The following is a 273,223-nucleotide window of genomic DNA, read 5'->3' on the forward strand; positions in this document are numbered from 1 at the left end:
TTATTTTTTAAATTTGTCTGCAAAGTAAGATGAGCCCTTTGTAACACAATGACATATTTTCACTGCCAGTTTCCTCCTCAGCTTCTAGCTGGCACTTTGCCTTGCCTTGCGGGAGAAAACCCCACAAGATTATGTAGGATGTTCTTGAGAGCACTTCAAAATCAAAGCAGACAAGATACTGGAATCCTGTTCTGCAATGTGGTGGAACTGTTGGGCCACATTTTTTCTAATTTGCCTGAAGCACAGCAATTCTGCAAATAATGCAGCTCTAGGTCAATGCTAGCTGAATCATGGGGAGAAGAGTAAACCCTTAGGTTTGCTGATCAGAGTGGGGTGAACAAGGGCCTGGAATTTAGATCCCAGATTTTCTGTCTGAAATATCCTGAACTTAGGGACTTTCCTCACAGAGAAGGGCACTGACGACCTGGTTCAAGCCTTGACACACCTAGGCCATCTATTTCAAGTCAGGATCCTGCTGCAGAGCTGAAATAGGTGGGCTGTACTAGCTCCAACTCTTGAAATAAACTGAACAGCACCAGAGTGCAGGGACTATCCACACCAATAGACCATCAATACAATCCCTGGCACAATGTTCCCGCAATTCATGCCAGTTTTCTGCCCAGTAGGAACCCACATGTGGGGTTTTTTTAAGGCTTTGGTTTTCTGTTTGTTGTTTGGGGGTTTTTGTTGTTTTTTGGTTTTTGTGGGGTTTTTTGGGGTGGTTTTTTATGTGTTGGTGGTGGTGGTGGTTTGGTTTGGTTTGGTTTGGTTTGGTTTTTTGGGGGTTTTTATTTTGTTTTTCTTGGTGTTTTTTTTTTCTTTTTGGTAGAGTTTTAGAAATTATTTGTGTTAGAAAGAAAAAGGGTCTGATTTCTGCCCAGACCACATGTACACAGAGAGACCCAGGACAGGAGAGGTTTGCCGTGGTGGCTACAGCTGTTGTTCCTCATCCATTGCTCTGCCACAACAGTAGCAACAGAACTGGCTACAGCCTTGTTGAAAGCAACAGTAATAGAAGCAGCAGGAAGAGGATTCACAGAGGAATCATGGTGCATGGAAAGGAAAATTAAAAGGCAGGATGGAGTCTTGTTCCTGAAGAGAGATGTGAATGCTCTCCTGCATCTCACACTCACCATTAAAATGAGGGGCATTTGGATTTGACAGAAACCCTCTGGATTTCAGGCTGTCTGTCATGTGTCTGGGACTACTAACAGTCTGTTTGCAGCATGCCATTCAGGGAAAAATAAGGCCAGGCTCCCTGAAAGGAATGGCATGTTCCTGGGATGGAAGAGAAGGTAATGTACAAAGCAATTGATACTGTTCTTCATATCTCTGCATCCATCTCATTCATGGAATGCAAGTTAGGTATGTAGGTTTGATGTTTTGGCTAATTAATTTGCTGCTTTTTCTTTTCTTATTTGAAGTTTCAACTGTCATAGTATTCATGCAGCTGTAACTTTGCTTTCAGGTTCCAATAGAGTCAGTACTTCAGTTATCCATTCCTGATCTCATAGATCCAAGAGACATAGTGTACAAAAGCTGAAACTCCAAAGAAAGGATCTAATAATCTCAGCTCTGCATTGTACTGTAAGGAAAAATATTTAAACATACATACATGAGACTGCTAGGAAGCAGTCTAATTCTGATGTGTTCTGTTGAGTTAAATATTTGTGAGTACCTTAGAAAAGCAGAAAAAGTTGTACAACATCAAGAGACAAAGCAGCCCTTCTTGGCTCTTCCACTGTGTCATCAGCTGCTGGTACCAGCTGCTAAATTACAGATATTTATGAGAAATTTCCAATATTGGTCTATATAAAGCAGAAAAAAAACCCAACAAAACACCAAAAAATCAAACCATACCAACCAACCTACCAACCAGCCAGCCAACCAACCAATCAACCAACCAAAAAAAACACCAAAAAAATGTTATTGATGCTGTCACTGGAGAGATGTTGCTAACACTAAGAAAAAGAAAATTAGGGCTGTCCCTTCTTATCATAAAATGTAAGTAACTTTTTGGACACTGCTGCTGCTTTCAATACCGATTTGTGGGTCTAATTTATGATCAGATCAAATAGGAGCCATTGAAATAACTGATAAAACAAACATACTGAAATAATAGATCCCTGTGTAAAAGATATCTAGGTGGAGATCGACACTTCAGTAAAAAAGGAAAAGGAAATGAGCCTCCATCTCCAATTAAGAGAGAAAACCCAAAAGACTGAAGCAGATGAAGTCCTGGCTGCTTGAACTGGGCAAGCACTTAGCACAGGGGTGCAGTTCGCCTCTCTGGCTATAGCTGCTGGCTGCACAGAGGGCAGGGTATTTCACCTGATGTTCATAGCCAGTAGAAGATTGCTTGCACGGTTCCCACCAGCTCCTCTTTTGATGTGAGATGAAATGAGCCCCTTTAAAATGAGGATCAGCTAATGGTACTGTACAGATACAGAGCACCTGCTGTACCAAGAGATGGAGTCCCTTAAATCCAGCTGCAGCCAAAATGTTTCTGCTCGACTGCCATTACTGCTGTGCTTCCTTGTGCATCACATCATTCACCAACTTTGCAAACTGCTAACACTATCACATGGTATTAAACTGACTGTGCAGAAGCTGTGGAGGCTTTATGATGCTAGATCAATACAATTTTTTGCCTATTTAAAAAAGCATGTTGAAGTTATTATTTCTTCCCCCTTGCCTTAGCCCCAAATCCACATTTTCATCAAACCCCACTCAGTAGTCTATTTGAACACATGCCAACACTGGAAAACAATACACTAAAGCAAGAGACATTAATTTTAAGAGTCTTGGTGTGCCTGAATTAATAAAATCTTCCTGCCATGGAGTTTGGTCATGAACATCCACATGACTCATATGCACTGTCCCCCACCCACCACAGACCACCACTCCTTAGCATCCTGCAACAGCTATAAGTCTGCAGTGCAAGAGGCCAGAAAACCTGCAGTGTGTCCCAGCAGCATCTTGGGAGAGACCAAGCATGCTGGCAGTGTTTCTAGTCTCCAGAAAAAACAGGGATTTGCTATTTGAAATGTCCAGATAGCATCAGAAATAGGTGTAACAAATCTCACATTATAGAGGGAAACAGAAGAAACAAACCAAGCCAAAGTCAACAGATGCGGATGGTTGGACCTGAGGGAAAATCCTCCTTCTTCATCTGCTTTTGGTGATGGATGTTGCTTTGAGGATGTATGACAAACAAGGCAATTAAACACACAGAGCTGGTATAAATATGCATAACTGCTTTCAAACATTTCCAAGCAATGTATGTGTCTGTGTGATCTCAGCATGGGCAGCCTTGGCAGAGAGTAGAAGAACTGAAGATGACCAAAAAGGGGTTTAAACGAGAGGCAAGGCAGTCAGTTCCTAGAGACATTAAAAAATTGGAAGAATGAAGTGGATAGGAAACAGCAATTTTGGGGGAAATGCCTCATGAGACTCTGGGTCCTAAAGGAAGGGGATTCTTGAAGAAGTGTGAGAGCGAGGAGGAAGAGAAAGTTTCTTAATGTGAAGAGATGGGGGTGGAGATGAAAGGATTGAGGGAACACAGGGGATTCAGCAGTAGCAATTACAAAGGAGGATGGGAGGCAGATAATAAGGGAGATGTCAGAACTGATGATAGACACTCTGGATTATGAATGCAAAAATAAATCAAAATAATCAAAAAGCTAGTTAGGTCACTGGGGCAGCGGCAGGCAAAATTTTACAGAGTATTTTGAAGTGGCAGAGTTAGCAGGCTCATTTCCAGAGGCTTCCTCTGTAGAAAGTGCAAAGAGACGGGCTCCTCCAGGGAGCATATCAAAGCAACAATTTCTTTCTGCAGAGCCTGTCTCTCCTTCAGCTGGGAGCCAAGCTGCATAACCGAAGTACCCTACATGGTACACCTAAAGCAAACACATATCAAAATAACATCAACTAGAACATGTGATCTGAGATGGTTTGGATAGCAGGTAGTGAAAAAAAGAAGGAAACAACGGAAACAAAATACAGTTCAGAAAAATTTACTCAGAAAATAAAATCAATTTTTTTGTTCATCATTCTGGTGAACATTTGACAGCCTTTTCTCATACATTAACTGCAAGTAAGCAAACTAGTTGAATTGTAATTCTGTTGATGCAGAATTGAACACCTTAAATAAACAAAAGATCCCAAAGCCGTGGGTATAAAGTTCAAACATGTAACTTATTTATCCATTTGAGTTAAAGAAGTAAAATCTGTACCACAATTTTATTCCCATACTAATTGTTCTTGTGAGCAAGTATTTATGTATGCTAGATCTCACTGCATGGACAGCCCATAAATATATTTTGAAATTTGTTCTTTTAGATGAAAGAGGAGAGTTCTCCAGCAAATGCATTATAGACTCCCAATCGTTCAGATTTAAATGCTCAGTAGTCAAGGCTAACTTAAGTACTTCCTTCAATCCTGGAGCGCTCACTATTGATTTTAAAAGGTGTGTTGGTATTAGTAGGTTACACAATATAAAGTTCCCTTCTCAAGACCATTAAGTACTCACATTTAAATTATTTTCCTTGCAAACTGCATTCATTTGAATTTCAGTGGAATGTGAACATAGAAAAAACAAACTAAGGTGTCATTCAAAATGTCAACATAAACCACGACTTTTGTGACTCTTTGGCTCTTTTCTCCTTGTTGATCTCTTTCTTTGCAAGTCACTCTTTCTGTCCTTGTGTCCCAGATATGCTAAGCATGAGAGGACAAACACTTCAAGAAAAAGTTGTTACCCTGAAGGACTTCCTAATGATTAGTGTCTGAAGCAATGACCTTTACCAATTCTACACCTCTTCAAATGTAGGTTTTGGATAGGATGAGGATTGGAAATATGACACACATGGAATTAGGGAACCATGCTTCTTGAAATATTTAACTTGTTATGCTTATGGTTGTTTTTTAAGACATAAGACACTTGCAAATATCATTGCATCCTTGTTATTGCCCACAAACAGAACACAGTCTGTGCAAGAGGCATTTCTATAAAATTACTATTAGAAAAAAGTTTCTAAAAGGATGCTTGGGAATGTACCCTAGTGATATTACTGGATATAAAGTGGTAACAATTATGGGACATCTCTGTAAAAAAAAAAATCCCTGTGCTCAAAATACATGTGCCAGGTGAAGAAACTCATCCAAGTTTCACAAAGAATATTGATTGATGATGATGATAATGATGATGATGATGATGGTGTTCTTCTGAATCCCCTTTCAGGGTAATTGTGTCATGTCCAAACATTATTAACAGAAAAAGGGCTAACAAAAAATAACTAAAAAGAAAGCTAAGAAAATCACTAAACAAGACTATGGGAGATTAAGATATCTGCCATGTTTTTGGCTTGGGTAGTTAATTTTCTTTATAGTAGCTGGTACAGTGCTGCATTTTGAATGTAGTATGAGATGAGTGTTGATAACACGCTGATGTTTTTATTGTTGCTAAGTTGTGCTTACCCTAAGCCAAGACAGTTTCCCATGCTCTGCTAGTGAGCAGGTGCACAAGAAAGTGGGAGGGAGCATGGCCAGGACAGCTGATCTGAACTAGCCAAAGGTATATTCCATACCACAGAACACCATTCCCAGCATATAAACTGAGAGGAGTTGGCCAGGAGACGCTAATTGCTGCTTGGGTGAGGCTGGCCATCAGTCAGTGGGTGGTGAGCAATTGTATTGTGCATTGCTTGTTTCTTTTGGGTTCCTGCCACCCCTTTTAATTAAAATTATTAATATTGTCCTTATTATAAATATTATTATTAGATTTTATTTTGTTTCGCTTATTAAACTGCTCTTATCTCAACCCACAGGTTTTACTTTTCTTTTTTTTCCATTTCTCCTCCTCACTGCAAGGTGAGGGGCAGGTGGTGATTGAGTGGCTGTGTGGTACTTAGCTGCTGGCTGGGATTAAACCACAACAGGAGCATTAAACCAGGAGAAGCAAAGCCAGTGATGGTAGTAGTAAGGTAACTAGCTATACTATGCTCAGCAATTCAAAACAGCAGTGTGTGGAAAAGCACAGCAAGTAGAGGAGATTAGGGTATATTCAACTGACCCTAACTGATGTTCAGAAATATGAAATGCCATCAGCAATGAGCTTCCTTTTCACCAGGCTTCGCAAGGTGACAAGTGATGCTGTATAGGAAGCCATTGCTGCAATTAAAATATTCCAAAAGTAAAATAAGTGCATTTTTTTAAAGTACTTTTTTTTACTTGAAGTACTGCATTGTGAGAAAAATCTGACAGTCTAATTAGGAGTAAATTATTAATTTTGATATGTTATTCCTAACACTAACTGTGACGTAAAGGAAATTTAACTGCTAGCTCCATGAACAGAGGAGCAAATTGAATCTGGGTCCTCATATCACTGTTGGTTGGCTTATGAACTTAAAAGATGAGAAGCTTTGCCTGCAGTTTTGTGTTTTTAAGGTCTTCCTCTCAAATGGTCTCACCATTCCCTTAATAGAGGTTCAGCTTCTGCAACAGTGTTCCTTTCAACAGGAACATTTATGAGATCCTGCATTTTTTCCCCATCTACTTCAATGCAACTGATAGCTCCTTAATCTTTCTGAGGCCCCAATTTCTCTAGATTTGGTGATGGTATACTGTGGTCACTGCATGAAGTGCAAACACTTTCCACATGCATACATGTATATATACAAGGCATCATCCCACGTCCCTGATTTCCTAATAAATCATCCATTTTTTGCAGATTTTGTTTTGAAATTATTTTGTTTGTCCAACAGCCAGCCATTTTCTGGCAAGGTTTCCAAACTGATTCTTGTGTAAGCAGCAGAGAACAATGGCCAGTCCTGGCACTACCCAGGTCAATAAAATTGACTATGAACTGTTCTTGATCTGCAAACTCAGCTCAGCTGGTGTAGGGACACCAGCTTCGTTTTGCTTCGTTTCAGACTATGTGCGGTTCAGCACAAAAATTACTGGAAGTTGGAGAGCTCCCAGGCTGCCAAAGCAAAATGCAAAGGGTCTTGCATCACCACTGAACAATGGTCACTGGGCCTCCAGTGCTCTCCTCCCTCACTTACAGTTGTTTTTGCCCATGCCCACATTTGTCTACAAGCAGGATAATCCCTCAAAGTCTATTTTCACAACTTAGTTCAGAGAGATGGGCAGCATCTCTCCAAGTTCAGGGCTCAATATATTTATCTCATCCATAGGAGAAAATACACCTGACTGATCTCCCAATGCAGTGGCCCATCCATGTGAAAAATAACAGGAAGGGAATGTCCTTTCCTACAGACTTCCAGTAATATCTCACAGAGCTGTCCCAGAGTGGAAATGAGCCCAATACAATCACAAGGAAGGAACCATTTGGAGCCATAGTCAGTCTGGGGTTTGTTTGGCCAGATCCATGGCCTTTTTAATTAGAGGGTGCTGGAGAGATGTGAGTCTTACCCCTCTTGCTATTAAACACTGAATCCCACGGATGTCAGTAGATCTTACAAAAAGAGAGTCACAACCACAGTGAGATGAGACACTACATAAGGCCCAGTGGAGATGGGGCAAAAGTGTTACAAGAAGATAATGAAAGACACTCTCTGAGTTTGGAAGCCATTTACGTATCTGTTGTAGCAATGAGAAAAAGAAAATACTTGCAGTTCTGTCTCTGTTACACAGCACAAACCAATAGAGCTAATTTGGTTCCCTGTGTGAAAAATCCAGAAAAACATTTAGTTCTGTTCTCCAGGTTCACTTGCTGTGATTTAGAACATGGCCATCATACAGATTTGCTGCTGGTTCCAAAAATGGAAACAACCACATTGGAGGATCCAGCCTTTCATGCCACGTCAATCATGATGACATTTGAAAGACAATTTGCTTAACACTACTGGTAAAAGAACCAAGGATGCCACCTGAAACCAGAGTGATGTGCATTTCCTCATAGCTGCTTGTGTTTCAGTTAAGAAACATGATTTGTTTTCCAGTACATGTTATCACTTGCCGTGTTTACATTATGTCAAAAATTATAAAGAAGCCAAATCAAAATTGTATTAATCCTGTGTAATTAATACTTTAAATGCATGTTATTGTTTGAATGGTTTGAGCAACATAATTCCTGAAGAAGTGCAAACAAAGGACACTGAGCATGAAGCTCTGAGCAGCACAAGCTGTGGGTCTGGGCCAGAGCCTGCTTATGTCCTTCTTGTGAAAAATGGCTCATGCTTTTTGACAACAAATACTTTATTTTTGGACAGCACCAGTTCATTGCACTGAGTGAGGATGTGCTGGTTTTGATTGAAGCTTTGCTTGGAAGGTTTATCTTCTTTCACCTTGTCAGAAGTTGATTTAGGGCAACCACTTCAGATGATCAATAAATCAATGGCCTAACTGGTAGATGTAAAGCATAAGTTTCTTTTTTGCTCTTCCTCAACAGGACATCTGGAAGCTCTTACTCATTGTATAAGTAATTAGAGAGTAATTGGGCCACAGAGACTGATGCCCTAACCTGCTGTGGTGAGATTAGGACATGCCACTTGCACACCATGGCCAGGTTCTGTCTCTTCAAGGCCATTCAGACTCCCAGATGGGCATCTAGACACCAGTCCAAAACAGACATGGTTTCACAGCTCAACTTAATAATCCTGACAGACCAGACTTCCACCTACTCCCCCTCCTTCCAATATGCACTCAGAAATAACTCCAAAAGGCCTGCAATTCCAGAGCTCCCAAGGAGAGAGAAATGTTCCATCATCTGTGCTTGGCTGTCAGGTGTCTGTCTGGTCATTTCTGTCCAAGATACAGAAGGCTGCTGAAAACCATGTCTCAAAGTGGTCAGATACAGGCAGCTCAGAGCACCTTGAGCTGAACCCAGAACTCTTGCAGCAAAGACAACTTCCAGTTTATCCAGCTGTGGATGACAGCCAGAAGAGGCTGGGCAGGAAGGAAAATTATTCTACCTTCCATGAAGGAAAACAGGGTAATTTTTAATCCTCAAGCTGGTTCTGACTTTTACTAGGTAATCACCTCCAGCATAGCACTTTGCCAATGTACAGCTCAAGATGGAAATCTACTGTGCAAAGCTTTTAAACTCTGCCACAAGGTGTGCTGTGTGTGGCTGCATGCTGTCAAGCACATCTGAGTCAGCTTTGGCATCCTTTCATCTTCATTCCCCATCTGGGGTTGCTAATATATGGCAAAGTGGCCAAATATGGCATTTGCTGTTATCTACTGTATCTGTAGATAACAGATCTACCTGTATCTACTGCTGGCTATAGAAATAGGCACATCTCCACCACTGGACATGCATGACCTTATAATCCTATAGGTGTTTTTGATGTATTCCTCTCTGGGTAAGATGTGTGAAGCTCCATTTGTGATGTTCGTGTGCACTTTGACTCCTGAACTTGAAGACAATTAGTAAAACTTCTGTGAGCACAGTGCAGGTAGTAGGGTTTCCCGGTTGCACAACTGCAGTGTTCAGCAGTCTCGTCTTGGTAAGTCTGATTCAGTGAGTTCCCTTCCAGATTGCACAACTCATGGAAATGTATACATTAAATTATATTTTCACCTCAGCGGGGAGATGGTGGAATATGCTAACGAGCGAGGGTAGGTTCTCCATCCTGGGGAACTCCCGTGTGAAATGTTTTCCCTCCAGAAGCTCTGGACCGGGAGCTTGCGGTGTAAGCGCGTCCAGGCGGTGCTGTGCCGCGGCGCCATCCCGCAGCCCGGAGGCGCGGGGCGGGCTGCCCTGGCCCGGGATCGCCGCCCCTTCTCGCTCCGCGGGGGCGCCCAGCGCCGCGGGGAGGAGCGGGCCCCGGGACCGTATAAGGCCCGCCCGCCGTCCCGGCTGCGGCACTCGCGCGGCGGCTCCCGGCGCAGCCCGCTCCCGCCCCGGGACACGCGTGGGGACCTCGCGGGCGCTCCGCAGCGCGCCCGTCCCGGCGGCGGACACCGCACCTGTCCCACCCGGTGGCACCGCATCGCACCCTGCTTCTGTCCCGCTGGTGTCACCGCACCGCGCCTGCCCCAGCCCCGGCGGGGGGCACCTGCCCGGGGGCCCGTTCCCATCTGCCTCCTCCTGCTTGTGCCATCCCGTGCCAGCCCTGCGGAGGCAGCAGCAGCCCCTCTGATTTTGGGGAAGATTCTTGGTTCCAAGGGTGAGTGAGTTCCTCGGGCAGAATGGGGCGCTTCACCGTGTGGGACTATGTGGTCTTTGCGGCTATGCTGCTCATCTCGGCCATCATTGGCATCTACTACGCCTTCGTGGGAGGAGGGCAGAAGACATCAAAGGACTTCCTCATGGCAGGCCGCAGCATGAGTGCCCTCCCGGTGGCACTGTCCCTCACCGCCAGCTTCATGTCAGCCGTCACGGTGCTGGGCACCCCTGCTGAGATCTATCGCTATGGTGCCATCTTCTGCATCTTTGCCATCACCTACGGCCTGGTGGTGCTGTGCAGTGCTGAGATCTTCCTGCCTGTCTTCTACAAGCTGGGCATTACCAGCACCTATGAGGTAAGGTGGAGTGGGGAGAAGCTCTCCCCAGCTTTTAGGGAACTGGGAGGCTTCTCGTGCCTACTTTCTACATGTCTGCCCTCCACCTTCTCTTCCTCCAAATTCCCTGCACTCTGTGCTGTCCTATGTCACCACACTCCAGAAAACAGGCTGCAACCCTCTCTGTCCCCAAGTCTGCCCACACTGTCTCTGCAGGCAGGTGATGCTCACCCCTGCTGCCTTAGCTAGGAGCTGTGTCATACTAGATTTATTTCCTCATGCCAGATACTCAGTTCAGTAGGTGGAGTAATCCTAATGCTGATTGGATGGTGACATGTCATTAATCATCTGTAATTAATATACCCAAACCAGAGCACAAAAGCATCTACCATAGGACCCAGAGTTATCGCATCACATCACACTCCCTCCAGATTAGTTTCTAAGCTAAGGTGCAACCACAAAAGTCACTCTTTGGCAGAGTATGTATTTGTACTGTTCCTAGAGATTTTGAAGAGACTCCTTGTCACCTGAGGCTGTTTACACTACTGAATGTCTTCTCCCTCATGATTATACAAGGAGGTCAACAAATGCTCTCTGTCTGTGAAAGTTTGTACTTCCACCAAAATAAGGCTGAGCTGGTTTTAAGCACAGCATTCAAGTTAAAGTTACAGCCATCAGCACAGATAGCTGGGGTAGTGGGATAATCACCGGTGAAGTCTGACAGTTTTGGGATGGGAAAGCATCTGGTCAGTGCTTTCTTCTGATTCAAAATGTCCATACAACCTGTTTATCTTCCTGCATGGAGATAGTTCCCAGCTGCAGATTTGGAAGCAAGCTGCTCATTTTGCAGAGGACTTTGGGAAAGGAGCATCGGTGCAGGTGAAAGTCCTTGACTGGCTACTTTGGTCTTTAGCATTTTATTACACTAAACAGAGACATTGCAGCACTGGAGGCTGAAAACAAGATTTCTGTTAGTGAATTTAGATAAGAATTCACCAACAGAACTCTCTGGTGTCATCCAGCGTATTTTAATCTACTAATCTTTGGACTGTCATGATGATACTTCAATATGGCTCTCTTAAATAAAAGCTTATGATTATGACTGGAAACTCACTGTTTATCTTGGTGTTGAATCAGTAATGTGCCTATAAAAGATATATCTTCTTTTTCTGGACAGAGTCCAGATTTTTAACAACCTTTTGTGTCTGTCTGTTGAAAACTGGGGGTTGAAAACTGCTTCCTTGTGTGGACATGCTTATAGATCACATTTTAAATGCTCAGTTTGTGAGTGAGCCCTTTTAGGTGCTTCAGTGTTTATGTTGATTGGACAGATTTGTCAGGCAATTGAGATTTCTTTTGTACAACCACACACTGAGAGGGTTTTTAGGACAGATGGTGGTAAGAAATCTGCTCTACAGCATGACAGACTAATTTAGAGGTTGTGCTGTCCAACCTCGATAGAAAAGTGAGGGTTCTTGTTTCACAAAAGGATAAATTTTGACTTATCAGTAGACTATATCAGGCTGCCTTGGGCAGTGCAGAAGGTGAGGTTAATGTGGGGAGAAGCTGCTAATTGCTGAAAATCTTTTGCCCTCTCTTGTAGCAGTTCAAATGCACACATGTAATGCCAGAGTTTCCACACTGACTAAGATGTAGGAATAGTCACAAGGTTTTCTTTTTTCTCTCTGATTTCACAAAACTAGTGGGTTCTGTTTTTTGGCTGCTATGTCAAACCTAAACTCTTAGGTTTCCCTGTGCAGAGTTAAGAGTTGCACTTGATTACTCTTGTGTATCTTTGCTCCTGTCAACTCAGCATATTTAGTGATTCTGTGATAATACGTTCTAGTCTTTTCTGTAGACACCCTTGTATAGTGACTAGCTTATGTCTGCTTCACTCGTTTGTGTGTTATTACCCACTGGTGAAGTCTGTAAAGAAAACTGAGTTGAAAGAGATACCAAACAAGGGGACTCTAGGAGTTTTGGCCATTCATGAAAATGTAAAAACTACACTCTGCTCTTTCTGTATTGCATATCACTTCATTCCAGTCCCATCAATAATGCCAAATTTCAATGTAAGCATTTGTTTTTTCTTCTTTTTTGCAGTATTTAGAACTTCGGTTTAATAAATATCTACGCCTCTGTGGAACGGTCCTTTTCATAATACAAACGGCAAGTAAACCTCAAAGCTGTTCTGTGGTCCTTGGGGCCACCAGAATTATTGGGCGTAACTGGCTGTTTTCTCTGAGCAGCTGAGGAGGTTACCACAGTGCCTGGGTGGCTGGGAGCAGGAGAAACAAAGCTCTTTCTGCTGCTCAGCAATGAGGTGGGGAGCGGGTGCTGGGCTCCCTGCAACCTGGGTCTGTGTGGGCACTGTTGAATGCCCAGAGCAGTCACTTGACATCAGCACCATGCCCAAGAGACAAGTCACCCTTCACTACAGGATAGCAGTGTGAAGAGCAGTGATTCACTTGCCTGCTGGAGAAACCTGCAATGAGTTCAAAATGCAAACGTGAGCCAGTTATCTGCAGCAGCAGTGTTCATCCTTGGCTGGGTGGATTCTCAGAGTCTGACTAATTCTCAAGGGTCAGTGAGAGGTGACAAAAAAGGCTGTCAGGAACTGTCATTTACGTACTGCACAAGGGTTTGCGCCACCATCGCCACTGGAAAAACCTTAGGTGTCTGTCTGCAAACTGAGAATTAGAAGATTACTACCCTGGGGCATGTTAAACTAATGCAATCTCTGAAATTATTGTTGGTACAGTTTGCTGTATCTGGCCCTTTCAAAGAGTCCGTACAGGACCACAGCTTCCAAATGTCAGTGCGCATATGTCAAATGCACCAGAACAAAAATGTGCTCTTTTCACAGTTTTGAAGTGGACTTGTGGGTAATTCAAAGTAAGAATGTCTATGCCATCAGAAAGCTTTTTAAGGTACATGCTTGTTTTTGTCTATTTTTGTATTTTTTTAAAGCACACCAGAAGTCACAGGGCAATCACACTTGCACCAGTAAGATAGTTCCCAATGCAGTGCTCATTACTGATTTGGGCAGTGCTGCTTAGCTGGTTTTTACAGATACACAAGCTCATGGAAAAAGTAGAGTGCTGGCATGTGTGAAACCTGACGCTGTTTCACCAGCACGTATGAGGACATCACAGTTGCGTAAGTTGGAAGAGCTAAGCATAATCTTTGCCTGCAGAGATGAGAAAAATAATTCTATGCAACTTAAATACATGCTCAAGGAAATTAACCAAAGATCTATATGTGGCTTTCTCTGCCAAGCACTTACAATTTAACCTGAATAAATTAAATACTAGTGAGGAAAGAAAACCTCCCAAGATTTTAATGGTGCAATTTTAATTCTTCTGTGAATATTAATTCCTTAAATAAGGTAAAGAAAAGGATTTATAATAATACAACCAAAAAAACCCTACTGAAGATTGTATCAGTCCTGTTTAAATTGACACAAAAATGTGATCATAGTTTTGACAAATTTTAATTTCTGATGATTCAAGGATTCTGGCACTTATTCACTGTGTATAAGAAAGCCACAAGTTCTCATGCTGAATCCCTTGAATGAAAAGGCTTGAAGAGGTATGAGTTTGACTGATGGACTATTAAAAAGAAAAAAATTAGCTTCATGATTGCATCCAAAGCATTGCAGTCAACAGCTAAATATTCTGATGGAAACCAATAATGAGTTCTGTATGTACTGGAACCAATATTATTTAATACCTTCATTAATGACATAGATAGTGAGAATGAGTGCACCCTCAGCAAGTTTGTGGATGACACCATGCTCAGTGGTGTAGCAGATTTGCTAAAGGGAAAGGACACCATTCAGAGGGACTTTGACAGACTTGAGGAGTGGCCCCATAAAGTTCAACAAACCCGTGTGCAAGGTCCTGCACATGGATTGGGGCAATCACAAATGTCAGTATAGATTGAAGGATGAACTGATTAGGAGCCGCCTTGCAGAGGAGAACTTGGAGATAGTGGTGGATGAAAAATTTGACCGAGACAGAAAGTCTGGTCACAGCCCAGAAAGCCAATTCTGTCCTTCACCAAAAGAAGTGTGGCCAGCAGTTTGAGGGAGGTGATTTTCCCTGTCTACTCTACTCCACTCTGGTGTGACCCCACCTGAAGTACTGCATCTGGCTGTGGGGTTCCCAGCACAAGGGGTACATGGACCTCTTGGAGAGGGTCCAGAGAATGACCACAAAAATGGTCTTGGGGGTGGAACACCTCTCCTGTGAAGAAAGGCGAGAATGTTGGGATTAATTGTTAAACTTGGAGAAGAGAAGGCTGTGGGGAGACCTTATTGCAGCCTTTCAAAGGGGGCTTATGAGAAAGGTGGAGAGAGACTTTTTACCAAGGCCTATAGTGACAGGACAAGGGATGATAGTTTTAAATGGAAAGAAGGTAGATCTTGAGTGGATAGAAAGAAGAATTTATTTGCAACAAGGATAGTGGGCTACTGGACAAGATAGTCTGGGGAAGAAGTGTGATAGCCCAGCCCTGGAAGTGTTCAAATTCAGGCTGGATGGGGCTCTGAGTTTTGATCTACTGCAAGGTGTGCCTGTCCATGGCAGGGGCATTGGACTAGATGTTTTTTAAAGAACCATTCCACCACAAACCATTCTATGATTCTACATATCAGCCTCACATGCTGACAGTCACTGTATGGACAGCAAGTCAAACACTGACTGGGCTAGACAGGGGTCAGGAGCTGGCTGAGAGGTGGAATAGGTAGTTTCAGAAGATATTCACCAGGGACTAATCAGGACTGGCAGCTTTCTTGTCATGCAAGCTATATATGAAAATCTAGAGAGGACTCATGGCACTGAGAGAAACAAACATGCACACACAGTGGCAGGGTGTAGCACACAGGTAAGAATAACTATTTGCCCAATGGCCCCCCTGTCCTTTCTGGCATGTGCTTCTAGCAGGTGCGCAGCAGGGGATCAGGGCAATTAGGTTAGGCTGGGTGGAGAAGTTTCTGCACACTGCTTTCCTCATACAGGTAGAGAGCTGCTCACTCCCATTACCTCTTGGATCTGTCCCAGCATAGCCACTGGCCATGTGGTAGAGCTCCACCTCGGGGACTGGCTTTGATCTGCTCAAAAGCCATGGCAAGTAATTTAGTGGTTAGCAATCCTCCTCTGGTTTGCCACCTGTGCCTAGGGTGGACACTTGCAGGAAGGGCAGAAGCTGGCTGAATTCTGGATGGCATCTGATTCTGCTGTTTTTCCATGCCCAAGTCCCATCCCTGTAAATCAGAAAGTCAGGAGAGTCCAGCCATAGAAAGCTGATGCGCGTCAGCTCACGACCTATTGGTGATCCAGATGTTTTGAATCAAGACCCTGACCTTCACAGAAGTTATCAGCACATTGGAAGCTGCATTCTCCTGACCCATGTCACAGCTGAACTTGTGGCAGTAATAACAGTGATAAAGAAGTAAACAGGATTTAAAACCGTATACAAAAAAGTTGAGGATATCAGTGTATGAATCCCATTGTGCCCACAAAGGTAGATAGACTAGCTCCTTCATTTGCCTGTGTCTTTACTGTGGTTGAAAATATAATTGTGTATGGCTTTGTTTTACAGGCTGAGGGTTATAATTCCTTGTAACACTATCCGTAATGAGTAACTAATATAATATTTTGTGTTCTTACTCGCATGAATTGTAGCTGGATACTGAAAGGCATATTGATCTCGAGACTGAGAAAATGATAGTAATAGATTCCTTGACAAACCATGTGTAAACCTCATTAACTTTCTTATGCTCTTGTTTCCTTTGCAGTTTTAAAGGAATATAATAAATTAATTATAAAAGGCAGGAGAAGATGAAGATGGATTTTTTATTTAAGAGTCCTTGGTATTTGTTTTAAGAACTCTAGGGTATGAGATTGTAGAGCTTAATAGCCTCAGACATTTGTCTTCTAATTGAAATTATTTGTCAACAATGATGAATTTAGAAAATATAGACTACCTAGATACTTGAAAAGAAATCATGTCAGAAAGTTATCACCTTTCTAGGAATTTACATTTATTTTGATATTTCCTTTTTTTTTTTCCGCTCTAGACTTTATACACTGGTATTGTCATTTATGCTCCAGCTTTAGCACTAAATCAAGGTAAAATGAGTATACTGTAACTGTTCCTCTACTGATATAATTTCTTCTTCATGTAGTATTGGTATGGTGGGGTTTTTTTTGGTAATGCAACACATGAAAATATAGCTCAGGGCTTGACTGTGAAGTCTCTTAATGGGAACTCTGAAGTCCTAGTCCCTTAATCCCCACCTATAAGGAATTACAGAAGAGATTTATGGGAATACTAGCTCTCATTTACTCTACCTCTGATGCAATACCTGTAGATAATGGTTTATTCAGAAAAGTTGAGAAGGCTTAAGTAAATTTTTAAGGCAATCCAGGCAGTAAAGACAAATTTAATTCTTCTGGTTAAGTGCTATTCTTCAAGATGAGAGCAAGGCAAAAGTAAATATGATTTTGGGCTTCCTGGAACTGTTTAATGGGGTCTGTCCTTTTTTCAGGAAAACCAAATCAACAGCAAAGAGATTGTTAACTTAAGATGTTTATTGTGATATTTACAAAGTTAAATATTTCCATTTTCTACTTCACAATGACTCTTTGATTTGAAAATGGGCCACATTCATTTCTAAAAGGGCAAGAGCTTTTCTAAAGAGCCATATTAAACTTCTAATCTGACACCATCAATTTTGTTAATTTGTCAAGAAAAGGGAATAACAAAATGCAAATAAAAAATGAATCATTTTGGCTAGAATCAAGTCACAGTTGTTCTGCTCATTGAATTTTTTTTTTGCCCTGTTCATTGAACAAAAAGGAAGAAAAAACCCAACTCTCTCTCTACTGGTTTCCTCCAGTGTATAAGTTCCACAGGTTTTGTGTCTTTGATATTTATATTTGCCTTGCAAATACATGCTAAACCAAGCTATGAATTAGCTGGCTCCTAATCAGAGTAACTTATGTTTTTCACTAGTTTTGTTTCACTGTTTCTCAATAGCCTGAGCTCTCTGTCAGGGAGCCCCCCATGCCCTGCCTGGCAGCAGGTGAGCATGCCAAGCTGGGGCAGTGACAACCTGTATGTCAGCCACAGCATGGTGTTGTATAGCAGGAACATGTAATCCTTAAGAGAAGGAAGAATAGAAGAAAGCCTTTTGCTCTGACACATTTCTTCCAGGAAATGTTTGAAAACCTTATCTCTGTGGGGAACCCCCAAACTGTTTACTTGCTTAAATCCCTGCCTAAGGGCTCGGTACCAAATACACAGGTGTTTCAAGGAATGACATATATTTTAAAACCTTCCTGAGTTGGGACATATTGGACTTGTTGTTTGGGAGTATTCAGATTAAAGGCAATAGCTTCCTTATTTTTTGTCCTGAAATAAATCTCAACTTTCTAGCAGTTTCCAAATCTGTAACAACTGTTTCAGTTTTACAGCTGGTTAGGGTGAATCCCATGGTTTAAACACACTAATCTTTTCATTGCCATTTATACCTCCTACTTTTGCATTTAATTTATTTCTAGCCTTTTCCAATAATTTGCCTTCAGTCTTTTGTCCCCAGTGCCTCATTCACACGGGTGTTTTTTCCCTCTCTTTCAGTCACTGGCTTTGACTTGTGGGGCGCAGTGGTGGCGACTGGCGTGGTCTGCACGTTCTACTGCACATTGGTATGTGGGCCCTTCAGTTGAGAAAAATGGATTCATTTCACCACTCACACCAAATATGGAATTTATTAAAAAGAAGCCTAATAATCAGGTTACTCCATGGAATTACATTTTACAGGTGTAGCCACAGGACCATATTCATCCGGGGACTTCTCTGAATGCATAGACAGCCTCTATGCAACTGAAATATATTTTGTTATGATACACTCAAACTTCTGTTGTTGCTGAAAGAATAGCAAAAAAGGTAGATTTCCCTTTCTAAGAATTCTCCTGTGATTTTTCTAGTAGGGTTTTGCTGTGCAATTTGTCAAACTGCAACTGTAACAGTCTTGTGTGTTATTGAATAGAGCCACTGAAAATAGCATGCCACATGAACAGATTGGTCTTTAATTCAGCGTTAATTGACCAAGTGTCTAGATGAAATGATGAAATGGAACCTCAGTGACAAATTTATTTGCATATGGTGGATTAACTAATGTTTATTTTTATTCAGATGAATGGTATACCTTCTGGAGTTAGTGGTACTTACTTACAGAAAATAAGATGAGCACTGTCTGAAAATCTATCTTTTGGTACAAACTTCTGAATCAGGTTTTGTGGTGAAGGAAATACTGGATTAAACTGTGTGTATGGCCAAAGTAAATCCCCTACACTTCAAAGAAAGGCCAGGATGTCCTGAATAGCTTCCAGAATACAATTCCTAAAGACATCAGTACAGAATTAGTTCCATTAAAGATGAAGATTATATTAATCTATTACCCATAATACAGATGGCAGTGCTTCTGTTAGTTGAATGTGAGTGCAAAGCAGGAGTGCTGCTGCCTTGTTGTACCTGATACATGCTCTTCCTCTTGCAGGGTGGTCTGAAGGCAGTGGTGTGGACAGATGTTTTCCAGGTTGGAATCATGGTTGCTGGATTTTCATCTGTGATTATACGAGCTGTGGTGGTTCAGGAGGGAATTGGACGCATTGTAAATGATTCCTACCATGGAGGAAGATTAAACTTCTGGGAGTGAGTTTGTACTTGCAGAGGATGTGCCTCTCTGTTCCTACAAATAGAGCTCATGTGACTAACTGTGAAATTAAACTGCTGCTGTAGGAGGAGGATGGCAGAAGTTGTGACTCAGTTTCTGTATATTTTTAAACAAGCTTACCTTGTTTGAGGGATATTTTTTAGGTTTTACTCCATGCAAAATCCTGGAAAGAGAAAAACCTTTTTACTTTGTCAAGTAGGTATTTTAAGGATTCATTTGGGATTCCACTGAAAGAGAATGGTAAATAGGACAGCACATTTGTATTTATAATTGCAATTTGCAAACAGCTGATTTGGCATTTCAGTGACTGGACCAAAACAAATGGGAAAATAATAATTTTTGCCTAATCTGAAAAGGGGAGGATTTTTTTTCCTGCAAGAAAAAGTAGAAGTAGTTTTAATAGTATTTTACCCTCCATTATTGTAAGTAATCTTAGCCTAAAAATGTCACTTTAAAAGTTCAAGAATATTCAGTCTGACAATGTTGAATCAAAGACCATTTCAATTAAAAATGTTACTGTACCTTTGATGAATACAAGATTCTTCTGAGAACTGCCACCCATCGCTGTTAGTGAAAGTTCAGTATGACAAGTATTGTGATTTGTCCTTTATCTATCAGTTCACAATATTAATCAGGTTATTCTGTAGATTCTTCACCAAATTCTTCAGTAAATAATTCATCTGTGGGTGATTTTTTCTCCTTATTAACAGTAATTTATTTCAATCTGTTTGGCTTATTTGCAGTGGTTGTACTGCATTGATTCTTCTCCCGGTCACTGAGTTCACAGATGGAAAACAAAAAGGAGTAAAGGATGTAATAGGTGAAATAATACTACAGTGTTCACCAAGATAAATATAATTCATTGCTATATTAAAAGTTTGATTTAAAAATAATAATGGCCACCTAAAATCTGCTGTTTACCTAGAGGTAAACCAGCAAAATGTTTTATAGAGCCTCTGTCCACAAAGGCTGGGATTGTAAACACACCTTTATACTGGTGTTAGACTGATGTCCCTCTAGATAAGCAGGCACATTACACTTTTTACTGCTACATCATTTCATCACAACCATCACAAGCATCATACAACTTTACATAAGACTGTAGTTTATAGGCAAATAAAGCTTTCCAGCTTCACCTTTGGACAGTTCAGAGTGTTTCACTGGCTCAGGATGTTAGCTCTGAGTTTTAAAATTTGCCTTCTATGGCTTAACGTAAAGTTAGAGTAACTTAATGTTCAAAATCTGGCCAAAGTTGCTAGTAGAACAAGCATGGAGAAATTATTTCTTCTAAGCATTAAGGTCTTTACATATTAAGAAGACTTTCATATTCTGGATTTGCTTTCTCTTTTTCCTTTCATTGTAGCTTTGATCCCAATCCTTTGCAAAGGCACACCTTCTGGACGATTGTTATAGGGGGGACTTTCACATGGACTGGTATATACGGGGTTAACCAGTCTCAAGTCCAGAGATACATCGCATGCAAAAACAGATTCCACGCAAAATTGTAAGTCTGTCTGCAGGTACTCTCTGACTTTAGCAGCGGCTGTTCTTTATAAGAGAGGTTTTTTTTTTAAAGGAATGAGTGGGTATTTTGTCTGTATAAATTGCATTATAAAGGCTAACAACTTTTGCCTTCTGTTTTGTGGACCAGGTAGAAGAAATTTTACACAGTAATTACTGGTATGTGAATGACATGTGTTTGCTGTAACATTGAACTTTGTGCCTGAATTTTTCTCTGCACCAGTATTCCCATATTGAAATAGCTGCATTAAGTTTATGTGCAACCTAAAGACCAAATATTGTAGTACTTATGCTGAAGTATCAAGACAGTATCTTCACTATGAAACCTAAATCCTTGTGTGGGGATTTTTGCATAGGTAAAGACTAAAATATTTTCCTATAAAAATCAATATAGGTGTGAAGAAATCCAGAAATGACTTATTCATTGATAAGCTGAGCAATCATGTATTTTGTGTTCATAATAATCATGACATATTTTTTAAGGAATTAACTGTGGAAACCAGCAGAGGGTTATGTTTTCCTTGAGTGTAAACATTTCTGATGAGCCTTTACTCTAGAATGGAGCATATTTACTAGGTCTATTATCTTATCTTTATCTTTAGAACCATTCCATTAGTTCACAGCACAGGATTTAAGAATTACTAGTGATCTCATGAAAATAATTTCTAGAAGAAATATAGAAGCACACATCATAACTATAGTCTCTGTACATTTAGTCATTCTATGGTACAGTGACATAGAGAGAAGAAGCTTTATGAAGGCTTTCACTTCATAGGCTAGCAGAATACCACAAAATCATGTACCATTTACAACTGAAATATTTTGTTTATATCAGTAAAGAAAATCTGCTTTTCAGCCATTTGTGCTGCAGACAGGAATGAGCTGATGCTTGTTATCTGGTACGTCTTCAGCATTCCCTGACACATCTCCTGCATACCAGGTCACTTCTCTGCAGTCTGTGGCACATGGCTGGGTTCTAGGTTCTCAGCGCTGCAGAGGCAGGAGGCACATCCCACATCTCCCTGGAATGACTGTGTATAGGAGAACAGATGCATACATTGTGCCAGATTTGTGTGCCAGTCAGGCTGTTCTTGCCAGCACCTGCTCCACTCAGGGCTGTGCCCCGCTCTTGGGCCCTCCCTACCCTCTTTGAGAGCAGAGACACTTCCAGAGTGTTTCAGAAGCAGAGTGTGACTAGAGGGAATCTGACACCATGGCAGCCTCAGGGTAGTTTTTCTGAGCTGTTGCAGCAGCTTTTGTCAGGGCTGGAAGCTATCTGGTTCTGTAGGGGGTTGGATGGAATTTAGGCTGTCTCATTAATGGTTGTGGAACCTTAATCAGTAGAGCCCTGTCCTGCTAGCATGGGTGGTTGGATTCTGTTGCACCTTGCTTGTGCAAGATATTTCTCTGCATGGAGAAATAATTTTGCATAATAGTTGCAGCTTGTCACAACTATAAACACTGCTATTCTGTGGTGACTATCTAGTTTGTATTCAAGTGTAATTAAACACATTTGGCAGGTCACATTGATGGCCTGTACCTCTTATTGTCATTTAATCTGTACACAGAAGTCATCAGGTCAAAGTAATAGGGTTTTTTACCCCTGTGTCATTTACTGTAAGACTTTTTGAGAGACAGCACAGTAACATCAGAGCTCAGAAAATAATTCCTTCACAGATCCTAACTTGCAGGTTTTGGGGAAGCCTTTAACAGTGGCCCAAGAACAGGAATTTTCTCAGGCTTTGGGAAAGGATTTCACCCATTCAAGAAACACCAGTAGGTAGGAGCACATTCTGTCATCTTTGAACAATCACTAGGCAAATTGAACATAATGCTTACATCTGAATGATAAGAGGCACTCAGAGCAGGAGAGCTACCGTGTCAGAAAAATATGGGCTCCTAACACATTTTTCTCTCCTTTCAAGGTCATCAGCTGGCATATTTCAGTGCTAAATTCTTAGAAACAGACTGAAACAAATAATTGAAAATAAGCTTTCTGCAGTCAAAATGCCTACTTCACGCAAACTCCACCCCATTACTAATGTAGAATTAATGGAAACACCTCCCTCCAACAGTACTACAATTATTATTCCCTAGTGCTTAGTCATAGGGTGTACCATGAGCTGGGATGTAAATCACAAGGGAACAAAAAAAGCTGTCTGTCAAACACTGACGCAGTTTAAAAACAATAATTGTTTAAAAACAAGACAATTTATTTTGCTTCTGTCTGTTTCTGTTGACTTTCTAATCTTCACTACAGGCTCTAGTCTAATTCTTCTATTACATCTGCTCAAAAGAGTTGGATTGATTTTACTCATTGGTTAAATTTTGTGCTAAATCAGTTTCTGGGTGTTATATATCAAGATAGATTATGCCAGTGGAGGAACAGCTTCAGCTAAGTGGATGCAAGACATCCAATCAATATATAAGCATCTATGAGGACTACTTCATTTTTACTGAATTAGTTTAGAGAGAAATTTAAATTGCTGTTGGTTATGTGTTTAGACCACCTCCTAATTGCAAATACAAGGCAAAATGCAGAGTTTCCTCTACTATACATAAATCAGCTTTTATTTATATAGGTCTTTCCTAAGAGTTTGCATTGTGCTTGCTGATAACTTTTCTATTGTATAAAACTGATAGTTCAGTTAGTTAATGTACATTATACCTTTCTGGAAATGTCCATTTCAATATCTAACAAGGCTTATAAAGTTAGGTTTACTTCTTTGTTCATCCTGCTGGTCCTCTACAGAAATACAAAGGCTGTTTCCCATTACTTTCTTGGGAATCAAAAGCATTAAAGGGCCTCCTGAATCATTGCAAGCATAGATATATTTTCACAGAAACCAAATGTCCTCCCAGAGGAGGCCTTACCAATTGGTACAGGTCCAGGATATGTGATCTGTCAGGAAGTGAAATCACTATCAGTGATACACAGATAACCAGGAGACAGCTGCTGGAAAGGAACGTTGTTTTTCAAGACCTTGCTCCCAATGTTTGCTTGAAATGACCACTCTAGGTGAGAAGAACTTTGTGACCCTGGAGATACCAAGAGATTTGTGACCCAGGAGACATAAAGAGCTTAGAAACATTTGAGAAAACGAGACTCTTAGATGGAAAGCAAAAGCCCTCTCCTGAGCAAGGAGAACAATTTGTTTCTCACTGCCAGTAGAAGCTGCCTGTTGTGTGGCAAAGGCAGAATTATTGCCTGATGAAAACACGTCTGGTCTCCCCATTTTCTGAAGCTGAAACTTGCATCAGGATGTGGGGAGTTTCTGGATGATACCAGACTCCAAGTTGTTTAGTTACTGAAGGGGAAGCCCTGGGCTTGTTGAGAATCCCTGTTCTCTGGAAGTGGCAGCCAGAGGCAGCTCCAGACCAGGTCCCAGGCCCCAGTTTCTCATTGCTGCTTCCCACAGAGACTGTCTCAGGAGGAAATGGGAGGTTTGTAGATTTACAAGGACAACTCCAGCATTGTGTAAGCGCGATACTGCAGCTCCAGAGGCAAAAGAATGTTGGTGCTGACTGTAAGGTACCCCACACTTGGATCTGGAACACCCCGCCTCACAAATCCGCTTGGGGTTTGTCACGGGGTGTGGCATGGGGGAAAGAGCATCCTCGGGCCTGCTGCTTGCAATGTGCAACTCGTACACTTGATGAAATGTGGGATTGCTCTGGTGCTCCCATCATCTCCATTGTCAGGGGACAAGTGCTCAGACAGTGACACCAAAACCAGAAATGTCATTTGTACATGCAGAAACGTGATCTCTCTCCAGGTGAAATGCTGGGAGGTGTATGGTGACTCCCTTGCTGGCAGACAGCTGCTGACTTGGGAATCTCCTCGGTGCAGGCGTGAGCGCTTCCTTTCTTGGCCCTGGCAGGGTCTTTTGTGGGATGTTGAGCTCTAACATGGTGTTTCCATGTGTGTTGGTGCAGGTCCCTCTACATCAACCTGGTGGGACTCTGGGCAATCCTGGTCTGTGCCACACTGTGTGGGCTGGCCCTCTACTCCATCTACAAAGACTGTGACCCATGGACGGCCAAACAGGTGTCAGCACTCGACCAGGTACAGCCCCACATCTCAGGGGCAGGTGGTGGGAGGGTATCCTTCCTCTGCAGCCATAATAACTAGACAAAGGCAGTTCAAGAGTCAGGGAGTTGGAAACAGTGACATGATGGAACCTTGTGTCAGGCTGAAATTACAGTTCCTGGAGCTGCAAATCACTCAGCACTTGGTAAGGTGGGCAGGAGGGAGAGCTGCAATGTGGAGAGCTCTCAGTACGCCCACCTCTGCAAATGTGTGGGCTTTTTACTCAAAATGGGTTCAGGAGTGCCAGCATTGCAAGAAACTGCTTTGAAGAGAAGTGAGGAGAAGAGAGCAGCAGTGCCCTTGTGAGTGACTGTGGGTCCTGGTGCGCTGCTTTGTGTCATCCAGCCCAAATTCCCCTGGACTGATGAAGGCAAAATCCTTCTCAGATTCAAACCATACTTATGCCCAAAGCACACACCTGGAGGAAGGCTATTAGCAGGCAGCTCTTTGCTAGTGATGGTGAATCCTTCCCTCCTTCAGAGGAGAGATGGGCAATCAGACTGTGCTGCAGAGGAACCACCTCACCACTGATGATGATCTCTCCCTAAATAGACCTTGAGCAGCAAGTTTACCTGAGGAACAAGAGTTCTTGGCAGCCCATAGACTGGCCAGAGCCAGGGCCCAAGGAAATCAAATAGCTTTTATTTGTGTGCTTAAGCCTAAGATAATCACAGGCTCTGGATAATGCTCCAATGGACAGTAGCTGAAAAGGCAGGAGAAGAGCACAGACCATGGAGCACCTGAGGCAGGACCACTTGATATTTAAGAGTAATATAAAATAAGACCCAAGGTAGAAGCTGGAAAAAAATTAAGTTTTTCCTGTCAGTCAAATTCATTTGGTAGAAACTGGGAGTAAGATACTAAAAATATCAACTTGTCTGTGAAAAAAAAAATTGTTCATGGGAAACAAATCTTTAAATTCCTCTCTCTTCCCAGCATTCAGATCTTGCAAATGTCAAAAAATGGCACACAGTTTCCTGTATGGAAATTGATCTCGGGTACCAATATCTGAGTTTATTGGACTGTATATGAACCCCTTTTTGTGGAGTCAACAGCAGAAAAAGCATCTGTGGCACCCAGCCCTCCCAAGGGAATGATGTACAGAACAAAGCACTTGCTGCCCAGCCCTAGCTTCCTCTACAATTGTCACAGGAAAACAAGGTCCTGGTGGTATGACACCCCAGCTAGGTGGTCTCAACAGACTCTCTGTAGCTCTAGTGGACATTTTAGGGTTGGTTTTCTCTGTAAAAAATCAAGAAAATTTTAATCAATTAAAAATTAGAATAGCTGGACAGAATGCCAGTGAGAAGGCTGTAAAAAAACAATACAATGATAAGATGAAAAATTAGGGCAAGATGGTAATACTTCTTAATCTGAATTTTTCAGCTAATGCCATACCTAGTGCTGGATATCATGCGTGATTTCCCAGGAGTGCCGGGACTTTTTGTGGCTAGTGCCTACAGTGGGACATTAAGGTAATTTAATAATCTGGAAACTGCTACCTTTTCCCGCCTTTTTTTGTTGGAGCTAAAGTTGTATTTATACTAAAATTTTTGAACTTATTTCTTTGTCTAGCTGATTTCTAGTCTTAAAAAAAATCACTATGACCTCTTTGATGATGCAGCCTAAAAATCCATAGTTTTCAATATTTGGGTCCTAGGACTTAAAGTAGTTTGGAGTTCCCTACTAACAACATGAGGAAAAAGTAAGCCACATGTCATGTAAAACACTAACAAATCCTTCTTTGTGCTTTTGAGTTATATGAGTTTTTGCTATATGAGTTTTTGAGTATTATGGTGCATTATTACACCAAAGAGCTACAGTTGGGGAAATTTCCTGTTGCTCATCTTTAATTTTCCAGTTTCAAACCTGCATGACTTCAAAGCTATCTGCCTCTCCTTACCCCTGATCTCTAGAGCCTTCTTTTCTAGAGTTTCCGGGCTTCCGGTTGTCTTGAATGAATCCCATGAAACAACAACCACTATATATATTTGTACTGTAGGAGACAGGTTGATACCCTTCTGTCCCATACTGGGGAGTGTTTTGTTCAGCTTTTCCAAGGAGTATCTTTAAGGAACATTGTCTCAATGAAGGCTCTGAACAATAGCAAAGAGTTAGGAATGAAGAAACTTACGAATGTGACACCAGAATAATTTTTTTAAAATTCTGAATACTTGTAGCTACATAAATAGAGGGAACAGCCAAAATATTAGTTTCACTAATATTAGTTATGCTGAAGATAAGCTGATGGCTTGCAGGAGTAAGGTACACTTAGACAAAGGAGCACCTGGTTGTGCCTTAGGAGTGCTGATTTCTCTGATCCCACAGGGAACCTTCAATAGTTTGATTTGTAGATGCCTAATTTAGTAAGCATGTAGTTTACCTAATTTTTAGGTGACCCTAATTAGATGATCTGAATTCTCCTCTGAGAGTGCATTAAAAGTAAACAGTGATGTAGGAATTTTACATACCCAGGTATACGCTGTAGATAATTTGTGAAGGTATCATGTATACCAGTAGTGTTTACAGCCTAGCTATATATAACAGATATTTCTATTCAGTTCTCCAGGTCCAGCCCAACTTTTCATCAGTATGTGCCTTGACTTCACCAAGGATAATTACTTTAAACAGTTTTTCTAAGCTGTTAGCTGCATTCTCTACAATAATAGGTTATTTAAAACTATGCAGCAGTTACATTAATTTTCTGGCGCTGTTCTAGACAGTGGCAGTTTCTCTGTGCCAGTAACCTACCTGTTATGTACGATTTCAGCTTTTAAGGTACAAAAAAATTGTATAAATCTTGCCTTCTGTAGTACGGTGTCCTCCAGCATCAATGCTCTGGCTGCTGTGACTGTTGAAGACCTCATTAAGCCCTACTTCAAATCTCTCTCTGAAAAGAAGCTGTCATGGATTTCCATGGGGATGAGTATGTCTGGAAAACATCTTTTCTGCTTTTGCTTTACAAAGTGAAGGTTTGATTCAGACCTTGCTTATGATGGTGTATGTCAGGAGTAAGTAATTCACACCAGTGGGACTATGTTGGTGCAGCATTTGGGGGAGACAAGATCAGCTGTGTAGGTTTTACACAAATGGGGGACAAGTGAGTTTAAGGAAAAAAGGAAACCATCTTGTTTGGTCTTTAATAAGGAAAGATGCAGTCTATCTGTGTTCAGTATTGATTCACAATTCTACAAAGCCAAATATCTCTGACTTAAAGACCTGCTATTTTTCTTTCATCTGTCAAAAATGAGAAGCAAAGGAAGCTTTTTTGTAATATTTTTTTAAAATTGATATGCAAGCAGTAGCCTTGTGTCCCTAAAATATTCCAGAGAACAAGAAATTTCACATCTTCGCTGATATACTCTCAGACTGTCACTCTGTTTAGCTCCTCTGTTTAATGTAACTCAAAGAGAATCAGAACTAGACTGAGCAGATGGTTTAAATCTGTGAAATGAAATTGCCATGTCTGCTACTGGTACTGTCTGTGACCAACTGCAGGTGTAGCCCAAGAAAGTGTTTGTAGTAAGAATGAAAACACCTCCATCCCAACGTGCTATCATGTTGAATCCCATACCAGGGAGCATGGCAGACTGGTGGGTGGGTAACAAGAATTAAATATTGTCACCTGAGAGAAGTTTCTTAAACATTGCAAACAATGCTTATGCCAAAATTGTTGTTTGTGGTGTCACGAGTTGCCTGACGCACCACAATGAATAGTGAGATTAAGCTCTTGCTAGAGCAGTGAAACTCATCAGGGGCAGAGGTGGGAAAAACAAGTAAGCCAGTGTTACAGCTCCTGGAAAGAGGCACTGAGTCCTGGTGACCTGGGATGTCCTCTGTCACTGTGCCAGCTCCCAGTGATCTGCCAGCGTTTACTCTTTTGCTTCCTAGACTTTGGCTGAGAAGTGAAAATCATTCCCTCAAAATAAGGACAATGACACAGGAGATTAGCTGAGAAGGGTGAACAATAAGTGGGTTATTGCCACTATGCTTAATCCGTGTGGCTGGCATTTATTAACTAATTCACAGAATGAAGATTTCATCAAGTTTGCATGATCTCTTCTTAATGTAAACAGAAACCTGACCTTTTGGCCAATTCAGGCTCTCTTAGAAAAACTCCAGGTGTTAGCACTTTTATCTGGGAGGTGTTAGGGCCATGCTGGGTTAGGCAGAAACTTTTCCATTAGTGATTTTCAACTTTGGCAGATTTAGACATTGTTCTGCCTTTCACTCACAGGCCTCTTTTATGGTGGAGTCTGCATTGCTATGGCTGCGGTGGCATCTCTTCTGGGAGCCTTGTTGCAGGTAGGTGCCAGACAGCTTTTTCATGCCCATGTTGAATGACCCAGAATAGATTATGTAAGAAAATAGTGGTAATGAATACCATTATGAGATAAGTTTTTATTTTTCTTGAGTACTGATGTGAAAGCACCCATGGCCCGTGTTTTAAGGATCCATGGCTCAGCCTGTGTTTTAAGCATCCATATATCAAATCCTAGCAACTGAGTACACAGCACTTAAAAAAGTCTCATAATTTCTCTCTGAACATCTTCTCTTCTTGTCATTTTGGAAGCTTTACCTTCCTTGCACAGCACCTGATAGCAGACTTTCTTCCTTCCCCAGGCAGCGCTCAGCATTTTTGGCATGGTTGGTGGCCCCCTTTTAGGACTGTTTGCCTTGGGAATCCTCTGCCCCTTTGCAAATGGAATCGTAAGTAGAAATCTAAAGACCTGTTCATCCAAAATTTATTGATAATTTTGGGCTTCACCTTACACTAATAATTTGATGTTGGGCAGCAAGGGAGATGTCTTTAGTACTTTCCATGAGGACATTTCCCCTTGCTCCCTTTCTTCCTTATCCCAAGGAAATGACAGTCAGAGCTGTATAGGAACTTGAATTTCCATCCCACAAAGAGATTTTGATGGGGGAAATGATCTGAATAAAAATGAAGCTTTGACAAGGATTTCTTAAAACCAGTTTTAGAAGCAGGGACAATGCATCTTGAGATACAGCCGAACAACCACTAGGCTCAGAGAATGCTGGTCTGTCTGAGCAAAAGGGGGTCAGGCCAGAAAAATGGAGTCTAGGCACTTGCAGACCAAATTGGGGTATTCTCAGAGTGCTTCCATATTGTAAAATTATAATTTCCAGAAGAAAAACCTTTTCCATCAAAAAAAGGATTTGACAAACTTTGTTGATATGGTTCATGGTTTAGTCTGGCAGGATTACTATTTAGTATTAGTAATTGTACCATTACTATTTACAGGTTTACTAATTTATTATAGTAATATTACTGTAATAATATAGAAATATATTAATATTAGTATAATATTTTACTATTACCATTTATAGGTTTACTTGTCACTGATCTTTACCCTTTGCAGTTGAAAATTATATATATATATATACTAAAGTAAATTTTAAAAAATTGAAAAATTTGTTCAAGGAGGGCCTCAAATAAAGCAGGATTTTCCCATATACCATGAAGATCAAAGTTATCTTTTGGTTGTAAAGACCTAGTGGCCAAACAAAAAGAGGTGTGCTCAGGAGATGTGAAAAAACATTGTATTTCCCCAAAAGGGAATGAAGTAAACTCCCCAGCACTTCCCAACTGTATATTTCATTTCTGCTATGGAGGCTACTGTTCAGATTATCTTGACTATTTCTTACTCATCTAATTGTTGTTTCTTTCAAATATCTTTTGCTTTTCATGTAAATCTAAGTTTCACTTTTTGTTTTGCAGGGAGCATTTGTAGGTCTTGTCAGTGGTTTCATTATTTCACTTTGGGTTGGAATTGGATCTCAGATTTATCCTCCACTTCCAGAGAGAACCAAGCCACTCCATCTCTCAACTGTGGGATGTAATATATCCTTAGGAAATTTAACATCAACAGAAATTCCATTAACAACGGTTTTCAGTACACCAGGTGCAGAAAGGTACATGCGTTCATCAAGTACAGTAACAAAGTATGCATTTTTTTTTAAGAAACATGAACATCTGTACAGTATTTGGGTTACTATAATAATCCTTCTCTGGTCTATCTACCACACTCTTTGAGATGCAGCAGTTTTCTTCATTTTTTTTCCTCTCAGACTGAAGTAGTTTGTCTGAGTTATGCCACAACAGAAGTCAAAGTGAGTATTTCTATTCATCTGAAAAGCTTCCGTTCAATATTTGCGTTCAAAGGCTTGGACATGCCTTACTGTGGACCACAGTTTTAAACAAAGATATCATTTATAGTTATTGGATTAGCTTCCACAATCTGTCATATGAATTAGCGTAATTGGCAGTTAAAGGGCAAAATGCCGGTTAGCAGCTCTACCTACAGCAACTTATCTGTGCAGAATAGCTCTAATCAGTACATTCAGAATGGGCAAAATACACGGGATTTCCTCCACTTTGCAACTGCCAAATGTCTTACTCTAGATGATCACAGTTAAGTTTAACATGAATGGCAATAAAGAGAACAGCAGGAACAAAAAAAAGCTGAAAAAACGCATTTCTAGGGTTTCAAAATCCTTACACCTTGGAGCATTGTACAATCAAGAGATACCCTGGCACACTGGGTGTCCAACATCCGGTTTCATACACCACACCTCTTGCATGAGCCCTCCAGCACTGCTCCTGGCTGCTGGGAAACACCTGTTGCAACAGAGCACATAGTCTCTGGAGGGAGAGCAGAATGAGGTGTGAAGACAGTTGCTCTGTTGTTTCTGGCTGTTTAGAGCTGCATAGGTGAGATTTCCTTGTTGGTTTTTTTTTGTGCCCCTTCCTTTAAATAATCCCACCCTTGCTAAAGAAGTTAATCCCTTCATCTGGATAACTAGAGTGTTCAGCTCTGCACTAGATTCCCGGCGGAGACAGGACTGTCCTGTTTTACCTGCTCTGTTTCATGCTTTACCTCACTGTACTGGCTAGCCTTGTCTCTTACAAAGGAACTTGTTCTGCAAATTTTGCCACAAATTTTGAGTGCACATATGATTGTATGGAGGTAGCTCAAGATTACCAGGTTGCTTGGTTCAAAAGTATCTCTGTATTTATACACTGTCTGGAAACAAGCACTTTCAAGGTTTTTGGAACAGAAATGGAGAGATTAACACTTCTTCTGCTTTATTTCAGGCCTGCCCTGGCAGACAACTGGTATTCCTTGTCTTATCTCTACTTCAGCACACTTGGGACACTCGTCACAGTAGTTGTGGGAATAATTATTAGCCTCTTAACAGGTACTAGTTTCAGAGTTGTGATTGAATGTGTCTCAGATCTCTTTTAAACTAAGATGTCCTGAGAGCTGCAGGAAGTGCCAGTAACCTATTGCAAACACTGTGTAAAGGTTACCATCCTAAATCGAATTTCCTCCCCTCAGCGCTTCTGCATCCCGCTCCTGGTCTTTGCTCACAGCAAAAGTTACTACAAATCTCTAAGGAGCAAGAAGTTTCAGCATATTTTTAAACCTAAGGAGCATAAAAAGAAGGAAAAAAAAAAGACATCTGTCTTTCCTGTTTTATTAGATGCCTGCAGGGACTGGAGGTTTAAGACTTGTCCCTGAACATGGCAACAACTCCGAGCAAGGAAATACACTCATGCTTCTAGAGGACAAAAGCAGTTTGACTTAGAGTGAGTTCAGAGCACTCAAGGGCTGTTGTCTGCATCCATAGAGTGCATGCTTTTCACCACATTCCTCAAGAACATGCCTAAGAGCTGCAGATCCTCTGCATGGCTATTTTAGCTTCTTTCTCAGTTTCCCAGTAGTTTTATGCAAAGGGAAAAAGCAGCTTGCCATGGGTAAGAATGGGGAGTTCAGTTCCAGCCCATGGCCTCACTATTTTTGCATCCAGGTCAGATGCAAGATACATTTGTCATTTACCTTATGCATGGCAGAAACAGCAAAAAAGCAGCTGTTCTCACAGCTTTTCCCAGTATCCCCAGCCAGATTCATATAACAGCCCTCATCTTGGAGGCTGTTTGATTTCAAATTTTTGGACTGATCCACAATGGCTCCAGGACTATGAAACTCCAAACTCAGTAGACAAACTCACTTACATTAACTTCCCTATGCCCTGCAACTAATAAGCACAAGCCACATTTATCTAATTTTATTTTTCTTCTCAGGTTTTAGATTTGCTCCACACGTTTCTTCAAGCACATGCTCTTCCCATTGCTATAGTGATGCTTGAATCCAAATTTCATTTTTTACCTGGTAGGGATCAGGTTACCTATAGGCCATGAAACAAAGCATGAAAACTGCACAACTCACTGAATCCAGATAAGAAATACTCAGCCCAAGAACAGAAGCACAAAAGAATTAACCCAGTCACAATGTCACCCTGCTTCTCATGGAGCAAGATTCCATTTAAGCCTCAGATAGCAAGCAGAGCTAATTCCCAGCACCTACATCACTTTTGTTTCCCACCTAAGAATAGCTAATCTCCCATGCCTTAAAAATGCCCAGACACTCCATTAACCCTGATCCCCCCATCTTGGGGATGCTCTTAAACAATTCACTATAAAAATTGCTAGTGAGTTTGGAGACAGGAGTCTTGCTGATAGGGAGCTGAGAACTGGAGCTCAGGGTTCAGGGTAGCACTTGGTGCTAGAGCTCCTGGACTGGCAGAGTAGTTCCAGATGCAATTTATTTTTTTCTGGTGATTGCCAGATTCCATTTTTTTCCAAAATAGGAAATCCAAAGAGGATCTAGGAAGCTGGGAAATAGCTAAGGCATTTCAAATAGACTTTGAGGGATCATTTTATATATTGAGAGGAGCAGGGTATACATTTTTGTAAAGAAATGATCCCTAAGGTCTGTGATTGCTTGATTGGCTTTTGCTGCATGACTCTGTCCTGCTTGCCTGGCCTGGTGCCCATAGCTGGGGTCTGACACATGGTTTGCATGTGTAAAGCTGGCTGAATAAAGCTTGTCTGTTTTGTAGGAGGACTAAAGCAGAACACAGATCCTAAATTCCTGCTGACCAAGGAAGATTTCCTGTCCAACTTCTCAGGGTCTGAAACTGAACAAGTAAGTGTAACTGTGCATCTCTGATTTAAATCAACCTTTCCTCCAGGGGACGAAGGGAAACAAATTTCCTGGCTCATGCTTTCCAATCAGGATGAATAGCACCTGATGCTGCCTGATAGGACTATCTGCTTTAAGGCAGTAGGAGAGCACAAGGCAGGTGGGAGTAATGCAAGGAAGCAGTTTTGCCATAGTTTAGCTTCAGTCAACAACAGAGAAGCAACTGAGAAAAGGGACAGTTTTCTCCATGTTTCTGCTAAATACTCCCTAACTGGCCTCTGGGAAGCTACCCCAAGGCACACTTTGGACTCAGCAAAGCTTCCTTTTTTTGTGAACATGTGTTCTCTAAGGCCAGAATTTTATTGTAACTTTGGCTACTGTTTGAGAAAAACATTTCTAGTCAGTGTATCTGTTTCATAGCTCTCATCCTAAGAAAAAGAAAAATATTATTGGATAATAACATCCATTAGAAGGGAGAATACAGGGAAATTTTTTTTTTAATAAACTACAGATCATTTTTCAATCAATATCGTCAGCTGAGCATTCAAGTTCAGCTTTGTTCAGTAGTTCAGGCAATAATAATATCTTTAAGATGGTCCAGCTTGCAAAATGTTTTTCCTTGATACTTACAACTCCTTCTAGAATGATCCTATGTATTTCAGCTTCTGGATAAGAACACCAGTGAAAAAAAGGGATATTCTACCATACAATTGTAATGTTATTTGCCCATGTCAGTACTGGAGATCAGCTATGCAGTTACTGTCATTCACCGTCTTTAATGGGTCAACATCTGTTTCTACCATCCAGGAACTGAATCCCTGAAGTCTTTTGAAAAAGATCAAAACAATCCACCACCCATATGGAAGCTAAAATGTCCACAGCCATACTTTTTATGCCTGGAGTCAGAAACAAGTCTCTTTATGTGTCTGTCTCTTATATGGCTAAGAGCTGAATAACAAGTGGTTGGAATCAAAAATACTGCAGAAAGTTGATGAGATAAAAAATCAGAGCTAACTAAGCAACTTTCTGCACATGAGAAGCTCAATATCTCATTCCATTTCCATAATAGAAATGTGACATCAAAGCAATGGTGCACATTAATCTGCTCTTCCTGTCGCAGATGGGGCAAGGATAAAGGGTTGGGAGTCAGTAGCTCAAAGACCTGGTGGTGACATATGAGTAGACATGAAAACAGCAATTAGAACTTTGCACAACCAGACCAATTTGCAGGACAAGAACATTTTGTGTTACAAGAACATTTTACACAATAAGTACCTTATGCAATACAAAACTTTCAATGCCCCTAGAAAAATACCATCTACTGCAATGAATAAGTATATGTGCTCTATCAGCAGCCAACACATTTTCCTGCAAGGCAACCCTGTATGTCAGGCCTGACTCTGCTGGCCAAAGAGTGGTCAAAGAGAGGAAGACTCTTTCTTCTGTTTCACAGCATGGCTTTTGTCTTTTGTTTTTTTAGCCAGAGAAAGTGGAAGTGTTGAACTGGAAACCATTTACCATGGCAAATGAAGGAACTGACAACCCTGCCTTTAGCCACATTGAAATGGATGTTGCAAGTGACAAGAATAAAGTCAATGGTCTTCACATATGACACAAGGCCGTGTCAGCCCATGAGGACAGTTTTGTTCATGTCAAGCACTGTTGATGTTCCTGTTCTGGGTCGGTTACCAGCTCTGCTGGGGTCAGGGGCAGGCATCTGCTGGGCTTTGTGGCACTATCGCCTTTGCATGACCTTGACATTAGTCAAGAAAGGAATCAGGTTTTTCTTGAACTTCCTCACTCTCTCTGATTCTTAGTGACAGAGCCTAAAGCAATATGTGAAATATTTGCCTGATGTTTTGAGCTTCCTGGAAAATATCTGCTTTTAATCTCATTTCACCCTCAGAGTGAATTTTTTATTTGGAAAGAATACTGTTCTCCCAGACATGGTTGTTTTTCTGGCCTTTTTTTTTTTCCTTTTAAGGCATTGAAAGTATGATGAGATTAGGGTGTGGGACCTTATCAGATTGCAAGAAATAGTGGGTCTTTTTTTTTTGTATAGGAGGTATATTTAGTACTATCTGGTTCTTCTGTAGAACTGATTCTGAGAGTGTATTTATTTTGTTGGTTTTGCTGTCTCTGTTTTTTTTAACCCACTTGTTTCTTGGCTACCGGCACCTTCTTCTCTGTGCTCACTGCTGCGAGCTACAAGAGTGACTTGGTGGTGGTAAAGGCAAGAGTCAGTACTGTCTTTCCTTTCATGACCTATCTCCCTGTTCTCCTCTGTCTTGCCCTTACAGAGCTGGTCCTCATGAAGGAAATAATCTATTTATACTTTTTATTCAGTGCCATAGACCAGAACCACAGCAGCCTTCTGCTGCATGCCCAGCTTGCTGGGCTGGGATTGTTCTTGCACTGGGCTGGGCACAGTGCACAGAGATGTTAATAAAGAAGATTCCCTTCTGGCTGTACTGGACAAGAGTGGAGGCTGTCTCTGCATTTGCCACAGCAGTTCTCTCCAGCTATGAGCTGAAACTTTCTTTGTGTTCTTGCAGCCCTTGTTTTCTCCCTGGGGATTCATGTTCAAGGTTGGTTCAGATCAGGCAAGTGCCTACTGTGTTTTGGCAGGTGTGCAGAGCCCCCTGCACAATTCTCTGGGATGGAGAAGGGATCACAGATGATGTCATATAGTGGAGGCTTCTCCAGGGCTGCAGGGCTTATGGAATAGCCTGTCCTCTGGTGGGGCTGCCAACAGAAGGTTAACAGCCCATCCACGTGAGACCATGCCCTGTGCTGGTGTTTTGGGAGCGTGAAAACTCCCATTGCTTTCTTCTCCTGCTTGCTTTTGGGTACAGTGGGGAACAGACTGACCTACTGTGTTGTTTTTGTGCTTCAGACTTTAACTATGGCTGTACAGGAATGTTTAAAACTCTTCTACAGCAGCAAAATTAAGCTGGAAAATTAAAGCCATCGCAGGAAAGCTGAGCTGTGATGCTTAGAAGGCAGTCATGCTTGAGAATCAAGTGAAAAACTGACTGCATGCCTTAAACAGCTTTCTAAAAATTATACTGCATTTGTGCCAAGTACTGAGCTGCTGTAACTTGGAAAATGACACAGTGCTAGCTACCTTGACTGGAGCCCTGTAGCATCTAAATCAATTTTTTTCTGTGCCCTTGTGACAGAGGACATTTGATGATCTGTTGCATAAGATGAACTGTTAGGATCAGAAAACAAAAGTGAAAAAATGGGCTCCAAGGACCAGACCAGGAGAAGAGGGCAGCCAGACACTTTGTGGGTGCCACCAAGGCCGTGACTCCATGAGCTAACCCAGTGCAAAACTATGTGGTGATGGAGGCAGGTTTCCCCCATGCCTCCTGAAGCATTTTTTTGCATTATCCAGTGCAGACTTTAGGGCCAGCCCCTTTTCCCACTCCTCTGCTGTAGCTCTGGTACAGGTCAGTGCCTAAAGCCACTGTGTAGAAGGGCTGTGATCAAGTGGGATAGATCCCATGAGTTATGTCTTGTGTCCCTTTATCTGAGATCTGAGACAAACAATAGCATCCTGAATAAAGTCTTCTAGGATTCAGAACAGGAATGTCTCTGTTTTGGGACTGTCTGAGTTACTCTGAGACAATTAGCCCATTGACTGAATCAGCTGGCTATGCTTCTCAAGTCTCAGAAGATAAGTGCAGCTCATTCAACCTTGTGCCTTGTCTTCATGACCCAGAAACAGATACTGCATTCTGTGCTGTGGAATCTTCTTCAGCCTTGGAATATAACAATTTCTACAACCTGGTACTTTCAGCCCATAGATGTGAAAGAGGGTGGTAGGTACTGCTATCTCCACGCTGCTGCAGAGTGCTGAAGTGGACTGGTGTGCCTCTGTGTACCTGTGCTTTGTGAGAGAGCTGTAACAGAGAACAGAAGCCTGCAGCAAGCACTTGATGTGTGCCTGCCAGTATGGCTACAGCCCTCCCAATCCAAATGCTGAATTCCTGTCTGAATGTGCTTCTCCAGAGGGTGACTGGTCACTGCTGTGTGAAACAGCATCAGCATGTCCTTTCTGCATCACTCTGTGCTGAAATTACTGTGCTGTAGTTGATGCTGCCTTAGATCATCTGTAACTTCTACCTGTTTTGTTCATGAAAACTAATCTTCCCGGCTATCACACTTAAAAAAATTTAGTTTTCTGCTCTGTGCTTTGAATTCACTTAGTTTTTTAAAACAGAGGAAATTAGTTAATTACCATCCTACCTCCCCTTTATTTCTGAAATCACTATTTAAGCACTGAACAGTCATTTAACTTGAATTTTGGTATGAAGTGAAGTTTGGGTTTGGGCCAGGTGATATTTATTGGTCCACAATCATATCATCAAGATGAGTTGTCACTGGGAAGTATATCTTTCCGTAAGCAGTTTAGAGACAAACACCCTTATGCTTTGCAGGTGACCTAAGCAGCTCAGCTACTCCATTTCTTGTTATCCAACCTCCCATGACTGCTGCAGAGCTATAAAGTGACTCTTTTGGATTTATTTTTTCTTATATTCTTCTTGACATCATTAATTAAAACAATTAACTTATTTTCAATAATATTTTCTCTGGGAAAATATACTGTCCTTTGCTAGCTGAACTCTAAGCCAGGGCCTTCCTTGTCTGTGTAAAAGCAAGATAATTCTTGGAGTCTCCACCATATTCCTGCACTCTGATCCTTCATCTCTCCCAGCTAAAAGCTCTCCTGATAAAGAAATGTGGGATGCTCAGAACTGATTCATTTCACAGGAGTGGGAGCACTCTGCAGTGTCCAAATTACGTGCAGCATCTGGCAGGATCATGAGACAAAACAATTAGGAACCTGTTTAGGTAAAAACATTAAAAAACCCCAATCATAAAACCACAACAGTAACAATATTTGACTATGTGAACACGCAAAAGAACCACAGAGAGAAAATAGTGACAGATTTTGTCTCTTTTTGGTCTGCATTTAAATTTTGCTTTTATCTGACTGGTCAGTTTGCTTGCTGAACAAATAAAGTAAACAGAAAGAAACTCATGAATGACAAGCAGTAAATATTTCATGTGCATAATTTATTTTTAAAGTTTATTACATCACATTGTACAAGCATCAAACATGGCTTTATGTTGATGATTTTTTTTAAAGTGTGAAAACTTGACATTCTTCTCCATAGAATTTTAATTTTTCTATTTACAAATAAACAATCTCTCTATATACTTTATATATATATATATATAATATATATGGTCTATAATGTAACTCCCCTCAGAAAGATTTAAAATAAAAAAGAACTGATTTGTAAACACGTTTTCTGTTGTAGTATTTGGTGACTTGAACGTAGATGATGCTCTATTCCTAGATTTTTCTTTTGTCAGAGTATCCAGGTTGTTCATTTACATCTTTTATTCTAAGATCTGTAAAACCAGCATGGGACAGAATGCAAAAAACTTAGCAAACGGGCTGAAAAACAGTCCCAATGTACATTTTTTCCTTGGTTTTAAAAACTGGTGTGTAACTGCTCATGAAGTACATGCTGCTGTCAAGAATGGCCTATGGAGAACAATCCTATGCTGATTGCAAGATGATTTCACAGTAAATCCTCTGATGTGTGCTGTCCTGCTTGCTATGTAAAATGGCTGTGCCATGCATTGAGGTTGCAGTTTTTTCTCATTCTCTTGAAGGTAGTGCTCTTGTGGAGCTGGAATAAGTAAACAACATACAGGACTGTCACATGAAGATTTAAACAAAACCCATCATCAGATCAGGAAGAGAATGGCATAAATTAGTTCTCTAGAGACTATTAAAATTCCAATTATCATTATACTGTTATTTGTATTTTATTTTTCTAGTAAATAAAAAGGGGAATCTTTCCTGAGTGTTCTGCTATGTAGCTCTGAAGGACTCCAGGGAAATCTGTTCATCAGACCAGCAGCAGAGAAACCTCGATGGGTTGGCTGGTCAAACTGAAGTGACAGAGATGTACTCAGGGTTTGCCAGGGAGGTTAGTGCCCCTTGCAGCATCACACTCAACAAAGGCTTGGCAAGCAGCCAACCTATGATCTTGTTTAGAGCAGAGCAGGACACATCTTCTAGCAATGTGTTGTCAGGAAAATTCATCCTAATGCAGCTATCTTGAAAACTACTCTCAAAAGCAATTATATCTATTGCATTTCTGCTGCACATGATTTGTTTTGGCACATTTTATTGCAGTGGTTTCTCTGGAGTGGAAGTCAGTTTATATTCTACTGTATTTCAGTTCAGTTTTCAAAGTTACTGAGATCTAAATTGACAAAGCTGCATCTTACTGCAGGGATTTGCAAAGGTCCATCTTGCTCATATGGGTGACACTGATTTTATGCATGGCTCATGTCTCACTTTACTACTTAGTAAACAGTTTCTAAGCTCTGGTCATCTGTTGGTTTAGACATTAAACGGAGGGTATCCAAAATAATCCAATTATTCATGAGAATTTGGTCTGAATATGATTTTGCCCAGCCCTCCTGCCCCAAAATTCCCAGGCTGCAACTGTAGGTGGTGGGTGGTAAATACTAACCCATCTGGCATGTGTGTATTGGAGGTCAACATTGCCTGAACCCCACCCCCTATTTACAGAGACAGAAATATTCCCATTTCCCCGCTGTCCTGTGGGCTATGTCCACTGCTGCTGTGAGCAGAAGCAAAGATGATCAAACTCACTTCCTCATTAGTCAGGAATTTACCCCACAACCATTACTTGTGCTCCCCACTCAGTTTGCACCAAGCCAACACAGAACAGACTAATCCTGAAATTCCCTCAGTGTTTACGTTGTCTCATGGGACTTTCAGGCTTGGGCCAGGATCTGATAAAAGGGAGCTGCTACATCATTTATCCTCTTCAGGTAGGATGGAGGGTTGCTACTGGAGGAGGTTCCTTGCTTTTTTGTGTAGGCAGGCGGTGGCTACCGAGAGGAGGGTGCTCATATTTTCTTTCATCCCTCTCCTTCCTCAAGTCATATTGCCTTCATCAAAGCTCCCCACTCTCTTGCAAATAGCACAGTTCTCCTTTGCAGTGGAAAAAAGTTAATAGATCTAATTTGCTGATATTTGTCTTGGTGCAAATGGTCCTGCTGTCATGTGGAGCTTGAGGTATCCATCTGTAGGATCTTGCATTGTGTGATCTGTCCAGAAGGGCAAATTCTACTCCTTCTATCAAATTACTTCCAGAATAACTTTTAGGAACAACTGATTGAAGAGATTTCACAACAGTCAGAATTTTGATTCATGTTGCTCTATCCAAATGATGTAGTCAAAGATACGAGTCCACTCTTTTGGGTTAATAGTCTGGAAATTATGAATTTCTTAATTAAATCAGAAATTTTAAATTTCTCAATATTAAGGAATTTGCTAAAGGATACTGACAGTGGCTTATTTTGCCCAAGTCTCATTTGCAGCCTGTGCAGAATTGCTCTGCATTAGGGATTTCAAGCTGTTTCATACTACAGTCTCTTGTTTTGTTTTTTCTCTCCACCCCTTCATAGATAATGGAATGATAAATACAGAAAGTGCTACAAGTGTAGATATTCTGGATGATTGTGTTTTATTCTGCTCACCTTGTTCATCTGCCTTTTTTTCTTTGTTTTACTTAGGCAGATAGATCTTTAAGACACTGTCTGACATGTGTTACATGTGTAAGTACACCCTAATTCCTGACTAGGCCTCAATGTGATCTGGCAACACAAATCCGTGGGCAGTTCTGGGCAAGATGCCCTAACCTGATTTCATTCCTCCAGACACCAGACAGTCCTATAGCTGAAAAGGCACTATTCAAAACTTTAACATCTATTCCCAACTTCTCACAGTGTCATTTCCAAATAAATGACCCTACAGCTAGATACCTCTGGCCACATTCAGATGCTTGGCTGTCTGCACTTCTGATGCCTACATTTTTCAGCATTGTCAGGCCAGTTGATCAGACTCATGATCATGCATCTCCTTCTAGATAATACTTCAGTATTGTTGAGCAATGGAAATGGTTGGTCCAGCTACGTGACCTTAACTGGTGGCAAATGCAAACTAACGCGGTTGGGTCCGCTGTGGAGGAGAGCAACGCTGCCATGCACGTGCTGCAGGTGGTGGCCACACACACAGACAAACACTGCCACGTTGCCAAGGCGCAGTCACTGCTTGTGAAGTAGCAACTTCATGAGAATGAGCCGGAAGATCACCAAGTTCTGTAAAGCACTGGAAGTTGTGTAACTGCTTTGAAGTTCAGGGCCCCGAGTTTTAGTCAGGGCCTGGGAACTTCCTGGCAAGAGTGCAGAGACTTAGTGTTGGTCTGATGTGCTCATGTTGACATCAGCTCTGGAGTAGACTAAGCCTTGGAAACACCTCTAATTTCAAAAGGCTTATGACAAAATCCACCCCATTGAAGAGGGGCACACATGTGCTAGGTGCACACGTTACTAACTATTCCTTTCAGTGCACTCTCTGCTGTAGAAAACCAGGATTTTTTTTATAAACAAGAGTTCTTATCTTCTTTTAAGCAGTTTCTTCCTCATCCTGTCATGGCCACTCATTGTGATAAGATTTTCCATTCTTTTTCCTTTCCTTCCGCTCTTTCTGCAGACGTTCTAGCTCAGCTTCATACATCATTTCCTGAATCAGGTACTTTTCTCTCCTCATTCGATCTCTCAGATCTTTTGGAAGATCTGGAATTAAGTAGGAGATCAGATGCTTTATGCAAAAGACAAGGTGCTGTGAACACAAAAAAGGGAAAGAAAAATTTAAAACCTCAGGAAGAAAACAATCTCTGAATCTTCTGAAAACCATCTCTTCCTGATATGCAGATAGATGCTGTGTTTAAACGAAATCCATTACTAAATTTTAAGAGAAAAAAAAGAAGTTTTTTCTCCCACAAAAACTCCAGCCAGCCAGTGAATTGTGGGTCACAGCAGAAATTATGAGCAGATGGGTTAAAATAAAGCCTCAAAACTGTTCTATGACCTGTGTGTTCAAAGCCCAGAGGTCATGATTTGCTGTAAGGTTGTTTGGACAGAGCCTGGTTTTAGTACTGGTTAGTTCCTGCTCTGCAGGAAGAGGAAGCTCAAATGATGTAACACTTTCCTTTTGCCATAAACACATCAAAATTTGAAGTAGTTGAATCTATACAAAGGCAGTAACATATCTATACAAAACAAAACCTAAACATTTTTTCTTACACTGTGTCTCTTATCCAAAGACACATTCCTATTTAGCAAACACCACAGTTAAATAGAAGTTGACTGACACTTTGACCCTCCTATTTTAGGCATGACACATCAAAACTTGAGTTTGATGCCCAAGGATTGCATGAGTGTCCTTTTCTGTTTGATCAGAAATGCTGCTTGGAGATTTACTCACGTCACTTAAGAGGAGGAACAGATAAACAAAAAAATCCTCCATCTCAGAAAAGGCATACATTCTAGATTGGAGAAATAAAGGTATTTTTTCTTCTCCAAGAGGAACCCTTCTTTTGAAAGCCACTGAAAAGAGAATGTAAAATGTTTTCCCATGTATTCTTCCCACACGATAAATAAACTCACAATACTCTAATTGTTGGAGTTTTTTGCCAAACCTAAAAAGAGGGGAAAAAAGCCTCTTCTGCCAGTTTAGCCTGGACAAAGAATTCCTTTTGCAGTGATACGAAATACTTTTGTTTGTTTTCAAAGGAGGTTAAGTTATCCAAAACAAACCACACTCAGTGTGCCAAAAAGAGGCCTGAGCCTAGGCAGTTACTTAATTTATGAAAAAACCTATCTTGAATCCTCTATATCTTTGTGCAATCTTTATTGTAAGCACTGCGACAATCACAATACAACCCTTAGTGTTTTCAAAAAAAATAGGTCATGGTTTCTGCTGCAATTACCTTTTTGATTCCAGAGATATAGTTAAGGAGACAGCTTGCAGTGTCACTAAACAGAGTGGCTCATGTTGAGGGAGGCAGATATGAGCCAGCCTATGGCTTTGGTTGAGAAAAAGTAAAGTCAACTCAGATGTGCCCGGTAACACTAAAAGTTATTCCACAATTGGTCACACATTTGGTTGGACACTGAGATTTGAACAGGGCTCATTTTTCTTGCCTCACTTCTCTTTGTGCCTACGCTGTGCTGCATTTATGTCAAGTGTGTATCAAGAGGCCAGACTCTCTTCAGTCTTTAGAATTCTTAGGCTGACTTTCCAAGACTATTCTTGCAGTCCTTTTTGGAGAGGCATATCCTGACTTTCAGTACTGACTGCCCATGAAACTAGAAGGGATTAAGCCCAACAGGACTCTATTAAATCTCTCTCTCTTTCTTTCCCTTAATATTTACTCAAGTGTGGAACAGATGATGGAAGAAATTATCTCCTTGGAAACTAATAAGTTATCCAGTGTAAAGGGAAAAGAGAGCCCAGCTTGCAGCACCATATTCCTTCATCTGGGGAGGTCTGAAAATTGCAATCACGGGGAATCTGCTGAAGTCCTTGGGCTTCTGCTGAGCCACAAGGAATAGAAATAATAATCTAGAAAATGCTTCTTCTCCACCTTTGCTCTGATGCTTCTGTTGTGTTACTCAAAGAGGTGTGTTGAAAGCTCAGTTCAGAATGAATTTACACTCTTCTGTGAGTCAGAATGAAATATGTGCTCATGAACACTACATATATGGCAGTATGGTGACTACAGTTTCCATATGTGTGTTGAATGCCCTGTAGCTATGATTTCAGAGCAGAGGATAGAGTAAAATGTTTTCTAAAATGATGTGTTCCTTCTTTGGCTTCTTCACGGTGTAAAAGGTATTTCAAACTTCTTGTGCTCGAGAGATGTTGAGCTCCTGGATTCCGGTGGGGATATTCAGGCTCTTGAAATTAGGCCTTAAGAACTGCATTTTTATTTTTTTTTTTTGGTAAATCATCTTATCCTATTTGTCTACTCTTCTGGCTCTCTTTTTCAAAATCAGCATGGGAATACCAGTCATGGGAAGTTGGTATTATCTACTTTTGTTTACCTTAAAGACACCTGAAATACTGACAGTAAAAACTAATTTTATGAACATAGACAAAGATATTGAATCCTTTTCATTGTCATCATCTCTGTGATGCCAACCATTCAGGAGGAATGAAAGGCATTAAAAAAAAACAAACAAGAAAAAAAGCTAGATGTGTAAATACTGTAACTTTAACTATTATTGCTTCTCAGTTGCTCAGAATTAATATTTTCTTCTCATATTCCTTCACCCTTATCCTCACTCAACAATCAGCATATGCCTTCCCAACCTAGACAAATTACTAAAAAAGTAAATAAAGGCTTCATTTATTTCCCCCTTTTGCGAATCACTGCTATAGTTTTCAGTGTTATATTCCCTTTTCTATAAGAACCTACATTTCTATCACTGTTCAGAAAGCAAAGCCGAGAATAAAAAGCACAATATAAGTAGAAGAAACTAAGACAAAAAACACCTCAACAGCTGCCATCATAGATCAGCCCAAAGCAAAGCTTCAGAGGGAAATATGTTTCCTTTTTGGTTTTGTTCTGCCACGTGGATGGGCACTGACCTCAAACACAATAATGAAGGCCAAGCGCGCTGCCAGGACGTGCCAGAACTGCAGCGTGTAACCGTAGGGCACGGGCGAGTGCGGAGGGTCCCGGTAGTCCCTGTACCTGAAAGACAAGCACAGTGTGGGAGTTAGCAACCTCTACACTGCTGCCTGGGTGAAGGCAAACCCAAAACTTATCTCCTTTTGATCATTACATTCTCTGCACCAAAAATGAGCTCAGTCCGAACTACACAGGATACGCTAATGCTGCTTTCTTCTAAGGCTGGGCCTGTGCCAATGCTTGATTTCAGGTCAGGTGCCTGCTTTTGAAGCAAGTGGGCTGATCACCTCTACTTCCCACACTTCTCTTCATGCAGATGGACTTACTTTCAGCTGAAACGTACAAGTAAGATGCACTCCAGGAGTTCTAGTAAAAATTGGGTACAAAGGACCGAAACCATTGTCTGAAGAAAACCCCTGAAATAAATGCAGAGGATGGGAGGAGCTTTGACCCTACAGCATCTCCCTTGCCAGCACAACATGTACCTTTCAGGCATCTCCTCAGAACTTGGGGAAGGATGGGATGCTCTGTTCATTCAAGGGACACTTTATTCCCTTTATTCAAGGACATTTTGAACTCATAAATGTCCCTGTTTTGTCAGCCTGACAGTTCTCCCAAAATCCATATAAAAATGCCCTATGTAATCCACCTAGCCCTTGATCAATTAGTTGGCCACCCCTGGTGTAAAACATGACTCATCCTGACTTGAGCAGAGCCAGCACTGCACCTCTTGGTATATCAAGAGGTGAGGACCACATGAGAAATTGATCTAGTGTCTTTTCTCACAGTGTTATTTGGAAGAATTTAGGTCTCAAAAATTTAACTGTAGATATCTATTGGGAAAGTTGGATCTGGGAATACTCCAAGATTGTATTTACAAAGCATGAATTTCTTCAAGTCACACATTCTGGAGTCCATTTTTACTAGCAGTTTGTTAATTCTAAAATAGAACTGTGGAAAACTTATTTAAAAGTAGTGTAAAAAATTTTCACTTCTTCATCTGTTTCCTAGATGGAACATAAAACCCACTGTAAAAATTATTGAAAATACCATAGTAAATAATACAGGTTGATCACTAAGTTAGTTTTAAGAAACTAATGAAAATGCAGATGAATAAAAGAAATAAACATTATTTAGTCCCTATGACAATCTGTATTTCTCCATGAAGCTTCACTTTCTTAGATTGCAGAGAGTGCTATACAGACTGAAATAAACTGTCTTGACATCTTAGTCAGCATCAAATCTCTCAGAAATTGCAGTATTTCTGGAATAAGTTCTAAAAACTGAGAAGATCATTCCTTGAGCAAGTAGCACTCTGACTTCATAGTTTAGGATGTTTTACAATATCCTAAACATTCCAAAAAGAGAAATCCCTGGACCAAGTCCCAGTAGAGTATATATTTTCTTTTTTTTTTTTTTTTACTCACTAGGAATGCAATGTTACACATGAAAAATGGGGAAATCTTTTACACAACCAGAATAGCACAGCACTATCTCTGTTCCAGGCAACCAGAAGTTAACTGGGACTTTTTTCAGACATACTGCCTTCCTGGAAAAATGCCTACATTATTACACAGTAGAACATAATATTTCCTAACCTCTCTATCAATATCTGCTCTGAAATGCAATTAAAATGACTGATGCTTTAGTAGAATGGAGTTTGGTAAGAAGCTGATAAACTCAGATAAAGAAAGATGTTAATTTTCTTTCAAGGGTAGATATACATAAAAATTCAGTGTCTCCCAAAAGGACAGATATGTCTTTTGGAGATTTATCACACCAAATTTAATAGTGTTCTGTTTAGGGGATATTGAGCAGACAATTTTTTTTTTTATTGTGGGATTTCCATCATCAAATTTAAGGAGCAGCATCTTCATGGCCCTCCCCCCATTTATTATGCTATACCACTCAAAAGTCCTCCTATTCATAAAAACATCACAATATTGCAAGTATCACTGATTTTTTGCTGTATCACAGAGTATCTTTTGTTCTTTAGGCATTCATAAAAGGATTTTTAATTCTTTACAATGAAAAATACTGGGACTAAGTGTATCTCCTAAAGACTACCAGGTCTCATGCTTGAAATGTAACATTGCAATTAAAAATGGTAGCTTTATTTGTTTGATATTTTTGGCTGGGACACTATTTAAGACCTTTATGTAGACCCTTGGGGTTTTTGGCCATCAAATTCACTCAGGTACAAATCTGCCATTACAAACTTTTCCCAGACTGCAATTTCTCCAATCTGTTGTTGAGGACAAAGACGTGCAGATAATTAACTGCTCATCTTCTTTTGATTCAAACCACAAGTATATGATTATTACTAATAATTACACCAGTAATCAATGACATAAACATATTACCAATTCCACAATTTGGAAATGTTGGATTTGAGGTTTCGTAAAGACAGCTTATGACAGAGCCTGTTTATGTCTGTCAGAGCTGTGAAATACCTCAGTGTGGCCTCGCCTGTGCAACCTTGACTTCCTGTGCCTGCCCTGTGATATCATCTCATCACAATTGGTTCTCACTGGTGCCTAAGTAATCAGGCACCTATTATGGCCCTTTGATACCATATTTATCCATGATGATTGTGTCTGAGTCAAGCCACGACACCATAAAAATCCTGCATTAGGAACACCCTCCAGATACCAACTTTTTTGCTTCTCTTTTATCTGAGGAAGGAATCATGCAGGTAACAGCCAAGCAGTACCAAGAAGAGCATGAACCTGAACAGCACAGTTAAAACTTTCAATTTTTAACTTCTAAAATTTAGTTTCAACTCCAGATTTATTATGATGCTTCTCCATTTCAATGTCCTAAAACAGAGAAGTATGTTGACCAGAAACTTACCTGCAATATTTTAATGGTGAACCAGAGAATTCACTTCCATTTGATGTTGGCTCTGAACGGTTTTCAAAGTCAGACACCAGAAATACTGATAAACTGGCATTAACATAGCCAACCATACACCTAGAGGGGACAAAATGCTGTCAGCAGGACACAGCAAGGTTTTTCCATTAAGTGTTGTACCCAGGATGATGTCCCTTGGGTTTCATAAAATCCAAAAGTACAATTTTGGTGCTTATTAATATTTGAAAGGGATGTTGAGGCAATATAAAAGAAATGCTAAAGTAGGTCAGATGAACAATCAAAGTGAAGCAATGGTAGATTTCTATGGGAGAAGGAATGGTGAAGATTGGGACTGGTTACTTTTGAAAAGTCACCTAAATGGTGAACAATAGGGGCAGACAAAATAATGAGGAGTGTTAGGAAGATAATCAAAATATTCCCACTGTTACACTCATGGTACTAGCACAAAGGGACACTAAATGAGATGGAAAGATAATACACTTAAAACATCTTTTTAGAAAATGCCCAGTTAATCAGAGGAACTCTGTTCTAGAAGATCCCAGCATGACTGAACACCGTGAGGCAAAATTTAGTGAACACTGAGTAGGAGAAGTTATGTTCCCTTTTGAGGGCCTGTGGGTTTCAATAAAAGGTTCAAGTTTGTTTTAGTAAAGCTGGAGAGATCTGGCCAAAATGTGTTGTGCTGTTCATGCTGCACTGCCCAAACACAGGTAAGTATAGGAACACTACTTATCTTGGTGCATAGTATAATGCACAGTAAGGGTTGGGTTTTCCTAAATATGGACTTTACAGTCTTTGAGAAATTATTTTCAAAAACCAACTGGCTTTGTCTTCATACTGATTACATTTGGAACTTAATTTAATTCCAGTATTTTTCTAGTATCATTGTGTATCATATGGATCTAATACCTACAGATGGTTTTTGAAAGAAAAGAATCCCTCTCTCTTTTAAGCTATTCAATAACAGAGGGTCTTCAATCCTTAATCTGAGAAAACTCACTATTCCTGTGGATTTCTGAATATCTTCCTGCTTTTGCAACAGTACTTACTAATAACATTATTCAGAATGCTGACATAAACAGTTTAAATACAGGTTAGCTCCTTCAAAATATTACTACCTGACAGCCTCATCTAGAAATTCACTCAAAGCAGAAGTGTGAAAAAATTGTGCTAGAGGTTTGTGAAAAGAAGATAAGAGCCAAACTGTGAGCCAAACTACTTCCCCTGTGCAGAACTTGTTTCAAAGCCACTGAGTCATATTTGAATCCCAAGAGAAATATGTCTAAAGGTGTTGTTTTTCATCCACAATGGTCCTGAGAAAACCCTTCCTTATGCTTTCCTTAGCAATAAGAGTTGCTGACATTGCCCCAGTATCCTATAGATCTTTATAATGGCACAAGCAGAGGCACGTGCTCAGGAACAACTGTCACCAGACCACTTTGCCCCTGAAGGGATTTGAACTCTCCATGAAAGTAAAGAGAACATCCTCCCTAGCTCCAGCTAAAACGCCCAAATCCTTGCAGGACAGGAGTTAGCAGGTCTGCTAATCAGGAGCTGCCACACCAGATGCCCCTCTTCTGTCAGTATGATTAAATGTATTGACAGTCAAAAGATGTCAAAGAAGCAGCAACAGATGAACTCACTTTCTGCAGCAGGGAGTAAAAAAATCAATCTGCCATATGTCCAATAGCAGAATGCAAGCTCTCTGTCCCTGTCTACTGTTTAGCTTCTTTGCACAGCAGGGCTCCTTGCTAATGGCACTGCTAGAGCATTTGCAAACTGTGTCTGTGTTTGGCTGGATTCAGTGACCTTCCTGGAGCCCTGCAGCTGGGATTTCACAAATGGCCATGCAGTAACTATCTCATGCTTCCTGGTAGTATGCACATGCTAAAATAATCTCCGTGTTTAGCAACACTGAAAGAAAATCCACTTAGGCAGCAGGGATTCAGATACAAATGTCTCCTGGAAGATTTAACCTAAGAACTCTAGTTTTAGAAGAAAAACAAATTGCTTTCCTCTGTGAGTACATATTGATGTATTAGTTGGACATTTCTTCCTCTTGCTAGACACTACTTTTTAAAGTAATACATGCTGAATATTACATCAGGAAAACCCCCAGTGTACAAGTTTAGGATGCTCAACAATTCTTTACTGATTTGTATCAGCATTGCTTCAGAAAAAACCCAGGATTATATCCATGTACTACCAGCTGGGAAGTACAGCTTGGGCAGCATCCTGTCACACACACAAAATCTCTGAAATAGCTCTGCCATTTTTGCCTAGAAGTAACCTCATGGATCACAGTCACCCAGCCACCCATTCTGTGAGTATGCAGACCATCAGGTATGCAGGTACCTATGGTATCTGGCAACTGTTACCTAAACACAAACAATACATTTGGTTTAGTGGAATCAGAACATGCACAGACAGTAATACTGCAACTATTCAAGTAGTAAGAGATTTTCATGCACATCTGTTCCCCCCTCCAAAATAAAAGCCTTACTTTTGTCCTGCTTCTCCTTGGCCAGCACAGGGTCCATATTTGTAAGCATAAACAAGGCGAGGGATGAAATCTGATGTCACCGCTATAACAAATGCATTTGTGATAACCGAAAGAATTCCAATGCCTTCCAGGATCCCATACCAGATGCCTGTTCAACAAGGACAGCATGTTTGCTCCAGGAAAAACAAGAACCAAAGTGCCTGAAATACTGCGTGATCTGAAGTAGTTTCCCCTGCTGCACAAGGTGTTTTTATGTAGTTTTTATCCAAGAGTCACTGAGTAAAAATAAATTTTCTTATTGAACAGTGAGACCTCATCACTGTGAATCACACCAAAGGAAGGTTAGACATACCCATTGATTTAACGAGGCATTCAATTGCCCCTGAAACTTGGCCAGAATGCAATTTATTTTGAGAAATCACATCTGAATCAACATGAAAAAAAGGTATTCTTCTATGCTTCTAATATTTACATTATAGAACCTTTTTTTTTTACAAATTATGTCTGCAGTGTATACCATGCACAGCTGATGTCCAGGCTTGTGCCAGAACCCACACTGTTCTCATTCAAAGCTTTAATCAGACACAGACTTTAGGTACATGGTAGAACATTCTAAGAGCACAAAGCCTGAGCTTCTGCTATTTCTTGGTGTGGGCTATGGATTTTTGCAATATTGTTGGTCGAGTTACTGAGGTTTCCTATTTGCCCTTCTGAAAACACCAGGCATTCATTGCTGGGCAGACGAATTTGTTTTTGAGTTCTTCCTAAAGGTGTTGTGCTTTTGCACACTGCAAGGACAGAAGAGCTTTGTAGCCAAAATAAGTTCAGAGATCCTTTGCAATGTGTGTGTGGCTGGATGACCTCAGGTTGTGTAGACCTTGTGTTTAGCAATGCAGGTGTGACTCTCTGAGAGCAAGCTGTGTGCTGGGATCCAGACCCACCCTGTCTGACCCACCAGGGACCCGGTGGGCACGGCCCCTGAGTCACAGGGCAGCTTGGCTTCAGCCACGTAAATACAAATCACACAGGTTCCTTACAGGATGGTGGCCACTTCAACTTGACTTTTGTGTTTCAACTGGTCTCCCTGGTTATTATATTCAAGTTGAGCAGCATTATGTGTTTGCACAGTATCTGTATCTGCTACAACAAGGCACCTGCAGAGAACACTGATCACTTTACACCTTGGCTGTTAAGTCCTCCAGAAAATCACTAAAAGACATTTTCCAATATTATTTGTACTATTAATTGCATAAGTAGATTGGCATCAGATACTTGAAGTTTTTTTGAACAATCAAGGGGTTTATTATTAATTGGGAATATGACTGAAAATACCTTAATCTGCTCTTGAAGTGGTCAAAGCTTTGATGAATAACACATATATATAACAAACACCTCTTAACAAAGAGCTCACCTATATCTTTGGCTCTTGAAGCTAAAGGTCTTCTCCACTGAGTGACAAATTTGTAAGCATCAAGCCGAATTTCAATAATATTGTTTAGTAAGGCCAGAAGTGGTGCCAGTGGAAAAGCTGCCACAAAAATGGTTGTGAACCCAAACTGAAGAACTGGGGGGAATAAAAGGAAATATCACAGAATAACTGTTAGGATCCAATCCTAAGGTCTAAAACACCAAACAGTGCATGCAAATAAGCAATATGTACACAGCTTACAGACACTTCTTATATGTCATACTATATAATGGTCTAGTGGCAGTTTTACAGCAAGTCCTTGTCAAAAGTTAGAAGAAAGAATAAAAAGCCCCTGGAATGGACAGCACCGTGTAAATTTTGTAATTTGGAATGAAGTTCTGAAGGGGACAAACTGTGCTTTTAGAAAGGGACATTTTTACTCCAGCATCAACTGGGATCTCTCAATATTTGCAAAGATTAGGGATGAATATATTCCTTTTAATAGTTCAGAGGGGAAACAGTTTGAAATTATGTTTAAGTTTCTAGAGGTAGGTTTTCAGAGTATCAGATTTCCCATTAATTTGAAAAGAATTGTGTGAGGCAGAAAAGGAAAAAAACAATCATGACATATGCAGTTCAGTCACATAGGCAAAAGTTCATGCTTTTTTAATATCTTTTTTTGAGCAGTTATTCTCCTCTCTCATCTGGATAGAGCAATGCCTTCTTGGCAGTAAGTTACTTTGTTAATGTGAGGTAGTAAATGAGGGAGGATTTTAAACATAAATAAGCATGCTGGTTTGTACCATGCACTTCAAAGGAAAAACACAAGACAACTTTCTTTAGAAAATAACAGCAAAGTTCTTCAGAAATTTATGCAGATAAAGAACTGGGCTCTGGTTTGGAAAAACAAATCCAGAATGGGAAATATTTCATAGATGGAAGGTTAGCAAACCATCAGCAGCGTTTTTAACTACATTGGTTTGGTTCTTAAAAACTGACTCCCATTCCTCACATGACCTGTGAGAATGAAAACCTTTTTGCAGTCTCCTTAGCTTCATGTAGTGATAATTAAAAGAATTCACCAGCCCACATCATCAAAACACCAACACCATTAAAATATAGTGAAAGAGAGACAATGAAGGTTAGAGCCATACTCATTTCTAGGTATTCATCAAAGAGTCCATAAGCATTCATAGGCTGCAGATTATAGTCCTTTTCCCACTGTGGGAAGCTTGTTTTTCCCTGAGTGCCATACTCTTGCCGAAGTTTCCTCCTGGTCCACCAGTTTTGAATTAGCCTACATTTTAAATTAAAGAAACAAAGTAAAGAATATGAATGGCTATTTATCACAAAGTTGGAAGAGCTTAAGTAGGCACAACATATCCTGCAAAATTCATTTCCCAGAGTACAGGAAAACTGAGCATTAGTAATACATGTGGATGATGACACAGCATAATAAGTATGAAAACAGATGCAGCTGATGAGCTGTAAACCCAGCCTCTATGTTGTTAAAACGATGAAAGAATTTTGACATATTTTCATTATTTGTTTACTTATTTGTCTCTGCACAGAATGGCAAATCACTTCATGGTTTGTTTCTGTGGCAGAATGCAATGCTGTGTGGAGGTAGCTGAGCTCAGTAAATACGAGTGCTAATGCTGCTTGGTTCTTTCCTCTGTGTGCGACCCGGCATCTCTGCATGGCTCTGGAGAGTGCAGGGTAACAGTCTCCGGGCAACCCTGGGAGGGAAAAGGCAACCCTGAACGGTGTCTGCAGCCAAATACTCAGAGGAGAACGAGGCAGAAAGAAATGTCTGAACTACCATGGTGGCTGAGAGATGGATGGCTGAAATAGGAGCTCCCTCCATCTCAAGAAATGGGGGACCTGTACTGGACATCAGGGGGAAGATACTGTTCCCAAAGAAATGCATGTGTAAGAGCACTGAGAAAGGCAGTGAGCCAAAAGTAAAATGAATTCTCACATCTGAAACAACACCTTTTCAGGGAGTTGCACTGGTATGGCAAACAAAGGACACTAGTTAAGAATTACAGTAGAGAGAAAAAAAAACCCCCAAATGACAGATTTTCATCACAATGTCAGATTTTCTCTGATGTTGTGGTTGGCCACTTTGTCTCAGTAAGAAAAAGCATGATAGATCACCCAAATAATTCAGTCCTTTTCCTGACAATGCTTCACTTCTTGCCCTCACAGTAGCCTGGTCTGGTCTATGAATGGTCTGGTGAATGGTGCAAAGTGACTGCAAATAGTCTTTAGATTTGGGTAAGGGTTTGGACAGCTGCTTGTTTTCTTGAATCTCAAAGATTATTTTTCCATTTACGTAATTTATCAGGAAGATTACAGCTTTTCCTGTCTTAAAGAAGTGTAGGTGAAACTGAGTGCAGTTCAACTGAATTCAGGTACAGATTGCAGGGCTGCCTGCAAGTCCTCTGGTCATCCACATTGTGTTGGCTGCCATCAAGCTCTTAGCAGAAAGGTGTTTTTCACACAGAAAGGAAATGCATCTGCTTGCAGCATTTCAGGGCTAGAAGATGGACTGAAGGGTCTGGAGAGCAAACACATCTCTCATCAGAATAAGTTGAAGCATTTCACAGTGTTGTGACTGTGTCTTTTATATTGTGGTTTTCCTTGTGATTCTGAAGTGAATATTCATTTCACCTGAAGCAGTTAATTCCTATTAAACCACTTGTTCCTAAACAATCTCCTCCTTTCTCTATCAAGCACCTTCTTTTATTTCTCTTCTGTGCTCTTTGTTAACTTTCAAAATCTGTATGAATAGAAAGTAGACAGTTCTAATGAAAATTGACAAAAGTGGTAGGGAATGGAAAGAGAAGGATCAATGCTGCTACTGTTCCCTCCTGCCCATCCCAACTAATCCCTGCAGCCCTAACAGCTGCAAAATACTGACAAGGAGGGCTAGGCCCAGGAAAGATGGAGCAAATCCCTCTGAACTTTGCAAGGGCAAACTTCCTGACAGTGTCAGCTCTCTCTTAGATGTTCACTCTTGCTAGTTTCCCTTGATGACCATCCACACTCTCTCTAACATCAACTACGCTGATCTTATTAAACCTATATTAATCATATTAAACATGCTCATTAAACACTAATCAATAAGGAATGAACCAATAGGAAATCAGTAATTGCCAATCTTTTAGCTAGGGCACAGCTTCATGTTACCTTGAAAATCACAAGGGAACTTGTCTACATACCAGTCAGTACATTTTTCTATCTTTCAGAGTGCATGTGGCAGCAGTGGATTTTTTCTAGCTCACAACTGCTCTTTCAAGCATCTTTTATCACCCAACAAGAAACAGAATTCAGAACTTACTAATATAGCTAAGAAATTATACATATAATATTTTTAATGTAAGCAACATAGTAGTCACCCTGTAATTTTTAAGGAGTTTAAGAACACAGAATACAATTTAACAAAATAAAGTAATTCCCATGTATTACTTATTTGTTAATATTTATATTACACTTTCACTTCTGCAAACTGTGTCCAGTCTGGAAAAAAGCCCCAAACATCATCTATATATCTGGAGTTCTGTATCCTTGGGGGTACTTTCTGTTGCAATGATTACTGCATCTTGCCTTTATTAACTGGTGATAAGGAAAAGAAAAACTTAATATTCTGTGACCTATGGAAGCATAGGTATTATATTTACTTACGGATATCCCAATTCCATGAAATTATTCCATGTCTGCTTTAACACCATTATAATGCCCATTTGCATACAGAGATCAATAAGGCATCCACTAGGGTGGCACTACAGGAAAAAAAAAAGAAACAAAATGTTAAACAGGAATTATGCTGAGTTTTAAAGCATTTATTAAATGCTAGAAATGGTACTGGATCATTTACTAAAAAGGAATTAAATGTATTCTCCTTATTTTTTAAAGAAGTGTAAACTCATGGGAACAGATGACACTGTATTATACTGCCAGCATTTCAAGCTTATCACCTAATTCTCTGCAGAGGTCAGAGTCAGCTGAAACCATTGCAGTTTTCACAGCAGTGCTTCTAATGTGCTGTGCAGCTGTGGGCAGGGCAGGGGCAAAGGCCACCAAGTTTCTCCATTGATTTCAATTGCTTTTGGGGAGGGTGACTGTGCATCAAGTCAAAGAATGAAGAGAAAATTCCTCCTGGCTGCACATAAACCAAACAGTTTATGCCTAGAGGATAGACCTAGAACTATTAATTGAGTACTATTTAACATCTATGACTGAATAGACCATGCAAAGCTGTTCTCAAAGAACTAAAAATCTCTCACTGCTGAGCAACAATTCTTAGTGTTTCTTGCTGAGTGCTTGCTTGCTTTAGCAGTGGCTCCAGACCCTGAAGCAGTGGTGCTGCTTTTGGGAGAGATCTTCAGATAGTACAAATTTAGGTAATTTTTTATCTGGTATTGGAAAAAACAAAAAGGCATGAAAAGTTTTCTACTTTGCAGATCCAAACAGTGTCATTCAAAATGTATTTTACAATTTTGGGTATTACAGATAAGTCAAATCACTGTCACAGAACTGGAATTATTTCTCTCTAACTTTTAGGGAGAAAAATTAGTTATGACCTGGAATAAAATGAGACATTAATTACTTATACATACTTCATTATCCAGCTCTCAGAACATGGATCACTGCTGAGGTTTCTGCTGACCTAATTTACCATCTCTTCAGATTAACAGGGTGACAGGTTTGGTTTTGTTGTTGTTTCTGGGGGGTTGTGGGGTTTTTTTTGCTTTTGTTGTTGTTGTTGTTGTTTTGTTTTGTTTTTGTTTTTGTTTTGGGTTGGGGGTTCTGTTCGTTTGTTTTTAACTTCTCTGTTGTTATTACTAAATCATCATCCTTCTGGTTTAAGGAATCAGTTGCTTAAATGAATATACCCTGAGAGAGGTGGGTGCAGTGTTAATGCAGTAGCAGCAATGTTACAACCATAACATCAATAATATATAAACTGTGGTCTGAGCATGTCCATGGACACTGGACTAGTGTAACTAAATGTCTTAGACTTGGCAAAATTTGACAGGTGAAGAGAGGGGTATTGGAGGGATACCTGGACATGGTATTCTAAAGCAGGTTATTTCTAATAAGACCTAGCAGAGATACAGTCAATAACTTTTTTATTATTAGACTATTTTTTATTATTAGACTCTTTTTTTCTCTGAGGAAAGCCAAACAGGGACTACTCAGAGTAGCTTCCACCAGCAACTGACCCAACCTGTAACACCTCATTGTTGCACTTTCCTCACAAAGCTGGTTCTCTTTTCCTTCCATCTCTTCTCCTGCAGAAAGATGAGTTTCTTTCCATGTTCTCTGATCCCTCTGTGAAATGAATCAGCCCACTTAATCAGCAGAAGACTGATTCAGTCAGACAAAGGAAGTTTACTGCTGATACAGGGAACTCCTCTGCTGATACAGCTCCTCACAGAGCTGGACAAGTGAGAACCAAGGCAGAGGAAGAGGAAGGAGCAAGCCTCAGGGTGAGGAAGGAAGATAGAACTGTTTTCCTTTGACAGTAGCAAGTCAGCTCAGCCCCAGATAGGTTTTGGAGGGATGTTAAACAAAATTCTGTCAGCCCATTTATCTAGGATTCTTCCCTTGAATTAACAGGATTCTCTGCAAAATTGACACGTTTTTCTTAAAATTCAAATCCTTTTGTTTGTTTTGCTAATATTTGAATGGCCTTTATTAACCAAAATATTTATGTATCCAGATGTGTTTGAAAATTCAAGCTGGCAGACATTTTCCACTTACCATTTGTCATTTATCTGCAAAGCTGTTTCAATTATTCATCTGTGAAGCAGGAAAGAAACCATGGGATTTCAGCGTGCACATAGCAGCACTAGAAAGTAAATGACTGGTCCAGAAACTGCTTCTCTTCACCTCCTATAACTGTCAAATGGGCTTTGAATTCTGAATGTATTTATTTAAAAAAATAAATAAAATGGATTTGGTCCTTGAGTAACTTGCAAAGCCAAACTCTCACTGCTTTTCATATTAATTCAATTTTATAGACATGAGACATTATGCCAGTAGCTTGTTTGGGAAGTTTGTTTAGTTGTTTTGGTCAAATTTTACATACATTTTATGTGTCTGGATTTTTAATTCATTACTTTATTATTTTAGCTCTCTGGTCTGCAAGGCTAGAAAAGCTGAGAAGAAAGGACTTTTTTTAAAGTAAAAAGTTGTCAGATTCATATTTGATTTTGATTCATTCCAAGGATAAAATATTTCCAGTGTGAGGAACCTTTAATCCATCCAATACCACTGTTTGAATGTGATGGCAACACTAGAACTGCTAGCATTGAAAAGGAAATACATATATATATATATATATATCAATATGTAGATGTGTTTGTAGCAGATGGTAGTGTCAATAGTGGGGAGTTAGACAGCACCTAATGACCCAATAAGACACTCAAAACTGCCTGGGGAGATTTCTGTGTCTGCCTCTGCTTGCATCCATGGCATCTGTGGGCAGCAGATCAATCAGCATGCAGGTTATCAAACACTCACCTCTTCCAGCCTCCACCGGTTTATCAGCCTTAGGTAGGCACCAGGGTGTCCTGTAAATCTTTAACACAGGAATATAGATTAACTATGTTGTGTCAGCAGTCTGTTCACAGTAATACAAGAAGGCTCACACTCTAATTTTAATCTGGTGTTAATGTGACTGGTGTAACTATAAAAGATGTTATGCTGTAAAAAGTTTTATGGGTATTCCTGGAATAGTCCTCATGGAGGACTACAGATGTTTTTGCTTCAGTTTTACTTTGATACCAATCCTCTGCTGTTGGATATTCAACATATGCAGAGCAGAGGGAAAATCTGACCCAAACTGCTCACGTCAGTTTGGAAAATGGCTTTCAACTGCCAGTCCACTTCCTTGCAAGATAAAGTGCTCTGTGATGTCTGCCTTCCTGTGAAATCAGTGAAAATTTTAGTTTGAAGTAAAAAGCATAATTTTCTAACTATTCTCCTGTGTTTTGCCCCAAAGTTTTCCCATATGTAAATAATCCATACTAATGGATTCTTCTACTCAAAACTTCTCTACTAAAAAGGAGGTCTTTTTTTTAGTAGACTACCAGAAAGAGAGAAACAAATAATATATATTTAGATAGACACATAAATACACAAAATACATGTATATAAAATATAAAATAAAAAAAAATATAATAGATATATATGTGGAAACCCCCCCCAAATGATAGCTCGTAAATCACTCTTAACAGTTCAGATCATGTAATCAGAGCAGATCCCTTCCAACTGAACTATCCTATCCTATCCTATCCTATCCTATCCTATCCTATCCTATCCTATCCTATCCTATCCTATCTTATCCTATCCTTTATTTATGTGTACAAATAACACACATAAAACCAGAGTGAAATGACCTGCATGTATAGTATTGTGAGATGCATCTGTTTCCAATAGTGAAATTGTTAAGTTAATATTAAGACCATGTGGTGATAGGAAATGAAAACTGCATCTGTTTCTGGGCCTCTGAAAGGAGTATAAAACTGCAATCTGTTCTGCTGGAATTTGCATTTTGATATGTGTGATAATATGGTCCATTTTGTTTCATCACAAACAATTTTATTTCTTCTCTCTACTTCATTTTGCACATGAGTGTGCAGACATCAATCCTACCTTCCAAGGAAGAATGCTATGTAAAAGGTAGAGCTGTTCAGATTGACAAACTGAAAAAGAAACATTTTCAGAGTGAAGCTGTTCTCCCACTCCGATTCTGTACGAGGCTGCTCTGTGAAGAAAATGATCAGAGTTTCAGAAGCTTATTCAGATTATCAATTTCCCTTGGCACAAAGGCTGCACACACCTGTAAGAGCTGGCAATATATTTGTAAATTAGCCTGCTGTTTTCAAAATATAACCTGGCAGAGGAAATTGTACCCAGAAGCAGGATTCAGCAAGTGAGCTTGTAGAGACTTAGAAATCTATTCTGGTGTCTGCATATATATGTATGTTCCCCTGAGACTGTAAGAAAGTGGTCAAGGTAATGTGTATATTAAACATCCCACCTGTATTTAAGTGGTCTTTACAGGCTCAGGCTCTTCTCTTGTATAATTTTCTGCATCCTACCACAATGACATTGCCACTCCACCAAAGCTATTTAAATGCCTTTTTGTTAGAGATGCCACTCTGAACTGAAGAAAATCCTCCTGGTAATTCTGTTTCATGGCTTTGCCCACATATATCAGAGGAGTGCCACTGCAAGGCTTCCCTTCCTTGTCCCAGGGAGCTTGTCACAAATCCAAGAAAAAATATTTTTCAGTGGTTGGGCTGAGGCAAACAGGAAAGGGGAAGACATATTCTTGCCTTTGGGTGCTGTTCCTTTATTCTCCATCTCAAGAAATATCAAGACTGAAGTTAAGAAAACAATGTCCATGCCAACACACCAGTTCCATAGTCTGGAACTGCTTTCCAGCTGGCAGGAGCTGGTTGTTAGCTGACCATTGATGTGAACAGGAGTAATCAAAGAAGTGGAGTTACTCATGGTGATTCTGAGTATCATAATGATAGTAATCATATATTGCTTCCCAAGCAGCCTCCAGTAAAGTACTAGAAGTACAGAAAAAGCAATAAACTTGATTATCTTTACTTGGAGCTGCCCTTTCATTAGATGCCAGTCTGCAGGAAGGACAAGTTTGACTATAACAAGGCTGCTGCAGCTGAAGCTTTGCTCACATGCCCATCAGAGACAATGGTGATGCTCTGGAGGAGCACAGGTGTGAGTTCTGAAAAAGGTCATGCAAAAGCTGAAGAAGGACATCCTCAATGTCTTCAATGTACTTTTGCTGTCAGTTCTACTTTGAGCTTATTACACTGATAAAGATAATTGAAATCAAATCAGTTCCTTAGGCCACCAGAATAAAAATCACAAAATCATCTGAACAGGATCGAAAAAACTTGACCTGCTGAATTTTCATACAAGTGCTTTCTGCAAAAAGCAGACCTACCTTGATGACAACCTAACAGAAAGTAATCAAGCTTCAAGGTCTCTAGAATATATCTTACTACCTGTCCCCAGGCTGTCAGGACATAACTTGTACAATTCACAAACTTGAAAGTCGTATTTCCCAGCTGTAGCTAGCAGATATCTTCTCCATGGATACAGGACAGCAAAAATATTTTAAAACTACAGCATACAAATGAGCACTCTCAGTTTACTAAGAAATGAATATAATTCTTTTTTATACAGATGTAGAAGAGCCCTGTGAGAAGCTAAAATCAGTTGTTTCCTTTGAGCATCAAAGCATCAAAATCTCAAAATCTGTCCGTCTGGTCCAAAATAATTTACTGAGCATCATCAATGTACACAGGTTTTCAAGAGCTCAAAATAAGCTCCTCAAACCACTTGTATACGTGCAATAATATGGTTTGCTTAACAGGCCTTCAGCCAGTGTCTCATTTCAGGCTTCTTGACACTAAGGAGCCTTTGCCCATTGCCCCCAACTACTGCAATCTTCCAAATATGTCAGGATAATATATCAGGATCTCCACAGACCCTGTCTGAGCCATGGGTATATGGATGACAGCCTGTTGCTACCCCATTGGCAGTGGATGCTCTCCTTAGAAAACATGTTTCCTTGCTCTAGCATAAAGACTGCCTTTGCAAGTGAGCTGAAAGGATCACTGAAATTTAGAACATCATGTAGTTTAGTGTAGGTAGACTTGATGATTCACCTAGTCATTTTCCCTCCTTACTGCCCTTCTTAAAGGCAGATGTTTGATAGCCAATCAGTACCTTAGTTTCAAGCGATGAATTTGTTTTCCAGAAGTGGCTCTCCCTTTCCACATTTACAAACCCTGGAGGTTGTGAGTGCTAAGTTTGTCTGAAAACTCATGTCTTTTCTTCCAAGGTAAAAATTTTACATGTATTTACAGGAAACAATTTGTTTGCATTCTTAGATGGTAGGGGGTAGAAACAAGAACAAAGGTGGATGATTGTTGTCACCACTGGTTGAATGGCACAGTAGTTTAGTTTATATACTTTCTTTTTACAAACATAAGAAAAACATTAATTCCTATAGATTGCAAATTAATTAGGATTTTTCATATTTATGCAGACATTTTGAATTTTATCAGGGTCTATGGACCAATAAATAAGTACAATATTATTCAATTTTATATTTAACATTACTTACCTAAATTTGTCAGGAAAAGAGCAACTTTTTCATACAGCTGTAACAGAGAAGAATCAGCCTCTTAGTTACATGGCTGGCTCAAAAATGGAGAGAACATGTTAAATGTGACATGCAGATGATTTCTGTGATGTTCTGATAATGATAATAAAACTACATAATATTACAATAATGATATAATCAAACAAGGAAAAGTAAAGTTTTTATATCTAATGCTCATCCATGATATATGGAGAAGAAATGCTGTCATCGCCCCTACTTTATATACAGAGTGAAAAAGGGTGAGAGAACTTTTCCAAAAAGAAAAGAAGAAACAACAGCAGGACTGAGATGTTTGTTTTAGTTACTTATGGAACATTCACCTCACAAGGGAAAAATCGCTCTAGAAGAGCATGCTATGGTATGTTGGATATGTTGTTTATTTGGAGCTTTTTGGTTTTGCTTGGCACTTTGGTGCTGAGAGGAAAAACACTGGGAGGACAGGCTTACTTCAGAGAAAATCTTTAGTAATCCCCACACATTTCTTACTCTGAGCCAGTGTCATTTTTCTAAATCCTAAGTGGTACTTTCTGCACTTTCAAGTACCATGCTCTCAAACTCTCCAGGAGACTCCAAACTTTGTTAAGATTACAAAACTAACTTGGAGGCTTTTCACAATCAGTATTTGCAAAGGAGTTTTGAACCTATTAACTACATCACCAACACCATCAGTATTAGAGTAAATTAATACAATTATTTCCATTTGCTTTAAATGAGTCTGGAGCCTATTCCTACGAATTGCTAAATGTCCTTAACTCTCACTGATGCCTGCAGGAATACAAAGCCTCTCATATTTCAAGCTCAAGTATTTACTTACTCCTACAGTGCATATCAGCAAAGTTGCTTTTTATTTGCAGTTATCCCTAGAATCACTTGCTTAAATTGAATTATGTATTGTTTACAGATCAAACTGCCTGCTTCAGAGCTGAAGTCATCCTGAAATCTCTCATCCATGTTAACAACCACTTCATGCTTAGAATAGTTTTCCACTGCCTTTGGAGTAAATGGTTTTGTTTCAAGTAATGACAAAGGTAGTTTCTTCTGGTTTAAAAGCATCTCTTAAGGGCAACTGTAAACGTGCTAAATGTCTGGGGCATTAATGTCCTGATCCCAGCAGGGAGTGTGGTTTTTTTATAAATGTTCACTGCTCTACAGAAGGGTTTATTAAAATTTCAATTTGTTGCTATTCCATTTGGAACAGTAAGACTGTGTTTAGAGATTCTGTTAACAATGTTTGGATCTAATTGTCTGCTTCTGTCGTTTATCACTACTACCCTCAAGGGACCCTGTTTGGGATCATATTCTGTTCTCTGTTCATATTTTCCATGGGCAATATTACTGGAATTAACAGTTTTACATAGCCTAGGTAAAGCTACTGATTGTTTCCAGGTCAGGCTGCAAGATTATCTGAGAGACATTATGCTTGAGGGTCACTTTGTTTTGTCGTGTGCTCAGAATGTCTGGTCTAGACCTTTCCCCTGATGCTTTGAGAGGCTGTCAGCTTGTATCAAAATCACTGCTGGTTTTCAAGTCTTCTAGCAGTGAATTCTCTACTGCTATGCACATCTTGGCCTGCTCTGGTTTTATTACTGTATCTTTTCTTGCTCTTCTGGCGCTTTTCTTGAATCACAGTTCACGCAGGATTCTACTACCTGAATTGCTTCTGGGGATTTTTCTTCTCCCAAAAGAAATCCCACAATTGCCCTTCAGTAAACTACATTAATCCATCACGGGAAGCAAAGGATTATGCTCCTAAAACCTTCCTTTGAAAAACTCCTGCAGTTTCATATTTGTGGATCTTTTTCTTCCATGAGCTATACCCAGACCTAAGGTTGTGGTGTTTATTGAATGGTGATGAGTATGAGGCTAGAGAAATCCATCTTTGCAGTGCTCCACTTATTTGATAATTTTAAGAAATAAAACAAAGTTTCTCAAAAGGCACCTTCAAGCAGTCTTCCACTATTTAAAAGAAAAATCTCAGAGCTGTTAAACTCTTTGGGAATGAAGAAATTTCATTTGTGCAGCATTTCTTTCTTGCTGCTTCACTGCATATACAATGACTTACACTGAGAGCTTGAAAATGGATGTTGCACTGGCATAGATATATATGTATAGTTTTCAATATTTTTCTTTTATGCTTATTGTGTGCTCTATGTAGAGTAAAGAAAATCCCCCAAATCTAGAGACAAAACCCAATAAAATAAAAATAACATAAAAGAAGAGAGCCCTCAGTACAATCTCAGACAGAAAATCAGTTTCCTCCTTTCTGTCCTTTCTCAGCCTATAGTTCCACCTAAGGGAAAACATAGGAAAAACAACAGTTCTGGATAGACTGTTTTAGTCACTAATCCAGTCTTGCATTCTTCAAAGAAAGAAGCAAAGTCCTGCAGCAAACACTCTTGGAATTTCCTGCCAAATAAGAAAGGACCTGTCAAAAAGAATTTTTAGATTATGGGAATGCTGGGATAGAGAAGAAAGAAGTGTCTAAGCCAGCCTTGGAAATGAGCAGACCTGAAATAACATCTCATCTTTTCCCTAGGAAGTAAATCAGTATATCTCCTGGAGGGAAGCCTAACAAGCTGTTTGCAGAGGATGCTTGCTGTTGAGTAGGCAGAGATACACTCTGGCTCCAGTGCCTGTCTGGTTTGTAGGCTGAACCCTCCTTCCCCTAAAAGGCATTTTTATAATGTCAGTTGACAAAACCTGATAGTGGAAGGCCATACACATCTTGCCAAGAGCAACAAAGAGCAGACACATTGCTATCAGAGCAATACACAGGAGTATCAGCATCTCAGTTGAAGGAGGGAACTCATTTCCCATCTAATCTATGCTCTACTCTCTTACTGGGACTGCTGCCACATAGAAATTCCATTTTTGTCTTTGTCCCAAGTCTGGTTCCAAACCAGCCCACAACAACAGCTGCCAGCTCCACTGCAGTGCACCCAGGCCATGTCTCTGGTGCACGCTGGCAAAGGCCATGGCAGCTCTGGAACAAATCACATCTGCTCAAGCCTTCTGAAGCTTTCAGCTCAAGAGAGTTCTGCTTATGGACATTGGGCCTGCATATGCATATCCTCACTGGAAAACTACCATGACAGCTGAAATTAGAATTACTGAAAATAGTGTAAATACGAAATAGCTTTGTCACTATATTAAAAAAAAACATCAAAACACAATTGAAAAGAAGAGTATTAATGAAGTGGACTGAAAACTGCATACATGTAAAAGGGAAAGAAGTGGCAGAGGATAAAGCAAGGGTATGATCGTCTCCCTAAAATATTTTCAGAATATTCAACCATACTCTGCATAATATTTTGGGTTTGGAATTGCACTTTATATAAATAGTGAATGATGTCCATAAACAATAATTCCATGTCTGGCTCAGCAAGACACTCCACTCCTGCTGAAAAAATAAGTGAAAGCATTTGGTTGTCTGCTGACTGAGATATCTACTGCTCTGGCAGCTTAGGTATAACTTTGGATATGTTAATTTTACTCACCACATTCAGTAGCATGATGATGCAAAAGTTGATGCACACTGCAGTCCCTGTAGTTGCAACCTGAGAGTTATTCCTGATTAAAGCCCACTTAAAGGCAGCAAAAGTGCTGACAGTCACAACACGGTAAATAACAATGCCAAAAACAGCAGCAATCACCACACAGATCTAAGGGAAGAAAAAATCAGAGAGAAGAACCTGAAAACTTCCAGTGCAGCAGGAGTTACTTTGTCCCTGAAACTCTCAAAATTAAAAGAAATGAAAGACTTTAAAAGTGCATTCCTTTCTATTCCAGAGGAAGGTTTCAATGTGATGATTTTTCTTCTTGTTAAGTTCTTTTTATTTCTCATAATGAAAAATACAGTTGAAATAATATTAAAATAATTTTCAGTTTTAAATATTTTCTTGAAAGTGTTCCTCATCCTTAACATTAATGTGGGAAACAGTATTGCCAGCTCTGAGAATTAGAAATTTTCTTTATCTGCACATGATGTACAGAGGCTAGTCTCAAGCTGCTGTTGCAGGTTGATGGTATCATACTTGGGATGGATTTTGCGATCTGATGGACTTCAATCTTCACAAAAATGTCTCCATTTGTAAGCAGTGCCTCAAAAACAGCCCTGCCAAGCCAGCCTAGCTAGCTGTTGCTTCCTACAGTTCTGGAAAGTTTCTATCTAGAGAAGGTAACCAGTTAAATTTCCCTTGTGATTTCTTCTGTGATGAAACTTTAGCAAATGTGACAGAATGAGAAAGCCACAGCTGAGCCAGGCTGCTTAATGGCTTAATGTTCCTCATGCAATGGTTGAGCTGCCTTATTTACTACACTGTGAGAGTCATGCTGAGAAATTTTAAGAACTGCCCTAACTTGAAGTTTGGTAAGTGTATATCCCCTGTTAAAGGTGTAATTAAAAAAATTATTCTTATCTAAATGGTCAAAAAAGTGTAGATTTTCTTACTTGCTGGAAGCCCATGCTATGCTAACAGTAAAAGCAACTTCAGTGAAAATAATTTTTGTCCTGTTTTAAGGGCTGTTATGGGGACAATAATTTGGGGTGCATGCAATTTAAAGCAAGGCTACTCTCTCTGGAACTTTGAGTGAGATCTATCACTAGTCCAAGAAGATTAATGACTGAGTTTGCACAAGGTAAAATACTGCCACCCTTCAAGAAAAAAAAAACATGGGGAAAATACACAAAATATGGGAGCTGTAGTATCAATTCTGAGCAGAGACTGCAGTCCTGAGTACATGTCCTCAAGGGCTGAGTCAGGGTGTCCATCCACCTGACGTACCAGAGCACAGTTCATCTCAATAATGCTCTTGCCTTTCTTGACCTAGATTGTTTTGGGCAATTTTGGAGCCATCAGTCTCTTACTGTCCTCTGCCCTGTTGCTGGGTTAGCTCACCTACCTGGCTCTCCACAGCTCCTGAGGCTGTACACATCTATCATTGTCTTGTCTCCTGGAAAAGCCCCAGTAAATCCCGTGGCAGTCTGTTGATTCCAGACCAGCACTGTGCTTTCAAGAGCAGCGCTACCACTCCTGTTGTCATGTGAATAACAGCCCACATCTGCTTCACTGAAATTAGAGGATGGGGTGTTTCTGCAGAAGTGCATGCAGCTCTCTGTTAGGAGAGATTTTGCTGCTCCTTTTAGTTTTGCATAACTAAAGGGATAAATGCATCATTTTAATCAAGGAACATTGTTTTTTCCATTTCGACTGCACTAGGCATATGAACTCTCCTCATCTCCTCAACACACTGAGAAACTAGATTGTATTAACATCATTAAGCACTCTAGGCATCCTATTTATGTTCTCTGGGAAGTTTACAAAGAAAAACTGCTTCTCCTATGGTTTCCCCATCGTTCTGCACTGTTTACACAGGCAAGGCTACCAGCGAGCTAATTCAGCCAGCTCAAGTTGGTGCCTGAATGTGATAGTGTCACTGTTCTGGCTTGTGTCACTACATACATGTCACAGGTGCAGCCTTGAAGGAAGGGATTAGCTATCTGTGGACACAGTGAAGAGTGTACCAGTGTAGGACTTGACAGAAACTCAAGTGATTTGCTATATAAATTTTCAACATGCATAGAGCTCATTCCACTTTCAAGCAGTCATATCCAATATTTACCTACTCTACTAGCAGAGATAATAATATTTTGTTCTTTTTCAACTGGTAAATAAATAAAAGTTCTCAAACCATAAAAAATATTCCAGATGCAGAAACGATGAGTCTGCTGCATTTATCTGCAAATGCTTGATAAGGCTCTGGCTTCCCAGATATGGGGTTCATTCGTTCTTTCTTGGAGTATTTGGCTTCAAACTGAGGACGTATTTCCTCCTAAAAGAGCAGACAGATAATGTTCACATACAGCCCAGCTAGGAAAAACTCTGTAGGAAAGTTCAAATCTGTTATCAGATCACTGTTCTGGGGAATTACATCTTTGAATTCAGCAGCTGGCACAGCTACTATAAAAGCTGAGCTGGGAAATCAGGTCTCCTTCATGAGAACTAGAATAAATCACTGTACTCATAAAAGTAAGTACTGAAAGTATTTAGTAAAATCCCCAATTAGCTATTCCTCTAAATAATGCTCTTTCAAAACTACATGGCTGCGAGACAAATCATTTTAAGACTGATACCACAGAATTTTTCAGTCTGACATTATCCTATTGATACTGGAAATTTACAACTAAGAAAAAACAAAAACATCATCAACAACAACAAAACCCTAACAACCAAACCTCCTTTTCCAAGCCTAATTGCTGATTGCTAGGCATTTGGTTACGCTTCCACTACCAACAAAACTTCTCAGCATTTGAAGAAGGATCCATGCCATCTAATGCTGCTTAATTACTTCTTAACTTGGACAATATTATTAGCAGGAACATCTTTCAGCAGCAGATGTGTCAAAGGAAAAACCCTCTTGTGAATTGAAATCTGGGGATTACTTGGGGAGAGATTTGGTTACATCTGTTTACAGCACTGCCAGAAGACAGGATCACCCCTGGTGCAGGTGACACCGGCAGTAGTGCCACCCCTCTGCTCTAACATCACCAAGAGCTGCGTGTTCTGTGTCACCTTGTTCCAGTCTGGCATCCAGGACACTGTGAGAGGTGAGATAAAGCACCAGGTTGGGTGGATGGGCTCTCACAAGTGCTGGCAGATATTAGAGCAGTGTTTGTAGTACTCTACTGCATACTGGAGAGCTGTTCTGTGGTACAGCTGGCTACAAGGGAGCAGACAAGAACCAGCTTACACATTTCTGTCATTTCCAGCCCTTCAACTGCATGTAACTGAACTCTGACTGAAGCTGGAAATGCCCAGACCTTAAATGACTGCACTGAAATAGGTGAATGGTAACTCTTCACTCAAGTCTTCAGAATGTAAATAAAGGTGAGATATCTTAAAATTCTACATCCTTTTTTAAAAATTCCCTGAAGAGGAAGGGGGGAAGGAGTCATGTCTTATTCTCCTCCTTCCAAGTTTTGAAGATGCTTTCTTAACACAGTTAATTTCCAAATTCCTGCAGCAACCTGGTAACAAGTTATAAAAAAAAATGGAGAGGCATGTATGCCTAGCTGCAATGCTTCTGTGACTAATTATGTGCTTGAGGGAACCAGCCTTACCTCAGCTATACAAAAAGGCTAAGCATGTTTCTGTGGAGGCAGAGTAATACCTTGCTCTTGTTCTATTTTGCTCAAGCAGTTCCTGCCATGTCAGGGCTGAAGGAAGCTGACCAGACCCTAGTCTGGCAGAAGGAACAATGTAAGGAGCATTCCTGTGTGCCCAGGGGCATGAAAAAGGACAGAGTGTGATAGCTGTGAAGCAGGGCTCCTGAGAATTTTACCCTGTAGGTTGCGCAAGGGCTCTGCCAGCTGGCTTGTCATAGACAAGAAACCTTTACTTCTCTGTACCCCTCTCTGAGCCAAGGTTTGATTATCTTTTACAATCTGTAATGTAGGGAAGTTCTTATCATACCCACATGTCCTAAAATCTCCAGCTGATGCAATAATGCAAATGCTATTTTTAGACATTCTCAAAAAAAAACCTTGGAAATCTGGCATGACACTTTGTACCTGTTTAATGATACTCAGCAATGCTTGGGCAAGTAAACAGTACTGTGTCTGGCTGAGGTTAATGCTACAAAGAAAGTGACACTGAAGAAACAGAAAAAATATGCTACAAATAGCAACAGAAGCCAGATTTCACCTGGGAGTGCCAGGAACTGCATGCAGTTGTTTTCTTGTGGCATGCCCACCCAAGATGCCATTGCTCTCCGTGTCTCCCACCTCGCACCTGGCTTGCAAGAGCAGGAAATCCAGATATGTATGGTTAAAAGAGGCAGGAGACTCTCAGCTCAAATCCCCAGACATTGCAGGGATTGCTGTATACCTTTCTTGGATGAGAATCTAAAGTGGTGAGGAATTCACAAGGCTGCATATCTGAATAAGTGCAATTCTCCTTTCCATTGTCTTCATTGTTTCCTTTATTTGTCCCTTCATTTAGAACATGAAGGTGATAACAAAAAGATAGGAAGCCTTATAAATGCTGCTTTTTCAGTATATTAGTGCTAGGAATTAATAAATTTCCCTTTGTAATAAAACCCTTATTTTTCAATTTGACAATGAAAGTTAAAGCAAGCAAAGGCTAGACACATATTGTTAATAAAATAACAATCTTCATTATCAAAAGCTTGAGATTTAAAATGGTAAATAGAACTCTTTAATCGATGTCTTTGAAATAACTAATAAAAGCCATCAGCTGATTTTTTCTAGTGATAACTGAATGGAAAGCAGAGAGGAAATTTAATTAGCAGTGATTTTATTAGAACGTAGCATGTTAGGAGAAAAATTTTCACATTCTAGAGTCAAAATTCTCATTGGTATCTCACTAACATGTAACTTCCCAATGAAACTCCGCAGGATGAATCTCTTCCAATCTACATAAAACAGATTGTTCTCCCTCCTTCCCATTTCTCACACATGGAGAATTCCAACTTTTAATAAGAGAAACCCTATATGTGTGTATTCACATTACACATTATATGGAGTAATGTGAATTGCCTTAGACCATGTATTAGTGCTCTAGAAGAACTATTCTAAATTTCTTTGTAAAATACCTCCTTTTTTCCCCAAGAATTTTCTAATCCTTCAACAAGTAAATTATTGAAATAGTCCCATCCTTCCTAGTCCAACCATATTGTCCTCTATAGCCCAGAAAAAGAATTTGTAGATTGAAAATTTGAATCTTGATCACTGGTACAAGTATAGCATCCCCAGAAGTAAGTCTCCAAGCAAAGCCTGTGGTTTGCAGGTGAGGACAATGGCAAAGTGAAGAGGTGGGCTTTGAGCCACAGAGCAGGGAAATGATCTCCACATTTTTTCTCCACACTTTCATCTGGACCACTCGCTTCCAAACTGTGTTTTTCTCAGAGGGAGGGTGCAGTTCCAATGGAGAAGTGCAGCTTTAGATACTCAAGCCGAGGAGGCAGTGCCCATTGGGCTGACCCTGAAGCTGGGACATGCTTAGCTGTCACCACTGCTCCTGACAGAGGTCTTGTTGACACAGTCTGCTGGAAGAACTCTGGTGTGAGAATAAAAGACCATCTGACATCAACAGGGAGCAAGTATCCTCTGAAAATTACCAACATGCAAATATCATCCTGCAGGCCAAACTGAAATAATCTGCCAGGGGAATATAAATATATCTTATTAAAAAAAAACCCAAAACAAGTGTCAGGAAATTCAATATTTGTAAATGAACTGATCAGAGAAGATTCAGGTGGATGGCTTTATAAATCAGCATAATCCCAAATCCAGGTAGTTTAAATGGTGAAAGATGAAGATATATAAGATCCCAAACTGCAAACATCTGCAAGACCAGACTTCCTAGGAAAAATATAAAGAAGGCCTCATACTTACTGTACTTACTATTCTATTTTGTTTTTTAAAGGCTCCTTCTCATTCCAGGGACACAGAGGAAGCTATAGTTGGCACTTGCAAATTGAAATTTGGTAAAGCTTTTTCTTAGCTGTCTGCATCAGCAGCAGTGGCTTTTTTTGCAACTAGCCATGAGAAGACATGATCCCTGCAAGCCAATCCTGACCACTATGTGAACCTCAGGCAGGACTGTCTCAATCCCTTTGTGACTTGCCAGCCTTGGCAAGAGCAGCTTGCTAATCTCAGAAGAGTTGAATCAATATTAGAGTATTTCCTATAAATAAGAAGATAGTCCTGGGGTATCACCCAGAAGTGACTGCATATGTGCACAGATAACAACATTCCTGTTGATATAGAGAAATCAATTTCCAGTTGTGTAAGTCATTTCATGTTACGTTCTTGGGTCATTTTCTTAGTAATTAAGCATTTAAAAGAAAATCCTACCAGCAATTCCACCATTTCATAGCCTCATTGAGCTACTTTGCCTCATACAGACAAAAATCCCATAACTCAGAAGGCTGATTCTCTGCTGGCAAGATTGATAAAAAAGAAAATCTTCCACCAAAGCAGCAATGTAGAGGTTCAACTTCACTGAGACCACTACAGCAGCCTCTTACCATCACTCCAAGAGCTTCTGTAGAGTAAGGAGAGCAGATTTATAGACACTTATATGTCCAAATCCCACTGGAGTAGCACTTTTTCTTTAACACTCACTGAATCTTGCTTTTCTCCTGCATAATAAAACCTTCTAGTTCTATTTAGACCTAAGTTCTCGGTCCCAAGAGCATGGAGTTTCTTTCTGGTGATCACCAGAGAGGAAAAGATTAAGGCTATTTTCTGAAGTTTAGCGCCTTCCCTAAGGGGATTTCCTGTACCAACAAGAATGAATTAAGTCCTCTCTCTTTCCCTCTCTCTCTCTCTCTAAGATAACCAGCACCTGAAGGTTCAGAAGCTGGTGCAAGCTTCAAAGCCTTTCCTTCCATCAATACTCTCAGTGACAAACTAAAAGAATAGATAAAAGCTCATTTGCCAAATTTCAGGGTACACTGGACTGTCAATAATTTCCACCTTTCAAAATAAAAATGCATTTATCCCATAGTGCATTTCTTTCCTGAAATCTCTCAAATTAATTTAGATTGACAAAAGTGAGAAAATTTCTTTACATTCCAGAGGAAACATCTGAGGAGAAAAACCTTATTTCTTAGTTTATTAAGATTTAAAGAATGAACTGAAAATAAATGCAAAATAAAACCATACATTTTCAACCATATAATTTTGTATTAAAGGTTAAGGAGTACATGTTTTTATACAAACCTCTTCTTCTTCCCAGTCTATCAAGTCCCAGTCATAAGCAATTACTGCTCGCCTTCTTTTCCAAAATTCCAGAAAAACAGTGGCTAAAGCAAGTAGAGAAAAAGATGCAAAATTGTTTTTAAGTCAAGAAAATGTTAATGACTATCACAGAACTGTTGAATGAAGCTGTTACATTATTTTAATTTCTTTGCATAAATGGGTTCCTTTGAACAGCAAATCATGCTGATGATCAAAACTGCTTTCAAAAAGCATTGCTTTCTAAGGATTAGTTTGCTTGCTTCAAGTATGATTGAGGCTTTAGAGATTTCATTTGGTGCTAAATGAGAATGTTTAATTTCTAACCAACCAAGGGAGTGCTCTCAAAGAATAAAATCATTCCTGTGAGTCATCACTGCTCGATAAAGCAGATTTCTGATGAAGCTAGAGGTTTCTTGGGGCCATTGTACATAATGGAGTAACTTTCTTTCTTTGAAGACCATTTACATGACACAGAAACCAGAACCCAGAGAAAGCACAGTCCAGTGCATTTGAAAATGTGCAGAGTACTGCTGGGGAAATGAGAACTTCTGGTTTACACCTTTTTAATTCAACCCCTTTATTTTTACAGTATGTGAGTTCGTATGTGCGGTGTGGTGTTTATGTCTGGTATTTAAACATTGTGTACTACAGCCCTTATTGATGGAGTTCAAGAAGGAGTAACAGGTCTGCGCCTTTCTGCTATAGGAAGATGACTGGGAGTAAAATTTAGAGAAAGCTGGGAGGTTGTATTCACATTCTGAACAGAACTTAGAACAGTACAGAAATTATAGGGTAAAATACATTTGCTGCTGCCTGAATGGAATGTGGGTGGCATGCCCGAAACCCATTCCACCATGACTCCCCATATACACAATCTTCAAATTTAAGCAAATGCTAAGAGGAATGGAATGGAATGCAATGGAATGCAATGGAATGCAATGGAATGCAATGGAATGCAATGGAATGGAGGGTGGAGCAGAATGGAGACACAGAGGTCAGGCTCTGAAGTAATCCTTGCAGGGAGGGGAACTTGATAGCACTTTGCAGCTTATAAATGGCACAGCACCCCTCAGCCAGGGGAGATAGGAGAAGGTGTCTTGTTGCTGAGCCAGCAACTGTGGTGAAATCGTTGTCCTTGGATAAACTGGGTTCATTAAAACCTAACTGTAATATTAACACACACCTCCATCCCAAAGTTACCCACGTTCAAGGTACAACCTCCCCTCACTGGGCATGCACTTTATATTTCATTGACTCTGTCTTTAAGAGAGAAGTGAGAGAATTTTAATCTATCAGTAGCAAAGGTGTGTATCACCAGAGCCACTCAAGCTCCATCTAAATGTAAACAAATAGTATAAAATTAAGTTAAGAATGGGGAAAAGTTAGAGAAGACTCCATCATAACTTCTGGGATCAGGGGATGGGCTGAACTGTCTCCTCCTCCAAAGGAATATCTATTGGGTAATCATTGTATTCTATAGTCTCTGAATGATCCTCTTGTGCTAGGTTTGATTGATGATTAGAGCTTGTCTGGGTATTGCTTTGAATTAATTTTTGCAGTCAGCTACTGTCACTGTCACTGTCTTTGAATTTTAACCTGTCATAATTTTCCACTCACAGTGTGTATATTAATAAAGAGTGTTGTCCCCTAAACTGTTGGTGTGAGTCCTTCAAGGGCTCTGGCAGTTGTCAGCAGTGGGCAAGACTTGAATTGAAGTGTGAAGACCCGGGAGAGGGTCTCTCTTCTGCTGTTGGTGTGTGTCCCTGAACAAGTCAGTGGAACCATCCTCTAACCCAGTGGGCAGATCAGTGGAGAGTCACCATAACAGGGCACTGACAGAGTGATCAGACATAAAGGTATCAGCTTTCCTGGAGCACTCACAGACCAATTGAATGTAAAGGATTTTTGAGGAAATTCCCACTTTGATATGACAATTGTGCTTTCATTGTGTGATGGAAAAAAAATCAAGGAAACAGTAATAGCATAATATGCTCATAATCCAAAGATTAAAACTCAGCCTGCTTAAAGTTACAGCAGTGTTAAACATTTATTTTGTGTAAAGGATGTAGAAACTACCTAAAGTTAACACAAATCAATGGGTAGGCTTCTCCCACTGTGGAGAGGAAGCCTGCCCTTTATTGCTCACTGAGAAGCAGCAGATTGATACCCAGAGAACATAAACCTCTTTGTTCATGAGCTAGCTACAGTATCAGCTGTAACAGTGTCACAATCATCTGGCAATATAATTCACATCCAGTCATAAAAGTGTCTCCTTAACGGGCTGTTTGCCCTACTGCAGCATATTGATAAAAATGGGACCTGATACTAAGTACTGGCATCAGTTTGGTAAAAGTTAATTTTTAGACAGGGAGAATTATGTTTTATTGTACCAGCTAGTGCAGTGAAAGTGTGCTTAGGAAATAAACAGTACAAGCAGACAAGGTAAGGTATCAAAAGCATGTTTAAGGAAGCAGATATTTGGTTTGAGGGCATTTTCATATATCAGGTAATTATTGTTCTGCAAGCTGGAATTATGTTACACCTAGTCACAAGCACTTTGATTTTAGTCTAATAGAGAGTCATAAGCCTATAAATGTTTGTACTAGTTGCAGTATGATTGGTGGTGATCAGCAAAACCAGTAAGAGCTAATGAGGCTCCACTGCTACTGAACCACAAACATGGTTCATTCCTTAATTTTTTTCCTGGCAGAACTGCTTCTCTCCTATCAGCTCATATTGAATTATTTTGTTCAGGCTAAACAAGTAGTCCTGCACTGTTTGGAAACCTAGGAGGAAGAAGCCTGATTGATTTCTGCCACTTTGTTCCCATTCCAGGAAGCTGCTGGTAGCAGAACTCCAGTAGGTGTTTGAGTTCCAGCCCTGAATGTCTCAGATACACCTTTGTTGAACAATACTTCTTTTCTTTCTTGTTTTTCCCACACCTGGAGTGAGGAATTTATGCATATTGTGTTTAGCACATTTAGCACCTGTCAGAGTAAGTATGTGAATGTGAAGTTCCTGAAGCTTCTTTAGAAAGTTATTTTCTAATTGTTAAGTAGCAAATATGATGTTCTGTACAGTACTGTTTTAGCTTTCACTGTGTTACAATTTTCTCCCTCTATTCAGGTCAGTATGCAGCTTTCCCTTGCTAGATACTTTCAAATGTGCTATAAATAACTATCTTTGATTGATTTAATGTGCTACTGAGGTCTTATAAAAGAACTGCATTTTCAAATTTCTCTGCTTATTCTCTAATTGTAATTTTAACTACAAATACCCTATATAAACTTCAGCATCCTTTTCCGACTTTGATATTCAATAGGACACAGTTGTATTTTCCCATTTGGGTAAACCAGATCCTGAGTTTTCTCAATAATTCCTGCTCGGAATTTTGCATTTCTTATTGGCCTTAGCTCCCAGATCTTCTACTAGCTTTTCCTCTATTACATTTGTCCTGCTTCAGAACTCAACCTTGCAGCTGGCTCCTCAATATCCACTTGTACAAGCAGCTGTCTTAACATCATTTCCTCAGATGCTTTTGTAACAAGTCGTGATCTTATCTCGTAATGCAAATGGCCCTCTTGTAGGAAATAGCTTTACCCTGATCTTCTCTCAGAAATCCTCTCTCTATTGTATTTCAGAGCACCATTTAATATACCCATCCTGACTCCTAGAATATATTCTATATGCCAGGAGTCCTGCTGAAGAACACCCTTAATTCTGTCTCCTTGGAGAGCAGATTAATGTCAACGTTTTATGCTAGAGGCAAGATTTGTAGGAAAGTAATATCTTTTATTAGACTAACAGATACATACAGAAAAATTGTTTTATGTTGGCTTTTCTTATTGCTTGAAAAAAGTGTTAAATTCTTCATGCCAGTCCTCTTTTTCCCCTCCCAATTTTGCCTTTCAGTGAGTGTTCTAAAGCTGCTTCCTTTATCAAAGGAAACATGCTGCACAGGAAAAAAATTTAAAAAGCATTTTTCTTCCATCCCTTAGCTCCCCAAAGATGTGTACAGAGAGAGAAAATACCACCAGCCTACTCTGCCTTCAGCATGGATTTAGAAATGATAAATTGCTGAACTTTCCTTTTGAACAGTTACAGAATTTTGCTCTAGAGTTTCTGGAAACATCCAGGCAGTAATAGCTTTGCAATAGGTTTCCCCAGTACCTCAATTGGAAAATCAAAATCTACAATTCCATCTGGCTTTACTGAAACATGCTGGAGTCAACTGAGTGTCAAATTTACCTAAATTTTGTTAAGGAGAATTACTTTTCCCTTCACTTTAAATGTTAATATTTTTTTTAATTGATACCTTTCTCTCAATTTCTGTCTTTGGTAAGAATCTAACTTCAGCAGTAAAAAGAGAGGAACTTTTCCTAGATATAGGAGCTGCTTTATCATCAAGCCAAACACTTCTCAAGACATACATAAAGAACAAAGTGGAAGTGCTTCTCCCTTGTACAGAAACACAAAACATGATATTGCTTCCCTATTTTTGAAAGCGTTGGACATCTGGAAAATGTCATCAAGAAAAAATTGTTCTCCAGCTTCTGAGATGATCACATCTCAGTGAGCATCAATGGCAATCTGTTCACCAATGAAAAGATTTTAAAAAAATTAGTGATTACAGGGACTCACTTTTTCCCTATAAGCCACAATGATTTATAGCTCCAATCTGTTTGAAAGAGTATTTCCTTTCAACAGAAGCTTCAATACAGAAAAAACTTATATAAACTAATAATGAATTCCTTAACTGCACTGAAGAGAGGCTTTTTGTCCTTTGATAAATCAGTTAAAAATGAGAGTTTCCTCAAGTCATATGGCTGTCAGGTATACTTTAGCAAGTATCATGCTTTTTAAAAATTTATTTTATCAATTACTTTTACTTTTTTGCCAACACCAGGCAGAAATTAAATAAGTGAGGTGAAGGGTCAATGTATTTTTTAAAGAGAAGTGTACTTCTATTCCAGTATCCCCTGGTACACTTAAATTCCAAACTTTCTTTGATGGGTCTCACTAGTGCCACAATGAAGCATTATAAAAGATGGGTCCCTGAGCTTCAGAGCCTTACAGTCAGGCTCATTGCTGCTCCACAAATCAAGAACCCCCTGCTAGCATTTGTCATGGTAATTCCTCTCTGCAGCCTGGCCACAGATGTTTGCTCATCACTTGGAGATGTATTTTATTTATATTTAAAATGGGAGCAGACAACTTAATTCATCAACTAAAGATGTCTTTAGAGCAAAAGGATGAAAGCATCATACAGATCACCTCTTCATGGAGAGACCAGTGGCCACAGCTGGTTTTGAAACCCCCAAGCAAATGGGTGAGGCTTCTCTGTCAACATGGGAGCTTACTAATGGATCTAAAGATGGTGAAGAAAATACTTTACATAATAAAACAGCATATAAACTCTGGCTAAAGTGGTAACACAGTTCTAGCTGCCTTTTCTTTTTACTTTCATTCTCTTTTTATGAAAACACTGCCATAATTATTTAATATGTCAGTGTCTGTCAAACTGGATCATCTGGAAGGCTGAACTTTTCACAGCCAATATTTTCTGAGCTTGCCAGTTGTTTCATGCTGACAGAAAAAACATTTCCAGAATCAAACTGCTATCATTGATTCTTCTCTTCCTCTATGATTTACTGCCATGATGGCAATGCCTGCAGCTGCCAGTAGTCCTACTGCAGACTGAAAACCCATTTAACACAGGCAGTAAGCCAGCTCTTAAATACAGGAGCAGAAAATCCCTGGGAAGTGTGATTTCCCTTATTCTAACGTTTCTTTAGCCCTGTCTGCATGGAAAATACCTCCACAATCTCACTGTTTCTCTGCAAACTCTTCTTTAAGGAAGCATGTTTTGTGTGGAGCCAGAGGATTGCCCCATTCCCCAAGCCATTCCCTACAGTCACAGCTCCTGCTGGTGCTGCCCTCCCTCCCTCTTGGCAGCCAACTCCCAAGCACGGTGTGAGCCACCACAAGTGCGGGGGAAAGCTCTCAGCCCAGCTGCTCTGCTCTGCTGGAGTCTCCTCTCCAGCAGCCACATCACCCGGGGGCAGCTTCTATTGCATTTTTTTCTTATCTCGCTGCAGACTTTGGTGCTGTAGATGCACGGGTGGGCAGTGCATTGCTCAGTCCTGGCAGGCTGGTGTGGAGAGTCCTGGGTCTGGGATTGGGGCTGGGAGTCTGACAGTGATGCTGAAGAAGGGGGAGGAAGGAGAGGCTAACTAGAGAGAGATGTGGTTCCTGTTGACTGGAGAGAGGAAAGAGAGAAGAGAGGGCCTGTGGGATCTCAGCACCTCAGGACTGAGGTGCAGAGAGACCGAGACCACCCTTGGGGGGCTCGGGAGTCCTGGAATGTTGCCAGAAGTGTCTGGTGGCTGGACTTTGATCGTACACAGGAGATGACACCTGTATGAGGACTGGGAGGATTTCACTGGGGTGAATGGTGAAGGGATAAGTTAATTAAGGTGTAGAACACAGGGTTTAGGATTTCTGTACAGGGGGGTCTAGAGAAGTAAGATGGAGGAATTGGGGCGTGTCCTGTCCTTCTTCTTCTTCTTCTTGGCCTCCATCTTCTGTGGTGATGGTGGCACTTTGGGATTGGTCTTTACTAGAAGTGCACCGGTTAATAAGAGTAGAAGGTATTGGAGAAAAATCATAAATATTGTACACGTAACTTCGGGTATAAAGATAAGTGACCGCCCCAGGGGCTGCGGGAGTGTGCCCATGGCTGACTTGCTGTGCAGACCTCTGTCGGGCTGAAAGAAAATCTTTTAGATAAACAATTAATAAACACCGAGACCGAAACAAGATCAGAAGTCTCTCCTCATCCTTTGAAGTGCGGGCTGCCCAAGGCCACTCTGGGCCTTTCCAGGTCTTTGAAACAGCCGAGAAACCGAGCAAGTGGCATCCCTGAGCTATCTCCGGACATAAATCAGCCAGCAGGAGAAACAGAAAACCGACAACCATAAATTAACCTAAATCAGCGTAAATCAGCAAAAAGAGAAAACCCTGGAATTCGACAAGGGCCTACAACATTTTGTAGGTAGGCATGTTCAGCCTCCTCAGACTTCTAAAAGGCAGAGACAACAAGGCAGGACTGGGCATGGTGACCTCTGTGAGGGACTCCCCTTACCTAGAGCTGCTTCTCCTACAGCCCTGGATTGGGGCACTGCTAAGACACAGAAACCATGCTGTGAGCACAGCTGTTTTCTGAAAGCACTGTTATTGTTAAAGAGAGACAAAAGCACTGGTGCAAAATCTGCACTCTGAAGAAGTGCTCACCAGCAGTTAGGAACACTGCCAGAAATGTTCAGCAATGTTAACCCATCAATTTTCCTACCTAGAGATTTCCCTGCCTGTATATTGTGTTGGAAATTCTCAACTTGGAGAAAGAGTTTGGAAAAGCTGAGTAAGTATCTAAGGGAAATCTTTAAGGCTTAGAAATTTTTGGTGATTCTTAACTCTGTGTAGCTCTAAAACAAAGACAAAATAACAAGCAGAAACCTAAAGACTGTATGATCTGTGGATTTTTCTTAAATGTGATTTGTAATATTTGAATATTTTTAGTATTACATGAAATGGCATAAATAGGCTTGATTGGAGGAAGGAACTGAGATAGACAGGTAAGCTAATCTGTGTTGCTCTGGTGGCTCTCATGTTGCCTCCTGGATATTTCTTATGGTTCAGTAAAGAGATTTGCAGTTTAAAATTGGTCATAATTACTTGGACACCTTTCCAAAGCAGTTGGAGATGTGTGAGTAAGAACAGGAGAACAATGACTAAATCTGGGTAGCTCAAGGACTTGGATGCTGTTTTTGAGTCCCCTTGTAGAGCCATTTTCTACAGTTGTTAACCTTCTCTCACAATGGCTTGGGAGGAGCAAAGAGGCTGGGCATGTTCAGGGATTGTTTGAAATTATTTTTTGTGCTGTCAGAAATTACTGGTTCCTCTTGCCTTCAATTCTGCCTACATGACATAGTAGGAAAAATAGTTGAGCCAAAAATAGAACATTTCTATGGGCAAAATTCAGCCTCCATGGCAACAGTTAGACCACACTCGGATCAATTTGCCATTCAATGAAATCTTTTATTTATTTCATCAGAGCTTTGCTTTCACTGCAACCAGCTTACATGGATCTAAGTTTTACTGCCTTTCTGCAAGGTGGGGAAAAATGCTACTCCATTTTAATACTGACACTAAACTGAACTGCCCTAAGCTATCCTGAGCACTAATAAAGAGAAGGCCTTAGTACCAATGGATTTAAAAATGGTTAGAAATTCCCACAGAGTTTTATATATATTACTGTGTAGACACTACATAATTGCATTCATGTTTGTGTTTAAATAAAAAAATTATTATCAAATAAAAACTTGATTCAACCAATTGCATCTTCCTATTGCAGAAACAGAAAAGTCTCTACCCTACATTCTTTTTCTTAGTGTCAGATAAAAAGTGTGCTGGAAAATAAAAAGGCCTGTGTTGCATCATATTCTTTAAGAAAGAGACAGTGCAATTACTTAATATCAAAATGAAAACTTACCCCACACTGCCATGAAAACAGCAAAAAAGACAGTAGCTCCATTGTCAAAGAGATGGGTTACCTGAGAGATATATTAATAATGTGATCAATTTGTGATAATAGGCCTTTATTTTTTATTTTCTCCAACTAAAATTATGTGATCATGAGTTTAGCTGGCCTGACAATCCTAAGGACCCTTCCCTTGACATGTGAAGTCCACCTGTGAATTGACAGGACTATTTGCCAGCCTGGCCTGGGTCTGACCCTTGCCAACACCACATGTGAGCATCATTTCAGACCCAAAGCACTAATTTTATGGAGCCACACAGAGAGGATGGATGAGAAGATAAAGGCTGATGTCAAGGACACTGTAACACATAGCCCTAGAACACAACCTCTGACACTGCTGAATTTCAAAGTGCAGATTGCATACAAATATTTTACGACCCAAATTAAACATTGGTGAAAGACAGTGTTAATGTTGGGTGAACCTGATCCGTCCCTTCAAGATTTCATCTACCCAGGCTCACTAAAGACAAATGCAAAAGGCAAAATTCATGCTTTTACCAGGAAGTATCTTTATTTGCATAGCCTAGAACATACCTTGGCATAAATGCAGCTGTCTGACAACCTCATGAAGGGGCAGTATTTATCACATATAGGGCACATTATGATATCTGTGGCTTGGCAGACTTCTTTACTGGAAAAATAGAAAAGACAAAAATTAATAGCTTGATTACTACAACAATCTGTCTGGATTGATAGGCTTTGCTAATATTCAGTTACTTATTGAGCAAAACTGGTCTGTAACTGAAGCCAAGATGTTCATAACTGCATGTGCATAATTAATATTTGCTGACTGTCTAAGACTACAGAGTTTAGTCACAGCTCCAGAGTGCAGTTCTCCAGGGACAACCTAGCACCATCTCTTTACCATTTCCAGCTTCTCCTTGAGCCACAGTGACCTTTGGTAGGAGGAGGGTAAGGATAACTTCAGACAAAGTTATTCTTGTGACTCAAGTGCACAAAAACTTAGAGATGCAGCACTCAGCAGAAGGTCCAGGGATTTCTTCATCTGAGGAATGCCTCTCTGTGGTGGATCTTTGGGAAAAGCCTTATAGAGTGTGAAAATTCCCCACTCTTGTGCTGGCCTCTTTAAGAGTAATGGAGGAGTCTGCTTTTTCCCAACTTCATTCTGGCTTGCCAGCACCATTAACAACTGGAGCTGGGCAAGAAGACTTTCCTCTCATCCCAATTCAGGATCATAAAACATGGGAAGATTGATACTGGGTGCCTAATAACAACTGAGCAGTCTTTTCTTGACTGCTCATTCAACAGTTTAAAATGAAATTGTTAACAGCTTGTGGGAAGATCTCTCAAATTATTCACAATAACCCACAGTTGCAATTTCTTTTTAAAAGTTCCCACGTTACCTGACTTGGCAGTGGTTCAAAGTGGTGACTCCATACAAAAAGACAAATAATCCAATGAAGGCAGCTGGGAAGAGCATCCCTGTGTACCAGCCTAACCAGGCAAAGTACAGCCCGATTTTCTCACCAAAGTACCGTCTGTTTTAAAACAAAACACAGCAAAGTTACCTGCTAATTAGAATAATCTACTTAATCTTGCTCACTAGTAGAAAAAATATTTCTATCATATCTGAAGAGTAGATTAAAGAGGATAAAAAGCCTTCAACTAAGCTTTTAAATACACACTGAGGGACCTGCCTCAGTAATGAACTTAAAACATTAATTTAAAAATTCAATAACCACAGTTTACTGTTAGATAAGTGGTGACCTCATGAAGGAAACACTGAGTTACTTTTAGAAATTCTAATTCTTTGTATGTGGGAAATTGGTGGTGTGCTTTGATTTTGGCCGTTTGATTTTACTGCCTGAATAATTGCATTGAAATAAATTTTATCCCTAAAGCTTGTATAACAGCAAAAATTATTTGAGCTCAAATTAGTTCTAAGAAATTAATTAACCAGAGTTCATTCTCCAATACAGTTTCTTTTCATCTGATTATTTATTTTCTGAGCTCAGTTTCTGCAAAACTAATTTCACGATTCTACTGCAGTGGAAAGTGAAGTGCAAGTGAGGTCCATCATCTTGCAATGGTTTGAGGAAAGCAGTCTGAATTGATCCTGATTTTTTAGATATATTGCTCAAAACTAGCAGCAAAGTAGCCAGAAAGTTTTATCTTGCTACATACATATTCATTAGGAATTTTCCTCCTCCCAAATGCAACCAAACCTTTATTTATGTGCTAGAGAATTCATCAAGCACACAAAAACCTGCTGAACTCATCAGCAGAGGAGCAGAATCATTTACTGTCCTATTGGTTTGTGCACAGTAGATTTTAGGGGATTATTTGCAAGACTGGTTTTAAAGAATCATGCAAGATTATATGCTTGTGTTTCAGACATTTTGTAGACAACTTAAACTTGCATATCCACTCAATTTGAAAATAGCTGCTACTGGAAACACTCTTTCACCCTAATGATGCAATTTCTGATGAATCCAGAGAAGAAGTGCAGAGAGCCAGCACTGCTGGCTCCTCTACTCTACCACGAAACATCATTGGCCAAACTTTCTCAGGAAAAATGGAAAGAACTACGACTGTCTCTAGTGCTGAGTGCACTGGAGGACACTTGGTCTGGACTGCACAAAATTAGCAGTTTTCAAGTTCTTAAAAATTTCCAGTGTGGGAAATATCTCTCTGGCCTGAGCTCGTGTTCTGATGGAAGATACTGATCTGCGGTGACGATTTTCATTTGAGTTTACCAGCTCTGTATAAGAACCCAAGTATTGTCATTTTGTTTTTATTCTTCTGTCATTCAACAGAGACTCAAATTCCCAGACTAAAGAGACAGTAAGCCAATGCTAACATGCTCAGTTCTGAGAAGGGCAGCAGGTCTGATTGTAAAAAATACACTGCAAACTGCTTTTTAAGACCTGACTTAAGAGTGTAAATGAAACCTTTGGCCTGATTATTTTCCTGACATCTAGGATGTCAGTCTATGCCTGCACCTCCAAAAATGCAAACTCACATTTGAGCTTATTTCCACTAAATATGGATGACCTATTTTTCTCCATAGTTCAAAGGAGTGAAGTCCACCTAACTTTCATCAAGATTTATGTTTTACTTCATTCCCTGTACTCAAGGATGAATGCTTCCTTGTTCCAACCCTCTAGCTGACAAGCATTAATGGCAAAAATAATCTCCCACCACCTTGAGACCTAATTCAATCTAATAGTGCAAACCATAGTATTCCTTTTGATCTAGAAATCGAACACCTTCGTCCTAGATGAAGACCCAAGCAAAGTTCAGTGTGTGCATAAAGAAGACTGTCCATGATGGGGAGCAACCCATCTCTGAAAGAAAGGAAAAGGCATCTGAGCTGGGTTTTAAAATTAAATGTAAGATGTTGACATCACTTTGATATGTATTGGTTTAAATATGGATAAACAGCTTTGATATTCCATTATTGCCCATTGCAACACAGCTGGTACTCTACAGGCACAGGTTGTACTACTGTAAATTGCATCAGGATCAACTTAATATATCAAGTCTTCTGGCCCCATGGTTTGCATATTTCTCCTTTTAGTCTCTGCTCAGATACCACTCAGTTAAATGCTATGGAAAAAAACTATGCCAGTGAGAAGGTCTTTGGAGGCCTAGGTGCCATATTCAGAGCAGTTCCACATTTATTCTATTATGTAATTCAGTTACTCTGGACCATCATGACCCTCAGGAGATGAAAAATGTGTAGATGCCTTTGTCATTCCCTTCAATTTCTCCTAAATATTTGTCTGAAAAATAAATTTGTTCCTTCTCTTCTTCTATCACTATGTAAAGAACAGAAATTTCATATAGCTTGCTTCAATTCTCTCTCATCCAGGGCTCTGCAATGTACACAAAGAATTCCAGAGGTTTCTTCCCAGAATGCATCACTGTGCATGACTTATACCTAAATTTCACCTGTTATCATTCTACTCATTTCAAGGCCTCTTTGAAATTTTCCAGTGTTGATAACATATTTGTGTTCTCGTTAACTTTGTTAATTAATTACTATCCATTTTTTCAGATTATTAATATGGACAGAAAAAAATTGTTTTAATCTTTAATGGTTCTCCCACAGAAAATTTTCTCCACAACTAACCTAAAAAGGAGAGACATAAAAAATCCCCAAGCACCTAACACAATAATCCATCTCTCCTATCCTTATATATATTGCACCATCAAAATAATAATAAAAATGTAATTTCAGCTTCTCATTGTAAGCTAGCCTGTATACTAGCCCTTCAATACCGGTTACCTTAATGGTGAACTGTATATCCCCTCAACCCATTCCAGTGGTAGAGCTATGACTTAAGTGGGTCAAGATTTCAATATCAATATTTATCAATAAGGCACATTTTTTGAAAGCATTAAGCTACAAAGTCTAATTTCCAACCTATGAAATGTGATATTGGATTATCCTATCTTTAATGACCCTCATTACAGAATATTTTGCTTTCAACATGCCTAGGAGGAAGTCATGGATCTAGAATATAGACTTATCAGGGCTCAAGCCAAGGATCTGTCTATTTTCATTAACTCTTTTGCAAGTGAGAATGAAATCCTCTACAGAAATTTCTACATCACAGAAACTAGAGCTTTCCAGCAGGTGTTTTAGACATATGAAGCTCTCATGTCAGAAAAATGGGGTGGGTAGGAAGGCTTGACAGGAGACTGAAAGGGAGTAGTCAGCTTGCAGTCAAGATGTTTAATGGAAACATAGAGCAAAATGCAGATTACTCAGGCATCAGTTTTTGCTTCTAAGTTCATTTACAATCATTTACAATCACTTAAAATCCAGTTTTCTCCCTGCATTTTTGTCCTGTCAATTACATGCACAAGCAGCAGCAGGACCAATTTGTGCATAATCAAGAGGGAAGCAACAATGCACAGAAGTGTGCAGGAGGTGATCCAAAGTCCCCAGGAATCACCACTGCAACAGTTTCTGTTGATTTGCAGGGTGCCAGAGCATATAAATATACTGAGACCTGTTTCTTTCCAATTATAATCAATTCTAAAGGTCACAAAATATTCTTTTAAAGTATCTATGGACACTAAATTCCAAGAGATGTATAATTAAAATCATGGTACCACATCTGTTGACTAATAGGAGTGGCTTTGTAAATTATGCCAACTCTGCGCCATCGTACTGCCACGTGTCTCAAAGCAGACTGGAAGCAGAATCATGCAATTTCCCTCAAATGACTTCTTCTCATTTATTTTTAGTGACTAGTATCTCCATAACAGCCAGCTGATGAGATTAAATGAAATCTGGAGTTGCCAAATTGGCAGCATAGGAGATGGAAACCTCATTTTAACATCTGAGGAAAAAATAAAACAGCACTGGAGTATGAATATTTTCACTTACCATTGTGGTAACTTGACTTTAGGGTAGAAATAGCACATCTATTGATGACATAAATGTACTATCTACATCTAATTTATTTCTTAGCCTTTTTAAAGCATAATGTCAGCTAACAGTGTAAGTTCTGGCCAGATGTCTGTGGAAGAATCAACACCCAGTCACTCCTTTTGCACAGATGACCACACTACACCATTCAAGCACAATCCTACATAACTCTTATTATGGGGGGAAAAAAGAGATTTTCCTGCTGTAGAACTGGCACTGAGAAAAGCTTCTTTTTAAAGGGTTCCCACTTCCAAGTGAAATGAACAGCAGGTCTTGCTGGTGTCATCAGTTTTTCAAGGAAAAGTCTCCAGCTCAATAGACATGTGAACTGCTGAGAGAGACTGCAGAAGTGGGAGATTCATTCATGGATGCTGGATTACTCACATTTCCTTAGCTCCTCCCAAATCTTCAGATCCTCTGAAAATTCAGCAGGAGCTGAGGAAATGTGAGTACTCCAGCATCTGTGAAGTGAGAAGGAAAAGGCATCCCCTTCGCTTTATTGCCACCCTCATCCAGTGAATCCATCACAGCTGCGGACGTGCTCCAGGCAGCACACGGCAGGCTGGGCTGGGGCTGCAGCTCTGCTCCTGCTGAGTTTGGTGGCTTGAGACTGAGGCTGCTGCCAATGCTCAGGGAATCTCACAGCTCCCCCTGCCCCTCTCCTCTTTGGGTGAACACCTACTCTCAACAGCAGCAGGACACTCCTGACTTCAGCCAGGGGGTCTATAGCAACGGTCTTTTTTTTTTTTTTAATAGATTTTGAAAAATCTGTCTGATGAAAAAATAAACTTTCTTTAAAAATCTTTACATTTAAAACCAGGCAATGCAAGAAGGCTTTTACAAAGGTCCAGAATAATCATATCTCTAACATTGCTTATTCTGTTACCATTTATTCTCGTACTTTCACAAACCTTTCAGATGCCTGATCATCAAATTAAACCAAACACCAGATATTGCCTCAAGAGCACTCTCACAAACAAGAAATGATGAAGAACAGTAGCCTTGACCACTATGGAAAAATGGTTATAAAACCATAGAGATGAGTTGTTTGTACTGTTTGTACTGTGATAATAATATCTTGTTGTGTACTGGGAAATTAAAAGCAAAAAACCCCTTTGGTATAACTGTTGGCTCTTCCATAAATCAGAAATTTCTATTGTGTAATTTGACAAAAAATTCAAAATTTCTTTCCAGGGTATTAAAAAAAGAAATAAAAACTTTTGGGATTAAATGATGAGATTTAATAAATTCTTTTGTAAAGCATTAAACAATTATATGACTCAGTACAACTTTTTATTGTATTTCTTGGTTAGCTTTTTATCCATGGAAATGAAACTCTCTGTTTTATGAAATGGATAGGTTTTATATGGCCTTAATCAGTAACACTGTCTGTCTCCAGGGCTACCCTCTACAAATCTTTCATCTGCTAACAATTTTGAGAATAAATCAAAGTTTTCTATTAGTTACAGGACTTATGAAAGAGGCAATTCATAAGCTGGACCAATTGAATGTTGTGGATGACCCTTCCTGATGGTCAATGTATCTTCAGTGTTCCTGATACATATGAAGACTTTATTAATAGGCTCTTGTAGCTCCATGTTCCTCTCTTCAAGTAGAAAAAGCCCATTACTGTCCAATATTAGTTCTGCCCTCACAATCAGTAAAGGCTCTGGCTCACTCTATATGCACAAGAACTATGTAATCCCCTATTAGTGCATGCAAGGCTATTTGAAAACATTAATTTAAAGGGCTGTAAGAACTTGGAATCACATCTCAGCTTTCTCAGTGTTTTCTTCTCTGTGGACTACTTCCAAGATGAATAAAAATCTGGACAGTGGTGATGTGGCTGGTCTGAGTTAAAGGGCAGTGGTACAGAGGAGACTTCCATCGCTGGTGTTTTGAACACAGTAGCACAATCAGCAACTGTAAGCTCTGCTCTGTGCCATTTGTAAGCATCATGAAACTTCCCCCAGAGCTCATTATGTGGTTGCTCTTTGGAAAAAGAAGATCTAGTTGGTGAGAGCCTTTCTTTCACCAAAGCCAAGCTCCAAGGAGGAACTCCTCCTGTGGACAGATGTCTAATCAAGTATACCCAGTCTCCACAGATCCTTCTCTTCCTTTTTTTTTTTTTCTCTTAAATATTCTGTAAACACTTCATTACAAATTACAGTGTCAGGAAACTCTGGAAGGAAACTTTTTTCTCTTTCAGGTCCTTCTACAAACTCCTCTCTAAATATTTCTTTGGGTGTAGTGTCACCATGAACTAAATGGCTTCCCATTTCTTCAGGATCAGTTTTTAAAAACCACATGAATAAAATAAGCTTTTCATGGTTTTGTCAGAAGTGAAACAACCTGTGCTCAAAGCATCTCTAATGCGACATAGCAAAAGCAGGTGAGTCTTACCTTACAAGATCCAGGGGCTGGTATTTATACCACACTCCCCAGGAAGCCCAGCACTCATAGAGCAGGTGTCTGTGGTTTTCTGCTCCATGGGTTTTTATTGAATTCTTACTTCTGTAACTTCCCTAAAATACAAATCTGGACATTAATGAATAACAGCAGCAAAAAAGAATATTTAAGAAATCACTCTTATTAGCAGCATGGATAACACAATTTATGCAAACTACATACTTGTGCTCCAAAAGCTAAATATGGCATTAAAAAAAATCAACTGATGTCACTAAGATTTGAGAATATTCTTACTAAGAAATTTATAGTAGATTATATTCAAAAATGCAAAGAAAATCTTTGGAGAATCTCAAAAAGCCCCGCAGAGTGTGATGTTTTTCCTCTCTGAAAGCATACTGATATTTCAACTCAAAGAGTTTTTACAGAACAAATCTGGAACAACCCTCTTTACTCATCTCTTTTTGCAAGAAATACCCCTAATTTTTCCCCAAGGAAAAAAACATTGCTAAATGGAAGCATGTCAGAGGCAGACATTAATAAGGTTAAGGATAAATAATTACACAATTAAGAATTAATTTTGTGGGAAATGTCCATTCAAAAAGAAAAAAAAAGAGCAAAATACCTCATGAAGAGGAAATGCAGCTTCATAGGAGCCATTACTGAGCAATCGATTCAGACCTAAGAATCAAAAGTATTCAATTATTTATCAACAGGAGCAGAAAAATGGTGAAGTAAAAAGCAAAACATATTTTCATAAACTGGCTAAATGAAGACGGAAGCCAATTGACAGTACACAATACGTGTAGAAAAATGAATCTTCTTTAGAATTTGATAACTAAGAAATAATACAGAGAAAGACTTGCTCCAACATTAATCAAAATCTATCATTTATTATGCTAGAGGCTCAAAGATTAATTTGCCAAATCCATCTTTAGAATAACTTCACTGAAATTGGAGACTTTACACCAGGTTTAAAGTTTGACATTATAAAACATGGTCTGACAAAGCTATTTAGATGAAAGGCTGCATATCTTGGGAGCTAAAATCTTCAGGGTAGGTCTCGACATTTTTGAATTGCAGACCACTAAAGCAACAGAAACTCATCATTTCTGTATGATAACAACTTTTTAAAATGTGTTCAGCTTCTGTCTTATGAAAATTGCTGAACAGACAGAAAGGAACAACACAAGCTGCAGCATTAAAAGACCCAAAAAAAAAAATCATTCCTATCCATCCTACCACAAAAAAGTAACCATACAACCCACTCACTCAGGCCATGTCCCTCTTTAGTGAGAGCCTGGAGAAATAATGATTGCCGAGATGTTGGTGCTTTTCACTTGGAAAATCACCAAAATAAGACTGTACTGTTACCAAGCAATGCAAAACAATCCACATGAAGAACCTGAAGGTGTTTGAACCCTATTGACCAAGAGGCATAGAGTCTTGATTCCTTTCCTAATTCACAGGGGACAGACGGCAGCAAGAACACAGCAATGAGAGGTATTAAGTCAACATGAGTAACACTTTCAGCAGTAACATCACTATCTGCCTGGCAAAATATGTTTTCTTCCAATGTTTCTGTCAGAAAAGTAAAACTTGGACAGCAGAGCTGGGCTTTGCTCTGCCCAGTGATCAGTGCAAGGTTGTGTTCACTACAGGTACAGCGCAAGCTGACCTGTGAGGGAGATTGGGATCTTGAGGTAGGCAGGGATTGCAGGTGTTTGGGCAAGATGCAACGTCAGCTGTGCTCAGGGCTATTGCTGCCCTCATCCCAGCAGCTGGGAAAGAAAGAAAGAAGTGAAGTTCTGGGATATTTTCCTCTTCAGGAAAAGTGAGGTTTAAACAGCAGGGAAATGAAATAGACTGAGTTTTATGGAGATTGTCTGCGCATTTGTCTCTGTGTGGTACTCAAGCTGTGTGTGCTCTGTACAGTTTGGCAGAAGGTGGCCAATATTTATCCCTCCTCTGTCACTGCCTGCTCTCCTGGGCCTGTATGTGTGCCTCTCCAAATTTCCACTCCATTCACTAATTGAAAATGAAGCCACAGTTATGCATTATTAGCCACAGTTACAGCATTCTTAGCACTGAGGACATCAGTGGTGAACTCCCTTTTGACTTACAGCAACACCAGAGACACAGAGTCCTCCATCCTAAGGGATGGATAGGTATCCAGGGAGAAGCCCTGTAGCCTGATATAGAGCAGCACAAATCTTGCCATCCTTCCAAGCACAATTTAAGGAAAGAATAAAGGTTTTCATCCATGAGTCTCTCTGCTGCACTGCTCCTAATCTGTTAATATTTCATGTTTAAATCAGCCTCTTCCCTTGCAGAGGTGATAAATCCCATGTGGTGATGTGCCTGTGAAAGCTGACTGACATTACAGGGAGATGATCACATCTTCCAGGCAAAGTCCCTACCACAGCAGTGGGTGAGATGGAAACAGTCAAAATCAAGGTGATTAAAAAGGAAGGAAAATAGTCTGTTATGAGGCCAGGCAGACTTCTCCTTTCTTTTTTTAAAGACATATTTAAAAGCACATTGCTCAGTACTTACCAATTTTGTTTTTCCCTTCTTCATATTTCACTCTTTGTAAGATATGGTGTACAATTCTACTTCTTGTAGCATTATTGAAGAAAGTATCTTTGTTGTGTATTATGAAGCTACAAGAAAATAAAAACCAAGGGCATGTCAGAAATATGTAATAGCACATTTAAGGCAAATATTTATTTCCATTACTTTCTTTAGCACTCTAAAAATCTACATTATGTAAGCAAGTGCAGGGAGGATAAAAGACACTTGATTAAGAGATGATTAGCCAGGTGAGATGCTGTCAGTAACAGTATTCATTCTCTTACAAAGAATTATGTGGAGAAATCTGGAGAAAGCTAGAAGATACTTAAGTATTCATTATGCATCACTTTTAGATAATTCACTGAAAACTACAAAATTCTTGCACAGATAATTGCAAAAACATATCTTTGTAAGTGCAGCAGTAGAATTTCACATCTGTTCCAGGTTTTTTGTTATGCTTTACCATTAAGAGTCAGTTGGAAATATCTACTTGGTAAACCATTCTTACTGAAAACTGTTACTGAATACTGTGTTAGAAATTAAAAGTATCATATACTCCTACATTTGGTCCTGGAAGCTAAAATGCAGTAGAAAATTAGTTCTCAGAGGCCACTTATCAAGTTAAGTATGAATACAGGTACTTTGTTCAATAGGTTAGATAGAATAAATTTTAAAAACCCCAGCAAACCCTGTGGACAGGAGACAATATTGGTTTCCTCATCTGTGTTTTTGAAGAGCTGCAGAATTGAATGAACTGATAAATAAAATGTTAAAGTCACAGAGGTGTCATAGAGAGATGAGTCTGTAGGAGAGCACACTAGACAAATAAGACCTTAAATGAGATCATCTTAATCAGGAGCTTGGCGTGGATTCACTTCACCTTCTCTTTTGCACAATGTGAGATTCACTTCCCAGTTTTCCCCTCAGGTAATTTTACCCAAATGAATTTTTTTTTTTCCAGAATCAATCTTTACCCATGGGAAATAATATACAGCTTTGCACCTCCACAGTAATTTTGAAAAACGAGGAGTCCAACTTCTGGACTTTGAGAACTTCATGTACTCCCTCTTTATTATCAAAATTCTCAGCTGAATTTTCAGTACAATACAATGTGTACATAAGATCCTTATTTTCTGCTTCAAAGGCTGACAGTAAAAAAAATTTCCTAAAGTAAAGATATGTAAGAGAAATTGCTCCAAGAGCACCAGAAGTAATAAAACCTGGTTTTCTAGAGATTACCATGTCATGTCTCCTTTGCCACATCACCCCAGATACTCACAGGGCATTTCTGTGCCTACAATCTACTCACTACTGTACTCAGTACTTCTGGCTTCCTCCCATTTCCCTGCTATTCCCAAAGTCCTACTCATGCCCTACAGTACCTACCAAAGTTAATTAGATTTATGCATATTGGCTGACCACCACGTGCATGCTGATTTACCAGTGGGCTGGTACCAAACAGCAAATGCAATTGGTGTCCACAGGCCACTGCCTTTTCTGTATAGGAGCAGTTTGGGGCCACTATGCTATTTCAAGCTGCTGTTACTCAAAAGGTATGTAGGACTGAACTTATCTTTCAGATACAGAAAGATATGTGGATATAAAGATGCATCTTTACTGCTACATCTGTACCAAATTCAGCTGAAAGTAATCAGTATGTGAAGTAATGACTAACAAAAGTATTTTGAGAGAAAAAACATGCTGTATTCATGTAAATCTTAATGCTGATAGAAATTATATTTTATAAAATGTAAACTGTGAAGCAGGTAGAACAGTGTTGTTTTCAGCTGAGGATGGAACTCTGTAATAGGCTGTTTGTGTGGCAGCAGAAACGAATGAAAAGGCAGGAGTAAAACAGAAATGAATAGTTAGAGATTTTTGCTCTTTATTTAATTTTCTTTTACTGCCTGACTATCCAAGATCCCACCTCCCAGACAGTTAAAGAACTGTGAAGATAACTTCTCAGATATCAAAACAGCACAGTAATTCTCATTCTGACTTAGCTTGACTTGTCATTCTGACGAGTTCTTGTAGGATTCAACTGCGAATTGGATCACCTTATCTGGGAAACCTGCAACATGGAGCCAGATAACACCTTAATCTATTTTCCTTGTAATACAAGGTTGTTTTGCTTGTCTGTTATCACAACTGTCTCATACTGCAACTAGAGATAGCCATTTCAACATCTTTTCTGAAGAACTTGTTTAATAGTTCTGTTTGTATTTAAGAATTTCTATTCTCATGAGTCATGAATGCAAAAAGGCAAAAATCAGGGATTATGGGATCTCTAAAAAACAAAGAAATAATCACTTGTTTAAAGAAACACTTCAGTAATTTGCATTCATTTGCAAACTTAGTAATTGTGTTATTATAGCTTTTGATCTCAGGTGGGCAAGAAGAAATAACCAGACGTGTCTGTGAAGCAGATGTAAGCACCTCAGTATGAGAACTGCCATGAAGAACTCTGCCTGTTCCAGAATAGCTGAAGCAGTCCCAAAACACCTATGAGAATATGAGCTGCAGAGGTTCTGCCCTGCCCAGTCATGTGCCAGCAAGGGTAGGAGGGGGAGAGGAGAGGAAGGACTCACCATATTCAGAGTGTGTCAAAAACATGCCCTTGAGTGTTTTCCAAAGTTATTCATGAAGACATGGATCAAGAAGAGATGCTAGAGTTCAGCAAAGGTGAAAAAGTAGTGCCAAAAATGAGTCCTCTAGATGTCCTGAACCATCCCTAACAATATCATTATTTTGGGATAGAACTGCATGTGATAACATTTAAAAATAATCCTCACTTATTTTTGAACATATTTTGAACATAGGGTTTTATAAATTAGAACAATGTCAGGGAGGTTTCAATTTATCTTGAAAGTCACAGGAGTTGCTCTTGTCAGGGGAGAATCAGGCAGCTCAGTGCAGGGCTTACCCCTTTCAACCACCACCCCATCTTCCCAAGCTTCATGGGCGTTTCTTCCCCCCAAATTTCTGTGCTTCACTTTGTCTTATTTCTGAATGTGGGTGGTAAATCCATATTCATGGAGTAATCATCAAAGCTATTCCATGTTCTACAGCATCCAATGAAGAACTCAGAGGTGAAATATCTTCTCAGTCTGTGAAGAATCCCACACTTCAAATTTCAGTTCACAGGGGCCAGAGCTGAAGACAATTTCAAACTAGGTACACATAAACATTTATCAGACATTACTGAGACTTTATACAGACATGAACTGTATAAAGCAGAAGCTTTCTAGCGAGTTTTTTAACCCTTGTTGCTTTTAGGTGGAAGAATTTCTTCTGTTTCTGCTGTTCTGTTTCTGCTGCCCTTGTTAATTTTCAAATTTCAAGGATTTGAATATTCATAAGAGCAATACAGCTTGTTTTCAGGCTCAGTAAGGGTTTAAACTTTATTTATGAGACTCTTCACTGATGGTTTTCATCATTTTGTCGCCTCTTTTGTAAGACAAAAAATAAGTAAGGATTAATACATTATATTTTTTTACCTGTGAAGTTAATGTATAGGTAGATAAAGCCAGTGATTTATTCCACAACATCTATAATAATTAACTTGTTCCTGTAAGTCTTATGTGTGTGAGCTATCCTTACTCAAAAAAAAAATCCCAATGAAGATAATGAGAGTACTTTTGGAAGGAAAGCTTCCAGAGTTGATCCTTAATTAAAGTCCCTTTCAAAAATGTCATTCTGGAAATACTGCTCTTACATTTATGCTGTAAGAGACATGAAGAGTCAGTGAAGGTTAATTGCTTTGAAGCTATATTTGTAACCTTTTTAACTAAACTGTGAACTGGAAATTTCAAACTATCTTTCTGTGGATAGGAAAGCACAGCAAAGCTAACTGTTGTCTAAAGGAAGACCTCAAATAGTGCAAATTCAACCAAGAAAAAAATACCAATGAATTCCTGTTCACACATTGTCTTTGGTAATTTTGCAGGTTTTACAAACCCTTAAAGTGTAAATTTAGCTCTTGAATCTTTGAATACACATTTGAAAAACAGAGGGTTTGCTTTTCTTGCTTTATTTTACTTGTTATATTTTGGGAAAGCAAAAGGCAGGAAAAGGAATGTTTTCTGCTTTAGTGACAAGATAGAAAAAGATGAAATCTGAACACCTGTGGCCTGCTGACAAAGACACAAAGGGGGGATGGGTGCATGCACAGATCCGTGTGTATCTTTGCACTGTGGGTCCGCAGACACTGAAGCAGTCTGACGCCATATCTAAAACTGCCTTCTGCTGGAAGCAGAGCAAACTAAGAGCACAGATGTGGTTGGAAGTAGTGATCTCTATGTGAGTAGTGTATTCCTTAGCACAGGAAAAATGCCCAACCTTCTGTACTCCCAGGTAAATCACAGAGCCAACAGCCAACCTGTTGGCTGAGGTAATAGCAGGTTTTTAGCTAATTTAACGTAGAGCAAGTAAATCACCAGGTGTAGCAACAGCAACAACACGAGTTTGCAGTACTCCCCTGAGAATAATACCACACATTTCTCTACTTTATTTGTTTGAAAATGGTTATATTATTAGCACTTGCTGATTTTCATTTTGCTTGATTTTTAAGGCTGCAGCTAACTGTCTTGTTTATGTAAAAGGACGTTTTTATTAATGGCTAGCAGGGGGTTTTCATACCATACAGGGCCTCAAACAGGGTCACTTTGGGATGAAGAATGTTGTAGTGGCTCTCTCTGTTTCCAATTTGGCACCACAGCCTCAAAACTGCCAAAGTAAAATAGAAAGTCATGAAAGTGCTGAATCTCAAATCTCTCCTCCACCTTCCTCTGCCTTTGCCCCAGATCAGTCTTCTCCCCTGATCGCTTCTTGATTTAACTTAGTTCACTTAGAAATATTCACCTGAAATAGAAGGAGGGAACCTTTTATATTTTTCAGGGATGCCCTGCTTCTTTCTATTTTTGTGCAATTAAAACTTCCAGAATCAGAGGGAATAAAAAAACCCAAAACAACATTGCAGGGCATGTCCAAGTTTGGCAGCACAAAGATTTGTTCGAGAGCAGGATTTGCAAAACTGTGATTCCCCATTTATAAAAAGCCATTAAAAAATGTATAGTTATTATACTGTAGATGTATTTAAACACCAGAATGACCATCCTGGTTCAAAACAAGTAAGTGTCCATGCAGCCTTGTGCCATGTCTCCAGTTGTAGCAGATCCCTGATCTATCCATGATTTTGGGGTGAGGGGACTCAAGGCACAGATCATCTTGGTAGACATGGAGTTTGTTAAGATCAATTTGAACATCTGGAAAAGCTTGAAAAGACAAGTTGTCTTTGAGACACACATATCTTGGAAATCTGGAAAAAATATAAGACCTATGTACCACAAGGGGACATAATACAAATGAGAAGAACTCCATTAACCTCTGGTACTCGTGGCTTAATTAATCGAGTTACTATCCTAGTCCTCCTAATTGAGTAAATTTTTAATCTTATTTTCACTAAGTAATAAATATTTAAGTGGTTATTCAATTATATATTAGGTTAATATTTAATCAGAGAGTTTATTGCCTTTGAAAGATAAAACAAAGGGGAAATAGTTCCTGATATAGAGTTTGAAATCTCTAAACAGCAATTAACATATTTCCCTAGCCTGTGTACAGTTATCTCAGAAATTGCAGCTAATTGCTGCTGTTACTATTCCCAAGTGATTAGCAGCTGACTACATGAAATAAATAAGATGTAGTAGAAGAACATCTAAGTGTGTCTAATGGTAAACATTTCTCATATCTTGTGCATTTGTGTAATGGATAATTTTCAGAAGAAATACTTTGGTATAAACACAGTCTTTTCCAAGCTGTGGCTGCAAAAAAGAGACACTACTCAGAAGTCTATCTTGAAAACAATAACTTTGTATTCAACACAATTAAAAAAAAGTGCTTGGCAGAAATTCTTTCCTCCAAAAAGAGATTTTCTATTACTGAAGAAATAAGATTAATTTTGGTCTTCTCTTGTACTGACAATTTTGTGATATACCCTATGAAGTATGCCATAATGCCTTTAAAAGAAAACCTGAAGCTGTGCTGCAAAAATTAGAGGCACATCTTACAAATGTCATTCAATACCAGTTTTGGACAAAGGACAGATGGCTAGCTGTGCCTCTTAAAACAAACTTCATTTTATTTTGAAAGCTGAATTTCTCCACATCTGACATTTTTTCATCTGAATGGGAAAGAAAAATGCAAGAAAAAAAAAGTCTATTGATATGATCTAATAAAATTGCTCATACTCCTTGTATATCAATATTTAAAAAATATTATTTCCTATGGAAATTAGCTCTGGTAAGGTTTTTTTCTTAATTATTTTCCTCCCCAGACACCAAATTGTAAGTATTGTCAGTTCTTTGTCTTTCCATGCTTTTAAAAGAAACTATCATAAATGAAGTTTCTACTCAGATCACATAAAATCTGTATCAGACTGGAGCCCTCTATGTGGAAATTACGGCTAGATCACAAAAGATAAACTGCCTGTTCTTTGGTGATGTTAAAGACATCTGATGCTATGAAGAAAGGAAGAAATAAAGAATTTTAGACCCAAATTGCAGTATTTCAAATACAGCCAAGCTCATATGAATATTTAAGGCATAAAATTTTAGAAAATGCTAAGCACATGAAACCAGGAAAAAAGGAAGAATTTGGCAGCCTCTAGGTAGGATATGTGGCAAAATCTACTGTGAGGCAATGGAGATCTTATCTGAAAACAAAGGGTATGGAGTTTTATGCTTTCAAGATGGTTGTAATGGTGAGTGATTTACTTCATGGTCTTCATTAAGCATATCTTGGAAAAACGGTAATTTATGACAACACAGAAATCTGAAATATTTTCAACTGCCAAAAGTACATATCTTGCTCTCCAGAAATACTTGTACAATAGCCAGAAAAATCCTCATCAGTGTAATTAAAAGACTGATTATATATTTTAGGCTCCTGTGGGTATTTCTCAAAGAATAATTTAATGTACTTCCTACTCATCTCTTCCTCTCACTTAGATTCTAGATTTGCAGGAAAATTGTATGGCTTCTACTGTAAACTTAAAACTCAAAATCTGTACATAAGTTCTGACAAAAAGCAGACACTGGTGGCATTTTTTCAGCTATGACCTTATTACAGTGCAAAAGGACTAAAAAACTTGCATTTATTCTGCATTCTCTGAGGACTTCAAGAACTGAATGAGTTACAAACATTTGCTTTGCTCAAAAAATGGCCATATGTTCAATGAAAAGTCTTAAACAACACTGAGGTCAGCTAGCTGAACGCTGGTGTGGTACTGGGACCCCTCCAGTCCTGTACTGCTCTCTCTCTGAATCAGTTTTGGCACAACTGTGTGATGGAAGAGGAGGCAGAGTCACAGCTAAAGGCCCCAGAGCAGGAAAGAAATCATCACTGCTCTTCTAGACTATAGGATGATGTGGTCTTCGAACACTGAACTCCACAAGCAACCACCCAAGACAAGTTTGTAGCCTCCAGTGTAATTACATTGAATTAGTCATATGGTGAGAGCAAAACCTTAACCACCCCAAATATCAAAATGTATGGACTTTTCTTGCCACTGACAAAATGCAAGCTAAATTATCATAACATTACTGTAGATGGCAATTCTTCTTTTCAGCATCTCAAGAATTTCAGTAATCATTTATCTTCACATTCCTAAAACAATATTGTGAGTCTCTGGTTTAAAAAAATTGAAATACCTGCATGCAACTCAGTAGAAAAATATTGAACAAGTCACTGTATTTCAAAATTCTAGTGAAACAAAACAAGCCAGGCACGGGAAACAGGCTGAAGCATGATAGGAACACCATTGCTGTCAGAGCCAGCATCTTTTGGGAGAAGGAGGCCAGCTCAGCCAACATTTTATAAACCCCTAAACAAAAGCATAGGAAGACTACACACAGAAAGCTAAGCAGAGAATGTCAGGTCTGCCAGGGAGTAAAATTTCCAAGGCCGCCATGATGTAAAAGAAGCATCAAACAACAGCAGGAGTGTTAATGAAACTAACACTTCTTATAAACTCTCCTGCCAGTTTACCAACATGAACATGAGCAAGGCAGAAGAATGAAAAAAAAAACAAACTCTAAAAATACTCTTCATAAATGTCAATTCTCCTTTCAGCCACAAAAAAATCTCTCAGAACAAACTACCAACCCCTTTCCCACACGCAGCAATTTTAAGGGAAGTTAGCAGTTAATATTGATGGTAATAAAAACATTAATGCTGACATCCCAATTTATTAGGTTTTAGTATCACTAGTCTATTCTCAAACTAATTTTGAGAATTTTGAGGGTCAGTTATTGTGCCCTGCTCTTCCTCATGCAGGGCACAATAACTGACCCATCTCTGTATCAAACAGACTTCTACTGAAATTTCCCTGGAGTTTTGCACCTGTTCTTGTTTTTCTGCTGTATTTGGAAAGATGCCATTTGTGGCAGAGGTTTACTTTACTCATTTTTATTGCAGCTAGTAAATCAAATCTCTGAAAAATTATTCATTCAAAATGAGGTATTTCAGAGCTTTATCAACCTGACTTCTCCCTGAATAAAACCACATATTTCAGAATTTGGAGCAATCTATAATTCGTTCTCTGTCTTCTTTTAGTACCCTCAACAGTGCTGCCTAATCTTTGTGGCTTTGCTCTCAGCCAATGACTGTTTCCCATATCACAAACACTGTAACTACCCATAAGACATCAAAAATTTAACATCCCTTAAATTTCATACGAGTTATGGAAGTTATGTGGGACTTTTTCTGCTCTGCATTTTGCAAGGGAATAAAGACTTCTTGTAGCCTAAGTGATTTCTCTGACATTTGTCCAACACTGGTGCTATTGGTGGAAAAGTGTCCCTGCTAGGTCTAAACACTGTCTGAACACTGCCATTTTGCAAGGAGTTTTGCTTCTGTAAAATTGAAAGAGAAATGCAATCAAATTGACATTGTCTGTTTTCTTTAGAGTTTTGTTTGTTCTACAGTCATAACTAGGAATGAAATGCAAGTATCAGTATTTCAACCATTAGTGATGAAGGACTTGTTTCGATTATTCTAAAGACATAAGGAATGCTGAGAAAAGTTTTAATCACATCTTTAAGTGAAACAGAACAATTGCAATTCTGACATGAGAGAAAATAGCCATTTGATTTCTTGAAGGATGTAATTGAAATTCCAGTGAATTAAAAAGAACTTTCCCATTGATTTCCTTAGCTTTGAGCTGGACTTTTAGTTAATAGAAACATAGACTAGCTATCTCTCCCTTTTTGTGAAAAAGGGCTAATATGAAGGCACTAGTCCTTAAGACACGAACAAAGAAATCAATTTTTTCCCAGGTGAATCCAGAATGAAAAGTTTTCACCTTGCCACTGAGATGTGATAGAATACTCACTGATGGATCCTTTGTTGGCTGAATGGAGCAGTATAGCAGTCATTCTCCTCCAGATCTGGCAGTGTTTCCTTGTCCAGTTTCATTGGCTTTCTGGGCAGCCATCCTCGGAACCTGCTTATCTGTTTCTCGATCCTGCAGCACATGATAAGTATGAGCATTTGTGATAATGGGTTTTTCCACTGCATTATGAAGTACAGGTTGTCAAACCAGGACACTGAATATTTACAATTAGGAAAGGTGCAATGTCTTTTGACTTCTGTTGAGGCAGACCAAATTACATATGCCGAACTCGATTACTCATAACCAGCTTTCTGCAGAGGAGCATTTATTTTGTCTCATCAGAAAAGCAACGCTGATGGTACATGCTGCCATAAATCTTATTAAGCCCAATGAGTGCTTGGCATGTTCTCTAAATCTTTATTTCTCACATTTTTAGTTAGTTTAAAATTCAGGCTTAAGAAATGTTAGATTTTGGACATCTAAACATTAGAACAGTAGAGATTGTGACAAAAATCTTTGGCAGCTAAACCCAGCAAGTTACAGGCCATTACTGCTCTCCGCATGGATTCTTACTTTGCAATTGATCCTATTACAAAATAGGCTACTTTGTTCATTTCATTGTTTCTTGCAACACTACAACCTCCATGAAACCAGAACTCCAGGTGTATAAGCTAACAAGTGACTGCTATGCAGATTCTTACATTTGGAAGGTGAAGACAAACAGTGATTGAGCTGAATAAAGGGCGGATTTAACTACAGGTGCACTCATGCAAAGATACACAGTGAAATGAAGGGAACAACCAGAACTCTTTGGAGAAGGCAATCAAAACCAAATTCAAATCCATACTAGAATGCTATAATGAAAAGCTCCTAAGAAAGCTGTGTTTAGTACAGTGACTCCTGCTCCAAGTCCTAACCACTGATCCCTGCAAAAATCATGGACTACAAATTATGGAGTGTGCCCATACTACAGTCACTGGTTGAATGTTTCCAGAAGCGGAGCTAAAGGATGAGAATTTACTTCCCTTACTTCCTTTGAACTTAATGCTCAGTTCTGAAAGAAACTCAAGGACTGGAAATATGATTGGGGGGTTTGTTTGTTTTGTTTGTTTTTTTTTTTTTGGTTTTTTTTTTTTTTGTAGTTGTTGTTTGGTTATTTTGGGTTTTTTTTTTAAACAGCCAACATAAGAACTCTTAAGACCAGCAAATGCTGGTACCTCTGCACAGCCAATTTGAGGGAGGACAACCCATATCCAGGCAGCAATACATGGGGAAGTGATGTGAAAATGTTACACATTGTCATTTAAAATTCATAGAGTTTTTCCTGGAATAGTCAGCCTTCTTCCACCAGGTTTTAAATTGGACAAGGAAGCTAATGCTTATTTTTAAACATGTGCACATTTCAAAATTGTAAATAAATCAGCTGTACCTGTTAAATTCTCATTTCTGCACTTCCAATCTGGAATAGCATGATGGGGCAAAGGGTGTCAGATGTTGCATTTGTGTGTAAATTTATCATCAGGACTGTTTGGGAAAACTGGAATATGCATGTAAACTTAATATAAGATTTAATTACTTAATTAATCATAACCTCTCCATGGGCAGTGTTTGCACTGAGTTTGAGCAGTTTGGGCACAGGAGGAGGTGGTTTGCAAAGGTCTGTGCTGAATGCAGGTGAGATGTCAGATCCCAGGGCTCTAAAGGGCCTGATCCATTGTAACTCTCCAGCTGCAGCATCCTGACAGCCTTGAGCTAGTCTGTGTAGGCAGATAGAGATGCCAAGGGAAAGTAAGTTCAGGGGAAATCCCTGTCCTTTGGCCTCTGGTTTTCCCCCTGTAAATTCAGTAAGCCCTGTGTATATTCAACAGGCTTAGCTTGTCTGGGTATGGAAAAGGGAGGAGGGATTAGGAAGAGGGTTTTTCTAAATATCCTGTTCCATTCCTGTTAATTAAACTCGTTTGAATTCTCAAAGCAATTAACACCCCTGCCCATCTGCAATCCTTTCCCATTCATGCTGCAAGTCAATGTGCGCGTTTGAGATACTGCCTGCTGCAGGTTTATCACACCACACAAGCACAGCACAAGGCGACTGAGTGCTTTCCCCACTTAACAGCAATGCATTATTCATGCTGGCTTCTCACGGAGTGTACCCAGAATTCGAGTGGTTTGCCATTCCCAAGACTCAGATTACTTGGCATGCTCAGTCAGCCTGCTGGCAAACGGGTCAGAGAAGGTTGCAAAACCTTACTGCAAAGCACAGAACATGCAGCACAGCCTCCTGCAGGGAAAGCAAGCCCCCCTAGATATCTCCTTGGAAAAGAAAAATAACCAAGTTTTAAAATTTCCTCCAGCTCATTCCAACAGTGCCGTCAGTCGGCAGTGCAGGTTTTGTACTCTACAGGATCATCTCGCAAAAGGAAAAAGCTGAAAGGGTGATGTTGGTGCTAACAAGTACAGACACAAGTGTTAAAAATCTATTTTTTTATCATTTCTTCAAGGATAATCCATGCCTCATTTTCCCCACACTCAGCTGAATAGGGGAACGTCGTTTAGAAAGCAGTGTGACCTACTCAGGAACAATTGGGTGATGGAGTGATAAAGAGGTAGCTGCTTCACACAGTACCTCAAAGACAGAGTGTCTCCCACTTCAATCCTGCCCCTGCTCTCTAAGCCTAGCCTTTATTTAGCACCCACTTTCTAAAGATACATATTGTGTTTAACTCACGCAAAGAGTTTCTCAAAAAATTTAAATGAAACTGTTTTCTCACCATAAAGTAGGATAGGGATAGAAAAGTTTTTCAAAGAAAAATCAGGAAAAGAAAAAAAGGTTTTGAATTGGACTGATTTTTATGAGTGGGTCAGCTTTCATAGAACTTTATGCATATTGTGGTGCTAGCTATTCTATTAGTTTAGTTTTAAACCATGATGCAGGTGCTATAAGGTGTCTGATACCTTTTCTTTCCTTTAAAGTAGGGAAGTTTTGTGATTTGAAGTGTTGAGATCACCAGAATTTTTCAGAGAGAAAATTCAAGTCAGGTTCACAAGTTGCAAGAGACCTGCTCTAAACTCCTTTCTAAAATAAATTTTGCACAAATGTCAACATAACTTTGGATTAACTCAAAAAATGAAGAAAGGCTTTGGGTACTTGTAATCTACACTGAACTATGAGTAGAGGAAATAGATACTTTTATTGAAGCCATATATCTAAGTTTCACATAAGTGAAAATAAAGCTGAATATGTTTTATTTTTCCCCTCTAGGGCCATTCAGTTACAGCTTTTCTTCCTCAAGTAGCTATTTATAGACCTGAATATAAAAACTGAATTTAGTGTTCTCATCACTCAGGAACTAAATACCAGAAAAAGATCATACCTCTTCCCATCCTGACTTCAAATTGCATCCTGACTCATAAGAAAATGAATGTGAAGCAAAACTTCATATAGCACATATAAATAATTGGAACCTTCACCTTCTCCTTCCTATCTATTGCTTTAGTCAAAGCAGCCATTTCACAAGACCAATTCCAAAGCTAACAGCTGCTATAGCATCTATTGTAAGGTGGGAATGGAAAATAAGGCAGCATCAAAATTTTTAGAAGATTTGTGTGCATTTATTACTGTGTGCCAAAGAGAGATAAAATGTCTCAACTCCACAAAGGGCTCATTTGGTGCTTATTAATGTGAAAAGGCAAATTCCATAATGTGCTGGTGCTGTCAAGTTACCAGCACACTCTGACATAACTTAATATCCAAAGTGCTTTTTATTATGCTCATACTGCAGAGTGATCATCCCATGGATGCAAATATATTGACATTATGTGCAAAATGGTACGGCTGTTTACTCCAAAATGCTGGTATTTCAAATTTAATTTTTCTCTCTTAGAGGTTCTTGAGAATATTTCCACTGACCTCAGTAAAAGAGTAGATTAGGGGCTGACTCCTTTGAAAACTGCATCAAGAGTACCATGGCATTAAATACCACATACAGTGAGAGAGATAATTGTACATATATAAATGATCTGATTTTGCCAAGTCTGTACAGTTTTTAGGCATTTTGGAGATATTTTCATTTCATTTTCCAAGGTATCAAAAAGAAAATGCAAACTGCTGCAGGAAAAGAGCTTCCTTGCTTAAAGTCAGACATAACCTGGGCATCAAGCATAACCTTAAAGGTATTTAATAATTGAGTGAAAGCACTTCAAAGATTCTTGGAAAATACACATCTCTCAAGCTTGGTTCATTGGCTTTCTATCTACCAACAAAGTACTAAGCATCCCCATGGAGGATGCAATAAATAAATAATGCCATCACTGTTACAAGTAAGCAGGGTTCATGGAAATGGAAAACCCCCTGTAACTGTGGTACTCTAACCCCAAGAAATTCCCTAATGAGCTACATGGAAAGAAAGAGGTACAGCATTTGCCCTAACATCTGTTTCTTTAAAGACTCCATCAGTTGAAAAATATTTTTTTATTCTTAAAAAAGGCAAAACTGATAAAATTAGTTGCTTCTTTCACAATGCGGATGCCTTAAAAATGCAACTTCTGTTTGGTTATTTTTGTAGATGTTCTAGTATGTAACTACTCCCTTTATAATTTCTACAAACACAACTGATTAACTTTTCCATCCAGCTTGACTTTAACCATTATTTTTGTTACTGGTCCAAATGGGCATAAACTGGCATGAGAGCTGTACTCACCTATTCATGAACTTGTATCGGCGATGCAGGTAATAGATTTTTCTCCTGGAAGAACAGCAAAAATGAAGCCAGTCGAGAAGAAAACCCATCGTCAGTTACAGTATGAACTAGCAAGGAAGGAAAGGAGATTGAAGACAGAAGCCTGTAAGAGGTGGAGGAAGAGACTAAAAGAGAGATTAACAGAACCGCCACAGGAAGCCACACAGACACTGGTGGCATTAGAATTGCCAGAAGATCATCATTTTCCCACTGTCTCCTCCTTTTCTGTTATTTGTCATGTGTGGAAGATGGGGATTCGAAGATGTTTCTATTTCAGAGTTCATAAACTGTTGCAGGAATTCCATAGGACTGACACAAGTATGGATTAATTATATGACATCTACTAGTGAGTTATTAAAGCTGCATTTGGTGAAACACAAGGGGGAGTCACTTAGAAAAGCCAGGAAAGCTGTACCTTATGCTGCAATATGCTGTAATGCATGCAGTACAGAGCAGGGTCTGTGGTTCCTGTTGGGATAACATCCTTTGAAACAGAATATAGGCTACACAAGCAAATGCACATGTGCTCAAGTGCCAAGTGTGCAGCCACTCCCTCTGCCCCTCATTCAGGCTGGTTTCTGTTGTCAGTGCAATAAGCTTGAGTGAGAGCAAACGATGAGCAAGTGAGCAGACAAGGGGACACGAGCAGACACATGCTGAACCCACTCCCATCCTGCCTCCTGACCCGCCCTGCAGTGCAGGGCAGCCCCTAACCATCATGTGTAGATCCAGGACAGGGAGTCCACGTCCTGGGCCTCTCCCCTGCTGGCTGCTCTTGTTCTTCTCATAGATGCCTATCATACCACAGCTGCCAGGATCTGACACAATGCCTTCAGCACAGAGATCACATCTTCACGAGAGTTAAGAAAATCTGAGGGTTCTTGAGTGTGGATTTGGGACTCATATTCCTTTCTGGAAAATTTGGGTGCCTGACCAAACTCTGATTTCCTTCTCCAGAGGCTGACTTTGTCATCCCCTCAAGGTGATTGCAAAATCAAGGTGGTTTCTCTGTATTCTGAGAGGTTCCACTGTGTAATGTAGAACTGTACCACTTCTGGAAAATGGAGGCTTACATCACACATGTTCTAAGTATTGTAGTAGATGTAGTGTAGGAATGTTGTTGGTGCCTTGGAAAGCTCCTTGGAAATCCTCTAAAATAAGACAACACTAATGCTTTACAAATAATTTAAAGAATTGGTTAGCATTCCAGATTAATTTTCAGAACTTTTGAACATTTTTGTTATTAGAGTCCATATCATGCTGGTGAAGTAAAATTTTTAAAACTATTTCATGTTGGCCAGCCTTCTTTGGATAGTGTTATTTATCTTGCTCTACTCAATATACTCAATGTCTTGCTCTGCTCAACCTTTCTCAGCAGAGAAAGGTCAAAGCTAAGTGTTTCTGAAGATGCCATCCTCTTCTTGGTTTTGCTTCCAATATTCAGAGGTATCCACCACTTTTCCCCTCCTGCTTTGAAACAACAAGGATTTCATTCAGTGATGTGTGGACCTTGCACAATTCCAGCCTGAATAATCAGGAGCAATAAGCAATCAGCAGCTGTTGAATCAAGGACTTAGACAAAGGCATCTGGGAACACACCATTTAGACTAGTGGACACTTTGTAAAATTCTTTTGAAATGTTAAACTGTACCGTTGTTTTTAAGAAAAAATTAAAGAACCTGGCCAGCAGTCACTAGTGAATTACCATGATTTCCTCTTAACAATGCTGTAGTAATTCTCTTTCTATGGATGTGGAAAGAATGAAGCCACAATCCTGAAGCAGGTCAAGAAAACCTCAGTATTTTCAAAGCTTTCTATATAATATGTATGACACCTACTTTGCTATCTACTGAGTGATCAGGAAAGGATAAGCTGCTCCATGACTAAATTCAGAGTTCCTGGTGTATTTCTGAATCATGAGACTTCAATCCACTGCCAGAGCAGGTCCATCACAAGGAATGCCACAGAAGTCAAAGAAGGCACCCTTTTGGCCTAATGAATTGTTTCTATGGCAGGAACACTTTAAAAAAAGAATATTCCTATCCTCCAATGACTTGCTTTGAGAATTTTCTCTTTAGCAACAGAAGCATAAAGAAGAGCAATTGAAGATTTGCTGTGAAAATCAAAACAAAATAAATACAAAATAAGCCTGCAATTTTGTCCTTAATACATATCCATTTTACCTTATGAGTTCTCTACTGCTACAGAGTGTCTTGTATCAGAGGCATTTTTCATACTTAGGTAAGAAAAAACAGAAGGAATCCTACAAAGGCATCAGCTCACTAGTTGCATATTCTGGGTCTGATTCTTTTCTTGCTCAGGAGCAATTCCATTAAAATCAATGGAGCTTTATATTACAAACCCTGCTAATTGAAAGAAAAGTCAAGGTCTCTCAGTTCATGGGTTGTGGTCAGTTCCAGTGGAAGTCTTAATGCTACTTTAAGAGTTCTGATAACCAGCAGAATAAAAGCAATATTTTACATAAAAAATTTCATAGCTCAACATGCAAACAATATTTAATCAATTATAAAAAGAACTTGAGTTTCAATGTGGAATTAATCTGGTTATCAGTAGCATTTAATATAAGTTCTCCATTTTCTTCACAGGAAAAAGCATTCATAGCCTAAATTGTTTTCCTATGAGATGAGATACTTATTTACACTTATTTATGGGATACTAACTACATACTATACAAGCAATTTACAGGTGCATACCAGATACGTCAAACAGACATGCACTTTCTGTGCTGCCTTACGTACCTGGATCTTCTTGACCTCCCATTGATTTCAATGAAATGTCCATTTAAAAAACAGCAGCGCACAAGTATGCAGGGGGCTCCAGCATTGAAGGGGTTAAAGGGCCTGAGGACAGAATACCCCATGAAAAAAGCTGCACTGCTACAGCCCATCTTAATCTCAAACCAGTATTGTACTGAAATTGTAGGCTTTAACAAGAAACAACAATGCATGTGGTATCTAAGGAACTCCATTTATATTGCCTAAAGGTGTGTGGTATCTTATAGAAGAGCTTTTCTACAGGCATTTTGGTGTTATTACCACATTAACTTTACAGTATAGTGTGGCTTTGGAGGTTGAGACAAAATGCAGCTACACCTACCTGAAAGGCATTCTTACATTCATTAGTTCAGCATATTTGCCCAGGACCTCCCAAGGGGCATGCAGTTTCACAAAGATGATGTCACTGTTTGTTAGGGATGACTGAAAAAGAGAAACAAAACAGCCACCAGAGCTTACTTTTTGAAGTAAAAAAGAAAGAGACCATAGTCAGCGGTCAATGAGATGTGTCACAATCCCATACTCTTCTTGAAATGTTGTTTCAGTATTTTGTCATCCTATTTTTCTTCTGCTGTCCTGAAAGCCATGTGGGAATCCCTTCTGGCCTGCATGTGTGCCTCCTTCACATGGAAAAGAGGACATGGAGGGCAGACAGATGCATCTATGAGTTAGCTGAGTGTACATCTCATGAAGAAAACTTTGTGCAGGGCGTGCACATCAGCATGGCTGCTGCCTAACAGAGAGCTGTCTGGCAAAGACCAGAGGATGTGCAACAAAGAGGAAAGAGGAGGAATTTGGGTCTGTTTGCACTCAGGAGGAGACACAGTGCTCTGCAAGAAAACTACAGCAGGTTTGGCTGAACACAGAGAGCCACATGATAATACTGGAAGATTAAATGCTCAAATTCGAATTAATATTAATTAAATTTTCATGAAGTTACATGTGATACAATTTTAGACATTCAAGTGGATGGCATTCCAAAATATAGGTAAAGGTGTAATTAGTATGAGAAAAGGAAAATAAGATGACAGAAAACCAGGCAAGCAAATTGTTAGTCAGCTCTGGGGATGATTTCCTAGATTTTTAGATGTTGTCCTATATTCAATGTTTCTCACATAAATTCTTGGTTAACACTACTTACTGGGAGTTCTTAAATCTGGTATTGTTTATCTGGAAACTACTGTGACTGGATGAGTGGGAGGCTGACATTTATACTTTTTACATTCTCCCTCCCCTACCCTGATAAATGCTGAAATTATTGAATTTGCACGTCCTTGTCCTTAGAGGGGCTAAAATTCTATTACTACTTTGTGACATGATAGGAATGAAAACTCCAGCATTTAAGATACATATATATGGTTTTATTCAGCACATCAAAAAACTCCAAAAACCAAATAAACAAGCAAAAAACCCCCAAAACAAAAACAAAGGAAAAAACCCCACCAGACCCAATCACTATAGAGTTAACATTTTATAAACAACTATAATATTGGACCATAATGGACACAGATATTTGTACTCAAAATATTACTGGGTGCAAATATGGATTTAACATACAAAGGAATGAGTGATGTTCTGGTGCTAAAAACTGCAGGAAAAAAAAATCTTTCTTCTTTGCTGATGAATTTCTGAAAAATATTTCAATACAAAATGACATAACAGCAACAAAATGCCCCCAAGAGACTTGCTTCCAAGACAATGAATTCACTTGCACTCTTTCTCTGGCTTTTGTGGATTCTAAATCAGGCTTTAATTATGTTTTTCTTTATAGGTACATTTCACAAATTAGCTTCTACTCTCCCATGAGAATTTAGCACGGAGATACCACCAAACCAAAACTTAATTCTGCCACTCTAAAAATCTCCTGCAAACTGCTTTCTCAAAGGTGAGGTTAAGTCAGCAGTGAGTGGATTGGCAATTTTGTCCTAAATAGCTTAGATTAAAAAACAAAACAAAACAGAACAAAATCCACCAAACCTCAAAAGAACTATTTCAGAAGACCAACATGCAGAAAGAAACTGCAGTACTGACAGAATAATAAAACTGAGAAATAGGGGAATTTATTAAACACAGCTTCTAAACTTAGTGATGGCTGTTATACTGGAAGTTTATAGGTATTTTCCAGCATATTATAGTTTGAACCTTACTAGATGTGGGAGCCAAACATGACTTGTGAAGATGCTGTTTTACAAGTGAACACTATCTAAATTTGGTATCTTATTTGTTACATGTTTTCATGCAGAAACATGAAAAACTTCTGAATGGTCATCGCAATACAGCTGTTTAAAGAATATTTTTTAACTCTATAGCTTGCTGTGTTGACACATTAAAATGTTTTCAAAATGACAATTAGCTTTGCCAACAGAAGATCTAACCAAAAGAAAATCTAATCAAAATACACTTGGCAGGTTCAGTTATATTCAGAAAAAAAAGAAATAATAATACTAAATTATTAATATAAAATCCATTTCTCTTGGGTTTGCTCATGTTAAGTGCTCATAAAGGAAAGCACTAAGCAAGGCTGAGAAAAGCAAGGCTGGAAAAAACAAGACTGGAAAGAGAATAACAAATCCAGATGGAGGATAAATTAAATGAGATGTCACACTCACCTAATCTAAGGAGTAAATAGCTAACTAAAATGTCTGAAAAAACAATAGTATGAAGACTACCTTCATTACATAAATACTTTAGTGAATGGAATCTCCTAAACTTGGTTAGATCAGTATTTAGACTCAGAGTCCTTCATCTTATAAATGTTTCAACTGAGAATAGAGGAACATTTTTCTGTTGTAATTGACTTTCAAGGGTTGGCTCGTTAAATGATTTGGAGAAGTAAACTCAATTTCACATTATGGGAACATGCAAACAAAAATCAAAGTAACATTACTCCCCTTGGAAACTTAAATAAGACAACTATTGACATGATCAATCTGCTATAAAGCGATGTCCAGATAATGAAGAAAGAAAACCAGAGGAATTAAGGGCGCAGGCCAATGAGACAAAACACTTAAACAAACACAGAAATTGAATAAATATTTGGAATTGACCTGTAGCACCATATCACAATGCAATTATTTTCAGGTGACCAATATTCAAATAAATTGGTTGTTTTGAACGGATTTATTGAGGACGAACATTCATAACAAAACTGATTTTCTTCTGGTCACTAACAAACATTCTTGGCCGTCTTCAGAACAGCGTAAAACCAGGATGACAAGAGACTTACCAGCATCAGATAGCTGTAGACTCATCTAGAGTGGGAGGCACCTCTAGGGTTCATCTGGGCTGAGCCTCTGGCTAAAGCAGGGCTAACTTAGATCAGCCTGCTCAGACAGGAGCTTGTCCCATTGACTGCTGAATATCTCTACAGGCAGAGATTTCACAGCCTTTGGGCAACCCACTGTCTGATACTGGCTGGAGAAAAGAATATTTTCTGTGGAAGAACTGCTCTCTTCCGCAGAGAAATGTCGGCTCAAAACTACCACTTTCTAGACTTGTTTTCCTTTAAAACCCCCCTTATTTGTTACAAGAACTGTATTTAATTGTTATTCTCATTGAGAAGCGGTAGCAAGCTTTATTTAGTTTAATTGACCTGATCTTCAAAGTGGGTTTGTATGGTAGAATTCAGATAACCAGAGTCTGAGTTACAGATAGCCAATATAAATTTGGGCTTTATTGACAAGCATCATTAGTACTGGATCATTGCTGCCAGCCCTAGAATACAGGCAGGACTATAGGTCCACGTATTATAGGCTTCCCCTTCTGGCAAGGCTCCCTTTCTATTTTGTCATAAAGTTTGTAAAGACATTGCTATTTCCCAAAGAAATCCAATCAACTGCAAACACATTTAAAACAAAGCCACATTTTCTTCTCCAGTCACTATGTAAGGAGTGAATGAGGCGAAAGCATGGGCCACTTCTGTAACTCCAAAAACAGAAATACCTGTTGTGGTGAGTTACTGTCATCAACTAGGTCAAGGAAAGCTTGTAAAAGGTCAGGTTGTCCTTCTAAAGCAGGCACAGAGTGGTGCCAAGTGCTGGTTAGGTTGGGGCTACTAAACTCCCAGTATTTCTGCAAGCATTCTAATGTCTTTTGATGGCAGGATTTAAATATATATGTATTTGCTATTGACCTGACTCTGCTCATTCTGCACTTATCGCTGCTAATCTGAATAGAAGCAGAGTTATGTGCTGACATGGAATGTCTCTTGAAAAGCTCATATTTTGCTGTATTTGCAGGCCGCCTTCCAGGATTAAGGCTAAAGATTAGTATCTTTTGTCAAATATCCTCTTGAACATTCTCCTCCTCCTTGCTAATTTTAGTTCATTATCAATAATATTGTCCAGTCATTACAAGACAAAAGCAGCTGTAGGTACTCACCTTGATTTAAGCATTTCTTGAGTCTAAAAGCTAAGAAAGTTGAGAAAACCTATTCAGAGCATATAACCTTGCAGAAGGTTAAAATTACAGTGGCTCCAATTGAATGGTGGCATTGTTTATTTGCCTTGAGGCTACTAGACAGGTTTTCATTCATGTATGCAAAACAATAGGGTGAAAAAAAAAAGTCAGAATTTACCATTAAGGTGTTTCCCCTATCATAATTTAAGAGAAAAATTCTCAAGGCTGTATCTCTCTTCACATTTAAAAGCCTTCCTCATGAAAGTAAAATGAGATAAGATTTTGAAACCAATTTAGTAACTAGAATTAATGTCATCTACTGTAGGAAGATCCTACAAGGCCAGTGAAAAAGGCAGAACAGAAACAGTTCTTTACATTTTGGCAAATTTCTGGTAACACCATAATGAAGGGAAAAACAGAAAAGGAGACAAAATCAACATATTTCTTCCATTAACAATTTTCTCTGTAATCTAGCTCTGTATGATGTCTGAGTGCAGAGTAGTAAATAGTCACTAGTACATGTTCCACTGTTTTTGAGAATTACTTAACAGCACAGATTGATTTGCCATGTGGAGTGAATTAAGCGGAAAAACAAAACCCAGCAAATTTTAGTTGATTAAACTGTTCTTCCTCTGCAAAACCAAAGTAAATGTAAATTCATGTGGGCAATTCCATGGAGCTGGAAAAACAGAAAGTATATTCTGCCAATACTTTTCCAGCGCATACATTATTACTGGGCAATTATATAGATACTGTCAATATACGTCTGGTTTCAGGGAAAGTATTGCATACTCACAAACATTCATCTCCATGTTCATGCTTCTGAGGAACCTAATGAATAATGGTGCCAATATCTTTCACACATGTACCTTCAACAAAAGCATGGGTTTAGTGAAAAGGGGGAATATATTGTTCACATTTTAATTTGGATATTAAGAAGCTTTGACTTGCAAGAAACTGTAGGGCAAAAGCAGTAAGGATGAAAAGAAGAATAAAAAGGTAGCCCAATGTAAAAAATAGGAAGCTGTTCATAAAACCAATTTTGACCTGAGGACACTGACATGTGAAATGCAGAATAACTTGATCTAAGGAGACAGAGGCACATGATTACAATTTAGAATTATTTTTATATTTTATAAAAATTTGTAATCTAAATTTCATGACAAAATATGATGATGAAGTAAAGTGCATTTTCTTTTACTTTGCCAAGTGCTTGCAGAGGACCTGCTCCAGTGGAGTAATGCAGGCAGGTGGCTGCTTCCTGCCAGCATTCAGGCAATGTGTCATCTACTCCAGCTCAGAGCAGGTGTCATTGTTACAGTGCTTAATTTCTGGCAGCATATGACAGGATCTCAATTGTGGAACAGAACAAGGGGAAATGGTTGCAATGTCCTTCTATGTAGACAAAAATACGTGAGTGGGAGGACAGCTTCAAGAACAGGGTAGGTTACTTGAGTAGAAGTAAAATGCAAATACTATCTCACTGCTCAAATTTACTGTGCAATGATGAGCTCACAATCTGCAGTAGAGAAATACAAATTCCTGTAAGATAAGAAACCACATCAGAAGGAAGTCTTTAATTCCAACAAATGTCATCTAAATCCGCAGAATGAGTCTTAGAGTAAGGTAACTTAGATGTAGTAAATCAACCATGGAAACAATATCCTCTGACTTGGACTGCACTTCTGAGAGAAAAGAATTAGAAATATCGGCAGCATGACTATCTTAATGGAAAAGGTTGATATGACTGTGAGGTAATGATAAAACATTTGATAATTCCATCAGCAAATACTGAATGAATATAGGTTAGACCCATCTAGGTAAGATCTCTGTGACAACACAGCTAATAATATGGATTTTATCTGAGAAATATCCTTTAATTCCTTTGGACTGGAAAATTACTATAGACATATGAAATCATTATTTGCAGATTTAAAATGCAGATAGCAAAAATCTCTGGGCAGAATAGTGCATTTTTACTTATGGAAACAGTATGTGACTTTTTCTCTTCAATGAAACGTCAGTTATGAGCTCAAATTTTACATAAAAAATTTTAATACTTTATATAGTCATAGTTGACATCATCAAATCTCTTGGCTGTTCTGTGGGCCTAAGAAAGGCCTCTTCAGTACATTATTTTTCTTTTGACATCGCAGGCCATTAAAAGTGCATCACACAATTGAACTAAATTTTATAAGGCAGCTTCCTTTGTGATTTACCCCAAGGGTAAAATATAAAGCCAATATTTTTCCTGTATGGGTTTATTTCTCATTAATATTTTTTTGAAGTAGAAAATATATACATTTAATGAATTGTCCATTAAATATTCATGTTTGCATTTAGAGGCCTGTTGAAAAAACATTGCTTTGGTAAAGAAAAAGGCAGTTTATCTTTTGTCCAACAGTTAATTTCACAAACATGATAATTAATAAAACACACAAAAAGATGCAGGCAGGCTTATTATAGCTTTTTCAAACACATAACCTAGAGAAAACTGAATAAGCTGCTTATTGCATCACAGATAATATAGGCCATCTAGTCAAATCTCCTGCTCTAAGCAGGGACAACTAGAGTGGTTTGTGGGGTCTTGAATATCTCTGTGGCTGGAGGCCTTGCAACCTCCCTGGGCACCAGAATGTCTCTGGACAGAAAGATATCACAGGCTGAACTTCCACGTGGATGCAGAAGTGTTGGCAGCAGCTCTGGTTCTGAGCCCCTGCCCATGCTCCAGCACTGTGAAGGTCTTTGGTTGTACAACGCCCTCTGCAGAATCTTGTTTCTCAGCTCAAGGAAGACAAGAAATACATACATGACTATCAATCTGTACTCCAAAGGCCTTTCAGCACCCACACTTTCCAGCAGGCAGTGAACTGCCCTGCGGCTCTCTGTACACCTCTGTATTTGATGGTGCAACTCAAAATTCTTTCTAAAGGGAGACACACATGAGCTCAACAAGAGCACAGCTCAAGAAGAGAATACTCTTAAGGTCACTGTCAGCTCAGCCCACATGACACCAGCCCCAAGTTCTTCAAGCCAGGTATTCACCACCACATGAGTAACTACAGGCAGGGGTGTTAGGCTGTGCTGAAGGGGAAGCAGTGGGGTAATGCAAATGCTTGTTTCTTATCTTGGGTGCAGTCCCATGCTGGCATGAATAAGATAAGCACGTGGACTGGCAACACCTGGATGGGTTTCTGCACCTGGCTGTGCAGGACACAGGTGCTCTGCAGGGAAGTCATGGGAGCACACTCCCACTGCTCCTTCTCAGACTTAATACAGCTTCTCATTTTCCAGGGAAGAAATAGCACCAAAGGAAAACCAAGATCCAGTTAAATAAAGGGGAAAGATGCATGTGAAGAATGTGAATCATTCGCAAATCTACCAGTTTCTACCATAAACTCTGTTAGTCTGGGCAACTCAAACGCTTGTTCACTCAACTAATGTCTCAGTTTTCTGTGCCTTACTTACCTTACTGCAATGATTATTAGGACTGGAAAGAGTTTGAGGAGCCATCTTCTAATAATTCATTTCACGTTGTTCTAATAATTGCTGCAAAACTTTCCTGCCTTCCTCATTTAAAGGCAGAAGCATGAGCAAGACATTTTCCCTTTCTTCTTCCACTTTATACAAACTGTTATACAGTTGTTATATTTCTTTAATAAGATGGACAAAGTGAATTTCTGAGCAACTGCATTCTGTAGTCTTACTAAGGTACTCCAAAGATCTGATACACTAAAAGGATGCAAACAAAATTTTACAAGGAAAGTTGTCTTGTAAATGTGCCATATTTACAAGACAACTTGTAAATTGCTGTTGCATATGGTAGAGCATATGGTAGAGCAGCCATCTCTTCAGGCATACCACCATTACTACATGAAAGGAAAGTTCTTTCCAAAGCAAAATGTGATGGTGAGAATAGACTTAATTACCAATATTCAGTTAAAAATTAATATTAAAAAAATTAGATAGATTGACCTTATTTTAAATCCCAAACCATGCTAAGACTGTATAAGACTTCCCACAAAAAATTAAATACAAAACCCCAAGAAATAAAGGCAAATACATCTTAATGTGTTGTCTTTAGCAAACTACCATTTCATGTTGATAATAAAAAAAATCTCACAGTTTAGTGCAGAATGGAAGTTTTTAATAATTGATGGTGTACATGATTGTACATTGATGACCTGTCTGCTCAGCTAAGCTCGATGTAATTTGACCTCTAAGTAATTAGATCATTTGATGTTAAAAACCCACACATCAGAAACAGAAGAAATCCCCCACTTTCTTATGCAAAGATAATTAGAATCTAACTAGAGAGAAGGTGAAATTGAAATACATAATGTCTCTAAACTAAGAAGGCAAAACTCTGGATCCTTTGTGCATCTGTGCACAAATCCCTTCATTTGTGAGACATGCTTTAAATGAAACAAGGTCAAGGTATGACAAGGGCAAATTATGAATTTCCTTCAGGCTGTTCTAATTTATTGTGATAAAGCAATGCCCATACATGGCACAATGAATTGTAAGGCAGACACCTAAACATGACCTCTGCTATCGATCAATCATTGCTGCTCCCAGTGTGCCTACTGACATAAGGTGCTGGATGAACACACCTCCTGGATGACGCAGAGGAGCAGAGCAGCACCAGATGGAACTCAGTATCTTAATGGTTCAGATAAATGTGATAGAGCACAGAGAGGATTTCCTCTCCTAGTTCAGAGCTCTGACATGCAGATTTAATGAGAGGAGTTGCAGAAAACAACAAGAAAACAGTCCTCTTTTTCTTGAAAGACAACATCACTATCACATGACATAATGTTAGTTTTGATCTGATAGCATATCTTGCAAAGAGGTGGTACTAATCCTGAAATTGTTTGCAGAAAAATTTGGAGTTTTCAGATGCCTATGATGTGTGAAATGAAGGCCAAAATTAACACATACATTAGCAAAGAATCCCCCTTTCCAAATTCACTTGTACCATGGAAACTGCTGAAATGAAGAGTCTTTACTTAATAGACCATACTGTCCTTCTCTAGGGATAAAAAAAATAAATTTGTCTTTAAGAAGCCCCCAGCTTACAAAAGGCAGCTTGTTCAGCTTGGGAAAGTACAAATCTCTTTTTTATTTATTGAGAGATAAATAGTTCTATCTTTTTTGGGTTTTTTTTTTAGCATTTTGCCCATTTTTTATAAGGACTGTGCCTCTCAGAGCTGCAGCAAAGAATTCACAGCCCATAAGTGAAACAGAAGTTGCAAAAAAGTTTTTAGCTCTGTGGTACTATTCAGATCCTTTTATTCAGTGCAAAATTTTGGAGTAGAATTGAAATTCTCATCTATTGTGCCTCTGGAACATGTATGCTTACAGCAATCTGTTTCGTTCCCTTCTATAGGGAAGTAGAGAAACCTAACATGGAAATAAAATCAATATCTCACTTCACTTAATAATCCCAGTTTTTCACGCTCTTTATAGATGCACTGTGATAGACATTTTCTTCTATTACAGAGATTTCCTGATAAGAAAATTATAACTCCACTAGATAATTTTTGTAATAAGTCAATATGGACCATACATGAATGGCTCTATAGACAATAATAATTTTGTGGAAAGGAATTTTCTTAAAAGCATGGCATTTTGTGCCCAATGAATATTATAAAAGATATTTCAAAATTGGAGGGAAATTCCACTAGTGTTACATCACTAGAAAACAGGGAAAATTTTGCAAATTGCAGAACAGTATCTCAACAAACCACTTCTTAGGGATTTATAATTGCACATACACTGCAGGCTGTTATTCCTGTTAAATATTTAAAATATAACATCCAGTGTGTCTGAGACACGTAGTGTAGGAATGTGCTTTGCATCATTTGATGCAGATTTGCAGAGTCACTACAATTATTTGTGCTTTACAAACACACATACATCATCATGCATAACCTCTTTTGAATGTCAGAGGAGAGTGGTGAATTGTTAAAGGAAGAAATGGCATTAAAGTTGTATGGCACACACCTCTCCTAGTTCTTGGTACTGAGGACTGAAAGCTTTGAACTGAATTGCTGTCATCACAGCAGCACAACTGGTGAATTTCTTTTCTAAAATGATGTTATTACCTGACTGTCTACAAATGCCATATTGCTCTTCAAAAAAAGAAAGATCACAAAATTATAAAAATTAACTAATTTCTTCACCCCAATATTTCAAAGCAACTCCCCCCTTTCTGTGTCTTACACACATATCCAGAAACACAACTGACAAGTACTTCTCTCAGTGTTTGTTTCCTCCTCGTATTTGCTTCCTCCTTCAGAATCCCATCTGCATCTTGCTTGCTTATCTCCTTATCAAAGTCACATTTCTCTGACCAGGTTCCTCTCAGAGCTGCCTGCCCATCACTGGCTGTGTGTGACATACAATGTCACAGTCATATTTTCTGGAAAAATCCCTTCACCCAGGATTTTGCTCCTGGGAAGCTAAGAAGCTGCAGAGAAAAAGGAAAACTATATTATCTCATTGCTTCTCCTCTGTTTTGCTCATGTGGAATGTGTTTGGAGACTGTTTTTCCAGAAGGTGATTGTTTCATTGGTCTCATGTGAATTGTTTTGACTTATTGGGCAATCATGGCCCAGCTCTGTTGTGGCTCTGGAAGGAGTCACAAGTTTTCTTATTATCTTTTCAGCCTTCTGTAAGTATCCTTTCTGTATTGTTTAGTATAGTATTTTTTTACATAATGTAGTATCATAATAAATTAGCCTTCTAAGAACATGGAGTCAGATTCATCAATCCTCCCTTTATCTCAGAACCCCGAAAATACAATAGTACAACAGAGGCAGCTCCAATGTCAGGTCTGTGCCAATGGCAGCCTCTCGAGCACAACCAATTACAGAGCTCTATTTTTTTAAAACTTCGGTTTGAAAAAGTAACAGGAAGTCATCTTAATTTTCAAACTGGAGGACCCTTGTAAAAAAATACACATATATTAAATTTCCCAAACTACCAAGAGAACAAAAATGCGTGGATTCTTGCTTTGCCCAGATGGTATTTAAGCACAAAAATGGGAGAAAACTGAAAGCTTTGAAATATTTTTTTTTCTGGCAGATTTTAAGCGAAGAGCTCATCTAACAGAGATGCCATTTCCCCTTTAAAACATGAAAGGTTAACAGGAAAATATCAAAATACTAATAAGGAAAGAGCTCTGGGTAACAACTGAGCAGTCATCATCACTGTACATCATTGGTGGAAAGTGCAGTGGCAGCAACACTGACAAGAAAATAGAAAGTCTAATGTTGGAAATGTCACCAAGTGCCTAAAGTGATGCACTTATCTAACATATGAATATTTTTAATGTATAATGAAGAGCAAAGGAAAATGGAGGAGGGGGAAACCATGCTCTGTGTTTAGGCAAATGACTTCTCATGCTACATTCTAGTGTCTGACAAACACATTCTTGTAGCACAGAAGATAGAGAGGTGGCTGAGAGTTAAATGCAGAAGAGATGAACACACAAAACATCACTGTTAGAATCAAGAAGAGAAGCCAGAAACAGAAGCCAGAACAGGGTAATGTGCATGAAGATTAAAAAAAGAAATCAAATTAAGAGCATACAGGACTCAAATTCCCTAGTCTTTTATTTTGTATAGCTATTCAGCAGGGTGCAAAGTACAGCCTGAGTAAGAAATAGATGGATTAATTAAAGAAAAATCAGAGCAGGACAATAAGAATGATAAAGAATTTTGGGAAACTTGACCTGGGGGAAAGCATCGTTCAAAACACAGATGGAATTCAAAACACCAAAGAAAATGCCAAGCAGAGACCACAGTAACATTTGAAAAACAAGTAAGGAATAGTTATGATTAAGAAGGAATGAACTGCACTCCATTTTTCTTCTCAATCAGGCAAGAAATAACTGGATTAAATTGTAGCAAAGGAGGTTTAGGTCAGATGCTATCAAACACCAGACAAGAATTTCTTGGACTTGGCATGTGGGGCTGTAAGGAATATATGAGTGGCTCAGAGTTCTTAGCCTGGGATAAAAGGAGAAGCCCTATATTATGCTCTCATGAGGATATTACTGTAATAAACCCTGTCAAGAAGGCAGAAATGATTCTTTACTTAAACTCTTTGTCCACATCCACAGACACATATTTTGCTTTCACCATACTAAAATCAATAAAGAGCTATTTGATAAAAAATCACAGAGGACTCAGACAAAAGTGCTATTAAAACCATAAGTTTCTTCAAGCACATCCAATATCCTTCAGAGTTTCAACAATATCTCTGTGTGCTGTACTTACTGTGGAATATGTTATTATTTTACTTAAAATTGCTTTCTGAGATCTTCAGTCTTATAGGCTTCAAGATCAAAATTTAGCTGTAAAGGGCACCAGAAACATATTTTCCTTTTGTTAGAGGCATACACTTAACTCAATCTACAAGTGACCAGAAACTCAACAGTAACACAATCAAAGAGATCAGTGCTTTTGGGTATTGGTAATAGTTCTTTGGCAGTGCTCCAGGACTTTGCTGTAGATGTACATGTTTGTCAATTGTTCATATGCACTATTTAGAAGACACAAATTCTAGGTGTTCAAGAAAACTTGATGCATTTTGACGTGCTCCCATTTTAGTTTTAGGAGTTTTAGGATAACCTCTGAACACAGGATAAGGAATGTAAGTGCAAGTAATCTATTCATGTCCAAGTACATACTGATGAGACCTGAAGCAAACTGTGGCCCAGCACTATGTCCCAGGCTGTTGATCTAATTTTGTTTTTCTGTAGTGTCATGAAATAAAATTCCAGTCCAGAGACCCTGATTACAAAGGCTTCTGTTAGATCGTTTCTGCATCAAGAATCCAGTCATGAGTTTAGGAAATGAGGCTTTCTTTTATGTGACATATTGTCTAGTGGAAAATGTCCTTCATGCTCTACAAGCAATCTATGAAATGAATTAAGAAGATAGCACATAAAAGCTTCACTAGCCAGGCATGGTTAGTCCTGTATGAACATTCCAGTGATCAGCTGTGATGCTGTTTAAGAGAGAAAAATATTCTTCTTTAACACTAAACTCAATAAGTTTTATGAAAATTCAGCAAATTGGACAAAGTTTCTAAAGATTTTTCAGGAAATAGGTGAAAATTTCACTTTAATTTAGTTTAAAAAACTGTCCATACAAAATAGCATGTTTTGGTATTTCACTGGATTATATGTTTTCTCTTTTGTAAAGATAGCATTTCTAACAACTAGTACAACATTTTAATATGAGATATTTAATACTGAATTTGTTTAAATGAAATATTTTCACATATTCAAAATGTTTCCCTTTTTTCAGCTAAAACTCTTTGCTGAGTCCAATCAATTTTAGTGATTATTAATTGCTTGCCTTTCTTCTTTGCTGCATTCTGTTAAGATGTTCTCCATAAATACAAAGCAATTGTTTCAAGATGTTAAGGGCTTGTGCTGTATTTCCAAAGAGATTTCACATTTTTATAGTGGGAGCTATACAATGAGAAGGGAGCTTTTCTTACATATCTGCCATGATTTAAAGTGGATATGCCTCCACATTTTGATTTTAGTATCCTCTTATGCTTTCTCACCATCATTCTAAATTTCCCCTTTTCCCAAAACTCTGAAGCACTCACCTTTCCCAAACAATTTTTGTGTTGTGCCTTTTGGCTGGAATAATACATTAGTAGGAGATATGAATTGTGTTTCTTTTCATAAGACAGACAAAAATCCAGCCCAAGATGGAAACGTAAATCAGCATGGCAAGCAGTCATCAATTCCCAGTCAAAACATCAAAGAACAAAAAATGTCAAATAATGGAAAAAAACTGCAGAAACATTAATCCATTCCATAGCTTGGGGCTTTAGAATGGAAATTTTCAGTTGTCACACAATTCCATTAGTTGCATACTTTACATTATACCAGTACTGAGTATGATCTTGCAATCCACATATCTATTAATATAAATCTATAGATAACACCTGGACAGAGGGCAAACAAAAAGGTTTGTCTTGAGTAGTTTGTAGATATGGTGTGTGACAGGTATCTGACCCAGTTTTCCCTGCTGGATACTGGCAGGCCACTATATTTGTGTCAAAACACTGTCACCATCATGTCTCTAAGCCCACTGATCCTGAGAAGTTCCCTGAAGGCTTTCTCCCAAGGAGCAGACACCACAGGTGGGATTCAGGGCAACTAAGTTTAGATGTCTGCAATGGAGAGGAACAGGCACCTTCAAGGTGTGATTCATTTGTTCTATTTTCCTCAGAATGAGATGAACTGATGCGTATCAAGGGCTTGTTCCTACCTAGTCAGATTAGGTACATTGTCAACAGCTACAGTCTATATGTTGGGGTTTTTTTCCCTCTTGAGGCTCGGCAGTAAAACCACCTTATTTTCCCTGAACTCCTGTTCCTCACCACCCACATCAACTTCTGCAGTAGCAGAGACACATTACTGCCTACAGCTGCACCTTCCTGGGTGCCTCTAGTGCACTGCTCAGCTGTCTGGGACACATCCCAGCAGCAGCATTTGATTTGGAACATTTTGCAAGGCCTTGGCTGCCATCCATTTCCCCCATCCCACCCTATTAATTCTTCCTGCAGAGAAGACATAGGGAAATGCAGATCTTTAAATAACAAAGCCTCCCATCAGTGTCCTCTGTACTTTAAAAGGCCTCTTGAATTTGGTCAGTACTTTCTGTACTGGATTTCATTACTTGGATTCTTCTCTCCTGTGAATTTCTGAAGCTAATGATGATAAAATACATAAATTTGCACAAGAACATTGACCTGGAATGTTCTAAAAATCACAGCTTCTATTCTCTCAACTGCTGTTCAGGACATTTGTTTAATCCAGTCTTGTCTCAGAAAGTCAGTTTCCAATAGCAATAGCACTCACAGTACAACTTCAAGAGCTCTAGTGATGAGGGGCCAGGCTGTTCTCTATAGAAAACCTATAGAATTCTATAAAAAAAAGCCATGACCATCCTGATCTAGCATTGGTGACTGCTCTGCTTCACGAAGTTGACCTTCAGACATGCCTTCCCACCAGTGCTCTGGAGCTTCTCCAGGTTCCCCAGAAAATGAGGTCACAGAATAGATTACTAACTTATCATTCACAAAAAAATGCAGAAATCTAAATACAAAAAGACAAATTTCTTGAGGAGAAGAACATGAATTTTGCATGTTGTAAGACAAAGTATAGTCATGGTTTCCAGACGTATATGTCTCCATTTTGTTCTTCTCCTATCTACATTTTCACTGTGGAGGGTTTATTCTCTCTGAAAAATTTCAAAGTTTAAAAAGGTGTAAAGGATGGCTTTTAGACAAAAAAAAAAAAAAAAAAAAAAAAAAAAAAAAAAAAAGTTCTTATATTTTAAGAAATTGGAGTCAATCTTGTTATAAATGGAAAGGTCTATTTGAGTCTATTAGCAAAAACAAGCTGTACCTAAGAAGAGTAGTGAGTACCATGAAGATCCCCAAGAGGAAACAAAAGGGCTTCAAAAGGGCTTTCACACAGTTTTGTCTAAAATGTATTTTTACATATTCTTTCAAGAGGTTTTAGATTACAAAATAAAAGATAATTTGTGCACAGAAGAAAGTTTTGTAAACCAGATAAGACTTTAAACAGGAGGACATGACTAACTGGCTGACAGAAGTTTCAGTTAGTATGGCTATGTCAGAAGCATTTTTCCCTCAGGTCAGGCTTTTTAAAACTTCATTTACAACACCACTTCATTACCATTCAAGCAGCAAGAAACAAATATGTAAATATGCAGTGGATAATTCTGCATTTCATTTGGGCCCAGAGACCCATAAACTGAAAGGTCTTTTTCAAGAAAGTTGAACTCTGATGTAATTAGTTCTATTTTGTTCTGTTCCCACATCTGAGATACAGCTAATCCAAGGCACAGAGCACCAGTGCTCCACTTGCTCCATCACTGACTTAACCCTGACTTAACCCTGTATGACAGAAAATCAGACAATGAGAAGGCCTGTAGTCCTTGTGCCAAGAGCAGTGGAAAGGGAACTGTCCCTCCCAGGTTCATGCACCCCTCTTGGCACTACCTGCAGAGGGACAGCCCCACACCACCTCAGGCTGTAGGGGAAGATGTAAATGTCCCCAAGACCAATCATTGCTATTTGTTTTAGAGGCATAATGCTGTAAATACTGTGCTGTGTTCTCCAAACAAGTTCAACACCAAATCATTAACATAAAATGAGAATACAAAGCCTATTGCCGGGTTTCTATGTACTCTGTTCTTCTGTTCCCTAGAGACAACTTTAGATTTTTGTTTATTAAGCCATTACTGTAAGGGAGTGTTGCAGCAAACCAGTCATGTCACCTTTGGGCAATGAAAACTCTCACTGTGCATTAAGCGTTTGTAGCCTTGTTCATTATGCTTATTCCTGATGCTGCTGGCAGGTGAAACAACACCTCAAAAATAATTGCAGTTTAAGACCAGTTATGGTAAAGGTATCTTTCGACATAGGGGACATCTCATATATAACCATGATCATTTTTTCTTAATCTGTTGCCCGTCTGTTTTTTTTCCTTCAAAAGATTTTTGACGTTCTGATTTGTGGATGTTGAAGACAGTAAATTTTTTGACAAGAAATTTTGCCTGTTCCTGAAAGAAGTATGTTGGGGTTGTAAAATTCCTATTCAGTTATCTATGTGTTTTCTGTATTACGTCCCTATTCCTTTAAAGAGCCACTTTTTTTTTGAAAAGTGGCTAAAGTTTTCAGCAACATTTGTTTAGTCTACTGGTTTTAAAATGTCCTGTTAAAGGCTGGTAATTGTCAACTCAGAAACATATTCATTTATGGGTTCCCTCAGATAATCAAGAAATTTATCTTTAAAAACTGCATTCTGAAATTTGAATTCAGTCACCATCTATCCAGTATTTCATTTATCTCTTCAATTTTTTTTTCTAAATGGCCATTGTGCTGTACAGTGGACATAGCATCTGAAATCTAAAACTTTTCCCTCAGAAGTTCAAGCAGCTGGAAACTTCTCCACTGTTTAGTGACTGTGGTTTTTTGGTACAGAATACTCCCTGGGAAAGGACATTGTTCTGCTTGTACATTTTTCTGCAGAACATTGCTGAAAAGAGACTCCTTTTGCTATGTACATTAGATAATAAGACAGTCTGATTTCCACTTGCTCTGTCTGCATTGAGATGAAATGAATAGCTCAGTGTTTAAAACTAAATAGCTGGAAGCACTTTCATTTATAATGCTTGTGGTTAGGTTTGCATTTCAGTCTGGTTCTCTTTTTGCAGGCATAGTTCTATGTCATATTGATGTCCCTGGCCATGATTTGTGCATGCAACCAGACACAGTGCTTAAAACATTAAATAACAAGCTGCACCTGCTAATAATAATAGGTATTCTGCTCATGAAAATACAGAGCCTGCAGGCTGCATAATTTGTACTGTTAGTTCATTAGCTGTAGCTATTTACATATTGAATAATAGGATCAGAAAAAATGAGACACTGAAACAACTTACAAGAGTCCATGAAAGCTACAGAATTTTTGACACTGGTCACAGTAGTGGAGTAACGTTGAATTACACCTGTGGTGGGTTGACCCTGGCTGCATGACAGATACCCACTAAAGGCACTCCATCACTCCCTTTTTCATCAGGAAATGGGAGAAAATAGAAGAGGAAACTTACAGCTCTAGATGAGGACAAAGAGAAATGACCCGCCTGTTACCATCATGGGCCAAACAGACTTGACTTGGAGAAATTAATTTAATTTATTATCAATCAAATTAGAATAGGATAATGAGAAATAAAACCAAACCTTAAACACCTTCCCCCAACCTTTCCCTCTTTCCAGGCTCAGCTTCGCTCCAACTTTTCTCTACCTCCTCCTACCCAGTGGTTTCTAAGGGAATGGTCTTTATGTGCTGTCTCTGCTGCCCCTACCTCCTCAGCAGGAGGACCTCTCACACTCTTCCCTTGATCCACTCTGGGGTCCCTTCCACAGGAGACAGTGCTCCACTAACTTTTTGAACTTGAGTCCTTCCCATAAGCTGCAGTTCTTCACAAACTTCTCCAGGGTGTGTCTCTTTCATGGGATGCAGTCTGTCAGGAACAGATTGTTCCAGGGTGGGTCTCTTGCATGGGGTCACAAGTCCTACCAACAAATCTGCTCCAGCATGGGCTCTTCTCTCCACAGGTCCTCCACAGGAGGCCACAGGTCCTGCCAGGAGCTGGCTCCAGTGTGGACTTCCCGCAGGCTCATAGCCCCCTTTGGGCATCCATCTGCTCCAGTGTGGGGTTCTCCACAGGTTACAGGTGGATATGTGCTCTCCTGAGGGCCTCCATGGGCTGCAGGGGCACAGCTGCCTCTCCATCATCTGCAGGGGAATCTCAGCTCCAGCAGCTAGAGCACCTCCTCCCCTTCCCTCTTCACTGACCTTGGTGTCTGCAGAGTTGTTCCTCTCACATATTCTCATTCCTCTCCTTTGGCCGCTGGTCTGCCGCAGGCTTTTCCCTCTTTTTAAATACTTTATCACAGGGGTGATAAAGTTGATGGGCTCAGACTTGGCCAACAGTGGGTTCATCTTGGAGCTGTGTGGCACTGGCTCTGACAGATGTGAGGGAAGCTTCCAACAGCTTCTCACAGAAACCCTCCTTGCAGCCTCACTTACCACCAAAACCTTGCCATGCAAACCCAATACTAGGTCTCATCTCCTCCAAAGATAAGAAAGCCTAGTTTTGTCCAGATGCCAGTTTGGCCTAAAGGAAACCTGTTAGCCATAGGTGACAACCTGCATGTTGCTTGACCTACCACGCATGCACAGTAGGGATAATCACCACTCTCACCATTGTCCCAGTGCTTCCCAGTACACATCTCACATGGGCATGCTCATAGCTATCTTTCTCTCTGTCAAAAAGCTCAGACGACAGCTGGTATAATTTCAAGGGTGCAAGCTTTCCCTAGCCACCCTTTTCTCTAGTGGATGGGTGCTTTTGATATGTGCAGAGCAAGCTCAACAAGACAGGGAAAGGATATGAGCACCAAATAAAAACTCTCAGTCAGGAAAAGATTTTCCGGCCGACCTGCAGCTTGCTCCTGGCTACCACACAAACTCTCCTGGCAAGTCGTAAAAAGTCAGTTGACCATAGACTGAGCACTCTGGTTTAAACTGTATGCCTGGTTGATTAAATTACATCTGTAGGAGCAATAAACTACAAAAAAGTTATTGTTCTTTCAATAACTGGATAAACTGAAGTCATAACTGGAAAAATAAATTTTGAATCAACTATAAAAGCATTGAGATTTTATTGTGTGTGGCTCAGACAACCAAATTACATAAGTTACATTTATAAAACACCTTTTCTAACTCAGATCTGCAAGTGCCACTTGGGGTCTGGAAGTCAGTTCAATTCTTTTCTACCCATGAATCACAATCAGAAAAAAAGCATTTATGTAACAGGAATCTCATGAACAATTGCGCTGATGACGCACAAACCAGAAAAAACCAGATCAGTCTCTCATAACTGTTTTGGTTCTGCAGTACTAACAACAACAACAACAACAAAAAGGAGTAGACGTCATTTTTTTTCCAGAAAGTTGATAGTATTTCATTAAGTTCAGACGCAATAGCTGTTGATTATAATGTCTCTTTCACATCATCACTTTCTGAACACTGTGATCAGAAGTTTCAGTCTTTGAAGTTCTTAGCTTTTTCTTGTTCTTTATTTCTAAGTTTTAGCTCACTTTGACATGGTCATAGGTCTATTTTCCTTTTACACTCAGGGATGTGCTAAAAGTCACGGAGATACTCTGCGTGCTCTTTCTGTCAGCTGTAATTTCTCTCAACATTCATCATCTTGAAAGCAGACTCCAACTTGCTGCTAAATATATCTATCTTACTGAATGCATGTTTCTAGCTTCTTACGTCCTGCCCCATTAGCACAAAGTTACAGCTACATTAAAAGAAACTTCTTTACACAACTATTATTAGCTCTTCAGGAACCTATCTACATCTGCTTGCAAACTTGAAAAATCACGAAATAATAGTATTCTGTAATTATATTGTATCCACTAGTGAAAGTATTTCAAAATATAACTTCTAGGGTCATGTTACCATAACTTAAGACTCTGAGTATGCCCACTAGTAGATGTTTGTTCATACAACACAACTGAAGCTTATACCGTGCTTTTCTTTCTTGTCCTTTTGGGTTTTCCCCAGAGAACACCTATATTATGTATTTCTACTACCTATTGTATACACCAGCTGTGTTTTTGCTGCCAGCTGTTGCACCAGAAATGCCAGCTGCTGCTTGAGGCAGGGAGCGAATGCAATTAGAGGTGCCCTGGTGACAGCTTGACACTTATGGTGACAAAGTTTAAATTTCTAATCAGGCATGTAAGTCAAAAACCCACACAACTTGGATTCTCCTGAAAGCTGGACCAGCACTACACTGACATCATTTATCAGGGAGATGCAAAGACCAATGTGCCAGCAGAAGTCCAAATGGATTGGCTGTTACTTGTAAAATATCTGAAGCTAGTTTCTGAAGCACATTCTGCTTGCAGTAGCTGGGAGGAGTCCAGCTTTCCAGGGCAGTAAGGAATGTTATTGGTTTAAAGTAGTTAATTGCTTTTATACTGAGACATTTGTTGCCATAAATATAAAAAAAAATAAAATAAAAGGCCTGAATATTATTTTCACTACTCATGTGGGTAGTTCCCATTTACTTCACTTCTATCACTCCCTTTCTACTTGTCTGCTAATCCCTTTTTCAAGTAAACTGCATTAAATCAATTTATAATCTGTAAATTAAAAACTTTGAACACAATCATTAAGCATAACATATTAAGTACATTTAGTAGTAGAAATACTCTGTATGATATACGTTAGTATAGTCATGAGAAGCAGAAAAACCAAAAATATCATGCTATGTTCAAACTAAATGTAGTCTGTTCCTAGGGCTACATGATCAGATCCTAACCCAACATCAGACTCATTTTGGATAGATTGTTCTTAGCTAAATGCAAGATGACTTCCTTCTTTTTCTCTTGTAGAAATTACACATGCAAGTGTGGTCTGTGTTTGTTCATCCAGCATAAATTTCTCACCTCTGTCCTGCATTTGCATTACTTTACAGTGCAGCTTGAAAAGTTTGCAAGTGAATGAGTAATATAAGTTAGCTGCTGCATGCTGGCCACCTCCATGCATGACCTATTATGATAGTGTAGTTTAAAGTATCTTACTGAAACATTTCTGTAATACTGTATTTGTGTACCAGAACTGCATAGATACTCTTTACAGCAGCTGCGTTCTACCTGGTCATTTAGGACAGGTAAATGGTAATCCATGCTGCAGGAATAATTTGGGAAAAGGATACTTCCCCAGATTTTGGTCAAGAGGTTAAATTTATAAATATTTATTCTTAAATATTGAAAAATATCATGGGCTCAAAGTAATTCTGACTCTTCATTCTCTCTTGAAAAGACAGGTTTTCCAGAAATTGCTGGGCTACAGGGAGGAACATTTAATTTGGAATGGATGCTATCTATATTTTCTCTTCACATAAAACTGATCACAATTCTCTACTGCATGACAGTGGGTTGATCTAAGTCTCAGGTTTATCTTGTATTAACATAAATTTGAAATGTACCATCAGAATGTGGACAGTAACACCCTGTTAACCTTTTGCCCACCAGCTCTGGAAGGGATGAGTCTCATGCGATATTTACAGGTGATATCAGTGCCTACAAACTTACAGTGGGATAGGTGCCTCATCTCCCGTAAGAACATGCTCTACTTGGAGAATGTCCTCTCCATTTTCCCCACACATAAGTCTTCTGCAAAGAGTATTGAAAAATGAGAGCAGCAGGGTTAGCGAGGATCCCAGAGCCAGGATTTCATGGTTGCTTATCTCACTTGTGAGACATTGGAAAAGAGAATAAATCAACAAAGGAATTGCTTCACCTGGTGAAAAGAAAACACAGTCTCTTTTCCAGGAATTATCTACAGTTTTGATTACCTTATTTGAGCATCTCTGCATGTGATCACATGTGTTGAATGTGGTCTGCAAGTGTCTGTCTGTGACAGGGTCAACACACTCATCCTATCCAGAACCAACATACACAGAAAAGCAGGGGGAAGCATCATAAAATGACTTGTACTGTAGCACTCAAATAGCATTCACTCTTAGAGTGTTGTTTTCAATTTAAAATCTTTACTATTTCATTTTGTTTTTCCAATTTTAATTTTTCTCACTCTTTAAAAATATTTTATCATTATTTTTTTCTTTTTTTTTTTTTGGTCAAAATTGTCATTATTTTAATTATCTGTTCCATGGTCTGGGATCCCCTCATTCTTTATTACTGTAGGTACTGAGCACCAAATCTAGCAGAACTTCCAAGGCAGAGTGGTATGGTACAGCTGAAGACTGTAAGTGTGAATTTGTTGGGAATATCTGCAAAATATTATCACCTTTTCCTGGAGTCAGAAACATATATCTGTTGAGAACTTTCTTGTTACATGATCTTGACATTGTGCCTGAAGTTATTTCAGCTGTTGTGAATTCATTTCAGAGTCACTTTCTCATTTCATGCTGCTAAGTGTGCACTGCTCCCTGCATTCTGCACTTCCTGGGAGTTCCACTGTGCTGTACTTGTCAGTGAGCCACTGCAGTGCACTTCTCCCTCCCTGCAGTGAGGCATATGGGTTTGAAATTGCACTGTGCAGGATAGCTCTGTAAGTTTTCCTCTCTGCCGCTGTTTTCATGTTAGAAGGACAGGGCTAACACAACCAAATGCCAAGATATGAACAGCTGGTAGCCAAAGGAGATGAACCAACAACCACTCAAAATTCATGGAAGGTAAAAAATTTCTTTCAGTCCAACAGCTACTACCTATTGCCTCTGTGAAATTGTTCTGTGGCCAAAGAAATAGGCAGTTTTCTCATTTCATCTGGGAGCAAACGCACTATACTGCTTCCAGTGGAAACAGTATAGTGCATGTGAACAACTTGAAAAATACCCTGCAGTTAAAATTTTCCAGAATTAACACTCAAAATGACGCGCGGTCTCAAAAACAGGAGAAGTAAAAATAATGAGAAATATTCTAGACACTAGGTGATCACACAGCTAAGTTTAAAATGTTAAGTGTTATGCAGCACTGTTCTTAATCTCTGGAGATGGGGGAGGGAGTGTACTAAGAATGTACATATTTACTTCAGGATTATAATTTAATTTAGAAACTAACATGATCATAAAATGTACATGCTAGAGTTTAGTTTTAGGTCAGAGTGTTAAAAAAGATTTCTACCCTTGATTTTAAAAACATTAGCCCAAGTCATGTAGCACAACCTCATTTTGATCATTCTGTGTTTAGAAAATGCACAATTACTGATGCTGGCAAGAAGTCACAGCAAGGGCAAATGAGATCAGTAAGAAATAAAACTGCATGTCACTAGCAAAATAGAAACTGAAATGAATAATCAAATTGGCAGATCATTCATGCAGCCTAGGCAGCAAAGTCCAAATAAATGATCCTGAAAGCCAAAAAAAGTCCTCTATAGCAAGCGCTTAAATCATCAATTTGAAAAAGTTTTCAGCACAGAATGTTGCGATAAGTTTCATACAACTTAAAATATACAGTGATTTCATAGCTTTCACTGCTGGCCTTAGCACAGTTATAAATCTGCAAAAACCACAAAGTAGGAAAAAATTTATTTGAAACCATTAGACATATGTATTAATAGGGAGGATTCCTACCCCATTTCTTTTCTACACTGCCCAAATTTTTGAGTTTTTGTCAGCATCTCTCCTGGTGGAAACAGGGCAGAATTCTAGGATGTGAAGGTGAATAGCTGCAGCAACAGTCCCCTGTTCTTGAATGTTGGGTTACAAGTCCTATAGGCAGTAGCACATATACAGGAAATGTAATAATGAACAATCTCTGGCATTGAAAACATCTATCAATTACTGCAGCACTGAAGACGATGACTTGCAGCTTATTTGAAGGAATAGTTTAGGGTAACTTTTGGTGGAAGCAGTAAAATGCTCTTAATACACTTACGTACATCAGTACCCATGTTCAGTCAAAAACATTTAAACAAAAGAAACATTTTCATTTTTCTGTAAAGGCTTCCCCTTTTTCCTCCCTGGTGTTCTCCAAAGAACTGTGCATGTCAAGCACACAGACAGAATATTTACACATGGACCAAAAATTCAGTGAAAGAAAGGGAGATAATGTGTAACACCTATATTCTGAAAATTCCTCTTCTGTTTCCATCAGTGGCAGTATGACAATGCATATTAGCATGAGTGTGAGTCCACTAGGCACAAATAAAAGAAAAACTAAGCAATAGCTGTTCAGGACGGAAGTGAGGCTTAAGACCTGCTTAAGCGCATTATCCAAGTTTAAGGAAGATCATAGGCTTGGCAAAAGAGATATGGTCTCTTTAAACCTTGCTCCTGCTACCTAAAATATCAATACATTTTAGATATTTTGCATTCATTCCTATGCTCTTGTCCATAAAAGAGTATATCTTTTATTTAGGGCATTATATGGGAAATAACAGAGATATAAATGATTCCTATGTACTGCCCAATTATTTCAATGCTTAGGGTTAAGACAGAAGGAGAAACTTTAAGCTGTTTTCAAACTACTAAAATACTTCTCACGTTGCTTTGCCTAAGCTGACAGATAAAGGAAGGCAGGAATCTAGTTAGGTCTCTGGAAAGAGTACCAGGAGCCTCAGCAAATAGTGGAGCACGTAGCTAGAAGAAAATGTAGTGCAGAAATATGGATTGCACTCAGTAGAATTCAGGCCATTCAAACCCAGCACTTGTTTTTTGTATTGCACAGCACAACAGATGAAGTTCTGTGGCCTACTTGTGCACAAGGTTGAAAAAGATGACTGTAATGGCCTGTTTGGCCTTCAATCCCTGTGTCTGATTTTCCTTTAGGCTACACTTTTGCCCTGCTCTGGCCTATATTTAGGCATGCTTAAAAGCATTTTTCTACTGCTACAACAGAGTGAAGGAGTTTCAGAGTAAACGAATCATACCCCCAGATTCTATATAACTTCAACATGAAAGTATTTTTAAGGAATATATCTTACTTCTTTTTCCATTTGGAGTCCTTCTGCTCTGATATTTCTCTCAAATACTTCCCTCTTCTCTGTCTGTGGATTAGATTTTCTATACACAAGGATGTAGTCAATCCGACATTTCCCATCTCTAAAATATAGTCCATTGGTTTTGTTCTTATCAGGTACTTCCTGCAAAGAGAAAATCAAGCATTTCAGTAATGTTAATTTTCCTTGATAACTGCTGCATTGCTGTTGGCATCATCAGTTTTCAGTACTACTCAACAGGAAAGATAAGGAATCTCAACAAGCTGTTCAAGTTTTAGGCTCTTCACATACAGTGCTTCTGATTTCATCTGAGATGAGCAAAGACTTCGCTACTTAAGGGGATCTCAGGGGGCATCAGGAGGTCTAAGAAAATGCTTGGACATATGGGGATGGGATAGGAGAGAATAGAAAACACAAGCCAACCTCCCTCCCCCACCACTCTCCAAAAGGTTAGGAATAATTTCTTATTTATAAAATAGAGCAGGGAATAGTGTTACTGAAGTGTAAATTTAAAATTAAGAACTTAGTATGGCTGAATGTCTTTGTACATGCAAAAAGAGTAACCATTAACATTGTCATTATGGTTTACTGTAGTGGCAAACACTACAACCTGGCATGGAGATTTTCATTACTTTGCCCCATAGGACACAGACAACAATATGAAGATTCTGTGCTGACCTCACTATACCTCATCAAACTAACTACTGAATATTCCTTGCTTAAGGAACAGCTGAGGATGGATTTATTTGGAAAAAATTATTGGTGTGTTGGTGTGGCAGCACATAAAATCAATAAAAGCAATAAATACTGTCTCTTTTCTTTATATATTAAAAAAAAAAGCCTGTTCAAATGTTTGGTCTGACAGAGAAACACAACTTGATTTCACTGTTCATAAGAGGATGAACAGGTCACTCTCCTGAGATATAAAATACCAAACTACTGGTCTTTTTCCAGTAAGTCATGAGATGAAATTCTCTACAGATCCTCCCCACAATTTAACACTACTTCTACATTATACAAGTTCTGCCCAGGGTTTAAGCATTCACTTTCAGAGAAGTTGAAATTGCATGGCAGTTTGCAATGGTTGGAGCAATGGTCTCATACAGGAAACGTACACTGTGAAGGATACATGGGAACAAACAGCACTCCCTCTGAGCAGTATAAAGGGCAGGGACCTTCAGGAACTTCAAGATCAGTCCAGCTTTAAGCTGAAGGGAAGGTTAAGCTAATTTACTGCTGTTTTTCCAAAACTCACTCTGCTATTCCTGACAAAACCAGCCCTGCCCTATAATACACAATCAAGTCTCTGAAAAGAAAAAAAAAAAGAATATTTTGACTTTCACATCTGGGGGAAGGAGGGCATTTACAAATACTTTCCCCATAAAATAATTGCTTCTGAATTTAAATCACAAAGTGAACATTATAATAGGAAAAATTATTTTTACAGGAAAACCCCCCAAAACAATTTTCCCATTCAAAGAGTTTAGTATATGCTATCTTTCTGATTCTCAGCAAGCATTTTGAATAAATGGAAAAACCAATGAAAGCATCCCAAATGTCCCATCCCCTTGGTACATCCAGTTCCCTAAAGGAAGAAAGGAATTTTTTAAACATTCTTTCATTACAGTGTCTAACTCTTGACACAACTTAGGGCAGACTTGATACAGTGGAACAGTTCTTAGAGCCCAAAAAGAAGGCAAGAAAAAGGATTTAATCTCTAAGGAAAAAACAGTAGCAAACTATTTATATCTATACTGCATATCACGCTGATAAATGATATTATCAAGATAGGAGAAGTGTTTTTCATAGAACATTAAATGTGAAAACAGCTCAGGAGACACATTTTATCTTTTTCCACTAAAAATCTCTGTTGAGAATACATAAAAAAAAGCCCTAACAGCCCCAAGGGTATTTAAGGTTATTTAAATAAAGGAAGGGTGTTGCAGGAGATTTAGAGGCTGTGGGTCAGCTTGGTGGTCCTGTTGTGATTTCTAACCCTCCTGGCAAGCCTCTTGTTCAGTACTCAGAGTCAATATGTGGTTTTAGTGTAATAGGAAAGGAGCTGCAGAGCAAAACAATCCATGCTGAGGATCTGCTGTGTATGCTACGTAAACTTAAGGGCTCACTTTGGGCCCACTGTAATCTGGTCTGAAGGACTCACTGGATTTACATCCATAAGGAATGCAGGTTTAAAATCCTGCACTGCTCTGGACCACAAAGAAATCATGGGTAGGGGGAACTGAGAGATCCACTTCAAATGCACACTCCTCATCTGAACTCAGACCCATCCTGAGAGTGCCTTAAGGACTGTGTCCTTCTCTGCATGCAGGAGTGACTCCACTGGAAAAATTGATTTGCCCCTTCCTAAGTTTCTTCTTTCTCTGAAGAAAATTGGTTTGCCCTGCACTCATCAGTGAATGCAAAGCCTTATACTAAAGAGTACCTATGAGATTCAGCCAAGGGATTTGGCTTGTTGGACTTCAAGTATGACTGCTGGGGACAATTACCTCTCTTGGGCTTGTGAAACACTACCAGCTACAGTACTGTAATTTTTCTCTCAGAAAGGCAGCTTGGACATCCTTATCTGTACTTAAAGATCCTTTTCAATTTAGGAGCACTGTGTGTCAAAGCCAGACTGATAAACCCTATTAGACTGTTACAGCCTCTGGGAAGGAACCCTTTCTCTGGCTCTCTGTTACAGACTCTAAGGCAACTTTATAGACTGAGTATGGACTTTCAAGAACTCTTGAGGATCTAACATGATACTGAGACAGTCAGGGCTGGTTCAGCAGTGTCAACTTCAGGACTTGTGCATCATCCAAGTATTGTAATACTCTGGCTTATGCTATGCCGGACAGAAACTTGTCCTACCTTCCTCCAGATATTGCATCTCCCTTACCTGTGTAACAAAATCAAAATTCAGTTTTCCTAAACAGAGGAAGAAAAAACATATAGCACTAGATCTGACTGGTTTTTGGTAAAAAAGTGGTGCAGTCGTGTATGTCAAACCTCCATTCTTTCATCTAAAAAAGGATGCTGGAAGAAAGTAGAAGAGTGAAGACTTCACTCTAACAAGAAGCTCAGCATTTCTGTCTATCTTTATGACTGTGCTGGAATAAAATATGTGTTGTATAATTTGCACTCGTTTTCCAAGGAATACAGCAGTTTTTATATTTTTGTGCTCAGCTGGGAACCATCAGCATTCAGACATGACTCATATACATGCATATGCTAGGGGAGCTTTAGGGTGAGGGGCTTACCCACACATATCCATACAAACCACACATATATCTGAACAGTGTATCTTTTCCTTCTAGAATTCAGCAGGGACCAAGTACTTTGAAACTCTTTGGTAGGCTGCAGCATCCCTTAAGTCCCATTAAGACTTCTAATTTTCACCTTTTTTTTCCCCATCTTACACCTTATGTGAACTACATTGCTGTTTTCCTCAAAAAGACCCCTTAAATCTGTTCATATTCCTCAAAGGTTTCCCTTTCCCTTAAAAAAAATCAAAAAAGAACACATCTAAGAGAAAAAAAATGTTTTGAGGTATTGTTTTTTCAATATTATTACATTAAAAGCAGCATGATGATCCTTCAGATAATTTTATGTTATTTTTTCCTCTTTAACTTACAAAAGATGTGTGCCTTTCACCTGTTCCTTTTTGTTACAGACCATATGGTACATAGTCCCAAAATGCAACATGGGACTATCGTGTCAGATTTGCCTATTAGGGTGCAAGCAGGCAAAGAGAGTCCTTTGTACATTGTACAGGAAGCTAAAGAAGAGCTATGATTAAAGAAGATGAAATTGTGAGCAAGGTCAAACATATTCAGGGTGCCCTGAATTATGTTGCTTTAATTATCTGTCTAAACATTCGAGGAGTGCAGCTCTCTATGGGCTGAATTTCTAGAACAAAGAAAATCTCTGTCTCTCTCCTCAGCAGTGTTGCACAAAAGAATTTGCACCACAAAACCCTCTAGCTCTTGAAAAAGATAATCTCTAATTGCCTCTTCTAAACTCTATCAAAACTAGTAAACAAAAGATGGTCAGGGCAGGGCCCTCAGCAATGTCCTGTGGTTTTCCACTCTTTTTAAATTACTAGCGTGGTCTCTGCCAGTTCTGATCTGTTCCAGTCAGCCCTCTGCCAAAAATTCCTCAGGAAATCTTGCAGGTAACATCAGACCAGTCCAGAAAGGTGCCTAGATATAGCTCCATTCCTGAGGTGGAGGAAGGGAGAAAAGTCCCTGGTCCCTTCACTTGCTGGGGAAACAACCATGACATCCATGGGTGTCAGGGCAGTGGGAGGCAAAATTAAAGGGCATATTGTTCCTTTCTTCATAAAAGACACAGGAAGAAATAAGGATCCAAATTTTCATCATGGGTCCATGACACTTTGACTGCTTTAGGACAGATTTTAAAAGGGATTATGTTCTCTGAATCACTATTATGCACCATCAGGTGATAATTGTTCCTCATTGGAAGGGAATGTGTCTCATAACTGACACCCAATGCTTCTCATGGGAGTTGTAGATAAATCCCCTCCACACTCTGTCCTCTTAAAGGATGGATATAGGGAAAATTTTTCCAGCATTTTCAGAAGCATTGAAGCCTTAGATTAGTATAGATATTTCACTGAGGGTGCATGAAATCAAAACTTTTGAATTTGAGATATTTTGTAATTCAGCATTATAATCTTAGAATGGGAAGCCAGTTCTCATGGGAAAGATTAGACACAATTTGATGTAGAGAATGAGATTTTAATCAAATTACATTTATTACATCTTTATAATGGGCATGAATAAATATTGTTTTAATAATTCTGTGTGTCCTTACCTCTCCCACAACTTCCAGCCTGCTGGCATCGTCAGAAGTACTGGTCAAGTTACCATGGTGAAGCAGGGAATCATCATCTTTGGAAGGGCTGTTCACACCTTCTAACTCATCAAAAAAAATGTTGACATCCTTAGCTACTAAAAAACAAAAATAAAAATATACATTCAAATCACCACTGAACCAAATGAAGACAGCAAGTGTAACCCATCAATAATTTCACTTTTTAGTTCTGGTATAATTATATACTATTTAATCTTAAAATCTGATGAGTCTTGTTGGAATGCTTTCTTCATCAATGTGCCACATAAAGATTTAGGACACCACAACGCCCCTCTGATGAAAAATAAGCAATCTGTTGTCACAATAAAACAGCCATAGCTATCTTCTCAGCTTCTTTTGGGGCAAATGGCTTAAATGACTAGCTTCTGGACTAGTATTGTCTCTGGAAGTTTTTTAGGAGGCAGATTTTTAACCTACTGTACAAAGTGTGACGTCAAGTTGTACAGACCTGTGGGGCAGCCAGAGGCAGAAAGCCTTAAATAAATACTGTTTCTTGAAAGGCATTGAGTAAACAAACCTGGGCAGATATTCCTCTTTTCACAGTTTGGCATGTTTTGATGCATATAAATCTGACACTTTCAGATCCACCTACCACACAGCCCTCAGTCTTGAAGCAATTGCTTACATCTACAGATTTAAGCTGTGGTAAACCAACCCTGATGAAAAGTAACAAAAAGTATAGATATTAAGCTCTGGAGTAACTGCCAGATGGGAGGAGCAGGGCAGGCAGGTTCACTCTGCACTCCATGCACTACAGGTCTGGTGAAAAACCTGATGAAGAGATGTGTGCCAGGAGAAGAGAAATGCCTTAGCTGAGAATCACTAAAAATGCTTCAGCTGTGGATGGACTTTAGCTCTCCAATTTCATGCCTCATAGACAAAATCCAAAATTATAAAAGTAAAGTTATAACTGTTAGAAGGCACCTCCAAAGGTCCTAGCTACCGAGCCTCTTCCACTGACTACAGTGGGAGCAAATATCTAATAATCTTGACAGAAATTAGTCTAACCCCATATCCTTATTCGCATTTCTTGCAAGCTTGACTGACTTTTAGAATCATTGTTCTTTTGTGCAATAAACTCCTGTTGCTTTTGCTTGTCCTCAGTTCCCCTAATTTAGTGACAGGCAATTGTAATTCCTGTTGGTGAGAATCTATAGTAACAGCCAAAATGCTCTAATTGCTGGCAGCATCTTAGTTCCATTTCCAACTACTGGCTGCAGGTGTAAAAATCCATTCCCCCACTGTGGAGAGACTGGATAGCTGCCAGAAATTAACAGCCACTAACTGTTCCCAGTGATCATGAACATTTTGTGACCTCCTTTTCACCTTTCCCTTCTTCAGGGGTCATAGCCCAGTTTCAGAGTCCTCTTAAAAAAATCGCTGATGATACCAACTCCCCAGTCTCTGCAGGTGGCCTATTTTTCATGCTCACAAGCAGGAGAGTCTTATCCATAATATTCATCCTTAAAACCGACATATGTTGCAATTTAAATATACTACTCTTTCCCTGTCAATCATGAGCATGGAGAAAAGTTTTCTTCCTTTTTGTACGTGTCATTTAGAGCATCTAAAGTCTATTATTACATCTGTAGGCAATAAAAAAAGAAAACCCTATCAGAATATTCAAGAATCCTTCATCTTCATTTTCATGCATAAAATAGGGACAAGGTTAATGAAAGACATTGTATTCTTAACTACAAGAGTTTTGTTTGGAAAATGACTAAAAGTTCCAGCAACAGCAGAGAAGTCCTCATGTCCAAATAATAGGCTTATGTGATAAGCTAAGCACCATAGTTTGTAAGAGAGATTCTGAGTTTCTGGTCTTGTTTAGTTATATATGATGAAAGCCTGCAGCTCCTCAGTGTCCTAAGGGAAACCACAGAGACTTTAGGAGGCTTAAAAGGCTACAAAGAGATTCCAATTTGTAGCACAGGTAGCAGTAATATTGCAGATTTTTCTCCCACCTTCATTCATTTCAGTCCACAAAAACCATACTAGAGATGCTTATAAAAGGGAGGTGAACTGCCACAACAAACCACAGCACAGCCCAACCTCATATCCTTCACTGTCCCTACTCTTTCAAAAGTCACAACTAGAAACATTCCACCCCATCAGATAATAATGTGGATGTAGATCATGACCAGATTTTGCACACATGTTCATATGAGAAAAATAAATCTCAGTATTCAAGAGAAAGAATAACTGAAACAGAAAACATTTTGAATTACTTGAACTTCACTTGAAATGAAACCCATCAGTGCCTCCATGATGGTGGCACTTGAATCTGTGTATGGTTAAAACCTCAGTATAATCTGAAAATAACTGTGGAAAAAACCCCAAAAAACAATTAGACAGGTAAGCTTTCTGAAGATTATTCAAGATACATTTATCTGTTGCAGACAGCATCAATGAAAGCTGTAAAAATGAAAGTTTTGCCTGTTCGTTGTACTCGAGGGAATTGAAACTATCTTTGTTCTGACATTATCACTGCTTTGGTATAAAAGATGTGGCCTCTGGGTTACTAGAATTGCTGCTTCTTGAAGTGCTGCTAATGCTTTGGGTTGCAAAATTCGTAGTTTTTAAGTGGATGTTTTGAAATACAGAGTTTGGTGTGTATGACAGTGAATGTGTCAGTAGCCTAGAAACACAGAATTACTGGATTATCCTGAGGACTTGTGAGGAGCCAAAAAAAATATCTGATTTTAAGATAATTTTAAGACACAATCCATCTCAGCAGTGAAGAAGTTGTGGAAGCAACTCTCATCTGGTTAGTGAAATTAGGTACCAGGACTTGTTCAGATTGCCTGCAGTGGAAAATTGTTTATATCAGAGATACACAGACAACTGCATGTTGGCTGGTCACTACAGAAAATATGGGCCCCCAACATTTGCTGAGATAATTTTTCTACCCTAAGTCTCCTTATATTCTTAAAAATACGTTAATAAAATACTGTTCCACAAAATTAAATAGATAATTTATATAGCAATTCCTGTTTGCTTTACAATAGTAATGGTGATGGTACTTCCAACAAAACTCTCCTGCTGCTTGTAGGTTGCTCAGCCTTTCCACTCCACGGGACTGAACACCTCCATAGCCAAATGTTGTTAAAAGGATGATCAGGGCTCCATCTTTCTTGTCCCCCTCAGACCCTGATGTGCTTATACCCACAAATGTCCTTAACAGAATGATATATAATGGCTTCATTATATACATAAATGTTATCTGGGAGACAGACTGCTGCTACTGTACAGTATTTTTAAGCAGCGAAATTTAACAGGAATACAGAGCAGCACATGCATTGCTGCAGGAGATATTAAGAATTCTCCCTCTGGTTTTAGATCAGCTTAAATATGCAAACTCTTTTCTCCCCCTCATGCTCTATTTTCAAAAAAAATAAATAAAATGACTTGATAATTCAGAATCCCTTGAAGAATAAAAGAAAAAAAAAGTGGGTATACAAATATTTTTTATCCCAAATATAGTAGAACTACATATTCTGGAAATTGGATGCTGATAAATTCTGAGCAGGAGTCCACACACCATCTCAGTGGGTCCACAAGTCACTTCAGATCAAGATGCTGATATAAAGTAGGACTCAAAAAACAAGAGAACTCTTATAACTTTCTGAAGGTAGATGCTGAAACTGAAGTGCCGAAAAATAAGAACTTTCATTAAAAACTGGGACCTGCCTATGTTATTGTGTGAGAAGATGGAAACATGCTCAGAGTCATGCTTCTGTTCGTTGTCATTTTATGAGCAGAAGTCCCACCAAGCCATCAAGTATACTCTCACTTTGGATAATACTAGCTGAAGATCAATACTCCAAGCTTATTTTAGCAAGAAAAAAAAATTATTTGGTTTCTAAAAGCATCATTCAATGCTAAAACCTGGGAATAAAAGTAACATTGACTGTTTAGAGCAACCACCCTAGAAGGAATATTTAGATATGTTTACCCAATTAGATGGGATTTGCAACAGACTGCAGGTGACAACATCCCCCATGGCACACAATAAGCTTCTGCAAAGTGGGTTGTACAGAATTCCTTCTGTCTTTGATAAAGGAGATGTAGCTAAAGGACATAGAGGTTAATTTCCCAACAGCACCTGTGCCTGGATAAAGAAAAAACACTCTCTCCCAGGCTGTAAAAGCTGCATGCTTCTCAAATGGCTTGCGAATAATCCATAAATCAAAATGTTAATTCTTGAAACACTCCCAGATTAAATTGCTTCTCCATGTTTAACCCTCTTGTCTATTCACCTCTGAAAGACTTTGCAGTGCCTTTTCAGCCTCTCCAGTCTGCATCCTGACTGCCCCCAGGCCTAAATCTGGGCTGTGCTGGTGTGGAGAAGGGAGAAGACAAAACCTCACAATAAGATTTCTGATGGGAAAAGCTTTTTACATCAGAAAACGTGGAATTCATCCTAAACCTGTAGCTTAAGTAATAAGATGATTCAATTTCAAATTATTACCTCCATTATCTAACCTGAGCATTTTCCTTCCTCCCCCAAACTAGTACCACCACTAAACAGCCTGATTCTACCACTGTGTGGTTCCTTAGTCATGTGGCAAATATGAGGCAGAGTCTGGGTTTTTATACATTCTTATTCATCCTTAGCACTCTAAAATGCAAGCTGCTGTTTCTCACTCTAGAAAGTTGCTATACCAAACACCCAGTTTAAAATCAAACTGGAAAATAAGGAGGCCAGGAAGCCATGGCTTGCATTTTGACTCTCAGCCTGCGTAAGAATTTCAAACTATTAGGAAAAATTCTCAAAATTCCAGATTTTACTGGATTCCAGAATTGCATCTATCTTGGGTAGGGGGGGTGTCTTCCACTGTTATTAACAAGAGTAGCTCTACTTCTAGCACAAGTGTTGAGATCATTCCACAGTTGGACTTAAGAACCAATTAATTCTTAGTCCACAACCCATTATACATAAAAAGAGATAATTCTGTACAGCATCTAAGACACATGGACCTTCGCTTGTAACAACCTCATGACTCTCCCAAAAAATACCGGCTGCAAAAATGTGAATACAGCCCAAAACTTTGGAAGAACTGGAACTTCAAATCCACTATTCAAACCCCAACTGCAGCATTTTAATAATATTGTTAGTTCACACAGCTGCTCAGGAGTGCAAAGCATTGAATAAACTACCAGGAATCATCTTATTTCTGATTATGACTGCATAGAAAATATATACTGTTGGAATCCTTTGGCACACAGCAATTCAAATCTTTCAATGACTTCTCTGATAGTAAAAGATTACTTACTAGCCTCCAATAATCCATTGAACTTCCTGAGAGATTTTAATAATAGATACTTATCATTCAGTTCATCACTTTGTGTCTGCCTTCAGTCATAATTTCAATACATCTCAATTGAATCTTCTACTGTAAACACAATTTTGCATCCAAGGAAGAACTTACTTTCTTGAATTGCATTAAGAATTTCTGAAAAGTCCACATCTGTCTTCTGTATGTCTGGCTTTATCCATATTTGCGTTTCCAGCTGGTTAACCTGCAAATCCTCTCTTCCTTCTGAAGAAATTGAAGAGATTGATGGGGTTTGTGACAGTGCAGTAGAAAATCCAGCCAAGGGCTTCAGGTGAGGAAACATACACATTGAATGAAGGTATTTCCATTTTTCCTCCTTAGCAGAACCAAATTTTCTTCAAACCAAGGAGCTTCAGATAGAACATGGACTGACTTAAAGCTAAATAGAATGAGACAACAACATTCTCTGCTATCTGCAACGGTGCAGAGTCACCACTGGCAAGTCCCTCATTCAGGTGACCATTGCTGCCATGCCATGAGCATCACCTCGCCATACCATCTACGAAACCAGTTCCCAAATGTGAAAACAAACAAGAGATGTTGTTACAAATGACACAGGAACAAACAGACTAAAACAAAACACACACACAAAGTAAGTTGCAAGACAGAAAACAGTCATTAGGACAAAAAGAGCATGGACAGCACGTTTCAGATGCAGGGCACTGCAAGATCTTGTATGCCAACCTGATGGCATGACATAGCCTGGGAAGGAGTCCAGCACTGGAGTCCATTTCAAATGGATTCACATTGGTATGTAATGGTTGCTGTTTAAAAGCATTGTAGAATAAAAACTTATTCTGGTGGGTCACAATTTCAAATCTATTTACACACAAAAATAGGCACAAGATTTGCCCATTTCGGTGCTCTTTCAACATTAGCAAAGAAAGCAGGAAATTTTGAAATCAGAGAAAGGTGGCTGCATATTGAGAGCAGACAGAAAATGGCCAAACAGGCACAAGATGCTGGCTACAGGGTATTTGGATACAGACAGAGAGAAAGAGGGAACTACTGGGAATACCTCTGGTTTTTGAAGATTAGCAGGAAAACCTTTCACAAAGACATCTGTTAGACATGATGCTCTTGAGTACCTAAAGCACAGAGTTAGCAAAGACCTTCAGTGGTCAGGGTGATATCTGGGGAAGGAATTCATGGCAAAAAGGCCGAGGTAGAAGAACAAAATTTTAGGTCATTCAGGTTACTGTGCTTCACTAGAAGCTATCACTCATGCTTTGGAAAGAAGCATTTTCCTTTCATCTACAGGCTGCCTATAGCAAGATGCTCTTATTGTGAATTCTGAGCTAGCCCATTGTATTTTCCCCTTCTCCTTGCCAAATTACTATCTCACAACTGCCTTAATGGGAGCGACAAATAATATTCCTAGGCACAAAATTACTCAAAAGTGCTTTAGAGGCCCTTCTTCACTTTTTGGAGTACAGATCTCAAAATAGGTACACTTTGACCAGTTTCATCCTTTATTATTTTTCAGTGTTAAAATATTAAAAATTAAAATTATCTCGTGCTTGCTTCAGCATATTCTTTTGTTCCACAGCAAAGATTCACTGTTAACATCAGAGACAACTCCCCTTGTAGATTCCTGCAAAGCAATCTGTCATAGCAGCAGCAGGAGTCAGCATTTAATGATGTACAACAAAGAGAATTTCTTAAGTGAGACAACTGATTATTCATACAATATCAGCCTCAGGAAATCTGCAGATGACCTCAGAGATGAGAGGCTAAGATTTGCCCCAAAAGAGATTTCTAAGGCCCAAGAAAAAGTACTGCAACTGCTGAAAAATACATACAAATATGACAGAAATAGGAAAGTAATCAATGGATAGCAATTCATTTAAGCAGCTTTGCAAATGATATCATTCTGTTTCTTCTTAAATACTCAAGTGCTGCTTTTAACACCATTTCATACTTGCATTCTCACGTCCAAGAACCTTTGTTCTGCACTTCAACCCTAGTTAGAGGAAATTAATGACAATATGGACAAATATAAAATACTCTTTCTTCCCTCAAGTCCTCCATCCTTGTTACATTTAAGTTGCTGTTCCTCAGTAGAGATGAAGGTAGCAGGATCCCTGCAGCACTCCAGCAGATCTGAACTAATTGGGCCAGGGAGAAAGGGAGTGGCAGTCACCTATGGAGGTCCCAAAGTGCTGATATCTGAGGGACTATCTAACCATAGACCTGTTAATAAAATTAAACTCTTGGAGAATGTACTGACTGACTTCAAAGCCCCTCTTTAAATAGCTTTAAATAGCTGACTTCAAAGCCCCTCTTTAAATAACAAACCCAAAATGCCTAGGAAGTGATCAGAAAATGACCAGCCTAAACCTGATTGTATTTCAGACAATGAACTCAAGACAATTTTGCTGCATTAGAATTTCCTCTCCTGTATTTGATCCACTTGCAGTATAGGGAGCTCTCAGCAACACACAGAAATGACAGTGTTCTATACTTGTCTGATTCCCAGTAACTTTAATATCTGGCCTCACTGCACAGATATCAGATTAACAGCGTCCAGTCTGATTTCAGTCAAAATTGTAGGGGTAATCTTCTACCAATCATTTGCGATAAAACACATAGCTAATTACAAACTTGCCTTTACCAACACAAGGGAAAAAAATATCTACCAACAGCATAGCTTTTATATTAAGGGTTTCAACAATTCTTTCTTCTCCCATGACCTTAATGATGTCAATAAAGACTTGAATTAGGGCACTTGGACTTCTATTCTCCCTCTCTGTCAGCATCTACTTTTCACGTGGGACTACTGCATTTTTTTAGCTGAGAGAAACATCACCTATGTGGTGGGCTGTGGACTGGCCAAATTAATGATTTCTGGCTTGCTGTCAGACAGAGGTTTTAAACCAGCAGCTCTTTGGAAAAAGCCACAGTGACCTCACCCATGTTCCAGAGATTTATTTTCTTTGCCTTACCACAGATCTTCAATACTACATGCAAAGACAGTATCTGATGCCACTGTTGCTATTGATGGATCACTCACCTGCCTTTAGCATTTCCTTCTTGCTTTAGCAGCTGCTGATTTATGTTTTATCAATTACATATCCCACTGAGTAAAATCTAAGCAATATTGTCTGAGACGATGGTAAGGACTCTCTTTCCACAGAAGTATGAGAAATAGACACATACAAAAGTGAAGTAAATATTAGATTTAAAAAATGTATGGTTTTTCTTTTGTAAAGATCAGTCTCAAATTTTTCTCAGCTTATTGAGACTTTCTAGGTCAACTGAAATAATATTTTAAATTAACTCATGGCACTCCTCTGATTTACTTATTGATGCATAAAGTTGTGCATAAACTAACATACTTTTTCTTTTATTTGTCTTGTAGGGTCCCAATTAATTAGGTTAGGAAAACAAACAAGATTTTTTAAAGACTTAATTTTAGAAGCTAAATGAGAAGTCTTGTTCTCAGTCAGAAGAATTTTAACATACTTCTAAATATAAAAATGACCAAATGTGTCAGAGAAGCAATTTGTGTACCAGCATAGTTAATACAGTACTGATGTTAAACAAGGGCATTCCAACTTGTAGTGAATGAGATTTTGCCATCACCCTCTAAGAGGGTGATACTTAGCAAGAGCAAATATAATTCTGACATGGGCAGGTTTGTTTTGCTACACTAAGTACTGCATGTAAGTTCTACAGACAAGTTGTTCCTTCTTAGCAGACCCTTTAAAGCAAGCTGAAAGCTGCTGTGCATGGTGCTCTTTTTCACTGTAGGCCAACCCATGTCAACAAGGGATAAAGAATCATCCCTTCAGGCATATTTTTTATTGGCTTCTTCCTGCGAGTTCTCAGCAGATCATCTGCATCAAAAGCAGAGTTTCAAGGGGAAACTGCATTAAGCATTTCCTATACATGTTAGTCAGGGGTCTGCATGTGTGTGCACAGCACAGCTTTACTGCTCTCAGCTCTGGCACTTCTCAGGTCTGTGACAGGAGTGGAAACAAAATGCACAGCACAGCAGCCCTTCCCAGGACCTGCCCCATGACTGCACTGGACAGCACAACTGCAACTGATGAAAATTTTTGTTCAATTATTGCTTCAGAAAAAGCCACAAGCGGTTCTATGAGTCATAGAATGTATGCAAATATATATTAATATACACATGTCTTCCTAGCAATATAAAGTTGGCTTGAAAGCAGTAGCTCAGAGATAGATAATTATTTCATTAAGTGGAAGGCTGATGTGTCAGTCTTTCAAGTCTTTCAGAGAGAGCTGCTTTTGCTACATTGGTCAGAAAGTGTTTTCTGTCAGAATCTATGTCATGTTCTTTTTTGTTCCTCACCAACCAGTATTGCTATATTCATGCTGCCTAGGCATTTTTCTATCCCATAGAATAAGGTGAGTACTGTATACATCGATTGTACTTCAGTGATTACATTAGATAGCTTTTAATATATCAAAAGTATTTAATTTTTTGTTTCTGCCTTTAATATCTTATGTACAGTAGTGCAGAGTTTCACAACACAAAATTATCATTGCTAAGTATGTTCTCAGAGCAGGATGCAGAAACATGTCTTGTGTCCTGCCTTACACTTCCTCTTCTCTACACAGAAGAGAAAGTCTTTGTTTGCAAACTGCAACTTTGGTTCACCAGTCCAACACTTGACTCCTTTCTGGAAAAAGACTGTTACCCAGAAACTTTCCTTCCACCCTTGCTCCTTGTCAGCAGCACTGAGCTTCCTCTACCTTACACCTTCAACACAATTTCAGATTTCTACTAAGGATGGTGGGGTGTGTGAGGTGAGTTCCCTTCTCCTTTCATTTTGATGCTTGTTTCCAGTTCTGGGCTCCTTTTGAAGAGGGCAGTGGGGGTAAGGCAGGAATACTCATGTGTTCATTCTCTGTTTCTGAGAACTTGCTGGCATATTTTTACATGTAAGGCAATGTAACATCAGAGTAAGACCAGCTGCCTGCCATATCTACACATGCACATGGAGTGACAAACAGGAATATCTTAAAAGTGTCAGTTTTTCACAATACAAGGTACTTCCTTTTACCAATGTATGTCACACGGTTTGCCCCGACTAGCTACAAACATCCACATTTTTGGGAAAGTTTTAAGGAACTGTTAATGATACACATTGAGAGGCCTTTGGACACTTCTGATTTAAGACAAAGTACTCCATAATAATAGCATTAATACACAATGTGTTTCCAAGATTGAAAAGATTGGGTACACTGTGGAATTATTTGCAAACCTTTGAAAAACTTCCGCCCTTGTAGATTGCCATAGATGTCTATAAATACATAAGAACTTCCATATAACTTTTGATATTCTTTATTGGTTTATTAATTACCCTGAAACAAAAGTGTGTCATCTATCACTATTTGGTATAGCTAAACACATCATCTTCTACTATGCAGAAAACACCATTTATCTTCATGGATTTCCCATTGTTTATGAATAAAATAACATTGTCTGCCTGTTAGCATCCAAGTGGAGTGTTAAAGCACAAAAATGTCTTTTTAGTTTTGAAAATTATTGGAACAAAAATATAGGTCTTCTTCATTTTCAATGAGAAAGTCCAAGGAATATTAGGAAATAAAATTCAAACCCCAAATCATTCTGGCTAAATTGAGGTACCTATGCCATAGTTATCTGTGCATGGTCATGTCAAAGGCACAGCGATAAATATACTGGAATTATTCTTGAAAGGCAATTTAAAAATATATTCACTTTGCTTTGTAATGCATGACACATGCAAGACATGACATGTTTAATTATTATTAGAACAAATTCTTTTCTTATCTTCCAGAAGCAGTAGTAGTGAAAGGGAGATTTCTGAACACTTAATATTACTGATTTATCACAGACTATGGTATTTTGATGGCATATGGTGTCCACTCTTCCCTCCATGAAACCCTGGCTGGCATCAAACAAAGTTTGTGCCATTTACCTAGAGATGCAGGGAGCTCTATGTTCAGCACTTGTTCTTTTTCTTTCATGCTGTGAATGCCTTTTCCAGAGACAACCATAGGAAAAATGGACAGATAACCCTTGGTGCAAAGCAATACCTTGAAAACGTCCTCTACTGTCACAACAGCCTGAACACCAGAGTATAGGACAGGGTCCTGATTGCTCTCAATTCTCGTGTTTCCAATTCCACCATTGCCCAGAATGAGCTGTTAAGTGCTGTCAAACCCACCAAGGCTATGCTCCTGTCATCAAGGGGGAGGCACCTCTTAAGCAGCAAATTTGAACAGGACAACAGCTGCAGAGAGCTGATAATCCATGTCTGCCACATGGGCAGAACCCACATGGGCAAACTACTGGACAGCTCTGCAAAAGCTCACAACCTCTTGCTTCATGTCCCATCCATGCTCAGAAGATGCCTCAGTGTTCTGCTTATTGAAAGAACCCAAATGTTCACGCTGAACACAAGCACATCCCTGTGACTAACATTTCCAATCACTCCGCTCTATTTGGCCCTGGTTCAGATTCCTAAGGAATCAGCAGAGGAACAGAGTTGCACAACAAGCCTTTGGAATTACCTCCTAAAAAAATCTTCAGTGATTGTACAAAGAGACAAGGCAGCAGAGTGTCTCTCCTATGGGGAACAAAGCTGCCCTCTTCAAGTGTCACAATGCCTGAGATGGGTGTTCACAAGATACACTCTGAAAATGGCACAAAGCCATTTAATGTATATATAACTAAGTATAACTAAGCAAAGACATTTCTCCACAGCTGTATATTGCAAATAAGGATCTTGAAAGAAATGTAAGAGCAATCCAGTCCATTTCCTACTACCCTTACTTCTGTAAAAATAATAGTAAGCATGATTGTTACCTTCTCCTCTTTCCTCTTTCCTCTCCTCTCTTCCTCTTTTTATATGTGAGCACACATATAAAACACAAATATCAAAGATCACCATCACATGTGATCTTCAAACATTTGTCCATGTTTGAAAAATCAAACTACTTGTGAGTGATAAATCCCTTTACAAATATCAGAAGTCATTACCAGGCCATTCATAAAGGGGAGGAGAGAAAAATCTTTGCTGAACAAACAGTTTAATGCAAAACCCTCATCCAGTTCTCTCTATTGATGAGACAAACAGAAAATCTGGCTGCACAGGGAACAATCTAACAGAAAACTTCAGTGCACCAAATATTTACTTTATTATAATGTGGGACATCAAGACAGCTTTAAAATGAACCCAGGTGTCTCTTTCAGATGTGTTTTAATGTAACAACCAGTTATACTCACATTGTACCACAGCACTGCCTTCCCAGTCTGAACATAAGCTGGTAATTAATTCTGGCAAAAAGTACCAGAGTTAACCATTTGGGGAATTTCAGCTGTCCTAAGACTGCTGAGGAATGAACATATCATAGGATTGTGAAAATGGTTATCCTGAAGATAGGATAGCAGAACAGGGGTCTATGCAGGGCAGGATCCTATTTCTGACACCAAGTGCTTAGCCAAAGGGAGTAAGAACAGTGCAAGTACATCCAGTCCATCCCCAATCTGTTCCTTCCAGTTTGGAAAGATTTAGAGATTTCTGGAGAGGAAGGTTTCATTTGGATAATAAACATTCCAAGCTACAAACATCCCTTTTCCCACAAATCTGTTCCTTTTATATTCTGCATCACTTTTGAGTTAACAGGTCATCATCAAATTCCTCCCTCCCCTTTTTACTTACCTTGTTTCCAGTTTTCATGAGCTAGGGGGCCTGCTCCTCAGTTACAGCATCATGAGCCCTTTCCCAGGCCAGGGCCATGAAGCCCAGAAATCCACTGCCATTGCAAAGTCTTCCTTACTTTTGTCTCAGACAAGAGCTACCATGCAGACCCCATTAAACATACCTTCCTGTGCAGAAACTAAACACAGATCAATGAATCCCACCCTAGTCTATTACAGAGAGAGGATATAGTTCTGACCTACCAGTCTGGGTGTGTGGAGACAAAATTAGAGAGATGTTATGATAAATAGAATCATTCAGATACAAACTGGAGTGGAAGAATGGGACCAATATTTGTAGAACATTTTGTAAAAATATTCTTTCTCAAAATTTTAATTTGTCTTTGAGAGAACCTTACAAACAGCAGGAATCATGCCCTTTATACTAGTGCAGTTGGCCTTTCTTACATAGCCTTGCAACCTACTATAATTACCAAAATCTGCAAAGGAGAAATAGAGCACTTTGACATTAAAATGCATGGAGTAGTATTGGGCTGTTCACATAAGGTGACTACCCCAAAGAGATTATTTTCAGCAACTGGCACTAAGCAGAGTCTCCCTCACAAGCAGTAGGAGAATATTGGAATAGCAAGGGTCATAATTTTCAGGCATTCTGGCAACAAAAAAGGGGCAGTTGAAAAAATGTGCAGTTTTGATGATCCTTAAAAATCTTTCATCAGTGTAATAGGTCCTGATTTCCTTTTCTGTGTTTGGTGCATTCCCAAAGCAAGGTCTAAACAAAGTACCAAACTCTGGTGGCATCTCCCTTTTTCTATTTTAACCACCCTGAATGTTACCATTAATGAAGAAGACCTCAAAAAGTCAGATGCTGTGTGCTCTATGGGACCTCTAAAACATAAAATAGTACAGAGCTGCACTCCCAAGGATGGGAGCAGCAAATATTGTGCCTCTGTGAAGACACACAGAGGACACATTTGCTTTCCTGAGGCATCCACCCACTCATGGCACAGGAACAGTCAGAGGTCTGTAATAACCAAACGAAGTTCCCAGAAACAAAGGACAGATTAGAAATGACTTCACCTTTTTGCTTTGCTGCTGCCCTTATGCTTGGTCTAAGTTGTGATGAGTTTTATGCAACTCTTTAGGGCTTTTGAGCTTTTTTGGCACCACAGTACATTGGTTGGAATTTCTAGTGGGTCCATTAGAATCCTAGAAGCACTTACCTGTAGCATGTCTACTCATCCAAGGAATAAGCTCCCCCTCCTGATTTGTTTTGTTTTGGTTTAGCTTGGGTTTCTTGTTGGTTGGTTGGTTTTGGGTTGCTTTTGCTTTTGTTTGTTTGGGTTGTTTGGTTTTTACTTTTTCTTTTTTCTTTTTTTTAAATTTATAATTATAAAGGAAGGTCTGGCAGAATTTTGAGATATCAGAATGAACCAGCAGACTTGGTCTTAGGAAAGCGGTCTTGCTATCTTTTGGACTTTCTACAAACCTTTTGTAGAAATTAATAACACTATGCAGCCCTATTTTAGTTAAATCCCTTTTCTGACTTTAAAAGCATCTCTGCCAAAGTAGAAGCTAGTTTGTTCCATCTTTTGACAGTCTTCCTGCAAGAATCTTTCTTTGGAATATATGTAACATATTTAACATTAGAAATAGAGTCTTACATAACGCTAAACCCCTTTAAGCAAGAACTATAGAGCTAAGAAAAAGTCCCATTTTTCAGTCAAGCATTGCAGGAACATAATAACTGATTATTCAAAGTCTCTCTCACTGTTCCTTGAATTATAAGTTATTCTTTTTAGAATAAATGGGTCATTACTTTCTCAGAAACTTTGCAAAAAATTTATATCTTTTTTTTTTCAGAATAGAATGGTCAAGTAATTTTAAAACAGCTATGTTACACTGGCCTCAGGACATTATAACCTTGCTCTAGGATCAGTGAGTTTAGTCCTAATCCTTTTCCTATTTTTTCCCCTTGAAAGGAAACACTCTGATGGTAGAACAATCAGGAACAGATCTCCACAGAGAGTGGCATTTTGCAGTCTTTGTGAGGTGACTACATATTGTAAACTAACAACAGCCAGGAGAGCTGAAATCTGAGGGTGAATTGTTCTGATTTTAAAGTAAACATGCATAATTGATTTCAGGGCTGAATGAAATAATGTTTTATAACAGCAAACAGGAGAGTTATCAAAGCAGGAAGGAAAAAAAAGTATTTGAAAAGAATTAAGTTTAAAAACACCCTCAAAGAATCACAAAACATCCTCAAAGTCACCACTTCAAATTATTAATATTATTTTTGAAGCCCCTTATTGAGGGCATGCACAGGTCCCTCCCAGATAAATTCAATGCTTATGTGTGCCACATGCAGCACAAATTGAGACAGAGGGATGCAATTTCTGCCTGCATAAAATGCATTTATATTAAGTAAGACAGCATTGAAAAACAGTGCTTTATACACTAAAATTTTTTTTTGTTAGCATGCTGTAGCAAAAGTGTTCTCCAAAGTGCTAGAATGAACATTCCAGGAGACTTGATACTTTAGGACCATAAATTTTTAAAGCTACTTTTGTCATAGAAAGGTAAAGGGCTGAATGACCAAGCAAATTGACAGAAGATTTCAAACTCTGCATCATCTCCTACCTAGTTCAGCTCCTAAATTCAAAGTACTGCACAATCACCATGTGGTGTCCCGAACTCAGCCTGGTGACAAAAGGTCCTCATGGTAATGAGGCAAACTGTTCCTCTTGTTGGGAGCTTTGCAGAGGCTGCAGTGCACCCAGAGGCAGGAGAATGAACAGTCTGTCCTCACCAGGGAGGTGCTCACAGAGCACACTGGAACTACCAACATGGGAGAAATTTTGCTCTGTGCATTGAACTTACATTGCTTTGTACACAAGCTGTAGAGAAAGGGAAAAGTTAAATATGCAGGCTGGTCTCTTTGACATTAATGTCCAAATTAAAGTCCTTCTGCACAGGAATGATTCTTGTAAACATGTGGGGGTTTTAATATGAAAATTAGCTTAATGAGGGGAATACTAAACTTTTTTGAAATCTGCTTGCATTTTCTATGCTTCATTCCACATGACAGAAAGTTCTGTGTACACCCAGCAGAAGGCATATTAAAAAGGATTGTTCCCTTAATAATGTTAGACAAGTAAGATAACAGCATTACTGTCGGTGTGAATTCAAATTTCCAGATGAATTTACATCAGCCATCCCCATGCCATGCATGCATTTGCTGCCAAGAAGTACTTGCATGACAGAGCTTCCTGGCAGAATTATTTGCAGGGTTTTATTCTTCTAATCTAGGAGAGATGCATGCCACATGTCCTGCTAGTCAGCAAAGAAAAGAAAGTGTAATTTAACCAGCAAGTCACATCTAACTAACACAGATCTTATAAAGACCATTTACAATCAAATGTGAATGCTAACAAGCATATGCATATTTTGTGATGAGAAAAGGATATATTTTGCACAGTAAATTATCATTGTTGAAGGCTTCAGTCCAAGATCTTTTGATAATTCAATGCTAATTAATTTGTGACTAAGCTTATTAAACACATTTCCTTTTTTCCTTTGTTGCTAGTTTCAAGAACCAAGGCCTTTTTACTTGCCTCCCAAGTCAGTTTTTCTGTTGGCCAAGCCCCCTAGTTCTTTCTTATTTACAAGCTGAGCAAGTAGAGTCATCAATAAAAATGCTGCAGACTGATAAGCAGCAAAAAAAGAGGACCCAAACATAAAGGGAAACCTGTCCAAAGCAAACATGCCTTCTTTTAAGCTTGTAATTTATCAAATATTTCTTATCACAAAAAACAAGAGAGTGCAAGAAAAGTTCCGCACTGAATTCCAATGAGCCCAGCAGACTTTCACCACAATGCCAGGATCCAGTCCTTTCAGCACATACAGTTCTTTCAAGTATCATGGATATGTCTTTATAGTTTCAGGTAGCAAGGAATGTCCTTTCCAAAATGTACAGCTCTTTGGCTTTGAAAGAGACATTTTTGAACAGTAAATTCTTGAAAGCAGCATTTTCTAGAATATTTTTATGTGTTTCCTGGAGTGAAGAATCTTTACATGTTAACTAAATTTTGGAAATAAATTATTTCAAAGCAACCCTTTCTTCTGCTCCGGTAGATTGCCTGCAGTACTGATTTGTAACAGTGATAAAAGTTACAATCTACATTACTGTATATACACTAATATATCTAAACCTCAAAATGCATTAAGGTTTTACCAGAAACACAGAGAGAGAAAACCTTGCCAGAGAACCTCTGAATTCCTGTTATCACAAAATGGGTAACAAGTGTTAGGAAATGTTGCAAGTAGAGAATAACTAAGAAGATTCTAGAGTTTGTCACAATGAAAGCATTTACTTTACTGCTGCTTAGACATATTAAATAAGACTTTTTTTTCCACAGCCAGCAAATTTAGGGACTCCTAGAAATATGAGGTTTGACAAGTTCTGCAGAATCTGAAAATAAAGGAATTTGTCACCAAGAGAATGAGCCAAGGTAACATTGTTCTGACTTGGAATAGATTAACAATGGAAGGAGCAGGCAGAAGCCCAGAAACCAAAGCACTCCTTGTTGCACAGCAAAGGCTCAGCGCCGTCAGAAGGGAGGTGACGTGTTTTTCTGTCCCCAGAATGGCCTAACCATGACATAGAGGGAATGGCCTGGGATGGCAGCTTAACCCCCTCTAGGCTTGTTTCATGCTTCATTCTGTTGCTCTTACAGAGAGCCTTCCTTGTGCAGCACAGACACGACTACTCTGCACTGTCTTCAGGAGCCTTGTGCCAGTTCACTGCAGCCAACAACGGCTTTGGACTCTCAGCTTCAGCAGCCTTGTACCCCACTTAGCCACAACACACCACAGCTGCTCATTTGGATGGAAGACGGTAACTAGATGTTTCTCAAAACTAAAACCATGCTGTTCCTGACTTTGGAAAGAAATGCATATTTGCCTTAATGCCATTACATCTAAATTTATCATCTGATTGCTGATACTCATCTTTGCTTTCCTTCTTTTAAGAGAAAGCTCCCTTGTATGGGCGCACCTGCAAAGGGGTCAGGAGTCTTCCCTTCCCCATTAATAGCCTTTTTCTTCCACTTGTTTCTCCATTTTCCTCTGGGTTTTGTTTCAGTTTCTTGATACCTTTATATCTGCTTAAAATCCAAGCACAGATGTTGCAGTTCTGCTCATGGCTGAGCAGTACCTCTTTGCAAGCTCGAACAAAAAAGTTTTAAAGTTTATTTATTTTTAAATAAGGTACAGTACAGACTACTCACCGCTCCCTAGCCACTCTAACACTCAGATTAATAATAGAAGTCATGAGCCTCAGACTCCTTACTAGTTACAAATAAAACTGGCAGGGAAGTAGCTGGAAAGGAATGGTGGAACGATGAACAGTATCTGTTATTCCTTGTCGTTAGCATACAGCTACCTGTGAACTTCATTCAAAGGCAACTACTGTCAAATAAGTAGAATTCATGATAGGTAATAAAAGTTGTCATTCTTGAAAGAAGAAACTATGCAAAGGGAAAAAATATACTGTGAAGAAAACAGAAGTAGTGTGCTATCAAAGAAGAAAAATACTCTCAACCTGTACTTTATCAAGGATCTTTTCTTTCCATGGTCCTAGTCTCTTTCACTGATAAGAATTAAAATGCCATTTTAAGTCCCAGAAATACCTTCTACCATGTTAAACTGCCTTCATGTTTGGAGTACTTGCTAACCGGACAAAGAAAATTTCAGAGTATAGCATATACTGCTCCAACAGTGAGAGCTACTTGATTATAACAGCAGTCTAACAGAAGGAAAAGCCCAAATTATATGAACTATTTAAAATTAGATGGAACAAAACCCTACAAACTTACTGTATGCAGTTGCAGGATGACAGCTTAGAAAAGACTGCTGTAAGATCTGGTATCTGAGTAGTTAATATATATAAGAACATTGTCTTATAACGCTGCTTATTGTCTCATAAGGCTGCTTATGATATCTGAGATAAGGTACTGCCACTGGACAACTGATGTCTTAATTTGGTAATGAATCTACAGCTGTTAATTTGTGACTGACTTTGAATGAAGAACATATGATTTTTTGTTTAAATCAGAATTTCCTCTTAGGAGTGCTATTTATTGCTGCTGCTGCCAACCATAATCTTTCTTAGATCTACTTGCACAAAGCTCAAGTGGTTGCAGTTTAACCTGGATACAAACACAAATACAGTGGTCTCAAATAGAATTGAAAAGGCAGACACAAATAATAGAAATGATTCTTCATTTCAGATGAAAAATTGGGACTGTAAGTCAAGAGAGGACTCCTGTCATACAAAAAGGGTCCTCAGTAGGTTCTCAGATGCTCCTACTGTCCAAAGAGGAGACAGATGAAACTTAACTCATATACTGAAAGATAATCCTTATCCAAATGGTCACTAATGAGCTCCATTTAGGAAACCTCTGAGGTCTACCTAAAAAGGGATCTTTTTCTCAATCAGAGTCCTGTGCAAAAGCATGTGGTGCATGAACACCATTTAATATTCAAGCACAGGCCCTGCTTATCAACAGATAGCTGTAGAATATGCAGCATTTCAAAATGAGTGCTATTGTGCATGTTCAAGATACTTTTCAAAAACTGTGGTGCAGGACTTTTTTGTCAATCTCTTAACATGCTGTATACATCATTATATAGCTTTAGCAACAGCAACATTTCAGTAGTAGCAATTTCTCTACTTGTACGAAGAAGACAGAAGCTGAAAAAACAGGACAAACAAGTGAACAGAAGAACTAAAATAAACAAAGCATATGGTTATGAGTCATTGTAAATTCTTTAATCTGTGTTGACAAAGATTATGGTGACTAAATACTATGAGTGCATGAAACTCATGGCAATAGACCTCTATATCAACTTACAAGGGATAATCTAAGATTTAAACTTCTATAAAAATCAAGCCATTTACTAGATCTGCAACTTAAGGGTTTGCAGGCAGAACTGTCTGTCTCACACAAATAGACTCTGCCTCTCAGCTCCCAAGTAGCTGCATACATTACATATCATGCTCTTTTCTGGGCAGCACCACTGGAAGATTATTGAGACCCTTCAATAAACATGCTACAAAACAGACGTCGTGGGCAGCTTTAATTTTCTCTGCTCAGGAAAGAAATTTGGTGTCTAATTTTCACTGTGAAGAGTCACTGAGCGTGGCCAGTACAAATGTACTTCTCTGCTATGAGAAAAGGTATTTCTAAAATAGCACTTTCAATTATCATAACAAGGAATGAACTCATGATGCGAATTAGAATTTGATGGTTCCCTGGAGATTTTGACTTTCTTTTGAAAAGTTTCATTTTGTTAACCAGTTAATCTATGTTGTAAGATGTCGTGCAGATCCACGGGCTTTGTTAGTGTTACAGCAAGTTTGATCTACACCCTGGACTGTGTATTTGGTCAAAACCAATTTTAGTGTCAATTATTGAATTTCATGGGGGATATCTGTAGCCTCTAGAGCAATTAGATCAAGGCTTATCAAAATTAAATATACATAAGGGAAGCAGTATTAAAAAGCAATATCCCAAATCTCTCTGCATTAATATTTTGGATACCACTGCACATTGTAGGGGTTTTTATGATTAAACTTACATTTTTGTTTCCCACTTTCAGCTGTCCCAACTGCTGTTATTCCCTATAATCTATAATTGACAAAAACATCAAATGTGAACAGAACATCAGTCAGTATTCTGACAATCAATAGGTTGCTTTCCACAGAAGGGTGACCTTGTGCCATTAACACCAGCTTTGCCATGTCATGGCACATCACATGGGAAATGGGATTGGAAAAGGTATCAAGGCCAATCTGTTACCTGGCTGATGGGTTTTTGCTTTTCCACCAGTGACTGATGAAATCGTAGATCCGGAAGAGGAGGCTTCCATTTTTATTGACCCTCTGGCTTGTGGGATCGAGGGATGCCCATCCACAGTGGGATGCTGTGACACTGGGTAGCTTGCTGCAGTTCTCCTCTGACAGACTTGCACACGCTTTTCAGCCCCATGAATAGACAAATTTATACCTGACAGGAATAAGAATTAGTACCGTTAGATACAAGAGATCAATATGGAATAACTAAAATATAAATTGTCAGGGTTTAAAATGGAGCTGCAAGAACATCCTTAAAGAAAAGAAAAAAAAATAAAAAAAACCCCCAAAAAACCAAAAGAAGAACTCTAAAAGATTAATTTTCTTGGAAAATTAAAAATGTGAACACCTTTTCTGTTGTATTGTAGGGATCAGATTCAGCCATAGTAATAGATATTTAAATGAATACATAGTAATGGTTTACCAATTTACTGATCTGCAGGAGGAAATATCTTCCATTCCTTTAAAATATCCACACAGATCACAAAGGGCAATATAAATGAGGCAGCTACCACAAAGTTTAATAAATGCCAGTTTTCTGATTGATGGATTAGAATTTGTCAGAAATTATTTCTTATCTTCTGAACCTTTACCCAATACTAGGAAGTCTCATCATATGGAAAAGATGCTAGAGGCATTAACTGGCTTTTAAGGAAAAAATAAAAGTCTGTTTTGAGGAAAGCAATAAGGCTACACATGACAGTAGTAAGACCTAAAGCTTGGAAAAAATTCCACTTTCTCCTGTCCTGTGAAACCTTATTGTCAGTACTGGAAATTGTCTTTCACACCAAAAATCTCAAATTTGTCACATAATCATTTTTTATACTGAAATTGTGAGTAAAGACAAGGCTTTATTTTTCCAAAGAAAAAAGCAAAATGGAAATTTCCTTTGTGGCTAATGGACAGTCTTAGAAGAAAGAAATGTTATATTACAGAAATTGTTGATTCTGACTTCCTCCTGTTCACAGTGATGCAATTGCTCCAACACCACCTGAATTTCTTTCAGTATACTCTGGGTGAAAACACTCAGACAATCTCTTTTGAGAAGAAGGCTGAATGATAGTTCTACACTACTGTTTTACACTTTATTTATTGTGACACTTATTGCTTCTGTCAGCAAACTATCTTTGTTTTTAAAGAAACCAAATGAAACACCCTAACCAGATATAAATAAGCAAACTGAAAAGCAGATGGAAAAGCAGACCCTAAAGCATTAAACTGTGGATATTGTAAGCACATTGTAAAGTGCAGTCACTCAAAATCATTGGATATCATTGATTAGATTGCTCAGTTTTGTGAATTGAAATGTCCAAGAATGCATTAATGACTCTGCTCTTCTAGCTCCCCTGGAAGTCAATGTATGTGAACCTCCAGGTCATGGAAGAGGTTTAGAATCTCTGAAATATTAATCCATTTTGATCCATAATATACTGCCAAGGGGAAGAGAGCCACCACTTCCGTAGGCAATTGCTGAAAACAGTGGGGTTGCACACAGGGGCAAAGGCTGTGCAAACTGCTTTCTTTTGTGATGGCTTTGTGCATTCAGAATCGAAGCTGAGTGCTCAATACTTGTTTTTGCGTCCTGACTCCAGAGCTGATCTCCTGCAATGTGAAATGTGAAGGCATGAGGAGTTTCCTGCAGCAGCTGCTCACCTACATCCTGGTTTTAGGGCTAATGTAACTTCCAGCTCCTAAAAACTTGAAATCACATCCCTAGGATACAGAGCAAATCCCAGTCACCTTATTCTCATGAAAGGCAGCATACCAATCCATGTGCACAGAATGACAATGAGCTTGCCTGGACAACATGTTTCTTTGACCATGCCAGCTGTAACAGGCTTCAAAGGGTGAGAAGCTAAGCCCCAGCTGTAAAATGAGCTCTTTACTAATTTTGCAGTCACTGGAACATTGTGATGTTCAAAATATTGAGCAATTATCCCTAAGGTATTACAAAATTAACTACAACCATTTTCTTTACGCATCACCACAGGTTGTTGCATCATTTAAAACAATCATCCCTCTGAAGCTTACGGCGGAGTCAGCCAACGTTCAGCACTAAACTTGAGCCTGTCATCAACACATGCTTTCTGCTGGATCTCAGTAAGGCTGTGCTTTCATTTGATCATGAAAATAGAGATCTATTTTAGGAACTGGTTCCAAACATAAACTGACTGCTACATTACTCGGTGGCTCAAGTTAAGTTGCTTCTTCACATTCTGAAAATGTCTATAAACTCTTGTGCAGCTGTGACTGAGCTTCCTAAACTATTTCTGCAGCACGTTCTTTTTCAGACATCAAAATAAAGGATACTGCTGCCAGATTGCTGTTCCTAAGAACTGCAAAATTTGCAGATTGATCACATCCAAAATTAGGTTCCATCAACAACTTGCTGGTGGTTATATGCAACCTTTTGCTTCTTCCACTAAAGAGAGATGATAAATCATACCTCCAAACTACATGAGGAAGACTATTCCAGTATCACAGAAAACTTTACATTTACATTTTACTTTAGACATATTTAAAATTTAAAAGTGCCTTAAACCAACACACACAAAGAGTGTCACAAATGTATACAGTATACTTGGAAGTTTTTCACTCCAATCCATTGGTATTGCAGTTATTTTTCCATGGAATATATCCTTTTATTAGGAGAATTAATTTCCATTATTTTCCAAGAATGAGCTACAGGACAAAGATGCAAGTGTCCTTATTTCATTATAATTTCAGGTTTTTCCAGAGAAAGATCAGGTCTTTCTTTCCTATGTGTATTTCTTTTGTTAAACTACAAGTCTAAAGAAATGTAAGACAGTAATACTGCCACAAGCTGCAGCATTACCTTGTTTTCATGTGGGCGAAAGTTCTTTTAAAAGAGATATTGGCAGTCAAAAATACATCCCGAGATAACATGCAGAAAAGCACAGACAGGGAGAGGGAATCAGAAGTAGAAAAGAGATTGGGAACAATGCATGTAGCTGATGGCTGAGGAAAGCCTGGTGAACTGCTGCCACTAAGCAGACTCTAGAGAAAAAACTCTCCCTACTCTTCCTGCAAAAACCCACGCTGCTGCTGAATCCCAGGGTTTGTGGATCAGAGAGGTCTCTGAAGAGTAGATGTTAAAGTTGACATCAACTACTTTGTTGCAGCGTGACAATACTCACACAAGACATCCAGAAAGAAGTTCTCCAGCAGCACACTGCAGTCTGGGTCTTCAACTAATTGTATTTGGTGGAGTTTTTCTCCTGCCTTTGGCCTTGGCCATATAGCTGCTGACACAAAATCCCCTTACCATTGCATGCCTAGCAGTATAGCCTTTGGTTGTACCTGTCCCTGCAGCATGGTGATTTTTAAGTGAGCTTGGCATTCATGCTCAGTAGCTGGGTGCAATCACACTGGTATGCTCTGACAGAAGTTAAAAAGATCAGGGGTTTTTCATGCCTTGCCCTGTGGCTCACAAACACCACTTTGAGCCAGGGCTTCAGTGCAAATGCAAGTGAAAGGCTTAAATACTGTCCAGCATCCACAGCTGACTTTTCATTTTGGAGGGCTCCTGGACAGGACTCAGCCACCTGCACCTGGCTGGCTGCAGTAGGAGTGGGAAGTAGTCCAGTGTTTTGAAGCTGGATGAGATTTAAGCCTCTACATATTATACATAGCATTCAGCTCTTTTCCTTTCCTGCATGCATCAAAAATCTTTCTCTGTATTTTCAAACATCCACGTGCCTTTCTCTTCCTTTCCTGTATTTTTATTCTTTTTTTTCCTCATACAAGCTTTTTGCCTCCATGAGGAGCTGCTCTTCTTACTGACCTTTCATTCTCCCATGACTCTGAGCTTGCAGGTTCATATAAGAAAAACACCTTCACTACCTTCCTGCCATTACATCTCAGTTGGGCAGTTTGCCAGCAGAGAAGAGCAGCTTCTATCCTGCTTCTGGATAAATTTTATTGCTCCAAGATAAGTCTTTTTATTATAGATTTTTTTAAACCATCAATCCTTCCACATTGAGCATATTTTGTCTCTTATAAAGTAGTAATATGCTTATGACACTTAGGGATTTATAATGCTCCAGATAAAACCTGCATATGAGAACATTAAAAGGGAGTAATAAAGTACTTCCAAGTCATGAAGCAATAAAATCAAACATAAAAAAGAAAAAGGAGGGAGAAATTATTAACATTCCAAACACTACAGTGTGCCTGAATGCAAAGTTTTGTGTGACTATTTGTTTTGTTGGCTCATCAGATGCTACAAACATGAACAGCAACATCCTGTACTACTCAGAAATCACTTTGCCCATGCATCTGATGGACATTTTCTTTGGCTGTGCACCTTGCACCTCTGCTATGGGACTGAGCACAGTGGCACGGCTCTGGTACTGATGGAGAAGACTCTTGCACCTGAATTTGGGTCAGAAAGGTCATGTGTCCAAATTATACTGAGCCGGCACTGAGACATCTCTCCACCTGGGAAGGCATTCCCGCACTGACTGTCAGGTTTGTGTTAGCCCCAGTTTTCTTCCATCTTGTACCACTTTGGGTCACAGGCCTTTATTTATAGGTTCCTTTCTGAAGTGTTTGTCTCTAGACAAAGATTATGTGAACATACAAAGATTATGTGAACATGAATAGGCAATAATAAGACAGCACAGAGTTACAAAGTCATACAAACAATCCATTAGCTAACAGTCCTTGATTAGCCTCAAGTGTCCTGACCTGCTTTGTAGATCTTTCCTGGGATAACAAAGTAGTTCTGGCAGGTGCAGGAAGTCCTTTTAGTTTTGTATCGTTAGTGTCAGTGCTCCTGTTGGAGACCAATTACTCCATCTATTTATTTTTTCTCTGTGTGTCTTTTTTTTTTTTGTTTTTGTTTCAGCCTTATATGGAGGGCCTTAGGAGCAGATTGAGGCAGGCTTTTTTTTCAAGGTTCTTTTCACAGCAGACCAAGTACAGGAGAGCACAAAAAGTGAGGAAGAAAATCTCAGCTACTCCATCACACATGGTCACAAAAAGTAAAGCAGCTCTAAAAGTCTGCAGTCATCAAGGCAGAGATAAGTAAGATTATAAGGAAGCACTTAGTAAGCATGAGCAGAGGGCAGAAGATGAGGCTTTAAGGAGTATATAAATGGGAAAATGAGATATTTAGTTGCTTTCAACTTTTACACACAGAGAAGGAGAAAGTGAGCTAATTTGTCCACCTTAATAAACTAAGTACTCTTTCCTTTCCTTGTGCAAATTGCCACATTTCCCATTAAAGTCAATGATGCTCTGCAGACAGCTTCAGCTTTTTCATATTTTAAAGATAGCTTTGATAAAGGGGATCTCAGAAAGGGAAGCGATGTAAAAGGTTTCTCATGCAAACCCAGTTCAATCTGAGATTCAGCAGAGAAACAGCTGTACATGATGGACTTTTTTGCTTGCTCTGAATTCTAGGTGGAAATGAAGGAACATACAAGAAGAATTCTCCTGCTGTCCTCTGTACACATGCCTGAAAGCATAGTCTAAAGGTAGTTCCCTTTTTTTCTCACCCTATGTATTACTTAGGTAAAAAATACCTCCAGAAATCATCCTTAACTTGATGAAAAATGTGGCAACATCATTAGGATTCCCATATTAGATTAAAACAGTTCTTAAAAGTTTAAATATCATCTCTTTAATGCAGCATCAAGTATGTTGCCACTGATAACATGTGATTATGAAATCATATCTAAGATCAGGTTATGTTTCAAGTATTGATTTGGAAATGTTGAAATACTTGTGACTACATCAGATGTAAAAAACCTCACAACTGCAAGCCCTCAGATAAGCAAACAGAAAAGCTACAGCTTTCAGAATTTTCCAGGAACTTCACTGGCTGGAGAGAAGGACTAATACTTTGCATCTTGACAAACTATGTGTTCAGTTTTCTGAGATTTTTTATGATTGCTTCTCCCAGCCTACTTCCTCCTAAATATTGGAGACCTTACAGGATTTCCAAAATCTGTAGCAGTTTCAGGTGATGTGGCCTAAATGTTACTTTTTCTCTTATTTTTTATCAAATTTTTTTTCCAGTTGGCTTCAGAATTTACATCCATTTTTAGCACATATATTTTCCCTGGAAACAAACCACAGAGCTTAGAGATAGAGTTGGTGGAGGAATAACTATTTTTTTTTTTTTTTGGTCTGAAACTCTGAAACTTGTTATCCATGGAAGTACTGTATTGAAAGAGATCATGAATGACCTCTTCCCTTTCCCTCTCCATGGTAATACAGAACTCTATCATATCCCCTGCTCTATTGTCATCTTCCTGAGCTTAGGAGACCCAGTTTAGACTGTTGCTCCTTTCTAATAAACTGTTTTATGTCTCCAATCATCCCTGGTCACTCTTCTATTCCTTGCCTTTTTCAAAGGATGAAGACCTGAAATGCGCCCTAAAAAAGGTTCAAGAAGCAAAATCAGAAATGCCCTTGATGTTCAGGCTGTGCTTTCACCAAGGATTTACACAGTGACACAATGAAGTTTCTCATTTTATTCTTTCTCCTGTAGTTTCACTTGCCCAAAGATACTTGTAGATGGATTCTGCCTCCCTGTCATATTTGCCAGCTCTTTGGGCAATTTTTCAGTAACTCAGGATTGTTTCTTCTAACCATTTGCTTGAGGTTCTTATGTTATTCTTCCTTACAAAAGTGGCTACATTACCTATGGTAAAACAGCTTCCAGAGCCAGTGTTCATTTAAGTCTGTTGAAATCCTAATGAATAAAAAGATCATGCCCACTTTAAGCCTGCCATCAAAGGGTTGCTTTCATAGCCCTGAATGTGATTTATTGAATTACAACAAGCTAACGTTCAACAGTGATTATTTAGCATAACAGAAAAACTCCCAAAGTGCTCAAGGAGAGGCAAGATTACAACCTGAAGTCATGAAAATGTCTTGGAGAGAGTCACAATAGTCCTACTTTAATGGTCTACATGGCACTCTGAAAATCCACTTGTCTTCCTTTAGTGTGAAAAGTTTAGCTCAGTGAACATAAAGCTCTTTAGGGTTGCTGTTGAGTTAATGGTGATTGTTGCAGCCGTGTTGCAGGGCCATGGTGCTGAACACAGGGTGATGCCTATGCAAGAGTTGTGAACCCAGGTGAATAAATGAAACTTTTTTCCACCCCCAAGGTGCCTAATTTGATTAATTTTTAAGGCTTGTACTTTTATTTCTGTCTGACAATTCATTCTTTAGTTCCTCTGTATAAAAAACAAACACACTGTAGAGTGCATATATGTTATACAGATGAGGCTACTGGAATAAATGCCTAACAATTGTGTGCAAAGTGTACCTCACTTAAATTCACCCAGCAACCTGAAAACAGTGTAATTTGTCACCATCCCAGCTGCCTAAACTGCCTAAACCAGATTGCCTGCATTTTCATTGTTACAGTTTTTACTGCTCTCTTTCTGTTTATTTAGTATCTATTTTGATTTACTTTATTGTTCCTATTGGACTTGACTAGTGTTAGAATCACATTCATGCTGAAGAGTAATTAAAAAAAAAAAAAGCATTCAAAAAAGTTCCTTTGCTTGGCCCAGTATGAAAATCACAGTGAGGAAAAACACCTGGCCTTGAAATCTGATAAACACAATAGAAATCAAAAACTGAGGCTGATAAAACATTTTCAGTAAAGTGCTTTTCTATCAAAAGATTGCCATTTGTTTTCACGAGAAGAAAACCCCGAAGTCAAGAATTGTCAAAATGTCAAAAGTTTTGTTCAGAAAATTATTCTGAACTTATCTGGACTGGAACATACTGCCTTTTTTTTTTTTTTAAGAACTTGATGCATTGCAAAATGTAATCTAACAAATTGAGTAGAATACAAATTACAATAGAATATCAGTAGAATATCAGTTACCTCTGAGCAAGCCAAAAAACCATTATCATTTCAATTACTGAAACACCATCTGTATCGCCAATCATCAACAAATTTTACTTTAATATACAAATAGTAAGAAATAATTAAAACCATAAACATCCAAACCAGAAAGCAAAACAAATCAAAATAATATAACAAAATACAACAAATACAAGAAGTCCAACTAAGATGAAACATTTTAGCTGTCCAGAAGCAAATTCTAATAGAAATATTTTAAGCATTATGCAGAAATGTGCTCAAAATAAATTCTAAGGGGGGCACGGTAAGCAAGAATATTAGAATTTCTGTGGATTGGATATTTCAGATTTTGATTCGCTGTTTCTATTATCAAGGGGAATAGACTTGCATTAGAATGAATGTAGGATCATAGAAAAAACGATAGATTCATATTTCAGTTTCTGTCACAACAAATAACATCACATCAGCAGTTCTTTCTTTGAGGCAGTTTTTCCTAAAAAAAAAAAAAAATGAAGATTTAATCTGTCTCCTTAAGTGCCTCTTATTGATTTGGAAACTCTAAGAGGCAGTTAATCTTGTCTTATTAATTTTTTTATATATGCACAGCATTTACTAGCTGAAAATAGACTCAACACTGAGATGATTTAAAACTGACTTTCACCTATGGAAAGCACTGCATTTAAAATAATTTTCTTTCTTAGCAAGTAGCTATTATTCTGATCTTCAAAATCAAGAACATTCTCATTAAATCTGTTTGTGCTGATTTTGAGCTTTTTACCCATAGAATAAAAGGTAAATGCACACACAGCAGTAATGCATGGTACAGACATTGGAGCAAACCACAGTGCTCTCTGAAAGAAAGCACTAAGTCAAGTCCCAGATGCTTTTTACTGGCTGAGGAATGAAAAGCAGCACTAACCATTCAGATGTATTCTAAGTGTAGGTAGATTTAAAAGCAGAGAATTCTCTTTTTTTTCTCTCCGTTTTAATTTGCTGCCTGAATGTCAACTGCTACATTGCAAATATCACAAGTCTCATTTTATCTGATTTAATCGGATATTCTCCATAACGCAGAGCAGTGCAATCAATCTGAGACATCATCTGTGAAACAGGATAAACACCTCAGGAGACTTCACAGATGGGAAAAGAAGGTATCTCAGGATACGTCTGAATGTGTCTGCTCCATGGCACAGATAGTAATGATTTTCAGCACAGCAACTAGGCTTAATTTAACTTTCTCTTTTTGCATCCCATGCCAGGGATGCCCTGTCATCAGTGCCCTCTTGCTGTTCCAGTGTCAGGCCCTGGTCACACTGTCTGGGGCGGTCTCAAGCAGCAGATCAAGTGCACTTCCCTGCCTCCACCCAGCCTGTGCTATAGCCTTGGATATGGGGCCTTTTTAGACACCAGGCATGGTGTCTAAATCCTCCATGCTCACAGTTAGCCTCATCAACCATCAACTGACTTTTACTTTCGATGATATATTATCACTGAAAACACACAGCCAATGTCTTCAGGGGCAGGCCTTAAGACAATAAAATTTACTTCTACTTCTCCCTCGGCTAAATAAAAAAAAAATATAGATAATGTTGCAGCAAAGCATAAACTTCACTAAAATGTTTTTTAAGCAAACATGCATCTGAACACATATGTATCTGAGTAAATTGGTCAAATGCTCAAGTCAAACCTGACGATGTCAAACTGGTCAACTGGTCATGTGTTGGGTCAAGTCCAACACGTGAGAGGGTTTTTAGCCTCTGAAACAGCTGTCCATTGTGGGCATGTCCCAGGATTTAGCATCTCACGTGTGCAGGATTTGATGCTGGATCCCCACTGGGAGGAGGCACTGGGGAAGGCTCTGATGTGGGCTGGAAGGATGTGCTGTGTAAGTTCCATCGGAGCCTGGATGGGCATTGCTCTGCAAGGAAGGGGCACCAGCCTCCACAGCCCTGCTTGCTGCAGCACCTGTGTCTGGACCAGGCTCCTCCATGGCAGACATATTTACAAGGGCCAGTTTTACCAGAAATGTTGAGGCATGTGTACTACTTGTCTTTCTTTTGTGCATCACTAGTTTTCAGCACATTCCCTCTTGGCAAGTAATGATTTTGGTTGTAATAAAGCCTATGGTGCCAAGCTTTCTAAATGGCCATAAAGTGAAGATGACCCCCAGAAGAGGTGGCAGATGTATGTGCAGCAGATGCCAACGAATGTCTGTGTTCATCGGCCACCTCATCTTTCTGGCAACACTTCAGACCATTAACAGCAACAAAATACCATTGAAAAGAATACCTAAACCTGCCATGTTTACACATACGTTCCTCACAGGCATCCAGTTGATTGTTCTCAGCTTATGCTCATCTTGATAGAACAAAGCACAGGTCTTGCTTATTCTTCTGAGCTAGACTGTATTTCTGATGGAAGACTAATAAACCCTGAGGGACAACAGTAGCTACACAATGATTGCCTGAATTTGGCAGATTCCATAGACATGGAAAAAAGTTCTCTATTCATAAATACCATTTCAATTCCTTGAGCTCTTTATAGCAGAATGAGAAGAAATGGTAGAATACTACAAAAATGTAGTAACTGCATTGTAGGGTGTAAGGCATCTAACAGATTTGGTTTTATAAAAGACAGTCCATGTTCTAACTCCCTTACTGAATAACAGCCTTATGCAATTGCAAGGCCTACTATTTTTTCATAAATGATTTTCTGATATGTTAGCAATTCAGAAAAACATGCAAACATGCAAGATAAACTTCCAGGTATGTTTATGCACTACATAAAACACTGGATATTAATTTGATGTTACTATTTCTTAAGAGGAGACACAGAAGAAACACAAATTTTCTGAATGCACCTAAACTTTCTTGATTATAGAATGAACCTATAATAAAAGAAACCAGTGCCTAAATTTAGCTCCTGTGATTGATACTTTCTCAGTGAAAGGGCATTCATGAATATTCTTTCATAAAACTTTTCCTTTCTTCACTCTTAACCCTGACACTCAATGTCATTCCTTTCAAAAACCACCAAATGAAAGTAAAAAAGATAATTTTAAAAAATCTCACTGCATATGTAAAAATATTACAAATACCTCTAAGTTACACTTGCAAGTATGGCAATTGTACTGAAAATTTTATTTTTAAGAACATTCCAGTCTGACAATGATGCTGAATTTTTTCTGAATGTCACAGTGGTTTTGAGGGTTGAAGCCAACAGAAGGTTCAGGCAGAGAGTCAGTTTCTCTTCACAAGTACCATTCTGTCCATAGTTGAGTACCTTCACCAAAAGATGTGTAGAACAAAATCTTTTTGAACAAATTCTAAACTGAAACTTCATCACCAAAACTGGCCATAAAATCCTGAAGTGATTCTGAGAAGATCTTAGCATGTTGTAACTGGGTCTGTCTTTGAGCAATGCACAGTATCTGAACAATTAAAAGTGGTTGTGCACTCTGCTCCTATGGTGATACAACATCCACAAAAAGAAAACTCAAATACACAGGCAGCAGCCTATTGAGAAACCAAGAGAAGAGTCTGCTAGTAGGGCAATTAAACGTAGAGAAACTGATGGGCAGCTACTCAGTAGGAAAAAAAAACCCAAACAAATATAACATCAAGACATGCATAAATGCATTTTTGTTAAAAAAACCCAAAACACCCAAGTGTCAACAACATAAAAAACCCCAAACAATCTACCTGCCTTATTCCTTCCCAGAGGAGATGCCTGGTTAGACATATCTCCATAAAGCTGTTTTATATACTCCCAGAAAGAAAGAGCCAAGAGTACCTTGTCATATTGTGTCTGATCCGCAGAATCAAAATGGCACTGAAAACCATGGGTCCCACTGGACTCCTCTCTTGTTTCTAATCCTTTATGAACATAATTCTACATCCTGAAAAGTCTGGATTTAGAAACAATGTTCTTGTTAAATTTCTATGAAGAGTTAACCACCAACCAGAAATATTTTTCTTCATTTACAATGCAGTATGAGCCAGCTAACAAGAGGTTTTTGATGAATCACAGCAGTCATAATTACAATTACATGAACAGAAATCTGGGAATAAATTTCCATATATGATTTTAATGCTTCAATCAATAAAGCATACTGTCTGTCTAGAAGTCAAATATGTAGATGAGTTAGAATTGAAGTAGATGAAAGCGTGAGAAAATGAATATTAGATAGGAATAGCATTTTCTCTAATTCTGGATAATGTTCATGATGTTTTCCATCACCTTATGTGGCACCTTTCCTTGTCGAACACTGGGCATTGTCTTCATTTAATGACTTCTGACAAAAACACCTTCAGTGATCAAGCCATGGCAAGAAACTGATTGTAACATATTCTCTTTTTCAAAAACTGCTGGATTTTGGGTTTGTTTCTGCCTTTGCAACTCTGAAAACTTAATCCATTGAAAATGCATTTTTCCATGATGGGACTTTTAAAAAAAGTGAATCTAAGGCAGTCAAGATAAAAATAGCTTCATCATTGACAATACTGAGCCTTTCTTTATTTTTCTTTCAAGTCTTCCAGTTAACAATCCATTTTTTAGATAAATATATCAGAACCAAAACATGAGGCTAAATACAAAGAGGATGCATAAACATTTGTAAGTCCTAAAAATTACTGTCCAAACATCCTTGAGATATCTGGTGCTCTTATCAGTTCCATAATTGTGTTTTCTTTCTTGGAATTTAATGCTATATGTCAAAATGTTTTCAATATTAGCTTCAATCAGAAGAAAATATCTCAAAGCCAGTCTCTGAATATCTACAATTTAGAACTCAATTATAATTTTCAGTGACTCTAAAATCACATTCAATGAATACAAAGACCATATAGGTTCTTAATTCATGCAAAATGATAAATCCGTCTCTGCTTTCTTTCTCATTTTCACAAGTGCAAGGTACTATAAATGTATGAAAATTCTTTTTTTTCCTCCCTTACTGTGCTAGGGCAAAGCTCATTTCATCTCATCTCCTTTATTCTAAAACTGTAATTTTTATTTATGATGCACAAAGTCTACTGTTCATCCTTTCAATAGAAATGAACATGTATTGTCTGTAAATGCAGGACAACATGATTTTCTCAGTAAAAAGGATTATGCACTAGGTTTTACTACATGCTGACGGATATTATGGGAAAGATTGTGACCCAGCTCTAATCCTATCCATCAGAAGGGCTGGGGAAGGAGAACATCTGCCAATCTGCATACAGCCAAGCCATCAGCCAATTTTTCACAAACTTGGCCACAGTAATTCACAACAGTCACTTCTTTTTTTTAAAGATTCTTGTTCAGCTTGCAGTCACTTGGCATGACCCACTATCAGCTTTCTTGCAGACACCATCCCATGCCTCAATGGTATTTTGCAAATGTACAGCTTACTGAATTGCTTGCTGACCTAACACCTTGTCAAGCTTCAGCTGACTTTGGAATTTAATATAAAGTTCTTCACAGGACCCTGTACATATAAGAAAGAACAGCCCTTCAGATCACACTAATCCTATCCTCCATTACAAAAGCACAAAAGACAATCTTCTCCTTAACCACATTTCACATGAAATAAAAATACCACTGCATGATGGCAGAATATCTCAAAAGAACATGCATTTCAGATAAGTGTTAATAACTTTATTGCTAAGTTTTCTCTAAAAGTTAAACTTTTCTGAAGATATTACATAACATGAGTAATGCAGTAATTGAGCTTATTTTTAACTGCGCTTATTTTTAATTGAGCTACTCAGGTATTGAACTTAAGGCTGTCACCTTTAAATGACTTGCTATATTAATGTAATAAATTTTAAAAGTCTTTCTAAAACTTTCATCTGCTTAGATGTGCTTTGTAATCTGCTTCTTCCAGATCCGTAGTGCATGGAGAAGTTCTGGAGTGTTTACAGCTCCAGCTAGCCCTAATCCCAACAGAACCAGCTTGCTTTTTTCAGGCAGGGAGCAAGACCAGTGAAATACAACTGTGGCCATATAGCTAAATAAATAAACCTGGGTGGTGAGCTCATGGATGAGGACGAATCCCACCATGCCCACCCCAGACTCTGGCCGTGTGGCTCAGACAGCCTCCCGTGGGCAGCTCAAGACCTCACAATTATGGATTGCATAAAAGGCGAAAAGAAAGTCCCCTTCTGACCTGCCCTCCTGCTTCCTACATGCAGTGTGGGAACACTCCCACACACCCTGGTACACTTTTGGATCATTATAGTCAACCTTGGTAGAACCAACTGGATGGTGGCTTTTTTTTTTTAGTTTTCCTTGATATTTGTGCAATTTGATAAAAAGTGGCTTTCTCTTGTCAGTCCATCGGCCTCCTACCTGAAAATATGAAATCTGCCCAGAGACTCAAGATCTTTGGATGTAAGCTCCTTCTCCCAGTCTAAGAACTACTTTGGACAAAGAAAGTTTAATTCTAAAATGCTCTTATTTTGATTATTTCAGAACGACACACCAGAGCTACCATTTCAGAGAAAATGTCAAAATTCCATTTAATGTACAATATCAGTACAATTTCCCCACTGGGGAAATTCCAGTGGGAAAAGAAATTACATATTCCTTGGATCTAACACATACCAAAAATAGGATATAAGATAATCAAGCTGAGTACTGAGAGAAATAAGATGTGACTGTTAAAGTTACATTTCACTGAACTCTAATGTGTGAAGGATTTTCTTCTTTTAATGCATAAACAACTGGTTTTCTCCTCCTCTGTTTTGTTACCTCATTTTGCTTTCCAATTTTAAAAATATTTCTCACTAAGATTCTGAACATGCATGAAAAGGCAGTCCAGAAGTAGAAAAAAGAAAAATAATATTTTAAGTGTGAGAGAAATGTTGGCAAATTGTTAACTAAATATCTACTTAGATGAAATCTAGTGATATCACAAGTATTACCACCAGGCTCTATCTAGTTCTCCAAGTCTATTTTAAGCCAGCATCATGATGAGATTAGTTAGCATGCAGCATCCTTATAAAAAATAAAATTAAAACCACCAGGGTCATTTAACTTCTTTTTGCATATAAAAGTCCCTCTAACTGATTCTTGTAAAACCTTATATTCTATGGTAACATTGCTAGAAGCTGTAAAAACTCACCTTTCTCTTAGCTGAGGATGCTTCTTAAAGGCAACTTCCTATGTTTGGAAACTCACTGTAAAGGTTGCCATGGTGATTAATTTTAAAAGTGAAATTCTCCCTTTTAAAAGTTTTTTCTTTAAAGAAGAAATGTGCTAGGGCTCAGCTCTCACCAAGATAAATGGGAATGAAAATTCCACCTTAATCCTGAAGATTAAAGGACATAACCTCTGAGTAACTACAACTTCAGAAGAAGAGATGCTTTCAGAAAAATTTTGGAAATATCTATTTTTACGTAAAAATGAAAGAAAAAGTACATCCATAGGCAAAAAAACTGAAGGGAAAAAGCAACATTTTCTAGTGGTCAGATGTAGCCAGCAGGCTAGGTTATACTACTGATAGGATGGGGGAAAGGCAAGGAAAGAATGGTTGGGGTAGCTGAAACTCAATAGAAAAACTGGCAGTCAGCTAGGGATAGTGACATTGTGTGGCAAGAGAAAGAAGTGAAATGCATCCCCAAAGAGAAGGCTAGAAGCCAAAGGTCACTACTGAAAAGCTCTTTACCTAAGGCATTGTCCATTTTATTTCCATGGCTCCAGATGTAATTTCACATGGGTGTTTCCATCTATCAGCATCTCCTCTCCCCAGTGATGTGCAAAGCTACATTAAACCTTGCCTGTCTACACAGCTGTGTTAGCTGTCAGGAAACAGACAACTGCACAGCTCTGTTCCTGCACTGGGAGATGGAAAAGCACCATTTCTTCTCTAAAACACATACAATTTTCAACATTACGTCATCCAGCTTGCCCCTGCATAAGCTGTCACTGCAGAAATCACCGGCAAATTAAACTGGGAAATGTTGTGCCAGTTCAATACTCAGGCAATTTATGGCTTCTTTATTCACATAAAGATCACAGTACTGTGAGACAGCTGCATTATTCATTATGTGTTTAATATTTTATCTCTCCAGGCAAAAGTATCTGTACATGCACAATTAAAATGTCTGACGTAGACAGAGTCGATTTTAATACAAAGAATCAAATTTGTTTCAGAGACCTGCTTGACCTTAAAGCTCTATGGTTTAAATCAACAGAAGGAAAACCAGGCTGAGACTTATGTGGCGCAGTGCCTGGGCATTACTCATTTTACCTTGAATGACTATCCAAGAAAGCCTCTTTACTTGAGCTTATCACATCAGTGATAAGACCACATGGTAAATGTAAGATAGTCTAAGTTATATAGAATTATTTTTCACTCAACACATGTGGTCATGACGGTAACAAAAGAAAACATCTTTTTAAAAATGGCAGAACATGCAAATAATTACTATTACTTCTTTGCCATTATTATAAAGTTTAGTAAATCCATGTGCTTTGTAATTATCTATTCGGACTCCTAGGGAAAAAAAATCCCTGATGCATGGCATCAGAGTTACAGGTATGAACACAATGCAAATAGAGTAGGAAACAGTCACCATCTCATTCCCCAGACTCCAGAGCAGCAATGCTACTTCTAAATTAGTGCTCCCCATACCTTTTTACCTTCTCTTGCAGCGACAGATCACACATATTGGCAACGGAATGCTCCCTAAAGAAAATCTGGCTTGTTTTTACTGTCCCAGAGATCTGTGTTTTTCAGCATAAAGATTTTAAACGATGAAAAATTGATTTTCTGAGCAAAGCGAGAACAGTAGTTCAATGTGCAAACAGCTAGAGTGGTATAAACGTTTCAAGGCTGTCATCTCTGTCATTAACAGGTACATTCATCCTTTTACCCATTAATCTTTATAGAGAATGTAGTTAGTTTAAACTGCAAATTTTCTTCACACTGTTTCTTGAACAAGGGTTTTTGTAAGAATTATGGAGACAAGCCACACTCCAGACAGTCATCCTTAGGAGTTTCAACCTCCTTGTGTACTCATAGCAGAGAAGTTGCTGAAGGTTTCCACAGAGCACCAATAGCTCAGAACAAAGCTGAGATTGACCACACCTAAACCACTCCATGATGTGTCTTTGAAGGCCATGTTCAGGAGTAAGCTACAAAGAGTAGTGAAGCATCCATCATTTGTGTGCTTGGTACCCTTTTTCTTCACCTGTATTTTTCCTTTACTTTTCCTGTGTCTCTGTCCTTTCTTGTGACTGGCATTTTCTTTAGGCCATGATTTGCTTCTCATTTACTCAACATGAGCAAGCTGCAGAACAGTAAAGGGATCTTAAACAGAGTGTTTGAGAATTTCTTTGGAGCCTGAAGTTGGAAGTGTGTTTTTCATCTAATAAAGGGCTAAATGAACCAAATAAACCAAAAGAAAATGTAGTGGGTTTAGCTGAACCTTCTCTTTCATCACCCTTGCTCAAGCTGATGATGTTTCCCCCATGACATCACCAATATGTTAGTACCAGCTCCTTGCACTAAAACAAAAAGCAATTCAAGGAAACCCAGTACACAGAGGAAGGGAGAATGGCATCAGGGGCAAGTGACTGCAGAACCAGCTTGGGAAATCCTTGGGCCAACACAGGCAGACACATATGCCATCCCAGCATCATATTGTGATTTCCCTTCCCTCCTTAAGATGTACCTGATATCTTCCCAGGAGCTTGCCCACCCAGACATGAAGGTACAAAGCAAGTGAGGACACAGTGGCTGAATACAGTGTCTGAAACATTTGAACATATAGTAAAAGTTCTGGACAATTTTTGTTGCATAGAATGGGACTAAAAAACAGATGCTGGATTGTTTTACCTTACTCTCAAAAAAGAGGGAAAGACACAGCACAAGAAATAAATACTTACATTATAAACTTGGAAGTTCCATGCTATAGATAACCTTGGAAAAACAAAGGAATCATTTAATCAGAGACAAAACCCTTGTGGATGTTTCCAGCTTAGAAGGCAGCACTTCAAAGACACAATCTAAACATACATAAATACTTCCAGATAGGAAGGCCACTCTGGGACTAACTCAAAATGAGGTGTGTTAATGGCACAGGATGAGGAGACTAGGCTTAAACTGAGAGAGCTCATAAATAAGAAAAGAGGAATGAATTTGCCTGTCAAGGGAGAAAGACACAGCTTATTCCCTTCTGCCAGTGTTTCCTCATTAGCACTGAACAGTGGCTGTCCAAGCTCTTCTTTCCAATCCAGACCATAGCTGTACCTCATCCTTTCCAGACGGGAGTGAGCTGCAGTGTGAATGCAGCAAAGAACAAAGTATTCAGCGCTACTAGAACAAGGTGCCGGCCATTCAGCTGTTAAATTTGCAAATTTGCTATTAGACCAGTATGACCAATTAGTTTTCTAGCTGGATGGGGGACTCACTGAAATGTAATCTCCTGCAGCGCTGTTAAGTGGCACAATTAGCCTGAAGAATGGTGGCCAAGCATTATTAATATGTCACAGAGGCAATCTGTGACTGCTACACAAAAATATGGCCCCTAGGATAGCCATGAAAGAGCAGAGTGCCTTTCAGTGTCTGCAGAAGTAGACATGGGGGACACCCTCCACATGGCAGAAATGCAGGGTAAGCCAAGGTCCCAGAGCAGTGCTGGCAGATGCCAGCAAGATGGTGCCCTCAAGGTGCTGGGTGATTAGAGCTCAAGCAATAAGTCTGTTTTCTCTCTATGCAGCCCAAGCCTCCTGAAACACTTGGTTGTATTAACCACAGAGGAGTCATTAAGACTGGTCTGACAGTAATGCAATCGCACCTACTGAGACAGTCAACAGCCTTCCAGACAAAGGGTTTCAGGGAGGAGACCCTCTGGCTGGAAGGCTTCACAGTCCTGAAATCAGGGACCAAAGTTCTGAACACAAATTCCTAATTAGTAGGAAAAATTCCTATCCAGATCCTAACAAAACCACAACATCCTGTTTATCCTAGGACAAAATTACCACTTCCTGTGGTGAAGTCCCATCATACTGAGAAAGGCAATGAGGCTCATCCGTATATTTGACAGACTTCATAAGTAGTGCTGACTTAAATCTCTTTTAAACATTAGCCAGGGTCTAGAGATGAAGTGTAAACTGAACCAAGTGTCAAAGCTTCAGCAAGGACACTTGCAGGAGAAATAGAGCTGAGGTAGAGACAACCCAGGAGCATGACATTAAGTTACATTCAAATCTTTACAGGTATTTGGAGAACCTCAAGGGGGGTGGGTCTGTCTATCCATCAAACATCAGGTATCTGAGGACATGTGAAAGACTCCAGCCAAGTCATCCAGGAAATGCTCAGACCAATGAGGCAAAAGGGTTCAAATAACAATCAGTTACATCTGTGTATCCTTCACAGAGCTTACCAGACTCTGAGGATGCTCAAGGCAGCTAACACATGCCAGTGAACAATGGGGATAGTCCAAGACCTGGCACCAGACATTTGTCTGGGTTAACGAAGAACTAAGCAAACCAAAAAATATTACTTTATGATTTATACTAGTGAAGAGCTCATCCATGAACAAATCAATACTGAACCACTATGCCAGAGAGGCCAACCATGGCAGCCTTAGCCCAGAGCCACTAGCTCAGCACACATAATAGCATCCCTGATGAAACAGAAGGCCTTATCCAGAAACGGAAACTTCTTGCTCATTGCTGGCAATAGAAATACCAAGCAGCAAGAACTTTCTACATTGCCACACCATTAATCCTTATAACAGAAGAAAAAGACTGAGCTTCTGTCAATAACTTATCATGCCTTGCTGAAGGCTAAAGGTAATCTGGGGAAATGGCAAAAATTAAGTGCTCTAACAGGTAATCAAAAATGTTCACTGTGTGACTATGCAGATAGCAAAGGGCAAAACTTTCATCCTGTATCTCCTTCTATCTGCTGAGAGATGAGGCCTCCCCTCAAGACTGGATTTGTCTGAGGGGACTTGAGCACTATCCCAGCAGAATTATGGAATGACATCCTGAGATGAACAGCATCTCATGAGAAAAGACAGGATAAAGCAAAGCAGTATATCAGTTTACCTGCCCTAGGGCATGAGAAATGCTGGCATCATACAGTGCAAATTGAGGAACAGAGCAGAGAGGGGCTTCATCAGTCTGGGAAAAGACAGAGAGGGTCTGTTCACTTTCAGTGGCAGAAGGCATCTAACACAGCAGGTGACTCCTTCACATTCTTAGACCTGGCCAATGCAAATGCATTTTGATCCTTTGGCTAGAAATATCATGTGTAAACAGAACCTTTTTCTAATACCCAACCTAAACCTCCCCTAACACAACTTCAGGCCATTCCCTTGTGTCCTGTCGCTGGTGACCACAGAAAAGAGATCAGTGCCTGCCCCTCCTCTTCCCCTCACAAGAAGTTTTTGCTGCAATAAGGTTTTTCCTCAGTCTCCTCCAGGCTGAACAGAGCAAGTGACCTCAGCCATTCCTCATACACATTCCTCTCAAAGCTCTTCAAAATCTTTGCTGCCCTCCTTTGGATGTTCTCTAATTCAGCCCCATGGAGGGCCAATGGGAAGCTCCCCATTTCCATGCAACCCAGCAGAGAATCTTTAAGATGATAGACAGAATTTTACTGTATCTCAGAAAGATGAAGTAGAAGTGGTAGATTATTGAGAACTTATTTAGAGGAATTTGAAGCCTAGCATTTGAAGCCCAGATTTATCTATGAAGCATTAGCAACCTCTGGCCTTAACAAAAGAGTAAACATTTTCAAAATAAAACCACATCCATCCAGCAAAGACAAAAATGAAAATAGAAACCTGTAGCAACCTGCATACCACTTGAAGGGAGAAATGGATCTTATAGAAAAAATAGGTTGAAGACTGATCAGTCTACATATATCTCAGTGGATGGCACTGCAGCTATGCATCCAACCCCTCTGCAAACAGCGAATTCAGGGGCACACATTTACATGACTCACAAACAATGGGGATTTTCTTTTCCTTGCTGAGAAAGATGAGAACATTACTTCTACATATACAATACAATTTTGAAGGTATCAAAAGAAAAGTGAGCTTAAATTTTCTCCCGCTGTGTTCGACTTCTGTAATTAGTCATTCTTGGTTCTCTCTAGTTCTCAGTTTTCCTCCCTAGGTATTTAGTAAAAGAAAAATTCTCCTTTCCTGCTTTTATATTTGCTGATGAATTATCAAAGACAATAGAAAGTATGTAACCTCTAAAATTCAGTCATGTATCTACCAGTTCTGGAGCCTGCAATACATAGTGTCAGAGAGAGTAAGAAGAAACATTCTCGTATTAAACATTACAATTATTATTAATATTACTACAGAATTGAAGCAAATGTAAGAACAGATGTAGAATCCATTCACCACAGATTCTCCTCACCAGGTTTACCTGAAATCATGAGAAATCACTGCAAGGCAACTTAGCACAAGAAGAAACAACAGTGAAGGTGATTTGTCTGTCTTACACATCTCCCTGTGGAAGTCACCCACCTTCAAAGCTGAGAGGGGCAGACCCCCTCCCCAGAAACAGAGGGAAAATGCAAAGAAAAAGAAGGAAAGGTCCCTGCCAATTATTATGTATGTTTAGTAAGAGACTTGTTTGGGAGTCTATTAATTATTTTTCACTCCCAAAGAGTCATTTTTCCCCAGCAGAGTCACACCATAAGCAATGTCACATTGTCACAGATGATGCAGCACTGCTGATATGCTGTAATTTTCTCTGAATGCAGACATTTATGGTTTCATGCTAACATACCTCATGCTGATGGTGTGATAATCTTGACCTGCAGTTTATACAAGGAGAAAAGAAAGTAGTAAATCACTGACAAGTGACCCTAATAGCAAGCACCCCTGTTTGCCAGAGAGGCTCTGCTCTTGTTGTTAATGGCACATCCTGTTAGCCAGCTCAATTGCAAATGACGTGTTTAAAACGTGAAGGTGGCAGTTTCACCTGGAGGTCTCACTGCCCATTACCCAGAAGAAATATGCCATCAACGCAGAAAAGACCTTGCAAGGAGCTGCTGACAGGGAGGGGCAGCCCTGATTCAGGCTGATGCCACCAGTGTTGTGACCTTGAGCTGAGACAACAGAGGGCCAAACCAGCCGCAAAATGGGGAGAGCTGGGGTCTGCTGCTCTGCCCAGGGGATGAAAGGGTGGAGTGCAACCTTATTTCTGAGAAGACATCTCAACCTGAAATGGTGCTGCTTCATGTCCCCATGTCTTTCCTACACAGGGCTTGGGCAGAAGCACAGAAAATAAAACTGGCTGTTCCCTCCTGCAATGCTCAGTGACTGCCCAAGGTACCCCAGTCAGGAGCCAGCCCCTGTCCTCCTGGCACTCTGCTGTGCTCAGTTCTAACTCATGCTGCATCATCTCGGGGGCTGCTTTGGCTTCCTGGGCAGCTCTGCCTCTTGGGAGCCTGATACCCTTTTGCCACTCAAAGATTTTCCTTCTTTCAAAAAAAGCCAGGCATTTCACTTGCTCTCTGTCTCATTTCAGATCCCTTAAAATGTACATTCCTCCATTTCCTTTATCTTTGATCTTTTAATTAATCTGGTTGCCTTTGTTCAAGTGCAGTACAATGTCTTTGCAGCACTGTTTTTTGTGATGTATATTGCCTCGGTTATTTAATTCTCTAAAGCCTTCTGGAAACAGCTTATTTACAGGACACCATATAATAATAGGAAGGTTTTTAGATTGTGCTGGAAATGAAGCTGTCATTGGGAAAGTAGCTCTGAAATTTGCTGTGAATTTAACGCTCTGTTTCAACTATTACATCCAGATACAAACAACATCTAAATGCCAAAACATGAATATAAATTTCATATATAAAAACAATTTATTCCCAAAAAGAACAAAAACATCCTCATATAACTGCCCTCAGTAAAGTATCTATTAATTACATTTTAAAATCAGAATCTGGAAAAAAACCCTATTTCTAGCAGGTGCTAAACTTTGTGTTATTCACTAATATTTCAGTATGCTGAGTGTTATTTAGATATATAATTTAATGAAAGCAGATGCCTGCTTCTCCTTTCAGAGCTGGGAAATAGCACTTCTGGGACAAGTATAACACAGGAAAATCTGTTCTGAAGCCTTTGTGGCCCACTCCTCTCCTGATATGCAGGGAAATCCTTAGGCACCAAATCCATACACAACATATTTCTACCTCAGGCTGCCTGGCTTCCAGAGAAACCTTACCTTTCTTTAAATGAAAAAAAAAAAAAAAAGAGACTTGCTAAATACCCCCTCCCCTGCAACCCAGCCAACAAACAAAGAACTCACCTCAATAAAAAACAAACCTAGAGAATAAAAATCATCTATTAAAAGTCTCTGTCCTACCCATGGGAAATTAATCAGAAAACAAAACCAAAGCAGAACAAGGATTTTTTTATGCCTCTCTCCTTCTGTGTATATACTCTTACATACCTTTGGAAAAAACCCATATATATATATATATATATATGTAACAAGTCATCAGTCATCATAAATATTACTACAGTAGCAGTCATACTTGCCATCTCTACAAAATATAGTCACAGTGATATTCTACACCCAACAACATTAACATTCCTGATTAGGGAACACTATGACAAGAAGGAAGATCTGCCAGACTACAGCAAAATGTAGAACACTGCACAATTACCTCAGGGTAATCTGTTTCAAAAAACGTTGCAAAAATAATGACAAGGAAGGTAGAGCAACGCTTCCAAACAAAACTACAGAGCATCCCAGAGCTGAAGGTTACCCATAAGGTTGTTACTTGCATGGCCCTCAGCAAAGTAGACCGTTTCTAGTGACATGGGTACGTTCAACATAGAGCTTTTGAGCAACATAGAGCTTTTGACTGCAAGAAAAGTCATTTCAAGGCTGAAAAATATGCAGTGTGTAAATAAGCTTGCATAAGCTGATAAAAATATAAGACCAAGAGAAATTGGGGAGGGAAGCAGGGTTAAGAGACACGTGCAGGATGGGTCTCTTGCCAAAACTGGGAGCCTTCCTACAAAAGCAGAACTTGAAACAATAAAAAGTCGCTCATTTTGTATTAAGAAATCTGACAAAAAGACCATTTTTACAAGACATCCTTACTTGAACACATATTTTTCTCTAGCACTATTGTATTTCCCACAAATAAGAGTAAAAATTACTGTTCCCAAATCTTTTGCAACAAAGTTCAGATTTCCTTGTGAAAAATTCTGTTACCTGTAGGCTATGAAACACAATGAACTAATGGAGCCTTCTTCACTCATAAGTTGCCTCACAGAGGAAGATTCATTTTAATTTGAGTGGAGTGATTTTTGACTACATAATTACCACCTGGGATGCTTCTAGAATGATTTTGCTATACAGTTCTTAAAAATGTCAGTGCATTGCTTATCCAATTCTACACATGTTATAAAACTTTTCTTGAGATTCACAATAGCAAGGCAGAGGTAATAGAAGACACTGAGCCTATACAAAAGCTGAAGACAGATAAAAGATGCCAAGTGCACTAACCCTTTTGTTGTCAACACAGATCTGAATTAAAATGTTGTCAGAGGTTCCTTGCAAGGAGTTTTATGCCATTTGCCACTTTATACCCTTAGAATCCATCCCTTTTCTTGGTTAAAGCACATAAGCTTTGCTAATAATTTTACTTAAACCTGTTTGGTTTTATTAAGTTGTCATCAGCTTTTATTGGATGAAGAGTTTTTGAAACTATCACTGAAAATGTGACCACTCTATACCAGGCAAGCACCTTTGAAACAGTGAGTTATATTTGCCCAAAAGACAGCAGATTGTTGTACAGTGCTGTAGTGACAGCATGTGAGCGACTGCAGGTGCAGCCAAACTCTCACAGAGATGTTCCACTGCAACCTTTCAGGAAGACACAGTTTCTGAGCTCACAGCTGTTCTTGGATGTAGCAAGGGATATTTAAAAAGTAAGACATAAGACAGATCAAACTCATTAAATAAAATGAGGTTACATAGTAACTGGGGCTCTTTTAAAGTACTACCTGGACACATGCACCCTAAAGAAGCCTCACACCTTGCAAACTTGAAACGTTAGCCGGAGTCAGAGCACTAATCCTAGCAGACACAAAGCATCACAAGGACCATAGAAATGAAAGTACACCTAGCTCAGAGCCTGACAGCTTGCCTGGATCCAAAAGGTCAGAGTCTAGTCGGACATAAAGCTGCTCGGCAGCACCACAAAAGATACTCTGAGACTTTGTTTGTTTAACAGGAGCAAGAGGCTATAATGACATTAAAATGGTGCCCAAATTCTGGTGCTGTAATGGTGCCCCAACAGCACCAGATGGGTGATGTGTAGCTATGATATTTTCTGAAAAATCCTTTCTTTAAGATTTTTTCTCCTGAGAAGCCGAGAAGCCTCAGGAACAAAATGTAAACAATGATTATCTGCTGCTGTGGAATAAAACAGGTGGATCTGTGATTGGTCTCATAGAGTTGTTTCTAATTAATGGCCAATCACAGTCAGCTGGCTCACACTCTGTCCAAGACAGAAGCCTTTGTTATCATTCCATTTCTTTTCTATTCTTAGCTAGCCTTCTGATGAAATAATTTCTTCTATTCTTTTAGTGTAGTTTTAATATAATAGATATCATAAAATAATAAATCAAGCCTTCTGAAACATGGAGTTAACATTCTTGTCTCTTCCCTCATTCCTCAGACCCCTGCAAACACCGTCACAAGCGATGCTTGTGTTGAGCTGTCTTGCTGTGGAGTTAAGCAGGTGACAGCTTTTCAGGGAAATACAAACCCTGCTTTGCCAGGGCTAGGGCCAGAGCACACAGGAAACAGGGAGTAAAGGAGCTTGCAAGATCACCCAGGCTCTCCTCTACCTTCTCTATTGAGAGACCAAACTCATGCAGCTGCTTTAACCCACCCTGGAAATCTTCCAGGAGAGATGGCACAGGCTGTCTGTTCCCAGGCAGTCTCCTCTAGCATCTCACTCTCCTCATGATTAGAAAGTTTTCCCTCATGTCTGAAGCTCCTTTACTGCAGGTTAAGGTCTCCTTGATCTCCTTGCTGTGGACAGAGAGATCAGACTACTCCTTTCCTGTCTGCCACCACCTCTGGTGTAACCTTACAGAAGGGACAAACACACTCGCTCTCAGTCTCCACTCTGCCAGACCGAGCACCAGCAGCTCCTTGGCTGAACTCCTGCACACCTTGTTTTTCAGCTGCTCTCTCCCAAAATTTCTTCCATCAGCTTTTCCACCTCTTCCTAGAAAGGGACTGCCTTAAACTAGGCAAAATACTACAGCTGAGATCTTCTGTGTGCCAGCAACAGAAGGAGGATTTCTCCAGGTATCTTCCTCACAGCAATCCTCCTCCTACACCCCTCTATGTTGCCTGTTTGCAGCAGTACAACATTATTGGCTCACACTCAGTTTTTGTATCACTGTAACTCCCCCACCCCCAGATCTTCTTCCAGAAAGTAGCCACTTCTGGTTCCCCATCCTCCACACTTGCAGTTGATTTTTTTGTGCCTAAATGTGGTCATCCCAACTGAATAGCATACAGCTTTTTTCGAGACCATTTTTGTTTATCATGGCTATCTGGGTTTGACTCCTGCCCTTCAACATTCCTGCAGCACATCTAACACGTCTGTGTAATGTGTAAATGTACTTAGAATTGAACAGATATAAAAGATGTAATGGAATAGCATATTGCATATGCCATAGATTGTGATGTCCTATCAGGAATTGCCTAGCACCAAACTCCAGCTGACCTCTGTGAAAAGTTCTGTGCTGCACAATGTTTCAGGGCAACTGGCTTGACATCTATTCTGTGCCCGTTCTTTTTCAGAACATTCTAGTACAATATTGCATCTTGTAAGAGTTTCATGAGCATCAGGCTTCAGCAGTCTGCAAATGAGTGTCATGAAAGACTCTGTGAAAACCACTACCGAGCCAAGAAATATGTCAGCTATTATTTCTCCCACATACAGTAAACGTGATGTTCTCTCACACGAGAAAATCAGATGGCTTCCATGAAATTTCTTCTTTACATAATCTAAAGACTGCTGCTCATCTCCTTGTTACCTTCTAAATATTATTCAACAGCTTACTTGCTCAGTAAGTTTTCCTGTTTTTTATTTTCAGGGATTAATCCCAAACTAACTAGTTAATAAATTCCAGGCTTCTCTTTTTCTTCCTTCACAAAGGTGCTATTTATTACCCCCCCCCCCCCTTTTTTTTTCCTTTTACCAGTATAACAGTCCTGTACTCTATCAATAATTCTTTAACATATTAGGATCAAATTAGCTTCTCTGCCTGAACAGTAGAACAGGCAAGCTGCCTTGGCAGTATTGTACTTTCCCTCTCATTGCACTAAATAACTCTTTTTAATCCAGTCTCTCCTCTTTCTCTTGCTTCTGCCTTTGAAATTGTCTTTCTCTTAGTTGCTAAAATGTACTCACTTTCTACTAGGACTCCACACTTGAAAACCACTTGGTTTGAAACATCTAAAAGGCATTTTAGCCTGGCTTTGAAGCACTTTGCTCAGAGAGGTCTTTCCTTAATTTACACACAAGTCTGGCCCATAGCCCTTACCTTGGAAGTGCCAGAATATTGAGACTGGAATTTTAGAAAGATGTTTCCTTTGAATATTGAATTGCCCTCCAATGTAACCTTACCTTGTGAGCACCAGAATTTGGGATGTGGGGGAGGGAAGAGTTTAAAAATTATCTTTGTTCTGTTAGAGAACCCAGCAACATTTTGTTGCTGAAGTGAATGGGGACAGGCTGAAGGGTCTCACTTCTGTTGAAACAAGATCTCAACAAACTGTAATCTCCTCAATTAGTTTCTATTTGTCTCATGAGGCTCTAACTGCTGAATTGGACTTAAATTTGCAAATAATTTAAATCAACATAAAACTACATATGCTGTCATTTAGTTTTGGGCAAGTAAATTCTGAAATGTTTGCTTTTTGCCTCTTTTTCCTCTCTCAAAGCACTATTTTATAACTTTTCCTTTGCCTATGAATTAATTCTGATTTTTAAGGTTTTCTGTTTCAGCAAAACATGGATAGCTTTTCATCAAAGCAGCAAAGACATACGAATCTGTCAAAAAGCATTTGCTACAAACGAAAAATTTGCTGGAAAGAAAAGATTCTCAGAAACAATTCCACAGAATTTATATTAAGATCTTGTTAACATTAGCAAAACAACATTTCTATAATGGTAAAAAAAAAAACTAAACACTGGAGCAGATGCTCCAGAGAGGCAAAAATATTTGGCAGAAAATAACTGAGGGATTTTTTAATGTAATCTGCCCTCTTCCTTCACCCTCACTTTGCTGCTGCCACTCACATATCAAATAACAAAAAGCCCAACTGCTCACAGATGCACAGATGAGTTTTGCCCAGAGAAACAGCTGTTCAGTGCCATCTCTGGTACTTACTCATTTGCAGCTTTTCAAGGCACAGGCTAGGCACTGTTGCTCCTAACAGAAGAGACAGGAGCTGAAAGAGGCATGGTTTGGGGTTTTTTGCATAAAGAATATGGGGCTTAAGTGACTGTATGAGAGTGAGGAAGGTAAGTATGGAAACATCAAGGTTATCAGTAGAGAACAAAAAGCACTAATCCCTGGTTTGACCTGAATTTTCCTAATGTTGGATTAGCTTAGATATTTTGCATTAACCTTTTCCACCAGACATTTTCATTCTGTGATCTGAGGGTGCCTGGTTTTGCACAGCTTCTATCTTCATTACCTTATATTAACTTAAAATTATACATATCTATTGCCAAAGAGATAATGGTCTTCTCTATTTATCTATTTTACTTCCCACTAAATTGGATTCTGCTTGCCTTCTGAAATGTTATATGTAACCTTCTATTTATCTACAGCCAAGCTGCCTGAGGGAATAAATTCTTGTTCCTCCCAGGAAGATATATGTGCTCCCTGCAGTACATGGCCCATTTAATGAAAAAAAATTACTACTATAATTACAAGTTTTCAGGACTTTTTCAAAACCCTATAAATGTTTTCTTTGGCCATTTACAATGAATAATTTAATAATTTCTAAGTATTTCAAATTATTTCCTTGGAACAGCATGTAGAAGAACAAATTCTTTTGTGTCAATTCATGAAAAATAATACAGAAAATGTTCTTTGGGGAGATGTTGACTTGGCTGATACTCAGCCCTGTTGTCAAAAATCTTCATTAATGGATTGCAGGATAACCAGTGTATTATGAACATTGTATGCCTTACATTGATCACGGATAACTCCTTGGTGTGGGAGTTTGGGGGAGCCAAACGAAGGTGAACGAGACAAAAAGAATGAATGAGAGTAGATGAATCATTTGCCAGACAAGAAAGAAATAACAGAGATACAGTCTAACAGCAGTATTATTACCTTTGTGATAGGCTAAGAATATAGCATTTAATTGTTCACATTTCTTTAAAAAAAAACAACTAAAGATGTCAATTAAGAGGATATATACTGTAATGGAAATTGAGTTTCTGAGAGACGATGCTATTTTTCAACAGTCACACTTGCACAAAGAAATCAGAGAAATAAAATAAAATATTTGCAAAAGTGCCTGAATTTTCAATACAAGAGAATTTTCAATACAAGTTTTAGCAATCAGAGGAAAAATGGAAGGACCAGCTGGTAGAGGGTGTAAGAGAAACATCAGCAGTGCCAAGCTTTCCTTGGCTTCTCTCCCCTATAACCTGTGGCCTTTCTCTGCAAGCACTGCTCTCCCCTGCCAAATGGTGTTACTCACCAAAGCAAGTTGCAAATTTTAGAAGGAAAAAAACAAAAAGGCAATGTCAGGAAGCCCTCACTGCAAAAATATGTGGAGGAAGCAGCAAGGTAAGTCCCTATTGCTGTAGTTAGGGGAGCAGAGGGACAACATAGTGATGAAACACCTTTATTTCCACTGTGTTTCAGCGTACTTCATGGATCAACATTTGTTTTGCTATTGAGTAGAGGTGAGAAGGAACACCACTGAATTATGGTGCCACTGCTTTAAGTTCCAAAGAGTCAAATACATTAATGCTCTAAATAAATATTTAAATTTATTTCAGTTTCCAGCTGATTCAAGTTGTTACTGGTTTTCCTCAATCCTGCCACAAATACATGATCTGCTCAGAGTATACAGTAGGGTCACCTGGCATTCAAAAATACCATGCTGAAAAGAATATAAGCAGTATCAAAATCTAATAATCTCTTATGCATTAAGAAAAACCTCTCTTTTCCAGTAGTTGCTGCAAAGTTACTCATAATATCATTTTAAGCACCTCCATGATTGCTATCTAGATGTCTTTCCAGCTGTGGGAACTTCTGCAATGAGCATTATATTCAGTATTAACAGTAGCACAAATATTCTTAATGTTTATTCACAGCTTGCCTGCAATTTTTACTGTAACCTCTCTCTTTTTATTCCAAATTTCCTATTATTTATTCCTATCTAATATCCAGATAAAGTAAATTTCTATAAGACCATAGAGGTGAGAAGGCATTTTGGAGCAGTACAGGATAACCAACACATAGGGGAAGGTTGAAACCCAATCTACAACCCTACAACCCTGTTCTGTCAACAGGAGCAGCAGCTGATGCACTGTCCTTCTCTTGGGGGACACCTGGGAACAGCCCTGTTTCTGCCTTTATTGGTGGGACTGTCAACTACCAGAGTCACAGTCATTGCTGACAGCAGCTGCCACACTTGGACCCTCAAAGCCATGACCTGAAAGTAATTTGTTGTTAACATATAAGAGATAGGACTTTCAGAAAGTAGTGCTAATGGCCTTTGCTACAGAGGGCTAAGAAAATTCTATCTGCTGTGCTGTCCCAACTACTGCTGATTTTGTCTCCAGTTCCTGGAGATCTGTTTTGGGCATCAGGTCAGCTCACTCAAATATGGGTGAGCAAGGACAAAGGACATTAAGAATATTTGGTACAAAAAGCAGCAGGCATTTTCCAACTAACTTAGGTCTGCAGCAACTTGCAGCAGGAACAGCCAAACAGAAAACACATTTGTATTTTTGGTTTTTCTGCTTCTTGGTTTGGTGAGTAAACTCAGCACATTCAAAGCTCGTTTCTACAAGCAAACAGATAGAAAACTGGGAGAAGCAGCTGACTCCCTCAAGGGCAGGGAGGCCCTGCAGAGAGACCTCAACAAGTTAGAGGGCTGGGCACCACCAACTGTATGAGGTCCAACAAGGGGAAGTGCTGGATTCTGCAACTGGGATGGAACAGACAGACTGGATGGACAGACAGACTGGGGAATGAGGCACTGGAAAGCAGTGCCATGGAAAGGGACCTGGCAGTCCTGGTCAGTGGCAAGCTGAACATGAGCCAGCAGTGCCCTGGCAGCCAGGAGGGCCAACTCTGTATGGGGGGCATCAGGGACAGCATCACCATCTGGGCAAGGGAGGGGATTGTCCCCTCTGCTCTGCACTGGGGCAGACTCACCTCCAGTGCTGTGTGCAGTCTGGGTGCCACTATAAAAAAAAAGGATATTAAGAGAACATCTAAATGAGGAGAACGAAGATGGTGAAGAACTTTGAGAGGAAGATGTATAAGGAATGGCTGAGGTTACTTGCTCTGTTCAGCCTGGAGGAGACTGAGGGCAGGCTCTGCAGCTTTCTCAAGAGGGGAAGAGCAAGGTCAGGCATTCTTCTCCATGGTGACCAGTGAAAGGACTTGAGAGAATGACCCAAAGTTGTGTCAGGGGAGGTTTAGGTTGGGTATTAGAAAAAGGTTCTTCACCCAGAGGGTGTCTGGGCACTGGAACAGCTCCCCAGGAAAGTGGTCACAGCACCAGCCTGACAGAGTTCAAGAAGGGTTTGGATATTTTCAGGCACACAGTATGACATCCTGACCTAGGGATGGCCCTGTGCAGGGCCAGGAGTTGGCCTCAATGATCATTGTGGGTCCCTTCCAACTTAGTATATTCTGTGAACAAGGATCTGCTACACCAGTCCCTGAAACTGACACCAAAGTTGTAAAGCAAATGAAAAAATATTTCCAGAAGGATTCCTTGTCTGTGAGAGGAATTGATGCTGCTCTCCCAATACATGCTGCAGACTAGACAGGAAGGTATTAACCTCACCTTGCTATTTGCATTGAAGACAATGGTCCATTTCCCCTAAGATCCCATGACCCTCTAGCCTTGCAGACTTTCCATATACATTCATAAGTCAAACTTTTCTTTCTTAGAAACTGACTCTCAGCTTAAAACCTACAAGTCTGATAAGGCCCTGGGTAACCTGTTCCAGCATAGTAACTCCCCACAGGAGTGCTGCCTTCATACATAGAACAGGACAGACCAGTGTTCACAGCAAAAGAGGCACCATAACAAAAAGCAGAAACCCAGAATTCCCATTCACAGTGCCAGGTAGCAAGGGTTCTGTATATTATCTCCCATCACATTCATCTTTTCAATAGGCTTGGTCTTCCAAACACATAGACACCTCAGTAATCTTGGCTAACAAAAAAGCAGAGAAAATAGCCACATGTAGAAGAAATTGCAAGCTGAAGCCCATTATTTAGCAGAGTACACAGCTGGTAACAAAATCAGTCATTTTTACATTGATGAGGAAGGCCCTTGAGCACCAGGCCTGCTGATATTAATTTTTTTGTTTAATTTTCTAGGACTCAGTTTATTTCCTTGAATTGCTTAGCTTTTGAGACTAATTAAATAATAAAATTGTTCTGTTTGCAAAATTGCAGCATGTTGCTTTCACACAATGCAAAGAACCAGATGGGTATTTGGTTGCTAAAGTCAGCAGTTGTTTTTTGTCTTGCTTTTGCTTAAGAAATTGCTAATATTTAGGGCAGAGTTTTTTCAACCTAAATTTGTATGAGTACTTCTTTTCAGACTACAAACTAGATTTCTGATACCCTCATTACAGAGTTAACCTCTCTCTTGCAGGTGTCTGTGGACAACTCTTAGTGCTTGAATCTCTTGGAAATCAGATAATTTACTTAATTTCCAAAGATACACACCTGAGAGCGTAGTTTTTCTAAAATTCTGTCCCAATCAAACAAAAAAAAAAAAAGACCCCTCTGCTGTTTTCAAAGGCATTTACCAAAGTAAACATTTATCCACTTGTTCTTCAACCTATAGTTTTTTTACAGTGCTAACACACCAGTGCATTGAGAGAAAAACCCTGCAATGTGATGCTAATCCTTTTGCTGGAAGTATAAATGAAAATGAGTATTTTCAAATCGGTATCTGGCATTTTTTTGACCAGAGTCATAAAAAATCTTACTCCTGAGAAAAGAAAAGATGGGAGTACTTCACTGACAACATAATACACGTGCAATGTGAACATAAGAATATACGAATGGGTGAGATACCTTGTGAGATTTCTAATAACCTATGGTAACCACATTTTTAAAAAGACATCAAAGAATTACTTCAACCTCATGAAATGATGCCATAGAAAGACATACTGCTTTTGTTCCTAGTATTAACCAATCCTAGAGAGGTATTTGACTCAGTGCCCACAGAAACTGAATATCTTAGAGTCTTTAATGGGTTTAGCCTTATAAAGAAAACATGAGACAGAAAAGTTCCTTGCTTACTTACTGCTAAATGCACACAACCTCAGTGATCCTCCTTTGGTCACCCTAGAAGAATATGGGCAGTCCAGAAACATATACTGTGAGGACCTGTCCATGCAACTTAGTTAAATGCATCACTTTCAACCTATAGACATAGCAAAGTGAAAATAAATACATTCAGAAAAGTAGAAAAATTCAACGTCACCATGCTAATAGCTCATCTACCACAAGAGTCAGTCACAGACCCACCAACAAAATTAAAGCAGTTCTTGACTCAGTTTTAGTGTTATCAAAATGCTAATAAACAAGTACACTTGATCTCACTAGAAATATTTAGTTAATTCCCTTAATTAACTAAGTTTATTGGTGGTTCTGTTTTCAAATAATCCATGGGTACATGTGTGCTTGTATGTCTGTGCGTACAAAACTCCATTTGAACTTTTGATCATTGTCTTTCAAAAGCTGTCCTGTATTTCACATTTTTCTTCAACTGGAACCAGTATATTTCCTGAGAAGCCAGGTGGTTCCCGTGTGAACACACTGTATGTCAGGGATGGTGTCAGGACTTCCAGCCATCACTTGAAAGTCTGCAGAAAAATTCTCTGTCCATACACATTTTAGCTGTGTTCCTTCTGCTTCTTCTGACCTTATAGTTACCTCTGGATTCAGGTGTGTTTTGAAGGACTAATTTCAGTGACAGAATTGCTACATTATGTTAATGAGTTTGGAATACAAATCTTGTTTTTTGACAGCTCCTTCACTGTCATCACTGAACATTTAAATGAAATGTGATTTGACACACAAGCAATAAGAAATCTTGGGTGACACTCCTGAAAGAGAATCACCATAGATGGCACAAAATCAAGAGTCCAAATGCAAAGTAAAAGACTGCCAGCAAATTCAATAAGATCACTGCTTCCCAAGTTTTGCTTGTGCATGTAACTGTGTGGATTCCCACTAGACATTAAGGTTGGGAAACAGATTAAAATCTGGATTTGTTTGCTTTGGGTACCCCTGGTATCTACCTACCTTTTAGAATCATTTCCTTATGATCCTAAAAGGACGTATACTCATGTGCATGTATACTTAGCAAGAAAAGCAATGTCCAATGTCTCAGTCTTACAGGTGCACAAAAAGCCAAGCAGAAACTCAATATTTTCTGAGAAGTTTACAGTACATTGCCAACAGGACCTTTATTACATCAATAGTGGATGTAATCCAGGTTCAACCTGTCTTCTTTTTTTTGTTATTTTAATGAAATTCTAATTTCACAATGCATACTCCAGTTGAGAAAGTAAAGAAATCCTCCATTTTCTTTTCTGGGCTCCAGTTCAGAAAACAGGAATATAGAGAGGATCCCAATTTTGTTATCTCTCTTTTGGCATTGTCCCTCCATTTGATGATGCATCAGCAATTAGCATTTTGGGAAAAAAAGGAGAAAAGAGAAGGAAAAGACATCCTTTGAATTGCTCGATGTTTTCATTATGTTCTGCAGTCTAGTAGCTCTTCAGAAGTAGTAAATTAGCCTGCAGCACTGATTTTTCCCAAGACACCTCTGTTGCTTTGAATTTGCATCCTTATCATGTATATTATGTATGCCTGTGCGTCACTGTGCCTGAATTAGACTACAAGTTCCTTGTCACAGAATACCTTATTCTGTTCATAGCACTACATTCAATTTTGGTGCTCAAGGAATAAAGTTAACATAACAAACGTAATGGCAAGCAAAATCTACCAAAATATTCCTGATGCAAGAGTGACTACTGGTCCAAGAGCTACTAGACAAAAATTAATAGACGGCACAGCCTAAAGGTTCACAGCTGAAGACTTCTAAAAGTACCCCCACAGACTCTGGATGCTCATTTCTCTCCACAAACAAACATTGTGGGAGCTCTTCTACCAAGGGAGAGCAGCTCTTTCTAAAATAACTTCCTGCATAGACGTTCCTGCTAATTGACTACTGTCTTCCCATTTCCCTGGCTCTCTGCAAGCTGGCAGGGAGGAGGGCTCACATCCCACCTCGTGGCTGATTTTCAGAGGGAAAGGAATACTCCCTTTGTCTCTCACTCAGGAGCTTGTAGGTTTCTATTCTCCATTCAGCGCGAGGTAGCAGGAAGGAAATATCCCAGGGCTAAGATTCCAGGTAAAAAAGAGTCCTTCAAGTTTATGCAAATGCAGGACAGTTCATATGAGCTCTCTTATTTATTTCTACTTCCTCGGTCTTGATTCTTGCCCTTCTGACATTAAGAACTGCTGGCTTGAAGCCACTGGATCAATAACAGGAGTTTTGGCTCATTTTAGATCCATTACATGGACAATATTCTGAGAAACAAGCACCATCAAAGCCAACAGCACAAAATTATTCCTGCATGTCCTGAATCAATGTGTTAGCAATTTTGCAAGTTCTGACAATGAATACCACATGGGATAATAGACCTGTCTCTCAGAGAGATAAACTATTCATCTCAAAGAGTAAAAAAGGCCTAATTTTCTTAAGCATCACCATAGTATCACCATAATATGATGCTAATCATACAACCTATTACATAACCATATTTTATTCTGAAGAAGCTTCACTCTCCTTTATAGCATTAAGAGCAGTCCATTGCTAACCAGAATGATGTAGATGAAGAAATAGTCTGATTTAGCAGTTTCTGCTCCACTTTTTATCATTCACAGATTTGCTTAATCTACAGTACTGACTTGATAATCTCACATTTTCCATCAGGACCACGGTTTTTGATGGTAAAGAGACGTTCTGTAACTACACTGCTGTGTATTAAACTACCATTACCCTAAGCAGTGCCTGGGATTACTGAAAATGTGCAGACTTAGAAGAAGGAAATTGTATTTTCTGTCTAATGAGTAGTTTTATTCTATTTGCACTGGACAGCCCTCCATGTATGGTTTGTTTCCCAGTGGTGCTGACTCTTTTTTTTCATTAAGTGTCTCCTGTATGAATATCTTACAAGCTCTGCCTTCCTGGCACAGCTGTGGCTGTCCTGTCTGAGACAGAACTGAATGCAGCCTTCTCATTTAGCAAAATGATTTTTTTAAATTTATGCCTGCGTAAAATTTTTATGCACACTGCAATAATTACAGAGCAAGCACAAGCTGTATTACATGGAAGTGATTCCTTGCAGCTCACCAAACACAGAGGAGTCAGGAATTTAAATAGCTGTGAGGATGCATTCTCATTTCCCAGCAATGTTTCCTGCTCCTGTGGTTTGCCTGCTGGGAGCTGAGCAGAGCACAGGGACTGCAGAAGGTGCTACATCAGCTGCGAGGTGATACAGCAGTTGTTTCAATGACAGCAATCCTTTCAAAATGGAGATCAGAGCTTAATCAGCAAATAGCTAGTGATCTGGAAAGGCAGGTAATTTAGTGCTTGGCTGCAAGATGAACACTTAATTGAAGCCTTATCAAGTGCTTGCAGAATTTACTCCCTGAGTTTACTCGCAGGCTCAAATGCCCTGTGAAGCAAAAGGGATTGTTGTTATCTTACACTATCCAGTGTAACATGCAAGCTGACTTGCATTTCCGAAGAGTCATACAATCCAGATGGAAATAGATGGGGCTTCCTCACACTCTTCTGCTTCCTCCTGCTGTCAGAATTTCCAGTGATATCAAACTTGCCATAGACTAAGCACTGCAACATAAGCACCAAAGCTGGGCTTGAGCAAAGTTCAAGTTCTTGAGACATGCCAATATCCATGCAGCTTGTCAGTTCTTGGTTTAGACATGGCTGCAGCAGAATAAAAACCATCAGCCTATCTCTCTTCTACCATTAGGAAGGTGACCTCCAGCCTTGGGTAGGTTTTAATGCACAATCAAGCAGCAAAAATAAAAAATTCAGCAACCAGTGAACATGTGCTGATAAATTACCTATGCTCTTAGGCCTACTCACTCCTGTGGACTGGCTTAGAAAACTGGTCTTTGCACTGTGGATGCTTTCATAGGTACTGCCGCAATGTCTCCAACTGTCTTTGCCTTATCATAACACATTAAAACATCCAAATCAGAAAAAGCAGGAGGATAAAAATCTTGTACCATTTCTCCTGGAGCTTGAACACAGGTTTTGTGGTTTTTTTTTTTTTTGCCACAACTAAATGTGGGGGAAAAAGATTTAAAGCATAACTGAGTAAATGCCTCCTTACTTTACTGCCCATAACTCCTTTTCCTTGATGTCTTGTCCATGTTTGACACAAGAGGAATCATTTCCCGGGGAAGATGCTTTGTTTGGAAATTTTGCCAGTGTTTCTTTGCTGATCAGCAAGCAAGGCTTCAGAAAAACAAAGATCACCAACTGTTATCCAAAACTGAAACATATGTTTATCACGTGTGCTATACTCAACTAGAAGCTAAAGATGTGCTCCTTTGTTTGCTCACCCTTATAAGTATATAAAGAGAAATCAGCTAGCAGCTAACTGTGCCACGTTCTAAGCGATTTTATTTTTGTGTGTGTGTGTGCATGCACTGATAAGAGTCCTGAATTTAATTTTTTAATTGACTTTAGGAATGAATAAGAAATGTTTTGAATTATCCCCTAGGGTAGCAGCACTCCCATGTGAAATAAAGCCCTGTCATTGGTGGTGTTGACCAGAAATACGAAATGCCAACGAACAGAAATGCCAGGCTTTGCAGTGGTCTTGACCAAACTAATCATAAATCTGCAGTGTCAGTTCTTTCACCTCTACATCATCTGAAAAGTACAAATAGGACATAACTTGGCACTGGCTGCCAAATGGAGACCAGCAGTGATGGAGGGGAACACTGAGCAGGCAGGAAAGCAGCCACAGCTTTGCCCTGCAGAGCGGGCAGAGGCAGTGGGTTAAAGCAGAAGGCAGAAACCCTTGCTTGCTCTTTGCTGGTGCTGACCAAGCAGAGGCATCTGCTAAATCAGGTATCAAGATGGTAGTACAAGAACTGGGAACTGCTGCTCAGACTATTTTTACCCTTCTTCCAAGAGAAGAGCAGCATTTGAGAAAATCCAGACTAATACTTTAAATACTTCTCCTTATAAAAAGAGAAATCCATTTACAATTTAGCAATAGGCTTCAGCTGTAAAGACTTGTTATGTGCACGATCCTGGATGTGTTCTCCAGAATACAACAATATGATGAAGACCGAGCTTGAAATATCTTCCTCAGCAAGAATAGTGTAGTAATGGAGGTCTTAGCAACAATATGGACAGAAACACCACATGACTGAGTGAACTTGTAAGAACAACTCAGGTATTAAGTTGAAAGTCAAAACAAAACCACATTTTCTGGAGGTTCATTAGTTTTAAGACATCATTAAAATCTCGTGGCCTTTCCTTAGGATTCTCTCAAATGTGAATTATTGTAGCAATGGATGAGACACTATACTCACAGCTCTTCTGAAACTTCTGCTGTTCTTGCAAAATACACAGTCAATTTACTTTACTGCACTGGATTAGAGATAAACCTGCTGATCTTAAGAAGCGACCTTCAATTTCTTTTTATCAGAAGCTCTTGGATGCCATTGGTTTGACAGCATGGCGGAACATTTCTCTAACTCACTTGCAAACCTAAGTAAAAATGCACTAAAAGTGAGGTGATAAACTCCAGTTTAACTCAAGGATTGTGCTTGACACGGCAGCCAGTGCTGAATCTGCACACTACATATTGCTGCATCACCAGTGACCTTCCTCTGACTCATTCCCATAGCCCACTGCAGATGCTAAATTCTGATCAGGTACAGCTATTACAGATAAACATGCCTGTTGGCAGACAATTAAATTAAGCAAACTTGTGCTATTTCCCATGTAATTTAGAACCAAGTTATTCTTAATGGAAATTTACAATTTCCAATTTAGACATTTATCCTCTATTTTCAGACTTTGGCTGATCCATCCTTCAAATCTCTCCCACAAGACAAACTTTATTTTACACACAAGAAGATAAGGCATGAAGGACTGTCTCTGCTCCAGTCATCAGTGTAGCATCATTAGTGGTGAATGTGTTCTCCTTGGATTCCACACAAGAAGAACAAGAAAAGCTACATCTCTCCCACCTGTGCTGCTCATTCCTATATGGATGTGGTGCAGCTATAACAGTGTCTGTCACTAAGCCTAATCAACAAAGCTGTAGCAAGGCCCAAGTGATTAGACCAAAACTCAAATAGCAAAATACTGGCAGAACCAGACAGAAGGTTCCCATCTTCCAGATATGCTATGCTGAGATCAGCCCCCTACCTCATTTTCTGTATCTCTCCAGAAAAAAATATTAAAATAAATGGGCCATTAAATAATTAAGGAGAACCTCAGTGATTCACTAAAATTTCAAATACTGATCTCATTGCAATGGGAAATTGATCTAAAGAAATTTACCAACAATGCATTTTCATGAAAAGGTAGCCCAAAGAAGTTCATACTCACGATTTACTTATCTTCCTGCATCTGCTAATATATTAGGATGGTTTTGTCATCATCCTGCTGCTGACACAGCCTTGTTCTGTTTAGTATGACTGCAGTATTAGTGAAGAAGTTTTGTTCAAGTTGATGATGAACCAACGGGAATGTCGTCTGTCTCTGTGTTCATTGTCTCTGGGAAACAGCACTCAAATAAATTATCTCAACACAACACAAGTTAGCCAAAGTGGGCAAACATCCCAAGCCAGTGCTTTTCTCCCCTAGTCTGCAGCCTGTGCAGTGTCCTGCAGCTCCTCTGGATCTGGGTTTCAAGAGCAGGGTAAGGAGTCTGGCTGCTTTGCACTGCAGCTTTTCAGAAGCAAACACGCACTGCAAAATCCAATGAAACAGATTCAAATAGTAGAAATTTCTTGCTACACTTAGGGGTGGATTTCTGACCAAGAGACAATTTACTGTACCTATAGTTGGATCTTCCTGGCGAGAATATTGTTCCATATATCACATCCCAGTGGATATAGGATTTCCCTCTAAAATCCTATACATTCATATATGTCCCACATGAAACTGCATCATGCAGCTCAAAAATTATCTCACTGCTACTTACATTCCTTGCCTAAATCTCAATATTTTGTTTTCTCTTTCTTTGAAAAGTTTCAAACCAGGATCATATACATGGCAATTTTGTTTTAAAATTATTGTTCCAAATTATTTATTAAAGTCAGAAAGAAGTCTGAAAAAAAGCAGTTTCTATCAGAAGTGCTATGTGAAAAGGTAGAGAACTTCAATTCAATCTAGATTTTCAACAACACTCACTTAAAAATTTGTAAGATCCTACATCTTGAAGCTCGAATTCATATTTTATGTTTCTTATACCATCATGTTATTATTGTGGAAAGGTCAGCATGGGAACTGCAGTATTTTTAAAAACTCTATATTTGTCTTCTACTTTTCTCCTTATTTTAGTTCATTCACAGCATAAGGGAGATATAAAAATGTGTAAGTCCAGTCCAGATACTTTAAGATTTTTATGAGAAGAAAATGGTCTTTATTTACTAGCTTTATTACAATTATTTAGTGTCAGGTTTGCCCCTATTTATTTATTTTCACACCAGAATAAAATAAACTAAAGGAGGCAATCCAAATCTTGTTTAGGACAATGTTGAAAAAATGACTATGTGGCAAAAAACTTTAAAAAGAGCTTAGCTTCCCTATGATAGTACTTAAATTATATTCAAATTAATTCTGTGCAAACAGAACCTGCAAGGTTTGTGCAGGTTTACAGAGGATCTGCACTGAGGCTGTCTAGTTTGAGTGGCGCCTTTGCCCATGCTAAGGTAGCTTCCCTTGTGGGCTGTCAGCAAATGTTAGGACTGTGTCAGCTAAGCATGGTCAGCATCAGTAGGTCTAGAGATGGACCTTCTCAGTTTCATGCTGTGGTAGAATAATCTCTTTTTCCCCCCCTTCCAATTTCCTCAAAAATGTTCCTCAGAGACCTCACTGTTACAAGCTCCCAGATACAGCCATGCCAAGAAACACTCTTCACTTCAATCCTGAATTAGGCATTGTCCCATTGTTCATCTCTGGAAACAGCAAAATGAATGACTATGGGCTAAACCAGAACATCTCTGAACGGAAATTGTCATACCTGAGGTTTCTGCAGTAGAAGAACATTGACTTAAGCCCACTGAAATTGTGTTTCTTCTGGTTGGGAAGGTGCCCAAGGCCAGGATTGCATGATAACTTTTAAGGCCAGTTTTCTTTAGCAATCTGGAAGGATGCAGGTTTCAGTGCAGAGAAAACAGAATAATTGCTCTTCTCCACCAAAAATTATAGCAAAGGGTGTATTCCACAGCACAGAGGACAGCATCAATAAAGTTAGGAGTGTGTGAACAAAACTGTCAGGGTTTTTATCTCCAATGACCAGAACACACATCCAGCAATTCTCTTAGCTAGAACAAAGGCACTTTTTCTGTCTGCAAGTGAATACCTACAATAAAAAATGAATTGTCAAATTAAGCTGTTGATTAATTCAGGGCTATTTCTATCCAATAATCCTGAAATAATACTATTAAAGCAGAAAAGTATTTCTTTCTTTTCTTAGTTGATCATTCAAAAGACTTTAAGAAAGGAATTGTTAATTTCTAGCAATTTAGCCTTCAAACTCAATGTACAATTTAGAGCCATAAAATCCATGGGGCTTCTGTGATTGTAACATGAAGATTTAGACCGTTTATTTGACTAATTACCTATTTTTTTGTGCTGACTTGAGTGTGGTTTGGAAAGAGAAAAATGTACATCAAGAAAAAGAGATTTAAAGCAGTGAAAAATGCAATTTTCATCACAATATATCCTATCCTCATTCACACATTCCACAATTTTTCTAAGCAAATTCTATATCTAAAATATACTTCCTATGCTATTTTATTATTCTTTATGTTCAATTCCCTTTTAAAATAAAACACATTTTTTCCTAAAGGAAGAGAAAGGGAAAATATCTCCCCCCTCACCTTGTTATTTTTTTTTCAACCCTGAGGAATATAAAAGTCTATTTAAACACAAAATGACACAGCACTGATTTTCATGGCCTTATACATTGCTCCTACATCAGGTAACTGCTTGTTCAGACTATCCTTGTATGGACCAGGTGTCCTGCCTCTGCACTCCAGAGTGTCCAGGAGGCTGGATGATCCGTGGAGTGAGACTAAATCATCTCCATTAATAACTGCTAATTACCATCACTAAGTGATCTTTCTGCTGCAGGCAAGCGAAATTTAAATAAAACAACTCTGCTTGTTTCCCAGGTACCTGAGTTGAACGCCCACAGAAAGATCCAGATTCAAGTTCTCTACATCTGTGCTGCTCACAAACTGCAAACTGTGCTGAGAAAACTCTTGACCCTGCTGCTCCTCATCATTCACACTTCCACTTGTTACTGCCATTCACTTCTGCTGCGTTAGCAGCTCCATTCCTCTTCAAACACCAGAAATTAGAGTTAGTCAAAAAATTGCAGAGAAATGAGGAGATATTTTGTGTCTCAGCTCCACAAAGAATTTCTACTCAAGACAACCATTCATTGTGCAAACCAGACACAGAGTTGCTCAATCTTTGTCCCCAGTGTATCAGCTGCTGTGTTGACCTCAGTGTTTTATGGGGCTTTCTGGAAGGAATGGAGATTTCTCTGTCAGGACTTTGACATTACCCAAAACAGACCTAAAAAATATTAGGAGTTTAGAAATCTGTACAAGGCACAAACAAGAGTCCAAGGTCTCACAATCTCAGGTAGGATTACATGTAAAAACATTTAAATGATGCATTCAAGGTACACTTCTAAGTGGTAAACAATGATTGGAGGAATATGTCTAGTCATCACATGCTTTTAAAAAAACCAAAAATGTGTTGTCTCAAATGCTTACTGTCTTTATATGAAAGAGACAAATTGAGCAAAAGAATGAAACTAGGGGGTACTTAATGTGCCAAGCAGGAATGAGACAAAGCTCATTTACTCTCACTCACTCCCTGTTACTGTTAATTGTATGGATCATTTACTAAAACTTTCAAAATAATATGCTGTGCTTTATAAAAACTGATACCCATCCATTAAAGATGATGTGACTACAATCAAAAATATTACACCAAGCTAGGTTTGAATTTTAAAATTTTTTGGTTGTTAATTTATTTTAAAATCAACCAGACAGGTATCACTGTATGCTGTAAATATCAACTACTGGGGTGTTGAAATTTACTGACTACAGATTAGCAGCTGCTTCTGCCTCAGCCAGGCAGTACTTTTGCAAGAATGGAAATGACAAGCATGCATTTTTACTTGCAATTGATTTCCCAACAAACTGCAGCACTGGATTCTCTCTCACTTTTTCAAAGATTTTCAATTACATCAATTCCTACTGACACACAGAAGATCTGTAATGTGTCTTGCATGACTCCATTTTTTGAAAGCACCTGTCTCTGAATTATTTTATCACACTTGCACTCTGAGCTTGCTCAGCAAAATGGCAGCACTAGACCCAGAGGATTAACATTGCACCAAAGTGCTCAGCATCTAGCAGTTAACAGGGTATAATATTAGTGGTGCGTCAGGATTTTCATATGAAGAGTAAGGAAAAATTTCTCCAGACTTTCACAAAGCATGAAATTCAACACAAAGGTGACCCTTGGCTTAGTTACTGAAGGTTGCAAGCCTAGCTTGCCCTAAATCAACTAATAAATGCCTGCTTATGCTGAAAGGAAATGGTCTGTGTGGGGAAAATGAGCATTTTATGTATATCCTTTCGAGGAAATCAATAAGTCTCTAATTTCCTTGACACAGAATTAGATGCTTAGTGCCTTAAAACTGCTATATAGAGTAAATAAACCTACTATCTTGCTCTGCATACTTCTATTTATGCAAATGGCTCCTCTCCACTCCTGAGCATTAGTATTTTTAGCTGACAATTGTTAGTGTGATTACATGTAAAAACATTTAAATGATGCATTCAAGTTACACTTCTAAGTGATAAACAATGACTGGAGGAGCATCCTTAGTACTATTACCTGAGTTCTGCAATTCTCTGGTTTTGGCTTCAGAGAGTATTCAGGCCACTATATTCCCCCTGATATATCTCAATCCCTAAAGTAATTAAAGAAATTATTGTAAAGCATGAAAAATTAGCTCGTGCAGCTCCTTCAGCTGCAGCCAGAGTAAGGTATAAAGTAGACCTCAACAGGGAGACAGCTTCAAGCCCTTTCCTGGGATTATGAATTAAATAGAATTATTGTTCATGCCCTGGGACAGCAAAATGCAGGTCACAAACCACCACAAAGCCACAGGCACTGTAGGATGCCATGCTGTGACATCTTCCTGCCAACAACACTCCAGCAGCATTTAGCAGGCAATTGCTGATTCAAAATCTGCATTCCCGTAACCTTGGCTGACTGGCCAGATGCTGTCAAAGCTTCTGAAACAGAGCAGTGCCCAGGCTATTTTCAAGGGCACATGAGCAAAGTATTAATTGCTTTACTCACAACACAAAGCAGGAGAGAAGATTTTTAAAAATTTTTTTGGACTTGATCAGTTGCAATTTCACTACTTGTGTAAAGCCCTTTGCCAAAACTATGTTAATGAGAAGGAATGAAAACACTTCCACAATTTAACTGGATTTACTTATAACACTGAAACTGTAAAGATAGAATTTGTGCTCACATAATAGTTAATCAACATCAATTTTTCATTTTAAAAAACAGCTTTAAAGTATTAACCACATCAATGAATATGCTATAAAATCACTAACCATGCATATACAAACACAGATGCCTCAAGATTTAAAATGCCATTTCTGACTTGGGAAATCTGCTCAGGCAAATTTAAAAGCAACTTTGTTGGAAATTCAGAGAGAGAAAATTAGGTTTAGGATGGACATTATGAAGAAGTTCTTCACAGACAGAGTAAGGCAGAAAGAGTTAGGCATTGGAATGGGCTGCCCACAGAAGTAGTGGAGTCACCACTGCTGGCGGGAGGTGTTTAAGAAAAAACTGGATATGGCACTCAGCCCCATGGTCTGATCGACAAGGTGGTGGTAGGTCAACAGGTTGGACTTGATGATCTCCAAAGTCTTTTCCAACCTAATTGATTCTGTGAATACCCATCTATCTATCCATCCATCTATCTATCCATCCATCTATCTATCCATCCATCCATCCATCCATCCATCCATCCATCCATCCATCCATCCATCCATCCATCCACCTACCTACCTCTGAGAGCTGGTCATTACTGTAAAAAAAATAAGATTACCTAAAGTTGTAGCCTGCCTAATTATTTTTTTTCTGTCAGCAATTGATGTGGTGTATTTTTCCCCTCTTACAGCTCAAGGGCATCACTGTAATGGTAGAAGAGTAGACACCTTCTCTCCCAGGATCTCACAGCTAGCAGTCACATCACACCATGAAGGAGGAGGAATGTCAAGATAAGAAGGTCTGTGGCAGTAGAGGACACTTAGTTCCATTAAAATGCCATCAACAGGGAGTTCAGCAGCAAAAGATATGCTTCCCTCTTCTGACAGTTCTCCCAGCCCTGGAATGTCAGCCATGGCTACCAAGCTGGCCCCTCACCATGCTCAAGACAAGGAAGACGAAAATTGAAGCTCTCAAATACCTTACATATACAACCAACATTTTTCTCAATATCAGAGGATGAAAATACTGGATTTTATAAAGTCTTTTAAAATGTTTAGGTGTTGTCATATAAGACAACTATATCAGAAGGCTGTTGAGTTTACAGTGTCAAGTGCCTAAGAAGTGCCAGGATTAAGGCTGCATCTGTGAAATAGACTCAGCACTTCTGCACTTATGCAACATGACATGAGTTTTAATTTCAGACCACACAGAAATTTTTATCCTCAGTGTGCACTCAGGATGGACTTCTGTGATAAGCATCAGCTCCACCTGGCCTCTGTAAGCAGGAAGAGCCATATAGAAACACACATTGAAACTGCATGAAGACAAAGGTTGGTCTCAGGATGAAAGAATTTGGGTTTTAATTTGAGGTACTCAACTGCACACCCTCCTCTGCTTTCTATGCTGCTAAGGAAGTAACTTCAGAGGGGGTATGTCACTGTCCAAGCACCCAGCAGACAACACCAAAGTTATGGTGCTCATAGCTACAGTCAGCGTCCACTGAAGCCTTATTTTTATTACATAAAACGCTATAATGTGATAGAGACAGGAAAAAAATCATGCCCTTGATGTTTTACATTCAGCTAATGAGCATTTCTCTCTTTCACATCAAAAACCTCAGCTTCTTATGTATGAAGTCATAAGAACAGATGACACCAAGAACAGAAATAATATCTTCTTACATCATAGTTTCTATGAAGGATAATTATTTGCCATCTAGACATTAGCAGAAGTTGTGGTGATTGCAATGAAAATAGAAATATCAGGAAATATTTGTTTGGTTTTTGTTTGGAGCCTGCTTTGGATCATAGAATGAAATATTTCACAAGTAAAATAAAAAGAAACCAAGATAACTCAAGGAAAACATTGCATGTCAACATATGACTAAAATCTCCAGGATATCACAAAAATACAGGCAACCAATATTCTGGCATTTAATAATTCTTAAATGCTCAAAGTTGCCTCCTCCCACAGTATTCAGTAAAATAAAACTAGCAGTGCTATCATCCAAGAGTGCAATGAAGTACTCACAAAGCCAAAGTTTAAAATTGATTGACAGGCTTACAGACGTTTCTAAAAGTGCAGTTCAAAAAACGTGAGTGCTGACAGCGTGGCCTCAGAACACGTTTTCCCCTGGATTCCATTCAGCAAACACAACATATGCTTGACAACAGTGAAAGAGAAACACAACAATTGCAAGTTACTTAGCCTGGAGTGCACTGCAATCAGAGCACATCAAAAACTAGCCAGGCATCATGGTATGCCCTGGAAACAAACAACTGGAATTTTTAGACAGGCAGTGACAAGCTGCAGCGTTATCAAAGTTATTGGGGAAATATCCTAAATATTTCTCCACACTCTGTAACAACATGATTTTGTCTTTAAAATAAAAAATCTTTTCATTTTTAAAAAAAATCTTTGAGGTCCTTTACTCGTTTTAGAAACTAGAAGACTGAAAGTTTTTTCTTTACTTGTGTATTTGAATGTTAGTATTAAATGTTAGTAATAAATCTCTTAGTATTGAATGTTAGTAATAAATCTGTTAGTATTAAAATCTTCATTTCTCCTATATTGTCACTCTGGGAAAACAGGCTAACCTGGCATGGGCAGGGTACTGGCACAGGTTTCAAGAGTCCTGGGTTGAACCAAGACATATGTTTCTGTGTGATCTTGAGTGAGACACTTGAATTTTTGAAAACTAACAAGCTCCTGTGCAATAATTGCCATGCTATCACATGATAACTGAAAGCACATAGAAATTCCCAAATGCAGAGTTTCTTTCATCACAATCTGATCCTGAATCAAAATGTCAAAGAGAAAATGAAACACCCACAAACAAACAAACAAAAAACCCAAAACCAAAACCAAACCAAAACAAATGCCAAAAAAAAAAAACCAACCCAACAAAAAAACCCACCCCAAACCCCAGTGGATATGTGCCACATCCATCTCTCTTCCTTCTTCTCTTGTCCCTCTTGGATATCCTGGACCTAGCTCCCTTCTCAACTTAGAAGCAGAGGTGACACCCAACCTCACTCAAGGAGAATCAGGACAAGCACACACCTATTATGCCTCCTCACTGCAACATATATTAAATTTCAATTCAAGCAGCGTATCTTAAGGTGAGGAAATGGCTTAACAACATTGAAATCTGAGCCCCCGCTTCTTCTTGTGATGCCACCTGTAACATCCACTGCATTGTTTAACAAACAATTCATAGAAAGTTTTGGTTCCTGCTGCAAAGAATGGTGACCTGCACAACAAGTGCTGCTGAAGTATCACAATTCAGTGGTCTGTGTTCATATTTTCAATAAGGCTCAAAATTTCAAGTGAAAAACAAACACCAGTATGTGAGTGGGACAGCTGGACGCAGTCTGGAGGAGCAGGCAAAGAACAGAAGGAGCAGAGAGAGAAATGCTGGAGGGGGAATGGAGCAGAGCTTGGAAGAGGGTCAAAGGACAGGAGGTTCAGCAAGAAGCAGCAGCACAAAATGCAGAATTGTAAGAAATAAGATCAGATATAGAAGCAGAAATATAAGAGGCAGAATTAAAACCGCAGAAAAAGTGTTACCTGAATGCTGATCTCACTGAGCTTTACAGGAAGCAACTGTAAATTTTGTCACAAAAATTGTGGTATATATTAACATATTATAGTAATCACAAAACAATTGCGTCATGTTAGTTTTTAGGTAAAAAAAATAAAATAAGGTAGTATTATCTTACATAAGAATGCATATATTTTTGCAGAACTGCTCCAGGTGACAACAGTGCAATGAGAAGTTACAGTAACAAGTTTATCATGGGACATTGACTACTGATGGAAACTTGTTTGTATCATCAGAATTGTACCGTAAGATATTAATCAGAATAATTCAGTCTATGATTATTAGAAATATAAACTAAGTAAACTCCATGAAGCATACTGAAGTAGAAGGCTAACCAAAGTTTTGCCAGGGCATTTCTGAAATCAAAATCACAAATCCTACATTATAAAGGAAAATAGGGAAATTCTGTCTATGGCTCAACAGCAATTTCAGTGTGACCAGTTTAAAAGGACTTCTTATGCCTAGGCTCATCTGGTGGTTATCATAAAGAGGCAGAGAATAGAACAAGTATTAGAAGCATGCAGCATCATTCAAAACAAAAGTCTGTGGGTAGAAACATGACTACCCTGTATTTAATTTATATGAGATCAGGAATTTTCACCAGTCTGGAAGAGTTAATTTAAACAACATAGTCTAGAAAATCAAATGTTGTAGATATTTCTCTAGGAAAAAAGGACAACAAGAAATTAGAAGAGGTAATACTTTCCTTTTCCCTGAGGGTACAGGAGCATTCAACTTAATTATTTTCCTCCCCCACATCTAAAATAAAGAATTTTTATGGCAATAGCCTCAAAAACACTAAACATAAACCAAAGCAGCAATGTCTGCATGAAACTGCAGAGAGGTTGAAATAACTCAGACCAGTATCACCTGCTTAATTCTTCTTTGCTATGATTCTTTGATCACAGATTTCACAGCTACAAAATATATGATTTTCCTGCTAGATGAAGAAAAGAATATTCATGTTAGCAAGGGTGACATTTTACTTGACTCCTAAGTTCCAGGCCTTTTGTCCTGCCAAACCTGTTTGTCATTGCCTTTTATTCTCCATTTTTCTATGCATGGTTTGCAATATATTGGGACTGCAGACCAAGGTCTTACAAACACTGAAAGAACAATATTTGCATTTCCCTAGGCACTGAATCAGAGCAGTGTTCTGCCTAGAGGAAACTCAGCTCAGGATGGCAACTAGCATGGTTATAACCCTCTCCAGCCCTCAGTACAAAAGAAAAGCAAAACTAAGAAAAATATGAAGGCAAATCAATATGTAAAAAGGCAAAAAAAGTACATACCAAGGGAAAACAGTGGAGAGTGAGTGACACAGAGCACAAACAAGAAAAGAATTGAACTGAGGCTGGGGGATAGATGAACAAGATGTAGAGAGGTCGTATGTCTACCAGGATACATAGGAAAATACCAATGGACATCACAAAGTTCTGGATTGTAACTGGCATTTTGCAGTGGTTTCCCAAGAACTATCAATCCATTTAGAAAAAGTCTCTGGTGGTCTAATACATCATGTATAAAGTATTATGCTTAATCCTAATGAAAACCAGTTTCTTCAAAGAAAATGGTCTGAAAAGGGAATATATCTCCTGCTGATCCAAAACAGCTGATCACCAAGCCAGCTAATCACCAGCTTTTCCATACAGCAAACTGGCTCAGAGGAGATTCTGTCTTTCTCTTCTCAAGTGATTTTGTTAATTAACTTCCTCATCTAAAAATGAAGGAAGGCAGAAAAATTTTTCTATATTTGAAGGCTGCAAGCACTATGTAAAATAGGAAATTAATGTCAATACTGCAGGGGGTTGCAACAAGACCAAATGGATGAAGGTAGAAAAGCTGTTTTGACGTGGGCACTATTTTAATAATCTCCCAGCACTAGTGACATAAACCCTATAGATAAATGATACAGAAGCCTACTCTTCCTAGCTTCATGTTAAACAGCAATAATTTTCTAAGGAAGATTAGGACATCTCTTGCAGGCATATTTTCAACCACCCTCTGGAAGTACAAATTTCTGGTATTCTACCTCTATAGAGAGCACAGGAAACTCATCTCCTATGATCATCATCAATAACTACATAATCCTGGAATCTTAGAACTCACTTATGTCCAGAGAATGCATTCAAAAGATTCAATCTCTTTTTCTTTTAAAATATATTTATCCATGGTAGTATGGACTTTTGAGAGACCAAGTTGTCCAAAGTCCATGGACAGCAAGCCTCCCTTTGGACAATCAGATTGCAAATGTTGAGTCTGGAAATCTCTGGATTTATGTTCAAAGTTCACCATTTGTTGGGAACTAGTCTTCTCTCAGAGCTGAATTTGGAGGCCAGACTGCTGTAACTCCTCCTGAGGTCATAAAGGGAAACTGTTCTGAAGGACTGGTCTTGCAGCATTATTAGGATCTACATACAGCTCTTAGAAATATGAGGCTTTTCTGGAAACATTCTCTTAGATCTGCTCTTTTCTAGAGCAAAATCCATGCATGTGCAGAGAGCTGCACATCATTAGCTCCTTTATTTGGGGATGTAATTGCAGCCTTAGTGATATTCATCTTGCTCAGGATGTTTTTCATAGAGATTAAAACACTTGCATTGCCTGCTCCAGTGCCAAGATCCCTTCTACTAGAATATTGAAGAACTAACCCATAACTCCTAACAAAACTGTTATTTTTCCTTATATTATACAATGAGAACTTCTCTATTCTAAACCAATCTCACATTACCAGAATGCAAACAGCTAATGTTGGTCAAGTCAAACAGGCCTAGTGCTGCTCCATTGTTACCCCACTGAGACTGGAATTATATAATTGTGACTTTTGTTCTGCAGGAGAAAGTTCTGTAACACACAAACACCTCTCACTTGATTGTCCTGTGTTTCCTGTGCAGAAGTTACATAAGAACAAATCTGCATGACATGAAATGAAGGACCATGGTTTCCATGAAGAATCAGACAGATCTGCACTCTGCACTTGTACAAAAGCAGAAAATGCAATCCCATCCTGAGATATGACAGGCACAGGATGCAAGCACTTATAAGAAGGCAGGGCATGCACAGGAGACACAGAACAAACATATCAATGTCTGAAAGCAAATCCTTTCCCACTGACATAGAGACAGCACGTAGCACACACACACCCTGCCCAGCACTTCCCCAAAGCACTGAACTTCTGACACATTATGCAGCACAGTGCTCATACACAGCATTTCCAGACACCTATAAACTGCAAAAGTAGCAACTGCACTGAAGAGAGCTCACTGGTTAAAGCTGCAAAACATATAGAGAAAAAGGTTTGTAATACTTGCAACATTAGAGTTACAGAGTCCTTGAAATCATCCTGGACAAAATCTGCAGACTTAGTAGGATAATATGTCCAGAAACACCTTTAAAGTCAGCTCTATGAATAAGGGAGAAAGCCTAGAAGGTGCAGTTGGCTTTTGATTATTCATATGGGCTCATTAGTGGGTCAGGATGGATGAAGAAAGAGCCAGGTAAAAGCACAACTGATACAGCAGGAAAAAAATCACCAGCCAGAGTGCTGCTGGTACTGATGACTTCAGCTCTGCAACATGCATATCTCAGTGCTGCTTTCCAGTCTGGGGCAGAGAGGGAAGTTGGAGCATGGCTAATTCCCTGCCTGAGTTCTTCAGCCAGTGATAATCAATAGCTGTCTGCATAAGTTTTGTCAGAAAGGACACGAGCGGATGAAAAGCATAAAATTACTGAAGCGGTATGGATAAATGAGTGAGCTTTCTGTAAAAACATACCAACTTATATTCCCAACATAAATGTATATTTTTGAGTATTTCTGGAGTAAAAAGCTTTTAAAAACTTGCTTCTATAGACAAGTGGATGAAGTATGCATATTGATCATATACAAGAAAAAAAAATGCAATGACTTCATCAGACCATGGGTGATTTTGGCTGGCTAAGGAACAGAGCTTTTTTTTTTTTTTTTTACTTTCCCTGCAGTTGTTTTCTATGCAGTCTTCAGCCACCCTGCAAAGGAATTAACATGACACCACGCTGTGAAACAAGGAAGTACTATGCATGTATTTCCTATTACAGCATTCACAGAATTCCCAAGAAATGAACAGCATATCTACCTACTTGAATTTCATATAATTTGGGAAATTTCACTCTTCTCTATACCTCTCAAGATTGTTACAGAGGATTGCATCTTTATTTTTCAAGCCTTTATCCTGCAACAGGATGTGCTGGCAAGGATTTTAGATGCACAGACTTCTCTGTTGCAGTACTCAGATGTTAGGTTCCAAATGCAAACATCCCATTGCAAGCTCATATAGTTTTAACTGGAGAAAATACTTCAGGATCATTTTCCTCTCTTCCTTTTGCCTCAAGGTTATTGCAAAAGCACATTACAGTATGCACTTTGGCTTTTAAACTTTTATGGGAAAAGACAGATATGATTATGCACTTATGTTCAAAATTAGCTTTTACAAGATTATTTTATCTAAACATTAGTAATTTTTGAGTGACAACCACACTTCTGGTAAATTGTTGGGTAGGAATGTAGATTATTTTAGGGCATAGGAATATCTGAATTTATAATAATATTTTAAAACATAATAGCATGAAGTTCTGTAAATTAACTGTGAGGTCTTCGGGATATTTTAAGCGGTGCATGCATTTTGCAAAACTGCTTGTTTTTTAGGTTTGCAATAATTTTATATGGAGAAAATGGTAAAAAACTCCAAGTTCAAATGCATGCACAAAATTACTTTTTACATTTAATCAAGAAAAGCCTAAGCCTAATTCCTCCAAGGCACCATCACAACCTGCAGGTTGTGCAGGGTCTCAGACTGCTTCTCTCTGTGTGTTACCAGGAGCCCTGCATATCTTGCACAGCAAAAAGTTTCTTTGCTGCTGCCATAGTGTCAGCACTCTCTGAAACTGGAAGAGAACAAACTCAGGCACCTTCACTGATATGAAAGAGTTAAGTAACACATAGACCAGTCCTAGTGCCTTTCTGTAGGAGACAGTGGGGAAGGCGGCTCTAGGGGGAAAGGTTTTTAGGCAGTTCCTTGAGCTGCACAATTGCCAAAACTGGTCTGTTCCCTGCCAGAGAAGGAAATTTGCAGCATGCCCTCACTGCATCAGTGAGAAGGGAAACCAGGCTCAGGATCAACTGCACCAGTGGGTTCTTCATGATGCCAAAAGCCAAGATCTGATGGGGGAGATGACTCAGAGCACTGAGATCTGGCTACGCACTGGCCATTGCTGCTTGTTCTGAGGGCAATGCAGCAGGTACCTCACTGCACCATGAAGTCCTCTACCTGCAGATCTGGGTAAGCCTCCTCCTCCTCCTCCAGGTGCCTCTTGTCTAACCTGGGGTTCCCTCTCCCGCACCACACTCATGCATGCTTGTCAATACAACAGGACATTACACCCAAGTACAGAAAAGAAATTAAGGGTATTGAAAATAGCATTTTCTAAAGTTTTTACTCATTAAGGAGGGAAAAGGGGGTACACAAACTCTATTCAACTGATCAGCTCATGTGAAGCAAAACTCTCTGAAATACAGGATAAATCAGGAACTAAATTGTTTTATTAAGTCACAAGAAAAAAATTCCCAGACACCAGCATATCTCTTGTTAAACCCAGAAAAGGCAATGCAGAGACAGAATAAAAGCTTTATTCTTATCCTACCTCTGTAAAACAAAGGTATAAGAACACATCTCCTCTTTGCTCTGCTTGAAGTCAGACCACCCTGTGACAAGTTTGAGCCAGTGCTATATCTATGCCTTTAGTGGACCTTTGAAGATGTAGCAGAGGTTTTATTATTCCTGCAGTCGGTAAGGGCTATGCATAGTCAATCCACATAATGAATCCACAGCATGAAACACAGTTAAGTTAAAAGAAATACTTTTGCAATTCTCTCATATCAAAAACAAATGAAAACATCTATCTTCCAGAAACTGTGTATTTGCTTTACTTGAAATCTCGTGCAACAAAGTAGAAAAAAAAAAAAAAAACAAAAAAAAAAAAAACAAAAAAACAAAAAAAAAAAAAAAACCAAAAACAAAAAAACCCCACCAAAACTAAGGGCACAGTTTACTGCGGTCTAAATAACAACCTTTCCTATTTATAAAATCAAAGCTGTTAAAACAGCTTAGAGCACAAATTAAACCAGAAAAGATTATTTTCAGACATTTAAAAGCACTTTTTTTTCTACTGCAGAGATGTAGAAGCACTTCAAAAAGCTAACAATTTGCAACAGTAAGGACTGGATAGGGATGAGGGTTATTAGGTTGCCTATTCTGTAACTTCTTGTCCCAGCTATTCTGCACTTGTAAGATGCAAAAGGTCCAACTTAAAAACACCTGATGACATAGGCTTATCTAGAAAATGCTGAAAGAGCCCATCTGTCCCATGCCAAGGAGAGCAAACACCAGCTCAAACCACATGTATGCTCACACTTGAGCTCTGAGGGGCTCCAGAGTTTTCTAGGTGGCTGCTCAAGCAGGGGACATCTGTGCCCTCAGTGCAGGGGTACAGACCTAGAGGGGAGAGCCTGTCACCTTTACCCAGTGTCTTTTCAGCTCCCCAGAAGCGTATCCCGCTGCTGCCACAGGCAATAGGGAGCAATGCTCGAGCCTCCCGTTTCAAGGACAAAGAGGCAGCACTCAGCTTGCAGTCAATACTTCAGAGCTGCGGGTCAGAGCAGGGAAAGAACAAAATAAAGGGAAAACTTGCATTTTACTTAGCCAGCATCGGCTACGGAGATGCTGAAAATTATGACTAGATATTAAGTGAAGGTCACGAGACTTATCTAAGACTACCGGGGGAGAAAAACAGATGGGGAAGGGGGAGGGAGAGGGAGAGAGCACGAGCACTGCAGCAAAGAAGCTACGCTCAGCCAATATATGCTGGCACTTACCATAAAAATAGAAAGATCCAAAGAGAATCAGATTAAGGATCTTTTTTAATCTCTCTTCAGTAGAAAGATTCCCACATGAAGCTCTGAACACAGCTGTCCAGGGGAAAAGCAAGGTACTGTGCTGATGCACAGAAAGCACAAACACACAAACGGTAAGTCCTTTCACAGCCTTCGAAAACCTGCAAGCAGTTTGTGCCGAAAAACCAAAGGTAAGAAGTCTGGAAACGACTCCTACATGACACTGCAGCTAAACCGGGCTGCTGGATTTCCAGTCACTCACAGCGCTCTGTTTTCATCCTCATCTTCTCACCATTACTTACATCCTAGAGGTGGGCTTGGGGGTGGGGATAAGAGATTTCTCCTCCGAGTGGAAAGGACCACAGAAGCGGCATCAGCATTTGCAATCAGTCTCCGGGAGCACCCAATCAGAGGACCCGAGGGGTGGCAGCGTGACAGCTGTCCGCGGCAGGGCAGCCCGACGCGACAGCTCCGGGCACGGTCCGGCCGTGCCCGGCACCCCCGGGGCTCCTGCACCCACCCACGGGCAAACCAAGCACCTTCGGGCTCCGAGCCTGCTCCTCTCCGGGCTCCGAGCCTGCTCCTCCGGCAGCAGCGCCCAGACAGGCACAGGCTCCTCCGGCTGCGCCCTGGCAGGCTTGCGGTGCTTGCTGCCTCCCTGCACTCCTACAGGGGCAAGAAAAGTTTGGAGGTCTGGATATCGGCGTCATTTACCTTGTAATTTTATTAGCCGGTACCTCCCCTATGTAAAACATACATTAATGTTGCTTCCTCTTCAAAGGTATCTTTTTGAAGAAAAAAGAAGCCTGTATGAAATTTTACAGCGTTGTCCCATTGTTGTGAATGGCCCTGTTAGAGCTAGTGCTGGTTTTGACATGACATCACAGACCCCAGAAAATACACGAGCATCAAACCCATAGAAAATACACGAGAAAAAGTTCCTCTCCCCGCACCTGCCAAGATGACAACCAGATTAAGTGTTTTGCTGCTTTCTACCATACTATTTGACACCAAAAAAAGATTTTAAAAAGCCCCAGACCTCTATTTAATTTTCAATAACTATATCCAGGATCTGGAGAGAATTATTCCTATGGTATTTAAACCATTGAACCAAGTCAACAGTCAAGTGGTGCAGTCAGATTTAAAATTGCTAAGCACTGTAATTTACAAGGGATGTTCCCGATTCTAAGTTACAAGCGGCTGCATTTGACAGTGGAGGGAGAAATTAATCTGATCCTGCTCACAATGCAGTCCATAGTGGAGGAAACATAAATACAGCATGGAAATTTGTGTTTACCTCAAGTTGACACTCTGCCAGTAGAAAAAGTCAGATGCTTACCTTTCCAAAACATTTTTAGAACAGTCAGTCCTGAATTTTTGCTGTATCACAAAGTAATCATGAATATCATACATCTGATATTCACATTTCAAAAGATGAAAAGGCCATGTTGTGCAAGGGGGGAGCATGGGGAAAACAGACATCAAAGCATTCCCAGCAGTGGTTCCCATATTACTTGATCAGCATCAGGTACTCAGATCACACCAGGTAACAACATAAACCTATCAGGGAAAGAGAAGGCCTAACAACAACAACAACAACAACATTTAAAATAAAGATAGTAAATCATGGCTTCTACATCTTGAAGCACAGACTAAAAATCTAAAGGCCAATTTAATACAACGAATCTGTTCCAAAATGTTTGAATGTATAAATAGTGCAAGACCATACAAATTTCAGTAGCAACAGCAGAACACTAGGCTGTCATCCCAGATTGGTCAGAAGATATCACTTTTCTGTATGTTTTTTTGTTTTTCTCTTTTGTTTTGTCTTGGTTTTAGGTTTTTAATAAAATATTGTCCCCTCCTATGACAGGACATTGGAAGGCCCATTACTTTCTTATATTTTATTTAGGTTTTAATTAGCTGGTTTCATACTGTCAACAGGACATGCATGATATTTATTCCTTCCTTTTCAGAAACATAATTTGCCCAAAAAACATGAGATCTGCTCTAGAGGAAGTAGGCACAGATGAAGGCAGATAAAAAGAGCAAATGACAAAGGAGGGTAATTACCATTTCCAACTAGTGCACTAAGATATATACAGATAATAACACATACATAGGTAACCAAAATTAAAAATATAGCCAATATAGGTGCAAACATGAGAAAAGAAGGAATCAGCAGAAGAAAACACATTTAAACTCTGCAATAAGCTTTCAAAACAGACGGCAATGCTAACAGAAAGATTACTACTTGACACTTGTGAGTGTTCCCAAGCCCAGATGTTATGCCTGGTGTTGAGGAGGGTGATGAGAGCAACAACTTTCTCCTAACTTCATCCTGCCTGAAAGTGACTTCAGAAAATTAGCTCTTGGTATTTCTCAACTTGAATATCCTTCAACTTTCTGTTTTTTCTATTTTTATTAAGCATTAAATTTAAGTGCTTTCAGTTATCAGCCTTTTAACCTCTATATTGATCTATTGAGAATTGGCAAAAATCCCTGCTTAGTTGTCATATTGGTAAATGCAGATGTTTTCTGATCTTTTCCTCTGTCATATGGCTCCTTTGCAATTTTTCAGGATCTTTTTTTTTAGCTCAATTAGGAATTTAAACAATTCTTTTAAAGCACCATAAAACAAGATGTCTTTCTACTTATTCTAAAATAATTTGTGGTTTCTAATTAGAAATGCACCAATACTGAGTATTGGAATGAAGTATTTCAGGTTATGATATCAGTTTTCCCTTTAAATACAGAACAGAAATATTTACTGAATATATCTGCTTTTAACATTGTCATGGAAAATTCTGCTTTTCTACATCAGACCTCTAAGAGACCAACACATTTTGAGTAAAAAAATAAATTCCTGACATACTGTTACTTCCAGTTATAAGAGAAATCTTATTTATTTTCTACTGAATTAATCATTCATTAATATTGATGGCTGTCAATACAGCAATTTTTTTGTATTTTATCCTTTTTATCTTACAGTTATGAAATTAATATCATTTTATTTTTAAGAATTCATTCTTCAAAATGTCATTTCCTTGGAAAACATAAAATGTTCTTAAATGACTTCCAGACAAACAAAAATTTCATAATTATAAAAAACTTCTTTTTTCAAATCTCTTAGCCATGAAACAGGAATTATCAATGTCAATTCAAGTAGAAATTTTATCAATCTCTTTTTCAAGAAAAGTGGGTGGTCAAAAGCTTTTGCTTATGTTGCTGCTACATGACTTGAAATTGCATGAGGGAGGTTCTGAACAACACATGCATATGGAAAGGAAGCTAAAAAGTATGATGGACTTCTAGCAGAAGATGTTAGTTCAGCAAAATCAAAATGACCATTAATAAAAAATAAAAAAAATCCATACAGCTATTTCTGAAGTACTAAAAATATCGAGATAGAGGAAAAGTGAATAAGTAATCATTTAGAGGGACTTCAATTTCTGCAGTGCAAGTTTCAATCTAATGCAGGTGGGAAGCAGTACAGAGCTGACAAGACTGTGTGGAGAGAAATGGCTGCTGCTCACTGAGGCATCTTCATTCTGGTAAGAGAGCTTCAAAGATCTTTGCTGCAACAATTTAAAAAAGCAAACAACAACCAAGCTTTTCAATGATAAAGCCAAACCCCCTAGCAGAAAAGCTGTTCATAAGAAACATCTAAAACCTCAGGCAACTCCCCCAAACCTATGTCTCTTAGCCATCCTTTAGCTGAAAAATCAGTAATGGCCCTGTCTGCATTCCAGAGAATTTATCTAAAAGGAATTTATCTAGGGAATAGTAGCCAGATGCTATTTAGGGATTGTCTCACTTATGGAGAATTTTCCTGGATGTTTTATATGAGAGAAATAGCTTCATTGTGGTTATCCATGAATCCACAAGTGGCTTATGTACCAACATTTGTCAAAAAAAACAACCAAAAACCCAAAAAGATCCACATCAAAACACCTCAAAATTCTACAATTTTGGAACGAAAAGACAGTGAGAATATTCTCCCCACCTTCTCTTCTCCTTCCTAAAGGGACAGTAAAATCAATACCAGATAGAGGTAGCTGAGGGACACAACTCATACCAAGAATACCATTACCAGTTCCAATATCTACAACATCATTTGTCTCCAACTCAGGACCTCAAAATAAGACTTTCCATAAATCAAGTAAGAAAATTATAGACATGTAATATTTCTTAAAGCATAAAGAACAGGTTTTGTTAAAGCAACTTCAAGAGGGCTCTAACAAATCAATTGCTGCCTGAAGCCCAAGCTTGTAGGTAGGTATAAGCTGTTAAAATACATAGACCAAGAAATGGTAGTTTTGATTTAAAGTTATTCTTCAAAAAAGGGGGGAAATATTAAATAGTCAATGATTAAATATTTTAAAACTTAAAAAAAATTCAGTTATGCTACCTCTACATAACTCCATATTAACTATATTTTATACCATGTACTCTAACAAGAAACAAGTGTCCTAACATATGAAGCAATTAAAGCACTCTTAACAGATTGCAATTTATTGGTACAGAATATTCCATTTATTTCTAGCTATTCCCTTAACTAAGTAAATGAAATTCATAACAGCAAAACAAGTTTTATGATTGCCCAAAGAAAACTACCATTATGAATGATTTTAGGCACTGAACTACCAGCAGTAGAAGATGGTAAGGTAAAAAAGTTGGTGAAGATTTAGAAATAACGAGCTTTTAACAAAGCAAGGAAAATAAGTTTTATATATGTGTGTGTGTGTATATATATATGTGTGAAGAATATATATATATATATTTTCCTTCACATATGGATCACAGAGATCCCTTTCAGAGTGTAGACTGGAGAGGAGCTGGTAGGACTTTTCTAACCTGCGGGGAGACAGGCAGGTTACATCAGGTCACACAGGATGGAGAGGCTGCAATGCTCAGGTCCTGAGAGGAATAAAGGAGGGAAAGCTGACATCTAGAGAGCAAGGGGGCACCCTGCAGGAGCAGACAGGCACCCAGACACTTAAAAGGGCTTTCCAGCCCTCTCTTAAAGCAGGTGTCTTAAAGCTGTGTCAGACCTTTAGTCAAATTGCAGGTGACCATATATTAATCCTTCAACTACTTGGAGGTAAAACATGACCTGAAGTTAGTGCTGCAGCAGAGAGGAAGGACCCAGCATGGAGAAATGATCAGAGCAGCCCCAACAGAGCATCCCCTGCTAATTTTTGCCCTGTATCCAGGTGCAGTGATTCTGTTTCATAGCTGCATCCAGACCTACTTCTAGCACAATTTGCAAACTAGATGGTGAGAGGATCTGCAAACAAAACATTAAGAATGCAGCACAGGGATATGGGGGAAAGCATTAGATGTCATGAATAGGCCACTGAGATTTGAAGGGCCTTTAGGGTCAGACACCCTGACATGATGCAAGCACATGTGACAAACATTTGAGAGCTTACAATAGTAGAGACTGTTAAACACTTGGCGTGTTCACTGCTGACCTTTTAGAGGTTTAAGTAAATAATAATTTAAATAAAACATAATAATTAAAAATGCATGATCTCTCTGAAGAGACAAAGTGTGTTTTTAACTTCTCATTTGAAGTTTACCATACCTTTATTAACAAGTAGGAATGAATCTCTTTTGAAACAATAAAAATCTGAACTGATCTAAGCTGTTCCTGATATAGGAACTTGACAAGATCTTTTCAAGATGCCTTCTAACCTAAATTACTCTGCAACTCTAAAACACCCCACCAAACTTCAAGAACAATCACTCAAGCAAATCTCTCAAATAGAAACAAACAGCAGCAAAACTGTTAGTGATAACCACTAAATAATAATAATATCCACTGGTGAATATATACACACATATGCACATCATGATCAAAGAGCCTGAATTCCTTCAACAGGTGTTTCAGGCAGAGCCAAGAAAAGAAGAGATTTTTATACTGGGTTCTTTTTCTCAGCAAGGACCTATATAAAAGATCTCACACTGAGAAGTTTCAAAAGTTGGCTGATCAGACTCTGAAAGTGACTCCATGTGATGCTGACCTTTTAATACCACCACACCTACCAAGGCTGGGTTGAGCTCCCCATATCTTAGTCTCCTCTATTGAAGTTTAAAGGAGTTTTTCTTCTATAGAAATATTTTAAGTGCATCTTAGAAATACTAATGGGATTATTAAGTGCTCTTGCAGAAAGTGAAGTTATCTTTTCAGTCAACTTACTATCTAATTAGGTGGTTCAGAAGCACAGACCATTTTCAGGCATCCAAACATTAAAATTTTAGATATGAAACAAAAATAAAATAACCACAAAATTGATTATTTATTTGGGCTTTCCAGGTTTTCATGGATTTTTAATGTAGGAAAAAGAAATTCTAAAAATGTAACAATTAATAATTGTGTTGGATCTCTACAATACCAAAAGCAAGAGAAATGAAAATAGAAATCGTTAAGTAGTGCATATAACTGAAACTATACTTGTAAATGCATCTCTTCAGGACACGTTCATAAATACTGCCAGGCACAGACAACAGTAATTCAAAACAACCTTTTAATAATAGCTTGTGTCCCCAGGTAAAATGCCTTATAAAAGGAGCTCTAAAGAACTGGGCTCCCCCCAAGAAATAAATCTCACCACACGGCACTTAGGACCTAATGCGATCAACAAAATGCAATGAAATTAGTATCTGTTTGTGACTAACTCAGTATTTTGTGTGTATTTACTGATTATTATCCCTGTATCCTATGGTGGTACATAAAACCTGTGAACTAAAATACACAATATTTTTAGACTGCTGTCGATTCTCCAGTGTAGAAAGAGCCGAAAAATGTCAGCACACCAGTTTCTTCGGCTTGCCAGGTAAACCGAGGAGTGAGTTATAGCGAGAACAAGAAGACAAAGGTTTTCTGCAATATTTTTACAGATTCTTCTGGCTTAGTTAAGTGAAGAAACTTTATGGGACAGTGTGAGCTATTTTGACTGAAGCAGACAGAAATGCTTTACTTAGTTCTTGCCTTATGAAACGCTTGTATTTATTTCCTCCCTTCCCTGTCAATTTAGATGCATTTCTTTTTTTTTTTAATGTGAAAAAAATTGAAAAAAATGAATTTCAAAATTGTTTTTCAACATTTCAAAGTATGTTTTTGTATGAGAGACTAGTGTTGTCTCTGTGGTGTAGCACTGTGCTCTGCCATCTAACTTCAACACTTATAATGGAAGCTCAGTGGGAAATCAGTAACCTCAGTTCACCTAGAAGCCAAAGGTGCAGCGCAATAGCTCCAACACATAACCACAGATCTGCTGCTTAGACAGGACTAGTCTAGCAAGTTTTGAGACAGCAGTAACGTGTCTAAATTTTAATCTAGGGTGAAAAAAGAACAAAAAAATACTAAAAGTTTGGGAAATGGAAGTTTCCCAAAAAGTTTCCCAAGTGGAACACCCCAGTCTGAAATATGAGAAGCAAAAAGGCACTGATATTGCAACAGTTCTGCTTGAATAAGACCATTCACTAGATTTGATCTGTATACATTGTTTTAGTTCCCATTCCTCCTCTGCGTACACACACACTCATCCAAATCCCTTCTAGTGGAGCACTTATAATTTACTTTTTTATGATTATTTTCAGGGTAACTGCTGTTATATTTAATTTAAAAATATTTCACCTACTCAGGAGCGCTTTCTCCTTTGTAGTGAAGAAAAGGAAGCAGTTCTTGCTGGCAAAATGGAAGACACCTACACATTGATGTGCCAGCCCTGGAAGACAAAACTCACCAAGTCCTACACAGTTCAACAGAAAGATTCATGAAGAAAATCCACATGTAAGCCAAAAAAGCTGTTCCTGTAAGGGCCCACAATGAATCTATATTGATATCTGAACTAAAGTTGCTTTAGGTCTTAAGCAAGAGTTGCCTGACACCCCCATAAATCATATGCAAGGAAAGAAGATTGAAGGACTTGAAAATCTCTGGTGGAAAAAGCTGTTGTGTTGCTTAGAGATTTGATAACTGCTGCTATGACATGGAAGTACGACTGGATGGAAAGATTGCTGACCTAGGTGCTGATTACTCTGCTGTTAAAGCATCATGCAAGCAGCAGTGTCCAGCTGGCACTAATGATACATCACAACACTCCATCTGCAGCTCCCCATGCACGCTGTGGGGGAAATGTCCTGTGCAAAGTACAAGAGGTAATTAGGAAGAGAGGCTAGAAATATGAACCAAACAAACACTACCTGCTTATTGTGCCACACTCTCAGCCTCCCCAGTGCTACCAAAGAATGATGAATGATCAGTGCACACATGGAAATATTAACTTCCATTTATTATTATGTTTTTTCAAATTAAATATTACTATAATATTAAATTTTATTAAATATAATAATAACAATTAATTATATATATTTAGATAATATATAATAATATAACTATCTAATATAATTATATTATATTATAGATACAATATATAATATTTCTATTATCTATAGATATATATCTATAATAGATATATAACTATATATATCTATTATATAGATATATAATATTATATATATATGTAATATAGATATATATAATAGATATATTATATAATTATATTATTATATGATAATTTTTTACAAGTATTATTACATAATAATATAGAATTATATAGAATAAATATTATTCAATTACAAATAATAATATTAATAGTTTATATATATTTTATTTCAAATATTATTATTTGAAGACATTCCTGAAAGCAGGAGTAGGTTTTGTGTGCAGCCATGCTCTGGTTCTCTTTTCCTGTCATCGCCTGAGAAAGGTTGCTTAAAATAAAAAAATTCTCCATATTGACTTTTTGACCTGCTCCACGCTTCCTAGAGCCACAGATTCAGAACAGCAATTTTCAAATGTTGCTTTGTTTCCCCCTCATGTTTATATAAAAGAGCTGGGATTTGAGTGCTATTGTAGCCCTGAAAGAAGTAATGGTTTGGCTATTCAGATTAATCACCATTTTCACACTAAACAAAGATCATCAGGAAGAAAGTGACTTAAGAAAATATGATCACCACAAGTAGCTGTAGAACAAGAGGTAATGACAAGCCAGAAAAGAGATCATTTTTCACCTATGCATATGGAACACCAAATGAGACTGATCAATTCGTTCAAATAATCTATGATATGCAGAAAATAAAGCAAACAAATGATTAATACCAACTTTTGCTATAAAGCTCTTTTTTTCTCTCCTTTCTCCTTCCTTCCTCACATTTCTGTCACTTTGTTGCCTGGGACTTGAAAAGAAAGATTTTGTTGAATTTCCATAATGCAGCAGAACCATTAGTCTCATAGCCATACACTCAGAAAAAAATTGTTAACTTTACAGGGAATTAAACTCAGTGTACACTTAAAGTCAGAAAAACAACTTACACTTATGATTTCATATGAACCCAGGACAATGTGGGGATCAGGCTGTCCTGGTTGCTGCCACTAAAGCATGGACTGCCAGAAAGTGAGATGGGTTTTGCTCCCCTGTTTACCCTTGGTTTGCTCTTCCTATTTACCCTTGGTTTCCCTTCAGAGAGCCTGATCAGGTGATAAATTCCTGACTAGATGAAACACCTCAGTTTTCTTGTCCCAGCAGGGATCTGAGCAAAGCAATGACAGAACAACCTGCCACCAGCAAGTCAGGTTGGTGAGGGAGGTGACTGGGAGACCAACCCACGAGCACCACGGGCACAGCCCAGGGTCCATGCTCTGCTCTTTGGCTGAGCTGAGCTTTCTGCACCCTGCATGTGCCTGCAGCAATCTGTCTGGGCAGGTGGGGAGTGAGCTGAAGGACACTGGCATGGGTCAGCCTGCAGCTTTCATCACAGCAGGGCCAGCTCAGGTCACCTCAAAAAGCGCACAGTCCCTCCTGCCATGCCTGCCTCCATGGTGGCTCTGCCTCTGCTGAGGCAGCAGCACATTCCCAAAGGGAGAGGGGCTGCAAACCACAAACCCCACTGATGAGATCCCAGTGGCTGGGCCAGAAGAGCACCAGTGAATCCTCAGTGCAAAAATCAGACCAGCATGGAAGCAAAGCAATTACAGCTTCCACACCACCCTTTTCAAACATGACATGAGGCACCCAAGAAAGGATTGAGCTGGTTTTCCACAACCTCTGTGGGGTGTGAGGACACACTAATCTCTGCCAGACAGGAAGATTTCTCCCTGTAACTTGGCCTCTCATGATCTCAGTCCTTAAACTGTCCTTGTAGTTTGGCAGGAGGTGTCCTTTTTACCTCCCTAGTGCCTGCCCATACATACTGGCTGTAATTGGAAGAGTTATGTACATTAATATTGCCAGCTTCTTTGGGATTCATTTTTAATAACAAGATTGAAAAGGTGAAAGCAGTACAATTTTATTCTGTCAGAGCCAAAAGCTGGTTTCTGATGACAAAGTTGCAGAGGAGAACAAAAGAACCAAACCCTATAAGATGACAGAACCTTCCCTGAGCTATCACTTGAAACTCCTGAAGCACCTTTTTTGCTGTAGGGGGAAAGAAATAGGACAGCTGCATTCCCCCAGAGCTGAGCCCTGTGGGCATTCCAGGGGCTGCTGGATCAACCACTTTCCTCCTGCCTCCCAGCTCCCATAACCACATTTATTGGCAGCTTCCTGACCTTCTGTTGTTGTTCTCATCTGCTTTTTAACATGCAGTAAAACCACTCCTGGCTTATTTTTCCTTAACAGTAGAGCTGCTGCCATTTCCCAAGGTTTCTCCCCAGATTCTAGAATATCAAAGTGCAGGATTGAGGTCCCTCTTGGCCCTCCAGGCCCTCTGATCACAGGGTGCCATCATGCTCTCTAATACATTTCTCCAAGCTTAGGTAACTTTTGAGGTATTTTCAGTCCCCTCAGGACCATCTCACTTTTTGATAAATAACAAACCATCTGGAATATTCGTTGCATGCTTACCTTACAAATCTTTCCATTTTCAGTCTGCCTTCAGCTCTCCACTGGGATCAACCACATTGCAGTAAAAAATATATAGGAGACAGATCTGGCCTGTAAAAGAAGTCTTCCAGCTGTCCCTTTGACTCCCAATTCAGAGAAATTTGTATTCATAGTAGAAACTAACTTCCTCAGCACACCTACCTTCACACACAGTGGAGTCAATCACAGAGCTCCTCAGCTGAAAATTGTTATAAAACAAAATGAAGAGGGAAAAACCTTCTGAAGCTTCAGAGGGGATGTCGTTTATCAGAAGACTTGAAGATTTTCAAGCACACCAGAAGACTTGAAGATTTTCAAGCACACGTGTTTCTGCAGCAACATTGCAGAATGTCAACGTTTCTCAAGAATAAATTCATGAGACTGTTAAGTCCAACCTCTTGGCAAAAAGTTATGGAATTTGTAAAAGGACTTTGTTTCTATTTCAATGCAGACTAAATTAATTCATTACTTCAGCTGCCAAAGAAATTTTTATAAAAAAAACCTCCCAGAAGACTCCAAGTGGCAAGTTTCCTTACAACAAGCAAAGGTGCACTCTGAGGTCATCTGCAAAGACAGCCAAATCCTGTCACTGGAGTGGCATCAACCACCCTGAGCATTCAAGACTTAACTGGTCAAAACACTTGAATGTCAAACCAAAAGCTCAGGAAAGAACCACTAAAGTAAAAAGATTGCTTGCATGCTAAAAAGTACACATTAGCTTAAATATTTTGTAAGGTCATCCATCATGGTCCCAGCAGTATTTATGATTAATTAGCTTATTCTTCTTGGAAAATGAAAGCCCTTTACAGAGGACTGACTGGAAGGTCTAGACCTTAAAAATACACCTATATTTTAATTCAGTTACAAAAGCAAAACCAACTATTTCAATAACTTAAAGTAATGTAAATGTGAATAATCAGATATTAGTATTTTCAGAGTGGTTTACTAACACATTTACACTGATTAACTACACATTACACTGATTTACTTTTTCCAGAAGTGCTCTGCATAAAGATATATTAATATAGAAAATTAGCCCAGCTTATTAAATTAATATATTTGTCACCACCATAGAAAATCCTAGATTTATTAAGCAGGAGCTTTTTTGCCTTGTATAAGTAAGAAACAGATTAAAAGAAATGTGTGAATTTAACACAAAAATCAGTGTCTTTCATGCAACAAAACAAATATTTTTGAAAAACAAACTACTGCATATGGAGCTAGAGGGACTTTTTCAGTTTTGAAAGACAGCCATGCACAGGATCTGCAGAGTCAAATATTTACTTGCCATGTAAATGTTGAAACAAGAATAATCATATTTTTAAATGAAATATCAAAATAGCAAAACTGCAACTAATCATGTATGCAAACAATTTCTAGACACTGACATGCTTGAAGTGTTTTGCTTTGCTAGGTTGCTTCAAATTCTAAATCAATGTAAAACAATACTAAGAAAAAAACACTTCTACTAAGACCTTCAAATCTAAGTCAAGTCTCCTCAGATGCCAAAGAAAATTTTAAACAGTATGCCTGAAAGAAAAAATGAGGCTTTTTTCTCTGAGCCAAACTCTCCTCTGTATATGCTGTATTTTGAAGAATTGGGAAACGAGGTTCTGTAGTCTTCCACTAAGAAGAGGTTCTATCAATAAAGGTAAAAATGTGTCTGATTACTCTTGAGATAGATTGCTCTTGTCACAGGGGCGAGATATTCTACAGAACCTCAACAGACCCAGGCAACTTCAAAAGAGTAATGTGGCAAATCTTGGAGTACTTTCCACAGCTAAAGAAGGATGATGAGACTTTGAAAGTCCACAAGATATAGTGAATGTAGATGCAGTTCTGATCTGAAATACTATTACCTGACCAGGAAATAATACACTAAAAAACATCATATTAAATTAAAAGTAGTAAAGCATGGTATTAAAACTATAGTATAAATAGTTACAATATAATTTAAATAAACTTTGGTAAAGGAATTACAGTTTACCATAAAAATTGCTCATTTAAAGAAAAATATATTATCAGTCACATTAATGTGTATAAAAATTTAATTTTTTTTTCACAGTGAGTTTTGCTGTTATTTTAGTATTCAGCTAAGTTGCTCAAAATAAGAATGAACAGCATGTTCATGATGCAAGAACATCACTTGCTTGTGAGTCTTAGGACAAGATAATAACTGTATCTGAAAAGATGCACTGAAGCTACCTCAGTCCTGGATCAGCTCTCCTATATACATAAGCCCATTAAATGAGAATTTCCCACTCCTACGAAGATGACCTTACATGATATTATTCTGAATTGTCTCAGAAGCTGTTTTACTGAAGCTTACATCAGTCAATCCCAAGATTTTTGTGTAAAACCATTTTTATTCAGTCATTACAGGTTCTTCTGTTTAAGCTTTCAGATATGCACTGCCTGATTCATATATCAGAGCTCAAATGAAAAAAAATCAATAATATTTTAATAAAACTTTTAAGGACAAAATTCAGGGTTGCTAAGTTATACAAGATAGTGTTTCTGAACTAAGCCCACAGTGTGCATGAATAACTTCACTGAGATCATGAGACTGGATGTTTATGAATTCAGGGGTGTTATTTCTGCAAATGTCCAGTTTTAGGTACAACCTTATTCAAAGAGTTTTGGACATATACTTTGAAGCAATTGGCCTTTAAGCTTGATGCATGTCCAAAGAGTTGTTGAATTCCTTTGCCATCACTTCCATTTGCATGTTCTAGCCTCACAGAAAAACCTTGTTTCAGCAAAATGGATTCCTATTTTGCTGAAATAAGAACTTCTCTGTACTTTAAAAGTAAATATCTTATTTTACAGCTTCTTCCTTTCTATCTTCTAAAAAGTAAACTGTAGAGCAGAAAAGGATGTGAAAGAATTTTAAAGAAATGTAGATTTTTGTTGTAATCAGAACTCAGTACAAAGTATTACCAGATATACAACCTCTTCATCAAAAGCCTGGTTTCCACGGTGACCAGCGCATCGTCTGCTGGTTTGTTTAATTTTTGAAAAAACTTGCTTTTTAATGTCACCCATGCCCAAAATTAGGATAGAAAATAAGCCTAGAGAAATGTGATTTTTTTCCCCTACAGTATCTAAACCAAACTGAGGACTTAGATGCCCACACAGTATCAGCATAATGCATCATTCTTTTTATCTAAAGCTTGCTCATCCAACACAGTTACTAGTAGCTACTCTACTCTGACAAAAATGTTCATCAGGGAATTTTTTTAAGCCATATGAGTGACAGTGACAAGCGGGTGAACCACTGCTCCAGCTCAACACCTTTAAACTCTGTATGAATATAAGTTAAAACTTGGTGTGCTGGATCAGGCTAGAGGCCTTCTCGTCTACTGGCTCCCAGTAATAGCCAGAGATCATAATTTCTGCCGCCTTTATCATTAAAAGTGACCACTTCTTCCTTCACCTCGTGAACTGAACTACTGCATCCCTTAGCCATGAGAGAAACCCCATTCTAACCAGCCATAAAACCAAGCTGAGCTCATGATTTTTCTGTATACACCAAAATAGCTGAATTTTATTTTCGCTATTTCCAGCTGGCTTTTACAGTCAGTTCCCCACTTGTTACTCATGGTATTCAACATAAAGAAAGACTAAAAAGCCTTGTGCCTTATCTCCCTGCCTGGGAGGAAACACCTACCACTGGACCAGTCAGATGCCTTTCTTGCCTCTGCAGTCCCTTTCTTGTCCCTAGTCACCATGTGTTTATATAGTAATCAACATTTATATGATACAGATACTGTCTATTTCTCACTGCAAATTTCATCCTCAATTCAGCTGCCCAGCACATTCAACATTTAATTCAATCCCACATCCTATTTTTAACAATGACTCATTTAATCTCATCCTCACCCTCTTGCAGTCTCAGTTCAAGACTATTATATAACTCAAACCAGTAAAATATACAGCTACAGTTTTTTACTTTTACAGCTTCATTGCTTATAATTTCTGCCAAAGATGCCTTTTATTTTAATGCAACATTGGATGTTTACTAATACAGGTTCTCAATAACCAGCTGTACTGATAACAAGAGATAATACTTTGTTTAACCTGCTAACTTGAAGATCACCTAGAGATATCTGATTTCTGGTTTGACTTGATAAACACTACCTTTGTGATCATGCAGAATAGTTGAATAATGGCTCCACCTTTCTGTTTCTTTCTCCCTCGCCTACTATACACAGAATGGCATAACGTAATATCTGCCTAAGGGAAAAAAATAATAATAAAAGCCTGTTTTCAGCAAGCCTGAGGTACAGCATGTTCTTATCTTTATGCATAGACCTGCATGAACACTCTCCCTTCTCCCACAAAATTAATCTCCAATAATTTATTTTCACTCTTCAATATTTTCATCTTAAAAACTGAAGTGCTTCAAGGATATGAATGACAGTATTTTTGGCAAGGGAGAAAGAGGCACCCAGGGGAAGCACTTAGAAGAATAAGAAAGAATTATGTAGGTATTTCTGCACGAGGTGTATTTGTAAGTTTTAGTCCTGATGTGGAGAAGATTACTGAGCTTTGAGAACTTGTCATTTGAAAAGCAGCAATTACTTCTGTAACTCCAGAGTGATGTCTGACATACACCTCGGGGGTTTTTTTCTATGCACACAACAGATAGTCAAATACCCATTTCAGATTTACTGCAGCTTTATTTCCAGGACAGAAGGGAAAAATGAGGTAGGAAACAATGGACAAAAGGAAGCACAGACAGAGAGAGCAGTGGTATATTTAAATAGAAATTTTGTTTATCATAGGTTCAATTACCTCATGCTGCACTGCAAGTGAGCCTTTCCATTGATTCCAGCAGAGTTTAAACAAAGTCCTGACTTGCAAGATAAAACTCAGGATTAAGGGGGCTCCAGCAGGGTAATCGGGATTCAACAGGAAGCACGTCAGTACATTTAGGAATTCTGTCCAAGAGTTTTTTTGCCCTTTACAGTGAATGCTACTTGGTCTTCTCAACCAAAACACATGGCTTAGACATAAATGCCATGGCAGAGCTGAAAGCAATGAGACACAAGCACTCAGGAGCAAATATTCTACTGGACACCAGATCAATATCTGGCAAATAAGCCCTCTGCTCATCTGTTACAGGAATAGGCTACCAGCTAGAAGCTGGCCATGGACCAGCTCTCCAGAATGAAGTGATCCGCTCTCCCCTTGGCCCTCAGCAGCAGCCTGCCACCTCCATGGGCATCCTCCATCCTGACTGAATGAGAGCTACAGGCACCACAGTGGTTTGCTGTGCTTGTTGTCTCAATTTGAACCTTTCAGTTTCCTAAAGCTTCAAGCGAAGCAAAACACCTCACCTGTGATCCAGGCATGGGACACCGCAGCCAGCGTGACAGGAAGAGCTGCATACATGGAGCTTCCTCCAGCCATCACCTCCTCAGAGCTGAGCAGAAGCAGGCTGGGGGCAAGCAGAGATGCATAGCTGCAAGCTCCCTTTCCCTGGAAATGCTATAAATAAAGAATGCAAAATAGGTAGAAACTAGGGAACAAATTCACAATATGTACACAGACCAAAGAGGTGGGCAGGAAGAAGAAGGAAAATAGATTTTCAGAGGTATACAATTAGGGGAATGACTGAAGAGGAAGAAATGTAAAAACAAATGTTAAAAATGAGCAAAAACAGGGAAATACAGTAGTTGAAAGGGTAGTCAGGATGGCATTTTTAAAATTGGTAATTCCAGGTTTTTTCCTTGAACTTCATTACTCTTCTTTCAATGAGGGGAGTAATGGGATACAAAGCTTGGTTACCTTAAACTGAGCTTTAACAACAGAGGAAAAAGAAATAAGGGCTTTACTGGAGCTATTTTATGTAGTTAATTCCATTTCAGTTATACAGCTCCTGCTCTCTGGCTCAGTCTTGTACTGCCGTGCTACACATGAATGCTTCCCACTTGATATCTGAAACTCTTGACACATCCTTTCTCTTTTAAAGGACCAAGGCTTCATTATCCACAGAAAAATGAAACAGCTCATTTAAAAATAATTGGAAAAAAATAAAGAAAACACATTAGATATTTGGGTGGTTTTTTTGGTTCATGTTCTTTGATGTGACTATCAAAAGTAGATTTATAATAAAAGTTAGGAATTTTTCCTGCTGAAGGATATATCAGTTACTTACATATAGAACACTTCAAGGTTTAATTGTGTAATATTCTCTAATGAGAAACAAAATAAAAAGAACTCTATTGTTAGACCCTTAATTTCTCTGTAAGTAAAATTGGGAAAGCCTTTTTTTGATTCTGTAAAGTTAACAAGCAGATACTAAATAATAATTTTATGCTTATTTTCTAGTAGTGTTTTGGTTATAAAATATGCAAGATAAGTACACTGTTCCCAGGGAAAGGCATGCCATTGACAGGAGAATGAAACAGATTGCTGTTCACAAACTCTCCTTTGATTTAAAGGACTAATTAAACATTTCCTTCTTTCACTAAGCCTTGAAGATTCTCTAGCACTTAGAAGGCTGCAATTGGAAGAGTGGTAGGAAGATACATCCTTACGTAAAAACCTGTTCTTCAATTACTGATTCAAAATCCATCCTAATCCTTTTCTTCATTAATTAAGTAGTTTACAAAACCAAAATATTGCCCAGAGAAAAGGAGTCTCCATGAAGTCTGATATTCAAAATAATTCTTATTGTCCCAACGGTTCTCAATCGACAGTGTAGAAATATATCCAAGAAAAACTATCCAAATAAGTTTGGACATCCAAATTTGCCTATCCAAATAAGGCAATCAAAAAGAATTGAATGTTATCAATCTAAGTCTGTGTTTGCTAAGTGGTGATGTGAGGAGGAGATTGAGTATTACACTCCCTCCTGAGTCTAGGTTCACATAAAGCACCAGCAGGAAGCAAACAGGGATAATGTGAGATTCCTGCTTGAACTTGTGCAATGATGCGCCAACCTCAGATCAGCAAAAAGGGCAAATCTCCACATTGTAGATAAACAGGGTGGCCAGGTCTTCCAGCTAGTTTCAAAATTAGCACAAAGAGAACGCAGGAGAGTAAGTGCACTTCCATCTCTAAAGATGCTCTCTGAAGACAAGTTTGGAGCGCACTGGTACAACAGTTCAGGAGGCACATGCTAGTACGGCCAGTTTTAAATGCCTTGAACCAACAGCATGATCAGTGCTGGCTGGCATTTCCAAATACATTTTACAGGAACTACCAGCTCGTTGTATCTAGGCGGATTTTGATTTCTCATTGATAAGTGGTAAGAATAATTAGAGAAGCAGATAAATTGTCAACTCTCAAGTCCATTAAGCACCCACTTCATTGCTTTGCTGTATCCAAATCAGGAAGTTCAGCAGCTTCTAGACTCGATCCTACAATAAGGTCAGAAGAGCACAGAAGTTTCACAGGTTTTATTTTCTTCCTTTTAAACATGAGTGTTTTAGAATGGCCTGTGCAGTTAATGTCAGCCAGAACTTTGAGTAAACAGTATTGCAATTTCAATCATAAAAGCAATTCGGCTGGTAGCCAAAGTTTTGAAATTGATTAAGTAAGCACACTTAGATATTTGGAAGTATAGATTTAATGGCCCTCCCTGTCCCAAGAGTCAGCAAGGACACTCTTTGTAAGATCCTAATTTATCATATTTTTTGAATGCAGTATGCATTTCAGCCATTTCAGGTATAAAATTAAACACATTTAGTCTCATTTTATTAAAAGGAAAATGCATATGATGCATTTCAGGAGCAAAAGATGACATAGCACTGGAAGAAAGGCATTCCATAGTGCTTAGCACTTCTGAAAGTGCACTCCTCTCATTTTTGAGAAAAGCAGCAAACCTTTCTTAACAGTGAAAGATTCTGCTGGTGGCTGAATGAAAGAATTGACAAGGATAAGCCTCCCCTCTTCATGGCCGCAATGATTAATGAACAGAGGCATGATGCTCGTGCTGGCAGACAGGAGAGAAGGGTAGGGAAGGCAGGCTGCTCTCAGGGCAGTGAGACAAGTTTATGTAGCTGTCAGCTGGACTTCATTGTTTCTTGGGTTCAGCTGACTACAAAGTTCCCAAGGAACATTTTTGCCAACAGTGTTCTTCCGCTTTATAAACACCACCAGGAGCTCTCTATTAGGTTTCTGCAGTTCATCGCTGTCTACCTCTTGTTAACTCCTTTCAAGATGCTGTTCAGAGATCACCAAGCCAATCTCCCAAAACAGTCCCTCCCTTGATGCAAGCACAAAAGGAAAACAGCAGAGAAGCACAAGCAGTCAGCAACACTGTGGGCACAGCAGACTTCGTCCTTGGCATTTAAAAGGCTCCAAAATTCAAGGATTCTAATCAGAGATAACAAAGTTGTGGGTTTTTTTTCTATTTCTCAATTTCATTATTTCATCAATCACCAATTGATGAGACAACAACCTCAGAAATAACCAATACCTTTTTAATTCCCTCTTTCCCTCCAATATACTAAGAATGCATTAGGACTTTTTACCAAAAATCAATGCTTAACCACAAACTGCAGCCTGAAGTGATCCACTGACTTTATTGCTGCTGCATATTCTGCTAAATCTCTCACAATGCCTTCAACCACAGTAAGGAGTGTCAGCACCATCTTGTGGCTTTCACTTTTGCACAGAATCCCCAGGAGCTGGTCAGTTTATAACCCCTCCATATTAAGACTTGTAACTGGAGCAAACACAACTGGATGCAACGCCTCATTTTAACTTTAAGAGTTAAAATGAGGAGTTGCATCTCTAGGGTCACTTTGCAGTTTCCTCAGACTCTGAAGGCTGCTGGTCAGGATAAATGGATGGATCAGATGTCTGTTCTTCAGACTCAGCTATTTCCCCAAACTTTACAAACATTAGATTATTAAATAAACAGAAACCTACAGCTTGGGTTTTCTTTCTTTAAATGGCCTTTGTTTTGTGAGTCTAAACACAGCAAATTTTTTTTTACTCTTCTCCCTTATTGTTCTGATAGTTTTTTCTCTGCTTAAGCCCCAGTAAATCTCTACTCTCATTGAAAATAAGCAGTCAGTTTAGGTAAAAATCTTCTATCTCTCCCTCTGTAGCAAATACTTTACCTGAATCATCCCAGGCCTCCATTTGCTTTTTTCATAGCTGCAGCCCACCTCCAAATAGTAGCTGAATTGATCTTTCTCTACTATTTCTTGCTGAAGACTCACAAGTTATTGGAGAAAAAGTAAAAAACTTGCTGTGCACAGTAGCAAAAGCTGCACCATTGTGTTCCATAAGTTTCCCTTATTCTGTTCCAAAAAGCCATCCATTTCTTCCTACCTGACATTCTGCATATTCCTAGCAGTGATGACACCTCCCACCTTAGACTCATCCGCACATCTCACCAATGCACTCCTCCTTTCCAGGCAAAAATCCTCCATAAAAATATTAACCTTGTTTCCAAACCAGTACTGGGAAAACTCCACTATTCATCTTTCACCTGTTTAGCACTCACCATCCCAAGACTGCTTTCATGTCCCCCTCAATCATCGCCTTATTCACATTGTAATTCTTCAAAGTATCATTTTTCTTCAGGGGAACAAATAAATTCTTAAGCAGGCCAATATTATTCCTTTTACAGAATCCAGTTAACATTGGATCTACTTCCACTGGATCTAACTTATAAAGTAGATATTACTGGAATCTTATACCACTCTAGAAAATAGGCACCATCAAAAATATCTATATATATAGGTTTCTATATATAGGTTTTTACTGTTATTGAACTATTTAAAACTTAAAAGCTGCACAAGACAAGACAGCTGCAGAATCAGACACTACATATAAGTAAGCACTTACCTAAAAATCAAGAAACACATATAAAAATAATTTTATTTTTGCCTATGTCAAATACAGCATTCACAGCAGGTGCAATGTCTTGCAGCGTAGTAACAAAAGGCAAAGGTTTCAGGCCATGATTGTGCATGCAAAATAAAATGAAGAGGTCACAGGAAATTATGTAAATAAAAGAGTGGACATGACCTGCAGCCAGACTTCCAATAGTTTTGAGGAATAAACCTGGAACACTTTCAGGTTTACTTATGGTTGCAAAAGCTGTGTACTATGATCACAGTATTATTTTTTTCCAAAGTTTGTGTTTCTGTCTAACTGTAAGACAGGCCCAAATGCATCCCTGAGGAGGATCCATCTTGAGTCCTTTACATTTTCCCTATCTCTGTCGTGAAGTACAAGCTCTCCTGAAATAGCTCTACTCTGGACATTCACACACCAGGGACCAGGCTCAGACCAAGAAAATAAAGTAGCTGCCTACTTTCCCTTTCAGTTGCTTTGCTGGGATTTAGCAGCCTAAATGCATTTTTGGGATTGTTCCATTGAAGAAAGGATGGAGTAAGGTCCTGTAACAGTGAAGAAGGGCAAATAAAGTAGTTCAGGTAATTACAGCCCAGTCAGACAAACATCATTATTTGGAAAGAGATAGTGACAAATATTAAGTCAGCAATAAATCAAGCTGTCTTTAACCACCTTGAAGAAAACAAGATGATAACAAAGAGTTGAGATATTTTTCAGGAACAATTCATGGCAAATCAATATAATTGCTTTCAAAACAGCTGAGCTAGCATACAAGGGGACAAGTCCCTGTAATGAACAAACAAGAGAAATACAGTCTAGATGAAGGTGCACTAATTCCAGGTCAGAAGCAGTTGAATGAAATTATTCAGATTATTATCAGAAAAATGGGAAATACATTTCAAAAAGGCACAGATTTCTTGTTATATCCAGTATTTTTATGAATTCTGGTATTTTGTATTTCTTTAAAATTTGTAGCTGGCACAAATTTGACAGGTATTGTTCAGCTTATGACTCATTTCTACCCAGTGCAAATCTATTCATCTCAATCCAGCTGGTGTTGTCTAGCAAATCTTCTGTACATTCTGGAATATAGTGTTCAATGTAATTAAGCATTGAATAATGATCATAAGAAGAGACAAAGTTAATCAACAGGAACTCTTCTTGACTCAGCCAAAAACCAATATGCAGTTATGAAATATTTACCACAATGACCTTCCTCTCTGGTACTCCCTCACAACTTTTTAGGTTAGAAAACAAGTAAAGCATAACTCATGTTTTGTTCATTCTAAACAGAAGCCTGGCTTTTATTGACCAGAGCAATCCTCTCAATCCCCCTTATTTCAAATGACAACTAATACTAGAAATGCAACAATTCCCTTCCACAGTCCATGAAATTGATTAATTCTGGTGTCTAATATACTCCTATACCCAAGGACAAAATCTGACACTATTCTGTAAATTATCTAGCATTGCAAAATGCTGCAAAGCAACAAAAGCACTAAATTGAGACTAATGTTTCAAGTACTATGCAAAGCACCCACTAAAACCAGCTGCAGATTTATCTTTCATACTTTGTATCAGAATACACTGAGGTTTTTTTACATCATTATCTTATTTCGAACATTGAAATCCAGCTCAGACATCGCCATGCACACTTTATTACAAGGTCCCACACATGCCCTGCTTGAATGGAAAAATAGAATTTTTCCACCATCAGTAGTTAAAAAAAGATATCTTTTAAACTCTATTGTGTGAGTTGAGTGCATTATATACCAGTGGTTTAGCATAGTTTGTTTTTTAAAGAATTTGCTACTAAAATGTTATAGAGAGTTTAATTGTAAATGCACAGACGAGAAGCAGCACAGTAAGCCTGTGGCATTCTTGTGCATTTCAAGTTTTTGTAAATGATCTGATCAAGTAGTCTTGGAAATAAATGAGTGTGGATATAACTTTAAGATTTACCCCGCCTCATTAATCTGTCCCTAAGTTACCCTCTGTCTTTTCAAAAGCTCCCCCATTTCAGCTGACACTGTACTCTTGCCTGAGCTTCTACGGAAGTGCTGTATGCTGCAAACAAGCTTTTCAATCACAGCAAGACAGTCCCTGAAAACTGATGTAGTTTAAAACACTTGAGGACTCTCTGCATTAGTAGTGTTATAATGAAACCCAGGGGTAGGGTGTGCACTGGAGTTGCAGATGTGACATCCAGCCGTAAGGAGCAGCTGCTGGCACAAGTGCTCTACCCCTGAGCAGTAATGGTAAGACACTCTGCTTACATGCAGTACCCTCTACTCTGCTGCAGGATTAGATTTAAAAATTAAATTAAAAAAAAAATCCCACAGATTATAAATTGTTTCATTGGATAAAGAATTAAGATATTTATTATCAGGATGAGGAATGCACTTTCTTGTGCCAGAACTTTGAACACGCACCACCCTGCCCTGCTGAAAATGGACATCACTTGTGTGCCAGCCTGACACTATGCTGCCATGCTGCTTTTCAGTGTGACATTTTCATAAACATCTCAGTATGAACTCTTCAAAGACCTTGTAGCTTCTTAAATTAAGGTGAAAATTAGAGCATTTGTATTTTGCTTGCTAATATAATGTCCTAAAGATGTCTTTGGCTATTTGTATCCATACTTTAGAACTGGGAAATCGTTCTGCAATGCTAACAGGTTCTTATCAAGTTTTACTAAATTGTTCTGCAATGCTAACAGTTTCTTATCAAGTTTTACTACTGTTTAATTACGCTACTACTGTTTTCTTTTATTTTAAATTAGCATTTCTCCCCAGCATGACCTCTAGGTGTCAAGTGACTCCTCACTTGCTACCTCACCGTCCCAAAACCACTTCAAATTAAAACCAGAGTTGTCACTCATCATGTGGGAAAAATAAGTGTCACACAGTATTTGTATCAGTAGAACAGATGGTAATGTAAACCAAGATGCAAATTAGGCCTAGAGAATATAGTCAGAGATTTCATACAATCAACCCTGCACTGAAGAAGGACATGCATATTTACACAGCTCTTAAGCAGAAAAAGCAGAAGGTATATCAGAAAAAAAAAAAAAGGTAAATGAAAGCCACAACATTCGACCTTCCTGAAGCTGTGCAGCATTTGCCCTAATGCTCCTGCTTAGCAAGTGTCACCATCAAAGCAGATATCAGGAATGGTGCTTGAAGTGCTGGAACCTGAGATTTCCAGCTGTCATGAGCATCCAGGTTCAGAGGATTGAGCCATTAGATCAGAGAGTTCTGGGAATGGACAAATGGGTTTTGATTTGATTTCAGCACCACCATAGAGTTTCAGGCCCATTATTTTTTGGCAACATGCTGTAACACCTTCATCAGTTACACTAAATTATATTAATATACGGCAATACTTAAAATTAAAAGAACAGTAATACAAACCACAGTAATATACATATTTGACTATCATTTTTACTACAGATTATATTCAGCCATAGTTTCCAGCAATTATTACAATTTTAAGAACTTGATCAGCACTAGGTATTCAAAGCAGCTCTAGGTATGAATAGAATATTCAGACTTTTCAGAATATTTAGACTTTTCCACCATTATGCCTTTCAATACTGGATCTACTAATACCTTGCTCTCCATATATGCTATTCTTTTACCTGGCAGCTAGGAAGAACCTTCTAATTCTTCACTCAGTAACAAAACTTAGGCAGCAGAAATTATAATCCTTTTGCAGGGGTTCAGTTAGGAAGCATATAGATGAGAGATTCATTGATGGCCAGAAATTTTAACTGAGCTCATGACCCACTTCCCATCATCATTATCATTAAGAGCTCTCAGAGACAAACGCAACCAGACTGCGGGTCGAGTGACTTGTCCTGACATCACAACTCTTCACCAGCTGCCGTCTTTCCATCAGACCCTGAGACCTCCAAACTTTGGGAGGAAAGATCACCACCAGTGATCAGCATACTGCTGTTGCCTCAGATAGCTCCTGATGGATGTCAGCCTTTTTACAGGCTGGGAGCAGAAGTGCATTGCCACAGACATAATTGGATGCTCCTTGTACACCCTATTTTGTGATTAGCCAGCTGCTAGCAGCATTTTGAGCACAACAGACACATGAGGGCATCCTCCATTACATGAAGTTTTATAACACGAACAGAAGAGATTGTCCTCAAATGCCTCCATATGCTAACATGGATGCCCTGTTGAACTCACAGGCAGCTCCAACATGGGAAGAGATGAGAATCTTGACTCCATGTTTCAGAAGGCTGATTTCTTATTTTATGATCTATATTATATTAAAAGAAAATTATATACTAAAACTCTACTAAATGAATAGAAGACTGATTTCATCAGAAAGCTAGCAAGGAATAGAAAGGAATGGAATGATAATAAAATCTTGTGACTGACCAGAGAGTCTGAGACAGCTGGACTGTGATTGGCCATTAATTAAAAACAACCACATGAGACCAATCAAAGATGCACCAGTTGCATTCCACAGCAGCAGATAATTATTGTTTACATTTAATTTCTGAGGCCTCTCAGCTTCTCAGGAGAAAAGATCCTAACAAAAGGATTTTTCATAAAATATGTTCATGACACATACACCCTCATCAAACAGCTGGCCTACTGGTTTCAAAGAAAATGTACACTAATGGTATTATTGCTGCTAAGAACATCTTTGTTTCTGACACTTTTTCAACCATGGGGGAAATTGTTAGATTAAGCATTACTTTGCATAACCATAAACCATCATTTCAATGATGTTTCTGTGGCCTGATCCTTAATTAGGAGCAATCAAAGCACTGGCAGCAGAAGCAGCTGTTTATATTGACCATGAAAATTGCCGATCAAACCAAGCTTGGATATGTGAAAAAAAAAGACTCACTTACCTGTGGAGTCTTGACTCAAAGTTTCTTGACTACTACTGTTGTAAGAAGGCACTGGAGTGATTGAAAGTGATGCTGGACAGGACAATGGACATGAGAAGTCATTCTGTGTAGCGAAACATTGACACCCAGGAACACAGGCATCTTCGGGGACAGTGGGACCGAGGGCAGGGTTCCCATACACACACAGATTTTTCCAGCGAAGCAGTCCTATTGCAAGAGGGCCAACAGCTTCAGAACCTGACAACAAACACCTGGAGTTAAAACCTGTATCCTTATGTTGTACAGCTAGTAATTTTGGACAAGGAAGCTATAGCAAGTTAATTCCTGTTCTGACCATTAAGTTTGTCTGTCCCCTGGAAAAGAATGCCATATTTTATTCTGTAATATGATATTCCACTATCAGTAACACTGTTAAATGCTGGTGTAATGCTGAAAGAATATGTTCAGTATGTGTCCTCCCTATACTTAACAAGAAACATTTAATGTGAAATAACATTCTAATTGCTATGGGAATTCACAGATTGTGGTGGTCTTGCTCACACCTGGATTTTTTGCAGGAGCTCATGCATTGCAACCTAAAGGCTTTTCAAGTAGACGTGGAAAGCCACTGTTGAATTTTTAATTATTTTTTTAATATATATATTTAAAAATATATATATGTAATATATTTTTAAACTTATTTTTTTAATTATATTTTTTAAGCACCAGCTTACTGTGATTTTTTTGACCCCTGTAAGGTTCAGATCTCAGTGGAAACCAGGAAGTGGGAAACAGCCATTCCACTGTCACATGCACTTCTCTGTTCTTATGCTACAGTCCTCAGGAATTCTCTTATCCACCAAGCAGTGGTTCAGGATTTCTTCTGTATATTTCAGATTTTCTTTCTTGCACTTTCTGAAGATTCATATTCCATCTTAGTAAAAGCTCAACTGCATATGACATTGAGACACAAAACCATAGGGCTTATTCTGACACTGTAGCACAGAACTGTGGAGGAGAGATTCCCTGAAGAGATTACTCTGCTGCACATGATATTACCTCTGCTGTTTCACCAGCATCCCATCCCAAAACACAGAAAAAGAAAAAAAATTCCTATAGCTGCAAAATAAGGGGACTTACATATGTCTCTCCTACAAGTAGTATCTTAATTTTAACTCTCATGTGTGTGACACTTGCAAGACTAGGAGCATCTGAATACAAAACGTCCCATCCACAAAACTGGACTCTCAAATGCAGACAAATCAAACCTGTGATGGTCACACAAGCACCCATCATGGCAACACTCACAACAAGATTACAAGTCTGATGTAGTCTTGGCTGCTGCATCAAGCCAGGACTGAAATACAACACAGAAACTCAGACCTCAGTAATGGCCATGCAAGGAATTCCTGAATTCACCTGCAGGAAGCCAAGAGTAGAGCAGGCCTGAATGGAGCTGGTGACTCAGAAGTGGCTCATAAGTTCTGCAAGAGCAACTTGAAAGTATCTAACACAAGAGTCATTCCAGTTGCTCTAACCACATTTCTGTCACTGCAACTAAGCATCAAACTAAGCACCTGAAGAGCAGCAGTTGTCTAATATAGGTCCCTTAAAACCGAACCAAAGAACTGATTTTCCATCAGTTTTCTCAGAAGAAGAGCCTCTAGGAGTTAGGAAATAATCCCCTTCAAATAAGTGTGTGTGCCCTCAGAGCTATTTGTGTTTCCCACTAGACAGACAGACCCATACATCAAGGACCTCCAAGTGTGTCCACTCCAGAGAAGGAGCTCAGTGGCACTGCAAAACATTCAGTGAACTGTAGTAAAATAATGTTCAATACTAGACAGTACTGCCATTGACAGCACATTTAACAGAAAAGCTCCATCATCCTCCCTACCTTAATCATTTTTTAATACAAAATTTTGGCTCTTTTTTTTTTTTTTTTTAAACATAAATTGATGCATTTTCTAGGGAGCTAGCTGCCAATATATTGTTCTATCTCTCTTGCAAATATTCAGCACATTTGAGACCATCAATTTTACTGAACATGGAGCTTTGCCCAGCTAACTTAAAAGGTCACAGGTTTTATTCAGCTTTCTTAGTTGTAATTCAGGTTTGTTTTAATACAGATAGCCACAGACTAAAGACTGTGATCATCCCATAGTGCTTGACTGCTTTATCATGAAGGCTCAGGAAAATGGGAGCATTAAAATATAATCTGTGTACATAGGATATGAAATTTATGGCTGTTTTTAACTGTTGATATATTAATGAAAATATCCATAAAGATTTATGTTCGGATTTTTAAATACCCTTGCAGCCACTCCTTTGTCCAGTATAGTTTCCTGTAAACATTGATTTTCACTTTACCAATAAAGAATCATTCCACAAACTCATTTGCAAGTGCATTGAATTGATCATTTCTGAGGAAAAAAAACCCAAAAAACCACAAACAACAACACAGATACATCACATCAAAGAGACTTTTAGTTGTCTTATTTATCCATTCACCACTGCAGGGTCATTTTGCCTATACTAAAACCACCACCCTAATTTTAATTTTCATCTCTGAGAGAGCACACCATGCAGCTGTAAGCATATTACACACAGAATCTTATGCTGAAAAACTAAGCTAGACTATAAAAAGTTCATAAATAGAGCAACTCAGCACTCTTGACTGAATACAAGTTATCCAAGTTTTTGACTTTGTTTAATCTCATTAGTCACATCAGTTCAGAACAGCTTTCACCATAACCACTTCTAGTAGCCACATTAAAATAGATGTCTAATTAAAACAACACATATAGAACACATGTGTGTATATATCAATAATATATATGTGCACCTAGATATGAAATGCATATAAACACACATACCCATGAAAGCATTAAAGTGTATGTATGAGAAGCAAATACAGGAGTTTTAAATTCTTGAATTTCAAAGCCATAATTGTTTGGTTTGCAGAAAATTTTAGTTTCAATTGGTTTTTTTTGTTTTTTTTTTTGAAGGGGGGAAAACACTCCCTGAAAATTTTCAACTCAGAACAAAAAAAACCACTTGACAAAGCTGTCATAGTTAAAAGACGTGTCTTTCAAGGTGAGTGCAACACCAGGGATCATTGCAAAATGCAAGGAATGTTGGCTAAACCTGCAGCAGCACAACAATGTGTTTAACTGCATGATCCATGCACAGGCTGTTTCTGCCTGTCTTTTCAACTGACAGCAAACCAGCAGCTGAACCAGAAGAATCCAAAAAAAGAGACTTTTGCTGTGGTTACATGCCTTTTAAGTTATACCAAAAATTTTAATTTTATAACAGCAAAAGGAAAGCAGTATACAGCTCTCAACAAAACTTCACAACATCAAGGCAGGGAAAGGGTTGCCTGAGATGTGCTGCAGGAGACTCTTTAGCAGCCTAATAGAATCAAGGTTGGAAACAAGAGGACAACTATGAATCCAGAGACAATGTTCCAGCCACGAGCTTAATGCCTTTCCCAGGCGTTTGGATGTGCTTTGCAGAGAAACAAACACATGCACCCTCTACCAGCAATACAGAAATTAAATTTTATACCTTGGAATAATTTTTCCAAGAGAAGAGGACTGAAAAGGGCTTGATAGTCCCTCAGAGCATTCTAGAGGCAATGTCCTGAAGAGCAAACCTTAAAGCTTGAACATGGATGCAAAGCTGGCTATCCTAGTCCCCCAGGTTTTCCTGTCATGCATCCACTTTTTTTTTATGCACTTGTTCCATTGTTAGACAGGTTTCCCTTTCCCTCTGAAGTTTTCTCTAAAGTGGTGGATTTGCATCTCTGCGTTTTCTCTCTGTTGGATCGCTCCCAGCCTTGTTCTCTCACAGACACACCACAGCTCAAAAGTTCTCCCTGAAACCCTAAACTTTAGTATATCCTCCTGAAGCAGTAATACTCAAAATCAAATCCCTAATGCTCCTCTTACCCCATAAATGCAGGAATGTTATACAGCAAGAACATAACCCTGTAAATTCCTGCTTTTACCTTATAATGTAACAAGTCAAAAGTAAGAGAGATGAAAAAATAAGATACCTTGCATGGTCCATGCATTTGTCCTGCCTGGGCTCCAGGCTGAGTTTGCTGCAGAGCACCAGCAGACTGTCTGTCCTGGCCTGTGCACCTCCAGACCTCCTCTGTTTCCTGGGGTGCTGGAATCCCCCATCCTGCTAGGATGCTTCTTGCTGCTGCTGCCGCCCAGTCAGTGTCTCTCACCCATGCTCCTGCTGCCTCCTGAAGCCTGCATGGCACATGCTGGCCACATGTTAGAAGTGCAGCCTTGCCATTCAAAGGCTTGGGGATTTTTTTCTTTTCTTTTCCCCTCCCTCCTCTCCTCTCCCACTAATCCTGATCTTCACAATCAGCCACACCTTTCCCCTCCTGCAGCTGAAGTGGAGCAGGAGCTGCTGTTCTTTCACACGGCTGCTGCTCCAGTCAGGCTGCTCCATAGGGAAACAGTTTCTCAGGGAGGTGGGAACAGAAAAAGGCACAAACACATTTGCAAAAACACACATATATTTATTCACTTAACTCCTTTTTGCTGCTAAACCCTCCCTGAGCTGTGGTGGTAAAACCAGACGCAGCCCTTGCATAGGAAAATGAGGCTGCTGCAGGGTGGGCCAAATACATCAGCACAAAAGACGGGACATTAGAAGGAAGTGTTTACATGGAGACAAATATACACATTATAACAAAACTAATCCAAGTCCAAGAGACTCCAGTGGCAAGTTTTACTGCTACATTTCCACCTGAGATCCTGTTCCGCCTCACCTGCTCCTGTTCAGAGCAGGAGGCAGAAAGCTCAGCAGATTATCGGGCCTGAGCTTTACTGCAGGTCAGCAGCCAGCCAGCTCCTCTCCTTCACCAGTGCCATGGGAGGCAGACCGCGGCCACCTGAGTCACACACCCTGACATTTTCCTCCAAAAGCTTAAGCTGCGGGTGGCCAGCATGCAACTTTCTGGAAACTCTTGAAGCTCCCAGACCATCCCACTTAACCCCTGCAACAGTAACCTGAAATGCCTCAATATGCTAGGGAGGCAAAGCAGGACACCCCTTTTCTCCCAGGGTCAAACTCCCCCAGTTGTATTAACTGCTCTTTTTAGCCCAGGAATCTGATCAAAAGCTCTGCAGTGTAGGGAAGGAGGGCAGAAGAGAGACAGGAGCAATCCTGGCAGAGGAGCAACCCTGCATAGGGCTACCTGCTCTGGAAAAGGTTCTCCAAATTCTCTGACCCGTCAAAGAGGTCAAAGGATTGAGACATCTTATTCCCAAATTTTTCTTCCTTTTTTGAAATATTCTGTTCTGAATAAACCACCTTATTCATTTCTTTCCACTTAAAATATACACATTGGGAATAGATGACATACAGCTAACATGGCAAAAAAAATCACAGTAAGAGACTAAGAGTACCAGGTCTCAAATAACCCCATCCCCCAAACTATTAAGTCTATATATCAGCATTTTCTAGTCTTGCATACTTCTGATATGTTTATAGGTATATTTAGCCAAATGGGACAACAATAATTACTTTCAAGAAATTCTGTTCCAGCTAAGCATATTTGACATTCACACACAGCATAAAACTGAAAGTGCATACGTGGGGTTTTTTCCAAAGTTTAGGTTAAGCAGAAAAACAGCTTTTAGCTTTTTATTATCCACGTGTGCCCCAATTCAAACTTTTCAGCTTAACCTCTCCTTGTCCAGGTTTCAAATACTGGTGTTAGCCGGTAGACTGGCCAACATATAACCAGATAAAAAGAGCATGTTATATTAACAGGGGTTTGACATGACTTAATTCTTTTACATCTTAGCAATCATTCTATCCCTTCCCTTTTGTAGAAAGGGAATTATCCTTTATCTGCCTCTCCTTGGAGGAGATATGCTGCCAAGGGTGAGTCAGACCCTCCATGGCTGTTAATTCATATCTGGTTTTAACAAGAACTGATATTTACATTAACTTTTGGTAGAAAAGAAAAACACATATACATGAAAGTACTATGTGCAACGTGTACTCACGTCGCATCTGCTGACATATGAGTAATTTCATTTGGTTCATGTTGAGACTATAGATACACATCCAAGGACAGAGATTTGCACTCAACCACAGAAAAGGTGCACAGGAGACCATGTCGTAAAACAGAAGGGCATATACTCACTGCTTAGGAGGGGAGCTTTCATAAGCTTCTCCCATACATGAAGAGAGAAGGATTAAATGGAGTAATCTGTAGTAAGACCAAAAATCTAGTTTGGGAATAATTACTGATAAGAACTTTACTCTTATTTACCATTAAGTAACAATACAGCACAAGGAAACTAGCTACCTAATTTAGCTGGCTAAATTGGTTTCCTGAAATAGGAAGTGTAAACCATGACCCACTTTATCCATTTTGTCATCCAGTCTCCTTCCATTTATTTTCCTGGATTCAATAAGCACTTAAGAGTTCATTCTGGGGAGGTAATTCCACAAATGTGTTGTCTACTTCTGTGGGGAAGAGCAGTACCAGCCTCCACTATCACAGATTGTCTTCCCCTACACAAGGCATCCACCAAGATCAGGACAGATTACAAATCACAGGCAGATGATGGAAATCACCCTGGATCTCTACAGATCAAGGCAAAAATAATAAATTTTTAAGGACAAGGTGTTGCTCCCACCTGTCTCACTGCAGAGCAGTGGGTAGAACACCTGGCAGAGCCAGAACACACAAAGCACTAAAAGCCACAAGGGATTTCCTTGTCTTCTTGCCTCAGGATTTTAAGACTGCTTCCTGTGGAAGGAGAGAGTGTAAATAGCAGTTTTGGAAATAAATAAAACAACAAGAAAGACTTTTGCTCTGCTTACACACAGAAGGATCTATGTCACTAACAAAAGCCTTGATGTTCAGCTAGTCGCCTCAGACTGCTTATCTGTCAGATAACTTCAATTTGATTGAGAGCCCTTGCTGTGACTTTTCATGTTAGTGCAATAAAATACATTGCTATGGATGTTCACTTCATCAACGGTGCAGTTGAGAGGGCAGATTATTTTTTTTTGGTTGTCTGTTTAGCTGCACAAGATGAGGTAGGAGCATTGCAAATCACTGCTTCAGACATACATAGCAGAGGGGCTGGGGACAGTTGGAGCATAATGCATGACAAACAGATTAAATTCACAAAAATAACGTATATTTACACTAGGGACTGCAACATCATTAAAAATCCCCACTGCAGAAAAAGCCCATGAGAACAATGACCATAAACATCTTTCCTGAAAAAGCTTAGTGCAAGGCATTGAATGCCAAATTCTAGCAGAAAGTATTCAGAGTGTGGAACCTAGATGACTCAAGATGAGGAGTTATGAATTGTCCCAGTAGTGCACTATAAAATTTGAAGTAATTATTTAATTTAATTTTTTAAAAATACATACTGGTGACATATATTGGCATTTTAATGAAAAGACAAGTAGCTCAAGAAGAGACTGGCTTGTTGCATTCTACAGCCTACACAGGAAGAAGTCTTTAAGCTTAACAGCTTCTCTTCCCATCAATAACTGTGATATTCCAGCTGAACAAAAGTTAAATCCTAAAAGCTTTAATTTTTACTATGGAAGTGGAGAATGAAAAAGATCAGACTTCACAGCAGCATGAAGTTTACCCAGTCCTCTCTATTTAACCAAGTTTTCCTAGCTGATAAGGAGAATTCTGTTCAGAAAACAGCTTTGTTGCAAGTGCTGACAAATGGATAACACAGAGTTTGCTACAGACCTTGACAAAAAATAATTGAGAGCATCAATCAAAATCTATTTGGAAAACCTCACTGTGTATTAGATACAAGTCATGGATGTCTCTTCCTAACTCAAACACTCAGTCAACAGGGGTGAAAACTGAGCTGCAGAGTGCTAGCTGCCTGAAATATGTAACCTACATCATCATTCAACAAACAGATCCTGTCCCAAGAGCCCTGGCACCCTAGGTCTCACCTTTGTCTGAAAGTGTGCGTGCTCAGAGACACAGAGGGGCTTTGAATTCTACAGCAGGGTTTCTTACAGAAGTACAAGTTAAGCCTTCAAAGAAAGACCTCTGCTCTGCAAGCAAAGCAAACTGACTAAGCCTTCCCATTGCACAGTGTAGAACAAATCCTCTCCTCAGCTTGGTAACTTTTACCAATTTCCTGTCTTACACAGACTCCACACAGACCTCCAGAGTCTCTGTTGCCTCCAAAGGCCCTGAAGGCTGAGGCATGTCTGCCCCACCTTTGCAGATGCTGACATTGGAATGTAGGGTAACCTTGCTCCCCTGCAAGAGGAACATATTGCAAATGCAGTGGGCTCCAGCAGGTGCCACCCAGGTTTGTCAGAATAAAATTAACAATTTGATAGATAGCAAATGGCAAAGCTTAGTTTTCATTGTCGCTGGGTAATGTAGCTTTACTGAAAAACTTCAAAAACTTTGAATGATTATTCTCCTTTTCTGAACTCACTCCTGATTTCAGCACATAGCCACACAAAGACTCCTAATTGCAGTCATTTTATTGCAAAATTCCCATACCTTCTCGGTGATTTCTCATGGGTATCTCCTCGCAGCACTGACTCCTTCACAGCACAGCCAACAAACTCCAACTCTCCCCTCACCCAGCTAACCCACTCTTTATCTTTATTTGACACAACTGTGGCCTATTAAGGGCGGGCTTGTTCCTAATCTTTGGTGAGTAGTACAGCTACAACTCCTCAGGGGTGAGATTGCCTTCTGCACTATCTTTATTTTCCTACATTCTATCCCCCCACACCTAATGTTTTTACTTCTGTTTCAAAACACATATTTCTGCCCTGAAATTTAATTGTTTAGCCTTTAATAATTGAGTCATAAGCAGTTTTCACTGTTTAAAAAAAATCAAAGGATTTTTTTCCAGTTCTTGGAATAGGATTATGAGAAAAAGAACACGTACAAAAATAGTTGCTTTCAATTTAACAAACTCCCATTTGCTATTATTGAATTTCACTTGTTGAAGTGAACGGCAAGCATAGGTTTTTACTGCATTTTATTAGGTTGCTCATTAAGGTACATTTTTGCAACTTCTTGGGCTTGAGGTTAGCTTAAGGATGCCATTGTCCTGAGTAGATCTTGAGAATTCCTGCTGCATAGGAATAAAGCATGCAGACAGAAAGCCTGAGCCTTGCTTCCTTCCAAAGAGCCTCTCAAAACACCACTACATACCCAGCTCCTCTTAAAACACTGAGCTCACTTGGCTTTGAAAAACATCACTACATCTCATGTTTGTCTTATACTTTATAGACTGCAATGTAACAGCACATGCCCTTGAATTTTTATTAGTCTATGCAGAATCAGATTTTATAGACAGCAGTACTTGTTCAGCTAAAACCAAATGCTTTATTGTCACAATACCACTTCATTGTTTTTAAAGACACTGCAGTATTTTTCAAAACACACATTTCTAATTTGGTTTTAAAAAACTCCTCTGTGTATATCTGTGTGTCAAGGGAAAGGCAAACTAAGCCAAACACTACCATAATTCATTTTCTGCTAGAACATTTAGTGATGAGAATTTCCCAAGAAGAGCATTTGCAGAGAAGCAAAAAGCTGAGCTGAGAACAAGAGTGAGCTCACCTGCAATCTTTGCTTCAGAGAGATCTTACTGAAACATCCAGCGCTCGAAATGCAATATCCTGTCATCCAATCCACTGGCAGTCACCTAGTCACCAGGTTGTTCTTGGTCAAAATTTTCTTTATTTTTTGGAGATAGACACAGATTTTTAATCTTCCAAATGGGACAAGGCTGCCTGCCCCATTATGTGGTTGTGGTGGTTGTAGGTTGTGACTGGAGATCTGGGGGTGAAGAGGGAGAAGGCAAGGCCTGAACAGTGCTGTTGTAGAAACTTCAGCAAAGGTTTTTGAGACTGAAGGTACAACTTCATGACTGCTTAATATAATTTCCTTATTGAGGGAGGGGAAAGCAGTAAAAAGTAAAAGACCTAAATTAAGCTTATGTGCTTATTTTAAAGCTTTATAACACCCTCCCAATCCAATTATTGGAAAATCAATCACCATGTCTTTTTATTCAGTCACAGCAAGAGCAACACTCTCTCACAAATTACAGTTCTCCAGGCACCCATTTCCATTAGAATGTTCACAAGAAGTTTGTTAACTAACTTGGTAGTGACTGGCTAAGAAGATGAATAATAAAAAATGGTAAATAGTGAAGCATCAGCTCTATGTTGTATGCAGTCTTTCTTCATTGTTTTCTTCATTCATTTCTTCTTAGTCTTTTTTCATTGTTTTCTTCCCTCCACCTTTGCCATTATACTGTTAGGTTATAGCCCAAACCCAGCTGAATAACTCAAGCATTGTTTGAACCTAGCTGTATCTTTCACTAGTCCAAGCACCTATTTTTGCTTGATTTGAACGGGAGAACGTGTGCGGTGACACGGAGCAGAATAGCTAAATTGAAATGGACCTGTGCCATTCATTTTGTCCAACAATACTTACAGTGTGGTCCAGAACAGAGAGAATTTTAGTTTCATTCTACAGAATGTCTTCTTCAACATACAAAATGGTCAAATAATTTCAGAGGCAGATATTATAAGTTTAGGAAATGACAGAAATAATTTGGTCAGAATTGATTGTAGCTCCTGAACTCATATCCCTTACATGCATTTAAGATGAGATGAATTGTTAATTCCTGAAGATTGGTTCTGCATCCTTGGGAGAAGTAGATGAACATGTTGAAAGAATACAGGAAAGCTGTATGATTTTCTCTTGCTTCAGGTAAAAAATTTCTCTCTCTATGAACAAGATTTATATGTCCTCTTTTTTCTTTCTACCTCCCTGCATGATATTAGACAATTGAGATAAGCTCACTGTTTCACAAAGAGGTACTTTACTTCCTTGTTATAAGTGTCTGACTTAAACCCATTACTCACATTTGCAATGCTGCTAAGCACTCCCAAGATATAAAGCCAAGTCACCTGAAATTTCAAAGTTCAGTCCTGTATCACCACACTATCACATCAACTACTTTAAAGTGCAAGTTAATTGACTCAACTGAATGGATACTTTAATCTCAGCGACTTTCAGCCCTGACTTTTCTCAATTTTTAAGGAGATAAGCCTCAAGAAACATTCAGGTGCTGGGATAAGATCCTGCAAATGCCCATATGACAATGGTTTACTGTCTTCAGCACAGGCTAAAAAGTAAGGCAAGGGGCCACACACTGATGTACAGAGAGAATCCCCAATCCTGAACAACTCCCTATGCAGGCAGAACTGTCTCTTCTACAGCCTGAGGGAAACAGCATTCTGATGAAATCATAATTGATAATGGACATCTGTGTCGAAATGATAGAAACAGAGAATGGTTTGGATTAGAAGACACTTTCAAGACTATCTAGCTCCAATGTTCCTGTCATAGGCAGGGACACCTTCCATTAGACCAAGTAGCTCAAAGCTCCATCCAGCCTGGCCTTGAACACTTCCACCGATGAGGCAACCACAACTTCTCTGAGCAACCCATGCCTCACCACCATCATAGTGAAGAATTCCTTCCTAACATCCAATCTAAACCTACCTTCTTTAATGTCATTACCCCTTATCCTCTCACTCAATACATGCCCCCATAAAAAGCCCCTCCTCAGCTTTCCTGAAGGCCCTCTTTATGTACTGAAAGGCTGCAATGAGCTCTGCCCAGAGCCTTCTCTCCTCCAAGCTGAACAATCCCAGCTCTCTGAGCATGTCTTCATAGGTGAGGTGCTCAAGCCCTCTGATCACCTTCATGGCCCTTCTCTGGCCTGGCTCCAACAGGTCCATGTCCTTTTTTGCTGAGGCCCCAGAGCTGAGCACAGTACTCCAAGTGCATCATGTATGCTAGTGAAACAGTCACACGTACCCATCTGAATTACGGCTTTCTCTAAACCGTGAATATTTGACTTCACAGACCTAATACATCACTTTTACACACCAGTGTAAATGAACAGTGACTTAAGGACCCAAGTCTTGGGGAAACTCATGGGGTTTTAACAAGGAAATCACAAAGAGACTTATCAATATTTTTCATTAAACAATTAAATCTAGCAGACGTTCTTATGGCCGTTGTTATGTACATCAGCAAAAATGCTTCTTCATGGATATTTTTGTAAATAATTTGACCTAGCAAAATATCCTACTACAGCCAAGAGTGTTTTAAAATCCAGACTATACAATTGGGTAGTCAGAAAAACCTCCCAAATCTAATGTATTATACAGGAGCTTAATACCAGGGCTATAGATCCAGACAAAGATATTTAGTTTGATTTTTAAATAAACTCATTCTGCTGCTCTTTTCTTTGGATGCAGCAATAAATAACATCACGGTACTTCAAGGGTCAATGCTGCAATGTGTACACAGTAAAAGCAATTTATTTTAGTTTTATTTCACAGGTGTCTATAGAGCAGTGTATTCAGCAAAAAGGAAAAAAAGCTGTGAAGCAGCATATTGTTCTTCAGGATGACACATCACAGTAATTATTTCTGTTCTTCTGGGAATATAGGTTCTGCTACAAGGCACTTTTTGTTACAGCAGCAGTGCTTCAGAAAAGTAAATAATAATAGTGCTTAAATAAAAGTTCAGCAAATTAGAAGATTCTCAACCTGAATTTCAACAATTGCTTTTATTTTAAAATGCAGGAGGTAAAGTATATGCTTCCACTGTTAAAATGCATGTAACTGACTTTAACATGGTTCTTATGAGGTGCCCTGTCTGAGTATTTTGACAAACACTAATATAATCCCTTTTTCCTGAGTGAATATCCTAACAGGGTGCTTGAGGAAGCAGGCAAGTTTGGCTTTGTTTAATAGGACCTCAGCTTTGCACAGTACTTTCTGACTCAGCACTAAAGGCCAATTTTACATCAAAGTTCTGTGCTGCAATCTTACCTTCTAAAAACTCTTAGCACAACAAATCTGTCAATACTTTCTGCCTAGCTACATTCTTTGGAGAAATGGCCAGCTGCTCCCATCCTGTAAGGGTTTTCTTCCATCTGGAACAAAATACTTCACACAAAATGCCATAATAGCTTTGCTTTAGACATCAGTACCCCTCCCCAAGTAGAAAGTTGTCCACTGCTGGCACTCCCACCAGGTGACACACCTGAAAGTTCATTTCTCAGTTAATGGGGATTGCTGGCTAGCTAGATCTGAACTGTGAGCACATCTCACCCGTCAAATATTTTAATGCTTTATTTTTTATTAAAATGTTGGAAAGGTATAAGTGTTGAACTTATCTACATTTCAGACAATTTAATTTTTCAAAACTTTTATTAAGGAAGTATCTTCAATTTTGGCTTTTTAAAAAATAATGAAAAGGAAGTTTTCAAGAATGTATGTGCATGAAATGAAAGGGTCTTATAGCATTAAATGTCTCTTGCATTACTTATTTCATGCCAAATCTGGATTTTGCTAGCTAAAGGTTTTATTTGAATCAAAGAGAAAAGTTTTGTCTGCGCATTTCTAGAAAAGTTAAGGGGTTTACATTGTCAGACTAGTCTCTAGAAAATTAAAGACACCAGATGACCCCATAGAACTCACTAACCTAACAGATTTCATTTTCACTGTAGGGAAAAAGAAAAGGAGCGGCCTAGTTTGATGTTCAAAGTTATGGGTGCTTCAAGTTTTAGAAGGAAAACTGCCCTGAAATTTACCAGGTAGACAGATAGATATGATTAGGATATATAAAATAGGGTTAGGATACTTACCTGAGAAAATCTTGGACTGCCTTTGCATTTTATGGGCCAGCTGTAACAGCGTCTCTTTAAAAAAACAGCTGCAGCTAACACCTATAGTAGATGCCACTCGCACGTGCTTACTAGACACAGCTGAAGTGGAAGGCTCAGTCTGCGTGATTAGGCACCAGCACCACACTGCCAGGAACTGAAGACACTTTGGAACAGCAGGCAAAGGCAGGCTTTAAAAAAGTTTAAAAAAAATAGAATAGGGAAAGGGGAAAAAAGTTAATTAGGTGGTTCCAGTGAGAACACCCAATTCTCCACCCAACAAAACTAATTAAATTTCTGTCATTAATGGAAACAGACAGAGAGAGCTTCTGTTGACAAGATATAAGCAGGGAAAATATGGTACAGATGCTTTATATTTCAAGTAGAGCTGCAAACACAACTATTTGGTATATCTGAAACTACTTAGGCTCATTCCTAGATGAGGATGCCCCTTCCCCCAGTTAGTCACACTGACAACAGGGTCAGAGTAAAAATGTCTTGAACTCCAAAGAAAGCAATGGATTAGACTCAGCTATTTATGCCAGAGATGGAATCTACTATTTATGTGGTGGCAGAGGGAAAACATGAGCCTTCTGAAATGCATTCTTTTTCCCCTCCCTGCAAAAAGATGTCAGGAGAAGAAACACGTGTGCATATAAAAAGGTGCAGTGTATGTTTATTTTAAATAAGTACTCATACAGAGGACATGGATATCACATGGAGAATTCAGTCAGATTATCGCTCCAAATTATCTTTCCCTCATAAAAGGTAATATAAACTGAAGATTAGATTGCTATTTGGCAACAATCATTGTAAAAATAGTATCCATTTCCATTAGGAGGTACTTTGTTACACTTTATTCTTGGCTCACCTCATGTTACATGACTATGCAGCTGGCGACAACAATTTCCACAGAAGTTGGATCACACTCAAATACATTATTTTTATAATAAAACCAAACAAGTCTACCCATGTATAACTTTAGATTAGCTTATTAAGGTTTCAACTGTAACAGTTTATGCATTTTTATTTCAATTTTGAACTTTAAAATTCAGTTTATTACATGATATTATATATGACAAAGACAAAGCCATTTGTTTCATTTTCTCTGTAGTTCAGAAAGGCAGAATTTGCCTGACACCATGATCCAAGACCCTCAGTGTTTAAATTGATGCTAAGAATTTTGTAAATGGTTTGAAAGGCACTGTGGGTTGACCCCACTCAGAAGCCAAGTACCTGTGCACACCTCCCCACTCTCCTTATCTCTCCTCCACCCCCTGCAAGATAAGGAGAGTGGAGCAGCAAAAGCAAAACTCACTGGCTGGGATAAAGAGTTTAATGAATGAAGAAAAGATATGAAAAGTAAACCACCAAGTGATGCAAAGGCAATCCTTCACTACTCCCATGCCCAGCCAGCTGGCAAAAAACCACCTTAGAAGCCACACAACATGCACGCCCTTCTTTCTCTACCTCTTCCTTCTTTTTATTGTTGAGGTGATGCTTTATGATATGGAATAGCCATTTGGCCAGTTCAGGTTGGCCAGTTCCCAGCCATGTCACTCTCAATCTCCTGCCTCCTGCTGTGGGGGTCAGAGCAGGAAAAAGAGACTTGACCCTGGAAGGGTTGTTCAGCAACAGCCCAAACAACAGCACATGTTATCAACGTGGGCTTAGGTTTTAATCTAACACACAGCCCCATAGGGGATGCTATGAAGAAAGTTAACTCCATCTCTTTCAGACCCATTACAGAAAGAAAACCCCAAGAAGTCAGCTAATCTGCATGAGATATATCGCATGTAACTCACCATTTGGAAGCCCAAAAATAAAAAGCAAGTCATCTACTGAAAAATGCTTTCAACACATGAAGCCATGTGCCAGATTTATCAAACCTGACAGGAAACCACTATAGTTAATGCTCTGCCTAACCTTGAAGCAGTGGCTTTGACCAGCGTACATTTAAAACAAGCAAGCCCAAGGCCTTCCCCAAACACACAACTTTGTATGGGACCCTGTGGGACTTGTGTCCGTGTTATCAAAACAGATCTCTTTTCCTCCTACAGTTTGGATACTGGCATCTACTGCTTACTCCCAGCAGGTTGTGAGCAGTATTGTACAGTAGATACGCATAAATAGAATCATAAAATAAATAAAATAAGCTAACAAGGTGCTCAGAAAAGCAGCTCTATGATTCTGCCACATTGCATAAGAACTCAGTTTATGATGTTTGCTTACTCTAGTTCCAGGAAAAAAAAAAACAACAAACCAACTAAAATAAAACCCCTTAACAACAGAAACTATATATTACACGGAACTGTTCTCCTTTTAAAAAGACTTCCCAGCTCCACCATGCAGGAGCCTTTATGGCAGTGATATCCACTCCTGCCCATAAATAGACTGGGAAAGGAGGGCAGAAGTGATGGTCTGTGGAAACCACCAGTGTGTCTTCAAAGACCTTCAGAGCTCCTCAGAGTCTGGAGGGACAAGTGTTCATTAACCCAAAATAACCCAAACAGCACTACTCCCAAAGACAGTAGTTCTCAATCTACCATGAAGCTCACTCCCCAAGGGTAAAGGTGTTGAGCACCACGGATGTTTAACTCACTGAAAGACTTCAGGAGCCCGGTGTAAACAGTGCATAGCTTTCTGGCACTTTAAGATGTTTAAAGGCAAATGCAGGCTATATTCCTCTTTGGGAAACTATTTCTCACCTCCAGAGTGATAGAGGAGAGCCAGGAAAGAGGTGTCCACAAACAAAACAAGAAAGGCCCCTGCAGACTAGAGCGCCAACAAAAATTAACCCGTAGCACTGAGAAAAGTATTTGGCAATTCAGTCTTACATGCAAAGGCCACTCGTGCAGAGCAGCAAAGCTCTGTTAGAACAGGTCAGTGCTTGCAGCTCAGTGTTGTTGCAGCAGGAGCTGTTTTGGGGCTCCAACCCAGGAGTAGGAGCTGACGTGGGGCTCCAGCTCAGGGGCAAGTGTCTTCCCTAGAACTCAGAAACATCCCTCCATGCAGCAAGAGCTTTCTAAGAAAGCTAGTCAGATTTGAATATGGACTAAGCAAGGTTATCTGCCCAGGGTTTTAAAGCTAGCATTGCTCATTGGAGAGTTCTCTTCTGAATTTGAGAGGCTAAGGCACAATGAAAGTGAGCAATCAAGGCCATGATTATTGGTGTCCAATTTAAACCAAACCAAGCTCCACTTCCAAGTGAGTTGAATCCACTTTAAGGCATATGGGGGGACACAGTGAACACTCATAACAGCTTCTGTCAAATCTAAATATGACTAGAAAATTCTTCTCTTTCTAAAACATGTGACCCAGACTGGGTTCAGGGATACCAGTGAACCAAACCCACATTTTTGTTTGAGGTATTAGACATTTTACAGCTTGTGCACAGCTCTGTTACTTGCCACACACCTCAATGCAGATGTATCAGAACCACCAGAGTTCTGCTGCAAAAGCTTCAGCTTTAATTCCCCTTTCCTCTCCCACACTTTTTTGCAGCAGATCGAGGATATATGCCGTTCCACAGTGCCACACAGCAAGTAAGCTCACTTCTAAACATATCCAAATAGAAGTTTCTAAACTGCAAAATAAACACAGTTCTTACAGTAAGTTAGGCAGCAAAAGGCATGTTATACCTAATATTTCATATTAAATGTAGTGTTATTAGCTTTTTTCCTTGACCTCAGTGTAGCAGTCACAAGATGCCTTTTTGAACAAGACAGGGACTTCCACAGAAAGTAACAAATTAGTTTACTTTCTGGGCTTTTTAGTCCCTGTCATAACAAAATAGTGATCATCTTGCCCGCTCTTGGTAAGAGGAACTTTTGATGCACCAGGTGTTCCTTTCTTACATGTCTGTTCCTTTGGAAGTGGCTTCTTGGCTGCTGGGGCCAAGCTTTTGTTTGTTTGCAAGTTTTTGGTTGAATGCTGACCTTTTGTGGAAGGCTGTGCTGGCTTTTTGGTCACTGCTGCTTTGGCTGAAGTTTGAGGAAGCCGTACAACAGACAAAGGTGTGCGTTCAGCAGGTTTGGATAAAGAGGCTCCAACCTGAGGGGGATTACTGGCATTTGGCTGCTTGCTGCCAGCTGATGACACATTTTTGCTTGTAGGTAACAACGGAGGTGGTGACTTTGATGCTTTGCTAACAGCAAGGGAAGGTGCAGAAGCGGAAAGTTTTAGCTCAGAAGCAGTTTTCAAGTTTCTTGCCAGGTGAGAAGTTGTTTGTGGGGCTCTCAGAGGATGCTGAGACCCAGCACCTGAGATCTGAATATCGTTTTCAGGAGTTTTTGCAAGGAGTTGCTGGGAATGTGCAAACTTGGCAACAGTGCGCAGATTTGTAACCGGCGGCCGAGCAGCCCTGGGAACAGCTGAATTCACCTTGGTTTTAGTGACAGATACAGGTCTGCATTTAGCAGGGACACACTTCTGCTTTGAAATGGTTGTTCCAGCTGTCCCAGACAAGAGAGATGGCTGTTTTTTAGAGGGTGAGGGGGCACGATGTGCTGATGCTGGGGAGCCCTGAGGCAGGGCAAATTTTCCCTTGGTAGCATCGGGGGATCGAATACGTTTGCGCAACATTTCAGAGGGAGCAGGAGCTGTCCTTGCTCCTGCACGCGAAGAACTTTTGCTTCCAGGCTGTGAAGGAGCAGAAGCTGGTGAGTTGCATGCAGGAGACTCCAGTTTCTTTGAGGTGCCAGGTTTGAAAGGAGACTGCACACCTGCTGCTGAGGACCCTTGTAATTTGGACCTGACTGTGGATGACTTGGCAGTGGAAGATGGGGTCACTCTGGGTGATGCCAGGGCAGGGGACTGAGGGCGTTTAGCTAAAGCCTTCTTGGCACTGGCTCCAAGACCTAAAACAGGAGCAGGAGGTTTTGATGGCTGCTTTTGAAACATATTGACAGCTGACATTGGATTCATAAGAGGAGGCTCCTGATTTCTAGTTGACAAGCTGGGGACACTGTCACTGGTGACCCCTTTCTGAAATGCCAGGATTTTTTGTTCCAGAGTTGCAAACTGAAGCACTCGGCATGGATCATATTTGAGCAGAAAACCTTGAAGAGTGTCCCAGCCTCCACCAACACGTACCATCACATGCTTGCCATGTAGCATCTGAGAATGGGAAAGAGGAGCAGAAGAACAAGAGAAATTCTTATCTTGCTTTATTTTTCCTCATCTTACATTGCCACCTATTGAAATTGACTAAAAATAGCACTTCTTTCTTACAGAGAAACATTTCGAAATAGAAATTATGTTATAAACAAGGTTTTTGCTTCCCAAGTATTTTATTAGATAGCTTCTCCTGCACAGGTAGTAATTCTGTGTTAGGAAATAATGGAAAGATCTTTACAGAAGACCTTTAAACCATTCTGTAAGAATCTTTGTTTAGTAAGCATAGTTCTGGGCATGGGTTGAATTTAAATTATGTCCTTGCAACACAAACTCTTATGATTGCTGACAAGAGTACTCAACAACCCCTCAAATTATAAACACCAAGAATCTAGATTTTGAACAAGCAATATTCTCAGGATATTCTATGGCATTTTCCTTATTTATGTTGCAAGTCATTACTGAAATTTTAGAGGCATCACAGAGAAACATTATCTTAGTTTAGTGTGGTTGTAAAAATCAATGTTTGTGGATCAAAGATCTAAAGAATGGAGTAATTACATCTATTTAGAATAAGGGATTGAATGTCAAGTTGTCCCAACCTAAATAATTCTGCAATTCTAAAACAACTCCATCAAAATGAGGTATTTCACTTAAAAGCATTGCTCTCCCCAAAATAAATATAAATTGGAATTCTTAAAAACTACTTACTCGTATGAAGAGTATTTTATCTCCCAGCCTATAACGTCCCTCTGACAAGTATTCAATTGAAAATCGATGGGAACAACTGCAGGGAGGATCTTCTGCTATATGTTTTACCTAGTTATTATATTGAAAGCATTTGTTAGTATTTTGACAGAAGCACAAGTTTAACCATCTATTGAGTTAATCTTCTATTAAGATGGAAGATCCAAGAAGGAAACAACTGAAAAAAGGGGAAAAGGAGCCCCCAAAGAAATGCTGGGTTAGAGAAGATCAGCCTCTAAGAGCCACTAAGAAATGCAACAAATTGGAAGGGTGAGACTACTGCCAAGAAGGAGAAATAGTGAGTTTCCAGAGAAAGTGTATCTGGTGGCTGACATTCCCACAGAAACAGAATTTTTACATAACAACACAGAGGACCTTTAAAATAAATGAATTTTTAAGCAGAATAGGAAAATTGTTCATCATTTCCTCTGGACCAGTTTACAAGCTGTACAAATCATTTCCTTTTCTGGATACATATTCATTTCCAATTGGTAAAGCTACAGAGGTTTGATTTTAAAATCTTCTTTCAAAAGACTTTCATCAAAGCCTACTTTAACACCTGATGAAGTTTTATGGAAAGATCAAATTGAAGAGCAACATTCATTGCAGTCATAGAACATGGACACCAGAAAAATTGAATGAGATCATTTCTTGTACTCAAAGAAGCAAGGAAAAGGAAGAGGGGAAAGGAAATCAATGTAGGTTCTATGCACTCCAAAACATATAGAACAGCATTTTAGTTATATTTTCAAAACAAAACAAAAAAAATTGATTAAAAGAAGTGCATAGCCTTCTGTTTGAAGAGGCTCACACATATTAGATGAAAACCAGCCTGTCCATACTGAGACAGATCATACAAGTTCAAAACTAAGAGTTTAAATTAAAGCCTATATCCCACTAAGCAAGTAGCACTTACTGCCTCGTGTAGCTCCCCATGGTGACAACATGACTTTGGTGTGCTAAGAGGTGATGGTGGCCCAGAGGTCATCAGCAGGGTTTCTTCTAGCTCAATTTCCTTCTCTAGTTTTACAAGTACAGGAGGTTCAACTCCATACCTCAAAGACCAAAGCAGAGTGTTTAATTACTAATTTATTAAAGAAAACAAAAAGAAACAAATGAAAACAAACTTGTAAAATTATAATGGCTTGACAGACAAGGACATCTGAATCAATCAGAGGAGTAATTGCCTTGATAATCTAAAAGAAGGAGCATCTCTGAGTTTCTAGCAGAAGCCCTTCCTAAGGTAGCCTTGGTGTTACCAGAGGATACAGTAAAAATACTGCCAAAACTATACAGTTGAGGTCACATCCAATTTAGATAGACTATCTTAAAGCTTCCAGCTCTGCACTAGACATAAATTAAGTCTACATTTAGATAATAAAGAGATACCTTCCAAAAAGCTGAAAAATTGAAACCCTTAGAATTGTATTTAATGCCCAGTGAGCTGTTCCAAGAGGTACACATTATCTATAGGGTGAATGTATAACTTAAACACAGCTATAGAAACCAGCATGGTACAGCACCTCTCCAAGGAAAGAGTCCAATAAATATTTGAAAAAAACATTCTTATTGTACGATGGTCCTAGAAAAGCTACTCATTACTTTTTGCACAGAATTAACATCACTTGACAGCTGCAAATAATGTCCTAACTTTGTCTTGGCTTTTACTTAGTAGGATGTGTCCTTCAATTTCTTGTTGGGAGCAGGTGTGGATCACCTACCCGGATACAATGCGCCCAATTTCCAGCAGACAAAGATACACTTGTCTTGGATCCTTGTGCAACACTAAAAGGGAAGAGAACAAAGAGGAGTTATAGTTCACATTTATTGCAGGAGGCCTATGCAATTAGGTACAGCCAAGAAAAGGGAAGATGACGTATCCAGTACTATAAATTTCCCATCATCCTACCCAGAGGCAAGGTACATTATCATTGACAATGCACTACATGCTTTACAACTCTAATTTTCTATTCCATAAAATCTTTAAACCCATCCTGGCACTCCTGAAAACACTCTTCCTCCTAAGAGAAATGTGTTTTATAATCTCATTTCTTGATGAGAACAGGAAAGAAAGAGACGTGAACACTTCCCATTCCCTACTCCCAAATGCAATATCACAGAAGAGCACTTAAAAATGACAAAAAGGAAAACACACACATCTGTTCATGCTCATGCCTACAGACACAGCTAAGTACATGCACTCTGGAGGTTATTATCCACAAGAAGATACACTGCAAGGGCCCCAGCTCACAAGTGGATGGCTACACAGCCAGTCAGCCTGAGTGGTTTTAAACCTCTGCTGGGAAAGAACAATCTGGGTGACTGTTACCAGTTCAGTAAGCAACAGATGTTTTCTTATCACTGCTTCAAAAGTTCCAGCTCTGTCTTTACAAATGAAACCCAACATCCCTCTGATATCAATTTGATATTTGAAGTGCCTTTGCTTTAAAAGTGTTTCCTAAAGTATAGTCCAAGTATGAAGTCAGATTTTCTGATGATGTTTACATCATCTACTCCAGTTTCTAAGTCTGCTTTTTAAAAGATCCGATTATGAAGGGTAAATCTAGAACAGAAAGTTGACAAATCCATAATTTCGAAGCTACTTTTAGAGGCCAATTAATCTCTTTTTTAGTGTATGTGCATGTGTGTGTGTGAATTTGCCAGCTGTAACAAAAGTGTTTTAATTTGCTTGAGTCCAAAAGGAAGAAATCCAAATAAATCCCTAGCAAAGATCAGGACATTTGTTTTGGCTTGCTGTCAAAGGGCACCCCACAATGCCTACTCTTAATTTCTGCTGTCTCGGGAGCTTCTTGATTTATTTCCTTCCCAATCATCTACACTTTTCAGGAGGTGCTGCTATATGTCCCTGATGGGAAAAAGACAATTGTCAACTTATCCTTCCCCTGTTTCATTCATGAAGAATGGCTTGAAAGACTGATGAAAAACATCAGTGGAAAGAATGTTTCATCTAGGAGGCTGCAAGTCTGCTCATTTCAGCTGCCAAAAAGGCTCACAGAAGATATTTATGCCACAAAGCAAGCTTGTGTCAAGAGTTACAGACTTCAAAACACTTCTTTGCAATGAGTGAAAGCCACAGCACTAGGAAATCATGTCTGCTTATCACAGGGAAGCTAAACAGGTTCTAGTTACCTGTCCACTTACAGGAACTAACATGTTTAAGCAATACAATTCAAACAAGGAACTAAAAAAAAAAATTAAAATATTCTTGTAACTCAGTTCTACTCTGTATTTCCTGGCACTGAAGAAAGATATACTCACTAGTTAATCAAAATTAAATATGTAAATGATGGAGTTTTCTCAACTATTTTAAAAGATGACTTATCCAGTCGAGATGCATGGGCAGTCCAGCCAGTATGTAAATAGCCTTTAATTAACACTAATGCTAATTAATAGCATTAATGGAACAAAGATTTCAAAATACAGTAAATATTATGACAATTTCATACAATTACTGAAAACAAAGATAGTTCTCAGTTTTTTGCTAGTCTGCTGACAGGCAGATATTTTTCTTACTAAAAAAAAAAAAAAGAAGCCAAACAACAAAAAACAGAATTTGGCTTGCCACAGAAAGTTTTGTATCAATTAATTTTTACTGACATAATAGCGGGTAGAAGAGCATTTCCTTATTTATTATGTGATGAAAGTACAATCCTCTTAACTAGCAGTCAAAAAAATTTTATTCCATTGTACCAGTCTAGAAGATGCTGTACAGCACCGGTTGTGCACTGGGGCAGGCATGCTCATAGTTGGTAATATTTATTTTTATAACTATCTTATAAATGGGAAAATACAAGTGGTTTAGAGTAATGTTGTGTCCTGAAGTAAATGTTAATTACCAACAGGCTGTTGCCACTTCAGACACAATGCCCTGATGTTGTTACCAAATTTAACCATCTTGGATGTATTATTCTGAGGGATTTTTGCAAGAAAAATGAGCTGTAATACCAAATAAAGGATCTTATTGTGAGTTGACTCTATGGCCCTGTGGTCTTCCCACACACAGAAAGTGAAACCACACTTTTCTCCTGTTTCTCAGTGGTTCCTTTTACTGAAGAAAAACACAGTATTTTGTTGCACAGCTCTCAGTCCCCACTTCATCCCACACAGTAACTTTCAGAAGTTTGCAAAAGCATCATGCAAGTTATATTAGTCACTGAACTGATTTTTCAAAGCTTGTACTTGGACACTGCCTTAAAATAAATAAGAGCTTGCACGACACATGCAGAGTCAAGAGAAAAAGTTCAAAAGTCGGTAACAAGGCATCTCCCTGACCAGGTAGTGATTCACACAGAGATCAAAGCAAATTTAACAAAAAGAGAGAGCTACCTAAGCCTTCAGATTCAAAGAGGTATGTCTCATCAACTCCAATGGCTCTACACCAGTTAAGAAAGTTGGCTGTATTATCTCTGGCAAAAAAAGATCCTGATGGAGCATCCTTCTTGCATGGAACTTTTCTCATAGGAAAATTCTGGCAAGGGAAGAAAACAAAAAGTACATTGTACACATCAATAATGCCAACAGATTTCAAAGCATATTTTCAAAGGAAAATACACCCTAAATTCAGAGTACAGAAACAGTTGTAACTATTTTATGTTCACCTCACTGTGCATTCCACGAAAAAAGCTACACTAATATAGAAGGCATTCTACTTTATCATTGTGAATAGTCACTGAGTGAACAGTCCTTAGTTCTGCAGCCTTTGTACTCCAAAGTAACAGAGACTTGCTTGAGATTCACATTTCAACTAAGCATTGCCTCTCAATGGAAACACTGAAGCCTATCTGCAGGTCTGGATACTTTTATGGCTGACCTATACACCTGAGTTCAGCCATCACTTTCTGGCATAAAACATAGCACCAATGCCAGTGGATATCTTAGGAACAACCCACACTGGCGTCAGGGGAACAAACTCCAGACTTGGACTAGATCCTCCTCTGACAAGATTTTTACTGAAAACAAACCAAAAACCTAGTAAAGACCTTAGGATGTGATTAACAAAGAAAGCAATTTATTGGATGAGTTTATCCATCTATAAAGCCACTTTGTTGTTAATCAGTCTCTGGACACACAGCGTACAAAAAACTTCTTTGGGAAGCCTCACTCACCTGCTTTTCCTGTAACTACTACTTGAGATTTAGGACTTTGTATTTTAAAAAAATCATTATAAAACTCACCCTTAAGTTATTTGTGCTACAACATTTTTCAACTGTGTTTTGAAGAACATCAATCAATTGGCAAAGCAGTACCCCATTATCAAGTTCTTCTAGCAGTTGCTCTGCTTTGACTTCCATTCCTTTAAGAAAAAGAAGGTCAATAATAAAGTTACTCCATGAAGGTAAAGAAGTTTCATATGAACTTAGAGGCAAATCAAACAGCATTCCAGTGTTAAAGACTGAAAAACAGAAGAAATATACAAGTAAAATAAAATAAAATATTAGATTAATTAGATTTCAATTAGACTAACAAGATTCATAAATATAAATTAGAATTATTAATTGTGCAACCCTTAAGAGGTGGCAGCTAATAAAACTGAAATCAAAGCATATATTTTAATGCAATTCTCCCAGCCATTCAAGCTCAAATACACCAGCTCTTAACAGTACTATAGACATTACACGTCAGTGCTGACTAGAACATTGGAAGTGCTTTGAAATTCATGAGAGAGTGATTTATTTTTAAGCTCACCCAGCAAGCCAGACAGCCAGATGGAGAGATCTTCCTGCATGGGCACCAAAGTGGCCTCGTGCCTCACAGATATCCATTGGTCATAGAGGCACACGTCTGCCAGACCCGGCCCGTGCCTCGGAGTCAGGGGACTTCGGGGACTCAGGGGAAGCTCGTCTCCAAACCACACCTGCAGAGGAGTCCAGTAAGCTGAGGACAGGAGGCTCCAATATTTGCAGTCAGATAACAAAAACTTGTGCTTTGAATTAGACTGAAGAACTACTATTCAAAGAGTGTTCACTTCCCTTTCAACAGATATAGCAAACCTACAGAGCATTCAAATGGTTCTGCTCTTGTTAGTAACTCCTGCATCAATACACTCTGCATTCCTTCTCTTGACTGCCTTGGATTCAAAATTACATATTTGCCTGAATACAGAATAAAGACAACAGGCATTAAATGCTTCGGGTTTTTTAAACTCAGAACATTTTAAGTCATGAAATCTGCAAATTATCACATAATTTACTACTGATTTCTCAATCAAATGTTTCAGAGGCATTTTGTGCTCAAATCATTAAAAATTATAGCATTAAAAGAGGAAATGTTTCCATGCAAGGACGTAACACATTTCTTGAACACAAATACTTAGCAATTCTCTTCAGAACTGTATATCTTGTAAATGAAAGGTAACTTACACTTCAAGAAAAGGATCCCACTGAAATTTTTGAAGAAAAATTTCCAGAATTTTTTCTGAATAATTTTTAACTGAATAATACCAGAATCTTTCCGGTATTCTTAACTATTTGCCTTCAGTTCAGTGTGTATGTAAAATGCATTCATTTATTTATACTTAGGTGATTAATTAGAATAAAAGGTTACTAAAAAGGCACTTTTTAATCATGATGGAAATTTTTCAATAATCTCAGGCTTTGACTTCAAAACCTTAAGTAACAGCACTAAGAAGTGAATGGGTCATCTATCTGATAATAACAGTGGGTTATCCTTGTCACATTGCTCCTTGTAAAAGGGGAAAACAACTACTTTTTTTTTTAATCAGAGGTAACTGGGGAATCTAATATTTTATCTGCTTCAGGGTAAACTTTTGTATTAAAAAGAAAAAGTATTATACATGTATACAAGATTTAAAAACTTCAAAAGGCATTTACCTGAACTGCATTCTGCATGGTCACCTGCTTTACATTAGTTTCTCCTCCTGAGGAAAAATAAGAGATTTTTATTACAGTCTGTCCTGCTTTCATGAAAATCCTGAGGAAAAACCCATCAGTGCTGTTTTGGAAAAATAAGAATGTGTCTAATAGGAAGGGAAGGGGAAAGAGGGAAATATCTTAGTAGCTAAAGTTTTGATCCAGTACTCAGTCAAATTCAGTTCTCTGCCCTCAGATAAAAGTGCAGTTATTACAGCAAAAGTAGCAACTGACTTTGTATGCATAAACAGTGCTCTAAAGTTGGCAAGACTTTTAGGAGCTGTATGACATTTATTTTGTCAAAGAGTAACGCACATACTTCAAACGATTCTTGGATTAAACACTGTTGGCTCTGACTTTTCCTTCCAAGTTATCACAAGTGCATCTCATACATGTGTGCAGACAGATATATGTATCCTGAGTTTACATTAAATACTTGGAATATCATGAAAACCTTAAAACAAAGAAATTATTTTGACAAGTAAGATTTCCTCTTACAGAATCTTAGAACGGTGTGCATTGGAAGGGATCTTAAAGATCATCAAGTTCTAGCATAGACACATGACAGAAATCAATGTTTTTGTAAGTCTCTGTTGCAATTCTGACTTTGCAGGCAGCATGCATGCACTAAGCTTTCAACAGAATGCTGCAAACTATTGCAGCAACATAGTTATCAGTACAAATCCCTGGCAAAAGGAACATTAAGGGAACTTTAGATACAATCCAGTCTCTTTCTCTCCTGAAACCCACACTGTATTTTCCAGCAATATTTTCAACCATGGGAAAATCCAGCACAAGCTCTACATTGGGCTAAAGATTACTAAGTCTTTCCCAGGAGGCTCCAGGTCTAAAGTTGTGCAGCATTGCCAGGTTAGCTGCATGCATGTGTACAGAGGCTATTTCTCCATAATCAGTTTCCAGGGGTATTTTACAATGTCAAAAATTTCCTATCTGCGTCTTGAAACCTGTTAAAAACTACTCACTTGCTCTGCTACTCAATAGCTGCAATAAAATTTCATCTTACTGATTCAGCTGAAAACCAGATTGCAGACATTATCAGACATTTTTAACTCATCTGTTTTCATTTAAAATTAAGTATTTTTCCTCTCCTGTCCCAGATATTTAGGATTTGTATGTATATGGCATCATCTTCTCTCCTGCACAACGTGGCCTTCCTATGACAAAAGACTGAAAAGCTCATCACAGAAAACACAAATCTTGTAAAAATTCTCACCTTTCATCCTACATAAGAAAGCAGAATGGTGTCATTTTCTCCTCCTTGCTCCTTCCCACTGCCTTAAACCTCACAGACTACATGGGACCACACATACCAGGCATTTCAAACAACTTACCTCTACGACTGGCAAATGAGCAACCAGTTTGGTTTCAGGTGAAGACACTTCCTTGTACCAGGACTGCTAGCACTTCTCAGACCTTATCAGAGACACTCCAGTGATATCTTTTCCCTTCCTTTTATTTCTAGGGAAGGGGAAAAAAAAAAAAAAAAAAAAAGAGACATCCTCTCCTTGATGTCATTTTTCCTTCTATGAATGAACAAGGGAAGGGAAGGGTATATACCAAGCATTACTAATGAGCATGTTATGCTTCCCACAGCTTTGTCCAGGGGAATACGTTTTCCTTTGGCATAAGAAAGCTATTGTCCTAAGAGAAGCTCAATAAGAGGCTTCATTGATTAAAAAAAAATAAATAAAAAAACAGCAGAACAGCCAGTAGAGAAGCTGGTCTCATTAAAATAAGGAGTTCCATATAGGCTAACAAGAGCTCTAGCATATTAACTGCCAAGGGAAAACAAAGGACAGCCTAATTCACAGGGAGCACTCAAAACATGAACAAAGCAAAATATTCACACTGCAGCTATCACAGGAATGCTCAGCATCTGCAGTTTTGTGGCATGCCGAACAAAAACTAGTCTTGCCAAAAAAAAAGGAAAATGGGAGATTGAGGAAAATTGTGGCACTTGAACTTCAAGGGCCTGCTCTTCTTAAACAAGTTAATTTGTAAGCCCATATGTCAGAGCTCCCTAGAAAGCCAAAAGGCTTCACTTATTATCAGGGCATCTGAAAAACACTTAACAAAAACCCCCTCTGATGATGCAAGCTACAGCACATGAATTTTGAGTTGAAAAGTAATACAGTAACAATTGCCCATTTTCAGATGCCAAACTGTTCAGCTCAGAGATTGCAGGGAATACAGATCAATGTAGCCTTATCACTTACTGTGAGAGGCACAGGATGAGAAGACCCAGATCTGCCACCTTCAAGTAGTCTGCCTGTAAGTGTGCAGAAGGTGCTGTGGTGAGGTGAATACTGCAGTACCAGGCAGAGTCATAACCAAATCTGACTTCTTCTAAAACCAGTTGGGTTCCCTGCATCAAAAAGCTGTACATAATGAATGAAGTAAGTATCTGATACTGAATTTTGGCTGCTCCAGATAGGACTGCATCAGTTTCTACACATGCCAGTTTTATCAGCTCTCATTCAACAGGCATTTGGTGTTCAGACACTGAAGTTTGTGAAAGAAAGGAGCTCAGAATAAAAGTACACTGTAACACATCCCCCGCACAGCTTCAGGCCGTGCCATTCCCATTTCCAGGCAGACCTTGATACCCTCAAGGTCCCTTGGGACTGAATAAGCCCATCACAGTAGAAACAATTATTTTAAAAATTCTTCCCCTTCTTCCTACTGTTTCTGGTGCTGTTTCTTCCCTGTTTTTCCAGCCCTGCTTCACCCCTTTAGACAAGGAAAACACCAGAAACGTGAGCTTTTCCCAACTAGGGGGCAACGAGCCCAGTTCCAAGCTCAGATATCCCCCATCAACCCCACTTTCAGAAAACCCCTCTTTTTTGCTGGTACTTCTGCTGCCAATGGCTCTGTGGGATGGAAGGAGAGGAGCTGTCACCTAGCCACACCTTGTAGCTGGATCAATAGAGAGACACTGATTTACTGGGAGACAGGCGGTCAACCACAAATTATATACTAGGAGAGGCAAGAATTGCTTTCAGCTGGTTGAGTGCCAAACCTCCAGTGAAGGACTAGAGCTATGGATCAACACCAGGTAAGAGAGATGAGAAAAACATCCCTATCTATTGACATGTGGCATAGGGACAGGCATTCCTCAGGAAAGGGGGTGCAGACACACCCTGGACATGACCCACACAGACTTGTGAGGCCACAGTTTGCCTCTGCTCTCCACAGAGATGCCCAGCACTTTGCCCCCAGACACTCTGAGAAACAGCAGAGTCAGCAAATACTAAAGCACTTAACACAAATACTTCAGGGTGTTAACACACGCTCTTAGATACTCCATGAGATAGCCTGCTTAGGATCAGCTGTATCAGGACGTATGGATCACTCAGTGGGCCCCAACCAGCAGGATGTGCTACACTAATTACAACCCATTCTGTAGCCCAAGATGAACCAAATCCCATTTTACTTGACTGGACAGTTTACATGTAAACAAACAAGCAAACAAAATCCACAACTCTACAGATAGCTAAAACATCGATGAAGCAGCCATTGACCTAGCTTAAGTGGAACCTAAAGGGATTCACAGGCTCATTAAACTGCCTTCTGTTAACAGGCTCATTAAGAAAACACTTGGGTAGAAACCTTCCACATCTTCACCCTATATTTAGGATATATAACATCATCTTCTACTCTATCAACACCCAAAGGTAGTCACAACAGTCTAACCCAGAGCAACCGGCTTAGTCTTGACAGTGCCTACCAAAACCCATGTTTATAAACAGACCGAAATGAAAGAAGCTGTCATGTCAGTATCTGTTGAAACATACTACAGGATAGTCAAGATTTTTTTTACAGACACATCTACCAACATGCAAAAGAAAAGGGGTAGGCACAGGAGACTGAACGGAGCGCTACTCCATCACTACAGCAATTTCAGAGCCTTTTTGTTGCATTACTGAGTCAGCAGGAGCTCTGCTTCCCTGGGGAGGCCTCAGAGGCACGAAAGAGAAAGAACCAGACTGGTCAGTCCGAGGTGATGGGCTTTAAGGTGGCAACCAACTCCTTACATTAAGGAATGCTGACTGTTCTCCCCAGAGACTGCCTCTCCACACCTGTCCATGGAGCGCACACAAGCAGAGGCAGCGAGCACGCTCTCCCCTACCAAATGGCAACAAAGGGCCCGGGTACACCTGTCAGAGCAGAGAAACCCACTCGAAATCGGGGAGGAGCACTTCGTCTCAGCAGCCGCCATCTCCACAGGAGACATGCAGACGGCTGCTTTCCCACAGGAGCATCCAGTTTGGGCAGAGGCTGGATAACAGCAGACACACCGCCCCGGCTGCTCCCTCACACACACAGGCAAGTTCTTCTCTCCCTCCCATTTCTAACCCACACTTCTTCCAGCAAAGCATTTTTCGGTGCCCATTTAGCAGGCTGCTGGCTGGCCACAGTCAGGAGTAGTTAATTATGACTTAAATACAGAATCGTGTATTATTCTGAAAGATCCACCCGGTACAATTTCAAATGCATAGGCCAGTTGGGCCTTAGAGCTCCCAAAGGAATACATGTACTTTTTCCCATGTCTTGATCTGACACTATGCCAAAGGTGACACACAGCATCCCTGGAACACGGCCAGCTTTTGGGCAAAGAAAGGAGCCAGACGTTTTTCGGCTTATTAAGCAAAATGAATGAGTGTTTTAGCCAAGAGCATCGGGGCAAATTTCCTACAGAAACAGCACTGCATCCTCAAACGCCTGCGTAGGGAGGAGATACTGGTTTGAAGGCGGTTATGCAAAAACTCTCCCCTCTCCCTTCCCCAGGGTAAGTTTCGAGGCACTTCCCTTCCGACATCCGTGACAGAGACGCTGGATGCACGGCTGCCGCTGGACGTGTGACCGGGCCGATGGCAGCGAGCGGCTCCGCCCAGCACCGGGCTCTGCCGGGGCTCCCCGACACGGGGGACTCTCAGCGCTGCCCCTGCAGCTCCCGACCCCCGGGCGCCGCCGCTCCGGAGCTGCGCGCCCGGGGCACCGCGGAGAGCGGGGGTCCGCCTCAGCGCCCCGCTGCCCGCCCGGCCCCTCAGCCCGCCTCAGCGCCCCGCTGGCAGCCCGGCCCCTCAGCCCCGCGGGCCGGGGCCGGGCCGCCGCCACCCCCCAGTGCGAGCTGCTGTCACACCCACCGC

General features: G+C 39.1%; 3 protein-coding genes across 7 annotated transcripts; 1 reads left to right on the forward strand and 2 right to left on the reverse strand.

Moving 5' to 3' along the window:
- Positions 1 to 10,146: 10,146 nt before the first annotated feature.
- Positions 10,147 to 35,447, forward strand: SLC5A8 (solute carrier family 5 member 8; the record flags this gene model as incomplete). The annotated part of the gene is made up of 15 exons (XM_058022891.1): positions 10,147 to 10,491; positions 12,574 to 12,639; positions 16,553 to 16,604; positions 18,115 to 18,182; positions 19,037 to 19,191; positions 20,577 to 20,717; positions 24,671 to 24,800; positions 26,211 to 26,299; positions 27,638 to 27,750; positions 29,062 to 29,129; positions 29,448 to 29,534; positions 30,568 to 30,761; positions 31,945 to 32,048; positions 33,753 to 33,838; positions 35,316 to 35,447. Coding segments are annotated over 15 exons (1,830 nt in total), but the record flags the coding sequence as incomplete, so codon positions are not given.
- Positions 35,448 to 38,892: 3,445 nt separating this feature from the next.
- ANO4 (anoctamin 4) lies at positions 38,893 to 216,310 on the reverse strand. Of its 5 annotated transcripts, none has more exons than XM_058022149.1 (28): positions 215,903 to 216,310; positions 160,407 to 160,613; positions 144,954 to 145,064; positions 139,462 to 139,598; positions 134,611 to 134,769; positions 109,438 to 109,538; positions 109,080 to 109,181; positions 106,282 to 106,326; positions 101,585 to 101,716; positions 92,176 to 92,282; positions 90,245 to 90,300; positions 89,617 to 89,738; positions 83,174 to 83,308; positions 82,344 to 82,440; positions 81,762 to 81,822; positions 73,193 to 73,275; positions 68,137 to 68,277; positions 65,943 to 66,107; positions 62,407 to 62,443; positions 59,892 to 60,003; positions 58,758 to 58,815; positions 55,914 to 56,011; positions 53,378 to 53,520; positions 52,227 to 52,379; positions 50,816 to 50,963; positions 48,292 to 48,411; positions 45,396 to 45,501; positions 38,893 to 42,581 (listed from the first exon to the last, which is right to left on the reverse strand). In XM_058022149.1, the coding sequence occupies exons 2-28, from the start codon at positions 160,474 to 160,476 to the stop codon at positions 42,390 to 42,392; spliced, it is 2,991 nt and encodes a 996-aa protein (XP_057878132.1). In that variant the 5' UTR covers positions 160,477 to 160,613; positions 215,903 to 216,310; the 3' UTR covers positions 38,893 to 42,389. The 5 variants fall into 5 exon arrangements, with proteins under 5 accessions (XP_057878132.1, XP_057878133.1, XP_057878135.1 ...); XM_058022150.1 differs by having other exon boundaries at positions 216,223 to 216,243; XM_058022152.1 differs by lacking the exon at positions 144,954 to 145,064.
- Positions 216,311 to 259,056: 42,746 nt separating this feature from the next.
- On the reverse strand, positions 259,057 to 268,034 carry GAS2L3 (growth arrest specific 2 like 3). Its single transcript, XM_058023080.1, has 8 exons — positions 268,014 to 268,034; positions 266,869 to 267,037; positions 266,358 to 266,476; positions 265,510 to 265,651; positions 262,884 to 262,947; positions 262,079 to 262,217; positions 261,127 to 261,234; positions 259,057 to 260,418 (listed from the first exon to the last, which is right to left on the reverse strand). The coding sequence occupies exons 1-8, from the start codon at positions 268,029 to 268,031 to the stop codon at positions 259,057 to 259,059; spliced, it is 2,121 nt and encodes a 706-aa protein (XP_057879063.1). The 5' UTR covers positions 268,032 to 268,034.
- Positions 268,035 to 273,223: the final 5,189 nt, after the last annotated feature.

The sequence above is a fragment of the Melospiza georgiana genome, chromosome 4 (assembly GCF_028018845.1).
Source record: "Melospiza georgiana isolate bMelGeo1 chromosome 4, bMelGeo1.pri, whole genome shotgun sequence".
NCBI lineage: Eukaryota > Metazoa > Chordata > Aves > Passeriformes > Passerellidae > Melospiza > Melospiza georgiana.

What these genes read in the sequence shown, in the direction of transcription:
- ANO4 (XM_058022149.1), bottom strand. Translation starts at nt 160,476, where the DNA reads ATGGAAGCCTCCTCTTCCGGATCTACGATTTCATCAGTCACTGGTGGA. An exon ending in TTGAACCACTGCCAAGTCAG is followed by an intron (nt 82,441 to 83,173) that starts GTAACGTGGGAA and finishes CTATTTTTCCAG; the next exon opens with TAAAGAAGTCTGCCAAGCCA. An exon ending in ACCGGTGGAGGCTGGAAGAG is followed by an intron (nt 56,012 to 58,757) that starts GTGAGTGTTTGA and finishes TTTTTCCTGTAG; the next exon opens with TGCCACCCTAGTGGATGCCT.
- GAS2L3 (XM_058023080.1), bottom strand. An exon ending in CTGGCTGTCTGGCTTGCTGG is followed by an intron (nt 266,477 to 266,868) that starts GTGAGCTTAAAA and finishes TTTTTCTTAAAG; the next exon opens with GAATGGAAGTCAAAGCAGAG. An exon ending in CTTTGAATCTGAAGGCTTAG is followed by an intron (nt 262,948 to 265,509) that starts GTAGCTCTCTCT and finishes CTTCCCTTTTAG; the next exon opens with TGTTGCACAAGGATCCAAGA.